The sequence below is a fragment of the Anabrus simplex genome, chromosome 7, assembly GCF_040414725.1.
Source record: "Anabrus simplex isolate iqAnaSimp1 chromosome 7, ASM4041472v1, whole genome shotgun sequence".
Taxonomy (NCBI): domain Eukaryota; kingdom Metazoa; phylum Arthropoda; class Insecta; order Orthoptera; family Tettigoniidae; genus Anabrus; species Anabrus simplex.
In genome coordinates this window covers 250,408,077-250,696,434 of record NC_090271.1, presented here as the reverse complement: position 1 = coordinate 250,696,434, position 288,358 = coordinate 250,408,077, and positions in this window count along the sequence as shown.

The window sequence follows — 288,358 nt, the reverse complement described above, 5'->3', positions numbered from 1 at the left end:
ATGGCTGAGGAGAAGTGCAAGGATGTCGAAGGTTGTATGGTCCTGGGAAAGGTAGATGTTGCATACAGGAAAATCAAGGAAACCTTTGGAGAAAGGAAAGTTAGGTGTATGAATATTAAGAACTCAGATGGAAAGCCACTTCTAGGGAAAGAAGACAAAGCAGGAAGGTGGCCAGAACATATCCAACAGTTGTATCAAGGTAAAGATATAGATAATTTGTTTCTGGAACAGGAAGAGGCTGTTGATGCTGATGAAATGGAAGACCCAATTTTTGAGGTCAGAGTGTGACAGAGCTGTAAGCGACCTAAATAGAAACAAGGCACCTGGAATTGATGACATTCCTTCTGAATTACTGACTGCCTTAGGAGAAAGCAGCATGGCAAGGTTATTCCATTTAGTGTGTAAGATGTATGAGACAGGAGAAGTCCTATCCGATTTTCGGCAGAATGTTGTTATACCTATTCCCAAGAAAGCCGGTGCTGACAGGTGTGAAAACTACCGCACCATTAGTTTAGTATCTCATGCCTGCAACATTTTAACACGTATTATTTACAGAAGAATGGAAAAACAAATTGAAGCTCAGTTGGGGGAAGATCAATTTGGCTTCAGAAGAAATGTAGGAACACGTGAAGCAATCCTGACTTTACGTCTGATCTTAGAGGATCGAATCAAGAAGGACAAGCCCACGTACATGGCATTTGTAGATCTAGACAAGCCATTCGATGATATTGATTGGACCAAGCTATTTACGATTCTGAAGGTGATTGGGATCAGATACCGAGAACGAAGAATTATCTACAATCTGTTTAAAAATCAGTCTGCAGTGATAAGAATCGAGGGCTTTGAAAAAGAAGCAGCAAAACAGAAAGGATTAAGGCAAGGCTGCAGTTTGTCCCCCTCCTCTTCAATGTTTACACAGAACAGGCAGTAAAGGAAATCGAAGAGGAATTTGGAAAGGTAATCACAATCCAAGGAGAGGAAATCAAAACCTTGAGATTTGCCGATGATATTGTTATTTTATCTGAGACTGCAGATGATCTCGAGAAGCTGCTGAATGGAATGGACGAAGTCTTGGGTAAGGCGTACAATATGAAAATAAATGTGTCCAAAACAAAAGTAATTGAGTGCAGTCGAACGAAGGCAGGTGATGCAGGAAATATTAGATTAGAAAATGAAGTCTTAAAGGAAGTAGATAAATATTGTTACTCAGGTAGTAAAATAACTAACGATGCAGACTAGCACAAGCAAGGAAGAGCATTCTTAAGAAAAGGAGTTTGTTCACTTCAAACATTTATATAGGAATTAGAAAGATTTTTGAAGACTTTCGTGTGGAGTGTGGCAGTGTATGGAAGTGAAACATGGACGATAACTAGCTCAGAAAGAAAGAGAATAGAAGCTTTTCAAATGTGGTGTTACAGAAGAATGATGAAGGTGAGATGGATAGATCTAATCACGAATGAAGAGATACTGAATCGAATTGGTGAGAGGAGGTCGATTTGGCTAAATTTGACAAGAAGAAAGGATAGAATCATAGGACACATCTTAAGACACCCAGGATTTGTGCAGTTGGTTTTTGAAGGAAGTGTAGGTGGTAAGAACAGTAGGGAAAGTTCAAGGCTTGAATATGACACTCAGATTAGAGCAGATGTTGGATGCAGTAGTTACGTAGAAATGAAAAGGTTAGCACAAGATAGGGCCGCATGGAGGGCTGCATAAAACCAGTCTATGGACTAGTGACTTAAACAACAACAGAGCAATTACAACCCTTTGGGAGAGTTCGCATCGTGGGAATTCGCGAGGCGGGATGGACATACTGACAGTCAGCTGCACGCGTTGGTCATGATACTTTCGTAGTGTGGCGTTGTTAACAAAAGTGGTCTTTTGAACAGTCTCGCACTCGTAGACTAGGTTAGGGTTGACCGCAAAGTACAAACGTACGTTGTTAGAAGATCGCTGGCAGATCGTAATGCAACTACGGTAGAGATACAACCAAATGTTACCATTGGAAATCGTCTATTTTCACCAGTACGACGAACACACGTGTCCACCTGAATTTCTCTTCTGTCCCAACACCGTCGTTCACGGTCTCTTGTGGTTGTCGGGCAAGGATTACCTGAAGAATGAAATGGTGTTCTGTTGTGTTAAGCGATGAGAGCACAGTCTCCCTTCATAAAAGTGATGGCCGTTTACGTGTGGCACGTCGATCCAGTGAACTTCATTCTCCAGGTTGTATTTCGCTCCAACATACAGGCTAATATTTTGACATCATGGAGTGCAATGAGCTGTAATTACCAATCACCCTTGGTGTTTGGGCAGGGTCGGTTAAACCTTTAGGGCAGGGCCTCTCAAACGCCCAAAATCTCACGCGTGTAAACTGAGTCGCAGAGTGCCTGTGCACAATGCATCGGTCCCACTCGGCTCGGCTCGGCTCGGACCAACGCGTCGTCTCGGGGCGACTCGGCTAAGCTCGGCTCAACTCGACTCGGATTTGGAGCGCTACGGAGCAAGTGAGGAAGATGGAGACAGCGAAACGAGCGACACGGGCGTGGGAAAAGAGAGAGACAGTGTTATTGCTCCAAATCGAGGAGTGGGGGTCTGCAATTTGATCAACCAAGCGAAGTCGTCTTTTGCACCGTGCACAGCGCAATGCACTGGTGCATGCACCCTGACAGGCCCTGCTCTAGGGCATTGTTCAATCCGTCCTTCTGCCATTCCTGCAACATGAAGGTGATATGCTGTTTCCGCACGTTTGTACCAGAGTGGAACGATGTCTCACCCATTCTGTACGGCGAGTCACTAACCTTCCACAATTACCACAGCCTGGGTGATATTCGTCACCTGTTTGATCGACTACATCCGACATTACAAGACTATGTTGCTGTCCGAGGGAGGTACACTGTGTATTGATGTGCTAAGCAACTTCAATACTGGACATCTATTCCTTAGTTTGGTCTGTATTGTTGATCATGCTATGTCATCAAGCAAAATTACCTCTAGGTTGAATCGTGAATAAAGTTTTATATACACAGTCACGGTGTTGCAATTTTCTTTTCCATCGGTGTATATTCTTGTAAATCATCGTCCTAGAATTTTCTCCGAACTTTAAGCTACGAAAGAGACGTGTGATGAAACATAATACATTGACACTAAGGAATAGAACTGAGAATTATAACATGACACACCCATGCAAAGTTGTGCTATTTCAATTATACAACATGAGGTGATACAGATCAGACCACTTTGCCACAAAAGATGGAAACTTTCCATATCGAACTGATTAAGTTTGTTAATTATATAATCTATTTTTTACATTTTATCACAACAGATTGCTATCAATCGGGATTCTGATAATCCGTACATTGAGTATATCGGGATTATTTAAGTAATATTTACACATCTAACCACTTTAAATTTAAAACTAATGCTCGTTTTAATAGGTATCTTATTCATAAGTTAGAAGTAGCAGACATGAAAGTACCGAGGAGAATAACTGACTCGATCGCAGAGTGTAAGAAAAGTAGAGGGAGACCAAGACGACGATGGTTATATCGGTTTCTAATAAACTTACTTCAGCTTACCGCAGTTATTCTCTGGTCGCTGAGGCCCCCCAGGTTAATTTTGATTTTGGCTCTTCCTGACACCACGTGATTCTTGAGATGATAATCTCAATCCAGGATCGACTGGGATTCGAACCTCAGCCTTCGGTTTAGAAGCCAGCAGCCAAGCCGCTCATCTAATCACGCCTACATGTACCATTTTAACCACAAAGCAGCCCTCCTGCCATTCTTAAATATCCGGTAGCACCAAGATTCGAACCCGGACTCCAAAGAACGGCAGTTAATAGTGCTAAGCGTTACGCTTGGGAGGGAGACATAATCATGACTTAAAGACATATTTTCAAAGAGGGGCGTTAGTATACATATGGTTGATGTGATATTGTATACTGTGAAATTAAGTATGGATGGATGGCTATGACTGAGAGATGCTTAGAAGGCTCTTTCATCAAAGAGGCCTCATCTCATGAAACCAGAGGCGTGACAAACGGTTATTTTTGTGTAACTGCTACATCTGTCACTGGCACAACAAAGTAACTGTTACTCACCTTTTATTGGTTACAGCCTGGTCACGGCTTCAAACTTATCTCCTTACAGCTGTGTTGCTAAGTCCCATTCATTCACACGCACATGCGCGCACGTATCACCACACAGTTGAAAGTCGGTGCAGCAAAACACGCGTTCCTTTTTGCTATAAAGTTAACGAGAGGCAGATAACGGATGAAATGAGAAGACAACATAGCGTCTTTTCTGAAATCTGGAGGAGTGAATTTTATAATGCCCCGATCAAGGACAGAAGACAAGAAAAAATGATGATGATGTCTGCCAAACCTGGACACAAACCGGTACAAGAGGATCGATTAAGTAAAATGAAGTAATGTTATCTATAATATCAATATGGGAAGTTAGCATACTAATTCATTTATGGTACAAGAAAAATTACACGGGCGAAAATGATAATAATATTATAATGTCTTGAGTCAACGATTACCTGCGTACTGTACTATCTGAACTCTGAAGGTCACATTCCGTGTCTGTAAGCTGCTCCTAGTGACAGTTCCCACTTCCCAGTTGCTATTTTCACTAGTACGTTATTTTGTTGTCGTTACTCGGCAACCTGTTATTTTTGTCCTCGTTACATTTGTAACAGTGACAGACATGTAACTGTGACAAAGTAACTGCTACGTTATTTTTGAGCCATCTCTACATCAACTGTGGACAACTGATTATCCCATTCGTGGTAGTTTAATAGGCCCAGAGTCAGCTTTCCCTTTTCGATGCCCTGAATATTGCACTTATCGACTACAAATTTCATACAAACACCCCTCGAAAGCGATCCGTTAGATACACATGAACCAATCATTATCAATTTGAGTTTCGTTTATTATTTATTTATTTCTTAATCCCTTTACCCTCCTGGGTTGTTTTATTCCCCTGGACTGAACGAGGGATCCCACCTCTCCCACCTCAAGGGCAGTGTCCTGGAGCATGAGATTTTGGGTCGGCAGATACAATTGGGAAAGAGGACCAGTACCACCCCCACCCGGCCTCATCTGCTATGCTGAACAGGGGTCTTGTGGGGGATGGGGAGATTGGAAGGGATAGGCAAGGAAGAGGGAAGGAAGCGGTCGTGGCCTTAAGTGATGCACCATCCCGTTACTTCCCTAGAGAGGAAGTGGGAAACAACGGAAAACCACTTCGAGTACGGCTGAGGTGGGAATCGACCCACTCTATACTCAGATGACTTCCCGAGGCTGAGTAGACCACGTTCCAGCCCTCGTACCACTTTTAATTTTTCGAGACAGAGCCAGAAATCGAACCCAGGTCTCCGGAGGTGGCAGCTAATCATACTAACCACTACATCACAGTGGCGGATTGAGTTTCATGTACTGAGAGAAATATCAAAGATCATTTAATTTTCCCAAAGAAAAATTTGACCCCACATTTTTTAATTGTGAGACATTATCCTGTTATTTATATTCTGATGTCTTCAATAATTTCCAAGAAATGAAGTTATCCTCGATAATGTTATTTCGTAAAGAAATAGTTATAACCTTATAACACTCTGGGTGAGATCTGTACCCCAAGGGACCATTCATGTTACAAAAAAAAAAAAGCATGCAACGGCTATTGACGTCAGAAAAGTTGGATGGCGCAGCCATGCGGTAGAATGTTGAAGCTGTAACATAGTGACTGGTATGGTTTCTTTACATGGTGAAGCATTGACGTCGTGATGGAAACAGAAAGGAAATTGTCAAATTCGAGAAAGTACTGCTCTGTATACGGTTGCAAATCGTATAAAACGGGTGCTAAATCTCTTTACTACTTTCCTGTTACAAAAAGTTCAGAGAGAAAGATGGGCTTCCGCGCTGTCAATTGGAAAACGTGTTACGCGTTACGTGACAGTGTGCAGTCTGCATTTTCGTGAAGACGACTTCTTTCCATAGCGTATTATTGTCGGTTCTAAGTTCTAACTTTTGTGCTGATGGTAAAAATGGAAGGAGAACATTAAGAATATGTAGGCTATTCCAACACAAGCCTGTATAAAGCCTAGGATTTATTTGCTTTGCAACATTTACTTAGTAGAATTATTATGTTATTTCTTCCTCAAGATATCAGGGAGGGGATTACAAACCAGGTAACTCTCCCCACTCCTGGCTAAGGCTTTGGCATGGACTAAATCAATAAGAAATTACTCCATAACCTCTAATAGTGAAAATTTACAGTAGGTAGCTTACATGTTAAGGTGAATTAGCGTGGCTACGGTGTGTTTACATTTCTCTGACAAACCCGCTTTACATGTACAGTTGCACTTCACATTATCACCCACTTTGCTCAAGACAACATTAATCCTTAAATGCACAGCATTGCATATGTGCAACGGAGACCTTTTTCTTTCTTTTATAATTTGCCTTACGTCGCAGCGACACAGATAGGTCTTATGGCGACGATGGGACAGGAAGGGGCTAGGAGTGGGAGGGCTTAATTAAGGTACAGCCCAAGCATTTGCCCGGTGTGAAAATGGGAAACCACAGAAAACCATCTTCAGGACTGCCGACAGTGGGGTTCGAACCCACTATCTCCCGAATACTGGATACTGGACGCACTTAATCGACTGTAGTTATCGAGCTCGGTAGCAGTTACAGTAATCGTACAACTTTGCATATACCAGTGCGTAAAACATTCAAAGCTCTTAATATTTTCACTGATACAAATAAATAAAAAATATTTATTTCCAAAAATCCTTTTAAAAATAGTTTTCTGATAATGAATTACTTCTGGAATGAAAAACAATCACATCTGAAATAAATAAATAAATAAATAAATAAATAAATTGCGCGTTTAAGGGTTAACTTCGTGGGGTTTTGAATCGATGTGGGATGATTGTAAACACAACGCTACAACATCAATTACATCTTCTGTTTCAAACTTTTTTCCTACACATATCAAGTGATTACGCTTGAAAATTTCTTCCCCTTCCATTAATGAACGCGTGAAATCACCGACAACTCTCAACAGTTGCGCATACGACACCAAAGATATTTTGAACAAATAATAAATCCAACAGATGCACACCCGATTACTGTCTTGTTTATTTATCGTCACTATCTCGCCGCCATATTGGAAACAGCTGACCGTAAGCTCCTCCCTCGTTTCGGACGTCAATAGGGTTGATATTGCTACGTCATTGTATACTAATCAAATAGTACTGTGTATTCTTCAGCGCACTCTCCAAATACCCCTAAACTTGAATGCCGTGTTTCAAGAAATTCTGCAGAACCGTTTTTCCTTGATGTTCCCACAAACAAACGAACGAACAAACAAACAAACAAACAAACAAACAAACAAACAAACAAACAAACAAACAAACAAACAAACAAACAAACAAACCAGCAAACATATAAAAAGTGAACTGAACCCTTTTTCGACGTTTATATGCCTATGCCAAAATAGATACGGAATATGGGACCGAGCTCGATAGCTGCAGTCGCTTAAGTGCGGCCAGTATCCAGTAATCGGGAGATAGTGGGTTCAAGCCCCACTGTCGGCAGCCCTGAAGATAATTTTCCGTGGTTTCCCATTTTCACACCAGGGAAATGCTGGGGCTGTACCTTAATTAAGGCCACGGCCGCTTCCTTCCAATTCCTAGGCCTTTCCTATCCCATCGTCATCATAATACCTGCCTGTGTCGGTGCGACGTAAAGCAAATAGCAAAAAAGCAAAAAAAAAAAAATGAAAAAAATAAAACACGGAGTATGTGGCAAAACTTTGAAATATACTGGTAAAGGTTGAACACGGAAAGTTCTTGACGTCAAATCACCGATAATTATAATTATCGTGAACTAAGGATATTCCGTTTTTAATCAATTTCATGTGCACTGAGCGAGTTGGCCGTGCGGTTAGGAGCGCGCAGCTGTGAGCTTGCATCCGGGAGATAGTGTGTTCGAACCCCACTGCCAGCAGCCCTGAAGATGGTTTCCCGTGGTTTCCCATTTTCACACCAGGCAAATACTGGGGCTGTACCTTAATTGAGGGCGCGACCGCTTCCTTAACATTCCTAGGCCTTTCCTATCCCATCGTCGCCATAAGACCTATCTGTGTCGGTGCAACGTAAAGCAAATACAAAAAAAAAAAAATCATGTGCTGTATAATGTTGCGAGAATGAACTAGCCAGATGTTTATCTACAGGTTTCAACACTACAATGTATTGTGACAATTATTCTAAATTTCTAATCAACAATGAATCAGGAGTGATTTACTGCACTTGCCTAGTAATTAGCTCTCGTGTTCTGCGAACCCCGCCTCTCGTTGTGTCCATTTTCAACAATGCATGTAGGCTTGACTGTTATTATGATCATTTTCTGGAAGTTGCTAACTACTATGCAGTGGTTTACGACTAGCTACCAGCAAAATGTTTTAAATCCTTTCCTGTAAAACACGAAGCTTGTTAGCCAAGTTGTCCCTGTGATCGGATTGATGTACCTGTGGCAACCGTTGCAAGCAATCTCTACAATATCAGACAATATAAATAATATATGCCAGGTGATACACACCATTCCGATTTACCGAGCTCGATAGCTGCTGTCGCTTAAGTGCGGCCAGTATCCAGTATTCTGGAGATAGTAGGTTCGAACCCCACTGTCGGCAGCCCTGAAAATGGTTTTCCGTGGTTTCCCATTTTCACACCAGGCAAATTCTGGGGCTGTACCTTAATTATGGCCACGGCCGCTTCCTTCCCACTCCTAGCCCTTCCCTGTCCAATCGTCGCCATAAGACATATCTGTGTCGGTGCGACGTAAAGCAACTAGCAAAAAAAAAAAAATCCGATTTTGTCCTGAGTCTCAGACTATTATACCTCGGAAGTCTAGATTTTTAAGGCAACAAAGAAAAATTTATTTACTTTATTATTTGAGAATGCATTACTGTATTTTTAAAAATAAAATTTCATTCTTATTGTTCCCTTTCTCAAACCTTCCTATTATTTTGCAGACTATGTAAATCTTTTACAAATATATGCTATACTTTCGCGTCCTTATCTTCGGCTGAATAATCAGCATATTGGCTGATTCAGAGGTCCCTGGGATCCATTCCTAGCCAGGCTATACATTTTAACGCTGTATGGTTAATCCGTCCGGCTCGGGGATTTGCATTTTGTTTTTCTTAATGTACTTCTTCTACATACAATACACAATAGTGAATAATAATACATCCCTCCACACAGAATTGGCGTCCGGGAAAGTGAAGGTTGAAAACATGTTTTGAAGTTAGTTTGTTACCGAAGACAGTGAGTGGTAAGGGCTTCCGCTGTTTCGTGTCAAAATGCAGAATGTAGCGACGCAGTAAAATTAGTAAAGCTTGCGACTTAGTCATTGCAGATGGTATCGTAACATTTGTCTCTCAGAATTCTACAATAAAACTGCCTTTGGGTGCCATAACTTCATGACCGGTTAGTTAAAATGTTGAAAATTGTGCTATATTCACCATTCTTCGGTATAAATGCATCAGAAACTACGGTAAATGCATTCAAGAGGATGGAGGGGAATCTGGGGAATCTATTAAGGCCAATAATTCTGCATCAGAACGTTCCGGAGGGTAGGTTTTGGCCAAGGGCTCCCATAGGATAATTTGTAGTGGGAGAGGGACTATACCTGGGGGTATGTAGTACTTTTGACAGTTTGGAAGACGAATGGCGACTTGTATTCCATGGTAGAATACTACACACTGTATCCTCTACCACGTCTGCGCAATACCGAATTTTAAATCATTTTCTTGAAGAAAAAAATACCTGAATATATGAGACATATCCTTTCCCTGAAAGCTAGGGGGTGGGGCGTCCCCACCCTGCCCCCGGGCATGGGCGCCCATGGTTCTGGCAGCTCAAGAAAGTGGAGGTGTCTACACAGCGGGACATAATCTCAGCAGTTCTACCGCACCCTCTTCATCGTTTGCTGCATTACCATCTACGCAATAATAGATTAATCTATAATGATCGTAATTTTCAAATCATATTCAATATATCATCGTTGCACCTAGAAAAACCGCTATATGGTAATATTTCAGCTTCGAACTCTGACGAATGAAATCCTGTCATCTAAGGTTCAGTACTGCATGAATTATATCAACGAATTTTCGTTCTGAGTAATACATGTGCTGCGGGTCAGTATTTGTCACATACCGGTATTTCCAGGCTACGTCCAATCTGACCACTCCATTTCTTCCAGAAAAGCGTATTCTACGCCATAAAACTTGCGGCTGTTCTTTACGACACGGCCCTTCGGTCCTTGTCTCCACTGTACGATTGATGTGTAACGGGAAGTTCTCTAAAAGCTAACCAAAACGTTTAATAAAGGAGTTATATTCACCATTGTAGGAAGCCTACGTGGCTCAGACGGCAGCGCGTCGGCCTCTCACAGCTGGATACCGTGGTTCAAATCCCGGTCACTCCATGTGTGGTTTGTGCTGGACAAAGCGGAGGCGGGACAGGTTTTTCTCTGGGTACTCCGGTTTTCCCTGTCATCTTTCATTCCAACTCTCCATTCTCATTTCATAGCATCTATCTGTCATTAATAAATCACTTTGGGAGTGGCGACCCCATCGTACTAATAGCCTATATCTGCTTCATTCATTTCATCCCTGACCCGGTCAATGACTGGAAAACAGGTTGTAGGTTTTCATTTTCATTCACCATTGTAGATGGTGGAGCATTATCATGTCCCAATCCTCGGAAGACAGGAATGTCTAAAAACTATAACAAAAAACACGAAACGATTTAAATCATTCATAATAGCATATTATTTGAAATATTCAGTCATAGAAAGAATAAATTATATTTCATAAAAACAATAATTTACATCCTCTTCATCACCTCGATTCTTTGTCAACACATTCCCAAAATACACAAAGGGATCCACCTGATTAACCCCATTTCTGCCAATTGTAAAGGCTGTCACACATTAATATAGGTACTTAAGGTCACTGGATTTTGTCTGATGTGATACTGGTGCCTTCCAATTTTCTCGAGTATGTGATTTGTTGTGTGGTTTGCATAGAAAAGCGGCGTGTTTCCGTGATTAAATTTTGAATTTCTTAACGGCGTGTGTAACTTTAAAGAATGCAAATAAAGTATTAGACTGTGTTGGTAATTTGAACACCTGAACAGGAACGATTTGAGAAATGCCCAAAGTCCCTCCTACCCGTTATGAACACTATAAGCAGCTTCCCAATTTCTACCAGTGAATGTGAAAGTGGCTTCTCAAAGAACTTGATCATGACTCCGACAAGAAAATCATTGCATAGGAGTACAGTAGCAAACCTTACGTTCATCAAGTTGGTTGACCCTCCACGAAGAATTTTAAAACTGTCGGTTACGTGAATTCATGGTTCCTGAAAGTAAGACATCTGGGGCGACCGACACATAAAGCAAGGAGAGGAAGCGTGAAGATGGCAGTGATCAGCCTCTTTTACGTCCGACTCGTTGGCTGAATGGTCAGCGTACTGGCCTTCGGTTTAGAGGGTCCCGAGTTCGATTCCCGGCCGGGTCGGGGATTTTAACCTTCATTGGTTAATTCCAATGGCCCGGGGACTGGATGTTTGTGCTGTCCCCAACATCCCTGCAACTCACACGCCACACATAACACTATCCTCTGCCACAGTAACACGCAGTTACCTACACATGGCAGATGCCGCCCACCCTCATCGGACGGTCTGCCTTACAAGGGCTGCACTCGGCTAGAAATAGCCACACGAAATTATTATTAGCCCCTTTTACCAGTGTGAAATTTACTGTAAGCAGGTCAGTAAAATGAGATACTACCACAGTGCTTATACTGATGTGTTCTCATAATTTTAAAATGTAAAATTATTAGAAATACTGAGTGCAGTTACAACCTTGACATGGTGACCACTTGCATTGTGATTTAAAAATATATAAAACCAGCTGACGTACCCGTGCTCATTCCAATCAGTGCTTCAGAGTAGGGAATGAATAGCTGGAATGCTATGATGAACCACTATGTTACGTACCAGCAGTATAAGAAAAATTATGAACCAGAGGAATGGCATGCTAAAGAAGAGAGAGGTCTAATTCCCCAGCTAATTCCCGCCAATATTCAGTCAGGCTGTTATACTCGGTACGCAGCAGTAATGCCATCTGTCGGAGAAGAGTAGCATAATCAATTCTTTAATAAACATGTCAGCCATAAAAGTGATAACCGGAGTGTGCATAACTGCCGAAAAATTTAATAAGATCGTATTTTCTCGACTGCAACTGAGAGTACCCCTTAAATATCTTTTTGAAAAAAAGCACTGGGGCGTCCTATAAAAATATTTTTTGGGTAGACGGTGGATCCTTATTCGCCGACTCTACATGACGATTTTCATTAAATTCTGTTTACCTAATTTCTAGTGACTCGGCGCTGATATGGACTTAGCAACAACAATTCAAATTCAAGGATATCTCTGTTATCATAGCTATGTAGCATTTTTCGATAGAACCAATAATAATATACACTGACTGACAGAGCAAATGCAACACCAAGAAGGAGTGGTCAGAACTTTATGCCAATTGCAGGTTAGACTGACGTCACTGAGGTATGCTCATGATGTGAAATGCGCCGCTGTGCTGCGCACGTAGCGAACGATAAATGGGACACGGCGTTGGCGAATGGCCCACTTCGTACCGTGATTTCTCAGCCGACAGTCATTGTAGAACGTGTTGTCGTGTGCCACAGGACACGTGTATAGCTAAGAATGCCAGGCCGCCGTCAATGGAGGCATTTCCAGCAGACAGACGACTTTACGAGGGGTATGGTGATCGGGCTGAGAAGGGCAGGTTGGTCGCTTCGTCAAATCGCAGCCGATACCCATAGGGATGTGTCCACGGTGCAGCGCCTGTGGCGAACATGGTTGGCGCAGGGACATGTAGCACGTGCGAGGGGTCCAGGCGCAGCCCGAGTGACGTCAGCACGCGAGGATCGGCGCATCCGCCGCCAAGCGGTGGCAGCCCCGCACGCCACGTCAACCGCCTTCTTCAGCATGTGCAAGACACCCTGGCTGTTCCAATATCGACCAGAACAATTTCCCGTCGATTGGTTGAAGGAGGCCTGCACTGCCGGCGTCCGCTCAGAAGACTACCATTGACTCCAAGCATAGACGTGCACGCCTGGCATGGTGCCGGGCTAGAGCGACTTGGATGAGGGAATGGCGGAACGTCGTGTTCTCCGATGAGTCACGCTTCTGTTCTGTCAGTGATAGTCACCGCAGACGAGTGTGGCGTCGGCGTGGAGAAAGGTCAAAACCGGCAGTAACTGTGGAGCGCCCTACCGCTAGACAACGCGGCATCATGGTTTGGGGCGCTATTGCGTATGATTCCACGTCACCTCTAGTGCGTATTCAAGGCACGTTAAATGCCCACCGCTACGTGCAGCATGTGCTGCGGCGGTGGCACTCCCGTACCTTCAGGGGCTGCCCAATGCTCTGTTTCAGCAGGATAATGCCCGCCCACACACTGCTCGCATCTCCCAACAGGCTCTACGAGGTGTACAGATGCTTCCGTGGCCAGCGTACTCTCCGGATCTCTCACCAATCGAACACGTGTGGGATCTCATTGGACGCCGTTTGCAAACTCTGCCCCAGCCTCGTAGGGACGACCAACTGTGGCAAATGGTTGACAGAGAATGGAGAACCATCCCTCAGGACACCATCCGCACTCTTATTGACTCTGTACCTCGACGTGTTTCTGCGTGCATCGCCGCTCGCGGTGGTCCTACATCTTACTGAGTCGATGCCGTGCGCATTGTGTAACCTGCATATCGGTTTGAAATAAACATCAATTATTCTTCCGTGCCGACTCTGTTTTTTTCCCAACTTTCATCCCTTTCGAACCACTCCTCCTTGGTGTTGCATTTGCTCTGTCAGTCAGTGTAAATGTTTGAGAAATGAATTTTAGGCCTTCGCTTAAACTACCAATTTTCTCATCATGAATAAAATTGTTCATGGCCTAGATTTTAGCAACTTGCTCCCGGACTCTACATACCGATTTTCATTCAATTCTCTTCAGCCGTTTTCTCGTCCTGCGCTTGCAGACAGACAGACAGACAGACAGACAGACAGACAGACAGACAGACAGACAGACAGACAGACAGACAGACAGACAGACAGACAGACAGACAGACAGACTGACTGACAAAAATTACGGAAAACAAAAAGTGAATTTCCACTTTACTGTGAACACGACCGATACAGAAATACCATTCTTGCTAAATGTTGAGCAATGTACATGCAAAACTTTTATTTTATATGTAAATAGATAATAGGGTGTTTATGAAAGTAAAAATAACTGAACGTATCAAAACTTTCCGGATGTCGGGTTGACAGCGTACACAAGCCGTCGTTATGGTAAATCAACTTCTTGTTGTTCTCACCTAACCAGGAAACGTCACGAAAGACTATGTCAAATTTGGATGCTATATTCACAAACGAAAACAATGGAGCCGCAAGAAAGTACAACATATTTAATTTATTTTAATCGCTCCTTAGCTGGTATGGAGTTCCACATCACTCTATCTTGCTTCCCACGAAGATACAACACTTTCTCTAACAAAACAGTGAAAACACTTAATTCTTGAAATCATCAGGGTTATTACCTGATATTTCGCGAATTAACTTCAACCGACGGAATTTTCCCCCTTTTATTAACCAGTTCTTAGCCTAATATGGCCTTTTCCTTCTCTTTTTAACTCTATCTGCTTCATTTTGAATAACTATGATAGCTGTAGCTAATTTCTTATTAAAAAGAATGGCATTTGCCTCGCTTTGAATTTCACTCGTAACTGAACGTCTTTGGTGAAGTTAAGGAGCGAGAGTTGTGTACACCCCCAGCAATCAAGAATGCACGCTCCATGAGCACATTCAAGAGTACGAGCGTGTGGCAGCCTTTAGTCCTGTCTCACCCATAGGGTCGCCCCTGTCTTAGCACCGTTAATGTTCAATCCAGCTTCAGTTTTTGCCAGTTTGTCCTTCATGCCGGCATACATATCCTCTACAAAGTATACGTATTCTAAACTGTCTCCGGCCCTACTGTATTATTTCCTTCCTGGTCACATAACACCATCCAGTGAATGTTGTCAAGAACACGGTAAAACGGGGTGGACGAGAGTATGTGTCGATAACGAGCTTCAGAACGGAAGGCTGTAGGTTGAGTTAACTACACCTCATGTAAAATTTATCATTCGTAAACGGAGTACATTAATTTTATGGGTAAAGTAAACTTTATCTTCAGTCTACTGTTGAGGAATTCAAAAGCTTTCTCAGAATCTACTCGTTTTTCTCTTCGTCAATAAGTTGCAGAGTGTTCATCAGATCCACACTTCTGTGATGTTCTCTGAAGTCAGCCTCTTCTTTCCACGAAAGACTTCTTAATGCGATTATTTTCGGGTAATGCCCTTCCTTCACTCTGCAAACAATTTCTCTTCCATTTCAAATCTTCTCCAGTAAGGAATAAATGATTTCAGCGTAGGTATCTGTGTCTACCTGCTTCACGCCTAGAAGTATGCTGTAAATTCTCGGTGCCTTTCTGTTCTTCATCTGTCACATAGCTCGCTTAATCTCGGCTTCTATTGGGCGGTGATCCCTTGCAATGTTCCTACAATCAGAATTTCTCGCATCATATTGTTCTCCCATTTCTCTGTCAAGGTTGACGACCTTAAAGAAGTGTTCCATCCATCACTGTTGCTGGTCTCCTTGGGTAGTGTAGAACTTTCACTCTTTAATAGGTCGAGTCTATCGCAAGCCTTTCGTAAACAATAATTTAGAGACGCGATACAATTCTTTACTGTCACCATTAAGTGCTGTTTATTCTGCCTTATTTTTCATCTCGACCATCTAATTCTTGAAGTAACTGCTGGCGCTGTCCTTAACTCATTTGTCAACAACGGTGTACTGAGCTGTGGTTCCTGCTGCCGGGTCCTGCTAGCAATTGCGGTCTTCTTAATGTGTATCCTGAATTTCTGGATTTCTCACACATCCAGTCCTCCTCAACAGGATTACATTCTCCTAATAGAGATTCGCTGGTGTCAACAACGATCTTCTCTACATTGTTCGAAGATGATTCAATGCATGTTTCTGTTGTCTCTGACTGGGCAATGCGAGTTGAACGGGTGTATATGAAAACTATTTTGAGTTCCAGTTGGAAACCTTTTTTAATCTTCTCCTGTCTCAGCTTCTGTACAACACACGCGTGAAACAAAAATCATGATGATCTTAGTGGTGTCCCGCTAGGGCAGAGTTCACACTGAGACTCCTCGCCGTAAATTGAACGAATGCTAGCGAATTTTTTAAAAATAGAACCACCAAATCAACAAATAAAACAAGTCCATTGTTTGGATAGATGCAAAACTATTTTTCAAAAAAGATTGAAAGGTGAATGATCTCACTTGGTAGCGGATGTTTCCTGAATTGTAGTGGAATGTGGCCCAGAAGTTGCTATTGCATATCAGTCTGCCAAGCCCACTGAAATGCATGCACCAACCGACCCTATGGGCGATATTTTCACACCGATCATAACAGGGACTGGCTGCATAAGGAATGGTATTACTAGCATCGCTCATACCTTAGTCACTTTCATATTGTCAAAGCCAAGGATGAGACTGAGACAGGTCAATGAAAGTAACAAATTGCTCTAGCCCATACCAGAAGACATAGCGCACTGTAAACACTACATCTCGCCAGCAAGGGCTCTCCTGCCCAGTACAACGATTTTAATTCTAGACTGAGGAGTGGAACGCAATTTACTGAATCTCGTGAGCCGAACTGAGGAGATATCTGAGAGAAAAGGCAGTGGGTGCGATCAAGTAAATTCGTGTCCTCGTTCCGACGTGGTGCAGCTCTTTTCAAGAACATTCCCAATGGAAATGAACTGCGTGCATCATATTAACCACATATAAACACTCCTACCATTCTTAAGTTTTTGGTAGAACCGGGAATCGAATTTGGGCACGCGAGGACGGCAGCTAATAGTGGTAACCATTTCTCAACAGAAGCGCACACAGCCACGAAATCCAAGAAATGTAGGCTGAGGATGTCCTCACGCTGACCACGTTTCACTCCTATACCTGCAAGCCACCAGGCCGGGCGAAAGTCCTCTTGGGAACATGTTCCACGTCTCACTCTGCGGGCCTTCATGCATGGACAGTTGGCGGTACGAAAATTCAGTCTGTTTATCACTGGAAAATCATGGGTGATAATATTCAATCTTCGGATATCGCTATGTATATCGACGGATCAGACGAATGGCTGAACAATATATTTATTGAGAAGATGCAACCTCTCCCCGGGAGGGCTTCGTGCTTTGAGTGCTCGATTATGCGCACTCATTACTATCTGGAGTGTAGCGCAGTAGCGAGTGAACGCGTCGATTGATCTAAATGTTCCTGGTCTCGTTTTGTTCGTGGATAGACAGGATAACAAAATATGTGCGACATCATGTTTGTGAACAAGTGACTATGAATATTCAAAATATTCAAGAATGTTTTTGAAAAATCGGCTATATAATCCTCTAAATATATTCTACAACTCCTCCTGTGGGGTACCACAACAGATACCTTACCTGGCTTAGGGATGAAGCTTTTCTTAATTAACTTCGTCTCGACCCCTGAGTGTAAATACCTGGCCATGTTGTGTGTATCACAGAATCGAGAATCTATCTCCCGACATAACGTTACCAGTCCGCTAGATTTAGGAGAATTAGGGCAAAAGGTATATAGTGTACGATGTAATTCTTCCCTCAATGAAATTATAATTGGCCACTTGTAAAAAAATTGCATCGGAATCACTGCCTAACGTGTCTTTCATTTCTCCGTAAGATGAACTTCCGATGGGTGAGGTCACGTAAACCTGCTGGATTGACCCTCTCCTGTACCCAACCGTATTTTTTAAGTTCCTTCAGACACTATAGATTTTAACGGACGCAGTGGTATCGAAATGTTGTTCTGCGAGAATTCTTTAACGTGTCGAATATCAACGACAAGTAGTTATGGTTCATACTTACACAACTAAAAATAAGTAGTTCGGTACCGGGCGAGTTGGCCGTGCGGTTAGGAGCGCGCCGCTGTGAGCTCGCGTCCGGGATATAGTGGGTTCGAAACCCACTGTCGGCAGCCCTGAAAATGGTTTTCCGTCGTTTCCCATTTTCACACCAGGCAAATGCTGGGGCTGTACCTTAATTAAGGCCACGGCCGCTTCCTTCCCATTACTAGGCCTTTCCTGTACTATCGCCGCCATAAGACCTATCTGTGTCGGTGCGACGTAAAACAAATAGCAAAGAAAAGTAGTTCGGTCGGAATCGACCAGCATTATTGGAAACATTTTCTTCTTCTACTACTTTTCCTTCTTATTATTCTACCGCTCTTCCCACGCATGTGCTGCCGCGGATGTGAATGTGTTGCACATGTGGATTTGGCCCCGTTTTACGGCCGGATAGTGTTCCTGACGCCAACCCAATTTTGGGGGATTAATCACCATTGCGTGTCTCTGTGGGGATTTTTAGTCTGGTGTTTTGTCTGAACGTGAAACGGAGAGTGCTGGGGAAAACACAAATCTTAGTCCCTGAGCCAAAGGAATTAATCAGACTCGATAAAAATCCCCGAACCGGCAGAGAAACGAACACAAGACTCTCTGAAGTCAAGGCTCTATTAGAAACGAAGGACAAATACTAATTGACTACGCAACTGAGGACATTTATTTCCTTGTCAGTATATCTGATAGCGTTAAAACAATTTTAACATTATTATTGAATAGTTTTTTTTAATAAATAGGAAGTAACAATTTGTTTGTGTGACAGTGCACTGTGTATACCATTTTAATAGATTCCGACCCCATCACTGATTTTACGCCTATCGTCTGTCTTGAATAATACATTGCACTTTGATTATCTGCCCGCCTTCTTGTTCTGCTTCCTTACTAATTGACGGAGCTCGTGAGGTTATCGCGGCCCTCGAATGAATTAAAGTTGAGTCACAAGTTTCTCCTTCACGGTATATTTAGAGCCAGACGTTACTCAATAGTGATGATTGCAGGCTGAACCAATGCAGTTCACTGCGTTAGTAACATCAGTAAGTAGGGTGCCTAGCAAGAAGAAACGACTAGATGTGTGTATGCAACCCACAAAATTGATGCTCTTTATCAGAAATGTATAATGTTGTGTTAGTTTTGAGCCAAATTAATGTAATAACTACATTATGTTATACGTTATACCTCACCAGCGCGTTGTTCGGCTCCATGGCTAAATGGTCAACGTGTTGCCTTTTGGTCAGGGGATCCCGGTTTCCATAACCAGCAGGGCCTGGGAGTTTAACTTTCATTGGTTATTTCCGATGGTTCTCAGACAGGGTGTCCGTGCCGCCTTCATCATTAGAATATCCACCGCTGTGAGCTTGCATCCGGGAGATAGTAGGTTCGAATCCCACTATCGGCAGCACTGAAGATGGTTTTCCGTGGTTTCCCATTTTCACACCAGGCAAATGCTGGGGCTGTACCTTAATTAAGGCCACGGCCGCTTCCTTCCAACTCCTAGGCCTTTCCTATCCCACCGTCGCCATAAGCCCCTAGCAAAAAAAAAGAATATCCACCATCACAGACGCTCAGGTTGTCTAATGGCGTTAACTTGAAAGACGTGCACCAGGCCTCTTCGGAAGATACACGCCATTGTAATTATTAATCAGTCAATACTGATCTGCATTTAAGGCAGTCGCCCAGATGGCAGATTCCCTATCTGTTGTTTTCCTAGCCTTTTCTTAAATGATTTCAAAGAAATTGGAAATTTATTGAACATCTCCCTTGGTAAGTTACTCCAATCCATAACTCTCTTTCCTATAAATTAATATTTGCCCCAATTTGTCCTCTTGAACTTTATCTTCATATTGTGATCTTTCCTATTTTTAAAGACGCCACTCAAACGTATTCGTCTGCTAATGTCATTCCACGCCATCTCTCCGCTGACATCTCGGAACATACCATTTAGGCGAGCAGCTCGTCTTCTTTATCCCAAGTCTTCCCAGCCCAAAATTTGTAACATATTTGTAACGCTACTCTTTTGTCGGAAATCACCCAGAACAAATCGAGCTGGTTTTCTTTAGATTTCTTCCAGTTCTTGAATCTGGTAATCATGGTTAGGGTCCCACACACTGGAACTATACTCTAGTTAGGGTCTTACCAGAAACTTATATGCTCTCTCCTCTCTCAGCGCTGTGTACACTATTGCAATTTATGCCTGCAGCAGCTTCACTTTATTTGTGTACGTTGGAAATAAAGCTGTACTCTCTCTTTCTCTTTTCCTCCCTCCCATAAGATACCGGAGCTTTGCTACTGTTTTAAACTGGAAGTTCTCTTTCATAGTTCTAAATTATGAAATTCTGGAGATTTCACAGTCAGAGGAGCCCGTAGAAGAAACACATAGTTCGTAGGTCAATCAGTCTTGGGATAATTCATTCTTTTTGTTTTCGGACCCAACCTCCATTTAAACGCCTTAGGGATAGAATGTTTTAAAACTTTTCTTATTCAACGCTTAGAACGTGGAGGTGACCATCGTGTGAAATTTCATCTTATTACGTCAAACGGTTTCGAGGCTAATCCCTTTTAACCTCCTCAGCAGTGGAATTAATTAAAAATATTTCACATTTTATCATCCTCTGTACATCATATGAAAAGTAACCATTATGAAAAAAAATAACTTAGTGTGTCAAGCAGTCTTATAAAAGAGGACATTTTTATTTTCAACCTTAACTTCTTTTTAACACCCTCGGGAGTAAAAGTCCTTCAATCACTATCTTATTTAATATTTGGGTCATAGAAGCGACTACCGCACGAATTGTTAACTTCATAACTCAAACGATTTCATACAAAATACTACTTATGTTTTTGGGACGAAACTCCTTTCAACCCTTTAGGTATGGAATGGTTTAATACAATTTCTTGTTTAGTATATAAGGCATAAAAAAGGAATCATCATGTGAAATTTCAACATTCTGCGTCAAAATGTTCTGGAGAAATGAATACTTTTTCTTTCGGAGCTAACCGCCGTTTTATCCCCATAAAACCAAACCAAACCCCATGGCACTACAGCCCATGAAGGGCCTTGGCCTGCCAAGCGACCGCTGCTCAGCCTGAAGGCCTGCAGATTACGAGGTGTCGTGTGGTCAGCACTACGAATCCTCTCGGCCGTTATTCTTGGCTTTCTAGACCGGGTCCGCTATCTCACCGTCAGATAGCTCCTCAATTCTAATCACCTAGGCTGAGTGGACCTCGAACCAGCGCACAGGTCCAGGTAAGAATCCCTGACCTGGCCGGGAATCGAACCCGGGGCCTCCGGGTAAGAGGCAGGCACGCTATCCCTACACCACGGGGCCGGCGTTTTATCCCCACAGGGATAAAATATTCCTTAAACAGGATATAAGGGAGCATGGAATACGTGAATATTGTGTCAAAAGTGTTTGGAGGAATGCATATTTTTGTTATCGAGCCTCAACCTCCTTAATGATTAAATATTACAAGCCGTACCTTACTTAACATCCAGGACATAAAAGGAGGAACTATTATATGAAATTTGAACTTTGTACGGTGATTGGTTTCTGAGGAAGGAATCTTTCGATTTAATCCATGTTTCATCCCCTTAAGAGAAGGTACAGTATTTCTAAACTCCTTTCTTCTTAACTTATTAGCAAACACGTAAGGGCAATCCTCATATGTGGATTTCGGAGATATAGTGATCAGTCGGTGATTCAGTGAGTTTCCTTGTTTATATACCAGGTGAGAAAGCTACCCCCACGAATATTTTATTCTGCAGCCCATCTAACTTGCCAGATAGTCGTGAGGTCGATATTTCTCTGCTAGTATCCCGTATTGTACTAATGCAATGTAAGCACATCCTAAAAAGAGATTCTGAACATTATTATCGTTTGCGCTATGTGACTCTAGACCATTTGAAAAATATGACATCCTACGTCAGTCTACAATGTAAGTCTGTTATGATGACGTTCCAATTGACCGGGTGTAGAAAAACGAGAAAATAGCGCTTACAAGTTAGATGGAGTGACGTTGAGAACGTACGAATCAGTGAACTGGAGGAGTAACGTACTCTAAGGCGGGGCCTCAGAAAGGCAAAATCTCACGCATGCGAACCGAGGCTTAGAGATTCTGTGCACAGTGCATCTGTCCGACTCGGCTCGGTTCCGACCAGCGTTTCTTCTCGGCTGTTCTGCTCTGTTGGCGGAGCTACAGTGCAAGTGAGGAAGGAAAAGACAGGCGTAGGGAAGGAGAGGGACAGAGCTATTGCTTAAAATCGAAGAGTAGGGGTCGGCACTCTGATCAATCTAGTTAAGTCGTCTTTTGCTCTTTATGCCGCGCAATGCACCGGTGCATGCACTCTAAGAGTAGGTTTCTGCACTCTGATTAACCTAGTTAAGTCGTCGTTTGCTCTTTACGCCGTGCAATACACCGGTGCATGCACTCTAAGAGGCAATGCTCTAAGGCATTCTTACTCACAGCGGTGGCGTAGTGCATGTTGTCAAACTCCAACCTACGAATTAACGGAGTTGATAGTTCGAATTCCATACCATTTCAAATTATTTAATACTGACTTTAAATCATTTTCTTGAAAGGAAAACACCCGACTACATTAGATTTTGGCTTTCCCTGAGAGCTAGGGGGATGGGGGGCGGCCCGACCTTCCCCTCGTGTATGGGCGCCCTTGCACCAGACAATTCTTGAGATCTATTATACATCGTATCGCAAATTTCTACCCAGTCTCTTCACTTCTATATAATTGCTCCATCCAACATTTACACTAACCTGACAGTCATGTTCATGCCTTGACCTCCTTCAGTCATAATACCAATATAAATGGTCCGTTATTGTACATTATAAATTTTCCAGCTAACTTATTCCCGGTTGCCAGCGTTTCGCCCCCGTGTGTTAGGTTGAGCTCATCAGTTGGTATCTAGCACACCTACTAAGACGCATGGCTAGTGCATGCCGTGGAGGCCACTGCGTAGGCTACTTGCAACCACCAGCAGTGCCAATGCACTATGAGAGACTTTGTCTCATTACCAAAAATTGATGCCTGCTTGGCCATCAGATGATATAGATGTTGATTCCCAGGGAATCTGAAATATTTGTCCCGAATGAATAAATTTATAATACCAATATTGATGGTCCGGTGGCGAAACGCTGGCAATCGGGAATGAGTTAGCTGGAAAATTTATAATGTCCAATAACGGACCATTTATATTGGTACTATAAATTTACTCATTCGAGACAAATATTTCAGATACCCCATGGGAATCAACATCTATTATCATCTGATCGCCAAGCAGGCATCATTTTTTTACAAGTTGTTTTGCTTCGCACCGACACAGATAGGTCTTATGGCGACGATGGGACAGGAAAGGCCTAGGAAAGTACACCCCACAGCATTTGCCTGGTGTGAAAATGGGAAACCACGGAAAACCATCTCCAGGGATGCCAACTGTGGGGTTCGAACCCACTATCTCCCGGATGCGAGCTCACAGCTGCGCACTCCTAACCACACAGTCAACTCGCCCGGAGCATCAATTTTTGGTAATGACACAAAGTCTCTCATAGTGCATTGGCACTGCCGATGATTGCAAGTAGCCTACGCAGTGGCCTCCACGGTATGCACTAGCCATGCGTCTTGGTAGGTGTGCTAGGTACCAATTGATGAGCCCAACCTAGCGCACGAGGGTGAAACGCTGGCAACCGGGAACGAGTTAGCTGGAAAATTTATAATGTGCAATAAAGGACCATTCATATTGGATTTATAAATTTACTCATTCGGGACAAATATTTCAGATTCCCTATGGGAATCAACATATATATCCTCCTTCAGTCAGTCTTACCACCAATATTTTCCTCCAAATCCAACTGAAAAATACACGGTTATCTTGGATGAATGTCTTCTTCAGTTCCAATTTCACCAAGTCATTCTCCTCCCAACAACTTGGTTCAATATCTCTTCATATGTGACCTGATCTACCAAACACACATTGAACAATTTTCTATAACATATTTATTTCAAAAGTTTCCATTCCCGTTTTCTCCGCACTCATTTTCCCTGTTTACCTTCTATACGGTGTGATGAACCAAACAGAAGAACTATTTCCTAACACTTCTAGGCCTTTCTATGGTTGAAGTGAGGAACAACATGTACCTTTCCCATATTAAATTTTTAGTACAATTATTTATTTCGCGAGTACAAACTGTGTTATCCTTAGCTTACAATAGACATCATGAATTAACTAATTGAAGAATGATGAATGAATAAGTGTTTGGATGATTGGATGAGTTGAATGCCTTCAACCTACATCTACGGAACTCCAGCAGATAAGGTGCGAACTTTCCATATGGATGAATGCATGACTGAATGAGTGAATAATGCATAAATGAATGCCTGAATGAATTAATGAATGAGTGAGTGAATGAATGAATATCTCTCTTCCAGCTACGAATAACCACCAACCGCATGGAGAGCTCTTATTTGTATTCATGTATGCATGAATGGATAAAAACTCCTCTCTCCCAATCGCGGATGGATTATTATTATTATTATTATTATTATTATTATTATTATTATTATTATTATTATTATTATTATTATTATTATTATTATTATTATTATTATTATTATTATTATATTGCCGGCCCTGTGGTCTAGAGGTAGCCAGTCTGACTCTCGTCTGCATGGCCAGAGTTCGATTCCCGGTCAGGTCAAGAATTTTCACTTGTATTTGAGTGCTGTTCCAGGCCCAATAAGGAGCCATCTGACTGTGAGATAGCGACCCCGATACAGAAAGATAAGATTAATGGACGAGAGATTTCGTCGTGCCGACCACGCATCAACTCATAATTACGGTTCTGACTGGATGCTGACGACCGCCGAATTCAAGTCTCGAGACATCCTGGCCAGTGCAGTGGAGCGATCCACGCTTCATTGCAGAGTGGCACAGCACTCCAAGGAGAGGTGCCGTAGTGTAGAGAAACATTTCCCACGATTCCAAATCCCCACTTGTGGTAATTGGAGGGACGCTGACGATGCGGCGATAGGTCAAGGAAATTCTGCTGTTATGTGTGTTCCTGTCCCTGGTTCAGCTTAACAATCCCAGCAGGATAATACCCGGCCTAACACAGAACAGGTACCTCTAGTCTGTTTTTTGTGATGTCAACATGGTTGATTGGCCAGAAAGTTCTCCTGATCTCTTCCCCGCCGAGAAAGTTTGGGATCAGATTGGGCAGCAACTTCGGCCAGCGGCAACGTCGAAGTTCTGAAGGGTCAGTTGCACTATCTGTAGCAGGAACATCCTCAGGACGACACGCAACGTTTGTTTGCCTCTATGCCTGACCGTATCGGCATCTGTCTCCATGCTACCGTATTAATTTCACCATGAATTAAATGCTTTGTGTGGTACAAATTCAAAGTTTCCTTTATACTTGTGTCTGAACCCACGTACGTGCCCCTGTGATGGCTCCTTCACGGTGTAAAAGATTTTTTGATTCATTATGACCAACTAAGAAGCGCGTTTGAAATTATTTGCACTTTTTTGTTTTTCTTCTTCTCTTTTACCTAGGAGAATAATGGACTCTGCTATGGAGGATAAGAGAAGTAGAGGTAGACCAAGGCGACGATGGTTAGATTCGGTTTCTAACGATTTAAAAAGAGGTATAGAACTAAATGAGGCCACAACACTAGTTGCAAATCGAGGATTGTGGCGACGTTTAGAAAATTCACAGAGGCTTGCAGACTGAACGCTGAAAGGCACAACAGTCTATAATGACAATGTATGTATGTATGTATGTATGTATGTATGTATGTATGTATGTATGTATGTATGTCTTCTCAATATCTCTTGCCGGGCTGAGTGGCTCAGACGGTTGAGGCGCTGGCCTTCTGACCCCAACGTGGCAGGTTCGATCCTGACTCAGTCCGCTGGTATTTGAAGGTGCTCAAATACGACAGCCTCGTGTCGGTAGCTTTACTGGCACGTATAAGAACTCCTGCGGGACTAAATTCCGGCACCTCAGCGTCTCCAAAGACCGAAAAAATAGTTAGTGGGACGTAAAGAAATTATTATTATTATTATTATTATTATTATTATTATTATTATTATTATTATTATTATTATTACCGTGGTTTGGTGGATTAGCAGAGGTGAAAGAAGGTGCGGGGGTGAACAGGTCTCAAAATACGAAATTAAAGTTAAGATAAAATTTAACAAGGTTATATTTTCTTTTCAAGATTAAGAAATAACAAATAGAATAGGTACTCAGTAGCCGAAACACAATTCGAAAATGTACAATTACAGTGATTACAGGATTTGGGCTCCGAGAGCCAGACACACAATTCTTGAGCTATAAGCCCAACCTTACGATATTCAGAATTCAACAAAGGGGCAGAAGACCCCAATCATGCCTAGGAGCACTTGCCTCTTTACACGGTAAAGCCTCCTCGAGGCATACAACAACTCAATTTTCAAGAAAGAGCCACTCGCTCTCAAAATTTAAGCCTATCAAAGGCCACACCAAACTCCACATTCAAGTTGTCCTCCAAGGACATGAAAACAGGGGTAAAAATACCCAACCTGCTGAGGTCTATTAAGTAAAGAAACAGGTAATTTACATGGCCTCTAAAATACCAACTTGAGAGGAGGCGTTCTTGCACTCCTAATACACCTTATATAAAACCTACTTGGCACTAGGCCGTTACTGCAAGGGCTAATCCCATACTAAAGAGGTGACTTTTAGAAGGAAACAATTTACATTACGTTAAGGAAGAAACGGTTGTGAAAATAAGTTCACCTCAATGCAATATGAGTGGGAGCTCGAGAGGGTTAAGCACTCTCTATCCCAATATGTAGTTTAAAAGATAGAATAGATACTAAGTGTCTTTACATTTTAGGGGAAAAGTTGCATGGTGGAAAGGCTTCGGACCTGCCCCGAGAGTTAAACTGCTGAGCTGACAAGAAAAGAAGTTATTAAACGGCCATTACCTGGTGGCTGAACTGCTGCCCGAAGAAAGAGGCGCTTCCCGCCCCCTGCTACGTACTTTACGCACTGATAGATGTTACTGAAGTGGCCATGAGACCCGAAAATCAGCAGTTTATATACACTCGTGGGAAGTTCGAGGCGTTTCAGGAATGAGAACACCCTCCCACAAAAATTTTATTGGTTAACGACGAAAACCCCTACACTAGATGAGAAGAAACACCGTATTGGTGGAAAATTAATTACAGAAAATTATGATTGGCCAGTTTCAGAACTGGCAGAAAGAAAGGGTTAATATTGCCAACTTAAACAATAACTGAAAGAAATTTAACAAAGAACAAACTTATGAATTCCAAATTTCTCCAAACACATAGTTCTTTCACTTCGCACTAGGGTGCACAATTGTAGTTCTTCAGTAGTGCCATCTGGAAGAGAATGTCCACACTACTTACTACAGGCAAAACAAAAATACATCGAAAACGACCCAGTTCAGAAACTTCAAAATTTCCAAGTAGTGACATCTTCTGAGAAACTTGAAAATTAACACAGTAGATAAAGTTCAGACTTCCTCCAGTAGAGGAGTTTCAACTGGCCCAAGGTTTGAATTACCGGCGTGGGGGTGTACCACCCGGTACAGCCCTCCGCCCCCAAAAGTTCCTCCAAGGGGTAACACAGAAGAACATAAACTTTTGTTTCAAAATAAGGTCCAAGCTATGATGTTGATATAGAAATTAATTGCAGAAGCATTTATTTAAAAAATTCTACATTTGGTTTGATTCAGGTTCAGAATCCTTTATAGTAACTTTAGATGTAAAGTCTTTATGCTTGTAGAGGTTGAATTCAGAAGGAAACTTTCAGTTTTTAAAGTTGAGAAAAAAAATTTCTAAGTCCACCAGATATTTCAGTTGGGTTCAAAACTGTAGTAATTGTTGATATTAAATGTATATGTAGCTGATTATATATATCCAAGGTTGATTAAGTTAGACGGCCAGACCGGCCGCTGCTGCTTGTGTCCAGAGGAGGCCGCACGGACCCCTCAAGTACCCTGAGATACCGCTCGCCCGCACTATGAGAGGAGTAGTGGAGTTGAAGCACGCCACGCCCGCGGCGAACATGCAGGTCGCGGGCCAGTTACAGGTTGTGCGCCGCACATCAGCCTTGGCCGGGAGGAGGACTCCGGCTCGCCGTACACTAGTTGGCCTCACTGGAGAAGGGCGGGCCTATACCCTGCCTCAGTAGCGGTACGGCACCGCGCTGGTGTGGGGGCACTGAAACATTAAAGTTCGGCGGCAGAATTTTGTTGGACCAGAATGATTTTAGGGTACATTCATTGTGGTGGAACTGAGGGGCCAGCGGCGTAGAAATATTTATTTCATTTGAAAGCCACTGTGTGTTGTTGGGCAGGAGACGGGAGCGTGGTAATGGCCGTGGTAAGGACAAAATGGCAGTTTAACTGGTCGGGGAAGGTTTACAATAAATGGTTACACACAAAGGAAACAGATTCCAAGGGCAGAAGGCCTTAAAAGTGAAACCCCTCAAACAAAAATATAACCTTCATATTTTTTTCAAAATTATATGAAGCAAGTTAACACAGAAATTACACCGGATTCACCTGTGACAGGTGAACCCAAAATATCCTCTCGGTGGCTGGATTGCTTAGCAATAAGGTAATGGGAGTAAGGAAATCGAGAATAGTACACGGGCCATGAAATCTGGGGGCAAGCTTGCCCGCGGGAACAAAATCTTGACCATCACCTGGTCGCCTACCTTCAAATTGGTGAGTCTCCGTCCACGATCATATCTTTCCCTAACTTTTTCATGAGACACTTTAAGATTGGCTTTAGCCTTCTTCCAAAGATCTTTAATGTTATCGGGATCTATTGTCTCAGGTAGAATGTCACTCAGAGACCAGAGGTTAGAGAGCGGCGTGTTGGGAACAAACTTGAACATCAAAGAAGCTGGAGTAAATTTATGTGATTCATGAACAGCCGAGTTCAAAGCAAAAGCTAACCAATGCAGGGACGTGTCCCACCTAGAATGATCTTCATGATGATAGGCAATAAGCGCGGACCTGAGATTACGATTAACCCGTTCAGCCAGAGATGGTTGAGGGTAATAAGCAGAAGTTGTCACATGAGAGATGGACAGGTCAAAGCAGAATTTACGAAGTAGATTAGATGTAAAAGCCTTAGCATTATCAGACACAATATATTGACACGGACCAAAAGAAGCGAAGATTGAATTTAGACAAGTAATGGTGGACTGAGCGGTAGCCAGCTTAGTCGGAAATAACCAGGAAAATCTTGTAAAACCATCTACACATACAAAGATGAACTTGTTGGCATTTCCCTTTGACTGGGGGAAGGGTCCTACATAATCAATATACAGGCGTTCCATTGGGCGCGAAGCTTGATGAGAAGACAAAAGGCATACCTTGGTGGACATGGTGGGTTTACTAAGCAAACAGGATTTACAAGCCTTTACTAGTTCACGGATTTCACCGTCCGTACCCTTCCAGATGAACCTTTCACGAATCTTTTCACGAGTTTTAAAGATGCCTAGATGCCCCCCTAATTGGGTCTCATGATAGTACTTAAAGATCATAGGTACAAGAACAGCTGGAACGACAACCTTCATCATCTTATCATGCCTCGAAGGGCAACATAAAACACCATTCCTCAGTACATAAGGGACGACGTGTTCCCCAGAAGAAAGGGTTTCCATTATCGGAGCCAGCGTCGGATCTTCACGTTGGTATTTCTCGACATCCCTAAAGAGCATGGGAGCATCTGTTAAGATGGCATTAACCTCAGATAGTATGGACTCGGGAGGTGATGAACTATCGACCGATTCATGGGTCGCGATGTCATTGGAAAACATACGGCTGAGTCCGTCTGCGACAACATTTTCAGTACCTCTGATATGCCTAACGTCAAATTGGAAGGCAGAAATTCGGATCGCCCAACGGGCTATACGACTAGTACGACGCGGCCTACCTAAGACCCAGCTTAAGGCTTGATTATCCGTCTCCAGGTCGAATTTGACATGTTCCAGATAGAGACGGAACTTTTCTAAGGCAAATAAGACTGCCAAACCTTCGAGCTCATAGATGGAATACTTGGCTTCTTGAGCCGATAGAGTCCTAGATGCATAGGCGATGGGTCGCCTCCCTAGTTCAGTCTCTTGAAGAAGGACTGCAGCTACCGCCGACGACGACGCCTCGGTTTAGACGATGAATTTCTTCGAGAAATCTGGCATAGCAAGGACAGGGGCATTACAGAGAGCTAATTTCAGGTCTTCAAAATCGGCTTGTTGCGAAGGCCCCCACTCGAATTTGACGCCTTTCCTACCGAGTAAGTTCAAGGGCGCCGCTCTATTAGCGAAATTTGGAATAAATTTCCTGAAGAAATTCACCATACCAATGAACCTGGCAATACCTTTTATGTCCTTGGGAGGTTTAAAAGCACGGATGGCCTGTGTTCGAGAATGATCGACAGCAACACCATCGGGCGACACAATATGCCCTAGGAATGACATGGAGGGCTTAGCGAAGGCAACCTTGGATAACTTCACAGTTCACCCAGCCTTACGAAGGCGATTGAGAACTTCTCGCAGATGATCTAGATGTTCTTCGAAAGTCTCCGAAAATACGACGACATCATCAAGATAGTGATACAAGTACTCGAATTTGATGTCGGAGAAGACCCTATCTAGCAGTCTAGTGAGTACAGCTGCTCCCATAGGGAGCCCGAAAGGCACGCGGTTGTATTCATACAAATTCCAATCCGCGGCAAACGCTGTAAGGTGTTTAGACTCTCCGGCTAGGGGAATTTGATTGCAGGCCTGATTCAGGTCCAAGGTGGTAAAGAATTTAGCTTTACGGAACCATGAAAAACAAGAATGAAGGTCAGGAAGAGGCACAGATTGCAACACCACCTTCCAATTGAGAGCCCTATAATCAATGACAGGCCTGAAGCCACCTTGGGGCCTCGGGACTAGAAAAATAGGTGAAGAATACGCCGACTTAGAGGGCCTAATAATACCATCCTTTAACATTTGATCGATGATTTCCTTCAGAGCATTCATTTTAGGTGGAGATAGCCTATAAGGTGGAAAACGGACAGGAATCGAATCCGTGACCTCAATTTTGTATTCAATAAGGTCAGTAACACCAAGAGTATCAGAGAACACCTCTGGAAACGACTGACACAACTTACGAATACTATCAGCCTGCTCCTCAGGTATATGTCTAAGGTCTAACAACATCTCATCCTGGGTAGGCGAAATAGATGAACATGATGCAGAATTACACTTTAACAAGGGGATTTTACAATTGGAAGCAAATTTGAATATGCACGACTTACTCTGAAGGTCGAGCACTAGACCGGTGTGAGAAATGAAGTCAGCTCCCAATATAATGGGACAAGACAAGTGCTTGGCCACAAACAATTTAATTTTCCAAGTAAATTTAAGAATACGAATTTTGACATATAAGGAACCTAAAATTTCTAATGGAGAAGAATTAGCCGAAACATACTGAACAGACGATGAACAATAGTCAGGAACTTTACAAATAGATTTCAATTTCGAATACCATTGAGCCGAAATAATTGAACAAACACTGCCTGAATCTAAAAGAGCTGTTACAGGTTCATTATTTAACTCAATTTTGAGAAAAGGTACGGGTGCGGGGGAGTCCGCCGCAATCCTAAGACATTCTTTGGGGCATTCAAAAGATGAATTTGAAGACTGAATTTTCCCAGAATTTTCGACCTGTTTACCAGGGGCTGAGCCTTGGGAAGCTGACTTAGTCGACTCAGCCGAAGCCGCTAGTCACTTATTATTAGTGACATTGGTGGAAGTTGCACCAGAAGTTGAGCAGGAGGGGGTGCTATTCGAATTTGGGCAATTCTTGATGATATGTGAGGAAACCCCACATTTAAAACAACCTTGTGATGAACCAGCTCCATTATTTGCCCTACTAGATTTGACAATGGACATTTATTGCGAAGATGGTCAGGCGACCCGCAAGCATAACATTTACGGGGTGTGACAGGTCGGCGAGGTGGAGGCCGAGGATTACTAAACGAAGGAGGGGGTTCTTTCGCCACACGCAAGGAATCGGCGTATCTAACTCCTTCCGCTGAGACGGCCAATGCTTCAAGTTCAGAGAAGGTTTGCGGGCACGCCGCGAAACGCAAATATGACCTATAGGATGGTGAAATACCTTCCACAATAGCCTGTACAATCTGATCTTCAGGGAAGTGAAGAGCAAACACCCTAGTATAGAACTTAATATCTTGGATGAAATCTGCCAAGTTTTCATCCAACCGCTGTACACGATAATAGTACTTCTGAATAAGTGAGTACCTTGCCCTAGCCGGAATGAAGTTAGCTAGCAAGTGGGCGTGGAAGTCTTCAATAGATGATTGTTCGGCAATGGCTCTTACTATTTTGTCTGAGAGAACACCAATTGCATAAGGATAAATTATCTGCAAAATTTGACGGGGAGAAAGAGAAAAAACAAGAGCATGATCCTGAAACTCAACTAAAAACCTTAAGAATGAAATTACTTCACTGGTGGTATTAACAGAAAACTTAGAGATACCTCTGAGCAACATTGCTAATGGATGAGGCAAGCTGCTGAACCCAGGTGACATAGTGGTGTAACAAGTTGATGACTACTGATAAATAAATCATGAATAAAAATATATAAATAAAATTACTCAAAAACTTAATAAAATTAATAAGCATGATTAACCGAAATGTCCGTAGTATGGGCGCCAGAGTTCACCAGAATGGATCCCTCGAATTTAGATAAGAGCATGATAAACTTTATATCCCAGGGCGTGTACATAATGCTGCGTACTGGTACATCTGCTGCAGGCCTTACCTAACCTCCTGAAAACGACTAATTAGGTAGGAACTGCACCTAGGTTCATCAATAACACTGATTCTAAAATAGCTAACTATATTCTGAACAAATTCCGTGCATGAGCACCTCATCAACATACAACATTATACATATAATACACACATAAAATATTGCTGGAAGACTCCATATTTACAACAACAACAATAATGAAAACCGTGGGAAAACGAAAGTGAGAACTAACCTACCATTTGTAGATGGTCCGATGAACAATGTACATGTATGAAGATAAACACCCTTCACTGTCTCTATATCAATTCGATTTACCGATTCTCATAATCGGCAGTTATCACATCACACAGATACTGTACCTTGTACTACTGTGCTCACATATTTTAACACTTGTTGTAAAGATATATACACACGTCTGTCGATCCTCAACATATAAATTTATGGAAAGTCTGAGATAGGTTTCACCGACATATAATGCTAGGCCGCCACAAGTGCTACAATACTTAATGCGCAAGCACTCTCCACAATCAGCCACTTTCCACAAACATAACAAGACTACGCTCCACGAACGTTTGAAGTCCAGTCCATTGCAGCCGTGTCACTCCAGTACCGTGTATCAGCACCACTTCCTTCCCGTACAGTGTCTCAGTTGTAGTTGTAGTTGTAGTTATCTTCCTTCTCGTTCCTTTACAATCACCCTTACAATGTTCCTTACAATTCTCTTGGTTGCCGCCGTATGATCAACCTTTATAGACATCAACATCCCCCTCCTCTCAGATGAGACGTCTGGATTGGTGCTTGCCCACCAATCATGAGTGAACCTCTTGTCAAGACCAAGCCCTGAACTACTTCTTCCTCCCAAGACAATAACAAACACTCGGGAGTTTTACATGAATCACCAAATTTTCCTAATACAACAACAAGCTTATCTCATCAGGCTGGGATATATACATGACTCATGAATTTCCCGACACAAGTACATCACAACAAGCACTGGGGCAGCCATATGACTCATTCAAATTACCAGAGTTATTAAAGCAATGTTTTCCCACTCATGCAAAACAAATTACTCATACCTACATATGTGGATATCTTCCAGCTTATAAATATAAATGACAAAACATACAAATGAAATACCGATAATAATAATAATAATAAATCGAATACCGACAATAATATCTCTACCTTCTACATATAATTCTGGGGTGGGATATATGTACTATCACAGTGGGTAAAGGTTTAAGTGGCAAATAAGTTAATTCAGAACGTACATTATTCAACGAGGTACGGCGTTCAGACTCGTTGTCCAATGGGACAGAGATTGTTTGAGCTCCAACGGTTTTCCTATTGACTTCTCCCTTAGGAGGCTCTTCCTCGCTACCTACATTCACCGTAGTGGGTTGATCAGTTTTGGGAGGAACTTCCCCAGTTAACAATTGGGTAACCTTACTGGACAATTCAGAAATATTTTCAAGAACCACACTAGCTTCCTTCCTCTGAACGTCATTCAACTTCAGAGACAACAGATCGTTAACTCTATTAGAAAAATGAAATAACCTAGCTTGCACACGTTTAATTTATTTAGGCGACGGGTCATTTTCTTCAAAAAAGGTAATTACAGATGCCAGCTCAGTAGTATTGTCCGTGATCGTGGAGAGAGAGTCGTCAATTTCTTTCTCTCCCAAAGTGGGGATGGAAATGGGCAAATCAAGGGACTCTCTAAGCTTATTTGTGTCTACCGCAACCGTGCCTCCAGATTGCACGTTTCTAATAGTTAATTCATAGATCAACTCCTCCTTGCGCAAATAGTTAAGATGGAGAATATCGCGAGGGCCGGGCACGATGACAAAGCAATTTTGCAAACAAACGGAAAAGTCAAAAAATTCCAGCAACTGAGAAAATTGTTAGAGTTCGAAAATAAGGCAATGTTTAGCCGTCAAAAGGGGCTAAATTGAGACCCATTCAACCATGCTCTGCTACCACTTGTTACCGTGGTTTGGTGGATTAGCAGAGGTGAAAGAAGGTGCGGGGGTGAACAGGTCTAAAAATACGAAATTAAAGTTAAGATAAAATTTAACAAGGTTATATTTTCTTTTCAAGATTAAGAAATAACAAACAGAATAGGTACTCAGTAGCCGAAACACAATTCGAAAATGTACAATTACAGTGATTACAGGATATGGGCTCCGAGAGCCAGACACACAATTCTTGAGCTATAAGCCCAACCTTACGATATTCAGAATTCAACAAAGGGGCAGAAGACCCCAATCATGCCTAGGAGCACTTGCTCCTCTTTACACGGTAAAGCCTCCTCGAGGCATACAACAACTCAATTTTCAAGAAAGAGCCACTCGCTCTCAAAATTTAAGCCTATCAAAGGCCACACCAAACTCCACATTCAAGTTGTCCTCCAAGGACATGAAAACAGGGCTAAAAATACCCAACCTGCTGAGGTATATTAAGTAAAGAAACAGGTAATTTACATGGCCTCTAAAATACCAACTTGAGAGGAGGCGTTCTTGCACTCCTAATACACCTTATATAAAACCTACTTGGCACTAGGCCGTTACTGCAAGGGCTAATCCCATACTAAAGAGGTGACTTTTAGAAGGAAACAATTTACATTACGTTAAGGAAGAAACGGTTGTGAAAATAAGTTCACCTCAATGCAATATGAGTGGGAGCTCGAGAGGGTTAAGCACTCTCTATCCCAATATGTAGTTTAAAAGATAGAATAGATACTAAGTGTCTTTACATTTTAGGGGAAAAGTTACGTGGTGGAAAGGCTTCGGACCTGCCCCGAGAGTTAAACTGCTGAGCTGACAAGAAAAGAAGTTATTAAACGGCCATTACCTGGTGGCTGAACTGCTGCCCGAAGAAAGAGGCGCTTCCCGTCCCCTGCTACGTACTTTACGCACTGATAGATGTTACTGAAGTGGCCATGAGACCCGAAAATCAGCAGTTTATATACCCTCGTGGAAAGTTCGAGGCGTTTCAGGAATGAGAACACCCTCCCACAAAAATTTTATTGGTTAACGACGAAAACCCCTACACTAGATGAGAAGAAACACCGTATTGGTGGAAAATTAATTACAGAAAATTATGATTGGCCAGTTTCAGAACTGGCAGAAAGAAAGGGTTAATATTGCCAACTTAAACAATAACTGAAAGAAATTTAACAAAGAACAAACTTATGAATTCCAAATTTCTCCAAAAACATAGTTCTTTCACTTCGCACTAGGGTGCACAATTGTAGTTCTTCAGTAGTGCCATCTGGAAGAGAATGTCCACACTACTTACTACAGGCAAAACAAAAATACATCGAAAACGACCCAGTTCAGAAACTTCAAAATTTCCAAGTAGTGACATCTTCTGAGAAACTTGAAAATTAACACAGTAGATAATGTTTAGACTTCCTCCAGTAGAGTTTCAACTGGCGCAAGGTTTGAATTAGCGGCGTGGCGGTGTACCACCCGGTACAATTATTATTATTATTATTATTATTATTATTATTATTATTATTATTATTATTATTATTCATCATCATCATCATCTGTTTACCCTCCAGGTTCGGTTTTTCCCTCGGACTTAGCGAGGGATCCCACCTCTACCGCCTCCAAGGCAGTGTCCTGGAGCTTCAGACTCTTGGTCGGGGGATACAACTGGGGAGTATGACCAGTACCTCGCCCAGGCATCCTCACCTGCTATGCTGAACAGGGGCCTTGTGGAGGGATGGGAAGATTGGAAGGGATAGGCAAGGAAGAGGGAAAGAAGCGGCCGTGGCCTTAAGTTAGGTACCATCCCGGCATTCGCCTGGAGGAGAAGTGGGAAACCACGGAAAACCACTTCCAGGATGGCTGAGGTGGGAATCGAACCCACCTCTACTCAGTTGACCTCCCGAGGCTGAGTGGACCCCGTTCCAGCCCTCGTACCACTTTTCAAATTTCGTGGCAGAGCCGGGAATCGAACCCGGGCCTCCGGGGGTGGCAGCTAATCACGCTAACCACTACACCACAGAGGCGGACATTATTATTATTATTATTATTATTATTATTATTATTATTATTATTATTATTATTATTATTATCTTCATCCTCTCGATTTGTTCCTTTTTACGTTGTTCAATCGATCCTGTATTTAGTCGGGTAGGTTTTACATAAAATTTAGGTTTGTGAATTAAAGTTCTGAATGTTATTCTATCTTGAGCGGTTTCTTCACTAATGCCAATTTCATTTAGGTCCTCACTGACTTCTTTTAGCCAATTATTTTAATCTTTCATTGATAAGCCAACTGCCGTAGCCGTGTTGAAACACCGGATCCCGCGAGATCTCAGAAGTTAAGCAACATTGGGCGTGGTCAGGAGTTGGATGGGTTGCCACGCGCTGTTGGTGGGGGGTAAGGGAATGGAGGAGCGGAAAGGAACTGGCCACACTACCGCACGTAAACTCCGGCTCAGGAACACCTCTGCAGAGGTTAGGACCTGCCTTCGGGCAGAATTTCATTGATAAGGCTAGGTATAAAATTTTCTTTGTGAGCCTGTTATTATCCATTCCATATAAGTGACCATAAAATTGTAATCGCCGTCTCCTAATTGTGAATTTTTCTGTACGTTGTAGATTTCATGTGATTTCTTTCTCATCTAAACTCCATTTTCGCATTTTTGTCATAAGGTTTTCCCGATAATTTTCCTTTTTTGTTTGCTTATTTATTTATTTGTTTGCAAATGAGTGTAAAATATGCAGTGCTTTTTTCCGCCGGTTCGCAACGGTATGTAGTACTGGCACGTACTTTTCCCAAGTTTTGTTTTAAAGAACTGCAATTTATTGACAGAACAATTGATTATAAATATTCCATGCTCATGAACTGAATTTTTAGTTTTGATTCCCACAAAATGGCATCATGCTTACATGTTTCATTGCCTTCATACGCTGGTAACGCAAACGGAAACAGGAACTTGTGTTCACTTTCCGGTTGTTTCCCGTATCAGACTTTGAGTTCTATACCCGCCCTGCAACACGTGAGTTTTTAATAAATCTACTCAAAATTAAATCAGTGTAAACATTGCTCAAAATGTTTAATATAAATAATTACTTTAATCTGTGAGCAAAATAAAGCTGAAGAAGTAGAAGTTGACAAATCTACTTTTGATCAAGAAGTAGTACCGAAATTACACGTGTTGACGAGAATCAGAAAAAAAAAAGACCGAAGATTTACGGGGCGGAAAGCGAAATACATTGTGATAACGACCGGTCACACTGTTGGACATGTTCACAAAAGCTTCTGCGAGAGAAAGGAGTCGGGAATGGTGACGAAGTGGGTATATGGGAGTGTATGTTAGAAACATGGGTGTTGCTGTAATAGTAAACCTACGTACATTGTGAGTACCGACACCTTTTCTCCCAGGAAAAAGTGAAGCCCTGAATATACAGGGTGGTCGGAAAGAACGTGAACCGTTAGAGCGTTGGTCATATTGATGAGTAATTTGAAAAGAAATACGTTGATATTCCGCGCCGTTGGCTTTTTATCAGCTGCTGAAGTTAGCCAACCAGATCACTTCGCGGGCGAATTCAAATGGGCTTTACGAAGCGGTGTGGCTTGGGCGGGTCGAGCCTATCAATAGAGGGGTGAGGGGGAGTGTGTCCTTGTTCAAGTCCCTCCCCTGGATAAGTGCATTTCTTCTATTAGTGCTCTCAAGCCTGTCACAAGTCACGTGCACATTTAGCCACACCGCCTCGGAAACCCCATCTAAAGTTGTCCGAGAAGCCACCTGACTGGCTAACTTTAGCAGCTGATAAAATGACAACGGTGCAAGTTATCTATAGAATTGAATGCCACTCATACTGAACTGCCTGTGACAAGATCTAACTCACAAGTGAAGTGAGAGGTTTGGCAACTCCCAGCAAGACGAGCTGCCTAGAAGTTTTATCTACATGGCAACCGCAGTCGCTCCACCCTCGTTTCCATGGCAACCACACACCCACCCCTTTATCCCGCCGCGGCACGCATTAAACGGACCTCCCTCTAAGAAATGTCACACATCAACTCTTGTTATTACTACTATAATTATTTATCAGTAATGCCAACCCCCTAACGCTCATAAATCTGGTTCACATCGTTTCCGACCATCCTGTATGTAACGTTTTATGTCCTCCTACTGCAGTACTTGCATTAACTTTTGGTGGATGTTTTCCTTGTCTTATTCTGCAATTTATCGCTTGATCATAGAGGCTTCTTTTTCTGTTCCTGTTTCATTTTTAGTATGATATATTTTGCAACCGTTCAACTAATACGTATTAGGTGAACGATAATACAATTATTTTATGTGGTTGCATTATATAGTATTTATAAAAATTGAGTTTATAAAATAAAATACAGAAAATTTTAGACACATTTATTTGAAGATGCAATACAGCTTCGGTGTACATTTTCCCGGAAATCAAGTAATAATAATATCACTCGAATGCTGTGGAAACTTACTCAACACTTTCAAAAATGAGTGTTAACAAACATAATATCTGAAACTAAATGGCATCAGTTGTAGACTAAAACGGCATCTATATTTGGATGAAGGAACTATAAATGGAGCAGATGGGTCCTAAACGTTCGTGTTCTTATAAACATCAACGGCACCTGCAAAGCTGAAAATAGAAAGCGCATTGTTCAAGGTAAACAGGGAACCAGACAATTAATTCTATTCTGAGGAGTACTCAAATAAGAAGAGAATCGAACATTAAAATAAGAAATACTATAGTTCCAAGTAAAACTACATAAGAAACATAATTCTAGGAAACAATGAGAACCTAAAGAAACAGTGGTGACGGGACGTCGGTAGATGCAGAGTGGGTTGTTGTCCCATAAGCTCTGTACTCTGACCGGCCAACCGAGCAGAGGAAAGGTGGCCGCGGCTCTACCGTGGCTCTACCGTGGCTCTACGTCTCTGCATTCGTGAGACTGGCCTGGGGCACAGTGCTGCATTTCTCGCCTGGCTCCACCCGTCGGCTGTCCTGAGAATGGTTTTCCGTGGTTTTCCATTCTCCTGCACTAAGGCGAATGCCGGGACAGTTCGTAGTATAGGCCACGGCCGCCCACCCCCTCACCTTCTCCGCAAATCTCCTTCACCGTAACATATCTCCCGGCCTGAGTGATGGCGTCACCGTCTAAGAGGCCCGCCTCCCCCTTCAGGGGAGGAATGAAAACGTTTAGTAGTAGTGGTGACGGGATGAGAGTAACTTATGCGGATCACTGTGAGTACCTAGGTGTTGTGTTTAAATCATCAGTCCATAGACTGTTTCGATGCAGCCTTCCACGCCACCATAATATTTGTTAACTTTTTCATGACTTCTGCATCCTGTATGTGTTCTAATCTGCTTGTCATATTCATACCTTGGTCTACCCATACCGTTCTTACCGCCTACACTTCCCTCAAAAACCAATTGAAAAGTCCTGGGTGTCTTGAAGATGTGTCCTATTATTCTATCCCTTCTTCTCATCAAATTTAGCCACAACAATCTCCTCTCGCCAATTCGATTCAGTATCTCTTCATTAGTGATTCGATCTAAAGGAATGTTCTTCATTGTGCTAATCAGAAACGTTTATGCGAGTATTTAAGGTTTTTAGTAAGGATATAAACGAGAGAGCGTAATACCCACCAGGGTTACTTGATACCAGAAATGGAAAGTATTTAAAATAAAGAAACACGATATGCTCTGAGGGATATTCGAAATAAGAGTGGTGTTGTAAACATGTTGAAAAGTTTGGGACTGGGAATACTTGAATGTAAAGAGACGAACAGCTCGACTATGCGGAATGTTCCGAGCTATTAGTGGAGAGATGGCTTGGAATTATATTAGTGGGTGAATAAACTAGAGTGGAGCTTCCAAAGTTAGGGAAGAGCATAGTACGAATATAAAGTTGTAATTCAACGATACGAATTGGGGCACATATTAATTTTTGTTTTTTTTTGTTTTGCTACTTGCTTTACGTCGCACCGACACAGACAGGTCTTATGGCGACGATGGGACGGGGAAGGGCTAGGAGTGGGAAGGAACCGGCCATGGCCTTAATTAAGGTACAGCCCCAGCATTTGCCTGGTGTGAAAATGGGAAACCACGACATATTAATTTATTGAAAGAGGAGTTAGGGAAAGGAATAATTTATCAAGGGAAGTGTTCGATACATTTGCAAGTCCTTTGGAACCATTAAGGAGCTGCCTGATCGAGGCGGTAAAGGCGTGCTCGGTTCGCCCGGAAGGACGTGGGTTCGAATGCCCGTCGGGAAGTCGTAAAATTAAAGAAAAGAGATTCCCACTTCCGGAGGTGCACATGGCCCTGAGGTTCACTCAACCTACACCAAAATTGACTACCAGGTTAATTCCTGGCGGCAAAGGCGGCCGGGCGTAGAGCTAACCACTCCACCCCATCACGTGCCGTGGTTACGAGCCTTTACATTCAACCCCTCCAAGGGCCTTCATGGCCTGTACGGTGATGACTTTGTTTTGCTTTCCTTTCCTTTGAAAGCATTAAATAAACAAGTGATAGAGATCCTACCACCTGGGGGGCGACATCCCTAAGTGTGTTTGATTGATTGATTGATTGATTGATTGATTGATTGATTGATTGATTGATTGATTGATTGATTGATTGATTGATTGATTGATTGATTGATTGATTGATTGATTGATTGATTGACGTCGTGGTAAAATTGGAATAAAAGCTCATTCTCCTCTGCGCGACATCTACACGCCATGCTAGATCGCAGGGTATGGTGCTTTCGACTGCCAAGTACATACCTTAACTTGGCGGCCATCTTGTGACGACGACATGTAAATTACGTCAGCTACTGTGGTTACGTCTTGCGCATTCATCCTTCTACTTTAAAATAATATAAACATGAATCCCATATATGTAATACTTCGTGAGCCATAATCACTTTTGTGTTGCATCGAAAGCATCAAATGGTTATTTTACCGGAGATCCCTACTCCGATTTTAAAGAAATTTCACAAAAAAAAAAAAAGGAAGACCCAGAAGAATATTATAATGTTCTTAGTTTGCCCCGCAATGAAGGAGGGTCCGCTATTTTTTCGTTTTTCTTTTGGGAGCATTGTTTGGAACATAGCTCATGTCTTCCTGAAGGCGATCAAGCCAGAGATTCATGGGCCGACCGTGTGGCCTATTTCCAGATAGCGTGATGCGAAGTGCTGTCTTTATAATAGATGTACTGTACCTTCTCTACGCTTTATGTGACCACACCACTCAAGTCAGGTTTCACGCATCTTGTATACATCGGGGTAACTCCCATGATTTTCCGGATTTCTATGTTGGTGACATGATCTTGCCGGGTCAAAATCCGTCTCTGTGGCGTAATCGTTAGTGTGATTAGCTGCCATCTCCAGATACCCGGGTTTGATTCACTGCTCAGCCACGAATTTACGAAGACTGGAACGGGACAATCAGCCTCGGAAGATCAACTGGGTAGAGGGGATTCGATTCCCACCTCAGCCATCCTCGAAGAAGTTTTCTGTGGTTTCTCACTTCTCTCCAGGTAAATGACGGGATGGTACCTAACTTAAGGCTACGGCCGCTTCCTTCCCTCTTCTTTCTCTATCCCTTCCAATCGCTACACCTCCCCCCCCCCCCAATCTACCAGAAGACGCCTGTCCAGCATAGCAGGTGAGGCCACTCGGGAGAGGTACTTGTCCTCCTCCCCAGGCTCAAGAACACTGGAGTTGGTAGAGGTGTGATCCCTCTCGCTGAGTTCGAGGGGAAAACCAACCAGACGGTAAACGAGTTAAGAAATAAATGAAGAATATAATGGCCTGTGGCCTTGAAAGCTGCCTGGTGCAGGTTTTTCGAGTTGATGCCATATAGGCGACTTCCACGTCTGTAAAAACTTAAGATGGATTCTAATGCTGAAGGCGGGACGTATACACAGTCCCTTCATCAGAGAAATTTCCGACGCAGGTTGACAGAGTACGTCAGTGCAGCCTAGACAATAAAATGATAACCTCCTTGTTTGGGAGAGTTCTCGAAACACAGCCATTAGTTAAATAATTTATTAGGTGAGATTATTGCGCAACTGATCGATGTGAAAAAAACAGTATTTTACAAGTCAATCGATGGCGTCCACTTTGTCACCTCGGATTTGTTTAGTAGGGACATCTTTAACATGAAAAAAAGATTGTGGTGTAACAGTCTACTGGAACATTGGCCTGCCAAGACGACTGATGCCCAACTAGCTGGCCTGTAGTAACTGGAGTTCCACGTGTTCCGCGTGACTATATGCTCAACCAAGCTGCTTGACTTTGTTGACCGGGTCTGCTGGTTCATGTATCAGCAGCTCCTAGGTTGGTCTTACGACGTTGAGCGCATCCCATTCCAGCCATTAAAATTCCTAGACAAGTCAGGAATCGAGCTCCGGGCTTGCAAGTATTCCCTTACCATGGATTTGACATTAGTAGCAAACGGTATCCTTTAAATATATTAATTGTAATTATGTGTTACTTTAAAATATGAACAATTGACTCGTGCGATGTCAGGATCTCTGTTTGACTGATCAGGGTCTTGGATATGGAATCCTGGGTGCCGGGTTCGATGATCGATATACGACTCGCTTGAAGTTCGTGGTATTTTAAAAGTGAACCATTAAATGATTTCGCTCCTTTACTGGATGTTTGTGTTGTCCAAAACATTCTTGCAATTCATATACAACGCATAACGCTATCCTCTACCACACCAACGAGTAGTTTCCTTTACACAGCAGACGCTACCCATATGCGCTTTCAATAATTGTTACTGCCGACTTGTTACTTTTGTTACGATTTTTTGAAGTACTCCAAGGCGTTAACATGAGGGCTCGTGCAACTTCAGTTTCACTGCACGGCCTGGGGTACTTGTCTACATTATGGAGTGAGTTATGAGAAAGAGAAGTATTTCAAACCATAACTTACGAGGTATTGTGACTGATATAGGCTACCTACAACATGCTGGGTGGAGTTGGTAGAGGAAAATCTTCATAAACTGCAGGAGGTATTTCTAACTACCGGCAGTATAATTAACTGCTTAAATGATTTCCATCTAATTGTCAGCGCATTCGACATAATTGACGATTTGCTCCATGGGGAGTTCGCGCTTACTTAAAACCGACAGTTGTAGCCGTCTCTGACGGTGTATGTCAGGATAAAATCATAGGTTGCTCTTTCCTTCTTAACCCATTTACCGTCCAGAGTTAGTTCCTCCCTTGGGCTCAACCAGGGATTCCACCTCTACCGCCTCAACGGCAGTGTCCTGAAGTGTGAGACTTTGGCGGGGGGGGGGGGAAAGATGAAACTGGAGAGGAGCACCAGTATTTCGCCCAGGCGGCCTCACCTCCTGTGTTGAACAGACAGCCTTTTGTGGATGGGAATATTGGAAGGGATGGACAAGGAAGAGGGAAGGAAGCGGCTGTGACCTTAAGTTAGGTACCATCCCGGTATTTGCCTGGAGTAGAAGTGGAAAACCACGGGAAACCACTGGCTGAGGTGAAAATCGAATCCTTCCTCTACTCACTTAACCTCCCGAGGCTGAGTGGACCCCGTTCCAGTCCTCGTACCACGTTTCAAATTTCGTGGCGGAGCCGGCAATCGAACGCAGGATTCCGGGGGTGCAGATAATCACACTACAAACGGTGTTTCTCTCAGAAATTCAAATATTTTAGCGTATATCACGAGGATATGGAGGCCCCACACTAGAATTTTCTTCAGCTAATTCCAGGTATTCTCGGCTCATTTGGATTAATTTGTTGTTGCTATTGATTGTACGTGGCACCAACACTGGCAGGTCTTATGGCGACGTAATGTAATGTCGCATGGCTTATAGTGCCGGGATATCCTAGGACGGGTTCGGCTCGCCAGGTGCAGGTCTTTCTATTTGACTCCCGTAGGCGACCTGCACGTCGTGATGAGGATTAAATGATGATGAAGACGACACATACACCCAGCCCCCGTGCCATAGGAATTAACCAATTAAGGTTAAAATCCCCGACCAAACCGGGAATCGAACCCGGGACCCTCAGAACCGAAGGCCAGTACGCTGGCCGTTCTGCCAACGAGTCGGGCCTTATGGCGATGACGGGATAGGAAAGGGCTAGGAGTAGGAAGGAAGCGACCTTCATCTTAATTAAAATACAGCCCCTGCCTTTGCTTGCAGTGAAAATGATAAACCGCCAGAAACTATCTTCAGGGCTGTCGACAGTTGGGTTCGAGCCCACTACCTCCCAAATTCAAGCTGATAGCCACGTGACCAAAACCGTGCAGCCGCTTACACGGTAATTTGGTTTCAACCAGGGTTCTAAGGTCCAAATGCTCTTCCTGCTTCTGGAAAAGCTGGTGTATAAAGTCTGTATCATGAAATAGGAACGGTGACAGATCTCACCCGCCTGGAGGTGTGAATAGATCGCTTTGATCACTTTATCGCCACACCACAGACATTTTAGGCCTGTACTTATGCAGTCAACTACTGTAACTTTCTGCGCCGTAAAACATTTCCACCGACAGATAGTGGGTTAGCAACATAATCAATGTTTATCTTTTTCAATATTTGTATAACTACCACTTGAAGCTTTCAGACGTCCTTTCATAAAATAATATGGTAAAAGGACAAAAGGACAAAATCTCCTAAAGAGATAACGTCCTACAAACTATGACCGAACAATTTTCCAAAATCAATTAAAATGCTGTTAAAATTAAAAACCCAAAATGCGAAAAAATGCAAACAATGCAAATTAAAAGGGATGTGTTTGTGATAGAGGTGCCATGAACACAGTTTCTATATATTGCACCTGACCACTCAATAAAATGATGATATGTCAACAACATCCGAGCTCTATTAAAAATAATATTACTGTAACATTTAATACACTTGCCGGTTTTTATGTATTTACCTTTTTCCTACATATTTATTATTTTGCAGCATATCCAGGTCATTTCTGGGTACAGCCTTTGAGAACTGCTTGGTTAGACGAATGTAGCGTAGGACGCTGAGTCATATTAGAATAAAAAACGATATATTACGCTTCAATAGATGACAACTATACTGGTGTATTCTCTGCCACACGGAAGGTTTTCTTGTTACTGTGTCTGTTATACAATGACATGTACCGTAACAAAAGGTGAATAGAATGGATAGTGAATGTGTAGAGTTGATTGAAAAGTGAATGTATTGAATGCTAATCCCGAAGTACCTTCCAAATACCGTAAAACGAATCGGTTTGTAGTTCATCTCACTTCAGACTCTTTTCTTTACCTCCTTTCTCTCTTGCTATCTTTAGCTCTTTCTTTTCATTTCTCCTTTTTTTTTTTTTTTTTTTTACAAAATGTACCTTATGTTCTGGTACGGATTTTGTTCTGCTCAAGAAGGTAATTAAGTCCTCAGTCGCTTCCTTTCCAGTGAGCTTCCAACACCATCGTCACTGAAAACAACCTAAAGTTATACGGCGAAGTTAACAGCAAACGAAATAAGATAAAAAGGAATTCTCTTTATTCCAAAGTTTGATCCCAGCTTTGAGTTTACTCACTGTATTGGAACATGATACACCATAATAGTAAATTGCTCTATATAACTGCAATTTCATTATGAAATGAAATGAAATAGCGTATGGCTTTTAGTGCCGGGAGTGTCCTAGGACATGTTCGGCTCGCCATATGCAGGTCTTTCGATTTGACTCCCGTAGGCGACCTGCGCATCGTGATGAGGATGAAATGATGATGAAGACAACACATATACCCAGCCCCCGTGCCAGCGAAATTAACCAATGATGGTTAAAATTCCCGACCCTGCCGGGAATCGAACCCGGGACCCCTGTGACCAAAGGCCAGCACACTAACCATTTAGCCATGGAGCAGGGCAATTTCATTATAAAACTGCATAATTTCTCGTGGGTGTCATCACAACAGTTCGCCGCCACTGTGTGAGCATTTGCTCCAAAGGACAGTGCTTGTATAGTAGTGTTTGAAAACCTATTGATGACCTTCAGCACATGAAAACAGATCGCACTTCCATACGTAAATGCTATAAAAATCTCGTGCAACACCACCACAGTAAGATCGATTTCCGGCCGAATTTTCGGCTCAACCTGTTGCCGCGAAAACTGCGAAAACTATTCCAACGAGACCGAAACGCTTGGACATGTGCTGGTGTTCTGCAGGAGTACCAAATTACTGCGTAACAATCGCCACCAAGGAGTGAGGACACCAACTGTCCATAGCCTGAGGCAGCGTGGATGGGAGGTGCACAAAGAAGTTCACTGCGTCTCTACTGACGACTGAATGAGAAGAGTGGACATCACAGCCAGCAATAAGAAAGAGAATAAAGCGATGGTGTTAGATCCTACCATTCGTTTCGAGAGGAATCTGCGACAGGCTCACAATGTTAATCTGAAAAAAACAAACAATTTATACGCCATGTTTGACATAGCTATCAGCCAAAATAATATTCCTCTTGGTCAGTGGGTTGTCAGAAGTCTCCCGTTTGGATTCAGAGGTACCCTGCCGAAGAACACAGCCACTATCCTTCTAAATTCCTTTTTATAACATAGAGAAAATTTATTACAGGTCATAAGAGATTCTCTACAAATAATACAGTTGCATTTATACCTGAAATCGTAATCTCCTTACGATGAATTTTCTAGAAAAAATATTATATCATTTTTAAGTTATAATTATATACTGTAAGCTAAGAATTCTGTCCGCCTCTGTGATGAAGTAGTTAGTGTGATTAGCGGCAAACCCCGAAGGCACAAGCTCGATTCCCATCTCTGCCACGAAATTTGAAAAGTGGTACGAGGGCTGAAATGGGGTCCACACAGCCTCGGGAGGTCAACTGAGTAGAAGGGTGTTCGATTCCCTCCTCAACCATCCTCGAAGTGGTTTTCCGTGCTTTCCCACTTCTCCTCCAGACAAATGCCGGGATGGTACCTAACTTAAGGCCACGGCCGCTTCCTTCCCTCTTCCTTGTCTATTCCTTCCAAACTTCCAATCCACCCACAAGGCCCCAGTTCAGCATAACAGGTGAGGCCGCCTGGGCGAGGTACTGGTCATCCTTTCCAGTTGTATCCCCCTACCCAGAGTCTAGCTCCATGACACTGCCCTTGAGGCGGTAGAGGTGGGATCCCTCGCTGAGTCCGAGGGAAAAACGGACCCTGGAGGGTAAACAGATGAAGAAGAAGATACAACATAGGAATTTATTGTCTGGAATGAGTATTGAATGATTCCTTTCAGACCTATTTCCTTTAGTCTGTTTATTCCTGTTACGGGGTTACCCGTGGAGCAGAAAGAGGTTAAAGAAGGTGCGGGCTTGAATGGGTCTAACTACGATGTCAAGAATAGATTTAAAACTTTAACAAAGGTTATATTTCTTTTAGAACTTCAAACTTAACAATTTTTTCATAACAATGAAACAACAGATACAATAACAATCTAGGAACAAGTCTAGAAAAATCCAAGATTAGTGACACTTACAGATCCTGGGTTTCAAGTCCCACAATTTACACATTCTGAGCTCCCAGCCCAAATTTACAAAAGAGCACAAATTTATTCAAGGACAGAAATCCCCTAATTCACAGAGCACTTGCTCCCATACTACAATATCTGGCTTTCCAGAGGCACTTTTTACAGTTACGAAGCTTTGAAAAAGAGCTAACAGGCTCTCAGTTTTCCAGGCCTACTCGAGGCAACATCAATTTACAATCACTGGCCTCTCAAGGCGCAACTTACAATTTGAAAATAACTTTATGCAGGAATATTAAATACCCAACCTACGGGGCCTTCATGAAAACAGAATAGGTTAGATAACTGGCCCAAACACAAGGTGAATGGAGGCACACTGCGCTCCAAGATAATGAACATTTAAAAACCTAAAGGGCTCTAGGCCGCTGAAACAGGGGCTATTCCCAAACTACTGAGGTGACTCGTATAGAAATGACTATAACACATTACAGCAGGAAAGCGTTAAAAAACGAAGTCACCTCAAACCAAGATGAAGGGGACTCGAGAGGGTACATCACTCTCTGTCCCCGATTTACAGTTAAAGATTTTATGAAATTTTTACATTAACCGAAAGATGGATTACATTTTAGGAAAGTAGGTTACATAGTTAACGATTCAGACCTATCCCTCGGATTGAACTGCGGAGGTAGCAAGAAAGAATAACGTTATTTGGCCATTACCTTGTAGATGTTCAGCTGCCGACGAAAGAGGCCGCCCGCCTCCTGCTTAACACACACACTCAGATAGATGTCGATCAATTGGCCAAGAAACGTGAAAATCCGCAGTTTGTAAACCCTCAGGGAAGGTTCGAGATCATTCAAGACTAAACCAGCTATACCCTCTCAATTTTATTGGTAGTTTCAAGAGTAACACTCAACATCGAACAAGAAGCCTGCGATAGGTTAAAAATTAATTACAGAAAATAGTGATTGGGTGGATTCAAAACTGGCGGAAAGAAGATGAAATATTGCCAACCCAAGAATAAATGAACATCTATCAAAAAAACTTAGGAATACAAAACTTCTTTGAATTATAAGTTCTTACACCTCGCACCAGGGTGCATGATCATAGTCTTTAGTAGTGTCATCTGTGGAAGAATGTCCAAACTTCTTGATGCATAGCAAACAAAACTAGTAGAAATTCAGTCAGTTTAGGAAACTTCACAATAACAAAATTACATCATATTTTTGTGGTGACATGTTCTAAGTTGGTGTAGTTTCACTTTCACTGTTTTACCAATAGAGGAGTTCATTTAGGCGCTGAATTTGAATGCGCGGCGTTGGGGTGTACCTCCGGGTACAATTCCAACCTATACAGATTTCGTATTAGTCCTAGAGTGGTTTACTGTACTTTGTTCATTGGCGTGTACCATAGGTTTGTATTCCATTATGTTTCTCAAACTCATTTCTATACAAGAGTATTAAATGATTACTTTTAGGTGTCGGATTTTGCTCTGTCTTACAACATAGCAATTTATCTTAAATGAGTATTTAGTGATACCTTTGAGACGTATTTACTTAAGTCGGTTTATTCCAACCTGTACAGACATCATATTAGTCATACATTGGATTATTGTATTTGCTTGATTCGTATGCACCATAGTTGTCCATTCCTCTACGTGATAGAATATTGCACTCTATTACCACAACACTTGGAAATCGACAGCCTGTTTCCAGTCATTCTACCGGGCCAGGAATGGGATGAATGAAGCCCCCATGTAGCGGCGAGGAAAGGAATTGTGCCGGCTGCCGAAGCCTGTCGTACTCCCCTGGGACAATGATTAATGCCAGCAGATGAAATGAAATGACATTGGAGAGTGTTGCTGGAATGAAAGATGACAGGGAAAACCGGAGTACCCGGAGGAAAACCTGTTCCGCCTTCGCTCTGTCTAGCACAAATTTCACATGGAGTGAACGGGATTTGAACCATGCAACCCAGCGGTGAGAGGCCGGCGCCCTGTCGCCTGAGCCACGGAGGCTTACCGCAACAGGTCATGTGTATCATATTTCTCCTCTGACACACAGCAGCAGCAGCAGCAGCAGTAGCAGCAGCAGCAGCAGCAGCAGCAGCTGGCTCTCTGGCACAGCAAATACGGCAGGTTCACCAATTTCAATCGCACGCTGGAAATAACAAAGTAGCTAATTTTCTGGAAAGAAGAATTTTCTCCACCAATCCGTTCGCACCATCGTTTATAGCATAACACGAAGATCATACCTGATATTTTTTGTTTTGGTTGTCGTACACCCTGTATCTATAGTTCCATTGATTCTGAGAATATGCACCTGTGAGGACCATATAAGCCGGCGCCGTGGTGTAGGGGTAGCGTGCCTGCCCTTTACCCGGAAGCCCCGGGTTCATTTCCCGGCCAGGTCAGGAATTTTTACCTGGATCTGAGGGATGGCTCGAGGTCCACTCAGTCTACGTGATTTGAATTGAGAAGCTATCTAACGGTGAGATAGTGGCCCCGGTCTAGAAAGCTAAGAATAACGGCCGAGAGGATTTGGTAGGCCAAGGCCCTTCAAAGCAGTAGTGCCGTGGAGAAGAGGGGAACTTTCTGTATACAATACCATGTGCTCATTACTATTTTCAGTGACTGTACGTGTGATATGGTTACAGATCTTGCACTTGCCGATGAGGTAATAATTACCACTTAACGTATGTGATATCCCTGGTTTGATTTGTGTAACTGCCCGTTAAGGTAAGAAACTGGGATTTTACAGCCTTAGGTATGTCATAAAATTACTTTGCATTCGCATCTCACAGTCCTAAACTGTCCGGCACCGTGGCTGGTGGCCTTTGGGCATAGGGGTCCCGGGTTCAATTTCCGGCAGGGTCGTGAATTTTAACCATAATTGGTTAATTTCGCCGACACGGGGGCTGGGTGTATGTGTCCTCATCACGACGCGTAGGTCACCTATGGGTGTTAAATGAGAAGACCTGCACCTGGAGAGCCGGAGTTGTCCTCGGACACTACCGGCACCAAAAGCCATGCGCCATTTCATTTTTTCAGTCCTAAACATAACCATTTCTCTGAACATTTCACAGATTTGTAATGAAGAACATGACCAGAAATTACTTTAAACTGCTGCCGATATACATATGCTTCAAAATTATTAACATCAACTGTAGAGGTGTGTACAGAACTATGAAACAAGGAAAAGAGCCCTAATAAATATAGGTCCGTTCATCAGATATGACGTAATGTAATTTGCAACTTCTGTAGCGATGTTCATTGGAGTCCCGGATGTGCTGATCCAGTGGGTTGATGTGTGTATCAATGCTGACAGTGTGCACTTTGAATAATTGATGTAAAAAAGATTTTTATGTTTTATACTGGTAAGTTCTATTCCTGTGTGTTTCCCAGCATTAATGTACAATGTAGAGTTGTATAAAATGAGTTCTAACACGGAAATAAAGAGTTTCCGGACTCACGCACATACAGTATCTATAAAAGCAAAAGTAAGTTTGTCCGTCCGTTATACAAATCTACACGCCTCCACTGATCAGAAAAAAATTTGCACCGGGGCTAATGCGGCACTCAGACGAGTCGTAGATGAAGCTATATCTCAAATATGTAATAATAGTACATTATGCAACACGCCTATAATGGATATAATTAAGACACGAGTATGATTTTAAAACGAATGAAGCGAGTTTTATACTGTAATTTCCATACCAGTGTCTTAATTACCGTACCATTATAGCCAAGTTGCATACGACTGTTTATGCTCGACGATAATTATAACTCTATTTTTTAAAATATTCATAAATTTCTGTCGAGATGTCGCTTGACGGTTGAGTTTACCGTACAGAGCGCAGAGCGCATGGGCTGGGTTTTTTATTTTCCGTGAGTGGATCGGAGACCTTGACAATGTCATATGTTTTCAAAGCTTTGATAGAAGGTTATCATAACCTAGCTTTATTTCAAATAGAAATTGTTTATTGTACAGTTGGTGAAGTGAATTTTGCGGGAATGTGCCGTGTAGTTGTGAAATATTGGAAGTAGAATGGGCATTGATGCTAATATGTGCGTCCGACATGTTTGATTTTGGAAACAAGTGCGAAGCTAGTGCGTTGAGAGCAGGTGCGATGCTATCCTTACCTAACTGGTCAAACGGTTGTATCATAATGAACATCTGAATTCTGATTGGTGGAGAACCTGTATCTTAACGAAACTTGAACTACAATGAGTCTCATTAAGATTCAGTTTTCTGGCATATAATATTTACATTTCGGCATCGTCGAGCATAAAATAAAATTGGTCATTATAATTTTTTATACCGAATTTCTTAAGGAATAGACTGGATAAACGATTAGCATTTAACTTAAAATTCAAATCCAGCGATTTATTCTCTGGAAAACTAACCACAATTCCATAAAATTTGTGAAAAAACCAACATCATGAAAAATATAGACTGCTAATCTGACGGCCATCTTTTTTAACCTAATTAGCTGAAGAAGGGAATGGACATATTCTCGAAACATGTACTAGATATAATGTAAATGTGATGTGTAAATACATTTTTCAACACATAATATTGACTAGGCGGATCATCCATCTGTCTATTTACTTACTTGAAGGCGAAACAGACACTTATTTTCTCTGAATCTACCTATGACAGAATCTGGAGAAGTTTCTGCGTGATGGAACATGGTCCATGAGAAGTCGACAAAAGTGGAAAAGATTCCTAAATAATGATAAATTAATACAATTTGCTTTATGTCGCACCGACACACGTATGTCTCATGGCGACGATGGGATAGGAAAGGGCTAGGAGTGGGAAGGAAACGGCCGTGGCCTTAATTAAGGTACAACCGCAGCATAATATAATGTATTGCTTCATTTATTTTATCATATTACTTTGTCGTGTGTTGTTCCACCGCATTAACATAAGGTTCTTTAGTCTTTAGAAAAATACTTTCATATTTTATATCAATATTATAGGAAATTGGATAAAATTGTAGAATATAGTTTAGATATAAGTTTTACCATGTTAATTGTAACTTATTTGTCCTAGTTGCCACTGTAATTGCGATACTAAGTCCTGTAGTGTGCAATAAATAAATAAATAAATAAATAAATAAATAAATAAATAAATAAATAAATAAATAAATACATAAATAAATAAATAAATAAATAAATAAATAAATAAATGTTCCTGGTGTGAAAATGTGAAACCATTGAAAACCGTCTTCAGGACTGCCGACAGTGGGGTGCGAACCCACTATCTACCGAACGCAAGCTCAAAGCTGCGCGCCCCTAACCGCACAGTCAACTCGCTCGGTAAATTAATAATTAAATTAAATACAAATTTAATAAAATTCATTAAATTGAAGTCAGGCGATTCGGGATGCATCATATTCAAAGGACGTGTTAAGCGATAAGAAGAGAAGAAATGAAATGGCGTATGGCTTTTAGTGCCAGGAGTATCCCAGGACATGTTCGGCTCGCCAAGTGCAGTTCTTTTGATTTGACTTCCCTTAGGCGTCATGCGCACTGTGATGAGGTTGAAATGATGATGAAGACGACACATACACCCAGCCCCCCTGCCAGCGAAATTAACCAATGATGGTTAAAATTCCCGACCCTGCCAGGAATCGTACCCGGGATCCCTGTGACCAAAGGCCAACACTCTAACCATTTAGTCATAGAGCCGGACAGAAGAGAAGAGAAAGACCATGACAAGGACAGTGCAAAGAGATCAAGTGAAAGTAATAATAATAATAATAATAATAATAATAATAATAATAATAATAATAATAATAGTAATAATTCATTCAATCGAAAAATGAATAAAGGTCAGAATATGTAATGAAACTTATCGCGGTCCATAGTTCTATGCTTGTACCACAGGAGTTTCTTAACGTGCTAGAAGCCGAGGGTAATATGCTGTCACTTTTAAGTGTTGTAAATTGCCCGACCTAAGCCGACAACAAACCCATTAGCTTCAGAATAGAAGGATTACAAATGTGTTAGCTGAGAATGGAAATTGTCATGGATTCCTTATATTTCAAATCAATTTTGATAAAAGCTTCTCTAAAAGCTGGAGAGTGTGATCACGCTGTTCTATTCCTCCAGACACAGCACGCTCCAACACTTTGTTTCGGTTCCGCACTGCCATGCTTTGCAAAATGATTCATTCATCGCTGAGCTCTTATGTCATTGTTTTAACTTACAAAGTAACCATGAATATATTAGGGAAGATATTTACAATTTGGCATTGGAATTATGGTAATGAATAATAGGCATATTGTTATCACCACGGTCCCCATCTTTCAGTCTATTAGTATTTAGTAACTAGCCTCCGTGGCTCGGACGGCAGCGCGTCGTTACCGTGGTTCAAATCCCGGTGACTCCATGTGAGATTTGTGCTGGACAAAGCGGAGGTGGGGCAGGTTTTTCTCCGGGTACTCCAGTTTTCCCTGTCATCATTCATTCCAGCAACACTCTCCATTCTCATTTCATAGCATCTATCTGTCAGTAATAAATCACTTTGGGAGTGGCGACCCCATCGTACTAACAGCCTATATCTGCTTCATTCATTCCATTCCTAACCCGGTCGATGACTGGAAAACAGGTTGTAGGTTTTCATTTTCATATGTTTCATTCATTACATCCCTGACCCGGTCAATGACTGGTTGTCGGTTTTCATTTTCAGTATTTAGTAAAAATGTTAATATACAGTATTAAGCATAGTTAGATGTCTGACTCCTTGGCTGAATGGTTAGCGTTGAGGCCTTTGTTTCAGAAGGTCCCAGGATGGATTCCCTGGCGGATCGGGGATTTTAAGTACATCTGATTAATTGTCCAGTCTTGGTGTTTGTGTTTGTCTCAACACTCTCATCCTCATATTCAGACAACACATCACTACCAACCACCACAGAAACACGCAATATTGATGAAATGAAATGGCGTATGGCTTTATTGCCGGGAGTGCCCAAGGACAAGTTCGGCTCGCCAGATGCAGGTCTTTTGATTTGACTCCCGTAGGCGACCCGCGCGTCGTGATGAGGATGAAATGATGATGAAGACGACGACACATACACCCGGACCCAGTGCCAGCGGAATTAACCAATTATGGTTAAAATTCCCGACCCTGTCGGGAATCGAACCCGGGACTCCTGCGGCCAAAGGCCAGCACGCTAACCATTTAGCCATGGAGCCGGACACGCAATATTGATTAAGTCCCTCCACATAGGGTTGGCATCAGAAAGGGCATCCCCGTGTAAAATAGGGCCAAATTCACATGTGTTATGAAACAATGGCACTCGCGACTCACCAGATGTGGGTAAAAATAGTAGAACAAGAGATGAACTGGTGAATGTGAACTGCTGAGAAGTCTCCTTTAAAATTGTTATAAATCCAGAAAACATTTCAAAATACTTACGAGGAATTCTTTCACTTCGAGGTCAGGAAAACCCAATGTTTTAGATACCGTCAGAAGCGCGACACAACGCCAAAACAGATAAAACTAGTCCTGCTCTAAACAGGAGCACGTACTCGTGTTAATACCAGGAGCGGGGAGGGGGGTTACTTGGGATTAGAACGCCTCAAATTGAAATTTTACAAAAATAAAATAGACAAAATTTGGCAATAGTCAATAAATATTCAAAGACATAATTGAAGAACCAAAATATCTGTTGAATCTATTTTCCAGGAAAACCATACTGAAAATACCATTCGCTGTACAACTGTTGATGTTGGTCATATTGTTCTTGTTCTGTATTTTAATGTAAGATTTTTGTAGTGTACTGCAATATGAATATCAACATAATTCACTAACTCTTGTATTAGTGTCGTTATAATGACACTCATGCACGCGCGCACCACACACGCACAAGCACTTTCGTTGTGTTCTATCATCATTTTTTAACTACAACCCCCTATAGGTCGATCCTGGCTACGCTACCGCTTGATGCTACCACAGAACATCTATGTGGAGACATCAAAATAGAAAGGTCATTGCATAATGCGATCCAACATGCAAAACGTCCAAAACATAATTTCCCAAATAATTGAAGTCAGAACCGATTTGTATTCATTGTTATGAATATAAGGAAGCAATTTAAACTGTAAAGTGCTTCGGACGCATACCCTCATGTTTGTCCCGCCACGATGTATCTCTGATCTCTAATCGTCCGTTTACCGGGCGAGTTGGCCGTGCGCGTAGAGGCGCGCGGCTGTGAGCTTTCATCCGGGAGATAGTAGGTTCGAATCCCACTATCGGCAGCTCTGAAGATGGTTTTCCGTGGTTTCCCATTTTCACACCAGGCAAATGCTGGGGCTGTACCTTAATTAAGGCGACGGCCGCTTCCTTCCAACTCCTAGGCCTTTCCTATCCCATCGTCGCCATAAGACCTATCTGTGTCGGTGCGACGTAAAGCCCCTAGCAAAAAAAAAAAAATCGTCCGTTCGCGAAGGCTCAACGGAAGCTTTACCCATTGAGTTGGTATGGAGCCTTGTAAAGGGAAATGTTGCGCATAATAAAACCTGTAAACTCCTAGAAGTCAGGATATTAATGAAGCTCAAGTGCGTGAATAACAGCTGAAATGTGGCGTGCTTTTATTAATCACGTGGTGGTGGAAGAGCTGATATTTTGGGAATCGGGCAGTCTGTGCGATACGACTGTCGACCGTCTTGTCATTAATCCAAATAATACGAGCAGCTGTGAGAAAGAGGAAAGAGAGAAATCGGACTTACAAGGAGTTCGTTCTTTATCAGATATTAATTACGAATATTAGTTTTTCTTTTTAGCGATAGAGTTGATCTTATGGTTAGGGGCGCTCAGCTGAGAGCTTGCATTCGACAGATAGTCGGTTCGAGCCCCACTGCCGGCAACCCTGAAGATGGATTTCGGTGGTTTCCCATTTTCACACAAGATAAATGCTGGGACTGTACCTTAATTAAGACCACGGTCACTTCCTTCCCACTCCTAACCTTTTCCTCGTCTCGTAAGACCTCTCTGTGTCGATGCGACGCAAAGCGAATTGTAAATTCATTTCTTCCGTTCTTAATCCGTTTACCCTCCAGGGTCGGCTTTTCCTCGGACTCAACGATTGATGCCACCCCTACCGTCTCAAGGGCAGTGTCTTGGAGCGTGAGACTTTGGGTAGGGGATACATCTGGGGAGGTGGACCAGTACCTCGCCCAGGCGGCCTCAACTGCTATGCTGAAAAGGGACCTTTTGGGGAATGAGAATATCGGAAAGGATAGACAAGGAAGAGGGAAGGAAGCGACTGTGGCCTTGAATTTGGTACCACCCCGGTATTTGCATGGAAGAGAAGTGGGAAACCACGGGAAACAATTCGAGGATGGTTAAGGTGGGAATAGAATCCCCCTCTACTCAGTTTTTGCGGCCGTCCTACAGGACCAATTTGCTTCACTTTTATCTCTCTCCGGAATTACCTGCCGTTGAATCATCAGACTTTGCCAGATCTCTACGTTCAGTCAATTTTGAGTAGATTAATCCTAAATTAAATCACTGAATGAGCACGCCAATATTTGCAGGTGAAGCCTTGCCCTAGAATTCAAAATATTCTGTATTTAGCGAGTTGCACACTATTAAGGGGCAATGTTGGATGAAAACCAGTGTGGTTTCAGACCACAGAGAGGCTGTCAGGATCATTATCTTCAGTATGCGCCAGGTAATTGAAAAATGCTACGAGAGGAATAGGCAGTTGTGTTTATGTTTCGTAGATCTAGAGACAGCATATGGCAGGGTACCGAGGGAAAAGATGTTCACTATACTGGGGGACTATGGAATTAAAGGTAGATTATTAAAATCAATCAAAGGCATTTATGTTGACAATTGGGCTGCAGTGAGAATTGATGGTAGAATGAGTTCTTGGTTCAGGGTACTTACAGGGGTTAGACAAGGCTGTAATCTTTCACCTTTTTCTGTTTGTAGTTTACATGGATCATATGCTGAAAGGTATAAAATGGCAGGGAGGGATTCAGTTAGGTGGAAATGTAGTAAGCAGTCTGACCTATGCTGACGACTTGGTCTTAATGGCAGACTGTGCCGAAAGCCTGCAGTCTAATATCTTGGAACTTAAAAATAGGTGCAATGAGTATGGTATGAAAATTAGTCTCTTGAAGACTAAATTGATGTCAGTAGGTAAGAAATTCAACAGAATTGAATGTCAGATTGGTGATACAAAGCTAGAACAGGTCGATAATTTCAAGTATTTAGGTTGTGTGTTTTCCCAGGATGGTAATATAGTAAGTGAGATTGAATCAAGGTGTCGTAAAGCTAATGCAGTGAGCTCGCAGTTGCGATCAGCAGTATTCTATAAGAAGGAAGTCAGCTCCCAGACGAAACTATCTTTACATCGGTCTGTTTTCAGACCAACTTTGCTTTACGGGAGCGAAAGCTGGGTGGACACAGGATATCTTATTCATACGTTAGAAGTAACAGACATGAAAGTAGCAAGAATGATTGCTGGTACAAACAGATGGGAACAATGGCAGGAGGGTACTCGGAATGAGGAGATAAAGGCTAATTTAGGAATGAACTCGATGGATGAAGCTGTACGCATAAACCGGCTTCGGTGGTGGGGTCATGTGAGGCGAATGGAGGAGGATAGGTTACCTAGGAGAATAATGGACTCTGCTATGGAGGGTAAGATAAGTAGAGGGAGACCAAGACGACGATGGTTAGACTCGGTTTCTAACGATTTAAAGATAAGAGGTATAGAACTAAATGAGGCTACAACACTAGTTGCAAATCGAGGATTGTGTTGACGTTTAATAAATTCACAGAGCCGGGCTGAGTGGCTCAGACTGTTAAGGCGCTGGACTTCTAACCCCAACTTGGCAGGTTCGATCCTGGCTCAGTCCGGTGGTATTTGAAGGTGCTCAAATACGACAGCCCGACAGCCCCGTGTCGGTAGATTTACTGGCACGTAAAAGAACTCCTGCGGGACTAAATTCCGGCACCTCGGCGTCTCCGAAGACCTTAAAAAGTAGCTAGTGGGACGTAAAGCAAATAACATTATTATTATTATTATAAATTCACAGAGGCTTGCAGAGTGAACGCTGAAAGACATAACAGTCTATAATGACAATTTATGTATGTATGTATGTATGTATGTATGTATGTATGTATGTATGTATGTATGTCTTTACGTAAATATATCGACGAAGTTAAACGATTATGAATGAAAAGCGACTATGGGCAGACGTACACTTTAATAATAATAATGTTATTTGCTTTACGTCCCACTAACTTCTTTTACGGTTTTCGGAGTCACCGAGGTGCCGGAATTTAGTCCCGCAGGAGTTCTTTTACGTGCCAGTAAATCTACCAACACGAGGCTGACGTATTTGAGCACCTTCAAATACTACCGGACTGAGCCAGGATCGAAGCTGCCAAGTTGGGGTCAGAAAGCCAGCGCCTCAGCCGTCTGAGCCACTCAGCCCGGCTCTACAATTTAAACCGAACTCGATACGCATATGATCTAACACTATCTGGACGGAAATACTCTGCGGGAGTAAGATACAACTAGCACCCGCAGTGATGGGAGAGAGGAGGGAATGTCATGTACAAATAATCGAAAACGATCTATAGGCTACTAGTATTGAATCCATACTTTACCGGGAGAGTTGGCCGTGCGGTTAAAGGTGCGCGGCTGTGAACTTGCATCCTGGAGATAGTGGGTTCGAATCTCACTGTCAGCAGCCCCGAATGGGTTTCCGTGGTTTCCCATTTTCACACAAGGCAAATACTGGGGCTGTACCTTAATTAAGGCCACGGCCGCTTCCTTCCAACTCCTAGGCCTCTGCTATCCCTTCGTAGCCATAAAACCTACCTGTGTCGGTGCGACGTAAAGCAACTAGCAAAAAGAATCCATAGTCTTCGGGGACCCTGACATGAATAGTGACACTCCGGATGACATTTAAGTCCATGTTCAGCCACCATCTTCTTGAGCAGTGAGATAAGGTGAGGAAGAAGATGTCCAGAATGCCCGAGATTATGTAGGTCCATGTATGTGTATGTCCAGCATAATTCTTAACCAAACTTTGTATTCATGTAACTTACCGTCTGGATAAAAATAATGCGGAGGGTAAAACACGCCTAGCACTCGTACGGTTTGGGGTTGGGAAGGAGTGACATGTAATAATAATAATAATAATAATAATAATAATAATAATAATAATAATAATAATAATAATAATAATAATAATAATAATAATCGAAAACTACCAACGTTAGTGTCGAATCCATATTTTGTCAGGTCGCTGAGATGAACAGGGATACTTTGGATGGCGTTTAAGTCAAGTTCAGCCTCCATCCGCATGGGGGTCACAAGAAGTGACAAATAAAATGTTCAAAATGTCTGAGATTAGCGTTGACTCCACAGTTTTCATGTTCTTTAGGCTGACTGGAGCGAGTCCCACTGACAACTGGCATCGTGTACATTATATCTATACAGGGACGCGTAAATACATACAGTTATTACTTACTTTTATTATTTACTTTTGAAAGGATCAACTACTTCCCAGACAATATGGGCTGCCGCAAGGGCAACTTTCCACACGAAACGATCTAAAGCTAGCACTTTAATTTAAACACGCGACAATAACTCTGAAACCCACAGTTCTAGCTTTTCACGCTTGCAACTCAATGACGAAACATCCTAGGTATATGAGCTACGAATTTTAGGTAAATTAATTATAATAAAGTATGAGAATATATTTATCCTTTATTTATTCCTAAAAATTACAATCACTTTGTTAATCATCATTATCCGGTAGATTAGATTAGCAGTTTGCCTTTTTCTACCACTACGAGCGCTAATGTGAGTCAATGCATTGCTTCACTTGAAGCACCACTACGAGCGCTAATGTGAGTCAATGCATTGTTTCACTTAAAGCACCACTACGAGCGCTAATGTGAGTCAATGTAGAGTTTCACTTAAAGCACCACTAGGAGCGCTAATGTGAGTCAATGCAGTGTTTCATTTAAAGCACCACTACGAGCGCTAATGTGAGTCAATGCAGAGTTTCCCTTAAAGCACCACTAGGAGCGCTAATGTGAGTCAATGCATTAATTCACTTAAAGCACCACTACGAGCGCTAATGTGAGTCAATGCAGAGTTCCACTTAAGCCCTTATAACTACATTCGGTGTGGACATTTTTCAAAAACCAAGAGAAACGTCTGAAGGTATTGAACCAAGGAACGCATTACAAAAAGAATTATGTAAATAAGTTAATTTGGCTAGGATTTGAATAAAAAAATAAAGCGAGTAAAGAAACAAGCGACTTTAGATTGCTTTTCCAGAACTGTATTTAGACCGGAAGTGATTTTCGATATTTTTTTAGTTTGATCGAGGTATCCAAGACTCACAATTTTAAAACTTTCCAGGTCCTTTAGCCCTTCAACTTTGAGCACAATTGAGGAAATTGTTTAAGTTTATGTTTTTCGTAGTAAGTTCCTAAAACATCAATCAGTATCACAGTAAAGAAATTACAAAAATTAACTTCTCACACAATTAACAGGTAGTGTAAGTATGTTGGGTATTCAGCCCGAATGCTGGTTTGATCCTCCACAGCTCCACCAACAGCTGTCATATATAGCCTAGGTGTCACTGAAGAGGTCTACCAGGGAAATGAAGAGTGAGGTAGTTTCCCGTTGCTTTCCTCACCGGACCAGACGTTGCTATTACATATCAGTCTGCCAAGCCCACTGAAATGCATGCACCTACCGACACTACGAGCGATATTTTCACACCATTCATAACAGGGACCGGGTGCATAAGGAATGGTATTTTAGAGTCGATCATACCTCAGTAACTTTCATATTGTCAAAGCCAAGGATGGGACTGAGACAGGTCAATGAACGTAACAAATTTATTCTAGCCCATACCAGAAGACGTAGTGCACTGTAAACAGTACATCTCGCCATCAAAGGCATTTACAGATAAAATAAATGCTAAAAGTAAACATTACCGAGCTCGATAGAAGCAGTCGCTTAAGTGCGGCCAGTATTTAGTATTCGGGATATAGTATGTTCGAACCTCGCTGTCGGTAGCCCTGAAGATGGTTTTCCGTGGTTTCCCATATTCACACCAGGCAAATGCTGGGGTTGTACCTTAATTAAGGCCACTTTCTTCCCAGTCATGGCCCTTTCCTGTTCCATCGTCGCCATAAGACCTATCTGTGTCGGTGAGACGTAAAGCAAATAGAAAAAAAAGTAAACATTAAAATAAAGTACTCGGGAAGCCCTAGAGCAATTTCATTTAAGATATTTTATCTGGTCTATTTATAGAGCCTCCATGGCTAAATGGTTAGCGCGCTGGCCTTTGGTCCCAGGGGTCCCGGGTTCGAATCCCGGCAGGGTCGGGAATTTTAACCATCATTGGTTAATTTCGCTGGCACAGGGGCTGGATCTAAGTGACATCTCATTTCATCCTCATCACGGGCGTCAAATCAAAAGACCTGCACTTGGCAAGCCGAACAGTGCCTATCCCATGGCACTAAAAGCCATACGCCATTTCATTTCCATAGAGAATACTGCAGAGTAGCTCGGGACCTCTAGTTTCGTTAAAGGTTTGCGGTGAATCAGTGCGAGGCGTGAAAAAGGTTACGATGAAACATTGGTTTCTTTTAAAGAATAAAAACCGAGCTCGATAGGCTGCAGTTGCTTAAGTGCGGCCAGTATCCAGTAATCGGGAGATAGTGGTTTCGAGTCCCACTGTCGGTAGCCCTGAAGATGGTTTTCCGTGGTTTCCCATTTTCACACTAGGCAAATGCCGGGGCTGTACCTTAATTATGGCCACGGCCGCTTTCTTCCACTTCCTAGACCTTTCCTATCCCATCGTCGCCATAAGACATATCTCTGTCGGTGCGACGTAAAGCAAAAAAAAGAGGTTCTAATTTGGAGATAATTGGTCTGCTTGTAAACGTAACCTATGGGCACATTTTCGAGAGGATCATTATAAAAACAGCTCAGTTATGAGTCACTAATCTATGCTTGCTGGGACAGTCACTGCTCAATGGTTTAATAGTTTGTCTGTCCGAAATGCGTGGGCGCTGTCTTGTTGGATATCCCACTTGGAAGTTTCACCTAGTTTTTAATGAGACACGGTTGACCCAATATGGGTATTACCTGATCCAAGCCATGTCTGATGTTGTTCCAGTTTAACTTACGTGGATCATCAGGGCTTTCCTGTTGAGACGCAGTTGCTGTACCACGCTTACAGTCACTTCCTAACTTTCCCTTCTCTCTCTACTGGGTTTCCCACTCACGTAGCTGGCACACTTTTAATGAAGACAGGAAGTGGGGACAGCCAGAATCCGGGTATTAGCAAAGACAGACGGGCCCAGACTGTCAAAGAAACAGTGAGAGTTGAACTATCCTACCTAACGACAATCCTAATTAGAACCTAATTACAAATTAATTACTCTGCTACTCTATGACCCCTTCAAACAAAGAACTCTGTGTGTTGCACGTTTGAACGTTGTACTATAATCAAAATATTCCAATGAATGCTATATTTTCCAAAATGTAACACGGAAATTCAAAATTTTGATCGGAAAAGTTATAATTTTAATAGGTTGATTTATGGTATCTTATAACAACCAGATCTGGGATTTCTAAACAAACACATACTGTTTCATTACCTTAGGATAAAATGTTGCCATTTGCTCACGTATTCATATAATTTGAGTGATTAGAAACATGTTTTATTTTACATGATTTAAGAATGGAATCCTCTGCCTGATGTTCATTCTCCGTTTCTTTATTCTTAAAATATAACATAAAAATAAGTACTGTGATGCGTACTCAGAAATCGCTTGCCTGTCGTAAGTAGTGAATTTTTAACTGCAGTAGTAAAAATAAGAATTGTTTTTGGCTTGTGCGCTAATCTACTATTAACATCAATAGTAGTGGTGGTGGTGGTGGTGGTGGTGATTATTGTTTCAAGAGAGCTTTCAGCTTTTGTGCGCGTGTGTACTTCTATTAATAGTAGTAGTGATTATTGTTTTCTTCAAAGGTAAGTGTATGTATATTTTCTTCATTACAATCTACGATTAAATGATTAAAATGTGTTCTGTGATCGAAGTCCTTTTTTTAAGCACAACGCAAAACAAGAAGTAATTCTGATCCGCGCTTAATTTAAAGCTAATTGAATTGCCTACAAATGATATTCTGCAAGTTATACTCGTAGGATGAATTGTTTCGACGCCATTTCGGTCCAAAGAAGGGCTAAAACTAAGATTTTCGAGTTTTGGAAAAACTGGCCTATTTTCAATGTGCCTTAATCCGGCAACCAATTGACCTACAGGGCTCCGATTGGGCTTAATTTTTCACAAATTTAAATCTAGTAAAAATTGTATGGAGTATTATTGACGAAAGTTGTATGGATTAGGAGATATAGAGCAGAATCTGAAACAAATCCGGAAATTTCGTGGTATTTCGTGTGTAAAAATTTTTCCACAACTTTTTGAGAGTTGCAAACTTGGGTATACATAGCCCTAATCGGTCCAAACAACATAGTAATAAATCAGGGATTCATCATGTTTTGTTAATTTATTTTTGATTTTGACTGGCCTAAGAGGCGGACTACATCCTTATTACCATCCCTAAATGATCATTTGATTCGAGAACTGGAAAAATCCAAGGAAAAGCAGTTCGATTTGTTCTGGGTGAATTCCGAAGAAAAGAGTAGTGTTGCGAAAATGTTGCAAAGTTTGGGCTGGGAAAAGTTGAGAAAAAGGAGACAAGCTGGTCGACTGCGTGGTATGTTCCGAGCTGTTGGTGGAGAGATAGCGTGAAAATACAATAGTAGACGAATACGTTTGAGTGGAGCTTTTGAAAGTAGGAAAGAACACAATATGAAGTTAAAGTTGGAATTCAAGAGGACAAATGGGGTCAAATATTCGTTTATAGGAAGGGCAGTTAGGGATTGCAAGATTTTACCAAGGGAGACGTTCATTGAATTTCCATATTCTTTGCAATTATTTAAGAAAAGACTTGGTAAACAATAGATAGAGAATCCCACCTGGGCGACTGCCCTAAATGCAGATCAGGATTGATTGATTGATTGATTGATTGATTGATTGATTGATTGATTGATTGATTGATTGATTGATTGATTGATTGATTGATTGATTGATTGATTGATTGATTGATTGATTTTCATAGGCAGTCTTTCCGACTTGAAATAGGCGCATGCTCCACAACCATGCTTCCCCCTTGCACCCCTTACCCGGCATCCGAACGACTTCTCGTCATACGACCATAGAAGTTCAGTATTCCGCTGTCCCAGTGACAAAAAGTGGTTTACCTGCTATGCAGAACACGTCTTGAGGTCTCGAAATGAGATCTGCAGCGAAATACAATCTTCAAAATTAATGTTCAAAATTATTCACGGTGGGTATGAAGGGTTTAAGGAGAAAAGGACATCACAGCTATTAGCACAGTGTCCTTAGTCGGACGGGTATAATCTGCCCATATCAGTGTTCTGTTGTTCCAGTGTAATGAAGTGGTAACCTTTAATTCATCTATATATATAATAAGAGTTTTGTCTGTACATTGCACAGAATTTGAAAATAAAGGTATTTCTGCATCGGTCATGTCCACAGTAAAAAGGAAATGCACTTTTTACTTTTCCGTATTTTCTGTCTGTCTGTCTTCCTGCCTGTCTGCCTGCCTGTCTGTATGTAGGCCTATGTACACGCATCACTAGAAAACGGCTAAAGAGAATTTAATAAAAATCGGTATCAAAAGTCGGGGAATTAGTTGCTACAATCTTAGCCATAAATAATTTTATTCGCGCTAATAGAAATGGTAGTTTAGGGGAAGGCTTAAAATTTAATTTTCAAATATTTTCATTAGTGGTCCTATCTTAATAAAAATTGGTATGCAAAGTCGGGCAATAAGTCGCTACAATCTAGGCTATAAATAGTTATATTCACGCTGAGTGACATGGTAGTTTAGGGGAAGGCCTAAAATTTAATTCTTAAATATTTACGTCATTAGTCATCCTATCTCATTGAAAACTGGTACACAAAGTCGTGAATGAGCTACTGCAATCTAGGCTATAAATCATTTTATTCACGCTGACTGAAATGAGTGTTTAGGGGAAGGCCTAAAATGTAATTCTTAAATATTTATATTATTAGTGGTCGTATCGATAAATACTACATAACCAATGTTATATAGAATTAAATTTTCTACCATTTATGCCATACATTTTTACCGTACCGGCTATGATAACAAAGATATTCATGGATTTGTACTTTTGTTGCTAAGTCCACATCGACGCTGAGCCAAGAGAAAATGGGTTAACAGAATTTAATGAAAATCGGTATATAGAGTCGGATCATAAGAAACTACAGTCTAAGCTATAAACAATTTTATACAACCTGGATAAAATTGTAGTTTAGGGGAAGGCGCCTAAAATTTAATTTTTAAATACTTATGTTTTTTTGGTCCTATCGAAAAGTATTACACAACAAAATTTACAGAGAATACAATTTCCGATCATTTATATTTTGTTCAGTTCTACCCTACCGACTATGATGAGTGGTATTTTAGAGTCGGAAGAAAACTAAATGTGAAGGTCTACAATATCGATCAACAATAACATTACATTGATCATTGTTTGTTGTGATGTTATTTGTCTCTTATGCTGCCTTTCAACTCCGATAGATGGGACTACTGCTGCGTACCGAGTATAACAGCCTGACTGAATATTGGCGAGAAATAGCAGAGGAGTTAGAAAACTTTAGCATGCCATTCCTCTGGTCATTACATTTTCTGATACAGGTGGTACGTAACACACTGGTTCTTCATATTATTCCAGTTATTCGATCCCTACTCTGACGCGCTGTTTTGAATAAGCAGTGCGCATACTTAACGCAGAGGCTGACTTTGTGGTAGTGGTAGTAGTAGTATAGCCTAGTGTAGAATAACTATTTAGGCCTATTCCAAATTATAGCACAGCAATTCACTAAATAACTCAAAATTCAACCCTAAAAAAGCCGTTTCTTAGGGAAAGCTTCTTCATCTTCACTTTTATTAAATTGTACATTAATTTTATTCCAAATTGTCAGTGAGGAGGGGGTTTCTCCTCTGGCCTGGAGGAAAAATTTGCCTCCGAGTCAAATAGATTTTTCCGCCTCCAGTGTAGTGAATTGATATTTTCCGACTCATCGGGTACTTCTAGGAAACAGATTAGTAAAAGGGCATATTTTCTGCGCTGGGAGTCTCCACTATTCGATCCTCTCCCCGCCGAAATGAGATGAAGAGTGTTCACGAATCACCGCTGTCTGCAGCTTGGTCATTCCAGCTCTGGAACTTTAGACTGTTAGATCGGCAATGTAGTCCTGTTCGCTAAAAGTGAGAAAATGTGTGGTGTTTCATTTGATCGAGTATTCGATATGAAAGCATTGCTTTTAATCGCGCCAATCCTGCTGACGTCATTGTAATGTATGCTCATTTCAGTTTGGAAAACCACTAAGACAGTCTTTCTGAGGATGTAAAAAGGCAGTTGGAGAGTGAGTGTCTACCATTATAATGAAAACTCCCAAACCTGATTGTGACTGATGGTATGCAAGCGGGTTAACATTACAGTGAAAACTCCCTAACCCAGTCTTCATATGAGAAAAGATGTTTGGTGACCTCCTCGTGGCGTTTCTAGTGTAACGTTAAGAGCTATGCAATTTAATACAATCTCGCTCACAACGTGTACACTAGAATTCCATATACAATGTAGAATTCCGTAGCGAAGCACGGGTACATCAGCTAGCCTGGGATAAATTCCCTCTTTAGATCAGTGGTACATTGTCGGCCTCCATATCCCAAGGTCATGGGTTCAAATCTGTCAGAGGTAGTCAAGTGTTGAGGACTGAAGAAATACCATTCGGCACTCACTGCCGTACGTTGTCGGAAGGTGAAGATTTTCCATGACAGATTTTTTGTTTTTGTTTACCCGACAAAAGGAATTAAAACTCTTCCATATGGTAGTGGTAAACTGAACGTCGAATTGGAGATACAGGAAGGCTACCGAAAACCAAGCCCCACAGAACTTAACGCCCTTGAAAGGGCCTTGGCCTTCCCAGCGACTGCTGCTCGGCCCGAAGGCCTGCAGATTACGAGGGGACGTGTGGTCAGCACGACGCATCCTCTCGGCCATTATTCTGGGCTTTCAAGACCGGGGCCGCCATCTCACCGTCAGATACTTCCTCAATTCTAATCACGTAGGCTGAGTGGACCTCGAACCAGCCCTCAGGTCGAGAGAAAAATCTCTGATCTGGCCGGGAATCGAATCCGGGGCCTCCGTGCTAGAGGCAGGCACGCTACCCCTACACCACGAGGCCGGCACAGGAAGCCTAGATGAGGTGAATCCAAAATGTCTGCTAAGGCTATTTTATTATTATTATTATTATTATTATTATTATTATTATTATTATTATTATTATTATTATTATTCGATTATCCCAGCATAACTACACTTCATCTCCCAAGATAAATAAATAAATAAATAAATAAATAAATAAATAAATAAATAAATAAATAAATAAATAAATCACATATTTAAAGTATTCCATCAAATTTTCGTAATATTTTTTGTAGAAGACAGCGAGGCGTGATTATGTCAGTGGCTTTGTTGCTGGCTTCTCACCCAGCAGGCTAGGTTCAAATTCTGGTCGATTCCTGTGATGAGATTTTCATCTAGAAGCCACCTACCTAAAAGAGATTTGATAAACAATTTTGGTGTCGTTATTAAAGAGACTGTAAGTTGGCCTAACTATATGAAAGTATTTGCCTCTCTGAAGTCTACGCTATGTGAGAAAAATTCTCCCAATATTTGCGATTACTATGATGCTCTAATCGTTGATGCAGCTAAAGAACAAAATATGAAGATACAACGAACAGTGAACTTTTGCTCTCTGTGGTTGGGGCAAAGAAAATGTGTACGGCAGCCTCCTCCGTGACTAAAGGGGGATCTCCCCTTGAGAATTTAAAATTGGGAGCGTGGGTAAGATCAATGCTAGTATGCAGCCAATCCCTGTTATAAATGGTGTGAAACTGTCCCTCATATGTGCATTTCAGTAGGCTTGGTAAACTGATATGTAACAACACATTCTTACTCAGTACGGAAAGCAACGGGAAACTGCCACACTCCTCATTTCCCTTGTACGCCTCTTCAGCGATAAATAAGCTGATTATGACAACTTATGGGGGAGATCCAACCACCCTGTGGGCTGACAACTAAACATATAAGAACTGACGCTAATGACGAGTTGATATATTCCAGAATATAGAGTGAGTACAGATTTAACTCGGGACAAACTGCTGTCAAAGATCAGCAAGGCTCAGGATAGAATTAATTTAATTTAGCTCCATGATTCTCTACTGCCGGCCCCACTGTGTAGGGGTAGCGTGCCTGATTCCTACCCGAAGTCCCCGCGTTCGATTTCCGGCCAATTCAGGAAATTCTTACCTGGATCTGAGGGCTGGTTTGAGGTCCACTCAGCCTACGTGATTACAATTGATGAGCTATCTGACGGTGAGATAAAATGAAATGAAATGACGTATGGCTTTTAGTGCTGGGAGTGTCCGAGGACAAGTTCGGCTCATCAAGTGCAGGTCTTTTGATTTGACGCCCATAGACGACCTGCGCGTCGTAATGGGGATGAAATGATGAAGACGACACATACACCCAGCCCCCGTGCCAGCGAAATTAACCAATGATGGTTAAAATTCCCGACGCTGCCGGGAATCGAACCCGGGACCCCTGTGACCAAAGACCAGCACGCTAACCGTTTAGCTATGGAGCCGAACACGGTGAGATGGCAGTCGAGGTCTAGAAAGCCAAGTTCAAAGGCTGAGAGGATTCGTCGTGCTGACCATATGACACCTCGTAATCTGCAGGCCTTTCGGCTGAACAGCGGTCGCTTTCTAGACCACGGTCCTTCGGGGTTGTTGCGCCATGGCGTTTGGTTTGGTTTCCATGGTTCTGTTTTAGATTAGTAACTTACGTGCACAATGCCCCCACTCTATCCCACCCCGCACACGCCAATAACTTGTTATAACTTAATATTCCAGAATCTGAACTGAATACGAAAATAGTCGTAGTATATTTTCTGAACTACCTTCGAAGATAGAATTACCTGTAATTCATTCATATTTTAACATAAGCAGTCGCTGTTATGAAGATAAGTTACGTGGACACCTTTTCCTCTGAAGGAAGTATATATTACCGAATTACGTAACATTGATTGAGTGACCATGAAAGGAAATGAAAGCAGTTTAAAAGATGAAGAGAAATGAGCGATATTTTCAGAACTGACAGTAGGTCAGCTGAGTTCTCTTCGCTGGAATGCAGTGTTTGATTATGCTGTCCTCTTCCATCTTTCTGTTCTTGGTACGGTTGGCAGCCACAGGGGCAAAAATGGAAAGAACTCAGTCCGTGTTAGCCGTGGCGCCGTCAGAAATGTGGGGGGCCTTGGAATCGCGCTCTTCGACTTTTACGTGAGAGTAAAAACCGAGCAGGCAGTGGATTTCCATAGGGTCAGGTTACCGGACCAGTCGACCGACCGGAATATGATTCATGCATGTTCACCGTCTGGACGAGAAATAAAAAGCGTTGTACTACTTCACGTCTTTTTGTCCAAACATTATTTTCTGCAGGTTCGCAATAGATGGCTTCAGACTGCTCATACTTACATGGTACGGTAGTTCACGTAAGTGTGACAATGTAGGCCTAAGTGTGCTGTAGTTCCAGTTTGGAGATCATCGGAATCGTGGACATCAGTACTCCACAGTGTGTGCGTGTGCGTGTGTGTGCGCATAAAGTTTATTTTAATATAGTTTCGCTTTTTATAAGAATAGACATGACACAGAAAAGCAACAAAGTTTTACTAGTTTCAATGACAACAGTCACGGTTCAAACCCCTCTCAATGCATGTGAGAATTTTGAGATGAACAGTGATCTCTGTGGTTTGTATTCCACATAAAACTATAAATTACACAAAAAATCCAAGCGTGTTTTAATTCTTCTATAGGAAGTCCAGTTATATAGCTGAATGATAAGCATAGTTGCTTTATCTTTATAGGTTCACAGATTATATTTCTGTCGCACAGGGGATTTGATCCGTGTCTTACTAATTCCTCTGGGTTCGTCTTATACAGGGGTTGTAGTGAAGATGTAAAGGATAGGGCATATAAGTCTGTGGTAAGACCACAACTAGAGTATGGTTCCAGTGTATGGGACCCTCACCAGGATTGCTTGATTCGAGAACTAGAAGAAGTCCAAAGGAAAGCTGCACGATTTGTTCTGGGTGATTTCCGAAAAAAATCCGGCTCCAAGGCTAAATGGTTAACTTGATAGCCTTTTGTAACAAGGATTTTTAGGTTCGATTCCCGGCAGGGTCAGGAATTTTAACCATAATTGGTGAATTCCGCTGAGACTGGGGCTGGGTGTATGTGTCGTCTTCTTCATCATTTCATCCTCATTACAACGCACAGGTCGCCTACTGGCGTCAAATCAAAAGACCTGCATCTGGCGAGCAGAACTTGTCCTCGGACACTCCCGGCACTAAAAGCCATACGCCATTTCATTTCATTTTTTGCGAAAAGAAGAGTAGCGTTACGAAAATGTTACCAAGTTTGGGCCGGGAATACTTGGGATAAACGAGACGAGCTGTTCGAGTAAGTGGTGTGGAATGACATTAGCAGACGAATAAGATTGAGTGGTGTTTTTAAAAGTAGGAAAGATCACAACATGAAAATGAAGTTGGAATTCAAGAGGACAAAATGGGGTGAATATTCTTTTATATGAAGGGGAGTTAGAGATGGGAATAATTTACCAAGGGAGATGTTCGAAAAGTTCCAAATTATTTGCAATTATTGCTTGCTTGCTTGCTTGCTTGCTTGCTTGCTTGCTTGATTGATTGATTGATTGATTGATTGATTGATTGATTGATTGATTGATTGATTGATTGATTGATTGATTGATTGATTGATTGATTTCAAATTTTCCGTCCGGAGTACACATGTCCCTCCACAAAGGTTGCTAAGTTGTCTGCGCTCTCATTAGCAAATAAAAGATCATTCTTTGTGCAGATTCTTCTACATTTACGCAAGTCAGCAAATACTGACAGCCCTGCATTATCCCACAGGAACACACGGTATTCTCTACTGCCGAGACCATCCCCGATGGCTCTAAATTTATTTTTCGTTTTGACAGCCCAGTGTGCAGCCTCACATGAGGAAAGGCAATTTATGTCCCAGTGGTAGCTCTTCCCTTAATGGAGCGGTGAAATGCCAGCAAGATGTACAGATGGTGGACGGGAAAAAGTTTGAAGTAGTCCATAAAGAGGCGAACTGTCGATCGAGGGCTATGACAAGTTGTTTTCTGTGAACTGATTCGCCCCATACGAAAGCGACGTACTCGACTGTAGTGAAACACAGTGCCAAGGCTGATGTACTGAGTATTGCTGGTTTAGCTTCCTTCATTATCGTTCTACGTTTCCTGTATCATACCTATTGATGAATATGCCTCTCCAGTCTGGTCCATTTCTGCTTCTTCAAACCTCTGCCACATTGACCGTGTATAATCTTTTTTCTGTGCTATCGTCAGAGCCAGGGTCCCTGCATGTCGGAACCTAAGCACTATCCAAGTGCTTGGGAAACTGAACCTCAAGACTCTTTCTGCTCGGAGGAAAGTAGCCGACCTAAAGCTGCTATACAAAGCAGCTAATAGTCTATTTAGGTCTCCAGATTTAGCTTCCTTATTCCCTCTCCACGTCCCATCCCGTAGTGCCAGAATGAAGACCCTATTCCATATTCCTTACTCCCGGCTTTCTCTCACCCAAATGTCCCTTTCTATACGTATTCCAGCATTGTTTAATACATTTCCATTAACATGAACCTAGACATCTTCGTAACGTTACCTTCCTTCTGTCATGATATTTCTGATATAACTTAATTTTTCTTCTTGTTCTTTCCCGTTCTGCTCCTGTATTTACTGTAAATGTATTTTTCTTTGTTAATATCGTTGTTTATGTAAATATGTATCATATATGATTGTACAGTCTTATTGTGTATATTTGTGTTCTTTGTAAATATTTATATATCTTTCATTTTAGATTCATATCTATTGTACATAGCTCGGATATTTGTAATTCGGCGTTATGCTGTTGCTGATCCTGAATAAATAAATAAATAAATAAATAAATAAATAAATAAATAAATAAATAAATAAATAAATAAATAAATAAATAAATAAAAAGTAAACTTTGGAAGAAGGTTCTTTCTAGTGTTAATATAGGATCTTCTATTGGCGCAATGTTGCCTGAATGTAAGGAAAATGTCGAAAGTAATCCCGAGATAAGCTCACCGGACAATAAATTTGTCACCGTAGTGCGCACGCAGAGTAGGTTCGTTAAGCCTGTGCAGATGGCGCAGCGAACGAGTTCCTTGCTCAACCGCACGCGCACTGCCACTACATGAGCATAAGGCAGTAGTGATCAGTGAGACATTGATGTTTCAAGCGGACAGTGTACGTCACCATGGGTAGATGTGAGGATGTGACGGTATGGCAAAAAGGGGAAATCGTGTTTGGCCGTGCCCATGGCCATACGGTACTGGATTTGTTGATGATTCGCAGCGGACTATTCAACGCGTCTACAAGCAGTTATGTACTAAACGAGGCTACGAAACACGACGTCAGAATTGTGGTCGAAAAAACATCCTGAGTGAGAGAGACTGGAAATGCCTTTCACGGCTTGTGCATCAAAATCGCTTCCAAACCCGACAGGAATTTCTGCAGTCATTGAATGAAGGTCCATCGCAACCTGTCAGCGAGAATATTTGGAGTCGGTCACCTCGCAAGAGGCCATTGCTCACATAAGCACATAATGCTGGGCGTCTTCAATGGGCTAGAAATCATAGAAAGTGGACAGTAGCTGACTAGCGGAACGTAACGTGGTCTGACGAATCACGTTTATGCCTGTATTCCAATGACGCACTCCGTCGAGTGTACAGGAGGCCAAATGAAGAATTTCATACTGGGTGGGTGCAAGGTCAGGTTCAAGCCGGAGGTGGGTCAGTGATTGTTTGGGAGTGTTTTCCGTACCATGAAATGGGCCCGATCACTGAGGTGTCCACTAACATGGACCAGCATGTTTATTCACATGTTGCCTTTCAGTTCATCAGGCTAGACTTGTTTTTTGAACACTCCCCACCATATTACATCTCGATTGGCCTGCAGAATCACCTGACTTGAAGCCCATTGAAAATCTGTGGGACAAGTAGGAACAGCAGATAAAACGGCGACATCAACAGCTCCACAATTTGGTGGAATTGCGCGATCAAATCCACAGCAAATGACTTACCGTGGATGCAACGTACATGCACAACCTTGTGGACTTACTTCCTAACGGAATCCAGGCGGTTATCCAGTCGAGAGGCGGCGTTACACGGTTTTAAAAATGATGCTAGTAATGATTTCCCTAGGAGTGACTCATTTTTTGTCCCGTGAGCTTATTTTGTACTCAAACAATGTTCTTGCTGCTCACCATGCTAAGAGATGTTCAGTTTCCTCATTGACTGCCAGTTGTACAGAGGGAATGAACAGAATTGTGCTTTCGAAAGATTCATTGTCATCATAATAGCTTGGCAGTTTGCCGAAAGCCATTGTCAACTTCTGTTCTAATTGCTCAAAGCTTCCCTCTGCAAAGATACATTGCACGGTTTTTTCATCTAAAGGTTGAAGTCTGGTATAGATGCTATGGACTATAGCAAAAGATTTAAAATACCGCTTTGCAAACACCATCTGTTATTTTTCTCAAGGATACTGACATGAAATCTGCGATTCGAGAGAAATGCGTCAAATAAATATGTCAGTTAAAGTACTTCAGTGCCCCTTAAGCCCAATGTGTTGCAGAGGAGATTTTCAATGGGGTTCAAGTCAGGTGATTTTGCAGGCCAATCGAGATGTAATATGGTGGGGAGTGTTCATAAAACCAATCACATATGTGTCTAGTCACTCCGAGTGTACTGGACACTTCAAAATGCTGGGCATGTGTAATACAAAGTTCACACACGTTATGATTTTTAAGTTTACTATAAACTTCAATATAATTTGTACAGTAACTGTAAATTTGTATGATTTCGACTCGAGAATTGTTTGTACGAGAGAATGTGGAAAAATCTTCAATAAGACACTTGTGAGAGTCCACACTTCACAAGTGTGTGGGACTCTTACCCACTAAAACTACTCGCTCTTCTCTCACAACGTAGGCTATGTCTCCGATCCGGAACCGCTCTCGCATTACTTCAGGACGGTATCGTGCATGAAGCCCCTTATGTTTCTTCTTCTCCTCCTTCCTTAATATCTTAATAATAATAATAATAATAATAATAATAATAATAATAATAATAATAATAATAATAATAATAATAATAATAATATGTCAATTGAAATTTATTTCGAGAAGCTAAACTTGTAGTAGGATATAGCAGATATCTTGGATTCAGGAGTTCAAATGGACTGTATCGCGATTGACCTGTCTAAAGCATTTGATAGGGTAGATCATGGAAGAATACTGGCTACAATGAGTGCAATTGGACTAGACAAAAGAATGACTGAATAGGTGGCTACATTTCTAGAAAATACATCTCAGAGAATAAGAGTAGGCGAAGCTTTATCTGACACTATAATAATTTCGAGGGGAGTTCCTCAAGACAGTATTAATGGACCTTTATATTTTATTTTATATATATAAAATTATATGAGTAAAGAAGTGGTTTCGGAGATAAGGCCTTTTGCGGTTATTCTGTGTAGAGTAATTAATAAGTTACAAGATTGTGAGAAACTGCAAAATATCCTCAATAATGTTGTGAGATGGACAGTAGGCAATGATATGATGATAAACGGGGTTTAAAGTCAGGTTGTGAGTTTCAGAAATAGGAAAAGTCCTCTTAATTTTAGTTACTGCGATGAGGGGGAGAAAGTTCCTTTTTGGGATCATTGTAAGTACCTAGGTATTAAAAGAACTGCATTGGGGTAATCACGTAAATGGGATAAAAAGGATACAGATCTCTGCACGTGGTTGTGAGGGTTAGTAGGGTTAGTAGTAAAGATGCAAAGGAGAGGGCATATGCATCTCCGGCAAGAGACTAGACTATGCTTCCAGTGTATGGCACCCTCACCAGGATTACTTGATTCAAGAACTGGAAACAATCGAAAGGAAAGCAATTCGATTTGTTCTGGGTGATTTCCGAAAAGTAGTAGCGTTACAAAAATGTTGCAAAGTTTAGGCTGGGAAGACTTGGGAGAATGAAGACGAGCTGCTCGACTAAGTGGTATATTCCGAGCTAGCTGTGGAGAGATGGCGTGGAATAACATTAGAAGACGAATAAGTTTGAGTGGTGTCTTTAAAATTAGAAGAGATCACAATATGAAGATACATTTGGAATTCAAGAGGACAAATTTGGGCAAATATATTTGTAGGAAGGGGGCTTAGGGATTCGAATAACTTAACAAAGGAGATGTTCAATAACTTTCCAATTTCTTTGCAATTATTTAAGTAAAGGCTAGGAAAAAAGAGATAGGGAATCTGGTACCTGGGGAATGTCCTCAATGCAGATAAGTAGGGACTTATATTGTTTATGTTCTCTTTTGGTGATTGGTATTGAAATTATGATCATATGTCGGACACCGCCACTGATTTCTTGAGGAAGCCAATAAAACCAGTGAACGACGGGTACGACCGCTGGTAATACTGTACAATTCACAAGTTTCATAATAATAATAATAATAATAATAATAATAATAATAATAAGAAGAAGAAGAAGAAGAAAAACAGTACGTCCGGGAGGAGGTGTGAAATGGACTCAGGAGCGAAAAGACATTCACAGTGCAAGAATGAAGGAGTACTGGTCAAAGAAGAAAGCTGCTAGAGATAAGAACCACGTGGTCCATAGCAGGCCCAAACGGAGCTAAAAAAATAATAATAATAATACCATTAGACTTAGGTTATAATAAATAATAAATTATTATTATTATTATTATTATTATTATTATTATTATTATTATTATTATTATTATTATTATTATTATTAGTATTAGTATTATTATTATCATTATTGTGGTGAATGGCATCTGTATAGATATCATAAACACCCAGTCCGGAAGCCAGGAAAATTAAGAGTACGAAGGGGTTGATTAAGAAAATTGAACTGCTTAAGGCTTAACGTTCACTAAACTAAATATCGAAGAGGGGTAACGTAAGTCTAATGGTATCACACGTGTTGATCCCAGCATATGCCACTGGCATCCAGCCCTAAAACTGGGTCAATTCCACAACAAGTGTCTACCCCACTAAAGCGGGAGGAAAGTCAGGAAAAAGTATCGCGAGCATGGGGTGTCCAAGTAACCTAAGAATACTGTTATAACGAGAGTTTTGTTCCTTCCCGTGGCGGTGATTTGTAACTTTGTAATGTTTCATATACGGTTAGAATGAGGAAAAATAAAAGGAAGTCAAATTGCGTATTCCTTCACTGGTTGCCGTTACGCGTGTTCACTTCACGTGCAAATTACTGGCACAAGCACATGCTAATTAACGTAAAGTAGTTCTGCTTGCTGAGACCCATTCATCTTTCCCGTGATCTCAAGTACATTCCACGGCATTCAAGTATACTTCTAGCTCAACAAGCAGTGTGAGCGCTGATCGTTTTGTTAGTTACTGGATGCTTCAGGTTACTCTTCTAACTGGCTCTCCCAGGACTCTTGGCCTACTTCCACTCCTAGCCAAAAATTGATATTAAAAAAGAAGCAAAGTCATCTCCGTACAAGCCATGTAGGCCTCGGGAGGGGTGGAAGGTAAAGGCTTCCACTATCCGTAACCTCGGCACTTGGTGGGGTACAGTGGATAACTCTACGCCCGGCCGTCTTCGCTCGCAGGAATTCACCTAGTACTTATTTTTGGTGTGGGATGAGTGAACCTCAGGACCATATGCACATCCTGAATTGGAAATGTCGCTTCTTAAATTTTCGACTTCCTGACGGGAATCGAACCCAAGTCCTTCCGGGTGAATCAAGCACGCCTTTACCGCCTCAGCCACGAATCACGAATTAAGAGATACCGAATTGAATTCCTGAGAGGAGAAAGATTAGGAGAAATTTGAACTTTAGAAGAAGAGATAATTAATTGCGTGTGGCCTCCGGAGATGCCTAGTGCAGGTCTTTCGATTTGACGCCTGATGGGCGACCTGCTCGTCTGTGAGAATGGGGCCCTGCCTATAATGGATTATATTGATGAAGACAGCACACACACACACACACACACACACACACACAGCCCTAGAACCATAGAAATTAACCAATGAAGGTTAAAATTTTCGAACCGGCCGGGAATCGAACCCGGGGCCCCGTGGGCCAAAGGTCATCCCGTTAATCATTTAGCCATGGAGACTGGTATAAGAAGTGATGGAATGATAGGACACATCCTAGACACCGAGGACTTATTAAGTTGGTTTTTGAGGGAAATGTAGGCGGTAAGAACAGCAGGGGTAAAAAAGGTATGAATATGACTATAGGATGTAGTAGTTATGTAGAATTGAAAGGATGAGCATAAGATAGGGTGGCATGGAGGGAGAGCTGCATTAAATCAGTCTACGGACTGATGACTCAAACAACAGCATTTGTTTATTAATTTATTCACAAAGCACAGGATACAGCTGCACCGAGCGCATTTCACCTGCAGTGTAAACAGATTAATTAGCAAATGTGAACTATCATGATCAAATATAACAAACATAACGAATGAGTAACCCGATGATGGGAATTTAAAAAAAATCGCATTAAATACTTCTCCTTTAAAATAAAGCGAGGCATTTTTGACCCGCTTAGACCTTGTTGGGATACCGGGACATTATCCTTAAAAAAATGAGACTGTCCTGGGTAAAATGTGACGAATGAGATCCCTGATCTTCTCTGCATATAAAAATTAAATGACGTCTGCCTTTGAAAACGGCAAACCACTGGGCGGAATATCATTACAGTTTCCATAACAATTTTCAGAGGGATCTGCCCATATTTTATTTCAAAATATAGACTTGAAGGTATATTATTTACGGAACTGCTTGTGGAAAATCCCGTAGTATCTTATTTATAGACCAGGTAGCATTGTTACCGGGCATATCAATGACATATGTTTATTGATATGAAGGCGATAGCAGACATACTGATAGTGTGTGGTTTACCAATTTGGTGAAAGTACGTCCGGTATGGCGGTTTCCTGCACCAAAAATGTTCCTTAGTAAATTATATTTTCTAATTGACTTCAGACTGTCAACAGTGCGATTTCAAGAGGGCTAAAAGCTGCGAAATTAGTCAGAAGTCTGGGAATTAAGATTTACTACTCCATTTTTATTTTTAGTTTATCATTTTAAAAAGGCATGTCCGGCTTCATGGCTAAATGGTTGGCATGCTGGCCTTTGGTCACAGGGGTCCCGGATTCGATTACCGGCAGGGTCGGGAATTTTAACCATCATTGGTTAATTTCGCAGGCACGGGTGCTGGGTGTATGTGTTATCTTCATCATCAAATCACCTCATCACGAAGCGCAGGTTGCCTACGGGGTCAAATCAAAAAAAGACCTGCACCTGGCAAGCCGAACATGTCCTCGGACACTCCCGGCACTAAAAACCAAACACCATTTCATTTAAGTCCAAGCCGTTGGCTGAAAGGTCAGCGTACTGGCCTTCGGTTGAGAGGGTCCCTCGTTGGGGATTTTAACCTTAATTGGTTAATTCTAATGGCACGGGGGCTGGATGTATGTGTTGTCTTCATCATCATTTCATCCTCATCACGACGCGCAGGTCACCTACGGGAGTCATATAGAACCCGTGCTGGGATATCCCGACACTAAAAGCAATACACTTTATTTCATTTAAAACGCAATAAGAATTTGAAATTCGAACCTTAGTACATTCAGCTTTAAAGCGTTACAAAAAGATTGTCAGATTTCTGTTTGGGAAAATCAAAGGTTTGCCTCTCTGGTGTAGTGGGTAGGGTGATTATCTGCCACCCTCGGAGTCCCGGGTTCGATTCCCGGCTCTGCCACGAAATTTGAAAAGTGGTACGAGGGCTGGAACGGGGTCCACTCAGCCTCGGGAGGTCAGCTGAGTAGAGGTGGGTTCGATTCCCAACTCAGCCATCCTGAAAGTGGTTATCCGTGGTTTCCCACTTCTCCTCCAGGCAAATGGCGGGATGGTACCTAACTTAAGGCCACGGCTGCTTTCTTCCCTCTTCCTTGTCTATCCCTTCCAATCTTCCCATCCCCCCGCAAGGCCCTGTTCAGCATAGCAGGTGAGGTACTCGTCATCCTCCCCACTTGTATCCCCGATCCAATGTCTCACGCTCCAGGACACTGCTCTTGAGGCAGTAGAGGTGGGATCCCTCGCTGAGTCCGAGGGAGAAACCAGCCCTGAAGGGTAAACAGATTAATTAAGTAAAACCAAACGAGCTTAAATAAATCTTTCAATACACGAAATTCAAATTGACAACTATTTATTTACTTGCGTCTAATGAATCGGTTTCGGGAGACATCTGCGTTAACTCCCGTACAGCAAAGCCGGGATGAAAACAAACCGATGTAAAGAAATGTTCGTCCGATAGTCCGGCAGCTGTTTGTTAGATATACACAAGCATAAGCTAAAAAAACGATGGCTTACTTCTGTAATCTCGTAACTCCTAATGCTCTTCCTATCCATTATTTTCTTTTAGAATGCTAACGCCTCCCAGTCACATATGGCTATGCAGTCCATCAGTACAATGTTCATTATCTTCATTTTCCTGTGCTAACGTGTAAAGGAAAATCAAACTTAAACACATTGTATTGCAGAAGTGCGTAAATTCGCCATGCAAACAACATCCCTATAATACGGTATGGTAAGTCCATTTCCCTTTACAAATTAGCATAGGAAACTTAACACAACGAAAATGGTCTGTATAGAAATATTTGGCTGGGAGGCGTGACCAGTCTTAAGGAATGTAATGGGCAGGAAGAACATTGGGACATACGAGGTTTTAGAAGTAAGCCAGCATTATGCAACTTTGACATAAATGTGGCTTATGGCTGGGGTCGCCTGGTAGCCGTGATCATCAAGGCGTTGAAGTCTAAACGGTCTGACATGGTGGTTAGCCGGTTCGAATTCCGTTGGACGAAAAATTTCACCATCAGATGTTGGCCGGCGAGGTAGGAGTAGTGGTATACAATTTCTGATCACAAGATTGCGTGCTAAAATCTTGGATTAAATTCCAAATCTCTCCGCAGTGTTCATATGACGCTGTTGATGGTGATTCGTCCGTCGGATTGGGACGTTATTCCTTGAGCAGAGCTGGTGGTTTTAAGAGGAAGTACAACTAGACAACCATCCTCTATTTGACGCTAATCAGAGAGAAAACATGGAAGGGGTCCGACACTTTGAAAAATGAAGGTATCGGCCAAAGGAAGACAAGGGCCACGAAGGACATGAAAATGAAAGACTCCCTAGGCCGACGTAATACCGTCGGGGTTTGAAAAGAACAAGAGTTGACCAAGGGAGGTCGGATAGGATAGATAAAAGTGAGAAGCCTGGCACAAGTAAGTGGAAGCAATGCCAGGACTCAGCTGAGGGCCATGTGGTCGCCAGCCCACGCTTCAAAGTTCAGAGCCCCTGAGGCCCCTTTTAATCACCTCTTACGACAGGCAGGGGATACCGTGAGTGTTATTCTACCGCTCCCACCCACAGGGGGATCCTTAAGCAGACCCCTTGGTGGTATTCGACAGGAGTAGGCTATGTGCCAGCATCGGGTTTCACCCTCTCCCTTCCTGCTATCATATATCACGTCATTCATTTCATCTTATTAACTCCTGTAATGAGGTTGACGTCAGGAAAGGCATCCGCTCATTAAAAAAAAACCGCCAAGACAGATTCATCTCAATTCATACCCGACCTCGCAGAGTAACGGGACAAGGGTTGGACAAACAAACAAAGAAACAAACAAACAAACAAACAAACATGGCTTATGGCTGGGGGTCGTCTGAGAATTTGCGTCACAAAATCATCGATTCAAAAGGTGACGCGATGTTACCTAGCAACCATGCAGGCTGTGATGTGAATTATTGATGGATGGCCCTGAATGGGAGAAATATTAAAAAATAGGGGCGTAAGAGTACAGACGGTCGATTTGATCTTGCAGGCTGTGATGTGCAATGTTGATGAATGGCCATGACTGAGAGAAATATAGAAGTCTCTTTCATGGCAGAGGCCTCATCATATCATATTCTAGAGCAGCCATTTGCAAACTCTGGTTCGCATAATATAAGGGCTCCGCAATCATAATGCAAATTGTAAGTTTTGAAGAGAAAGTTTTTATTGTACACACACAATTTCCCCCTGTGGGTGGGGGCGGTAGAATAACACCCACGATATCCCCTGCCTGTCGTAAGAGGCGACTAAAAGGGTCCCCAAGGGCTCTGAACTTTGGAGCGTGGGTGGGCGACCACGGGGCCCTCAGCTGAGTCCTGGCATTGCTTCCACTTACTTGTGCCAGGCTTCTCACTTTCATCTATCCTGTCTGACCTCTCTTGGTCAACTCTTGTTCTTTTCCGACCCCGATGCTATTAGGTTTGCGAGGGCTAGGGAGTCTTTCATTTTCACGCCCTTCGTGGCCCTTGTCTTCCTTTGGCCGATATCTTCCTTCTTCGAAGTGTCGGATCCCTTCCATTTTTCCCTCTGATTAGTGTTATATAGAGGATGGTTGCCTAGTTGTACTTCCTCTTAAAACAATAATCACCACCACCACACACACAATTCATAGTACATTATACTAAATTTAGGAACTATATTTTCACTGTTTTATAAATTGTATACATACGATGAATGGTACAATTTAGCGGCGGAAAAAGAATAAATGTTCGCCTCTGTGGTGTAGAGTTTAGTGTGATTAGCTGCCACCCACGGAGGCCCGGGTTCGATTCTCGGCTCTACCACGAAATTTGAAAATTGGTACGAGGGCTGGAACGGGGTCCACTCAGCCTCGGGAGGTCAACTGGGTTGAGGTGGATTCGATTCCAACCACAGGCATCCTGGAAGTGGTTTTCCGTGGTTTCCCACTTCTCCTCCAGGCAAATGCCGGGATGGTACCTAGCTTAAGGCCATGGCCGCTTCCTTCTCTCTTCCTTGTCTATCCTTTCCAACCTCCCATCCGTCCCCAAGGCCCCTGTTCAGCATAGCAGATGAGGCCGCCTGGGCGAGGTACTGGTCATCTTCCCCAGTTGTATCCCGACCCAGAGTCTGAAGCTCCAGGACTCTGCCCTTGAGGCGGTAGAGGTGGGATCGCTCGCAGAGTCCGAAGGAGAAACCAAACCTGGAGGGTAAGCAGATTAAGAAAGAAAGAAAGAAAGAAAGAAAGAAAGAAAGAAAGAAAGAAAAGAATAAATACTACAAGACAGTGTAAGTGACGTAATTTTGAAACACGTCTAATTATTAATATCCACACTCAGACCATATTTCCGCCTTTGGTTGAGATAATCTCGTGGATCAGAAACTTTTCTTTGAAACTGAACATCAGCTTCCCTCCCTTGAGGAAGATCAACTAACCGAAGTATCTTGGCCGAGAGAAAGTAAAAAATAAATTGAAATAGATATGGGTGCAGAATCAGATGGAGTGACAGGCTTAGCTCCAGGAAGATCCATGAATGCATCAAAACACCACGTCTCTGACTGATTTTCGGGTCCATGACATCCCCCATACCCCACAGTTTCTAGAAAGGAAGTACTACGTTTAATGCCTTTCATGACAACATACCCGCGTGAGTGTACCTTTACTGCTCTCACTCAAATAAAAATGAATTTGAGAAAACGAGCTAATGTAGAGGCTGATCATCGGCTTCAAGTAACTACGCTTATGAACTTTGGTCCGTGGAAGACAGAACCATCCGTCCCATCGATCTAACAACAGAAACAAGTGCATCTTTACAAGTAAGTTTCCAGCTTCAGAATATTGTAATTATTAACCAAGTGTCACATTGTTTTATAATTTCTGTGCATTTATAAAATATTTTTATAAACGTACTCTTCCAGTATCCAGTATTCGGGAGACAGTAGGTTCGAACCCCAATGACGGCAGCCCTGAAGATGGTTTTCCGTGGTTTCCCATTCCCACACCGGGCAAATGCTGGGGCTGTACCTTAACTCTTATACACTCAGCGAGCCGATCTATCGGCTCGAGTGGTATTGCTTAAAACACTTAAAACAATCTATCGGCTTTGTGTTCGGATGGCTGTATAAGTACCTTAATGGACTCCCAGATGTCAGGAAAAGACATCAATAGTAGCTTTTGGGTTTAGTTTACACTTTTCTCGAGAAATAGAGACACTAAGCTCACCTGTTTGGAACAAATGAAGTTATCAAACCGCGTATGTTCACCGCATGGCGAGTTGAAGTGTGCTGCTTGCGAGTACAGTCTCATTTAAGCTTCAAAATACGTGTTCTCCTTCGTTTTATTGTTTCCATTTTAATAATAGATTATTGTTTATTATATTTTGTTTATATTATACATTTATCAATGTTCTCAAGTGAATTTTAGTTTAACATTTCGTGTTATTAGATTTTCGTGCCACGAGTAGGTCTAATTTTTTTACATGGCTGGGGCAAGTTCTAGGCTAAATAATTCCGATGTTTTGGATTATTTAGATGCTTTAGACGATGACAGTGACGTTATAGCCGATATTAATTCGTATTTCAGTCCTACTCATTGGCTGAATGACCAGCGTTGAGGCCTTCGGTTCAGAGGGCCCGGGTTTGATTCGCAGCCTGGTCGGGAATTCTAATCGCCATTGATTAATTCTTCTGACCCGGGGCCTGGGTGTTTGTGTTTGTCCCAACACTTTCTTCTTGATATTCAGACAACACACAATACTACAAGCTACCACGGAAACACGCGATAGTGATTACCTACCCCCCATATAGGGTTGGCTTCGGCAAGGGCATCCGACCATAAAACACGAGCCAAATCCACATGTGCGACACAGGTCGCACCCACGACCCAACAGGTGTGGGAAAAGCTGTAGATCAAGAAGAAGAGTGACTCGGGTTTTACAGGTACTTTTGATAGGAGAATGTTTTCCAAAACACAAATGCTGACTCCGGAAGGTACGTGTACAGTTCTTTACGTCAGGTGCTATAACTCATGAGTAAATAAGAATAAAAAAAACAAAATTATATCATGTTATACAGAATTAAATGCTCTAATTTTCAGAATGACTGAACAGCAATATCACTAAAGAACATATTACTTTTTTAGTATTTGAAAACCGATTTTTATTTTTTGTAATACATTTTCAAATTTCAAAATTTATTTTGTAGTAAAATATGCCATGAACAATTTTGGGATTTTTTTTCCTAAAACGATATTAAGTAGTGTACTACTGTGATTTTTTTCAATTTTGTAACAGGGTATTTCTTTATATGGCAATTTTTTACTTTTAACATGCATAATCATGAAAAATGGCCTGAGTGTTTTGGGCTTGACTGGTGACAATAGCCTGAGAGCAAAAGGGTTAATTAAGGCCACGGCCACTTCCTTCCCACTCCTAGCCCTTCCCTGTCCCATCGTCGCCATAAGACCTATCTGTGTCGGTGCGACGTAAAGCAACTAGCAAAAAAAAAAAAAAAAAAAAAAACAACTTACTCGTGTCTTAATTATTTCCATTACAGGCTTGTTGCATAATGTACTATTATAAATGCACAGAAATTATAAAACAATCTGACAAAAAATTTGCGAAACCCCGCTATATATTTCATTTGTGGTTGTATCACAGACCCTGAGTAAGTTTTCCCCTTTCGATGCACAGAATCCTACACTTGTCGACTCCAAATTACATAGCCTACAAACGTTTCTCGAAAACTTTTCATAAGATGCAAATAAATTAATCGTTATCGGTTTGAGTTTCATTTGTTAAAAGACATACTTACATCATTTTGCAAAGAAAAATTTGACACCTCTTTTTCACATCAGTCCTTGTGAAGCAAATTAAATAAACCATTAATCAAATGAAAAATAATAATTTTGGCTTTTTGCTCAAGATTCAAATTACTTGCGGAAAATAGGACCTGCGTGACTTCTTATACAGAAAGGGAAACCTATTGTGTATGTGACCATCTCAGTCACAATAGGTGTTACGTTTCTAGGAGAAAGTATAAAAACTGCAGACACATTGAAGGAAATATCACTTGTTATCGTATTTCTCATATGGTTCATTCTATGATAAATGCCACTGAAAATTTTACATTTACCTTCGATACTAAGAATCAGTTTCTTTTGGGAAATTCTACCTATTATATTAAACTCTTTTAGAGGTCGAAAGTGTGCTAAATGCAGTATGTAGAACTGAGTACACTATGAAGTTTACGAGCCCAGTGAAACATATTTTCTAGCAAATTTTGCAAAAATCTGATTAGCTAGCAAAACCTTCAGAACAAGGAGGATGGGGCAACGAGGCACTCACTCACAAACAAACACATACACATACACACTGGTCCATTTTAAATTAGAAACGAGGGAAAATTGATTCTTATCAGAGTTTGATGGAAAGTAGACGTAGATTTACATACAATAGGCTCACAAACCATGTCAAACCAAATGTAGTATACTTGCAAATTGCTTAGAACTGTTTATTATCTTAGGCTAATCTATCCAGTCGTCTGACCTACTCCAAACTTCTTATCACCCAGTCCTACTTACTGGAGCTACCAGTGAGCCTGTATGATTGTCCACTACTCGAAGCGTATGCTGGACAAGTAAAGACCTTCCGAGACTCAGCGACTTAAAAGCTTTCATTATTATTTCCCCATGTTTTTAACAATTCGATTTAATTTTCTTCGATAGAGACATTTGATTAGCTGTGTAGCGCAGCTGTTTAATGGCATATCATTCAAGTTTACATTTGCAAAGTTCCATTTGGACGCAGTTGGATTGCATGCACGTGTACATGACTGTTCCCGACTCATATCGGTAAGTATTTTGTTACGTGTAAGAAACATTTGCAAGATAAAATTTTACCATCATAGCGTCCCTTAAGACCACTTACAGACATTAGAAGCAGAGTATTTGAAATGACGGCCCCGTCTTTCATCGACAAATACTGTCTACTGGTTCGTCCTTCATTGTTAATATAGCCTACTTCTTTCTCCTGATTATAGAAAAAAGTACCTAGTTAATTGTTCAATATCCTGGGTTGTTTTGTAGTTCGTGGAATAGTTTGCCAAGAGTTCTCTATCTTTGGGAAAACTTACTAATACATTAAGGAACTTCTGCGGTTCGCTATTCGGGCCTTCCTGAATCTCCGAAAACCTCGGAAGATGATTGATTATTAAACCACAAACATTTCTCGTTGGCAAATATGCCTTTCACATTATCTTTTAATCTGTACATGATTCAAAAGTTTGTAGATGATTCTATCGAATATTTTTTTTAAATATGATGACTTCATACCAGGGGTGGACCCAGGGGGAAGGTTTTTTTCGGGGATTTTTATGTTTTATCGTTATCCGTTAGTAGAAGTAGGCAATGATGCGAAACACTTTATTACGGCAATAATTAAATTATTCATATACAATAGGCCCATATAATGAAAGCTTCATTTTAAAATAGCATTATAACATGCTTTTATCCATTCTGAAGCGATGCAACATTTAAATTACTTTTCTTGCAGAAGCAGGTTGTCTACGTGTGAGTCTAATCACGACTAACTAGATGCAACGAAGTGGTGAACTTCTTTCTTGAAGCTCTGAGTGTGCACGATAAGTTAATTTATCATTTTGTTCATGATATGCTAAGTGTTTTAGGTTCATTACCTGTTTCAACATCGTCTAGTCAATTGTCTTCTTCTCCTTCAAGGACATTTAAAACCCATTTATAGAGCACAATATCAAATGTTTACTTGAACGATTTGGCCCTTCTGTCAGTTCATCGAGCTAAAAAATTCAACCAACATATTGTACTAGATAATTTTTGAAAGCCTCTAATCGTCTCTTTCTTTGGTCCTGTAAGAGTGATATTCCTCAATCAGTCGATAGCAGACCATTTATATTGATATTTTTCTCATTAAAAAACGATATTTTTATTTTCTTAAATATATTGTAGATGAATTTATTCTGTCATTAATTTCGCTTTTCTTAAGATGTGTGTCATAACATTATAAGCCAGCTGGTCACTGCACGAACTGTCTATACTTACATCCACCGTCTTACCCTCCCCCGCAATTATTGAAATATAACTCGAGGTGCTACCAGATTCAGAGTTGTTTTCTAGATACGCCCCTGTTTCCCACCTTACTATCGTCTCTGGCCTTTACGAATATTGGCGCGGTTTGCTCACAGCGAGAGCGAACTTCCGATGACCCCTCTGTCTGGCAGCCACTGACTATTTAAGTCGCTCCTCAGAGCGAGTAATACAGGAGTCATTCCTCCGAAACCGCCGCGCGCTCTGCTGGATGTATTTTGTACTACAACCACCGTGCCCACCGCCCCATCTAGCGACAGACGTTAGGTACTTTGAAATCGATATCTTTAAAACTTGTGTACATAACTCATTCTATATGATGTTATATTAAGGAAATTAATACTGAATTTCTAACAAAAGGTTAACAGTTATAAATCGTGATCAATTAAAGGAAGAGATGAGAACAACCTGTGGATTCCAGGGAATCCCCAGTATAGCCTTGAACCCAAGGGCGGAGGTTTAACACGCCATCTGGAACTACGCGTAGGTTACAAGAATCTTTCTCTTGTTTTGTTTTTTAAGCTGATGTTTATTTATAACCCATGACTGCGAGAGAGATGTATTTTCAGTTCATCAAGCGAGATGGCCTACTGCACGCTTGTATTCAGACGAGAAAGGGCTCGAATCCCACCATCGGCAGCCTGCAGTTGGTTTTCGGTGGCTTGCCATTTTTACAACAGACTGCACATTAGACCACTGTATTTATATTCTCATTAAAAATCTTCCCTATCCCAGCGTTATAGTAAGAGTTCAAAGAGGAATGTAGAACGATAAAAAAATAGGACAGGGAGTAATTAGAACTGAAATATATCCTTTCCACATGAAAGAAAGCTCAAAGGGATTATTGCCGATGTACTTTGAACAGTAAAACGACTAAAGGGGTCAATATCTCCCAACGGCCAGCGTTTCTATTTATTTTTGCCCACATGTAACCATTACTTCTTGATTGTTTATGTCTTTGCTCGGATTTACTGTTAATTCTTAAAGTTTATTTCAATGTTTTCATAGTCTTATCATAAGATTCAGCTCTTTGGCCGAATGGTGAGCGTTCATAGGGGCACGTTCGATTCCCGGCCTGGCCGGGAGCTGGATGTTTTTGATTGCCGTAATGCATTACTTCATTTACGAACATCACATCACACTACCAACTACTCAGAAACATTCGATTGTGTTTACATCCTTCCACAAAGATCTGACGGTGGGAAGAACAATCGGCCATAAAATTAGGCTCTATCCATATTTCACCCACCATAGATAATTGGGGACAAGTTCAGGAAAGAAAGAAAGAAAGAAAGAAAGAAAGAAAGAAAGATAGAAAGAATCATAAGGCCACTGACTGTTAGTTGTGGCCATTGGTGTTCTAAGATGAGATCTTCAAACCATCCTATTAACGTTTTGTGTAGCTTTGGGAAGCCAATGTAGAGGTCCGTGTTTCTGTAGCAGGATTATTCAAGGAATTTCAATCCTGGACTGCGAGCTGGAAGGGGCTTATTTAACCTCATGGGACCAACTGACATGTTTACATGTTCGAGAGACAGAGAATCGTTCGGAGGATTTCACCATGCTGACCACGTGGAACTACCTTCAGACCATATGAACGGGTGTGAGTATCAATCGTTTTAGCAAGATCCTGGACGGCCAGTTCGTGCCACGGATGTGTTGTTTTATACACTTTAAGCGATGCCCAGATTGTCAGAACGGAGCCACGGATTTGAGCCACATACTCGTCAGAACGATACTTTTGAGTCAAATACCTTCAATTCTCTGGCTGCTGTCATTTCTTGATGTATACAGTACTTTTGCATCCATCTCTTGGCACAGGCCAGAGTAAAGTGTAGCTTCCACCGAAATCTCAGTCAACATCTATGGCTGTGACAATATGGAAGTTGCTGGGGTATGGGTAGTGCTGAGTAATGACATTCAGAGCATGACTAGTGCATTTGAGTGTTATGAAAGTTGCTGCTCATAGGGTCAGTCGTGCTGCAATAGTACTTTCTGACCCAGTGAGGAAAGCAATGGCAAACTACCTCACTCCTCATCTTGCCTAGTACGCTTCATTTTGGTGCTGACATTGGTTTTGGGGGTTTCCTTATAACCGTATAACCTTTAGTGGTGCTATTTGAGGATCCAACCAGCCTCTGGGCTGATGACCTAACAGACAGACAGACCCTCAATTCAGCGTTGGATCAAAAAAAAATTATAACAATAAAATAGGACGTTTCCAGAAAAAAATACCTTAAAACGTTGGCAGTAAAGTTAAACTACAATTTCTCGTCCAGCTTATTAAATCCAAACTGCAGACTGTCAATCAAATATGGTAAATCATGTTGATATAGTTACTCCAGAGCTATCAAAAATATATTACTGGAATTTTAAAATTTCATTTCCACTGGATAAAGCAAAGAGGTCACTTTTGCTTTAGTACGATAGTAGAGGAACAATAAAAGTTGAATTTTTCCAATATTATGCTCGGAGGTTCTGCAACATCTTCAACTGCTTTTACATTTACAAGGCTAGGGGGTTTGTTACCAGGCGAGTTGGCCGTGCGGTTAGGAACGCGCAGTTGTGATCTTGTATCCCGGAGATACTGGTTTCGAACTCCACTGGTGGCAGCCCTGAAGATGGTTTTCCATGATTTCCCATTTTCACACCAAGAAAACACTCGGGCTGTACCATAATTAAGGCCACGGCCGCTTCCTTCACGCTTCTAGGCCTTTTCCATCCCATCGTCACCATAACACCTATCTGTGTCGTTGTGACGTAAAACAAATTGTAAATAAAGAGTGAACTTGTTTTACTACGCCCTTCTCACTAACGTACCGTATTTTTCTTGTATTTTTTTTTCCGATCTGCTTTACGTCGCGAAGACATAGATAGATCTTATGGCGACGATGCGATAGGAAAAGCCTAGGAGTGGGGGGAAGTGGCAGTGTCCTTAATTAAGGTACAGCTCCGTCATTTGCCTGGTGTGAACATGGAAAAACATAGTAAACCATCTTCAGGGCTACTGACAGAGGGGGTTCGAAGCCACTATCTACCGAATGTTGTATTTTGTTATTTCATTACAGTATTTGCATGTAATATTGTTTTGCAAGACACTTTTAATTTGTGCACCACCATCTCTATCTTTTAAGTGTGTATATATTTCTCTAAACTATTCACCACTTCTAATCAATAAATCATTGCTACTTCCATTAATTACCTCCATGACTTCAATAACATAGGGCGCACCATACCTTCCAGTACCTGTAAACGTGCTGTGTGTAAATAAAACATTGGTGCACTACAACTTAAACACCCTTCCCAGGAAGAAACAGAACTACAGTTGAACCTGACTTATACGTATATCAAACGGAAGAGAGAAAACTACTTTTAACTCAGAATTACTTAGAAATCAGACTAACACATATTTACTGAAAAACCAATGGAATAGACCTACATGTGTAAATCCTTGCAAATAATAAAAACATTAAGACAGAAAATATTATTTTGAACTTGGTCCAGCCTTAAAAAAATCAGATAGTTTGGCTTGTTTCACTTTTCTTGCATTAAGAGTATAAACCTCCTTTTGCAAACTTAGTAATGAATTCTAAGCATTTTCACTACAAATTTCGCACTGATGTAACGCCTGCACACATCGATTGCATTTAACACTTCATTCAGCTGAGGTGTTTCAAGATTCAAGTCCTTATCTCCATCTCCATCACTGTCACTATCGCTTGTAGCTGGTCCATCACCACTGCGTTGTTGGCATACGTCAGCAATAATCTCTTTATCCGGTTGTTGTCCACATACAGCCAGATTATCATCGAAATGCACAAAAGTATCGAATTCTACACCCTGCGGTAGCGTTAGCTCATTGCCAGACAAAACTTCGTCCCCATAATCATCATTAGAGGTAGCCTCTTCTAGTAAGACACCAGCTTTGCGGAAACAGTTGTCGATTGTGGAGGATGACACCTGCTTCCAGGCAGCCGAAATAAGGTCCATTGCTTGAAGCAAATTAATTGAGAGAGGCTCATTTCCTGCATCACTCAGTGTTATGAAATGTTGAACCAACATTTTTCTATAATGCACTTTGAAATTTGCAATGATGCCCAAATCAAGTGGTTGTAGAATACTGGAGGGAAAAATTCCACTCGGACATTCTCCTGAACGATTTGAGGTGGATGTGCTGCACATCGATCCATAAGAAGAAGGATCTTCTTCTGTTCCTTTTTCATTTTAATGTCCAGTTTTTTCAACCACTGTTCCATTAGAAGCATAGTCATCCAAGAATTTCTGTTGGATTCATATTCCGTAGGTTTTGTTTTCGCACCCTTAAAACACCTCGGATTCTTCTATTTTCCTATCACAAGTGGAGGAAGTTTACAATTACGCAAAACTCAGTTATATTTTCACTGAACTTAATACGTATAACAGCGAATTACGTATAAACGGATAACGTATAAATAAGGTTTAATTAACACGCCTTTAAATTACATTTTCCTGGGACCTAAAGGAAATTACGTACAAGTACGAATTACGCAGAATAGAGTTACGTATATAGCAGGTTCAACTGTAGTTTTGAAATCAAACAGAGGTGCCTAAAATCAATTCTCATTGCTTTTCTTTATCAGTTACCTGATCTCAAGTATATAAAATGTTAACGCAGACTCGGAAAGAAGCTTGCCATACAGGAATTCTTGAACATGTTGGAGGACACGGAGTTGTCGAATTTGAAGAACTTCAAATGCCACCGACCAAAACCGAGGTCGAACCCGCTATCTTTATTTATCCGTTTACACTCCAGTGTTGACTTTTCCCTCGGACTAAGCGAGGGATCCTACCTCTACCGCTTCAAGGACAGTGTCTTGGAGTGTGAGACTTTGGGTCGGGGATACTACTGGAAAGGAGGACCGGTATTTCGCCCAGGTGGACTCACCTGCTATGCTGAGGAGGGACCTTGGGGAATGGGAAGATTGGAAGGGATAGACAAGGAATAGTGAAGGAAGGGACCATCACCTTAAGTTGGTTACCATCCCGGCATTTGCAAGGAGGAGAAGTGGGGAAACCACGGAAAACCACTTCGAGGATGGCTGAGGCGGGACTCGACCTCCCCTCCCCCCCCCCCGTACTCAGTTGACCTCCCGAGGATGAGTGGACCCCGTTACAGCCCTCATACCACTTTTCAAAGTTCGTTTCAGAGCCGGGATTCGACCCCACGTCTCCGGGGATGGCAGCTAATCACACTAACCACTACACCACAGCGGCGGACTGAACCCGGTATCTAAGTAAGAAACAGACGACAACCTGTTTTATCAGTTCTAAAATACAATTTGTATGATCCAGGTTGTATGTGTATGTACGTTGGGTATTCAGTCGAAGGCTGGTTTGATCCTCCACACTTCCACCAACAACCGTCATAAACAGCCTAGGCGTCACTGAAGAGGCATACTAGGGAGATGAGGAGTGAGGTAGTTTCCCGTTGCTTTCCTCACCGAGCCAGAAGTTGCTATTACATATCACTCTGCAAAACCCACTGAACTGCGTGCTCCAGATTATTACTGATATGTTTTACTATTGGTTTAATGTCACACTAACACATCGAAGGCTTACGGCATTGCATGGATGGCAAAGAGAATGTAGTGACTGTATTCAAATTTCGGGTACAGCTCCAGCATTTGCCTGGTGTGAAAATGGAAAGCCACAGAACCATGGAAAAGCAAGAATGTCGGCGGTGGGTTTCGAACCCACTGTCTCTCAAATGAAAGCTCATAGCTACGTGACCAAAACAGCTCAGCCAAATCACCCGATGTACGCAAATGATTTGAGGCATCATACGTTTCTAGGGGTAGTGATTTTTGGTATTTTGTAACTAGAAGCCCAGTACTTTAAATTGGAATTTTACGAATTCTGGCTTTTAAATGCTAGCGTTCTAGGAGACTGGCATAGGTGAACAGACAAACAGGTTGTAATAATACTCGATAAGGGATATAATACTCCGGTTCCCTGGCTAGCGAGCTGACCTATGGACCAAAGGGTTCCACGTTCGATTCTCGGCCGGATCGGGGAATTTAACCAAAATTGGTTAACTCTGATGACTCGAGGTCTGGGTGTCTCTGCCGTTTTCAGCATTAGAATCCACCACAGCTAGTGTCTCATCCTCAAAGACGCATGCTAACTGGTTAGATACAGAGCCGGACAGTACAACATTCAACAGTCCATATTATAGACATCATATAGTATAGGCTTTTGGGCTTGTGCCGTGTCAAGAAAATAAGGTGAAATCCTTAACGTTTCGCAGAAAACTGTGCTCTGCGTCCTCAGAAGAATTCTTGACTGTCCACGAGAAAGGCTTGCCTGCGAAACGTTAATAATTTCACCTTATTTTCTTGACACGGCACAAGCCCAAAAGCCTATACAGTATGATGTTTATAAGTACGGGCCGTGAAAGCATTAATGGCAACAGTCCATATTGTTATACCGGGTGTAATTGGTATTATCAATGATATATATATATATATATATTTAGTTGCTTTACGTCGCACCGACACAGATAGGTCTTATGGCGACGATGGGACGGGAAAGGGGCTAGGAGTTGGAAGGAAGCGGCCGTTGCCTTAATTAAGGTACAGCCCCAGCATTTGCCTGGTGTGAAAATACCACGGAAGACCATTTTCAGGGCTGCCGACAGTGGGGTTCGAACCTACTATCTCCCGAATACTGGATACTGGCCGCACTTAAGCGACTGCAGCTATCGAGCTCGGTATGAATATAAAATAAAAGTCTTGTATGTACATTGCTCAGAATTTAAAAAAAATAGTATTCCTGTATCGGTCGTGTCCACAGTAACAAGGAAATGCACTTTTTTAATTTTCCGTCAACTATGTCTGTATGTCTGTCTGTCTATCTGTCTGTATGTACGCGCATTACGAGAAAATGGCTGAAAAGACGTTTGGAAGGTCATTAGGCCATAAAACTAAGCCAAATTCACATAAAGTACCAACCCCAAGAAACTAGAAGAAGACCAGGGAGGGAAGTTATTTTAGGTACTTATTTTCATATTATAGTGCGCCACAGGAATCGGTAATTGGACCATGATCCTACATTACAATCACGCTTGACCTTCATCATGTATTCACGGACATCTTAACACATGTGTTTAAGTGGACTGGTTCTTTTTCTTTCTTTAATGTTCGATCCTTACATTGTATCACATGTTTTGGAAAGTTATAATAATAACAATAATAACAAAATAATAATGATAATATTTGCTCAATCTTTCCCGCACATTTTGATATTACCGTTCTCAAATAAGTTTCTACATACAGTATGCTACGACTTACAAAAGGATGGAATCATAATTTAAGACTCAATAAAATATTGAAAATTATTATCAATGGACATGTTATAGGCTACAGTTGAATAACAATACACTTTTCAAAGAGAATATTTTCTATTAAGTCCAATAAGTGTTTCAACGAAGAAGGACCCAGCTTAACAAAGGAAAAAAGGGTTAATATTCATTCGATTGTTAAATATGCTGTTGTTGACAATTGCTGCACAAATCCCAGTATTGGCATGCTTCCTGGCAATCAGAAGCAACTCTAATGTCAAAATTCTCATAATTATAATCTTTTAAAAATAAAATGTTAAAAATTTCCCGCCTTTTTAACAATATATCACTGTTTCCCTTATAAATGTTAAGTTTATAAGAATTTTCGTACTTTTCCTTTTTTAAAGTGTGTATCAAACTTCTACGTACAAAATGAACCTCAATCACTAACATAGACTGTGATTTAGATATTTTTGTCGAGTTTTTATTCCGAGCACCTGAAAATATTAATATTTAAATAAATATATTATATAAAATCTAATATAAATCGTATTGATCTGAATGAGGTAGGGATTTTCGTACAACACTATGGGAGGAAACACTGAAAAATACATAATTATCCGTGAAAAAGTAAGAGAGTTATGAAGGAAACCGTTAGGCTGCCAACGCGTCAATTTCGACGTTACATTTTACTCTTTCGCAATGTAGGCGACAGTTAATGTTGTCGGCTGAACACCAGAGATCTTTTGCATGGCAACTTCATACTGCATGGCATGTCGAATAAACTTTTTTGTGTCCTATGCAATTATATGGAGTTGCATTCTAGGAACTGACCAAAGCATCTGAATAGAAAGTGAAATGTTGCTATTTTGCATATGATTGTTTGGCAATGTGTCAACCGCGAACGAATGAAAATCTTCTTAGCACAATTAAATAACCAAATGACCGAGTAAGTTGGCCATGCGGTTAAGGTCGTGCAGCTGTCAGCTTGCAACCGGAAGATTGTTGGTTTGATCCCCACTGTCGGCAGCCCTGAGGATGGTTCCTCATAGTTTTCCATGTTCACACCAGCTAAATGGTGGGGCTGTATCGTATTAAGGCCACGGCCGCTTCCTTCAGACTTCTAGCCCTCTCCTATCCCGTCGTCGCCATAAGACCTATCTGTGTCGGTGCGACGTTAAGCAAATTGAATGGAAAAGAAGGAAGTAACCAAATGAAGCAGGAATATTTCAGGAATATAATAATTACCTAAAATATCGAATAAAATACTACAGCTCATCGTTCAAGGGGTGATAACCGGGATGGAAGGCTGAGGACACCAAAGGATCTCCTGATTGAGGAACCCGAGAGACTAATAATAATAATAATAATAATAATAATAATAATAATAATAATAATAATAATAATAATAACGGCGTGTTTTTTCCGGAAAGGACCTGGATCAGGTCTTCCTAATTGACGCTCATGTCGGCCTACAAATCTGGGCGGTTGGGGACATTCCTAGGACGAAATCTAATTTTGTTGAAGACGGCACAAATACTCAGTATCCGAGTTAGAGGAAATAATAGGAAATGAAAGTTAAGATCCCTGATTCGGTCGGTAATCGAACGCGGCGACCCTTTGATTGAAGGTGAGCATACTAACCTATTAACACTTTTCAACAGAACTGGTCTGGAACGCTACCGGCATTTGGTGATAGTCAACATCCCTGACGAATAAGACACTAGAAAGAGATTTGATTATGCCAGCGGGACTTCTTTGTCCTACTGTATAGGCTACAGATAAGAAATGACTCTATTAATCATTTCAATTCTGCTGAAGTTCCTACGTGATGGTTTTGTATTTATAGTGTTGAGATACTTGCACAGCTCAATGTGCTGTAAATAGAAATGACAAGGTATTTGAAATATTTGAATTATCTGTAATTATTATGCTACTCTTATTCTAATCGACAATTTTGAGTTATACCATGTCATTTTCGAGTGACTATTGAAAACGTCTGAATATTTCCACTTTTTGTTGTTATGGTATTCTCAGTTACTTCTCTACTGAGAACTTGTGAGAAAAACAATGGGAAACTACCCCGCTCTCCATCATGCTTTGTACGCCTTTTTATGGCAACATCATCAGATTTTGCGGTACTTCAATCGTATGACTTTTAGTGGTACTGTTTGAGGATCCAACCAGCCTCCAGGTCGAAGACTTAACAAACAAACAAAAAACAAACAAACAAACAAACAAACAAACAAACACTCAGAACATAAGTTTTGATTAATAATACGTATTATTTGTTTAAGGTCCCTTCATTTACTACAGTGACCCCAAAAGTGTCGGAATTTCGTCCCGAGTCACCGAGCCGAATGGCAGCACGATTTGTTCTGGGTGATTTCTGACAAAACAGTAATGTTACGAAAATTTTACAAACTTCGGGCTTGTAAGACTTGGGAGTATGTAGACGAGCAGCTCGGCTACGCAGTATGTTCGGAATTGTTAGTGGAGAGATGGTGTAGACGATTAAGCTTGAATCGAGTTTTCTAAAGTAGGAAAGATTATAAGATGAAGGTAAATTTGGAATTAAGGAGGACAAATTTGGGCAAATATTCCTTCATGGAGACCCTCTCTGGTTCAGGCGGCTGCGCACCGGCCTCTTACCGCAGGTTTTTCTACGGGTACTCCGTTTTTCCCTGCCGTCTTTCTTTCCAGCAACACTCTCCAATACCATTTCATTTCATGTCAGTCATTAATCATTGCCCCAAATGAATACGACAGGCTTCGGCAGCCGGCACAATTCCTATCCTTGCCGTTAGATTGGGGCTTGATTCATTCCATTCCTGACCCTGTTGAATGACTGGAAACAGGCTGTGGATTTTCATTTTTTCATTCATTTATGGGGAGAGGTACTAGGACTGGAGTAAATGACCAAGTGTCCACTTTTTAAAAATCATTTAAGAAAAGAATAGGTAAATAATTGACTGGGAATCTACCAGCTGGGGGACAGCCGTAAATGCAGATCTGATGATTGAAATGTCCAGAAGAGCAATCACCATCTATATTGACATTTCAGCCTGGGACATTTTTATAGCTAGTTAGCAACATCACATTGGATTTCATTTAGTTCTGCAGCAAGGGATTTTATAGCCTCGGTGGCTTGGGCATGAGCAGAATCTCTAAATAGTTTCCACTTCATTTCTTTCCTCTACGCTCTCCTTGTCGGAGTTCCCACTTTCTAGTTCACTAATTAAGACTCCAGGTACTTGTTATTAGCCTTCTGCTAATAATCAAGTTGAAAGCTGACATTAGAATACATAAAAATCCCCTCTCAGAATGAGTCATTCATAATAAATACCACCATTGTCCCTGATATTTGGTACTCCAATATGTCAAACGGTGCTGAAAGTCTCCTTTAGACGTATGCTAGAGAACCTTCACTTTTTCACTTTGACCCCAATGATGGGAAGAGCAGGGAAGGATTCTTTTAACTGACCTCTACTCTTGACTATTCATCATCTTATAGGCTGACATACTGCATTTGATAACATGATAAATGATCATGATAGACCAGTTTCCATCATTTTTTGATCTTCCGCTTAAATTTGTTTTTTTGTTTGTTTCTTCACAGTATTGTAACGAAAGGTGAGGAACTGACACAGATAATATAATAAGCCGTGACGTCAAGACAGAGGCTGGATCAGTCTAGCAGATCATGTTATGTAAACGAGTAGTATATACTTAAAGTTATACTACACGTAACGAAGAAAAAAAGTAATGGAAATGTCATGGCCGGCAACAAGATCTTATACCTGATACGTTCGTTTCTTTACGTTGGCGCCAAGCAGTATTTTAAAACATTAGAACGCGAATGGCCTTGCCCAGGGCAGCGTCTCTATATTTACAGTGTGTGTGTGTTCGTGTGTGTGTGTAGAACTGCATATTGTGTTGCAGGGAAGGATGGAGGGTAAAGAGTGTGAAGAATGTTAAGGTCAAGACGACAACATTTTTGCAAGTCTTAAAAAAAATTCTTGCCCCCCCCCCCCCCCCCATTTCTTCTCTCTTTTCGAGCTACTTTTAGCGGCGTTTCAGTTTACAGTGAACCCACTGGGATAGCTGTCCTGGTAGAGTGCCTCATAGGATGTGCGTGAGCTCCGTAGTTCGAATCTTGGAATTCTCCAATGGGGACACACGGAAACGCCGGCTACGTAGTAAGTTATTAAACTCCTCCCCGGCTTAGACCTATACGTACAAACGTGGGTGTTTTCACGAATATAAATGTGCGGTATGTATATCCACGTGCACCTCTGTGTTGTAATGGTAGGTGTGATTACCTGCCACTCCAGGAGGCCCGAGTTCGATTCCCGACTCTGCCATGACATTTAGAAAAGTGGTACTAGGGCTGGAACAGGGTCCACTCAGCATCTGGAAGTCAACTGAGTAGAGGTGGGTTCGATTCCCACCTCAGCCATCCTCGAAGAGGTTTTCCGTGGTTTCCCTCATCTCCTCAAGGCAAATGCCGGGAAGGTGTACAACTTAAGGCCACGGCCGCTTCCTTCCCTCTTCCTTGTCTGTTCCTTCCAATCCATCCCTCCACATGGCCCCTGTTCAGCACAGCAGGAGAGGACACCCGGGCGAGGCACTGGTCCTCCTCCCCAGTTGTATCCACAACCCTAAGTGTCGTACTCCAGGACACTGACCTTGAGCTAGTAGAGGTGGGATCCCTCGTTAAGTCTGAGGGAAAAACCGACCCTGGACGGTAAACAGTTTAGGAGAGAAAGAAAGAAAGAAAGAAAGAAAGAAAGAAAGAAAGAAAGAAAGAAAGAAAATGAATTATTTTGAATGAAATGGGGTAATGACTTGGAAGGTATTGGCTACGGGCTTCTTAATGTAGAGCTTGGCTCCATAGCCACTTTCAGTGCACTCGTTTGATTACAAATATAAATTAATCCGATTATATTTCCATACTTTAAAGGAAATGGGAAGTGTTCCAAACCGAGAAATGCACATGCTTTTACTAACTGATATTTTATTCTTCTTCTTTATCTGTTTATCCTCCAAGATCAGTTTTTCGCTTGGACTCAGCGAGGGATCCCACCTCTACCGCCTCAAAGGCAGTGTCCTGGAGCTTCAGACTATGGGTCGGGGATACAACTGGGAAGGATGACCAGTACCTCGCCCAGGCGGCCTCACCTGCTATGCCGAACAGCCTTGGGAGGGGATTGGGAGATATACAAGGAAGAGGGAAGGAAGCGGTCGTGGCCTTAAGTTAGGTACCATCCCGGCATTTGCCCGGAGGAGAAGTGGGAAACCACGGAAAACCACTTTCAGGATGGTTGAGGTGGGAATCGAACCCACCTCTACTCAGTTGACCTGCCGAAGCTGAGTGGAATCCACTACAGCCCTCGTATCACTTTTCAAATTTCGTGGCAGAGCCGGGAATCGAACCCGGGCCTCCGAGGATGGCAGCTAATCACACTAACCACTACACCAAAGAGGCGGACCTTATTTTATTCTTGGCCTTTTTGCCCCCAACTACCCGGATTCAACACTTTGTGTGGATTTATAAATTTAAATTTCTCAATTTGCTCTAAGTCGCATCGACACAGACAGGTCTCATGGCGACGATTGGATAGGAAAGGGCTAGGAGTTGGAAGGAAGCGACCGTGGCGTTAATTTAGGTGCATCCCCAGCATTTTCCTGGTGTGAAAATGGGAAACCTGGTGTACAAAATAAGAATCAATGGAAAACCATCTTCAGGGCTGCCGGCAGTGAGATTCTTACCTGTCATCTCCTAAGTGCAAGCTCACAGCTTTGTGTGTTTATGTGGTGGTTGGTAGTGTGATGTGGTGCATCTAAATGAAGCTGTGTTTTGCGACGATCACATGCACACCCATTCCCCGAGCAAGAGGACTTAAAATTCCTGCCTCAGCCGGGAATAGACCCAGAGGCCTTGTGAAACGAAGGCCATTATGCAGACCATTCAAATCAGTGCCTCTGAATCGAAGGTTAGTGCGCTGACTACTCAGCCAAGGATCCGAACCCTTAGTCTATCGTATATTAAAATGCTATTGATTTTATATATCCATTTCTACGGATTTTGGAGACACCGAAGTATCAGAATTCTGTTTAACAGGAATAACTTTATGTGCTAGTAAAATTGCCGACACAAGGCTGGGTCATTTCAGCACCCTTAAGTACCATTGGATTGCACCACATTCGAACCCACCAACTGGGACTCAGAAGTTCAGTGGCCTACCATTCGTAAACTCAGCCGGGAAGTCTAACCATCGTCACCTTGTTTTCCCTCCGTAAACTACCCTTCTCCATTCGCCTCACACGACCCCGCCATCAAAGCCAGTTCGTGCTCGGAGTTTCCTTCACTGAAGTTTGTCCCTAAGAGTCAAAGGCAATTATTATGGTATCATCATCTCGGACCTACACACAGCTTTCAAACCGTACCCCACGAGTAAGGTCGGGATTGATATTTCAATCAATCAATCAATCAATCAATCAATCAATCAATCAATACTGATCTGCATTTAGGGCAGTCGCCCAGGTGGCAGATTCCCTATTTGTTGTTTTCCTAGCCTTTTCCTAAATGATTTCAAAGAAATTGGAAATTTATTGAACATCTCCCTTGGTAAGTTATTCCAATCCCTAACTCCCCTTCCTATAAATGAATATTTGCCCCAGTTTGTCCTCTTGAATTCCAACTTTATCTTCATATTGTGATCTTTCCTACTTTTATAAACGCCATTCAAACTTATTCGTCTACTAATGTCATTCCACGCCATCTCTCCGCGGACAGCCCGGAACATACCACTTAGTCGAGCAGCTCTTCTTCTTTCTCTCAATTCTTCCCAACCCAAACATTGTAACATTTTTGTAACGCTACTCTTTTGTCGGAAATCGCCCAGAACAAATCGAGCTGCTTTCCTTTGGATTTTTTCCAGTTCTTGAATCAGGTAATCCTGGTGAGGGTCCCATACACTGGAACCATACTCTAGTTGGGGTCTTACCAGAGACTTATATGCCCTCTCCTTTACATCCTTACTACAACCCCTAAACACCCTCATAACCATGTGCAGAGATCTGTACCCTTTATTTACAATCCCATTTATGTGATTACCCCAATGAAGATCTTTCCTTATATTAACACCTAGATACTTACAATGATCCCCAAAAGGAACTTTCACCCCATCAACGCAGTAATTAAAACTGAGAGGACTTTTCCTATTTGTGAAACTCACAACCTGACTTTTAACCCCGTTTATCAACATACCATTGCTTGCTGTCCATCTCACAACATTTTCGAGGTCACGTTGCAGTTGCTCACAATCTTGTAACTTATTTATCACTCTATAGAGAATAACATCATCCGCAAAAAGCCTTACCTCCGATTCCACTCCTATACTCATATCATTTATATATATAAGAAAACATAAAAGTCCGATAATACTGCCTTGAGGAATTCCCCTCTTAATTATTACAGGGTCAGATAAAGCTTCACCTACTCTAATTCTCTGAGATCTATTTTCTAGAAATATAGCAACCCATTCAGTCACTCTTTTGTCTAGTCCAATTGCACTCATTTTTGCCAGTAGTCTCCCATGATCCACCCTATCAAATGCTTTAGACAGGTCAATCGCGATACAGTCCATTTGACCTCCTGAATCCAAGATATCTGCTATATCCTGCTGGAATCCTACAAGTTGAGCTTCAGTGGAATAACCTTTCCTAAAACCAAATTGCCTTCTATCAAACCAGTTATTAATTTCACAAACATGTCTAATATAATCAGAAAGAATGCCTTCCCAAAGCTTACATACAATGCATGTCAAACTTACTGGCCTGTAATTTTCAGCTTTATGTCTATCACCCTTTCCTTTATACACAGGGGCTACTATAGCAACTCTCCATTCATCTGGTATAGCTCCTCCGACCAAACAATAATCAAATAAGTACTTCAGGTATGGTACTATATCCCAACCCATTGTCTTTAGTATATCCCCAGAAATCTGATCAATTCCAGTCGCTTTTCTAGTTTTTAACTTTTGTATCTTATTGTAAATGTCATTGTTATCATATGTAAATTTTATTACTTCTTTGGCCTTAGTCTCCTCCTCTATCTCGACATTATCCTTGTAACCAACAATCTTTACATACTGCTGACTGAATACTTCTGCCTTTTGAAGATCCTCACATACACACTCCCCTTGTTCATTAATTATTCCTGGAATGTCCTTCTTGGAACCTGTTTCTGCCTTAAAGTACTTATACATACCCTTCCATTTTTCACTAAAATTCGTATGACTGCCAATTATGTTTGCCATCATATTATCCTTAGCTGCCTTCTTTGCTAGATTCAATTTTCTAGTAAGTTCCTTCAATTTCTCCTTACTTCCACAGCCATTTCTAACTCTATTTCTTTCCAGTCTGCACCTCCTTCTTGGTCTCTTTATTTCTCTATTATAATAAGGTGGGTCTTTACGATTCCTTACCACCCTTAATGGTACAAACCTGTTTTCGCATTCCTCAACAATTTCTTTAAACCCATCCCAGAGTCTGTTTACATTTTTATTTACCGTTTTCCACCGATCATAGCTACTTTTTAGAAACTGCCTCATGCCTGGTTTATCAGCCATGTGGTACTGCCTAACAGTCCTACTTTTAAGACCTTCCTTTCTATCACATTTATTTTTAACTACCACAAAAACAGCTTCATGATCACTAATACCATCTATTACTTCAGTTTCCCTATAGAGCTCATCTGGTTTTATCAGCACGACATCCAGGATATTTTTCCCTCTGGTTGGTTCCATCACTTTCTGAATCAGCTGTCCTTCCCATATTAACTTATTTGCCATTTGTTGGTCATGCTTTCTGTCGTTCGCATTTCCTTCCCAATTGACATCTGGCAAATTCAGATCTCCCGCTACAATCACATTTCTTTCCATGTCGTTTCCCACATAGCTGACTATCCTATCAAATAATTCTGAATCCGCGTCAGTGCTACCCTTTCCCGATCTGTACACTCCAAATATATCAAGTTGCCTATTATCTTTAGAAATGAGCCTTACACCTAGAATTTCATGTGTCTCATCTTTAACTTTTTCGTAGCTTACAAATTCTTCTTTCACCAGAATGAACACTCCGCCTCCCACCCTTCCTATCCTATCTCTACGATACACACTCCAGTGCCGTGAGAAAATTTCTGCATCCATTATATCATTTCTCAGCCATGATTCAACTCCTATTACAATATCTGGTGAATATATATCTATTAAATTACTTAATTCTATTCCTTTCCTTACAATACTTCTACAGTTCAACACTAACAATTTTATGTCATCCCTACTTGATTTCCAGTTCCCTGTTCCCTTATCACCGCTCCCTAGGCCATCCCGTTTCCCTGAATGTACCTCCCTATTACCCTTCCAAACAAATTTCCTAACTTATACGTACCACTGCGGTTTAAATGAAGGCCATCTGAGCGCAGATCCCTATCTCCTACCCACCCATTTGGATCTAGAAATTTCACTCCCAGTTTCCCACATACCCACTCCATAGTCTCATTTAAATCCCCAATCACCCTCCAGTCAGTATCCCTTCTACACAGTATTCCGCTAATAACAATCTCCGCTTTCTTAAACTTCACCCGTGCTGCATTTACCAGATCCCACACATCTCCAACTATGTTGGTACTTATATCAGCTTGCCTTACGTTGTTGGTACCAACGTGAAACACTACCACCTTCTCCTTCCCCTCCTCCCTCTCTTCTACTTTCCTCAACATCTGCCTCAACCTAATTCCTGGATAACACTCTACCCTGGTACCTTTTCCTCCACACACTTTCCCCACGTGTCTAACGATGGAATCTCCCATGACCAGAGCCTCAACCCTACCCACCTCGTTTGATCCCCTCCCTTCCTGGTCAGCCCTATCTTTCCTGATAACTGCAGAAGCTACTTCCTCCTCCCTTTTCTCCTTCCCATGACCCTGTTCCACCTGTCTTTTCCTATCATCTACTCTACATTTTCCTTTCCTACCTTTTCCCTTCCTCCTACTCCCACACATCTCAGCAACAGTTCCCTGTCCCTCATCTTCCTTCTGTTGTTCTACCTGGAGTGACTCGTACCGATTTTGCACAGACACCTGTCCTGAATTCTGATCCTGAATAGAGCTCTTAGCCTGCAATCTCCTTCCCCTTAGAACATTAGACCACCTGTCTTCTACAACTCCTCCCTTTCCTTCCCCTCCCTCTTGTACACCTACTGTAACCTGTACGTTGTTTGAGGGAGTCCTATCTTCCTTCCTGTCTTCTGTGAGAATCCTAATTATCTCTCTCAAACTTTCCAACTCCTCCCTCATACCCCTCAATGCCTCGCCACACCCACAGAAACTACACTCGCGCTCCTTAGCCATTCTTTACGGGGGGAAAAATGAAATTTAAAAAAAAATAACTTATTTGCAAAAAATAAATGAACGGAGGGATATATTGTCTGGGATAGTACACAACAATAAGGTAACTAATATACGACTACACTACAATACTACTTAGTCGTGCTCTATTTTTTTATCCTACAACCCCTGACCAAATCATATTACTCAACACAGTCACTTTGAGAACCCCTGCCCTGCATATTTAATTGAACCCTACAAAGTGTAACATTGTCTCTTGTCCCACATATCCAGCCAAACGGTACCTAAATCATTTGGACCAGATCTGTAGTTCGTTTCCTTGAGGTTCGAATGTACTGTATATAGTCTGATGTTTCAAACGTAGTAATTACAAAATTTATGTGAATACCAATACAAGGGAAGGGAGAAGACCATACTTCTAAATCATGAAGTCAAGCAGCCGTTCATTGTAAACTCTGATCATCAGCCATATGAAAACACACTGTGGACGAAATTTTCCTAACGTATTACTGAAAGGTTTACAGTTCATAGTGGGGCCAAACGTTTGATGAACAATTTGTTTACTTCTACAGTTCTTTAGAAGAAGTAGAGTCAGGGCCTCTCAAACGCCCAAAATCTCACGCGTGCAAACAGCGGCGCAAAGTTCCTGTGCACAGTGCATCGGCCCGCTCGGCTCGGCTCGGACCAACGCTTCGTCTCTGGGCTACTCTGCTAAGCTCGGCTCAACTCGGCTCAACTCAGCTCGGATTTGGAGCGCTACGGAGCAAGTTAGGAAGCGGGAGACATGGGGAGCGAGCGAGACACGGTGGGGAAAGAGAGAGACAGCACTATTGCTCCAAATCAAGGAGTGGGGGACTGCACTCTGGTCAACCAAGCGAAGTCGTCTTTTGCACCGTGCACAGTGCTTACACCAGGCGCATGCACCCTGAGAGGCCCTGAATTAGTAGACTATAGTGCTTTCCTTACATTTGTTGACGCCAAATCGAATTAAAATATTCCAGAAACGCTATGGCCATACCTATACAAACAATAAAAATAGGATGGTGTCTCTTTACCTGTTTGTTTGTTTGTTTGTTTGTTTGTTTGTTTCAGATTGGCCCCAAAACTACCGGACCGAATGAGCTGAATTTTGGTAAGAATATAGCTGGAAATGCTAAATAACACGAGTTGTACTTTAGATTTTGATATATTTTAGCGTTTCGAAGTAGGGGTATGTCCAAAATTTGGGCTATTTTTGCCCTATACACTAACGGGTGAACGGTTGACCCCATATAAAAATGAAGTGCACCATATAGTCATGAAATCAAAATTCATACAAGAACGAATGAGTTGGCCGTACGGTTAGGGGCGCGCAGCTGTGAGCTTGCTTTCTGGAGATAGTGGGTTAGAATCACACTGTCGGCAGCTCTGAAAATGATTTTCCGTGGTTTCCCATTTTCACACCAGGCAAATTCTGGAGCTGTACCTTAATTAACTGAAGATGAATTTCGTGGTTTCCCATTTTTTACACCAGGCAAATTCTGGGGCTGTACCTTAATTAAGACTACGACCGCTTCCTTCTACTCTTAGCCGTTTCCTGTCCCATCGTCGCCATAAGACCTACCTGTGACGGTGCGACTTAAAGCCAATTGTAAAAAAAAAGGATGAAACGAAACGTCCTATGCATTTTCTTCGTAAATGTAACGGTTTTCGGGAAAAATGTTTTTTTTTTTTTTGCTAGGGGCTTTACGTCGCACCGACACAGATAGGTCTTATGGCGACGATGGGATGGGAAAGGCCTAGGAGTTGGAAGGAAGCGGCCGTGGCCTTAATTAAGGTACAGCCCCAGCATTTGCCTGGTGTGAAAATGGGAAACCACGGAAAACCATCTTCAGGGCTGCCGATAGTGGGATTCGAACCTACTATCTCCCGGATGCAAGCTCACAACCGCGCGCCTCAACGCGCACGGCCAACTCGCCCGGTCGGGAAAATTCAGCTACCCTTTTTTTTTTATTATTTATTTATTACTATGAAGAGCTAAAGGATGAGCGCGTCGTTCTGGGGAAAGCGTTTGGATTTGATAGTTGTAGTGTTCAGAGTGCTAAGCTTGCTTATCCACACTCGAGAAAATCTAGGTCCGTCTCTGTGGTGTAGTGGTTAGTGTGATTAGCTGCCAACACCGGAGCCCAGGTTCGATTCCCGGCTCTGCCACGAAATTTGAAAAGTGGTTCGTGGGCTGGAACGGGGTCCACTCAGCCTCGGGAGGTCAAATGAGTAGAGGTGTGTTCGATTCCCACCTCAGCCATCCTCGAAGTGGTTCAGTTTTTCGTGGTTTCCCACTTCTCCTCCAGGCAAATGCCGGGATGGTACCTAACTTAAGGCCAGGGCCGCTTCCTCCCCTCTTCCTTGTCTATCCCTTCCAATCTTCCCATACCGTCACAAGGCCCCTGTTCAGCATAGCTGGTGAGGCCGCCTGGGCGAGTTATTGGTAATTCTCCCCAGTTGTATCCCCGGACCCAGAGTCTGAAGCTCCAGGATACTGCCCTTGAGGCGGTAGAGGTGAGATCACTCGCAGAGTGTGAGGGAAAATCCAACCCTGGAGGTTAAACTGGTTAAGAAAAAGAAGAAGATAAAATCTAGGGTTGTAGTTTATTCATTCAGCGATTTTAATTATCATCTTTACCGTATTATATTTATATTTCGTGTTTCTATCCTTTTAATATCGTGTCCATAGACTTAGGATACTAGTTTAGTGCGTTTATAATTATCTTTCCCTTTTGCGTCTTTATCATCGCCATTATACTATGCCCGGCTCCATGGCTAAATGGTTAACTTGCTGGCCTTTGGTCACAGGGGCCGCGGGTTAGATTCCCGGCAGTGTCAGGAATTTTAACCATCATTGGTTAATTTCGCTGGCATGGGTGCTGGGTGTATGTGTTTTCTTCATCACTTCATTCTGATCACGACGCGCAGGTCGCCTACGGGTGTCAAAACCAAAGACCTGCACCTGGCGGATTGACATGTCCTCGGGTACTCCCGGCACTAAAAGCCATACGACATTTCATTTTTCATACTATCAATCAATCAACCAATGAATCAATCAATCAATCAATCAATCAATCAATCAATCAGTCAATCAATTAATCACTACTGATATGGATTTAGGGCAGTCGCCCAGGTGGCAGATTCCCTATCTGTTGTTTTCCTAGCCTTTTCTTAAATGATTGCAAAGAAATTGAAAATTTATTGAACATCTCCCTTGGTAAATTATTCCAATCCCTAACTCTCTTTCGTATAAACGAATATTTGCCCCAATTTGTTCTCTTGAATTCCAACCTTATCTTCAGATTGTAATCTTTCCTACTTTCAAAGACACCACTCAAACTTATTCGTCTAATTTATATTCCTTATTTTCTCCTTTTAATATTGAGCATTTTTATTATCCGCATTTAAGAACTGCATATTTCTCATTTTATTTCGCGTAGTCTTAGAACTCAAGCCCCATATTCAGCTATTTTTATTATTGTATTCTTTACAGTCTCCCGTAGTTATTTATAGTCAAATCTTTTCTAAGACCACTGGCCCCGATGAGAACGTCATAAACATTGTCCACAGAGTGTGTTGTAAGACACACACATACTTTCGGACCACTTTAATTTAAAAACTTTCATCTTTGCTCATAAATCCGTACTAAGAACGGGTAATAATAATAATAATAATAATAATAATAATAATAATAATAATAATTTCGTGGCGGCATCTGCCATGTGTAGGTAACTGCGTGTTATGTGTGGTGTGTGAGTTGCAGCGATGTTCGTGACAAACCAAACACCCAGCCCCCGAGCCATTGGAATTAACCAGTGAAGGTTAAAATCCCTGACCCGGCCGGGTACCGAACCCGGAACCATCTGAACCAAAGGCCAGCACGCTGACCGTTCAGCCAACGAGTCGGACATAAGAACGGGTACATTTAGTTAATATAAACGGAGCGTTAAATTGCACTGCGTGAACCCATGATGCATACAAGGGATATTTCTCGACGTCAGAGGTAAACTACCATAAATGCAAAAATGACGATTTTGAGGTTTTAATGTTGAACACATTTTTAGCAGACAAAGTGGGGGGGGGCCCATACAACAAAAAACATAAAATTAAGCATTTTCCTCAACTGTGCCTAATGTTGAAGGGATAAGGGACCCGGAAATGTTTCACATTGTGAGTCTTGGATGTCCCCGTCAAACCAAAAAACAAATTTCTAAACTCACTTCCGGCCTAAATGCAGTTTCAGAAAAGCAGCATAAATCGCTTGTTTCTTTGCGCGTTTTCTTCTGGATTCAAATCCTAGCCAAATTAACTTATTTACATAATTTTTTCTCTAATGTTTTTCTTGGTTCAACACCCTCAAGAATATTCTGATTTTTTGAAAAATGTCCACACCGAATGTAGTTGTTGACTCACATTAGCGCTCGTAGTGGTGGAAAAAGGCAAAATGCTAAACTATTCGACCGGAAAACGATGATAAAGAGAATGATTGTAATGTTTAGGAATAAGTGAAGAATATATTCTCATGTTTATAATATTTTATTTACCTAAAATTCGTAGCTCATATCCCCCCCCTTTTTTTTGCTAGGAATTGGAAGGAAGAGGCCGTGGCCTTAATTAAGGTACAGCCCCGGCATTTGCCTGGTGTGAAAATGGGAAACCACGGAAAACCATCTTAAGGGCTGCTGACAGTGGGGCTCGAACCCACCATCTCCCGATTACTGGATACTGGCCGCACTTAAGCGACTGCAGCTATTGAACTCGGTGCTCATATCCCTAGTATGTTTTCAATATTAAGTTGCTTCCCTGAAGGGGAACTGTGGATTTTTCTCGGATATGATCCTCTTTTGGTCATGCCTTCTTATGAGTACACTATTGTATGTTTCGAAGAAATGAAGATAAGCTATGTTCAATGATAAACAATGGTAAGTGATCATACAACAGTTCAGTCTTATGCCGTCTGCCGCACTCCTTGTCCTATTGGCCCTTACAGTAGTTTACCATGGTCAGAACTGTCATTTCCACGTGCCTTAGAGGTAATAACATACGCATATCAACAGCTTCCTTCTGCTCTCCTGTAAAGTTAGTGATGGTTTACCTCTGACGCCCAGAATTCTAGGTATTTCGGTTATGCTTAATAGAATAAATAAAAAAGAATTGAAATGTACCAAAATGAATACCAAACACATATTTTTTAAATTTTGCCTTTTATGTGTGAACACCTGTTCACACACGATTAATTTGATTTAAGGAGGTGATGAGAGCGAGAAATGATGCTTATTCTACTAACAAAGTTTTTTAAATGAAATATATTATTCTTCTACTTACAAACTGAAATATTACATTTCGTTTTTCAAGTGGGACAAAGAATGCTTGCATCCTATTAACAAAGTTATCTTAGACAGGATATATTCTTCTGTTTATAACATGTTTCCTTAACTGATTTATACCGAGATCGATAGATGCAGTCGCTTAAGTGTGACCAGTATCCGGTATTCGGCAGATAGTGGGTTAACCAACCCCTCTGTCTATAGTCCTGAAGGTGGTTTTTCGTAGTTTCCCATTTTCACACCAGGCAAGTGCTGGGGTTCTACTTTAATTAAGTCCACAGCCACTTCCTTCCCACTCCTAGTTCTTTCCTATCCCATAGTCTCCATAATACCTGACTGTGTCAGTGCGGCGTAAAGCAACTGAAGATGAAATCAATATTTTCTAAAAAGAAAATCTAATACTTTCATGGCTTCATTATTTGGAGGAAAAGTTTTTTTCATTAGTTTGAGCCTCTGAAGTACGGATATGTTGATTCGAGTATCTTGTAGAACCCATCTCCATTTCTCGTATAGAGAAGTCTATTATCATTGGAAACTTTTTTGAACTTCCTCTGAAAGTAATCTTATCGACAGAGCTTCAGGTTGTATTATTTAGGCTCCGTGTATCAACACTTTGCGCATTTTGGAAGGCATATACTGCAGTATACACGGGTATAATTATTCATTTAATACTTAGCCGTTTTCCCCATGTACAGTCCAAATGTAACCGAACAAATTGCCAGGTTAAGACGGTGCTGTGGCTACACTTTGTGGTACATTGTGGTGAGAATTACAGAAAAAGTAGTTCATTACAGTAGTTTGACCAAAATGTTTTAATAACATGGAAGATAAGCGGAGTTTCCCTTATAAGCAAAAAAGTCAATATTTTGCTCAAATTACCCCTCCTTTGATAATATTTTTGCCAACTAACTGTTTGGCGTATACTTGAGTGTATACGCAACAGTCGTGTTGAGGTGGCGGAATTTTTAGGCGGTATTTTAATTTTCAATAAACCACAGTAAACACCACGAAATTCAACTTTCTTCCGTTTTAAACGCAACTTACGAATCAAAAATTGTCAATTGCAAGAACATTATCACAACCGGATTCTAGGGCTAATTTACTGTAGGAAACGTACAGAAAATTGGTCAAATTTTCACTTTAATGAATTTTGATTTTTTTACCGCCTTGGCGCAATTGTGCGGTGTATCAATGCTGAAACACTGGATCCCGAGGCTTTTTCGCAGCATAACTAGGAACGCTGACTAGGTCAGCAAGGTTCAGTTTGGTGAGCCATTACTCTTCTTTATTGCCGGCCTCAGTGACGCAGTCAGTTAGCAGTCGTCCTTCTTTTTTCATTCAGACCCAGCTAAGGTCGATGGTATTTGAGAGTATTTACATGTGACAGCTCCCTGTCATAGATTTCTGACACGTTAACTCTTTATTATAAGATGAACGACTGGAGGTATATAATTTTACCGCAGATTTGTGGTAATAAGAGGAATTTATTAATTCAAGCCACACCTCATGTCACTACAGCCCTTAAAGGGCCTTGGCCTACCAAGCGACCACTGCTCAGCCCGAAGGCCTACAGATTTGGAGGTGCCGTGTGGTCAGCACGACGAATCCTTTCGGCGTTATTATTGGCTTTCTAAACCGGGGCCGCTATCTCAACGTAAAATAGCTCCTCAATTCTAATCACTTAGGCCGCGTGGACCTCGAACCAGCCCTAAGGTCCAGGTAAAAATTTCTGACCCGGCCGGGAATCAAACTCGAGGCCTCCGGGAAAGAGGCAGGCACGCTACCCCTACATCACGGGGCCGGATGATATTATTCATAATAATAGTAATAATACCATGACCTCAGCGACCTTGTGCAGGCATTTTGATTTGATGCCATTTAGTCTGCATGTGAGTCAATTTCGCTTTACTCTATCAGATCAATCAATCAATCAATCAATCAATCAATCAATCAATCAATCAATCAATCAATCAATCAATCAATCAATCAATCAATCAATCAATCAATCAATCAATCAATCAATCAATCAATCAATCAATCAATCAATCAATCAATCAACTATTCATTCACGCAAAACACACCATGCTACCAACCACCACAGAAGCAAATGATACTTCAGTGAATACATCCCTCCACATCGAGTTGGCCTTAAAAGTGGTCTCGATCCATACATATTGCCAACCCAAAGTAATAGAAATAGGCCAGCAGGAGGGGAAGACAAGAAGAACATCTGCTGTGCTGATGCTTGTATATGTGTGCTCGGCATTGTCAAGGGACGTGGCACAGGATTTCCCTCACTTGCATTCGGTGACTGCGAAATGTCAAGTCTTGTATTTTTAGGTGTTAATTGTTCCCTTTGTTGGATATCACCAATGACCATGATACCCTCCATTTCCCAAGAAAATTGGCTCACTTACTTTCAATTCCTTTGGTTTACGATTTGCGTGGCGATTTCCATAGGCTCTTGTTTGTCTTTCTTGATCGAGTGTTTTCCAGCAGGTAACTTAGGCTAGTCGCGATTTGAAGCTGGGACCATCACCTGAGAGGTAATGACTCTCTTGCTACATTACGAGATGGCAACAAGAGCAAGTAGGTGGCTATAAATACCTGCAATGAATTTGCATGCTTATGCAAATTCATTATCAATATACAGCTTGTGACATGCTTTTTTCTTCCAGCAGCTTGCGCTCGAAGTACAGTAAATGTAATCACCATGAAACGACGATGCATTAAATGACAAAACAGAAATTGGATGTATTTTTTTGCATTAACGATTGTAAATTGAATAATTAAATATTCATTAGAATGGGACTTAATCTATATATAATTATCGATGGTTCATACATTGCGTCTTTCAGAATTATGTACTGTACATCCAATGATAATGCTGATTTATTGCTCTAAAATTTTCTGTTGTTGCTTACGATTCTGAGGAAAGCTGATGTTGTATGGTACACTCTAATTCAATCACTGAATTTAGTTCCAGAACAGTGTCTATTACTAACGGTAATTTCCTTTACTACAGACAAATCATGAATGACTACTTCCTTTTATTCTGATTAAATATTTAATTTCCAGGAGACTGTACTTTCAGCGAAAAAACTGGAATCGCATTTATTTTATTAATTTGTGGGTTAGCTGTTTAATGCTGAAAAACACAACTAAACCAGGTTTTCTTAATTAAGGAAGAGGAGCGGCATTTACTACTGAAAAAATGAGAAGCCACGGTAAACCATCTTCACAGCTGCCAGTGGTGAGGTTCGAAGCTGTCATCTCTCGAATACACGTCTATAGAGCATTGTATAAAATATCTTCTCATAAGCTCTCGGTACATACAATTCACAGTTTGATATATTAAAACGCTTTGAAGTCAGCAACTGATCAGAGAGTAGAATACTTTTGTGTTTGAGACACAAAAATAATTGTTCAAATCTAATATAATATACCAGGCCAGTTAATGAAACAATGGGGCAGGCCGCTTTTTCACGGTAATAAAGCCGAGGTGTAAGCCCCGGAGGTGGATAGTAGGCCGCTCCTCTGGAATACAGACTTCTTCCCCAGACGCTATATAGAAGAAAAGACACTGCTATACGATGATGGTTCCCCCGCTTTATCCCCGTTGGGACATGGTTGTCCTCGTCCGCTTTCAGAAACTGTTGACCGTCTTCAGCTTAACCCGCCAAGGAGCCCTTAAAAGATACTACCAGCCGGGCCAGCTGGACAAAATTTTTTTTAAAGAGGTGTTACTCTTTTACCACTCACTTTTAGTCCTGACTTGTGACCGGGAGAGCGTGGATTCAATCAACCACTACTGATATGCATTTAGGGCAATCGCCCACGTGACAGATACCCTATCTGTTGTTTTCCTAGCCTTGTATTAAATGATTGCAATGAAATTAGAAATTTATTGAACATCTCCCTTGGTAAGTTATTCCAATCCCTAAGTCCCATTCGTATAAACGATTATTTGCCCCAATTTGTCCTCTTGAAATCCAACTTTGTCTTCATATTGTGATATTTACTACTTTTAAAGACACCACTCAAACTTATTCGTCTACTAATGTCATTCCACCACTTAGTCGAGCAGCTCGCCTCCTTTCTCCCAAGTCTTCCCATCCCAAACTTTGCTACATTTTGTAACGCTACTCTTTTGTCGGAAATCATTCAGAACAAATCGAGCTGCTTTCCTTTGGATTTTTTTCCAGTTCTTGAATCAAGAATTCCTGGTGAGTGTCCCATACACTGGGACCATTCTCTAGTTCGGGTCTTACCAGAGACTTATTCACCCTCTCCTTTACATCCGTACTACAACCCCTAAATACCCTCATAACCATTTTATGTGATTACGCGAATGAACATCGTTCTTTTTATTAACACTTAGGTACTTACAATGATCCCCATAAGCCATAGACACAGTAATTAAAACTGAGAAGACGTTTTCTATTTGTGAAACTCACAACCTAGCTGTTAACCCCATTTATCATCATACCATTGCCTACTCTCCATCTCACAACGTTAGCGAGGTCATTTTGCAGGTGGTCGCAATCTTGCAACTTATTTACTACTGTATACAGCATAACATCATCCGCAAAAATCATTACCTCCGATTCCAGTCCTTTACTCATATCATTTATGTATATAAGAAAACATAAAGGTTCAATAATATTAGCAAAGAGAAGCAAAGCAGAGTCATCTCCGTACAGGCCATGAAGGCCCTTGGAGGAGTGGAAGGTAAAGGCTTCCACCGTTCGTAACCTCGGCCCTTGAAGGGGTAGAGTGGTTAGCTCTACGCTCGGCCGCCTTTGCCCCCCAGGAATTAAACTGGTACTCATTTTGATGTAGGCTGAGTGAACCTCAGGACCATATGCACCTCTGAAAGCGTAAATCTCGTTTCTTAAATTTTACGCCTCCTGACGCGCATTGGAACCCACTTCCTTCCGGGCGAACCGATTACGCCTTTACCGCCTCGGTCAGGCAGCCCCTGTTCAATAATGCTACCTCGATAAATTATTACAGGGTCAGATAAAGCTTCGCCTACCCTACTTCTCGGAGTTATATTTTCTAGAAATATAGCCACCCATTCAGTCACCTTTCTGTCTGGTCCAATGGCACTCAATGTTTGCCAGTAGTCTCCTAATTTACCCTATAAAATGCCTTAGATAGGTCAACCATAGGATTCCCAAAAAAATGAGCCCAGAAGATTCTGAGTATATGACATTATGTCACGGTTGTTAGGCCAGACGTTTTGTACTGTATTCTTCAGAGACTATGCACGTACCATATCGAAAAGTACAAGTCGACCAGTTACTTAAATGAGGACGCAGGCTTCTACGAAATATTTGTGCAACAGGTGGGTTGACAGATAAGTTCGATTATGGTCCAACAAAGAAGTGTACAGCAAGATAGAACCAATAACAACAACAATTAGGAAGGAGAAGACTGCTATTCTATGGGATCGTCCTCCGTATGAATAATGAATGGATCACGAAGGAAATCTGGAATTTTCTGAATCCTAACTCGTACAAGAGTTAATTGCAAGAGTGTGAGAGTGATCTGCGAGAGATAGGCATTGAGTAGGATAAAGCCAATAATCGGGATTGTTTCAACAGGATTTTGAGAAATCATCATGGCTTTTAGGTGGAGTCATAGCCTAGGAGACGGAGAGGGCTTTTACCAGAGAAAGCTCTGATTGACGACCTCAACAGATATTGGCCAGCAAACGAACAAGATCTACTAGACACTGAATATGAGACTGGTTGTTTACACTCAGTCCTTACAGCAGGGCCTCTCAAACGCCCAAAATCTTACGCGTGCAGAGCGAGGCGCAAGAGCTCCGTGCACTGTGCATTGGTGCCGCTCGGTGCTGCTCGGTATGGCTCGGATCAACGCTTCGTCTCTGGGCTACTCGGCTATGCTCGGCTCTACTCGGCTATACTCGGCTCAACTCAGCCAGAATTAGGAGCGCTACGGCGCAAGTGGGGGAGAGGGAGACAGGCGGAGCGAGCGAGACAGGCGTGGGGAAAGAGAGAGACAGCGCTATTGCTCCAAATCGAGGAGTGGGGGTCTGCACTCTGGTCAACCAAGCCAAGTCGTCTTTTGCACCGTGCACAGTGCATGCACCACGCGCATGCACCCTGAGAGGCCCTGCCTTACAGGCTTAATTCGAATGTAACAGAAAAGAAGATAAAAGAAGGCCAGTTCAAAATGTAACGCAAATGCGAAGTCTAATCGGTTTACCGTATGTAGCACTATACACTGATATCCTTCCGAAGTAACTAACTATTTACCGAGAATTTATCAAACAATTAGTTAACACTCAGCTCCTCTAAGTTTGTGAGTGATTACGATAGGCCTATGTGTTGCAACTGTTTAGTGGCGTATCAACATTTTTTCCGCTTCAAACTGGCGATAACGTCAATGGAGATTCACAGTGATGCAGAAAAGAATTTTCGGGACCGTACAAAGCCCTGCAGGTTAGGTCGAAGGTCAAAATATTGTTGACTGTTTTATGTGGCATCAACGTCACTGCACACCAAAAATCCCTGCCCGACCCCAGCTCTGCAACATGTATGTCAATATGCCCACCCAGTAGTGTGGTATAATACTGTAATTAACGCAATCACTAAGACATTTACAGAAAAGTTAACTATTTATAATACCTCATCACCACACATTTTTTGTAGATTGGGCGATACAATAAGTACGATTAGCTCAACATTCTAACTGTAACACTTTCATGTAGAAATTGAGGCAAACCGGGAGAGCTGGCCGTTCAGTTAGGGGCGAGCAGCTGTGAGCCTGTATTCGTGTGATAGTAGGTTCGAACCCCACTATCGGCTGCCCTGAAGATGGTTTTCCGTGGTTTACCATTTTCATACCAGGCAAATGCTGGGACTGTACCTTACTTAAGGCCAGGGACACTTCCTTCCCCGCCTTTATTGTCCGATCGTCACCAAAAGACTTATTTGTGTCGGTGCAAAATTTACAGGTTACTGAAGTTTTTTCTTGAAACAGCTTACATTTCCGGAAATAAAATGTTTAAGACTGTTTCAGGTAGTTGATAGTCAGTTCCCAGAGTTACAAACGAATGTTTACTATGGTTTGTTTTCTGCGGTTTATCTTTTACTTTACGTGAGTGATCGCCCTGTTTATGTTACTGGACTTTTCTTGTGGAGTATTCAACTCTTCCAAGATGGTTTCGACGTAGAGACATTGTAAATGGCACAAAATGGTCCTTTTTTGCCTTCTAGCCTCCAGTGCTTATCACCCAAGGTTGTCTATGATGAGTAGAGTCCGGATGTTTAGGGATTTATAGGTTAGAATGTAATCTTACTGAAAGAAGTAGCCCGGACATCAGTTCTGCTATGAGATTTGCATAAATCTTAGGGGCTGTTGGAATCCCTCGAAGTTATGTTACTCTAGCTACATAACGGAGAGAGGACTAGACGACAACTCCTACCAGCCAAATTAGTTTGCATTCTAACCTGTTAATGTCTAAACTTCCGGTCTAAAATCATTGAGAGATGTCTGTATAGATATGTATGTTTTGTTTGCTTGTTTGTTTGCAGAGTCTTCTGTCCATGTCTGGTTGGGTGCTAACAGACCCACCACCAGCTGCCGCAGACAATTCAGGCAACACATGAAGAGGCATTGTACAGAAATAACGAATTATATAGTTTCACAATTAATTCTCCACTGAGCCAAAGGGTGCTATTACATATTAGTCTGCTAAGCCCACTGAAATACACACGCTAATAGACTCTATGAGTTAGACGTCCACATCGTTCATCACTATAGATCGGAAATTTAGGCAGTAATGGGTTAGAATGCAAACTAATTTGGTTGTAGGAGTTGTCGTCTAGTCCGCTGTTCTGTACTGTAGTGAGAGTAACATAACTTATACGGGTTCTAACAGGCTGGGCCTCTAATGGTTTGCAAATCTCATAGCAGAACTCTGTCGTACATTTGCAAACAGGGGCAAGTCATTCAGAACAAGATATCGGCAAAAGATAAAAAACTACCCTGACTGATGAATTTGGGATCATTATTGTACCGGGCGGTACACCTCCACGCCGCTAGTTCAAATATTGCGCCAGTTAAAACTCCTCTACAGGAGAACGCCTGAACTTTAACAAACCGTATTAACTCAACTGTTTCTCGGAAGATGTCACTACTGTAAATTTGGTAATTTTGAAGTGTTCTGAACTGTGTCTATTTCGATTTGCGTTTGTTTGCTCCGTATCAAGAAGTTTGGACATTCTCTAACAGATGACTCTACCAAAACTATGATAACGCACTCTGGTGTAAAGGAATGTACTCTCCTGAAGAAATTTTGTATTCCTAAGTTTTGGTTTTACTAAATTTTGTTCTGTGGTTTGTGGGTTGACAATATAAATCCTTTCTTTCCCCCTGTTTTGAATGTAGCCAATCAAGAATATCTGTAATTAATTTTCCACCAATAAGGTGTTTCTTCCTCGTCTTGTGTATTAGTTTTTGCTGTTATCCAATAAAAATTTGTGGGCGGGTTGTTATCATTCATGAAAGGTCTCGAACTTTCCACGAGGGTATAAAAACTGCTGATTTCTTGTCTCGGTGCCACTTCAGTAACATCTCTCTTAGTGTGTGAATATGTAGCAGGGGGCGGGAAGCGCCCCTTTCTTCAAGCCGAAGTTCTTCATCAGGGTAATGGCCTGTTAACATCTTTATTTCTTGCTAGCTCAGTAGTTTAACTCTCGGAGAAGGTTCGAAACCTTTAAAATGTAATCCATCTTCCTTAAAATGTAATTCCCTTTTTCTCTCTATGTAAAAACTACTATTTCTTGAACTGTAAAGCGGGGATAGAGAGTGCCTCACCCTCTCGAACTCCCCTTCATTTTGGAAAGGAGGTGACTACGTTTTCATAACCGTTCTTCTCTTCTTTAATGTAGAAAGTGTTCTCGCTAGCTTGGGATTAGCCCCTGTATGATCGGCCTAGCGCCACATAGGTTTTAGACAAAACTTTGTGTAGGAGTGCAAGTTATCGCCTCCATTCAATTTTGTATTTTGGACCATTTACTTAACCCGTTTTGTTTTCCTTCCTGCGAAGGCCCAGTAGATTGGGTATTGGATACCCCCGTTTCACTGTATGTGGGCCTTGAGGGCAATTAATGTAAAGTCAGTTTATGGCCTCTTAAATAGGCTTGAAGACTTTGAGAGCGCATCTGCTCTTTCTTGTGTGTGAAACGTGCCTCTAGGAGGCTTAACATGGTAATTGGGAGCAAGTGCTCCTTGGCATGATTGGGGTTTTCTGCCCCTTTGTGTGAACTGGGTACATTGGTAAAGTTGGGCTCATAGCTCAAGGATTGTAATTGTGGGGCTAGAAGCCCAGATTTTGTATTATCCCCTAACACTTATAATTCCTTTGTACCTGATTTTGGCTTGTTGTTGAATTGTTAAGTTTTCAAATTCTATGTCACCACTGTTAAGTTTTGAAAATATAACCTTTGTTGAAATTTTAATTCATCTTTCGAACTTGTACAGTAGTTAGACCCATTCCAACCCGCACCTTCTTTCACCTCTGCTGATCCACCAAAACTCCGTAACAATTATAATTTTATCTTCCTAAATAAATCTTTAGGATGAGGATGCGTACATTCAGCGAATTTAATTTCGTAAAACGTGTATTCGTACTCGAAAAATCAAAAATAATTTTGGACTTATCCCCTTATGCAACATTTTGATGGACTTACCCCTTATTGCAGCAGTAAGGAAGGAAGCACTTAAAATAAATGCAAATTACAGTTTCCTTCTTTCCTAATTTTATTAGGATATAGAATATAAACTACATTTATGACATTTTCATACAAACAGTTTATGCAACAACCCATATTATTATGTTAATATACAAATTAAAATCAAACAAATAGTATAGTACTACTTTCTATTAACACTGTTCTAAGATATTATTTAATTGCTAATAACTATTCCATTGCCACACACACAAATTTTAAAATTGCACACTTATGCATGAACACTAGTAAATCTCCTTTTTACAGTAAGATAACCAGAGCTTTTAAGAATATTACTAGGCTCACCCTTAATAACTTCCTCAAAGACAGAAAGTCTTACGTTGTTCTGTGGTTCTTGCGGTTCTTGCACAACTCTCTTATAACAATAAAGTTCTGCGTAGGTGTATATTTTGACATTTTCTGTTGCTATTTCTTCTGGTACTGCTGCAGTGACTATTATGAAGAATAGGAGTCTCAAAGGGTCACCCTGAAGGACACCTTTCATTTGCTCTAATTTGCTGTAATACCATGATCAATTGTCTCGAAGGATACACTTACCAAAATGTGATCTTTTGAAGCCGACCGCCAACTTATTTTTATACTGTCGCTCATACAGTTTAAGTGCAAAAAGAAAACAGTTTAATTTGTTTCCTGTGTGGGTTATTTATTGTTTAATACAAATTACCCCATGAGGAAGCTGCCACAAGGACAAAGTATGGTATATCGACAACAAAATATTAGGGTATGTCTTCCAAGTCATTGGTGAATTTGTTAGAATGTGACAGGTAGAACTAAAAAAATCACAAAGCTCAGAAATACATTTAGAAATGTAGCATGATGTGAAGCTCGTCAAATGTTTTTTGAATGATCGCGGAGTATGGTTATTGAACCTCGTATTGAGGCGATAGCGATGTCATAAAGTCGCGTCCAGTTGAGACCAAGAGAATTGTCACCAACCAAGAATAGTCCTGCCCGAGATTTAGCGCACAAAAACTGCAGAATGAACAAAGAGTGATAATTAAATCAACATTTACAACATGAAAATTAAAACTTACCTGCCCCAAAAGAAGGTAAATTTAGTATTAGCCAAGTAAACGTAGCCTTGTCCCTTTTCGCATCCTCACTTCTAAGAATATAACCCAAGGACTTGTCCCTATTTGCAGCCTAGGTGTTTGGTGTGTGCAGTTGTCCCCTTCTGCGTCAGAATTCGCATTGGACTTGTCCCATTCTGCAAAGTTTAGTAATTTTCTAAGTGAATTTAAAGCTAGACTTATTATGAATATTGAATTTTCACGACCACATTGTAATCGAAACAAACTTTCAACCTATTAGATCGTGTTACGTACATATATTACGTGTTGAAGAGGTGTTAAGTACAGAACAAAAATGGCCAACCGGACACCAGTGGGATCCGAACCCACAACCCACAACAACCGACGCAAAATCGTGAGGTTGTGCGTTCGGATCCCACTGGTGTTCGGTTGGCCATTTTTTTCTCTACTTAACATTAACATCTCTTTAACACGTACTAAATCTACGTAACACGACCTAATAGGTTGAAAGTCTGTTCTGATTACTAGACTTATTATGTTTTTCAGCATTTCAATATATCCTTTAGTACTTCTTGGAAAGACAATTAAGATGGCAGAAAGTCCTGGAAAAGTGGAATTTTTGGACTTGTCCCCTTCTGCAAATGGACGATAGGACTGTTGTCCAAGCTAGTGTAACTTGTTACTCATTTCTGTAAGTTTGCACTCTAATCCATAAATGACTAAACATCCAGTCTATATTCATCACAGATACGAGGAATTGTGTTTTAAGCATCACTCGTACCTCAATCAATTTCATATAATCCAAGTTAAGCATCCGACTAAGTCAGGGCAATGAAAGTAACCAACTTATTCTGATCTATGTCAGAAGACATAGCACACTATAAACACTACGTCTAACCAGTAATAGTATCTAGGTTCATGAGAGGGTGATGTCTATCATAAGTACGAAGGAACGCTGTCAAGCTTAGTGGTCCGGCTCCATGGCTAAATGGTTAGCTTGCTGGCCTTTGGTCACAGGGGTCCCAGGTTCGATTCCCGGCAGGGACGTGAATTTTAACCATCATTGATTAATTTCGCTGACACGGGGGGCTGGTTGTACGTGTCGTCTTCATCATCATATCATCCTCATCACGAAGCGCTGGTCGCCTACGTAAGTCAAATCAAAAGACCTGCATCTGGCCAGCCGAACATGTCCTCGGACCCTCCCGGCACTAAAAGCCATACGCCATTTCATTTCATCATCTTAGTGGACTCCATCCAGTGTTTGACCTAGAGAGCAGGAGTTATGATCTGTAAATGAAGTGATAGCAAATTAATTAGTTAATTCATTTCTTTTAGAATAATGTTGCTATAAATTCTTCCCCTTGCAGCATGTACTCACGTAAGAATCAAGTTTCCTGTTCTACTCTGTCGGCACTTCACAGTTGTTATAGCCTTTGTGACCAGTTACAAGCTCAGTGCTCGCTACTAGACACCTAATATGGAACTGACCAGGACGCCCCATGGCACCGTACGTACATGGATGAGAGCTCCATTCTGGAGCAAAAGAAACCAGAGAGACTTAAATTACCATTAAATAATATAATGAAAAACATGAGTGGAAATTACCTTGAAAGTCAGTCATTCTTTCAACATGCTGAATACTGTAGCATTGGAATAAATGTTCTGGAAATGGAAACAAATTATCTAAATCACACTCAGTTGATAACCTTGTATAATATATTTATTTTAATGCACATTGCTTTGAATATTTCATTTTTGTATCAGACAAAAGGAAGATATAGGCCTATTTAGTGAGAAACGTAGCTTCATTTGATTCTAAGACGAGGGTAGAGAACTGTCTCCTTTCGGAACTCAAACATTACGTCCGACTCTCGAGACAACTAACTCAGGAGAGAGAAACAAGTTATTTGACGTTGAATCATCTGCGTTCGGATAACCAATGAATTACTGTCAGATAACTTGGTGATACCCAGAGTGTTCTGTATCGGGCATTGCCAGAAACTGACTAAACAATTGAAACTTAGGAATAGCTAACCCTTTGCACTTATATGTCACGTACGTTCGAACGTCACGCTCTCGTTGAGGTCGTATGTCGTAATGTTTACTACAAATGTTAATTCTAGAAACAAATGGCAAAATTTAAATCTTTAGGGGTTTTTGAACAATATCACATCCATAAAGTAGCAGTTTCTGGTCCGACTCTTTGTCTGAATGGTGAGCGTAGAGTTCTTCAGTTCAGAGGGTCCCGGGTTCGATTCCCAGCTGGATCGGGGATTTTAATCGCGTCTCATTAATACTTCTGGCTCAGGGAATGGATGTTTATGTCCATCCCAACAGTTTCCTCTTGATATTCAGAAAACTGTCAACCACTACAGAAATACGAAATTGTGATTACACTCCTCCACATACGATTGGAGTCAGGAAGGTCATCCGGTCGTAAAACGGGGGCAAATCCACATATGCAACACAGTTCACACCCGCGAACCCAAAATATATGGAAAAAGCGGTAGTAAGAAGAAGAAGAAGAAGAAGAAGAAGAAGAAGAAGAAGAAGAAGTTTTCTTTTTTTAACAGGTTGCTTTACGGCGCACCGACAAAGATAAGTCTTACGGCGACGAAGGGATAGGAAAGGCCTAGGAGTGGGAAGGAATAGGCCGTAGCCTTAATTAAGATACAGCCCCAGAATTTGTCTACTGCAAAAATGGGAAACCACGGAAAACCACCTTCAGGGTTGCCGACAGTGGGCTTTCGAACCTACTATCTCACGGATGCAGGCTCAGAGCTGCACACCCCAGAAGAAGAGGAAGAAAGTAGCAGTTTCTGGTCTTTTTCCTACCAAAACGAGGAGCCACTGAACAGAAACTCACTTCGTCGAACTTCACTGGCAGAAGATTACGAGGGACAGTACCCTGTGAAGAACAGACGGAACCAGGTAATACTAACAGAAACACAGTTCTTCTCCAGAACATTTCTAAACAAACAAGGTCTTCATCGAGATGTTTGCTCTGAGACGTGCTATAAATAAAGGAAAAGTAAACAGTAAGGTAAACAAACATATTTTGGATTTCCAGCACTTACGCAACTTTCAAATTATTTTATTTCAGTCAATGATATAAAAACTGTTTTAGTCCCTAAGAATAAATAGCAATACACCCTCACTTCTCCAGATAAATAATACGAATAGCAACGTCACCAACAACTTATTCGGCTGTTTAAGGTTAAATTATTACATTTGTAGTTTTAGATGTAGCTCCACCGCTCAGTTGTGTCTTAAAATCTTTCTTTACATTATTTTTTGATGATTTTTCCAACATATTTGTCTTGAAGTTCTCTACCAACATCGCCTCTAAAATCCTTTCCGTCCATATTGATTAAGAATGATTCATTCCCTTCCTTTTTGCCGGTGACCACTGTATTACGCCACTTTCAAGACGGTCGACTACATCTGGAAACAGTTCTAAATCTTCCATCTCAGTCTCCAGCTCCTAAATTCACCCCTAGGTCCTGGCAAGTGAAGTGATCTCGAGTACGAGAGTTCTGCTGTGCATTAGCTTCCTCCACTTACATTTTTCCTTTCCATTGAAACAGCTCTCATCACTATCATCCTGCTGGTCATCTGAGGAAGTTACAGTAGATCTCCACCTTCATCGATATCGTCATTTAGTTTCTTGGTATTAGAATAGTGTAGCTCTTCCGTAATACAATCTTCCTCTACATCATTGCTGACACCTTGCCCAGCACTATTCTCATCACTATTTTCATCTAATCACTATCCGATAACATTTTCTTTGCTAGAGCTAGCTGCACAAATAGTAACACAAATACTCGTTCTACAGGCGTTGCCCAGTCAACTTCAACTCCAAATTTTGCACCGATCCAACTCCTTAGACATGCAAACGCTCATTAAGTTGTCATAAGATTAGGTGGAAGGATGGTACTAGAAATCACGCCCTTCTATCGCCTGTTGGCTATTACGCGGAAAAGGAAAGAAAATGGCTGGGCTACAAATGTACCCCGCGCGAGTGCCAGAGAGTTAAAATTCCTTTCCCTTTTTCTCAACAATATATTTATTTTTCAGATTTTTTACTCCTTCATTTTAGGAATTTCCCGCTACTTCATCCAATCCACCGCGTCCTCAGTGAGAAAGCCTATAACATCCATGTCCTTACAGACCACATACAACCACTTCAGCAGTCCATTTGGTCACTTAGGCCTACCGTTGATATACAGGATGTAGGCATTTTTGGCGATGGAATTAAGTGCTACTCACCTCTTTTTTTTGACAGGGCCAAAGCCCAAAACTTGTATTATTATGTCTATAATTGAGACGTTGATATGCAAAATTCAGTAGGTAAAAAACATTCGAAATTTAGTTTCTTCATGGAGAACGTAGTAAACGCTAGTTGCCAGAATGCCTCCGAAACCTATTCCATTCAAAATGGTAAGTCGTTATCGACAGCATCTTGACATGACGTTCATACTAGTTCTTTGTTTTAAAAACACGTGATACGTGTGGCCAACAATGTTTCCAGAAGAAGATGCGGAAATAATCAGAGATGCTAAACATTTTCGAACATTTCATGCAATCATGATGATGCGTGGCAATTTTCCTGAATTCGCCACGGAAAACAAGATATATTTAAATATTCACCGCCTTAACGTCAGCATTGTGAGCTGGACAAGGATTTCAAGAGCCGAACTTCCATCAGTCAAGAAAAGGCAATCAATCAACGAGATAGAACCGTGGAAGGAGCACAATATCTTCAAAAGAGGACGGTCCTATCAACAGCATACAGAACTTTGCAACCACTTGGAAGGTGCGAACCGAAAAAAAAATGACTTATTGTCTATGCTGGATTTCTTGGATGGAAAATGTCATTTTTATGGGGAAATTTCTGCTTGAAACATACTGTAGCCAACATGTCAGCTAACAAACTGATTACACAGTGATTTTTCACAATGTACTTTATCCCACAATTTTTTTCTGAACAAGAATTAGGATAACTTTTTTGTTCAACTGGATTACTCCTTGATTTTACATGATTTATTTGCAGTGATATCTGTTTCAGATTGTTGGATAATCTATTTTCTTCTTCTCAGGTAAAATTCACATTTTATGACGTACTACCTTTTCCACGTCAATGCCTCAGTTATGGGCCGTGGAAGCATCAATCTAAAAACAAAATAGCAAATACTTACTTTATCCACTTGCCAATTTTAATTATTAATCTCAAACGACCTAGAGTGAGCGGTGTATTTCGGTACTACAGTCGTCCATCGTTACCACTGAAAGAGAATCTGCTTCTAATGTGGTTTCTTGGAAAACGTTGCACTTCTGAAAAGAAAAGAAGAACGCCAGAGTAGCTGTGTAAAATATGCTGGATGTCATTACACCAGCAGTAGCCTTGTTTCCCGTGGCGCCGGCCGGAATTGCGCCCTGGGGACAAGCATTACTTTCACGTACTAACAACAATGGCTGTGCAGAGTGGAGGTTAAACGTCTGACACTTGCAAAAAGAATGTATCCGTCGGTAGCTAGAATTTGTCGCTTACTTCTCCTGAGATTGGGACAAGAAAATAGCTAAATACTACTCAATTTTACTAACATGAGAGGAGAAGAATAGCGAAATAAATAAATAAATAAATAAATAAATAAATAAATAAATAAATAAATAAATAAGTAAATAAATAAATAAATAAATAAATTAATGTATATAATGATCTTTCCCCTCAGTACATTTTAGATTCCTGGTTTTTACACCGGATAGGCCAAATAACACCTTTGCTGTCAAGACCTAGCGTTAACAGTGCTCTACATATATCTTCTGGTATGGGCTAGAATAATTTCGTTACTTTCATTGATCTGTCTGTCTCTGTCTCACATTTGGCTTTGACAATATGAAGGTGACCGAGGTATGTTATTTTTTGTTATTTGCTTTACGTCGCACCGACACAGGTATGTCTTACGGCGACGATGGTATAGGAAAGGCCTAGGAATTGGAAAGAAGCGGCCGTGGCCTTAATTAAGGTACAGTCCCGGGATTTGCCTGGTATGAAAATGGAAAACCACGGAAAACCATCTTCAGGGCTGCCGATAGTGGGGCTCCAACCCACTATCTCCCGATCACTGGAAACTGGCCGCACTTAAGCGACTGCAGCTATCGAGCTCGGTGACCGAGGTATGAGCGATGCTAGTAATGCTATTCCTTATGCAGCCAGTCTCTACTATAAATAATGTGAAAATATCGCTCATAAGATGGTTGTGTATGTATGTTTAGTCCACAGCCCGAAGGCTGGTTGGATCCTCAACAGTTCCGCCATCAGCTCTCATAGATGGCCTAGGCATCACTGAAGAGGCGTACTAGGGAAAAGAGGAGTGAGGTAGTTTCCCGTTGCTTACCTCACCGAGCCAGGAGTTGCTATTACATATCAGTCTGCCAAGCCCACTGAAATGCATGCACCAACTGACCCTATGAGCAATATTTTCACACCATTCATAGCAGGGACTGGCTGCAGAAGGAATGGCATTACTAGCATCACTCATACCTCAGTCACTTTCATTTTGTCAAAGCCAAGGATAAAGCTGAGACAGATCAATGAAAGTAACAAAATTGCTCTAGCCTATAGGCCTACCAGAAGACATAGTGCACTGTAAACACTAGGTCCCACCAGCAAAGGCACTGTAAGATGGTTAGTGAATGTATTTCAGTAGGTTTGGTAGACTGATATGTAATAGAAATGGCCGACTTGGTGAGGAAAGCAACGGCAAACTACCTCACTCCTCATTTCCCTAGTACGCCTCTTCAGTGATGCCTAGGCTATCTATGACAGCTGATGGCGGAGCTGTTGAGGATCGAACCTGTCTTCGGGCTGAATACTCAAATTATATACTGGCCAAACAATGTAAGGTTAGTTTAATATTTGTCAGACTGTTTATGTGTTTGTCAGTTACAGCATCACATGAAAAATAACACGCAGATTTTCATGAAACTTGGTGTTTAAATTTACCATAATAGTGTGTAGTTTCTTAGCATAGGATAAAAACTTCGGAGGGAGCCTAAAACATAAATTACCGAACGAGATGGCCGTGGTGTTAGGGGCTCGCAACTGTGAGCTTGCATTCCGGAGGTAGTGGGTTTGAAATCCACTGTCGGTAGCCCTGAAGATGGTTTTCCATGGTTTCCCATTTTCACACCAGGCAAATGCTGGGGGCTGTACCTTAATCAAGGTCATGGCCGCTTCCTTCCCAATCCTAAACATTTCCTATCCCATAGTCGCCATAAGACCTATATGCGTCGGTGCGACGCGAAGCAACTTGTAAAAAAAGGAAAACATAAATCCCGATACGGTTAGTTTTGCAGGGATAATTACTCATGATAAACTGTATTCATAACGTTGCTTAAAATTTGTGAGTGTCGGTTACATACCCAAAAAATGGACACAAATATTGAAAATTTTCGGAGATATTCTCGATAAAAGATTGCGAGACACTATACATATCAGCCAGAATCTGTGTGGCAACTCCGTTAGTTGGGTTCAAATGCTCTAATCGGGCACTTGTAGTAGAATACGATGTGCCGCTGGTATATCAAACAGCTTTGTGATCAATGTTGGTGTCTATGAAGTTTCAACTTTATCACCTCTACTCTTCATTTGTGTAGGCCTCATTGACACAGTCACTCGATGCTCACAGGGCGAAGTACTCTATGTGGATGATATCAAGGTTGCCAGTACTTCCAAACATTATCTGCAACACCAGGTCCAAGCAGGTTTGGTCTTCGTCTTAACATCAAGAAGACAGAATACCCCACAAACCAGACTGACAATGATTTTGAAGTCAAAGGTGAATACCGAACGGAGACTGGTACCTTCCGTTACATTATGTAGTAAAACCAACGCTGAAGTGCGAGCAACTGTAAATGCTGCAAGAATGCGATTTATTTTATTTAGCGCATGACTTGCATAAAAAACAAAACAATGGGGAATAAAAGAGGAAAGAATAATTTCACGATTTACGCGATACAAGAAATTAACAAGAGTGCTCTGCGACAGAAAAATGCTGATACATCTGAAGTCGAAATTACACCGTACGATGTCCGCCCGGTGGCTGAGTGGAGCTGAGTGTTAGCCAGTAACAATACGAGTAGAGCACCAACTACACGTTTTGGAGATGCTTCTGTTGCGTTAGTCGATGGAAATCCCTTGCCTTGAAAGCATTTAAAACGACGCTATTCGGTGAAAGATTGGCATCGACACAATAAATGAGAATATGCTTGGGAGACGTTTCCAATAGCATGCACACATCATGCGTGCAGCACCTAATACCGTCGTCGACACTGCCTACCACCTTAAATTCAACCGAACTAGATCAGGTTGAAGGCCAAACAACGATTGAAGAATGCCATCAACGCCGACATAAGTAAGGGCTGTATTGAAGGTGCTGGACGGAGCGGAACACTGTGTACTGCCTTCGAGTACTGCTGTAGACTGAGCACTGATGTAGAGTCAGCGACTGGAGCAGCTGTCGTGAGTGTAATTGAAACAGTGGTAATGGTCGTTATTGTGAGGTGTATTGTCCTGCTATTTAACACTGTTGAGCTGCTGCTGTTTAGTTGTTCACTCTGATTGACTGTCTGAATTACTGGATTGTCTCTGGAGTCGAACCAAGGGACAGTCATCGTGTATTGCGTAGTGAATAGCCCTGTGTTCAATTCTAGCTGTCTGCATGCAGTTGCTGTGTGGGGTAAACTGGACAGGAAGAAGTGAAAGCAAGGTGAGCTTGTTAATAGGGTTATAGCCCTTTCAGGTAATTTCAACTAGCGGGACTCCCTGCTGTGTGTAAAGAACGGAGACTTATAAATAGACAGCAATTAGTGAGTGTGGCCATTCATGGTTGAATAGAATTGCGTGTGTATGTATGTATAAATACATACATTATCATTATAGACTGTTGTGCTTTTCAGCGCTCAGTCTGTAAGCCTCAGTTAATTTACTAAACGTCGCCACAAACCTCTATTTGTATATAGTGATGTGGTCTCATTTAGTTCTATACCTCTTACCTCTAAATCGTTAGAAACAGTCTAACCATCGTCGTCTTGGTCTCTCTCTACTTCTCTTACACTCCATAGCAGAGCCCATTATTATCCTAGGTAACCTATCCTCCTCCATTCGCCTCATATGACCCCACCACCGAAGCCGGTTTATGCGTACAGCTTCATCCATCGAGTTCATTCCTAACTTAGCCTTTATCTCCTCATTCCGAGTAACCTCCCGCCATTGTTCCCACCTGTTTGTACCAAAAATCATTCACGCTATTTTCATGTCTGTTACATCTAACTTATGAATAAGATATCCTGAGTCCACCTAGCTTTCGCTCCCGTAAATCAAAGTTGGTCTGAAAACAGACCGATGTAAAGATACAGTAGTTTCGTCCGGGAGCTGACTTCCTTCTTACAGAACACTGTTGACGCAACTGCGAGCTCACTCCATTAGTTTTACTACACCTTGATTCAATCACACTTACTATATTACCATCCTGGAAGATCACACAACCTAAATACTTAAAATTATCTACCTGCTCCAGCTTTGTATCACCAATCTGACATTCAATTCGGTTGAATTTCTTACCTACTGACATCAATTTAGTCTTCGAAAGGCTAATTTTCATACCATACGCATTGCCCCTATTTTCAAGTTCCAAGATATTAGACTGCAGGCTTTTGGCACAATCTGCCATTAACCCATATCTGCCCAAATTATTTTTCTGTGGAATATTGCGATATATTTCATAGGTACAGCTGTTTGAAATATAAATGGAAGGGTCATGATGATTTTAGGTTCCATTAACATACTTTCGCGGAGATTTAACGTGTCGACATATGTCGACAGTAAACATGGACAGGTAGGGTAAAAGACATGCTCAATAAAGGAACTTTTCTTCGCATTTTAAGCTCATATGAATGTAATAATTAATCACTTAGTAAATATTAGTCACACAAGGTTTGAATAAGCAATTTATTACAAAATATGTGATTCAAGACATAAATGAGGAACAGTTTTGTCTCAGTTTAGAATGCACACTGTTTCAAAACAAAAGGATAATATTCGTTTGTTTGTAGTTCTTGTTATACACACAATACCAAATTTTAAGCAAGTATGACCACTCTGAAAACAGCAAAAAAAAAAAAAAAAAAAAAGGAAAATTACGAGTAGAACTTCAAAATACTTTAGTGTGTGTTTTGAGGTTACACTCTTCTTTTCGCCATCCAGTCTGGTTTAGCGTGAATGAAATGCCTCGAAGCAAAGGACGTGGCAGCCAACTTTACATTTTTTGCACTGTTTCCTGGCAGCTTTACCACACTGAGCGCACCCCACTTACTTCTTTCTTGTTTCGAGATAATGGAATACCCCATCGAAACGCACTTCTGGCAATACGCGTGAGGATACTTTCGTACTCGCTCTTCCTGCGTTAGGACGCATAGCGGCACAAGATCAGATATATGCCCTAACGATGTACCGTGAGAAGCCGAGAGGGTCTAAATTTTCCTCTTTGCCGTTTGGGGTCACTTATTTTTGTACACACTAGTTCAGCACCAGCCCGGAATTGATTACCAGAAAGTCTGTTTATATCTCCAAATGACTCGTCATCATCGCTATCTCCGTCACTATGGAAAGCAACAGGTAGTTCTATGTATATATTAGCATCTAGGATGTCTTATGATTCCTCCAGGATGCTTAAAATCTGCTCGACGGTCAGTCTGAGAAGAATAATTGAAAATTGTATAGCAGTACTGAGGCAATCCCATTCATGCCCACTGTCGGCATATGTGGACGTGGAATTTTTTTTGCGCTGCTAGACAAAAGCAACTATAAATCAGCCATAAATGAATTCAAAATCTGTTAAAGGCATGTTTTGTCGTTACGTTTAATACAACAGTCCGATCTTACTTTCCACTGTAACAATATTATAAGAAAATATTACTCACCGCGACGGAAGCGTCATCCTCTTGATTGTATACGGAATGATATTTCACACACAGCCATTAGATAAGGCGCGAAACTGAGTTTTTCTTGTTTTCGTGCTGTGCAGTAAGTAACGAACAATGAACTGTAAACAATGCACCTCAAAAATATTCTTCCGGTTTACAGATATAAGATTGACAACATTCAGATATTAACATCTACAAATGTCGACAGTGGACATATATGGGTTAAGATCAAGTCGTCAGCATAGGCAGACTGCTTACTATATTTCCACCTAACTGAATTCCTCCCTTCCACTTCATACCTTTCAGCAAATGATGCATCCCCCAGTATGGCGAACATCCTATCCCTCGGTACCCTGTCATTAGCTTTCTCTAGATCTACGAAATATAAACATAACTGTCTATTCCTTTCGTATCATTTTTCATTTACCTGGTGCATACTGAAAATATGATCCTGATAGACCTCTGTGGTCTAAAACCACACTGGTTTTCATCCAACTTCCTCTCAACCATTGATCGCACCCTCCCTTCCAAGATGTCAATGAATACTTTGTCTGGTATACTAATCAACGAGGTACCTAGATTGTTGTTGCAATCCTTCCTGTCCCCTTGCTTAGAGATAGGTGCAATTACTGCTTTTGTCCAATCTGGAGGTACCACATCAATATCATTTTCCTCCTCCTCATGAGCTTGGTTGTTAGCCACACCACCAGGAAGATTTCCTTTTACATCGAGAAGATTTTCAAAATATTCCCTTCACCTGTTCAATGATTCCCTGGGTTCTATTATGAGTTCAACTGAATTATCCAAAACACCGTTCATTTCATTTATTCCCTCCCTTCCAAAGATTCTTTATTACTGTCCTGAAAGGCTTCCCTACTGCATGACCTAGCCTTTCGCGGTTATTACTAAAATCTCATCTCAACTTCTTTTTGGATTCAACAAGTGTTTGTTTCGCTCTGTTTCTTTCATCCACGTAAAATTCCCTGTCTGCATCGGCCCTTCTTTGGAGCCATTTCTGAAAAGTCTCCTTCCTACGTTTACAAGCTGCTCTCACTTCATCATTCCACCAAGATGTTCGCATTTCCCCGTCTTTACACAAAGTTGTTCCTAGGCATTCCCTTGCTGTTTCAACTACAGAATTCCTGTATGCCACGCATTCCATTTCTATATCCTGAACCTGCTTACTGTCCATTGTTAGATACTCATCACTAATCATATCCATGTACTTCTGTCTCCTGGAGATTTTCTACCATTATTCGTTTGCAGATAGATTTCACTAGCATAGGCCTAGAGATACATACTTCACTGCAAATGAGATAGTGGTCTGTATCATCAGAAAATCCCCGAAAAACCCGTACATATCTAACAGACTTCCTGAATTCGAAGCCGGTTAAGATATAATCTATTATGGACCTGTTTCCCCTAGCCTCCCATGTGTAGCGGTGAATAGCCTTTTGCTTGATGAATGCAACCGTAACTGCTAAACCCATACCAGCACGGAAGTCCAACAAACGCTTCCCATTCCCATTAGCTTCCATACTTCCCCACATTTACCAATCACCCTTTCATATCCTTCAGTTCTATTTTCAACTCTCGCATTGAAATCGCTCATTAACACTATCCTATCCTTTCAGTTGACCCTGACTACGATGTCATTCATTCAATGTTTCATAAAACTTGTCAACTTCATCCTCGTCTGCACCCTCACATGGTGAATACTGAACCAATTCTCGTCTTAATTCCTCCAACTGACAAATCTCCCCACATCATTCGTTCATTTACGTGCCTAACCGAAACTACGTTACGTGCAATAGTATTCCTGATGAACAGCCCTACACCATAATCTGCCCTTCCCTTTTTAACACCTGTCAAGTACACTTTGTAATCTCTTCTTCCTTATCTCCCTTTAGGCGATTTTCATTTACTCCTAGCACATCCACATGCATCCTCTTTGCTGACTCAGCCAATTCTACTTTCTTTATTCCATAAGCCCCATTAATATTGATAACTCCCCATCGAATTCCATTTCGTTCGCCAAGATGTTTCCAAGGAGTCCCTCGCCTGTCAAATGGGAGTGGGACTCCGTTACTCCTATAGGTCCGAGTCTCGCTTAAAATGTTCTGAGCTCGGAAAATTCATGAAGCAGGATGCTACCCTACTTACACGTAGACCAAGTGAGGATCTCTCCTCTAACAGGTTAGGGACCGAGTGGACTGCATAGTCCTAGCCGCCTAAGCACATGGCGGGCCACGACTCAGAATATGTCCGAGATGCCCACTGCCATTCCATAGTAACTGCTATACCGACTCTCAGGACCACATACTAGGCCATTCAGCCGTTGCCCATGGTTCACGAACTAGGACGTGACTACAGTAACCCACACCATCAGCTATGTGTATATATATATATATGTGTGTGTTATTATTGGGTCATCCTGAAATAAAATAGAGCAATAAAAAGACGGTGTTTTGTTCGTAACATTATATAGTTTACATATGTGGAATATTTCACTAGAAAACCAATACTTTCCAAAATTCCATTTTTGTGATGAGTGATAAAATATCGTTAAAAGTCACTTATGCTCTGCTCTCGAATGTAAGGTCTTAAAGGGTCGTTGTACGTTTTTCCTTGTATTTATTGGTAAAGAATGTGCGTATATGTCTGCATGCTAACTACAAATGTTGTTATAGTTACTATCACTGGGGATTATATTACTGTTTACATTCCAGATAAACATTTCGACGAAATGGGCAATTACAAAGCAAATAATTGGTATGTATGGGTGCCTCGAGCCACATTATGTAACATACAGCGCTTACACATCAGAGACGTGTGTTGTATATAATACGAGTAAACAAAAAGATGTAGCGGTTCAGTGAACGCGATACGACCCCAGCCTATATAAGGCGGGGCCAGAAGCAGCTCGGGGTCAGTTGGTCGAGAGAGAGGTTCAGCAACTAACCTCAGGTAACAGCCCTTGGGAACGTCACCCCTGTTACCACACCGGGATCATCGGAGTATGCCTCAGACCCGTTTGGACGCAGCATACCGGCAGAAGAAAAGTACTCCACGTCGGAACGTACAACATAAGTCTACTAGTGTCACCCCAGTCAGCCAACAGTCACGAGCAACCAGTACCACCTCGACCGACACAATCACTGCTATTCTCCAGGAAGTGGACCCTGATCAAGAGATGTCACAGGAAAACATTCAGACCCTCACAGCCGCCATCCAAGCCATGGCGGACCGCTTCAAGGACATGGAGGCCCGCATGGAAAATGTTTTAGAGGACGATCCGCAAGACGACGACGGAGGTACGGACGACCCGGACCCGGTACACCCTCCACCAGCAGCCATCCCTTGGCGACAGCTTCAACCGGCGACCTACGACAAGGGCCTACCGACACCGCCAGATCCGAAGGTCTACCAGATCGCAACCGCCTTAAAGGAACAGCTCGCCATCATCCCTACTGGACGCGATCACCACGACGCGGCAACCACCCTCTGGGCACTCTCCGCTTGGCCCAGACTCGACGCAGCACAGAAGAAATACTTCTTCAACAGGGCCAACTTACTATACCTGGCCCTGGCCCAGGGGTGGGACGCAGGAAAACATCTCGCTGAACACAAAAATTATTGTAACTGGCAATCTAGTAAGAAGATCCGATTACTAAGACCCAATTACTTCTATCATTTGAACTTTTAAAATACAGTACATATCTTCTGTGGTGTAGTGGTTAGCGTGATTAGCTGCCAACCCCGGAGGCCCGGTTTCGATTCCCGCCTCTGCCACGAAATTTAAAAAGTGGTATGAGGGATGGAACGGGGTCCACTTAGCCTCGGGAGGTGAACTGAGTAGAGGTGGGTTCGATTCCTACCTCAGCCATCCTGGAAGTGGTTTTCCGTGGTTTCCCAGTTCTCCTCCAGGCAAATACAGGGTTGGTACCTAACTTCAGCCAACGGCCGCTTCCTTCCCTCTTCCTTGTCTATCCCTTCCAATCTTCCCATCCCCCCGCAAGGCCCCTGTTCAGCATAGCAGGTGAGGCTGCCTGGGAGATGTACTGGTCAGTCTCCCAGTTGTATCCCCCGACCCAGTGTCTGAAGCTCCAGGACACTGCCCTTGAGGCGGCAGAGGTGGGATCCTTCGCTGAGTCCGAGGGAAAAACCAACCCTGGAGGGTAAGCAGATTAAGAAAGAAGGAAAGAAATAAAAGAAAGAAAGAAAGAAAGAAAGAAAGAAAGAAAGAAAGAAAGAAAGAAAGAAAGAAAAATACATATATGTTTATTAAACAAATGCTTCGGGTGATTTGAACGCGAATCACATTGTTTGACTGATGGCCCTAAACATTCTGACAATCCCACCGTCGGCAGCCCTGAAGATGGCTTTCCGTGATTTCCAGTTTTCACACCAGGCAGATGCTGGGGCCTCGGACGCCACTTTCCAACCCTTGCGTCGCCGAAACCATTGACGTGTTAGTGCGATGTTAAAGCGCTAGCAAACAAAACAAAACAAAAACACATCCTTTCTGAAAAATTGCATATCACTGCTTCTCTTTCAAGATTTCCAGAGTTTAGATTCATTTACCTACCGAATATGAACTTTAACATGAATTTATCTGCAATGTGACATAACTAGTAAAGAAGATACTCGCCCAGCTGTTACGGCACCATGGTGAGAATTTTCGTTTCCGACAAGACAAACTGTTATTGTAAGTGGCTCTGGATTTGAAAACACTTCCTTCCGGAACTACAGATATCTGAAAATAAGGAATGTGCATTTAAGCAGTTTCTGAAAATATTATATTTGAGATCAAAGAGCAAAATTTGCCCATTTAACAAAATTTATTTATTTATTTATTTATTTATTTATTTATTTATTTATTTTATTTATTTATTTTATTTATTTATTTACTTATTTATTTATTTATTTATTTATTTATTTAATTGTACTTCATACACTGACTGACAGAGCAAATGGAACACCAAGAAGGAGTGGTCAGAACTTTATGCCAATTGCAGGGTAGACTGACGTCACTGAGGTATGCTCATGATGTGAAATGCGCCGCTGTGCTGCGCACGTAGCGAACGATAAATGGGACACGGCGTTGGCGAATGGCCCACTTCGTACCGTGATTTCTCAGCCGACAGTCATTGTAGAACGTTTTGTCGTGTGCCACAGGACACGTGTATAGCTAAGAATGCCAGGCCACCGTCAACGGAGGCATTTCCAGCAGACAGACGACTTTACGAGGGGTATGGTGATCGGGCTGAGAAGGGCAGGTTGGTCGCTTCGTCAAATCGCAGCCGATACCCATAGGGATGTGTCCACGGTGCAGCGCCTGTGGCGAAGATGGTTGGCGCAGGGACATGTGGCACGTGCGAGGGGTCCAGGCGCAGCCCGAGTGACGTCAGCACGCGAGGATCGGCGCATCCGCCGCCAAGCGGTGGCAGCCCCGCACGCCACGTCAACCGCCATTCTTCAGCATGTGCAAGACACCCTGGCTGTTCCAATATCGACCAGAACAATTTCCCGTCGATTGGTTGAAGGAGGCCTGCACTCCCGGCGTCCGCTCAGAAGACTACCATTGACTCCACAGCATAGACGTGCACGCCTGGCATGGTGCAGGGCTAGAGCGACTTGGATGAGGGAATGGCGAAACGTCGTGTTCTCCGATGAGTCACGCTTCTGTTCTGTCAGTGATAGTCACCGCAGACGAGTGTGGCGTCGGCGTGGAGAAAGGTCAAATCCGGCAATAACTGAGGAGCGCCCTACCGCTAGACAACGCGGCATCATGGTTTGGGGCGCTATTGCGTATGATTCCACGCCACCTCTAGTGCGTATTCAAGGCACGTTAAATGCCCACCGCTACGTGCAGCATGTGCTGCGGCCGGTGGCACTCCCGTACCTTCAGGGGCTGCCCAATGCTCTGTTTCAGCAGGATAATGCCCGCCCACACACTGCTTGCATCTCCCAACAGGCTCTACGAGGTGTACAGATGCTTCCGTGGCCAGCGTACTCTCCGGATCTCTCACCAATCGAACACGTGTGGGATCTCATTGGACGCCGTTTGCAAACTCTGCCCCAGCCTCGTACGGACGACCAACTGTGGCAAATGGTTGACAGAGAATAGAGAACCATCCCTCAGGACACCATCCGCACTCTTATTGACTCTGTACCTCGACGTGTTTCTGCGTGCATCGCCGCTCGCGGTGGTCCTACATCCTACTGAGTCGATGCCGTGCGCATTGTGTAACCTGCATATCGGTTTGAAATAAACATCAATTATTCGTCCGTGCCGTCTCTGTTTTTTCCCCAACTTTCATCCCTTTCGAACCACTCCTTCTTGGTGTTGCATTTGGTCTGTCAGTCAGTGTACAATGTGAAACACGTATATTATTTACACTAGCAAGATACCCGTGCTTCGCTACGGCTTTAAATGAAAGTTATTATTTTGGAGATTCCACTGTCAGCTGAGGATATAAAACACATACTCAGTTCGTACGTCAAACGGTTTTGGGTGAATTATTATATATTTTATAATTTACCACTCACTTGAACCGCGTACAGAAGAATTTGAATGTTTTATACCACCTCTTAATTAACATCTAGGACGTAAAAACAACCAACCTGTGAAATTTCGATTTTGTACGTCGAACAGTAATGGAGGAATGAATACTCTGTAAGGGGTGAATGTTATGAAATAGTTATTAACATCTAGGATATAGAAGACCATCCTTCATTAAGAAAAGGTATGTTCGTGCCTGGAACGGTTTCGGAAAAATGGAAATTGTGTTTTTAAACGTCAAATTCCATCTCAACCCCTTAGGAGAGAAATATTTTGAAGTATATGATATTTTACACCTAGGACATAAAAGAATACCCTTCTCGTAAAATTACACCTTTGTGCACCAAACGGTTTTGGAGGGATGAATAATTCAGTTTACGGAGCTAACCTCATTTAACACTTAAGCGGTGAAACGTTTAAATATATTTCCCATTTCACACCTAGTATTTAAAATATTTAAAATATTTGTAAATTCGTATTCGTACGTTAGACCGCTTCGGAGGAATGAATGAATATTTTTGTTTAAGGATCTTAACCCCCATTTAACTCTCTGAGAGGGTAATTTTGTTTCAAACCTTCTGTTATTTAACATCTGGGATATCATTTCACATTTTAACTTCGTAATCAAACGGTTTCATATAAACGTATATTTTTATCATCATTTCTCATCCCCAGTCAACACTCCTTAGAGCTGTATTGTTTTGAGTCCACTTTTTATTTGTATCCTCATAAAAAGAATTCAACTCATTTTACAAGCCCCTTAAGTTGATTCCCTCCAACAACCCCAACAAGAAAATCCTTTTTTTATTTTGAAAGGATATTCAAAATACCATTTTTACGTTCATAACATCCTTCGTTTTTTATCCACATACAAAGAATTCTACTAAATTTTCAATACATTTACTCACCCTTAATTGCATTTTTCGAAAACAAAAGAATACGTGATTCTTTATTTTTAAAGAAGATTCCAAATACAGATATTCATGTCTGTAACATCTCAAGTTTTTGAGATATAAGTATTCTGAGAAAAATATTTCAGTCCCTTTTAAGTCCTTCTTTACACCCCCCTCCTCTTAAGTGGATTTTACGAAAACAAAGCAATACGTGTTTCTTTACTTTTAAAGAAGATTCCTTATAGCAATTTTCATGTTTGTAATATCTTCAGATTTTGACATACCACTATACTAATAAAAATAATTCAACGGCCCTTTCAGTCTTTTTATCCACCCCCTTAAGTTTTTTCCTAAAACAAAAAAGTGTGCGTTACTTTATTTTTAGAAGAGATTAAAAATACCAATTTTCACGTCTGTAACATGTTACGTTTGTGAGATACACTCTAGATAAACTAATTTTTAAAATTCACCCCCTTTGTCAAGCCTGTTCACCCACCTCCCTTAAGTAGATTTTCCAGAAAAAATATTTTTTATTTGTTTTTAAATAAAACTATTCATGACTGTACATCTTCAGTTTTTTAGTTATAAGTATCCTCAGAAAAGGTATTCAACCACTTTCTCACCTTTCTTCACCCCCTTAGGAGGATTGATTCTAAAACAAAATATACGTGTTTCCCTATCTTTAAAGGAAATTCCAATTACCAATTTTCACGTGCGTAACATCTTTAGTATTTGATGTATATGTATCCCCATAAAAGGAATTCAACTCTTTCTTCACTTCTCTTCACCCACCCTACCCCTTAAGTGGATTCTTCGAAAACAAAAGAATACGTGTTTCCTTAGATTACAAATACAAACTTTCATGGCTCTAACATCTTAGTTTTTGAGATATAAGTATCCACATGAAAATAATTCAACCCCTTTTTAGTTTTTTACCCCTCTCCCCCACACTGAAGTGTTATTTCCGAACACAAACAAATACGTGTTACTTTTATTTGTAAAATAGATTCAAAATTCTTATTTTCACGTCTGTAACATGTTAATTTTTTGATATATACTGCATATATGCTCATTTTAAAAATTTACCTCCTTTAACACTTCCCCTTAAGTGGATTTTCAGGAAACAAATTTTGGTTGTTTCTTTACCTTTACAGGAGATTCCAAATAACAATTTTCACGTCTGTAACATGTTACGTTTTTGAGAAATACTGTAGATATTCTCAGTTTGAAAGTTTATCCCCTTTGTCCCTCCTGTTCACCACCCCTTAAGTAGATTTTCCAAAAATAAAAAATGCGTGTTTCTTTATTTTTAAATGAGATTCCAAATGCCAATTTTTATGAGTGTAATAACTTCAGTTTTTGAGATATAAGTACTCACGTAATAGGTATGCAACTCCTTTTTCACGTGTTTCACCCCCTTAACAGGATTTTCCTAAAACAAAAAAAATGCGTGTTTCTTTATTTTTAAAGGAGATTTCAAATACCAATTTTCACGTCTTTAAACTGTTCATGTTTTGAGATATAGATACACGCATTTTAAAAATTCACTCCCTTTTTCACCCCCTTTGCGACGGAGTACCGAAGAATCCTGCCTTAGTTAGCACCTAGATTGTAACACGAATATATTCCCAAAATTTGATTTCTTTATGTCCAGTAGTTTTTGCTCGGCGATGATGAATCAGTCAGTCAGTCAGTCAGTCAGTCAGTCAGGACAAGTTATATATAGAGAGAGAGATTAAATGAAAACAAATATCAAATTACAATTATATCATCTCCTATAAAAGTCCTTGTAAAATAAAGTTATATATGAAATAACAATAAGCTTTTCTTCAGTAGCATACTGTCATTAAAAATATTGAGTTACAGATGGACAAAGGTATTTACTAACGGCTTTAAACCTGTATAAGTTGTGTAATTATACACGATACAGTGATGCTATCGAAGATGATCATGATGATGACGTAGATGGTATTAATTGAAACTAGGAGGTGCACTAAACCTATAAACATAACAATAAGAGTCCGCAAAGTGGGATTTTAATTTTGGAATAAAAAAGAATAAGTTATTTGATTACATTGTTTCACTGTGGAAGAATATGCAGTTTCAAATAGATCTAGATTGTATTCATTGCTACATTTATTAAATACTTTCATTGATTTTAACACTGGTTGTTGGGTTCTTGATCTAGAGCAGAAGGTAATATGTTTTGGGCGTGTAGATGCATTAGGGCAGATAAGTTGATCAGAAGGAGCAGGTTATGGCTACCAATAAGATTGTTAATAGATACATAGAAGAACTGCGATTACTCGTCATTTTTCTAAGGACTTACAGCCAAGCTGTTTTAAGTCATCATAAGAATCAAATTTAGGGTAAGTACTAGTCATTTTGTACGTAAGGTATCCAATCAATTTCTTTCGCACCATTTAAAGTTTGTTTTCATATAGTTTATAGCTCGCATTCCAAATGAGCTATGCATATTCTAGACGACACCTTACAAAGGCCGTGTATAACAATTTTATTGCCCAGGGTTTTTAGAATTCATCTGTGCGTCTCTTAATAAATCGTAACACACTGTAGGTAGCTGCAACTACTTCGTTTATGTGTGCAGAGAATGTCAGTTTGGCGACAAAGTGCACACCATCTGATTAATCCACAACCCCTGCTTTGTGCAATACCAGACCTCGACGACATTCTAATTTTGAGACCCAACATCTGCAATGATTCAATTTTTCACATGAGGTATGTTTTTCTTCACACGTACCAGACCAGAAATCCCTATCACCTTCTACTGCGATTCTCTGTATCTTGTGAACTATGTTGGAAGAACTTTGATTCTTTAATCGATCTGTCAATCCCATCATAGGCTTTGAATATATGAAAATGACTGAGGTATGAGCGATACTATCAATGCCACGTATCGGTTGTACGGTCTGTGGTGGACTGAAATGTAATAGCATTTTCTGTATGACTGCGGGAAGCAACGAGAAATTACCTCACCCCTCATTTTCGTACTATGCTTCTTCAGTAAGAACATATTAAATGGGAAACTGCCGGGCCGAGGACAAAGAAACACACACCTAAACAATTGTACGAGATTTGGGACATAAATCATGGTAACGATATTTTCCCGCGCAAATGGGTAATCTAGCAAACAAATGGAAATAATGTAATGTGCTGTGGAATGTATGAATAATGCCGAGCAGGTTTACCAGGTGGAGGATATAAAACGAGAAAATTGTCATCCTTGAAATCCTTTCTCTCTTTTTGTTGTTGCTTTACGTCGCATCGACAATGATAGGTCTTATGGTGTCAATAGGATAGGAAAGGGCTAGAGTGGGAAGGAAGTTTCCGTGGCCTTTATTAAGGTACAGCCCCAGCATATGCCTGGTGTGAAAATGGGAAACCACGGAAAAACATCTTTAGGGCTGCCGACAGTGGAGTTCAAACCCACTATCTCCTGAATGCAAGCTCACAGCAGCGTGCGCCTAACCCCACGGCCATTTTCTCGGTCATTTATTTATTTATTTATTTATTTATTTATTTATTTATTTATTTATTTATTTATCTATTTATTTATTTATTTAATGCAAACATACAGCCGTTCGTTCAATTACAATATTTGCTCATAACTTCCAATATTAATTAGTATAAACACAAAAACCAAAATACAAAGTATTCAAAAATAAAGATAACAATCTGGATACAGAAAATCGAGAAATAAACCAAAATTAGTTAATCTTTCATGAAATCCTTGTGCTATATAATATTTATTCTCAGAGTGGTGGTGCTGGTGATTACTGTTTTAAGAGGAAGAGCAACTAGGCAACCATCTATATATACAAAAGCAAGTCGGTCTGGAGCGATGTATATATAAATATTTAAAAACTAGCAAATGTACCCGTGCTTCGCTACGGTATTCTGCATTGTATACGAATATTGAAGTAAATACTGTACATGCAGTAAATAAGATTGTTTTAAAATAGCATGTCTCTTAGCGTTATCCGAGAAACAATATGGAGAGGTCCCCATACGTTGTTTCCAGTGTAAAGTGCTTGTTACGGATTTGTGATGATAACGACAGGCTCACTTGCCTACTGCCATTCACAATCAAGTTGGGAAGTTTACATTATAATTGCAGGCCCCATTGCCTACTGCGCGGTCACAATCGATTTGGTGAGTTTCCGTTACAATGGCAGCCCCCTTTTCCTACTTCCAGACATATTACAAATTGAGGAGTTTTTATTATAATGGCAGGAAACTTCCCTACAACCAGTCAAAATTGAGTTGTGCAGTTATCATTATAATGATAGGCCCCTTTTCCAACTGCCAGCCAGCTTCCTGCCAGTCACACCAAGTTGATGAGTTTCCATCAAAATAGCAGGTCAGTATGCCTAATGCCAGTCACATTTTAGATGGGTACATCTGTTTATAACTGCGGGAACGCTTGCCTACAGCCAAAGACTGTATGCTGCATGCTCCCTTGCCTTCTGAAAGTCAAATCGAGAAGTGAATTATTCATTACAATGGTAGGCCTGCCTCATTAATGCCAGTTACACAGGAATTGGAGAAGGACTCCATTCCTACTGCCAGTCAGTGTGCGGAGTACTGATTACAATAGCAGACACACCCTTTCTCGATCGCTACAAAATCGACATCAGTGAATATATATAGTTCGACATACGAAAGTATGTGCTTCTTTACAATATTGCAGACCTTCATTTACAGATTAACTGCTTCTAAACGGTACATCATATCGAGAAAGGATTGTACCATAAGACGCCGGATTTAGCGGCCTAAATTGCTGGTCTTATTATATCTCATCTATTCATGGGTCAGATTGAGTTAGAAACTTGGAATAGGGTAAAATTTGTGTAAGATTATCTCACATTGGATTGCTTTCCGGATAATAAAGTGACAGCTATATACATAGCATTTGTCTCACATATGGCTACTGGGTGGACCAATTTTCGTGAAGAGTATGATGATTCTATCTTTCCTCTAAGTGATGGAAGGTATGAATTATGTATGTGAAAAGTACAACTTTACTTAACATCGAGAAATAGAGAAAAATCAAACGTAAAATGGATATAAATACGACAAAAAGTCGTAAGACCAAGGTTGTAGATCACTCCAAATTGAACGGGGATTGTGCCATCCGTTATGTGATAATACTTCCCGAAGGTCTGCACCATCATTAAAATTGCCTCCATATTTCGATATTCTTCGGGATAGAAAGGGAAACATTTAAAGCTCTTGGAAGTTTTCCGCCCGTTACAGGCTAAAACGTAAAATTTTGCCAAATTTCAGATTTCTTTCTCGACTGGCAGATTATGCCGCAATCTGGGTTTTCGGTGAGAAGTGTAAAAAGTAGGACTTTCAAGAAACTAAACCAAAAAATATGCAGATGATCATTATTACCCCTTAAGCGTGTAGCTGTACGAAAATTTCGACAAAATAGTCAATGTACAGGCACACAGTAGTTACGATTTTATTTACATAGATCAATAAGGAACCTGCTCCACGTACAACACCTTGTGGGCTATATCCGCTGGACTTAACCGGAAAAACGGACCGTTTATGATATCTCCCTTATTAATCCTCCTGTCGAAAAAATGCACATGAAAAAAAGTTTTAGAGATGGAATTCCATCACGTTTGGTCGATTTCCAGTCAGGTTGGTCTTGTACTGTATATATTGTGTAAGAGTAAAATCACCATTTCGGTTCCCTATAAACCGCCAGTCCATTCCGGGAACATGAAATGTTATTGACGATTAACACGTAGCGTTTGACAGGTGGATGTTAATGTAAAGGTTGACTCAAATATCTTCAGTAGTTTTCAAGTTGTAAAACATACGCTTTACACGCACTCGCTCTTGAGTTAAGTCCGGTGCGACTTGTACCGGAAAACGGTCCGTTAATGATATCTCCCTTATTAATCCTCGTATTGAAATGATGCACATGAGGAAAAAGGCTTAGAAATGAATTTCCATTATGGCAGGTAAATTTACATTAAGTTTGGTTGTCTATATTTTGTGAGAATGCAAAATGACGGTTTCGGTTTCGTATAATCCCCCAGTCAATTCAGGGATTTAGAAACAATATTTGCCCTAAAACCTACCAAAGGACAGGTGGATTCTAGATATCAAGTTTGGTGGAAATATATCCAGTAGTTTCCAAGTTATAGACAAACAGACAAACAAACAAAACAGACACCAAAACTGGATATATGCAGATGGTCATTATTACACCTAAAATAGATAACTGTACGGAAATTTTGCGAAAATTGTCAATGTACAGACACACTCTAGAAGTGCAGACCTTTATTTCGATAGTTACTGCTTTGTAACTGTACGACGTATCTACAAACGGACTTTACCATCAGACTCCCCTTTCAGTGCTCTACATGGTTGATCCTATGACATCTTCTCGTATCTCCTATATTCATGGGTTAGATTGAGTTAGAATCATTGAATTGGGTGAAATCTTTTACAGTTTTTGGATGCTACTTTGTATTTTTGATTCTCATGTGACAGCTAGAATCATAAAATTTGGCTATAACATTGCCAATGCTCATGTCAATGTGCGTGCCGAATGTCATGATTCTACCTTTCCTATAAGTGTGCCAAATGATAACATATACGTGTAAAAGTACAAAATCAACTTGTATTTAATGTATTAGGGATAGCGATACGACGAAAAGTCGTAGGACAAAAGTTGTAGATCTCTACAAAATGAAACGCCATTTGCTTTGTGACTTGTGATATGACTTACTGATTAGCCACCAATTACCCCGAAACGAAGGTCTGCACCGCCGTTAAAATTGCGTCCATATTTCGGAATTTTCCTGGGCCAAAAGTTATACATTTGCATAGCTTAGAATATTTCCTCAAAGGAAAGAGTGTACAGCATTCGGGATTAGCACTCGCATACATACATGGTGATTAAGGAAGAAAATAATACAGTTTACTAAGTTGAAATTAATAGAAAATGGATTATAACTGAGGACATCCGGATGACGACAAATATATAAATACCAAGTGAATGTATTGGAAAATCAAATGCTCCTCAATAAATTATGCCGGTGTGAGTTATGGATATAAGAAAGCGGTAATCGGAGAGAAATTTAGGCACAGGGATTCTTAGGTAATCAGATAAGAAGATGAATATTGGTGTTATTACTTAAGCTATTCGAGGACGGTTATAACCTCCAATGATATTCCGCCAATATCCCGCCGAATGGCCGATTGACGACTCTCTTGCTTTCTACCCAAGGAACAACCACGAATTTAAAGGAATGATGAGGAAAATGGCAATACGTTACTTCCCTGCTGGCAAGCAGTCAGAGACGTTGCCATGGTAACCCATATATTCGTTATCGCCCTGTCGGTCACTCAATGCCGAGCATGGTATCGGCAGAAAATAGTAAATTTCTCCGTCATTTGAAGAGTAAGGTAAATTATGAACATAACGAAAGTTGTTTATGATGAAGAGACCTTTCACATACGGTCCACAGAGTTTGCAGAAAATCAACAGTATAAGAGAAAACGGAGGAAGACCGTTGTGGTTTTCCTATAAAACCCCCGTCTTTTCAAAGATTTTAAAATGATATGCATATCGAAACCTTCCCCGGGGTGAGTATACTCTAAATATGAAGTTTGGTTGAGATCTATCCAGCCCTTTCGACGTGATGGTGGAACAAACAAACATTTTTTTTATTTTTTTTATTTTGCTAGTTGCTTTACGTCGCACCGACACAGATAGGTCTTATGGCGACGATGGGACAGGGAAGGGATAGGAGTTGGAAGGAATCGGCCGTGGCCTTAATTAAGGTACAGCCCCAGCATTTGCCTGGTGTGAAAATGGGAAACCACGGAAAACCATTTTCAGGGCTGCCGACAGTGGGGTTCGAACCTACTATCTCCCGAATACTGGATACTGGCCGCACTTAAGCCAAACAAACAAACAAACAAACAAACAAACAAACAAACAAACAAACAAACAAACAAACAAACAAACAAACAAACAAACAAACAAGCAAACAAACAAACAAGCAAACAAACAGACAAACAGAAACGAACAACTTTATTTATAAGATTATTTTTATACCACCCCCTCGCCCCCTGCCCATAAGGGTGCTAGGTGTGTCTTACCCTCACGCGGTTCGTCTCCCGATAGTAAGTGATACGTGTACCAAGTTTGGTTGAAATTGCTCCAGTGGTTTAGTTGGAGATGTGTCATTTACACACACACTTCCACTTCTATATATAGTAAGATTTTTACACTCGTACTTCACCCACTTTCCATTCCCGCCCAAAGGAGTCCTATGAGTGCCTTACACAACAGTATATTTTTTCCAGATATTAAGTCTTATTTGTACCAATTTTGGTTGGCAGCTATGCCCAAACGTACATGCATAATCTCACTGCTCTAGAATCCTGGAGCTGACGTTGCCATGGTTATGGCAGTTCATTTCTTTATCCGATTCCTAGAGCAGGGGTAGTGTGGTGCCAATATCTCCGTAACGGTTGGTTTTAGGGCCTTAAAACATTGTTTTCGGGCCGGTAGGGCTTACCGAGTTTTGTTCCTTGCACCAAGAGGATTAAATTGAGCTTTGTCTCGTCCTTATACGACAAATTCGATATTTTGCCTATAATAGTATAAGAGAAAATGGAGGAAAACCGTTTTTCCTATAACACCCCCGTCTTTTCAAAGATTTTAAAATGATATGCATATCGAAACCTTCCCCGGGGTCAGTATACTCTAAATATGAAGTTTGGTTGAGATCTATCCAGCCGTTTCGACGTGATGGTGGAACAGACAAACAGACAAACAGACACGAACAACTTTATTTATAAGATGAAAAAAGACGTGAATTAATGAGGCACTTCCAGAAATCTCAGAAATTTGAAACATGGTACCGGAGAAGCTGGTGACTCCAAGATGCCTAGAAAAATAGAAACTTCTCAAAATTCGCTGAAGGGGGCACGCTGGAGGCCTCAAATTTTGGGCTCAGCATAAGAACGCAGTCGTATAATTTATCCATAGCGACAATAGATTTCGTGGGCTTAAAAAGTTTCAGGAATTTCCTAATTTTTATCCCCCGTCCCCCCCCCCAAATAATCAAGATGGCAGCACAACTTGTCAAACGAGGTAGAAAATTGAAATTTTGTGAAGTTTGGTCCCTAACCGACGGAAAAATTCCAAGATGTTAACATTTTTCACTTTTTACCCCCAAAGATATCGAAATATAGAGGCAATTTTAACGACTGTGCAGACATTCCTTTTGAGCTATTTGTTGGCTAAACGGTAAGTCGTATCACAAAACGGATGGCACAACCTCCCTTCAATTCGGAGTGATCTACAACCTTGGTCCCATGACTTTTTGTCGTATCTCTCTCCCTTATACGTTAGATATGGCCGTATTTCTGGATTGTTCGTAAATTTGGTAATTTTTACAAGTAATTATATTTCATTGTTTGACACACTTATAGAAAAGATATGATCATCAAATTCTACACGAATATTGGCCCACCCAGTAGCCGTATTTGTGCCAAATTGTATGTTTTAAGCTGTCACATATCTGAAAAGTAATTCTATATGTGGAAAGCTTACACCAATTTCACCCTATTCAACTTTTCTAAAACAATCTTCCTTTAAATAGATGAGATACTTGAACATATCATAGGACCACCCATTTAGATCGCTAAATGTGGCCAGAAAGTGCGTCTTATCGTACAATCCGTTTTTCGATTTGATGTATCGTTTAGCAGCAGTTATTCTGTAAATGAAGGTAAACATCCATGTACTTCCGAATTACGACTATATTCTTTCATTTGCGTCGATTTGTAGCGATCTAGGAAGGGTTTGTCTGCCATTGTCATGAAATACTTTGCAAATCGACAGTGACTGTCAGAAGGAGGGCGTCTGCTATTGTAATCAGTCCTCCCCACATCGACTTTGACAGGCAGTAAGAATGGGGTTGTCCTCCATCTCCTGTGCACTATTTTAATGCATAATTCCCTTCTCGATTAGACTAGCAGAAGACAAGGGAGAGTGCTTTTTTTTTTCAAAACTCTTTTACCCGATACTGTGTGTCAGTAGGCAAGGGTGTCTTCCATTATAAACAAATTTACCCATCTAAATTGTGACTGACGTTAGGCATAGTGGCGTGCTATTATAATGGTAGCTCACCAACTCAGTGTGACTGGCAGTAAGGTGACTGGCATTAGAAAATGCGTCTGCCATTATAATGATAAGAACGCAACTCACTTTTGACCGGCAGTAGGGAAGGTCCTTGCAAATATAATAGAAGTTCCTCAACTGCTGAAAGTAGGAAATTGGATCTGCCATTGTAATGAAACCTCCCCAAATCGATTTTGGCCGCGCACTAGGCAATGGGGCCTGCCGTTAAATGAAAATTACCAACTTCTTTGTGAATTGCAGTAGAGAAGTGGACTTGCCGTTATCATCGCAATTCCGCAAATCACACTTACATTGCAAACAATGTCTTTGGATATCACTATGCTGTTTCTCGGATAAAGCCAAGATACATATAATTTAAAAATATTATTCACTTCATGTGCAGTAATTTACTTCGATGTCCGTATACAATGTAGAGTACCGTAGCGAAGCACGGGTACATTTGCTAGTCTTCTATATAACACAAATCAGAGAGAAAAAATGGAAGGGATCCGACACGAGTATAGCAGTAACCATTACGATAAACCCTAAAATTATTCCCCTTGATTGTCAATAACACGTTGTCAACGATGTGGAAGACGTCAGATACCAGTCGCCTCACAATGTGTGATTTTGCAATCACATGTTAACAGAGTTGACAATGTCATCTCCTGTCCCGAACCATCTCGCACGCAATAGTTCTTGCACTCTGAGGTCAGAATCGCACGGAGACAGGTCAGCTGAGTATGGTGGCTGTTCCAATACTCACAATCTCCAGCGGTGAAGATGGAGAGCTTCTCGTCAAATTCTGTTGATGGTTCATTTATCAATTCACGTTTCTGCGTGTAACTCAAGTAGAGTCCATCTTCTGGCCATGTCCATGCACTGGGTAATTACTGCACGTGACACACCGGTCCGGACATTAGCACGTCTGCACGTCTGCGCTGAAATGCTGCTGCCCACCTCAAAATAGCTCGGTACGGAAGGGCATTATTCCCCACCGCTTCCCCAAGCTCTCTATGACGTTTCTTGGCATTGCGACCCCAGGAAACGGCCAGTTTTATGTACGCAATGTTCTTGCCTTGTCACATCCATTGTGCTGGGAGGCTGGCTCATTCTGCTGTGCGTGGTACCTGTCCAGCATACCGCTATTATTATTTATTTGGCGTATGATGAATAATGACAACCCATAAACTATTTACACAACCAGTGAAAGATGAGTACAAAGTAAATACAAATTATCATATCTATACAGTCAAAGAAAGCAATTTACAAAGTTTGAAAGTACAAGAAGAAAACACAATATATTTACATCGCTATCCACCTATCAACTCTGACAGTTCATATATACACACTGAGTGCGAGTGATGTACATGTCACTAAATGTGAATGTCCAAACCCGCCACCCACTTCACTGCTTCGGGTGTTGCTGTGTTGAGGTCTTCCATGGTGCCAGTGAAAGCACGGAGTGGACATTCCTGCACTACATGTTTCATTGTTTGTCGAACCTCCCCACAATCACAGTATGGAGAAACTGACCAGCCCCAGGTGTGTAAAGTGGATGCTGTTCTACCTACTCCACATCTCATGCGGTTTAGTCTACTCCAGGTGCAACGTGGCAGATCAAAGCCTGCCAGCTTTGTGGATGGGTTATTAATATCCACTATTGCCCGAGCTGGGGATAAAGACCACTCTGTTAACCATTTAGAGGTGGGGTTGAATTCACTAGATGTTATCTTCACGGCAGTCTTCCAAGCAGGCTGGCGAGACTTCAGGCGTGTGCATTTCTGTCTGATATCCTCATGAACAGGTAGACGTTCATTCTTTAGCATTCTGGTCCATAGCTGAAAAAGGGCCGTCTGTCTCCTGATATGTGGAGGTAGTATATTGCTGAGAACCGGTAACCATACCGCTATCTCATGCCGTGTCCATGTACCATGAGTTTCATGTTTTCGAGGACATATGGCCATTGTATGGTTACATCGTGCAAATGTGAGGGAAATATAGATGCCATGACTTCTGCTCCATCCCTCGTATATTTTCATGGACAGTTTTTGGATTGTCCATTATTGTTCGTCTATTGCAAATGATGTATTGTAATTTAGACACATGTAAAATAAAATACCCAGTGAGTCGGTCATGCGGTTAGGGGTGCGAAGCTGTGAGCTTGCATTCGGGAGATAGATGCAGAACATTGGCGATTGATTGATTGATTGATTGATTGATTGATTGATTGATTGATTGATTGATTGATTGATTGATTGATTGATTGATTGATTGATTGATTGATTGATTGATTGATTGATTGATTGATTGATTGAACTCACTGTCGGCAGCTCTGGATATATTTTCCGTGGTTTCCTATTTTCACACCTGGCAAATGCTCTGGCTGTACCTTAATTAAGACCACGACAGCTTCTTTCCCACTCCTAGCCCTTTTCTATCTCATCGTCACCATAAGACTTACCTGTGTCGGTGCGACGTAAAGCCAATTGTAGGAAAGTTATTTTCTTTATTCGCCTTAATTTTGTTTAGTAGGTGTTTCAGGAATGAATACAACTATTTTGGTTTCAGCAATATTTGAATTCGAATTGCATTAGATATTTCTATTGACCTTTTCAGCGTGTTATGTTCCTACCAGAAGTATACCCTGAGTTCTGTTTCTACTAATGACAACGTAATTGGTTTCCTTGGTGCTGAGATGAAAACCGTAATCTTCACTTGAAGCTCTGACCCGGTAAAACAACAAGTTCCGCAACAAGCAACCACATTATCATCAGCATAGTGAATGTTATTCAATTACTCCTAATGCTAAGGTCTGACAAAGCCTCTGAAACAAATAAAGAAAGAAAAATAAATAATTGAAAAAATTTTAAACAACACCGGGGACTACACACAACCATGCCACATCAATTCGTTGAATCTGTACCTGTTCACATGCCTTAGTTTGACTTTTGCTAGCCATGAGTGGAACCTCTTTCCTGGAGTATCAGAGAGATAAGTACTATTCGTATTTTCGAAGTAGAGCTTTGGGAACATTTTATGCACAAATAAGAATCCTATGTAAACTTGATGTTGCTACTCTAAACCATTCTATTGTCACAGATGCCCCGGTAGAAAATTAATTTAAAATTCCTAATCGTATTTTCCAAATGTTATTACATTTTATGGACTACTTTTTACGTACAGGATATTCGCCTAATTTTAAGAATTTTTCCACTCAATATACTTAATTTATTTTTATTTCATTTAAATTTTACTAAATTTGTATTTAATTATTGTAATGTAATGTATAAGGCGTGATCAAAAAGTTCCCGTTTGAGGGCGTTGCTGCAGCGGACATGCAACGTAGCGCTTCTCTGATGCTTGTATATAAGCAAGGACATGTAGGTAAAGAGATTAGTGTGTTAGTAGTGCCGTGCCGAGGTGCGTGCGTTAAACGCGGCCTCGTGAACTATGGCAACGTTATTACCAAAATGCGTCCAAACAGGACCAACGTGGTGTTATTCTGTTCTTGGCTGTCGAAGGACAAACACCAGTGGACATCCATCGGAGAGTGAAGACTGTGTATAGGGCAGCATGTCTGTCGAAAACCACTGTTGTGAAATGGTGCACCAAGTTTCGTGCGGGTCGCGTTTCGACACTAGATGCCACGTCCACATACCGCAAAGGTCTTCACGCAGAAGGTACGCCAACTCAAATGGGAGACACTCGAGCAACCTCCCTATAATAATGATCTCTCCCCATGCGATTAACACGCCTTCAGTACTCTCAAAATTGCCTTGAACTGTCGGACGAAGTCATGCAGCAGGCGGTTACGGACTTCTTCACGCAGCAGGACATGGTGTTTTACCACACGGGGATCTTCAACCTGTTGCGTCGGTGGGATGAGTGCCTCAGTGCTCATAGCGACTTCGCCTAATTGGCATCCCTATTCAGGATGGTACAGCCATCAATCGAACACTTTTTGATATCCCCTTATATATCTCTGTGCCTGGTTAATTGGAAGAGTAGGTCTGAATCTTGTTAGGTAAAATAAATATTACTTACTTACACACTTACTTACTTACTTAATTTTTTATCGTATGGCTTGTATTACCGGGAGTGCCCGACGACATGTTTGGCTCGCCTGGTGCAGGTCATTCATTCTGTTTAAAGCCCGTGGGCGACCTGTGGGTGTAGTTGTGAGACGATAATATTAATAAGGTACGGAGGACATGAAATGCGTTGTCGGTACATAGCCTATTCCTGTCAAATAACACCAAGTGGTCTGCTCAAGGTTTGACATCACCATCCGACAGACGAATAACCATCAACCAACGGGAATCGAACTGGCTAACCATGGTGTCAGACCACACAAAACCTGATGTCTTAACGTTCATTATCACCACGTAGCTTTCTGACCTGCACTGTGTGACGCCAGTCAAAGTCGGTGAATATTCTAATATATTTTTCACCTATGCCTTTTCTGCAGAGTGGTGGTAATCTTTTCGTGTTGTCATCTGTCGAAAGCTTTTGAATAATCTTTGAAACATGAATGTTCGTTACACCTCAGATCTCTGTACCTTTATACGTGTAGGCCTGCTCGTAGGTTATGTAGACGAAAGATATCCAGGAAATGTCACTGTAATATTTGTCCCAAATGGAATATAATAATTCATTTTACTCAAATAAAGTGTAAAATATGCGGTAAATTAAGAAATGGTACGAAATATTTTACCTGCAGGGAGTAATATGGATACATACTTTACTAACTTACAACTATTTTTTCTGCAACGTCGCAGCGCTTCCGTGTGTGTTTTGTTTGTCTAACACTTTCGTGCGTGATCTCTTTGCTTACTGAAGTTGTTTGAATCAATTAGGTATCGTTTTCTTCATGTTGTTCATTCGTTTTGTGCCCTAACTCATTCATTAAATGATATATTTATTGCTTCAGGGATCATATTATTTTCCTTTCAACAAACAAGTATTAGGCTATATTTATTGGTCCAGGGATGATGCTATTTTGCTGTCTGAACTGCCCGCGCTAGTCATATGGACAAAGATAATGAGAATTCACGGACTTAGCACTCTCATTCGTCGGTGCAAGCCCTGGACCTCAAGAAAGAAACAAAAGACGGCACGAGCAGCTTAATACAACATAAAGGATCCCTGTCTACGGCCCGTAAGTACGTATACATATTTCTCTAGATATTTCTCTAGTAACGACGGTATTTCTTAATATACCGCGGATTTTTCACTTTATTGGTGTAAACGCAATTATTATGTTCCATTTCGGACAAATATTACAGTCACATTTTGTGGATACCTTTGGTCTACATAACTCTGCCCGTATTTTGAATAGTGCTCATGGAGTTTCAAACTCCAAATTATTTCACCGGTGAATCTTCACATTTCTTATATACTTGACCATGGATGACTTTCAAGAATATACAGTACAATCGAAACCAGATATAACGACTCCGAAGGACCGTCAATTAAGGGTCATTATAGGCGTTAGTCGCACAAACCGGCATTTATTAATTTTCTTAAGAATGTCGTAGTCCCTATAAGTTTTAGGCTGTACACATACACGGTTAATTAACCGAATAAAGTTAAAACTTCATAAAACATAAATGAAATAATTACTGTATTTGCATTTAGTATTTGTGGAGAGAGAGTGAGAGGATTTGTTCTTCTAATGTTTGCACAGTACGTGGAACAATAATATGCCATCAAAATATAAAATAATAAGTGAGGGAAGAAGTAGCAACAATGCAAATTGATCAGCACTGTCGCACACGGTCTTGGCTAAAAAGTGGCATGTTCTTTCTGTCCTTCCAAATTGCAGAAATCGTTTAGTATGATATATCCAATTCCTTAACGGTGCTTGTTTTCCCCATTTTGTAATGACCATATTATTTGTAACTTTTCTTCGATATTAAACACTGTCCCTCTCTTTTGCGACATCTTCACAGCGATGCTTACCTTGACTATTTAATAAAGTGATTGATTTGAAGTCTACGATCTACTGAAAACAAGAGTTTGGCATTGCTGTCAGTAATCCCCAAACGCGTAACAAAGAAAAATTAACACATTGGACGTTATAGTCGATACATTTAACCGGAAATGTGATAAAAATACGACGTTTTATACGATATGTCGTATAACCGATGTCGTAATAACCGATGTCGTACTAAGCAATGTTTTCAATACAGAATTTATGTTGGGTTTAGGCGGGTCCGTTAGATTTTCCATTACCGGTATCTCTTTATAAACAAAATTCTAGGGGGTACCTTGCCTGTAATGTCATTTATTTCTCCAAATTTTGATATATTTATCCGTTTTAGGTCAATTGAAGATTGTATCAGTAGTTTTTAACATTCATGTCTGTTTGTCTATTTGTTTGTTTGTTTGTTTGTTTGTTTGTTTGTTTGTTTGTTTGTTTGTTTGTTTGTGCCACCATCACGGCTAAACGTCTCAATATATCTCGACCAAGCTTCATATTTATAGAGACTACTCATCTAGGAGCACGATTCGATATGCATATCATTTAGAAACCACTGAATAGACTGGGGGTTTATAGGAAGACAAGAAGAGTTTCCTCAATTTCCTCTTACACTATATATCTCGACCAAACTTCATATTTATAATCTAATCATTTAGGACCAGGTTTCGATATACAAATCATTTAAAAATCACAGAATAGTCTGGGGGTTTACAGGAAGACTAGAATAGTTTCGTTCAGTTTTCTCTTACAGTATTGATTATTCCTCGAACAAACTTCATATTTAGAGTCTACTCATCCAGGAGCGAGTTTCGGTATGCATATCATTTAAAAATCTCTGAACAGACTGGGGGTTTATACGAAGAGCGGAAGAGTATTTTTTTTCCATTTTCTCTTATACTATTGATTATATCTCCACCGAACTTCATATTTAGAGTCTCCTCATCCAGAACCAGGTTTCAATATGCATGTCATTTAAAAATCAGTCAATAGACTGGGGTTTACAGGAAGATCAGAAGATTGTTTTTCAATTTCCTATTACACTATTGGTTATATATCAACCAAACTTCATATCTATAGTCTGCGCAGCTGTGAGCTTGCATCTGGGAGATAGTGGGTTCGAACCTCACTGTCAGTAGCCCTGAAAATAGTTCTCCATGGTTTCCCATTTTGACACCGGCAAAATGCTGGGGTTGTACTTGAGATCACGGCAGCTTCCTTCCCACCCCTAGGCCTTTCCTATCCCATCGTCGCCATAAGACCTATCAGTGTCGGCGCTACTTAAAGCAAATTGAAAAAAGACTATAGTCTACACATCCAGGAGCAGGTTTCGATATGCATATCATTTAAAAATTACTTAATAGACTGGGAGTTTAGAGGTAGACTAGAAGATTTTTTCAATTTTCTCTTACACCATTGATTATATGTAAAGTCTGTACACTATATGTGAAACGCCCCTTCATTTTAAATAATTTTTGTAATGTACATAATTACGCTTACTCTTCAAATGACGGAGAAAATCATTACTTTCTACGGGCTTCATGCTCTGCAGCCAGTGACGGACACCCTCGCAGACATGCAGTTATTTGAAGGATCCATAACAGGAGAAAATCGGAGGGTGCATCATCATATTTCTCTCGGCTTTAAAATAACTCCCACCTAATTTAACTAAACACCGAGGTAACAAGAGGTGGAAATTTTTCCTTTGGTATCTGTCTGTCTTTCTGTCTGTATATCTATCTGGTATGCCTGCTGCCATTTCGTGATGGATACAGTACTTTTGTATCCATCTCTTGGCACAGGCCAGAGTAAAGTGTAGCTTTCACCAAAGTCCCAGTCTCATCCATGGCTGTGACAATATGGAAGCTGCTGGGGTATGGATGGTGCTGAGTAATGACATTCAGAGCACCACTAGTGCATCTGCGTGTTATGAAAGGGGTTGCTCATAGGGTCAGTCGTGCTGCAATAGCTCTTTCTCACACAGTGAGGAAAGCAATGGCAAACTACCTCACTCCTCGTCTTGCCTAGTGCGCCTCATTTTGGTGCTAAATAATAATAATAATCGTATGGCCTCAGCTACCGTTTGCATACATTTCGATTTGACGCCATCTGGATGTCTGCTCGTCAATTTCGACGTTCCGTTTTACTCTAGGTCCGCTAGATGGCAGACAGAGTAAACCGGATCTCTTGGTGTTGCCATTGGTTTTTGCGGTTTCCTTATAACCGCGTAACCTTTGGTGGTGCTATTTGAGGATCCAACCAGCCTCTGGGCTGATGACCTAACATACACATCTATCTGGTTGTATAATGCTAGAAGTTGAAAACTGCTGGACTTCTTTCAACTAAACGTATTCGGATTCTACTCCCTCAGGATTGTGTTATCAGGTGCATATGATGTCATGGTAATCACATGGAGTTTGTATTTTTTATGATGATTATTCTCAAATATTTTTTCACATTAGGTCTATCAAAAGATTGTATACATCATCAAACGTTTAAAAATATGTTATTCGCGTTCCTTTATGCAATGCACGTATTTATCGTACGACGGATTATAACGCAGATGATTACGAATATTTTGATTTTTAGTCTAAGTCCTGCAGGACATATCGTGCATGTCACTTCAAATTGGGTAACGGAAAACACTAAAGAGTCATTTTACTCTTTTCTATAGAGCAGATATTAGGGGAGATATCATCAATATCAGATGCCACGCCAGTGGTCAGAGATAAAATACGCAACCTGAGAACTGTGAGGAATTTCGCACAACTTCGGACCAGGAACTTTTCCGTAAAATAAATTCGGAAATCATCATCATTCACCCTCGACTTTGTTCAGCTTCATCATATTTCATGTTACTGCCACACGATTTCGTACCAAAATATTATCTTAACATGTCGCATTAAACGCGTGAATAGAGCCATGTTATTTCAAATAAATTCCTGCAGATAATATGTAACTCACTGAAAATACCCGTGCGAGGGACGGGTACAAATGCTAGTATCCAACACGTCGTTTAAAGCGATGTCGCAAGAAACGGTTTCGACTGTGTTTATAAACTGGGGGTCTGCATTTAACCACCACTCTGACCTACACGTGTCCCCCGGGTGGTGCTGAGAAACAGCAGTGACAAGATAAGACCGAACTGTCGGAAAAGACCTGTTGTATACAAGGAACTTAGTATACAGTAACACAACATAAAGATTATTGCTTCAATAGTTTTATACAGTATTTACAAGAAATGTAATGAAACTTGTCTTGAAGCTTGATTGATTGCACGCAGTTAATGCTGTTATTGAATGATAGACTGAAAGTCCGTGGCACAAATATACATTTACAAAGAGAGAGTTTTTAATACACATTCACACCTATCTTGAGGGGATAGTCTATTCCACTGGGAAATGTCCTTGGATAGTCGAAAACTACCTGTTGTGGGATAACAAGTGTAACTTGTAGAGAGAGTCGCGTTAGTAGAAGGCTAGTATTGGACTTAGACTTGCAAGGAACTTGCATCAATATCTTAATTCGCAGAATGCTAAGATAGTCGTCGGAGCACTGGTGAGGACTTGAGAGTGTAGCAGAATGCTTGACTCGGGGCTCGACGTGGCTAGGGGAATCAGGTAAGATGAGGCAATGTCCGGAGGTGAGACCTCACAACCAGCAATCTGTCCACCTGTTCAAGACACATTTTTGAGAGGAATGCCTAAGTGTTTGACTTGCGGTGTGGGCTGGCCGTTGGACACTGGGGTAGTCCTCTCGTAGGCTCTGGAAACATAGGTGATGTGGCGGGTTGCGGAGCTTGTAGGCGCGGAGCTGAGCGCGGACCCTCTCAGTCAAAGAGCGAACAAGATGTGTGGTCCTTTTCAGGACCCTCAAGATCGTAGAACTGGACAATCTCTGCTCATTTGTCAATTGAATATCGAAGGTATTAGTCGAGCGAAATGGATCTTTCCATGATTGCACTGAAATATATGCAGTTGATGTCATCGTGTTTCAAGAAACATGAACAGCAGGCGAACTACAGCTACAGAGTAGGGGGAAAATTCCAAGCTTTAAATTGATAGCCTCTAACTATCATCAAAATTACGGCCTTGCAACTTATGTCAGGAATTGTATAACAAATTACCAATAGCTATCAGCAAACTCTGAAAATGACATTTTTACTAGTACAGTTAACATTGAAAACTTGACAACAGTTAATGTGAACAAACCACCAGATACTTCTAGGCCTAATCCACCTATACCTTCTCTGCAGTATCCTACTATATATCTCGGTGATTTCAACAGTCATCATCATCTTTGGGAATATAACAAGGATGACCATAATGGTGAAGTTCTTGTGGACTGGATGGAAATGTGAATCCAATTTTATGACGATAAAGACCTGCCTACCTTTCAATCGGCTCGCTGGTCTCGAGGTTACACCCTAGATTTTTGTTTCACAAATCAGCTTTATAATTCACACAATCAAGTTCGACGTACAGTGCTCAACGATTTCCCACATATTCAACACAGGCCTATTCTCTTAGAGGTTGAGATGTCTGTGCCTGTTGTTCGAAAACATCGTAAACCGAGGTGGAACTTCAAGAAAGTCAACTCGACTGAATTTGCAAAGCAAACAGACTCCAGTATAATATGGATCAACTAATATACAACAACTACAGCCACTATTGGCAGCCCTGAAGATGGTTTTCCGTGGTTTCCCATTTTCACACCAGGCAAATGCTGGGGCTGTACCTTAATTAAGGCCACGGCCGCTTCCTTCCAACTCCTAGGCCTTTCCTATCCCATCGTCACCATAAGACCTATCTGTGTTGGTGGGTCGTAAAGCAACTAGCAAAAAAAAAAAATTCAGCAGATTTGTAGAGGTTATAAAAGGTGTCGCTAGATGATGCATCCCTAGAGGATATCGTAAGGAGTATATCCCTGGCTGGAGTTCAGAGAGTGAGGGATTACTAAGAGAAGAGAATATTAAGAACATCCTAATTCCGACAATGCAGCTGGTCTCCTCCAATCCTTGGATGCGAGTCGAAGCAGGATCTACCATGACACAGTAGAATCCCTAGATTACACCCGTTTTAGCAGGAGGGTCTGGTCTATAATTAGGAAATCGGACTCTTCAAACCCTCCAACTAAATGATCAAAAATATAGCCATTAATCTGAATGATTTTGCTAATCATATAATATCAGTTTCCATGAACACAAAAGACAAGCGAACCAAAAATATATCAAATTAAAGTTGAACATCAAGAAAAGAGCAGGGCCACAGTCTCCTGAATTCTCTACTTCACAAGGAAGAGGAAACTAAAGCCGCAATCAAAAGTATGAAACTTTGAAAAGCTGCCGGATTTGATGGAATTCTTCCTGAATTTTTGGCTCATTGCGGACCAGCCACAATAAAATTGTTGACCAACTTCTTCTCTAATATTCTGAAAATTGGAAACATCCTACCTTTGATGAAGGAAACAAAAATAATAGCCATACTGATACCAAATACAGATCCAACTAAAGTGGAAAACTACCGTCCAATAGCATTTCTAAGCGTCACATATAAACTCCTTGAGCGACTGATCTATCATAGACTTTATGAAACAATCTACAGCTACATTCCTATAGAGAAAGCACGATTTATACCTGAAAGAAGTTGTAATGATCAAGTACTGTCTCTCACCACGTATACCAAAAATGGATATGAGAGGAAATCAGTAAGCGTGGCTGCCTTTTTGGATCTATCAGCTGCCTATGATATTGTCTGGCGAGAAGGACTCCTTCTAAAAATTTTTAGTGTTATCCCATGTCGTAAATTTACGGCCTTACTTAGCAATATGCTTTGCAATAGGTACTCCCAGATCTACGCTGATAATGACAGAAGTAGAGTTTTTAAATTCAAATATGTTTTACCTCAAGGATCAGTCCCGGCTCCCCTTCTTTTCAGTCTGTACATATACGACTTTCCAGACACATCTTCAAGAACATTTATACTGATGACATTTGTTTGGTGACTCAGTGCTCCAACATTTATGACGCTGAAACTATTTTAGTCACTGACCTAGAAGCCTTGGATGTATATTTCAAGAAATGGTGCTTGCACCGAAATCCTCAGAAAACAGTTACATCTACATTCCACTTACGGGAGAGATAGGTCAAGTGTTGCCTTCCTGCCGTACACTAAAATACTTGGGAATAACACTTGATAGAACTTAATGACTTTCAATATTCTTCAGAAACTTGCTAATACGTCATGGGGAGCCAATACTCATGTTCTAAGATCAACAGCATTAGCCTTATCATATTCTGTTGCTGAATACTGCTGCCCTTCCAGGATCAATAGTGTTCACACTAAGAAGATTGATGTACATCTCAATCAGGCAATGCGCATAATAACGGGATGCATTCAGAGCACGAACACGCTACGACTTCCTATTCTCAGCAACATTCTACCTTCAGCCCTATGACGATCATAAGCTCTTCTGAAGGTATGGAAAAACATTCAGCATAACCACCAACTTCCCATCCTTCGAGATTATACAAGCACTGAACGTCAACGACGGAAATCAAGAAAACCACCCTAGCGTACAGCAACCAACCTTCAAAGAAACTCTTTTCGTGTTAACAGTTATTGAAAAGCCCAGTGGGATCAGTCATCAGTAGTTAACAAACATCTAGTTGAGAACCCTTCTAATCATGTAAAAGGGTTTGATCTTCCAAGGTGACAGTGGAGAATCATCATTCGGATAAGAACGGGACTAGGCAGATGTGGTTATCTGTTGTGAAAATGGGGTTGGATTAGCTCTGCAAATTGTGAGCGTGGTGCCCCTTCTCAGTCAATGCGCCGCATTGTTGCTGACTGCCCAATTCGAGCTTTCAAAGGAAAGCTATCGGACATTCACCGCACATCGGATGAAGTAGTTGATTGGGTCAAAAAAACTAGTTCTAGAGTTGTAGTATTGTACGGACATGTGACTACGCACATTTATCCTAAAACTATATATATATGTACATGCATTAATCATGCGATAAATAAGTAACTGTATAAATATATAAGAACATGAAATTATACTGATACTTAATATCACAAGAGCGTTATCAAACACGGTCGAAACTACTTAAGAAATTTCAAATCCTTCAAGTAGATCAACATAAATTACTCTCGTCTACAAGTACACTTGGATGCAGTCTCGTTCGAGTGACAATGTCTTCCATACGTAGCAGAGAAAGGGCACAGTGGTGTTTGTTTAAATAAATAGAATAAAATGAGAGTGATATTACTAGACGAAAGTGAGAAGGATACTTACAGGCCGCATTCTCAGCGTGCTTGCGGCATACCCGTTCGCTCACGTAATCCTCAACGTGTCCTCGACAAATTATTTAATATTCAATCGCCAAACAACTGCATTAGCATCCTTCCGTCGATATTTCCGAAGTGGAGAAAGTTGAAATGTTGATGATCCTTGTACGAATATAAAAAAACCATAAAAAATAATGATAATAATCATGTACGTATGTTCAGTCTTCAGCCCTAAGGCTGGTTGGATCCTCAACAGCTCTGCCATCAGCTGTCATAGATGGCCTAGGCATCACTGAAGAGGCGTACTAGGGAAATGAGGAGTGAGATAGTTTTCCGTTGCTTTCCTCACCGAGCCAGAAGTTGCTATTACATATCAGTCTGCCATGCCCACTGAAATGCATGCATCAACCAACCCTATGGACAACGTTTTCACACCATTCATTGCAGGGACTGGCTGCACAAGGAATGGCATTACTAGCATCGCTCATACCTAAGCCACTTTCATATTGTCGAAGCCAAGGATAAGACAGAGACAGATCAATGAAAGTAACAAAATTGCTGTAGCCCATACCAGAAGACACAGTGCACTGTAAACACTAGGTCCTGCCAGCAAAGGCATATTATTAATAATAATAATAATAATAATAATAATAATAATAATAATAATAATAATTAGTTTCGGCCTTGTTGGAGTGACAGTGTCTTCCATGCGTAGAGGAGAAACGACTCATTGGTGTTTATTTAGAGAAATAGAAATAACAAATTATTATTATTATTATTATTATTATTATTATTATTATTATTATTATTATTATTATTATTATTATTATTATTATTATTATTATTCCTTCATGCCCATTCATAAAGCGCGTTGGAATTTCTTCATTGGCTAGATGACTTTCGCCTTCCTATGCTTTCAAATTCTCTTCCTGAACTCAAGGTGTTGCATCTTCCGTTCTTCTGACCACTTTGTAAAAGTCCTGCTGCTAGTTTTCACCACAAATGTGTGTTTATCTACTGAGGTCCTGAAGACCTTGCAATTTTTATGACGTCTTTCGCGATGTTCAATTCATTCAGGTCCCCTCTTGTTTCTTTCAGCGAATTTATTCTTCTGTTTTGAGAATTTATTACATTGAATAATGTTTCTATAAGTCTTACTAAGCATCCTAAAAATGTGCCCAAAAATTTCAAAAGACTCCTCCTTACAGTACTGGTGGGACTATATGTATAACTATCGAGGTCTATAGAGGTAGTTAGCCTTTTATTCCAAATTCCATTTTCTTGTATGGGGCCGAACATTTTCCTAAGCATTTTACGTTCTTGTTTTTCCAATATCTGCAAATTTAGAATGACCTCCTGAAGTTAAGTTTTGTAGTGTATTATTATTATTATTATTATTATTATTATTATTATTATTATTATTATTATTATTATTATTATTATTATTATTATTATTATATAATTCGCTGGGGCCATCAAGGACCACGTTAAGTCTTGTTGCATTTGACGCACTGAACTTGGCCTTCTTTAGAGCCCAAATTTCCCTCATTCTTTGTGAGTGGGCCTGCTTACGCTCCTCTGCCCAAGGGGCACCGTGTCTTCTCTTCGGTTGCTTGTGTCGGTTTAGCCCGTTCGTTAATATTTTCTTGCGGAAGAGATCTCTGTTAAGGGCGTCTTCAGCTGAGATATGTAGCATTTGCAGGTCTTCTTTGGTATTTCTAAACCAGGGAATTGTGGTTTTGGGGTTTGAATCAAAAAAGTGAAAAATTTCTTTAGTTAACGTTCTTCCGTCCATTCTTTTCAGATGACCGTAAAATCGTGCCCGTCTTTTTCTGATGGTGTCGGTAATTTTCTCCATTTTGCTGTAGACTTCATCGTTGGATCTCTTATGATGGATTCAATTTCTGTACTTTGATCCTAAGATTCCTCTGACAATTTTGCGTTCTCTTTCCTCCAGTTCTTCAAGGAGTCCTTTGTTGGCATTTAGAGATAGGGTTTCGACTGCATATAGAACTACTGGCTTCAGAACTGTTTCATAGTGACGTATCTTGGTGTTTTGGGAAAGGCATTTTTTGTTGTAGATTGTGCTGGATGTTTGGTAGGCTATTTCCAGTTTGCGTACTCGCTCCTGAAGTGCTTCTTTGTCCAGTCCATTTTTCATGATGATCTCACCCAGGTATTTGAATTTGTCTACTCGGGTGATGTCCCCGTATTTTGTATGGAGTTTTGGTGGAGCCTCTTTGATGTTAGTCATTACTTCTGTTTTCTCAAACGATATCTGCAGACCACTTTGTTCGGCAATTTCCTTTAAAATTTCAACTCGAGCTCTAGCGGTTTCTATGTCGTTTGAGAGAACAGCAATATCATCGGCAAATGCTAAGCAGTCTGTTGCGATCCCCTTGGATTTGGTTCCTATTCTCAATGGACTGTAGTTGGTTTCCTGTAGTCTCATCCACCAGGTTCTGATGATCTTTTCAAGAACACAGTTGAAGAGTGTCGGGGATAGCCCATCACCTTGTCGGACTCCTGTTTTGATGTCAAAGGAATGCGAGAGACATCCGTGGAACTTCACCTTGGATTTTGTATCGGTTAGGGTGGCTCTAATTAATGCCAGCAGCTTCAAATCAACTCCAAATTCATTAAGATGTTTAGCAGGACTTCCCGGTCAATGGAGTCGTACGCTTTCGTAAAGTCCACAAAGACAGACACATACTGCTTGGACCTTAGTGTACAATATCTGATTATCGTTTTGAGATTCTGGATCTGTTCAGCTGTTGAGCGACCTTTTCTGAACCCTCCTTGGTATTCACCTATTTGATGTTCGACTTGTGCTTCCAAACGCTCCAGGATGGCAAGTGATAGAATTTTGTAAGTCACGGGTAGCAAAGATATTCCTCTGTAGTTGTTGATGTTCTTCATGCTGCCTTTTTTGTGTAATGGATGGATCAAAGCTATTTTCCAATCTTCGGGTAGGGTCTCATTGTTCCAAATTTCTTCTATTTGCTTTTGCAAGATATCAAGTGATTCCTCTGGGGCATATTTCCATACTTCTGCTACTACTGAGTCTTCCCCCGGCGCTTTGTTATTTTTGAGACGGACAATGTGGCGCTTGATTTCATCTCTGTCGGGTGGTTTGGAATCTGCGTACCTGAGTAAGGGTTCCTTGGTCTGAATGACACTTTGCGGTTTAGAGCAATTAAGTAAATTCTTGAAGTAATCTGCCAGAATGCTGCAATTTTCTTCATTTGACGTCGCCAGTGTGCCGTCCTTTCGCTCAAAGCATAGAGATGGTGGTTTATAGCCAGTGAGTTTGCGTTTGAAGGCTCTGTAGTACTCTCTGCTTTCATTCTTCCTAAAGTTTTGTTCTATCTTTTCAATGAGAGATTTCTCGTATTTACGTTTCTCAGTTCTGAACACTCTAGCTGCTTGGACACGTTGGGTTTTGTAGGTTTTCCAATCATTTTCTGATTTCGTGGAGTAGTACTGTTTCCACGCATTGAGTCTTTCTTGGAGGACTGATTCGCAGGTACCATTCCACCAGGCATGCTTTTTGCTTCTCTTGATTTCTGCAACGTCTTTGGAGGCCTCAACAAGGAGACTTTTGGCGTTGTTAAAGTCACAGTCATTTGGTCTAGCCTTCTCCCGGAACACCTCGACCCTTTGCCGAAGTTTATCATTGTCGAAGCGTGTGATCTGTTTGGTTGTCTTCCTTGTGTTTGCGGGAATTGGTTTGAATTTGATAAGAGACATATAATGATCTGAGGCCACATTGATGCCTTTCTTTACCTTGACATTCATAATCTCAGGGCTGTTTCTCCTGGATATTGCAACATGATCAATTTGGAACTCTCCGAGAGCTTGGACGGGAGAACGCCAAGTCATTTGCTTTCTGGGTAGATGGCGAAAGTGGGTCGACATGACCTGCAGGTTGTGATTTTCGCGAATGGACACCAGTCTTTTGCCGTTGGGATTGGTTCTTTTGTGAGCAGGGTAATTTCCTATAACTTTCTTGTACTTCTGTTCACGACCTAGTTGAGCATTGAAGTCACCCAAAAGAAGCTTGACATGGTGTTTGGGGATTTTGTTTAATTTTTCATCCACTAGGTCCCAGAAATTATCAACTTCGTCTGGATCAGACTTGTTCTTATCGTTTGTAGGAGCATGTGCGTTAAATAGGGCGTAGGTTTTGTTCGCGCATTTAATTGTGAGTATAGACAATCTGTCATTCACAGGTTCGAAAATTGCAACCGATTTAAGGATCTTGGTTCTAACAGCAAACGCGGTTCCAAGCATCACAGCTCCATTGAGGATTCTTCTTTGCGCTTTGCTCTTGAAAAATCGGTAGCCTTCGGATTCAAAAATCTCTTCATCTGGGTACCTTGCTTCCTGTAGGGCCATTATGGATATCTGATTTTCGTGAAGAGCTTTGCTGAGAGTTTTCAGGTTGCCAGTTTGTGTAAGTGAATTTATGTTGAAAGTTGCTAGAAAGGTTTTAGATTTTGGCCTGAGTTTTTGACTCTTCGGGGTACACCGAGACGCTCCGACTCGTCTCTTGCATGATGTCGAGTCTCCCCCAGAATCCGAACGAGACTTGTGCGCCGTGGCGTTCACGACGAGGGATTTATCCGAAGATATACCCCCTGGGGTATGTTTCTTGAAATGCTGTGCCATCATGCTTTTTGACTTGACTTTGCTTTGGACGGGTACCCATCCTTTTAAAACTAGGGTTGTTGGCCCTAGAGGTTGCCTCAAGATGTTTTCTGGCTTCTGGTCAATTACCAGTCTTCGCCGTAACCCTGGCAAGGGACCAGATTTTTTTTCACGGTGGTATTTTATTTCCCTACTACCCTCTGACTCTGCTGGCGGCAGAGCCAGCGAGCTTCCCCAATTCCAATGGGACGCGCCGGATGGAGGCAACCGGTAAATCCTCTCAAGGGTATTATTATTATTATTATTATTATTATTATTATTATTATTATTATTATTATTATTATTATTATTATTATTATTATTATTATTATTATTCCGACCTCGTGCCATATACAGCCCGTTAGGGCCATGACCTGCTAGGAAGGCTACTGACCAATCACATGATCAGCAGGTACGGGTGTTGGAATGTCAATAGGTCAACCTGACGACTTTCTCAGTTGTATACGTTGTCTTTCTTCACTGAGACCGTTGCTTCTCATATCAATCAATCAATCAATCAATCAATCAATCAATCAATCAATCAATCAATCAATCAATCAATCAATCAATCAATCAATCAATCAATCAATCAATCAATCAATCAATCAATCAATCAATCAATCAATCAATCAATCAATCAATCAATCAATCAATCAATCAATCAATCAATCAATCAATCAATCAATCAATCAATCAATCAATCAATCAATCAATCAATCAATCAATCAATCAATCAATCAATCAATCAATCAATCAAATTAATCTGCATTTAGGACTGTCGCCCATTTGGTAGATTACCTATCAGTTGTTTACCTAGTCTCTTCTTACACGATTTCAAAGAACTCGGTAATGTATCGATCATTTCCCTTGATTAATTATTCCAATCCCTAACGTATTCTTCTTTTCTTCTTCTTTATCTATTTACCCTCCAGGTTCGGTTTTTTCCTCAAAACTCAGCGAGGGTTCCCACCTCTACCACCTCAATGGTTTTGTCCTATAGCTTCAGACTCTGGGTCGGGAATACAACTGAGGAGGATGACCAGTACCTCGCCCAGGTGGTCTCACATGCTATGCTGAACAGGTGCCTTGCGGGTGAAGGGAAGATTGGAAGGGATAGACAAGGAAGCGTCCGTAGCCTTAAGTTAGGTACCATCCTGGTATTTGCCTGGAGGAGAAGTGGCAAACCACGGAAAACCACTTCCAGGATGGCTGAGGTGGGAATCGAACCCACCTCTACTCAGTTGATCTTTGGAGGCTGAGTGGACCCCGTTCCATCCCTCGTACCACATTTAAAATTTCGTGGTAGAGCCGGGAATCGAACCCGGGCCTCCGGGGGTGGCAGCTAATCACACTAACCACTACACCACAGAGGTGGACAATCCCTAACTCCTCTTCCTATAAATGAATATTTGCCCAATATTTTTCTCTTGAATTCCAATTTTACCTTCACATAATGAACTCCACTGAAGCTCAATCGTCTACTTATGTCATTTCACGCCATCTCTCCATTGACAGCTCGGAAAATACCGCTTAGTCAAGCAGCTCGTCTTCGTACTCCCATCTCTTCCCAACCCAAAATTTGCAATATTTTCGTAACACTACTCTTTTGTCTGATATCACCCAAAACAAATCGCGCTACTTTCTTTTTGATCTTTTTCCGTTTCTCAATCAAGTAATTCTGGCGAGGGTCCTACACACTGGAACCATTCTAATTGATGTCTTACCAATGATTTATTCACTCCCTCATGTACGTCATTACTACAACACCTAAATGCCCCCGTAACCAGCTGAAGCCATCTGTAACCTTCACGTATAACCTTGTTAATAAAATCGGTATGTGGACTGCAGGAAAATTGTCGCTCTATTCAGCCATCAAGCTGGAAGCTGGCTGAACCCTCATATAGCAACACCGAAGGGTACGTGGTTATAGAAAACCCACGAAAATCATGGGTGACATTTTATTGAGACATACTAAACAATATGAAGTATGAGATAATTTTCCATTGCTTTCCTTGCTGACATAGACGCTACTATTTCAGGATCGGCGGTTTCGATGACAAAGTTATCTTTTATTTGCTTCACAACAGACATTGCTAACTTGTACAGAAATCCTGATCATAGTTCCCATAGTACTGTAGAAATGCTAATTTATTAGGTAATTTTTCCCCATTGTTTGTCATTTTGTATTTTTAGGTCATGACTAGTACTCGATCCGACAGCTCTGCACTCCAAGCGACCCACCAAGCAGAGCCGCTGCTTAACCGTGGCTCTACATCTCTGCATTCAGGTGACGGAGTGTGGCTGTCCTGAGATTGGATTCCCGAAGTTTTTAATTCTCCTGCACTCCTGAGGCGAATGGCGAGACTGTTCCTAGTATAGGCTATGGCCGCCAACCCCCTCACCTTCTCCGTACATCTCCATCACCACCGAAAATAACCTTGTCTGAGGGACGATTTCACCGTCTAAGAGGCCCGCTTCCCCATTCAGGGGAAGAATGAGAACAGTTTAGTAGTAGTAGTAGTAGTAGTAGTAGTAGTAGTAGTAGTAGTACAATTTCAGCACGACTGACTCTATGAATAACATAACTCATGGCATCTATACACACCAGATGTTCTCTGAATGTTATTACAGGGGCCAGGATTTTGATGACCTAAAATATTTAAAAAAAACTGATCTATAAAATGACAGCCAATATTTAGTAAAATGTTCCAAAACTTTTAAAAATGACAAATTTTAAATGCATTATTACCAATCAATTTACTAATCGAGTTGGTATAGCGTATATTTACGTTATAGGCATTATAATAAGCTTTTGGGCTTTTGCAATGTTAAGAAAACAAGGTGAAATCCTTTACGTTTTGCAGAGAATTTTGTTCCGTGTCTTCAGAAGAAAATCTAGATTACTTACGAGGAACACTGTCTCTCCTGGAATGTGGGCATTTCCAAGAATTAAGTGGTGAACAAAGTTTCACTAGTCCGCAGACTGACAAAGCGTTGTGAAGATTCTCAAGTCTCCGTATTCATCATCACATAAAGTTGCGTTAATAACACATACCACACGCGTAAATACTTCAAAATCGTCAAACATGTAAGAAAATGACTCAAACATATTCTAATGAATTCGAAAAAATTACCAAATAATGACGAATAATATTATAAATTAAACTAAAGACACAAAATGACCAAAAACGACCTAAAAAAATGAGCATTTCTACAATGTGGAAACTGTATTCAGAATTTCTGTACAAGTTAACAATATCTGTTGTGAACCCGTTAAAGGATGGCATATCATCGAAATTCTAGCCCTGGTTATTCCTCAGCACAATCCATATTTCAATGCCTTCGACACTGATGCATTTGATGAAATAGACTGGACTTCACTGAAACCTACATTCTGCTCCGGCCTATGCTGAGAGGTAGTAGCAGAAATACTGCATCTATCAAGAAATAACACCGGAGCACTTCCTCCTTGTTAAGTAAGTTTGCAATGAAACCTATTACTGTGCAATAATCTGGCTCTAATTCATTATTATCGCCATGTATCAATGCGGTCGCTGTTAGATTCCTTCCGACTGATCAGTACCGTAATATTCACCGCAGAATATCCTTGACAAGTTTCTGTTTACATCTGTTCTTTAGCGTACACTTTGGAATAGTTCACTACTTAACGAATAGGAATGGATGAAATCAATGGCATAGTTTTCATTAACAAGATCTTTGCTGTTTAATATGAAGGCCACGAAACCAATTGCAAACACACCACAGTCTTGAAGGTCGGTCTGATGTCGCACCTGCTTTGAGGCACTGTATGGAACACCGACAATTCCATTGCCTCTATTAAGTTGATAAGGGGTTTGCTCCAGCAAGACACCCAACTTATAAAACATTTGATAATGTATATTACCTTAAAGGCATTTCTTATCAATATAAAACGATACAAATCACATCGTCACCGAATCAAATTACTTAAACAGTACTAGGATGGGAAATTGCACTCAAATAATTGATTTATTGTGAAGTAAATTTTCTCAAACAGTTTTGACTTGATTTTCACTAAGTTTGGTCAAATCCTATATGTACATTTTACGAACCTTCCGTAAACAGAGCACTTTTCTTCAGGTCAAAACTTTTTAACGCACTTTTAAAGACAGGAAATTTAGGTGCAATTTTTTTTTTCATGAAACAGTTTCAAATTTCGCAATCAGTACATTCATATGCACGTAATTTCATTATAAAAGTTGTATATACTAAAACTAATGCTATCTCACTGTAAATATTTTTAATTTTGGTACAGGAAATAAAATTTACAATATATACATTCCTGGAAAATCGTATCTTTATCAGGAAACATAATAGTGTTTTATTATCATTAGTAATTGGCTCATTCAAAAATTATTTAAATTTACTTGGGAATAATAATTTACATTGCAAACTTATTTAACAAGAGGGAAGTGTTTTATCTGTTTCTTGGTGGATGCAATATTCCTGCATCTGTCTCCTGGCAGAAACCACCGTAAAATGTAGCAAACGGTAAAGTTTCATACAGGAAGTTTGATCTAAACATCGATGATAAAACTGTAAACAGGACAATAATTGTTACCATTGTTTGACGTTCAGGTCCCCAATGAGCTCATTGGGACTGAGTATACACCATTATTTCAGTCCATTTACCAGTCAAACCGGGCAACCATTTCTATTTAAACTATTTGCCAGTCTGTCCAAGCATGCTAAATACTTGTTCTGCCAAATAATCCGTTAGTATGGTAAAAGAAATTTGAAATAGTTCCAAGACGGAGATATTATCTGTGAGTCAAGAGTGATACTATAAGATCATTCCATTCTAAGAAAACTGTGCTGCTCTTTTGGAACTACAAGAAGCGAACACACCCGCTCATAGACACCCGTAATTCCTCGTGCTTAAGGAATACTATAATGTAATTTATATTGTATTAAGAAAGAAAGAAAGAAAGAAAAAAGGGCAATGCCTTTTTTACCCATGCGTTATTAAAATAACTACTAAAGCTTTACTATTTCAGAAATAAATTCGCAGGGAGGAAGCAAATTGGCGGTCACATCCATCGCTTTGTTGCCTACCTTCGTTTTCCTTCTGTGTCGCTCTGAAACATGTAACGCGTAATCCGTTACTCTGTGTGAATCCTGGCAGCTTATTACTATTCAGCTTATTACTATTGTAGAGAAGTCGTCTATTTATGTGTTGCGCATCTTTCTGTCTTTATATCAAAAAGAACTTTATTTTATAATATAGGGCCTACTGTGAAATATCTGTTGGAAATTGATTAACCTATACATTAGTCAGTATCGTGATGGTGGCAGATTACATGAGCTGTGAATGGCAAATGTCTTTTCTTTTTCTTGTAGATGGATACGGAACGACGGTGCTGCAATCAGGCGGAGAAACAAGTCAACACGTTTACGTTATGTGCTCCTTCGTTCAAGATCTCTCTGACTATCCGTGTTTGCAGTACTCTGAAGCGGAGTTCAACCAATCAGAGACGATTTGTAATAAAACAGTGCAGAAAAGTAATTATTGTGGTTTATGAACTAAAGAAGTAAAAAAAATGCAAGCAAATATGCTCAAAAAACTGGGTAAATATGACCGGAAAAACGGTAAAATAGGACGTATTTTAGGGGTAGGTATGGTATCACTACTGTTAAGCGTTTCAAAAATCGTTGGGTGAATGGTCAGCGTACTGGCCTTCGGTTCAGAGGTCCCGGGTTCGATTCCCTGTCGGGTCGGGGATTTAAACCTTGATTGGTTAATTCCGATGGCCCTGGGGCTGAGTGTTTGTGCTGTCCCCAACATCTCTGCAAATCACTCACCACACATAACATTATCCTTCACCACGATAACGCGGAGTTACCTACATACGGCGTATGCCGGAGGGTCTGCCTTACAAGGGCTGCACTCGGATAGAAATAGCCACACGAAATTATATTATAACATGTCAAAAAGTATTTAACGATAATACAGCAGACACATTAGTCGTGCAAACTGACAGAGCTATAATACGTAAATTAAAACTGCATACATCCGTTATCACAGGCCTGAGACGCAGTTCTCACTCGGTTTTTCCAAGAAAATAACGAAAAATGAAGTACCAGAAAGTTTTGTATATCTGTCGGCGTACGTTGGTAGAGCATCTCATTCTCTGAATCATGTCTTCTAAACCTTCTACTTATCTCTTTCTGGAAATGAAAGAAAAATACATCCACAACAGTATTTTGAAATCCTGTGTTTGAAAATCGACTTAGATAACACGTAACGCCTTGATTTAAACAAATGCTCAGTATTTAACCAAATATGCCTTTGCTGGTGGGACCTAGTGTTTACAGTGCACTATGTCTTCTGGTATAGGCTAGAGCAATTTTGTTACTTTCATTGATCTGTCTCTGTCTTATCCTTGGCTTTGACAATATGATAGTGACTGAGGTATGAGCGATGCTAGTAATGCCATTCCTTGTGCAGCCAGTCCCTGCTATGAATGGTGTGAAAATATTGCTCATAGGGTCGGTTGGTGTATGCATTTCAGTGGGCTTGGCAGACTGATAAGTAATAACAACTTCTGGCTCGGTGTAGAAAAGAACGGGAAACTGCCTCATTCCTCATTTCCCTAGTACGCCTCTTCAGTGATGCTTAGGCCATCTATGACAGCTGATGGCGGAGCAGTTGAGGATCCAACCAGCCTTAGGGCTGAGGACTGAACATACATACATGACCTTACACAATTAATATGAGCAAAAGATGACCAAACTAATGAAAATGGCCGAAATATGCATTTATATGCAAATCAAATAGCTTTAACCGTGGTCAGGGACCCATCATTCACAGTTATTTCTCAGGTTTCGGGTAAAATGACCTCAGAAATGAAATGTGACTTCTCCTTAACATCCGAACCTTACTGTTTTGAGTACGGGAAGAATACCGTTTCGTCCTAGTACGAAATCAAATATTGTTCGCAACAGCCACTAAAGTCATAACTTTACGTCATTCGTTTCGAAATTCTGCCCTAGCGTGTGAGTCGGACGTAAATATCGCACTGGTAAAGTAAAAGATCGCTTTCCGTGGTTGTTACGTAAATTACTGTAACACGGACAATTAAGTACATTAGCATTGCGTATTTGTCGTTGAATTTTTCCTGAAAACTTGCCGCGAAATGTAGTCACTCAAGAAGACAATGAGCGCATGGCGTTGCATGTATCATTGCATTTAATGCTTTATCAGACTTTATTCTAACTTTTAATAAAATATTATTCATCTCCTATGTGGATACAAATCATGTGGATATTGTTGTTTGAGCTATCAGTCCATAGACTGGTTTAATGCTTCGCTCCATGCCACCCTATTCTGTGCCAACCTATTCATTTCTACATAACTGTTACATCCTCCATCTGTTCTAATCTGCTTGTCATATTCATAAATCTACCTTACTTACCACCTACACTTCCCTCAAAAAACCATCTGACCGAGCTCGATAGCTGCAGTCGCCTAAGTGCGGCCAGTATCCAGTAATCGGGAGATAGTAGGTTCGAATCCCACTGTCGGCAGCCATGAAGATGGTTTTCCGTGGTTTCCCATTTTCACACCAGGCAAATGCTGGGGCTGTACCTTAATTAAGGCCACAGCCGCTTCCTTCCCATTCCTAGGCATTTTCCTGTCCCATCGTCGCCATAAGACATATCTGTGTCGGTGCGACGTAAAGCAACTATCACCAATTCCATTCAGTATCCCTTCATTCCTCATTTGATCCATTTATCCCACATAAAGCATTCTTCTGTAACACCATATTTCAAAAGCTTCTACTCTCTTTCTTTCTGAGCTAGTTATTGTCCATGTTTCACATGCCACGCTCCAAACTAAAGTCTTCAGAAACATCTTTCTAATTCCTATACCAGTATTCGAAGTGGGGAAATTTCTTAAGAAAGACCTTCCTTGCTTGTGCTAGTCTGCATTTTCTGTCCTCCTTATTTCTGCCATCGTTAGTTATTTTACTACCCAAATAACAATATTCATATACTTCCTTTAATACTGCATTTCCTAATCTAATAGTTTCTGCATAACCTGACTTCGTTCGACTACACTCCATTACTTTTGTTTTGAACTTATTTATTTTCATCTTGTAGTCCTTCCCCAAGACTGTGTCCAAACCATTCAGCAATTTTTTTCCAGATTTTCTGCAATCTCAGATAAAATAACAATATAATCAGCAAATCTCAGCATTGTGATTTCCTCTCCTTGGATTGTGATTCCCTTCACAAATTCCTCTTTTATTTGCTTTACCGTCTGTTCTATATGAACAATGAAAAGGAAGGGTTCAAACTGCAGCCTTACCTCACTCTTTTCTGGATTGCTGCTTCTTTTTTAAAGCCCTCAATTCATTTCAGCAGACTAATTTTTATATTTTTTATAATTCTCGGTATCTGATCCCGATGACCATGGTACATCTGTTGTTTATGAGTAGTAAAGTGTACATGCGAGGAACATCTATAATATACTGTAACCGTTCAACACCATGCCAAAGGCATGTTGGGAGGTCTAGTCAATTATATATGCCGTTTTCCGCAACATTCTGTGACTTATAATGTAGTAATTAGCAGTCTACATGCCGAACCAGGGTGTGATTTGCGATACCCCAGCCCGAAGGGAGCAGTTTTCTGCTCTGTAACGAGAGAAGGATAGCGCAGTATTGCTAAACCTTGAAATCGCGCTCTCTTTCCGAGGAAGCGAGAAGGGAAGATTACGCTACGCATGGAGATGTAGGTTGTCGGAGAGTGGGCTGAGTTAAGGTGTGTTAACCCTTGAGAAATAAATGCCCACTACTAATTCAACACCGCATTCACTGGTGCCACTTCACTATAATTTACTAAAAAGAGGAAGAATAAGAACACCCTCATCTGAAATAATTTGTGGAAAATTATGAGTCAGGTCTCATTCGAACCGATGTATTTAATGCTAATTGTTGATGCATATAAATGCAATACTTGAATAGTGGATCGGTAATGACGCTTGTCATACAGTAGTACGCAGAGTAAAGACGACTGCTGAAATCTGACAACGTGTGGAAAAAAGTGGGAGATCTTGCGTGATGAACCATGACGCGTGATCTTCTAAAAGGACGCTTTTGAGATTGTGAATGACCCACTGATCGCTTTAGTTTTATATGCGTTCAGTTGAAAGTAGAGATCACAAGCTATAATTTGATTGTTATCACGTCGCTGAAAACCTCCGATTACCGGACCTCGATTTTAACAGGGGCATAATTCACCTCCCTCCTGACCATTTTGTCCGGAGGCTATAAGTAGAGCCAGGACAGTATCTCATTGTCATCTGTGTAGCTGCAGTACTAACACCTTAGGAGTGAACTTGGATATCAGTGTACGAAGTGTTGTGCCATAGAAGAAAAACACATCAGTGTGATGTAAATATATCGCGGAATAAGCCGTGTGGTGCAAGTTAATGTACACAATCGCCGAACAGAAAACTTATTTTAGCATTTAACATTTTAATTGTTAAAGACAGTCAGTTGTGGCTCAAGGTGCAATCGTCAACGAAAGGGCAAACGCGTCAGGTTATTTAGAAATGGTGAGACAGCTAATTATGTTCAGCAATTATTAATAATCATCGATCCAAAGCATTTAAGAGCGAGTGATGTTCAGGAAAAATTAAATAACTGTTCCTGATAAGATTGGCGTTAGCATACTCCTTGGACACTCATGGTGATAGACTGGGTGATTATTGGGGAAATGAACAGTGATTTCTACAAACTTGCCACTATTTGCACTAATCTATTTGAAGTTAAGGGTGGATCTTGTCACAAGTAGATTCCCTTTGAAAGTACATAAACAGTGTTTAATAACTGATTTCCCATTTTTCTGTATGTTTGTGAGTGGTCGTCGAACCCGAGATCTAGAGTCTACAAGAATCGCGCCTAAGTGCCTGCGATCAGTTTCTACGGGAGCGTCCCGAGACTCAACTGAGAAGACCACAGTTCGAGACATCGATCGTGGTAGTATGAAGAGGAACCGAGGACTGCCAGAGAGAAGAACATTCATCATGGTCGTGTAAATCTAAGATGTACCCCGAGATGTCAGCAAACCATACCCATCATTTGATAAGTACACATGATTTAAATATATGTTACCACGAGATTTGCATGCCAGTAGCAATTTTTATTTTGTAAATATCATAATGTTATAATTAATAATTAAAAATGTAGGGAACATTATGCGCGTATGACTGGGAAAAGATTTATTATTTAGTTAGGATTATCAAATGATTTCAAGATAATCATTGATATTTAATTGGATCAGTTGCATAAATTATTATATAGATCCCAGAAATTCTTAGCTTATATGAAGCACATATTTGGGAAGATTGGCGATTTACCTAAACTTATTTCTTCGTAATGTTTTATCTGGTAAAGATTTTCATAGTAGTTTGAATACTAAATATACGTTTGCTTTAAGGTGATTCAGGAATTTGTAAATCCCGGATGATATTAAATGAACGGATGATGTTTAAAACCGAGGTATTAATATGAATTATATAAATATGTGAGAAGAATTAAATAACCTGGAAGAATGGAGTCTTCTCTGTAAATTAAATGAACGGATTGAGATGCGGTGGTATGATATTGAAGGGCGAAGCTGTAACATGTTATGTCGTTGAAATAATAAAGAATAATAAATAATTATGGCTGTTGTGATATGTTTAATTAGGGTGAGTATATAGCCAGATAATGAATAATAAGTGACGGCTCTCAAATGAATGCGTACTTGAGAATAAGCCGCGATGATATATAAAGGAAAGAAAGAGAGAGAAAGAAAGAAGGACGATGTCAAAGTGTCCGTAGCCACAAGGCTGGTCACACAGCTGTTGTCATGATTGACAGGTATATTACTAGCCGACTGAGGGTCGAGAGAGAGATTTTGTAGTTTCCAGCAAAGCTCAATGTTTACTGGCGAATTCCCTTTCATTCGCCAAAGCAGTCTCAATTCCATTCTAATGATACGTTATGTGTAATGCGGATTGTTACCGTATTTTTGTGGTAGGTAGAGGTGAAAGAAGGTGCGGGGGTGAACGGGTCTCAAACTACGAAATTAAAGTTAATGTAAAATTTAACAAGGTTATATTCTCTTTTCAAAATCAAGAAATAACAAGCATGGAAGGTACAGAGTAGCAAGGCAACAAAAGAGCAACAACAGTATTTACAGGCTTTGGGCTTCGAGCCCCGAACTCACAATTCTTGGGCAGTTAGCCCAAGCTTACATGTACATAAGGTTTAACAAAGGGGCAGAAAACCCCAATCATGCCCAGGGGCACTTGCTCCAAATTACATAGTAAGACCTCCTAGAGGCACGCAGAAACAAATTTCAAAAGAGCGATCCGCTCTCAAAGTTTTAAGCCTATCAAAAAGGCCACACCTAACTCGACCTTCAAGCTGTCCTCTAAGGACGTAATCACAGGGGTAAAATACCCAACCTACTGAGGCCTATAAAGCGAGAAGATAATTACATGGCCTCTAAAATACCAATGTGAGAGGAGGCGAACTGCACTCGTAATACCTTTTGGTTTAAAACCTAATCTGGCTCTAGGCCACAAATGCAAGGGCTAATCCCATACTAAAGAGGTGACTTTAGAAAGAAACAATTTACATTACGTTAAGGAATAATCAGATGGGAAAATTAAGTTCACCTCAAAACAATATGAGTGGGAGCTCGAGAGGGTTAAGCACTCTCTATCCCAATATGTAGCATTAAAAGAGAATAGAAGCTAAGAGACTTTACATTTTAGGGAAAGTTACATGGTGGAAACGCTTCGGACCCGCCCCGAGAGTTAAACTGCTGAGCTAGCAAGAAAAGAAGTTATTATACGGCCATTACCTGGTTGTTGAACTGTTGCCCGAAGAAAGAGGCGCTTCCCGCCCCCTGCTACGTACTTTACACACTGAAAGATGGTACAGAAGTGGCGCCGAGACCCTAAAATTAGCAGTTTATATACTCTCGCGGAAAGTTCGAGGCGTTTCAGGAAAGAAAACACCCGCCCACAAACATTTATTGGTTAGGGTTAAGCAGCATATCCAATTTGAAGAAGAAACACCTTATTGGTCATAAATTAAATAAAGAAATTCGGGATTGGCTAAATTCAAAACAAGAGGAAAGAAAGGGGTATACAGCCAACTTAAACAATACCAGAAAGAAATTTAACAAGAAACAAACTTTTGAAATAAAAATTTCTCCAAAAACAGTTCTTTCACCTTGCACAAGGGTGCACTATTGTAGTTCTTCAGTAGTGTCCTCTAGAAGAGAAAGTTCACACTTCTTACTACAAGCAAAACAAAAATACGTCGAAAACGACCCAGTTCAGAAACTTCAAAATTCCCAAGTAGTGACATCTTCTGGGTAACTTGAAAATTAATACATTAGATAAAGTTCGGAATTCCTCCAGCAGAGGATTTTCAACTGGCGCAAAGTTTGAATTAGCGGCGTGGAGGTGTACCGCCCGGTACAGACCTCCCCCACCAAAAGTCCCTCCAGGGGTGACACATGAAATTTGTTTGAAAATAAGGTCCAAGTTATGATGTTGATATGGAGATTCATTGCAGAAGCATTTATAAAAATTTTCTAAATTTGGTTTTGACCAGTTTCAAAATTCTTGTAGTAACCGTTGAAGTACTGTCTTTATGTTTGTAGGAATTGAATTCAGAAGAAAAAACTTTTAATACTTGAAAGTGAAGAAAAATTTTCTAAGTCCACCAAATATTGCAGTAGAATTCCCAAGTGTAGTAATTGCTGATAGTAAATGTCCATGTAGTTGATAAAATTGGATGGCCAGACCGGCCGCTGCAACTTGTGTCCAGAGGAGGCCGCTCGGACCCCTCAAGTACCCTGAGATACCGCTCGCCCGCACTATGAGAGGAGTAGCGGTGTTGAAGCACGCCGCGCCCGCGGTGAACATATACAGGCTGCGGGCCGGTAGCAGATCGTGCGCCGCACGTCAGCCTTGGCCGGGAGCAGGGCTCCGGCTCGCCGTACACAGGATGGCCTCACTGGGGAAGGGCGGGCCCATACCCTGCCTAAGGAACGGTACGGCGCCGCGCTGCTGCGGGGGCACTGAAACATTAAAGCTCGGCGGCAGAATTTTGTTTGACCAGAATGATTTTTAGGGTACAGTCTCAGTGGAGGAGATGAGTGGCCAGCGGCGTGGAGATATTTATTTCATTCCTCTAAGCCACTGTGTGTTGTGGAGCAGGAGACGGGAGCGTGGTAATGGCCGTGGCAAGGACAGGATGGCATTTTAACTAATCGGGGAAGGTTTACAATCAATGGTTACAGACAAAGTAAACAGATTCCAAGGGCGGAAGGCCTTAAAAGTGAAACCCCTCAAAAAAATATATATAACCTTCCTATTTCTTTCAAAATTATATGAAGCAAGTTAACACAGAAATTACACCGGTTTTACCTGTGACAGGTGAACCCTAAATATCCTCTCGGTGGCTGGATTACTTAACAATAAGGTAACGGGAGTAAGGAAATCGAGAATGATACACGGCCCATGAAATCTGGGGGCAAGCTTGCCCGCGGGAACAAAATTCTTGACCATCACCTGGTCACCTACCTTCAAATTGGTGGGTCTCCGTCCACGATCATATCTTTCCCTAACCTTTTCATGAGACACCTTAAGATTGGCTTTAGCTTTCTTCCAAAGATCTTTAATATTATCCGAATCTATTGTCTCGGGTAGAATGTCACTCAGAGACCAGAGGTTAGAGAGCGGCGTGTTGGGAACGAACTTGAACATCAACGAAGCTGGGGTAAACTTGTGAGATTCATGAACCGCCGAATTCAAAGCAAAAGCTAACCAATGCAGGGACGTGTCCCACCTAGAATGATCTTCATGATGATAGGCAATAAGCGCGGACCTGAGATTACGATTAACCCGTTCAGCCAGAGATGGTTGAGGGTAATAAGCAGAAGTCGTCACATGGGAGATGGACAAGTCAAAACAGAATTTACGAAAAGATTTGATGTGAACGCATTAGCATTATCAGACACAATAAATTGGCACGGACCAAAAGAAGCAAAAATAGAATTTAGGCAAGTAATGGTGGACTGAGCGGTAGCCAGCTTAGTCGGAAATAACCAGGAAAATCTTGTAAAACCATCTACACATACAAAAATGAACTTGTTGGCATTTCCCTTCGACTGGGGGAAGGGTCCTACATAATCAATGTACAGGCGTTCCATGGGACGCGACGCTTGATGTGAAGACAAAAGGCCTACCTTGGTGGACATGGTGGGTTTACTAAGCAAACAAGATTTACAAGCTTCTACTAGTTCACGGATTTCACCGTCCATACCCTTCCAGATGAACCTTTCACGAATCTTTTCACGAGTTTTAAAGATTCCAAGATGCCCCCCTAATGGGGTCTCATGATAATACTTGAAGATCATAGGCACAAGAACAGCTGGAACGACAACTTTCATCATCTTATCATGCCTCGATGGGCAACATAAAACACCATTCCTCAGTACATAAGGGGCGACATGTTCCCCAGAAGAAAGGGTTTCCATTATCGGAGCCAGCGTCGGATCTTCACGTTGGTATTTCTCGATATCCCTAAAGAGCATGGGAGCATCTGTTAAGATGGCATTAACATCAAATAGTATGGACTCGGGAGGTGATGAACTGTCGACCGGTTCATTGGTCTCAACGTCGTTGGAAAACATACGGCTGAGTCCATCAGCAACAACATTTTCGGTACCTCTGATATGCCTGACATCGAATTGGAAGGCAGAAATACGGATGGCCCAACGGGCTATACGACCAGTACGACGCGGCCTACCTAAGACCCAGCTTAAGGCTTGATTGTCTGTCTCCAGGTCAAATTTGACATGTTCCAGATAGAGACGGAACTTTTCTAAGGCAAATAAGACTGCCAAACCTTCGAGCTCATAGATGGAATACTTGGCTTCTTGAGCCGATAGAGTCCTAGATGCATAGGCGATGGGTCGCCTCCCTAGTTCAGTCTCTTGAAGAAGGACTGCAGCTACCGCCGACGACGACGCGTCGGTTTGGACGATGAATTTCTTTGAGAAATCAGGCATAGCAAGGACAGGGGCATTACAGAGAGCTAATTTAAGATCTTCAAAAGCGGCTTGTTGAGAAGGTCCCCACTCAAATTTGATGCCTTTCCTACGAAGAAGGTTCAAGGGCGCCGCTCTATTAGCGAAGTTAGGAATAAACTTCCTGAAGAAATTCACCATACCAATGAACCTGGCGATACCTTTAATGTCCTTGGGAGGTTTAAAATCACGGATGGCCTGTGTTCTAGAATGATCGACGGCAACACCATCAGGTGACACAATATGCCCTATTAATGACATAGAGGGCTTAGCAAAGGCAACCTTGGACAACTTGACCGTTAACCCAGCCTTACGAAGGCGATTGAGAACTTCTCGCAGATGATCTAGATGTTCTTCAAAGGTCTCCGAAAATACGACGACATCATCCAAGTAGTGATACAAGTACTCAAATTTGATGTCGGAGAAGACCCTATCTAGCAGCCTAGTGAGTACAGCTGCTCCCGTGGGGAGCCCGAAAGGCACGCGGTTGTATTCATACAAATTCCAATCCGTGGCAAACGCTGTAAGATGTTTAGACCCTTCCGCCAGGGGAATTTGATTATAGGCCTGATTCAAGTCCAAGATAGTAAAGAACTTGGCCTTACGAAACCATGAAAAACAAGAATGAAGGTCAGGAAGGGGCACAGATTGTAACACCACCTTCCGATTGAGAGCCCTATAATCAATGACAGGCCTGAAGCCCCCTTGGGGTTTCGGGACTAGAAAAATAGGCGAAGAATACGCCGACTTAGAAGGCCTAATAATACCATCCTTCAACATCTGATCGATAATTTCTTTCAGAGCCTTCATTTTTGGTGGAGATATCCTATAAGGTGGAAAACGGACAGGAATCGAATCCGTGACCTCAATTTTGTATTCAATAAGGTCAGTAACACCAAGAGTATCAGAGAACACCTCTGGAAACGACTGACACAACTTACGAAAACTATCAGCCTGCTCCTCAGGTAGATGTCTAAGGTCTAACAACATCTCATCCTGGGTAGGCGAAATACACTGACTGACAGAGCAAATGCAACACCAAGAAGGAGTGGTTCGAAAGGGATGAAAGTTGGGGAAAAAACAGAGACGGCACGGACGAATAATTGATGTTTATTTCAAACCGATATGCAGGTTACACAATGCGCACGGCATCGACTCAGTAGGATGTAGGATCACCGCGAGCGGCGATGCACGCAGAAACACGTCGAGGTACAGAGTCAATAAGAGTGCGGATGGTGTCCTGAGGGATGGTTCTCCATTCTCTGTCAACCATTTGCCACAGTTGGTCGTCCGTACGAGGCTGAGACAGAGTTTGCAAACGGCGTCCAATGAGATCCCACACTTGCTCGATTGGTGAGAGATCCGGAGAGTACGCTGGCCACGGAAGCATCTGTACACCTCGTAGAGCCTGTTGGGAGATGCGAGCAGTGTGTGGGCGGGCATTATCCTGCTGAAACAGAGCATTGGGCAGCCCCTGAAGGTACGGGAGTGCCACCGGCCGCAGCACATGCTGCACGTAGCGGTGGGCATTTAACGTGCCTTGAATACGCACTAGAGGTGACGTGGAATCATACGCAATAGCGCCCCAAACCATGATGCCGCGTTGTCTAGCGGTAGGGCGCTCCATAGTTACTGCCGGATTTGACCTTTCTCCACGCCGACGCCACACTCGTCTGCGGTGACTATCACTGACAGAACAGAAGCGTGACTCATCGGAGAACACGACGTTTCGCCATTCCCTCATCCAAGTCGCTCTAGCCCGGCACCATGCCAGGCGTGCACGTCTATGCTGTGGAGTCAATGGTAGTCTTCTGAGCGGACGCCGGGAGTGCAGGCCTCCTTCAACCAATCGACGGGAAATTGTTCTGGTCGATATTGGAACAGCCAGGGTGTCTTGCACATGCTGAAGAATGGCGGTTGACGTGGCGTGCGGGGCTGCCACCGCTTGGCGGCGGATGCGCCGATCCTCGCGTGCTGACGTCACTCGGGCTGCGCCTGGACCCCTCACACGTGCCACATGTCCCTGCGCCAACCATCTTCGCCACAGGCGCTGCACCGTGGACACATCCCTATGGGTATCGGCTGCGATTTGGCGAAGCGACCAACCTGCCCTTTTCAGCCCGATCACCATACCCCTCGTAAAGTCGTCTGTCTGCTGGAAATGCCTCCGTTGACGGCGGCCTGGCATTCTTAGCTATACACGTGTCCTGTGGCACACGACAACACGTTCTACAATGACTGTCGGCTGAGAAATCACGGTACGAAGTGGGCCATTCGCCAACGCCGTGTCCCATTTATCGTTCGCTACGTGCGCAGCACAGCGGCGCATTTCACATCATGAGCATACCTCAGTGACGTCAGTCTACCCTGCAATTGGCATAAAGTTCTGACCACTCCTTCTTGGTGTTGCATTTGCTCTGTCAGTCAGTGTAGATGAACATGATGCAGAATTACATTTTAACAAGGGGATTTTACAATTGGAAGCATATTTGAAAGTGCACGACCTACTCTGAAGATCTAGCACAAGACTAGTGTAAGAAATAAAGTCAGCTCCCAACAAGTGCTTGGCCACAAACAATTTGATTTTCCATGTAAATTTAAAAATACGAATTTTGACCTGTAAAGAACCTAGAATTTCTAATGGAGATGAATTAGCGGAAACATATTGGATCGAAGAGGAACAATAGTCAGGAAGTTTACAAACAGATTTCAATTTTGCATACCATTCAGCCGAAATAATAGAACAAACACTGCCTGAATCTAATAGAGCTGTTATAGGCTCATTATTTAACTCAATTCTGAGAAAGGGGACCGGTGCGGGGGTATCCGCCGCAATCCTGAGACACTCTTTGTGGCATTCAAAATATGGATTTGCAGATTGAACGTTCCCTGAATTTTCGATCTGTTTACCAGGGGCTGAGCCTCGGAAAGATGGATTAGTCGACTCAGCCGAAGCCACTAGTCACTTTTTATTATTGGCATTGGTGGAATTTGCACCAGAGGTTGAGCAGGAGGGGGTGCTATTTGAATTTGGGCAATTCTTGGCGATATGTGAGAAAGCCCCACATTTAAAACAGCCTTGTGATGAACCAGCTCCATTATTTGCCCTACTAGTTTTGACCAATGGACATTTATTGCGAAGATGGTCAGGCGACCCGCAAGCATAACATTTACGGGGTGTGACTGGTCGGCGAGGTGGAGGCCGAGTATTACTAAAAGAAGGAGGGGGTTCTTTCGCGACACGCAAGGAATCGGCGTATCTAACTCCTTCCGCTGAGACGGCCAATGCTTCAAGTTCAGAGAAGGTTTGCGGGCACGCCGCGAAACACAAATATGAACTATAAGATGGTGAAATGCCTTCCACAATAGCCTGTACAATCTGATCCTCCGGGAAGTGAAGAGCAAACACCCTAGTATAGAACTTAATGTCTTGTATGAAATCAGCCAGATTTTCATCCAATCTCTGTACTCGATAATAGTACTTCTGAATCAGAGATGACCTCGCGCGAGCAGGAATAAAATTTGCAAGCAGATGTGCATGAAAATCTTCAATAGGTGACTGTTCGGCAATGGCTCTTACTATTTTATCTGAGAGAATACCAATTGCATAAGGATAAATTATCTGTAAAATTTGACACGGAGAAAGAGAAAAAACAAGGGCATGATCCTGAAATTCAACTAAAAACCTTAAGAATGAAATAACTTCACTGGTGGTATTAACAGAAAACTTAGAGATACCTCTGAGCAACATTGCTAATGGATGAGGCAAGCTGCTGAACCCAGGTGACATAGTAGGTAAAGGTTTCAGTGGCAAAGAAGTTAGTTCAGAACGTACATTATTCAACGACGTACGGCGTTCAGACTCGTTGTCCAATGGGGCAGAGATAGTTTGAGCTGCAACGGTTTTCCTATTGACTTCTCCCTTAGGAGGCTCTTCCTCGCTACCTACATTCACCGTAGCGGGTTGATCAATTTTGGGAGGAACTTCCCCAGTTAAAGATTGAGTGAACTTACTAGATAATTCAGAAATATTTTCAAGCACCGTACTAGCTTCCTTCCTCTGAACGTCATTCAACTTCAGAGACAACAGATCGTTAACTCTATTTGAAAAATGAAATAGCCTGGCTTGCACACGCTTAATTTGATTAGGAGAAGGATCATTTTCGTCAAAAAACTAACTACAGATGCTAGCCCAGTAGTATTCTCGATGATCGTGGAAAGAGAGTCGTCAATTTCTTTCTCTCCCAAAGTGGGGATGGAAATGGGCAAATCAAGGGACTCTCTAAGCTTGTTTGTGTCTACCGCAACCGTGCCTCCAGATAGCACATTTCTAATAGTCAATTCATAGATCAACTCCTCCTTGCGCAAATAGTTAAGATGGAGAACATCGCGAGGGCCGGGCATGATGACAGAACAATTTTGAAACAGGAAAAATCAAAAATTCCAGCAACTGAGAAAATTGTTAGAGTTCGGATCAAAGCAATGTTTAGCCGTCAAAAGGGGCTAAATTGAGACCCATTCAAACCACGCTCTGCTACCACTTGTTCCCGTATTTTTGTGGTAGGTAGAGGTGAAAGAAGGTGCGGGGGTGAACGGGTCTCAAACTACGAAATTAAAGTTAATGTAAAATTTAACAAGGTTATATTCTCTTTTCAAAATCAAGAAATAACAAGCATGGAAGGTACAGAGTAGCAAGGCAACAAAAGAGCAACAACAGTATTTACAGGCTTTGGGCTTCGAGCCCCGAACTCACGATTCTTGAGCAGTTAGCCCAAGCTTACATGTACATAAGGTTTAACAAAGGGGCAGAAAACCCCAATCATGCCCAGGGGCACTTGCTCCAAATTACATAGTAAGACCTCCTAGAGGCACGCAGAAACAAATTTCAAAAGAGCGATCCGCTCTCAAAGTTTTAAGCCTATCAAAAAGGCCACACCTAACTCGACCTTCAAGCTGTCCTCTAAGGACGTAAACACAGGGGTAAAATACCCAACCTACTGAGGCCTATAAAGCGAGAAAAGGATAATTACATGGCCTCTAAAATACCAATGTGAGAGGTGGCGAACTGCACTCGTAATACCTTTTGGTTTAAAACCTAATCTGGCTCTAGGCCACAAATGCAAGGGCTAATCCCATACTAAAGAGGTGACTTTAGAAAGAAACAATTTACATTACGTTAAGGAATAATCAGATGGGAAAATTAAGTTCACCTCAAAACAATATGAGTGGGAGCTCGAGAGGGTTAAGCACTCTCTATCCCAATATGTAGCATTAAAAGAGAATAGAAGCTAAGAGACTTTACATTTTAGGGAATGTTACATGGTGGAAACGCTTCGGACCCGCCCCGAGAGTTAAACTGCTGAGCTAGCAAGAAAAGAAGTTATTATACGGCCATTACCTGGTTGTTGAACTGTTGTCCGAAGAAAGAGGCGCTTCCCGCCCCCTGCTACGTACTTTACACACTGAAAGATGGTACAGAAGTGGCGCCGAGACCCTAAAATCAGCAGTTTATATACTCTCGCGGAAAGTTCGAGGCGTTTCAGGAAAGAAAACACCCGCCCACAAACATTTATTGGTTAGGGTTAAGCAGCATATCCAATTTGAAGAAGAAACACCTTATTGGTCATAAATTAATTAAAGAAATTCGGGATTGGCTAAATTCAAAACAAGGGGAAAGAAAGGGGTATACAGCCAACTTAAACAATACCAGAAAGAAATTTAACAAGAAACAAACTTTTGAAATAAAAATTTCTCCAAAAAACAGTTCTTTCACCTTGCACAAGGGTGCACTATTGTAGTTCTTCAGTAGTGTCCTCTAGAAGAGAAAGTTCACACTTCTTACTACAAGCAAAACAAAAATACGTCGAAAACGACCCAGTTCAGAAACTTCAAAGTTCCCAAGTAGTGACATCTTCTGGGTAACTTGAAAATTAATACATTAGATAAAGTTCGGAATTCCTCCAGCAGAGGATTTTCAACTGGCGCAAAGTTTGAATTAGCGGCGTGGAGGTGTACCGCCCGGTACACGGATAATTTTCTGATTTTGCGAAGGATAGACCCCTTCTTATGCTTAGGCATTAAATTAGCCTTTGATTGGAGTTAAAGAAATGACTTTGGAAGCTGAAGTCCGTGTGTTCGAATGATGTTGGAGCGAAGAATTTAACCAGATACTATGGCTTGGTTAAGCCATATCTTCAAGATGTATTGTGTAAAATATGTTGATATTTTCTATGTAGTGTGTTTACGTGTTTTATTATTTCCCAAAGTGTTCTATGGTGATGGGTTCGATTCCAGCTTTGGCTGATTTTTCTTTGTATATTTTTGTTAGGTAAACCCAGGATATGCGTATGTGTTCAGTGTTCAAATGGACCACGTGTTTGATATACGGCGATGCAATCTCGTGTGTAGAGTGATGTACTTGATTTCCATTCCAAATCATGATAATAAATAATTAATTAAGGATGTGATTAATTAATGAGGATTAATAATAAATTAATCACCCGAATGGATACCATTTAATATCCATTTTTGATCAGTTTATTAAACATTAGATGCCATTTAATATCATTGTCATAAATAAATAAAATCACGTACTAGTGTGTGTTATTCAAATGACTTGAGGTACGCCAAGGATCAACTATACCGATGATAAACTACAAGGACATGAAGGCATACCATGTATATAATTTTTGTATTAGTCTTAATTGTTCTTTTTGCTCATGTGTTGAAATACGGCATCATCTCGTGTGGTTTCTATCAGTATAATAAAATGTTTAGAAAAATAATATTTAAACGAAGATTCTTCTCATTTAATAATAATAGTGTATTCCTCTCATATTAAAGAATCCTACTTTCGTTATATTTTAGGTAGTGCCTATTTTTCTTTTTCGAACATTTCATTCCCGTATGCTACGTGAGTTCAGCCGGTGACGCAATGAAAGTAGGGAGGACGAGACTTCAAGCCTGGTAAGTGACTTCGGGCGGTTCTCATCCAACTATACCATCTATACATCTGTTTGTGAAACCAAATTAAGTAATATTGCCCTTAATTGCCCAGTAAGGTTACAATACAATACCATACTCTCATTCGTATTTTTCAGCGACTGTACGAGCAGATAATCCGACAGGTACCAGTACTATAAAATAAAACATAGAACTATTAATTACGTAGAGATTAAGGAAGCGGAAGTGACAGGGAAATTAACGTACTTCATTCTTCCCATGTCATAATTTCGTATTTAAAATCATAAAAACCAAATTCAAATTAAAAAATTCGTTAACTTCTGTTTTGATATCCCACAGAGATATTAATGATGGCCATTTCGTATTTAGAACTCTTTTGATGGACAACACAGTTTAACTTATATGACTTTAAACCAGTTCTTGTCAGCAATAACGATGAAATAACACCCTAATACACAAGAGGAAACTTGCGACATCAATGAAAGAATGTATTGAGTAATCAGATCTAAAACTTTCCTCTTATTCGGTTCGTTATGCTCCTGCACGCCATTCTATGAATGGGACAGGCCTTACATCTCAAGGAAATCGATACGCTGTTTCATTAAAGTACCTGCTAATTGTTATTCTCAGCCCTTGACATTTGTGTATATGTTGTGGGATATGACCTCCAATGTTGGCCAACCCTTGTTTTGTAATGCAGTGCTTGAAATATCGATTATGCATTCATGAATTTATCTTTTTGCCATTTCTCGAAGAGCAGATAGCCTTGTATGATTCATCCTTGACTTATATTTCCTAGGTTTTAGGTCTGATTCCCGTGACGAAGCAGATGTTTCAGAATTAATTATTTCCGTCACATAAACAGTGAAGGCGGTATACCGGTCTCGCTTACAAAGGAGTCTTATTAATCGCACGTTACAAAATTAAACAGACATAAACGTTGGCTCTATCATTTGCTTTAGTAATGATGTTTGGGTTCGTCAATTCATAGACTGGTAAGACGCAGTCACCATGCAAACCTATCCACTGAAATCCTCTTCATCACAACATACCTATCATATCCTACTTCCACTATGACTCTGGGCCTCGGACTCACCATTTTTCGAATGTAAACTCACAACTACACAATCTGTATCACATAGAAAGGTAGAATTCCTTGGATTATGATGTGTTTAACAGTCCTAGAAAATACGTCCCACATGCTTTATACAGTGGATATGACTTTTAATAGAACTGCTAAAACCAGAATTTTGGGTCAGTTTGCAATATACAGAAGCAATTATTAAAACAGACGTAGCCTTAATGAGAGGTCTCTACAGCTCAGACGGAACAAGTTGGTCTTGCGTTTAGGGTCGGTTTGCTGTGAGCTTGCATTCGGGAGATAATGGGTTCGAATCCCTCATAATTAAGCGACAGTGTAGGCATATTATTAAATTTTGACGAATCGAGACTAAACGAAGCAATACAGTTTAATAACACGTCTTTAAAAATAGATGGATGTGTGGAATTTGATGACCTCACACCAACATATCAACAAGCAAATATTGCAAATCATGCCCTAGTGTTTATGTTTGTACCACTCTTAAAGCACTTGATAAACCTATTACAATTCATGCAAGTCATATTTCCACACCTGATGACGTACTGTCAAAAATAGTATTCAAACTTATTATTCAACTAGAAAACACTTGGATTCAGACAAAGAAAAACGCTTGGCAAAATTTTCATATCAGTGGCAAACTCAATAACTTGAGTGTAAGCGTTCCGAATCCTGTGAGTTCCTCCAGAAAGGTTTGGGGCATTTTCAGATGCAGTTCATGTCTTGAAATGCAGTATGAAATATTTTCTTACCAAAGAAAATTATACCAATCAATCAATCAATCAATCAATCAATCAATCAATCAATCATTTTTTTGCTAGGGGCTTTACGTCGCACCGACACAGATAGGCCTTATGGCGACGATGGGATAGGAATGGCCTAGGAGTTGGAAGGAAGCGGCCGTGGCCTTAATTAAGGTACAGCCCCAGCATTTGCCTGGTGTGAAAATGGGAAACCACGGAAAACCATCTTCAGGGCTGCCGACAGTGGGATTCGAACACCCTATCTCCCGGATGCAAGCTCACAGCCGCGCGCCTCTACGCGCACGGCCAACTCGCCCGGTAATCATTCAATCAATCAATACTGATCTGCATTCAGGATAGTCTCCCAGTTATTAGTTAAATAACTGTCAAGGAACTTGGGAATTTATTGCATATCTCCCTTGGTAAATTATTCGAATCCCTAACTCTCCTTCCTATAAACGAATATTTGCCAATTTTGTCTTTATCGAAGCCACAGTATTAGCTTCATCTACTACAGGCTAGTTTACGAAAATGATTTCCTCCAGGGTTCTATGGGCTTGCGGGTATGTCCAAAAATAATCTCATCGCACATCAATCCTTAGAGTTTCCAGAAAATAAATGATCGTTTGTTGTTCCAGTTATTCAGCAGGGTTACAGTAAATGCACACTTCTTTAGAGACAGACACACCAATGGGTTTGAAAGAAGCGAAACCACAGAGATTTTAACGAGGATCTAAATAATCTTTTCGATGCATTAAATGACAAAACACTTAACGAAGCATTATTTCTAGAGTGAGAGAAATGTTACCGTTTTCTTGAAATAGATGATATCTTAAAAGCAGCAAGTAATGCCTCTGGGAGAACTCTTGAATCCGTACGTGTGACACTTAAAAGCACAATAGAACTTGCATAGTATTTGTGGAGCTTTTGTTCTTCTTTTCTGGTTACAAACAAATTAAACCAAGTAGGGCCACTGTGATGGTCCCTCTTCTACAGTGGAATTTTTGCATCTGCACATTTTACAATCAGTGTACGTGCCACTAAGATATGCTCCACCTAAACGAGGTAATTTATCAGTCTGAAGATGAAGTACCTTCAACATCAGTATTCAATGAGATTAGAGCCATGTCAAAATCTGTTGTCAAAAAGAATGGCAAAATTATATTTACAGCTTAGCAGGAAATTCGCAGCAAGACTACCTATGATCAGCCACCATCATCCATTTGGAAATATGAATCAATAGCTTCATTCAGCAATTAAAAGCTAAGTGAAATCCATCACTTCTGAAGCAAAGTGGCGGACTGTGCAGCATACATCAGTTCTCCGCAAAACAATTCAAAGAAAGCTACGAAAAGGCAATCCGCTTGCAGCCCTAACACGAGTCATCCAACCACCTCATTTACCCATAATGAATTGCTGGTGATGATTTATTATGTAGAATAAGTTGTTGTTAGAAATGTGAGTGTATTATGGGGAGAAATATTTTAAGAATTCCTGGGTAGTTTGCATATAATTACTGTTTCTCATGGACTAGGTTGCTGTAGTAAACGTGCTCAAGATCTGGTCGCAAACCTAATTTTCCAATACATGAGATGCCGATTATAAACTATTTCCGAATAAAACAATCAAGGAAAGAAATGTAAGCCTGCACGACCGAAAACATACTCGGAATATTTATTTATTTATTTATTTATTTATTTATTTATTTATTTATTTATTTATTTATTTATTTATTTATTTATTCAGAATCAGCAACAGCATAATGTCGATGTACAAAGATCCGAGATATGTACAGTAGTTATCCATCTAAAATAAAATATATACAAGTATTTACAATATTTAAAACGTTTTTTTGTACATCTGACCAAAAATATGTTTCTATTCGATGTGCTAAAGCACATTTCTCGGTTCAGTCGATTTGTAGCTAAGAAAACCCACTGACCAAAGATAATTGTACTTGTGTATTGAAAAACATTTAGACCCAAACATTATCTCTACTAAAATGATATTTTTTTAATGAAACGTCCTGGTCATCGGCGTGATTTACTGTCGTCCTTAGACACAAGCGATATACGGCTCACAAAGTCATCACATTGGCGAAGAAGTCGTGTTACACATAGTAATTGTTGCGATAAATATTCCTTGTCGATTTAGTTTTCCCCCACGACTTAAGACGGGTGCAAGCTGCTGTGCTCGGAAGACGTAGCGGCTATTGCGAGACCGGTAGTTAACGAAGCGACCGCAACAAATTACTCAACATGGAATTATACAAAGAAAGCTAAGTTGGGATTTTTATAAACCACAAAACACATTTGAGTGGTCATCGCCAGCACACCTTGCGTTCTAGGAATCAGATGCTAATGACAGAGTTAAATGGCAGGAGGAATATGACTGTAAAAACTACCAGGGAAGGGTATACCAGTTGCAGATATAGAATCTGATTGGTCAGTGTGGTGCAGGCTGTGATATATTGTATGTACGATGTTTTCAGTACCTAGCCTTGTATCTGGATTTAGAATTTTTTCAATTCGACCAATGGCTTTAATTGAAGTATTTTTCAGTAGCTCCACTATTTATTTACTACAGAAAATGGCCGCACCAGAGGACCATGTTACCTCACTACGATATACAGAAATGTGCAAATGATTCGTCTTCTGGTAAATTTTAAAACTTTCTGATTAGAGTAGGGTACGATTTTTTTATTATCTCATGATTTGTAAACGCGATTCTTTGTCATATGCAACCATAAATACGTTATTTCCCGTGATCGGCCATGGTCGATTATATCTGTGTTGTTGTAAATCCCGTAGTCAACTACAGTAGATTAGTATATTGAGGGGACAGATGACCTTCGATGTTAGGCCCCTTAAAACAACAAGCAAGCAAGCAAGCTAGCATATTGAGGCTAAAGGACCGATAAGAAACGTTTCCAAGAACGTGTCTGACAGACAATACTTGAATCTTGAATTGTTTCATCGAATTTGTTTGTTGGCAAGAATACAGGACGATTTTTTTTCCTTTGCTCGTTTTTATAAGGTTTGTAATAGTGAACATTAGTCGCGGCAACTTATCGAAGAGACGTGACAAATATAGCGGAAGCAAAAATCTCAGAGAATGTCTTGAGAAATGAATTTTGATGTTAGTTTATCAAGATTCAGAACATGAAGTAATTCCGTCGGACATGGAAAGTGGTGATGATCGTGAAGAGAGCAATGAAGATGCATCAAATACAAACATGGTATTTGATCCTCCTGACTCATCTCCACTTTACCGCCCTCCATCTCTGCCTTTCACTGGTAATACAGGAATAAATGTTGAAGTTAATTTTCGTGAGCATATAATGGTGTCTGATTACGTATTTCTTTCCTCGTGAGTTTTACCAGCATGCTGTTGGTAAAACTACCCTGTACGCAAATCAGGTGACAAGTGTAACGCCACGCTCTTTCACAAAGAATTCTATGTATCGAACTTTGGTTCTTGTTACTGTGGAAGAAATGAGGAAATATTTAGGCTTGATGCTTACCTCTTGGATTAATCGAAATTTCAATCTGAAAATGTTTTCGACTAAATATCCTGTTTCAAATCCCCTATATATACAGCGATGTTTGAAATTCGATTTGGAATTACTCACGTGTTTCTTTATTTCAATGACAGCAGTTTACACCGAGATGATTCCAGTGATCTCTATACAATCGAATGAAGTTGGTAGTAATCAAAATCTGAAGTTATTTATGTAAGAGAAGGCTTCATCTATAGAAATTAGAACGTAAGTTTTGTATCCTAATTGTTCTAAATAGAAAAAATTTTCTTGTGATGAAGATTTTCTGGGTTCAAAGTGTCATTCTTGCTAACAATTTGCCGGGTCAGTAGTGTAACGGGACAGGCTATTGCTGGGAGTGAAAATTATAAGTAGACCTACTACATTCACACGAAATTGCCAAATCACAAATTCCGTTATAACTTGTACATATTAAAATCAAATTCCTAACCAACTTAGTTCAAAGTTCTTCTCAATTTTTTGCACAAGTTTTATTTTTCCTTTCATTTTTTCATTCTCTTAGGTGTTTTTCCTGCAGTAGGACCTATTTCCTTTTCTTCTTACTTTACCAAACTTAAATAGAGCACTAAGTACTTTCCCAGCAATATTGCTCGTAATTCAAACAACAATATGATGCGAGCTAGCAGTGTTATGTGTCTGATAATATAGTGATCTAGATAGAGGCATTTCAGTTTTATGTGAACTCCGAACCGCCGGAAAGTGACATTTCATCTCAAAATTCCCGTGTGGATTTCCCTGTATTGAAATAATAATAATAATAATAATAATAATAATAATAATAATAATAATAATAATAATAATAATAATAATAATAATAATAATAATAATAACAATAATATGACTTAAGTTTCCATGAAAGAGCATTTAAATTTGGCGCTATATATTCAGATTATCAGCGTTTAAATTTCAACGTTTCTTTTACCTTGCAGGGTGTCAAAGAATCTGGAAAAGTATTGGTGACCTATCGTGGAGTTTTCAATTGACTTAGTCGGTTAAACACTGGATCTGTTACTGGAGATCTTTTACGTTTTCACATCCAGGAATCGTTAACGTACATGTCATGATTTTTTTTTTTTTTTTTTTGCTGGTGGATTAACGTCACACTATCATATCGAAGGTTTTCGGTGATGCAATGATAGAAAAGTGCCTGGATTGGGAAGGTAGTGGGCTTAATTAAGGTACATCCCGAGCATTTGTCTGATGTGGATATGGGAAACCACGGTAAATAATCTTCAAGGTTGTCGACGGGGGATTTGGACCCACCATCTACCGAATGCAAGCTCACACCTCTCTACCTACCTATACAGTCAAATCGCTCGGTGATAAAATATTAAGTGCAAGGATTATGAAATACCTCATTTCTTTTTTTATCGGCTACACATGTATTTTCATGGTATGACATTTTATTAAACTTCTAGAAATTATTATTTTCTTTTTCATGTCGCACAATATGGTAACCCTGTGAATTATGGCATGTGAAATTGGTCAAAATCATATAAAAACATACAACTTACACAATTAGTTAATACTGTATCCCCTTACAGCGAATAATTTCAAATGGGGTGTTGAAGTAAAGGGAAAAGAGTTAGATGGCATAAGTTATAAATTATGTAAAATACTATTGGATCTTCCAGAATGTACATCCAATAGTGGAGTTATTATTATTTGTTTTCCTTAAATTGTACATGTATAATTAAGTGTGGTAGATGGAGAAAGGGCAAGCCACACATACATGGAAGTCTATGTGAAGATAAAAATACTGGTTGAGATTAAGAAGGAAGAGAAGGGAGAGAAATATTGATGTTTAGCATACCAAAATCAGATGAAACTCTTAAATGATGATTATTTTCTAACTAATGTGAAGAGAATACAGGACAGAATAAGAATGGGAGACTACTGCAGTAAAGAGATTCGGAACAAAGATAAGAAATTCGCAATAATGTAACGATTAGAGTGAAGGATATCGATAAGCAGATGATAATGGCAGAATGTAAGACTAAAACAACGCAATTGGAATTCTGCAAAAAATCCAAAATATGTCAATAAATAAAGACAAGCTTTCAAATAGAAATGTAATAGGTATGGTGTGGTGGCTAATAGGGATACATAAAAATATGAAAAGAGAGAGAGAGAAACATAACGAAAACAATTGTTTATTTTTGTGGAGAATTGATGGAAGAGGCGCATCTATTGAGAGTATATAGGGGAACTGAGGTACTTATTGTTAAATATTTGGGCAGTGAATATAAAACAAAAATAGAAAGGGAGAAAGAGAAAAATTCCGAACAATTGGTAAAGTATTAAATGAAGAGTGGGTTACACCGGGAAGAATAGCATTTTTGTTTAAAAATATGCCGCAAAAAGAATTTTTGTTGCTATTTGCTTTACGTCGCACGGACACAGATAGATCTTATGGCGACGATGGGACAGGAAAGGCTTAGGAATGGTAAGGAAGCGCCCGTGGCCTTAATTAAGGCATAGCCCCAGCATGTGCCTGGTGTGAAAATGGGAAACCACGGAAAACCACCTTCAGGGCTGCTGACACTATCTACCGGATGCGAGCTCACAGCTGCGCGTCCCTAACCGCACGGCCAACTCACCCGGTAAATTTAATAAATAAGCACTTGTCCTAGAATATGTGGTATTCTACTACATCTAGGACAAAAAGAAAGTTGAAAATAAAGAAAAAAGGATGATAATGTGTGGAATGATTATAAATATTAATAGCTTTAAATATAGTAATAGACAAGTAACTGTAAGAAGGATAGTTTAATGTATGTCTTCTTAATCTGCTTACCCTTCAGGGTTGGTTTTCCCTCGGACTCAGCGAGGGATCTCACCTCTACCGCCTCAAGGGCAGTGTCCTGGAGCTTCAGGCTCTGGGTCGGGGTATACAACTGGCGAGGATGATCAGTACCTCACCCTGATGGCTCACCTGCTATGTTGAACAGGGGCCTTTGGGGGAGGGGGATAGGAAGATAGGAAGGGATAGACAAGGAGGAGGGAAGGAAGCGGCCGTGGCCTTAAGTTAGGTACCATCCCGGCATTTGCCTGGAGGAGAAGTGGGAAACCACGGAAAACCACTTCCAGGATGGCTGAGGTGGGAATCGAACCCACCTCTACTCAGTTGACCTCCCAACGCTGAGGGGACCCCGTTCCAGCCCTCGTACCAGCGTGCAAATTTCGTGGCAGAGCCAAGAATCGAACCCGGACCTCCGGGAGTGGCAGTTAATCACACTAACCACAACACCACAGAGGCGGACTTAATGTATGTATCGAATAAATTAATTGCAATAAATGAATGCTCCCTCCCCAGGTTCAGGCGATCTAATAACTAGTGGATGGGAGTATTCTATTCTGAATAATATCAGCCAAGTCAGGTGCGTAACAATTGTAATACGGGCCCGCCTGCCAAAATAACATTTCGGGCCCCCTCAAATGAAATATAAAACCTATGAAAAAGTTAACAGAAAATAATTACAGCAGATAGAAATAATACAATATATTGTCAAGTTATATGAACAGAGGGGTTATTCGTTATTTTAAGATAATTAAAAATAATGTTTAATGGGTTTTATTTGACTCTCTTCGTGGTTAAACGCTAATATGCTGAACTGCCAACCATGTACCACTTAGATGTTCGTACTTAACTTTAATTGGTTTCATTTTTCATTAACTACAGAACTGTAATCTGTAACCAATACCGAAATCTCGGTTATAATAATTTATATAATTACAACACAGAAACATAAACTAACAAAATTAAAACAAAAAACAGTTCAAATAACGTGTGATAAATATCAAACCGAACAACTCATAAGCCTATTTATTATTAACTTCGTGCGTCGAAACTGAGTTGACTGATTCTTAATAGACAAACTTTTTACTGGTTTTATACATTGTTGTGGAATAAAATAATATGTGACAAAAGTTAAATGTTCTGCAAAATTTATGTAAAACACGAACTCGGGTTCACTGGACATCATGAAAGTATCATTCCCTAACTAAAATATGGTATTTTCGAATCAATTTTTATTGTTGTCATTATGTTTAAATAATCTGGTGCATGTCTTGTGAGGAGTACGTCGCGACGTTGCCAGAGACGGCAGCTGTGCTGTGTTACAATCAAAACAATACCTGCTGCTAGATGCGAACAAGTGGCAATTCCTGTAGGCCGACAAATAAATTGTAAAAATCAAACTATTTCGATTAATTGTACATAAACCGCCCAGATCATATACGTGCAGAGTGGCATTAAATTAGATAGGCATGTATATTATTTTAATTGTTTTGCGAAGAATCCGTGGGGCCCCTTAAATACCTTGGCCCGCCTGCATTGAATGCTCTGCAGGCCCTAACGTTGGGCCCCTGAACCGAGTTGGAAACACAAGGCTTACTTTTATTTTGTTTTTTGTTTGTTTTTGCTTTACGTCGCACCGGCGGGACAGATAGGTCTTGTGGCGACGATGGAATAGGAAAGGGCTAGAAATGGGCAGGAAGCGGCCTCGGCCTTAATTAAGCTACTGCCCCAGCATTTGCCTGGTATTAAAATGGAAAACTACGGAAAACCAGCTTCAGGGCTGCCGACAGTGGGGTTCGAACCCACTATCTCCTGAATGCTCAAGGCTTCGTTGGAGAAGGAAGGAATCGTGGTAAGATATCAAGTTGTGTGTATAGTTGTCCACACGAGTGTATAACAGGATATACAGGCTCATATTATGTGTTGAATCGTGCATTAGAAACTATATAGATAACAACTTCAATTCCAGCTCCATGTTCTTGATGAGTAGACGGATGTGGGACAGTCTTTATGTCAGGAAATACCCGGACGGCTCACTGTTAGCAGCGCACGCATGTTATGAATGAATAGTAAGACTGACATAACAGGCTACGACCACCCAATGTAGGCGACATTGTGTTTCACGGGTAAACCAATAACCTATTGTTGAAAGGCCTGGCGCGCAAACCGTCTCCCCGCTTTCCGGGTGACTCAATGGGAGTCTCCCACGCTCCTTCATGGGTGTGGTTTGTTTATTTGCTGGCTTCGCTTCCAACATATTAACTCCGTGCTAGACGACCACTGACCACATCTCGCCACACTTCACGTTAAGAGCTTTGCTTATGATATATTTACAAATGCAGTATCGTTAAACATTGCGTGGCCTTGATGAGAACCAAAGTCCTTCACCGGCAAAGAAGAGCTATAATTCATATACTTTGCTTGTATTCTCTAAGTACAATCGATTACAGTATGATACAGTACTATAAAATCGTATGAAAGTGACTAATGGTTTCATAACTTATTTCTTTCTCACACTCATATTTTAAATGTCAGCCAGTCAGGGCTGTCATATTCTTGAGTGGGCAATACAGGACATCACTATGTGAAGCAAATTCCTCGGTATTTATTTATTTAGTTTCATGTTCTATTTATTTATTTATTTATTTATTTATTTATTTATTTATTTATTTATTTATTTATTTATTTGAGCACTGCCTATAACAGAGGTTACTTCCAATTACAAAAGGTAGTACATAGTACAAAATAGAATAATAAAAAATTACATGAAAAGTTTGAAAAATCCACAGTTCTAGTCCTTTAGGCAAGCAACTCAAGGTTGAAAACATCCTAGGAACATGAGCTACGAATTTTAGTCTTTTCTACCACTACGAGCGCTAGTGTGAGTCAATGCATTGTTTCACTTAAACATCACTACGAGCGCTAATGTGAGTCAATGCAGAGTATCAATTAAGCCCTGGACATTTTTCAAACAATCAAGCAAAGCCTGAGGATATTAAATCAAGGAACATATTACAGAAATAATTACGTAAATAAGTTAATTAGGCTAGGGTTTGAATAAAAAAGAAAAGGAGAAAAGAAACAAGCGATATTAGTCAGTTTTCCCGGAACTGCAATTAGGCCAGAAAGCCAGAAGTGATATTCGAAATCTGCTTTTTTTTAGTTTGATAGAGCTATACAAGACTCACAATTTGCAACATTTCGGGCCCTTTCGCCCTTCAACTTTCGGCACAATGAACTTTAATGCACCATACTCTAGGTGTGAGTAAATATGTGCAAACATACATTCCTAGAGTACTATACAGTAAAGTGCATAGGAAACTGAACTCAATGAAAATTGTTCTGATGGACTGCATATCAATTTGTGGCTGGGAGGTGTGACCAGTCTTAAGAGAAATAATGGAGGGGAAGAGCATTGTCACATTCGCGGTTTTAGCACAGCAGTGGTGAAGATATGTGAAACCAATGTGAAACAGAAATTCGCAAATTGGCATTGCAAAATCAACATTATGAACACATAAGGCTATTTGATTAAACTGTTTACATATTCTAACCAATGGTGAACTTTTATGACTAATGGACATGGAACGTCTACTATAGAATGGTCGTTGTGTCCTGAAATCAGTTAAGTTTACACTGAAGTTCACCCTAGCAAATAAATAGATATCATCTATTATATATACAACTTATTGTTTTATACAGAAATACTTGTTGATTAACGTCTCTTCAATTAATAAGAGCGGATAATTTAAATTCCTGGAGTAAGTCTTTATAAGAGAGACTTCCCTTTAGAGCCGAACTTTTATAGTAGATAATCCTAAGAAATTTCATCCGAAATTTTTCAATATTATTTTTGTAAGATTGGTAACACTGATTTCACACAAAGTATCCATATTTAAATTTGCTTCGAACAAAGGTGTTTTCTCTCCTGCTTTCTTCCAACGTATAATATAAAACTTGATTTAAATAAATATTATAAAATATCTACGTATATTAAATATTCATCTCGAAGGCTGACAATAGGCTCCGGAGCTCCGCCATCAGCTGTCACAGATGATGTAGACGTCGCTGAGGAGGCCTGCTAGAGAAATAAGGAATGAGATAGTTTCCCGTTGGTTTCCTCACCGAGCCAGAAGATGCTATATTATATCATTATGCCAAGCTCACGGAAATGCTCGCACAAACCGACTCTACTAAGGAATATGGACTGAGTGCGTAAGGATTATCAATCACATTCAAACAGTCAAAGTCAAGTACGTAACTGAGACAGGTGAAAATACAATATTGCACCCGGGCGAGGTGGCGGTGTTTGTTTACCACAGTTAGTAAACAACAGCGAAGCGTTCAGCAGACACGTCAGTGGATATGTTATGTACATATCAACCAATCATCATTGATCTCTGTTTCTGGCTGTCGCCCAGGTGGGATATAAGTTGTTTTCCTGGACTTTTCTTAAATAATTTCAAAAACTTGGAAATTTATCAAACATTTCCATCGATAAATTATTCCATTCCATAATTCCTCGTCCTACTGCCCCAATGTTTCCTCTTGAATTCCAACTTTATCTTCATGTTATGATCTTCCCACACTCAAACTTATTCGTCTACTAGTTTAATTCCACGCCATCTGTACACTGACAGCTCGGAACATGCCCCTTAGTCGACCCGCTCGTCTCCTTACTTCCAAGTCTTCCCAACCCGAAGTTTGCAACATCTTCGTGATACTAATCTTTTGTCGGAAATCAACAAAAACAAATCGTCCGGCTCCATGGCTAAATGGTTAGCATGCTGGCCTTTGGTCACAGGGGTCCCGGGTTCGATTCCCGGCAGGGTCGGGATTTTTAACCATCATTGATTAATTTCGCTGGCATGGGGGCTGGGTGTGTGTGCCGTCTTCATCATCATTTCATCCTCATCACAATGGGCAGGTTGGCTACGGGAGTCAAATCAAACGACCTGCTGCTGGCGAGCCGAATATGTCCTCGGACACTTCCGGCAATAAAAGCCATACGCCATTTCCATTTCAAGAACATAACGCGCTGCTTTCCTTTGGATCTTTTCCAGTTTTCCTATCAAGTAATCCTAGTGAAGGTCCCATAGAGTGAAACCATACTCTAATTGGGGTCCTACCAAAAACTCATGTGCCATCTCCTTTGTATCCTTACTACAACCCCTAAATAGCCTGATAACCATATGAACAGATCTGTATATTTTTATTTTTTATTTTTATTTTTTGCTATTTGCTTTACGTCGCACCGACACAGATAGGACTTATGGCGACGATTGGATGGGAAAGGCCTAGGAATGGGAAGGAAGCGGCCGTGGCCTTAATTAAGGAACAGCCCCAGCATTTGCCTGGTGCGAAAATGGGAAACCACGGAAAACCATTTTAAGGGCTGCCGACAATGGGGTTCGAACCCACTATCTCCCGATTACTGGATACTGGCCGCACTTAAGCGACTGCAGCTATCGAGCTCGGTATTTTTTTCAACCTCGTTAATGTTAATACGTCAATGAAGATATTTCCACGGAGCGATTTGGCCGCGCGGTTAGGGACGCGCAGCTGTGAGCGTGCACTCAGGAGATTGTGGGTGCCAACCCCACTGGCGGCAGCTCTGAAGATGGTTTTCTGTGGTTTCCCTTTCCACACCAAGCAAATGCTGGGGCTGTAACTTAATTAAGGCCACGGCCACTTCCCTCCCACTCCTGGCCCTTTCCTATCTCATTGTCACCATAAGACCTATCTGTGTCGGTTGCAACGTTAAGCAGATTCCAAAAAAAATTGTATATTTAAAGGACACTCGCATACTTTCATATTCAATCAACTAAGTTAGAACGTTTATCTCGTATTCATTACACTAACGCTTTTGTTGCCTCTTAAAGCACATGCATTTAACAATTTCTTAACAAACGTCGGAAATGTGTTCATGAAATAAGGAACTCTTAACCCAAGTGATAAATTATTAACAATTGTTACTTAATGTTTGTAAAGTAAAATTTTACACTGATTGGAAGAAATTGGGCGTCCGAGTTATGTTTTCTATTTTCCACCTTGGGTTTCAAAGACCTGCTAAACGCAATTAATGATCATAACGATGATGAATTCAGTTTCCTTTCTTCTTCTTCTTAATCTGTTTACCTTACAGGGTTGGTTTTCCCCTCCGACTCAGCGAGGGATCCCACCCCTACCGCCTCAAGGACAGTGTCCTGGAGCGTGAGACTTTGGGGCGGGGGATACAACTATGGAGAATGACCAGTACCTTGCCCAGGCGGCCTCACCAGCTATGCTGAACAGAGGCCTTGTAGGGGATGGGAAGATTGGAAGGGATAGACAATGAAGAGGGAAGGAAGCAGCCGTGGCCTTAAGTTAGGTACCATCCCGGCATTTGCCTGGAGGAGAAGTGGGAAACCACAGAAAACCAATTCGAGGATGGCTGAGGTGGGAATCGAACCCATCTCTACTCATTTGACCTCCCGAGGCTGAGTGGACTCCATTCCAGCCCTCGTACCACTTTACAAATTTTGTGGCAGAGCCGGAATCGAATCCGGGCCTCCGGGGGTGGCAGCTAATCATATTAACCATTACACCACAAAGACGGACCAATTTCCTTTCCTTTCTACTGTAAGTAAACATTACCACCGGATTACCTCCCTATTAAAATAATAATAATAATAATAATAATAATAATAATAATAATAATAATAATAATAATAATAATAATAATAATAATAATAATCTTATATATAAAATGAATGTTTGTTTGTTTCTATAGACTCAAAAACTACTGCACCGATTTCGCTGAAAATTTCAAACTTTGCTCTTATTGGCCCTGAGAGGGTTATGGAAGTGGCTTGACATGTTAAGTCATTACTATTCCCTAGGTTTAGGCCCTTTGGCACATCACAATAGGCTAATATAGGCGAAAAATCGAATCTGTCGTACAAGGACGAGACAGTGCTCATTTGAATCCTCGCGATGCGTTGGACAAACCTTGGTGTGTCACTACGTGACCCCACATTTTAAGGCCCTAAAACCAACCGTTTTCGCGATATTTTCACCTTAGTACCCCGGCTCTAGGAGTCGGCTGAAGAAGTGACCCGCCGTAACCATGGCAACGTTAAATCAAGGATTTTAGATTGTCGGAAAAGACCAATATTTGTGTCGATGCATAGTTTTCAGGGCCGCTGATATGAACTGTTACAAAATTATAGATGTAATAATAATCTGAACTTATACATGTAAAATAACACTGACTGACTGACTGACTGACTGACTGACTGACTGACTGACTGACTGACTGACTGACTGACTGACTGACTGACTGACTGATTCATCATCGCCGAGCCAAAGCTAAAAAAACTGAAAATGTTACGGACATGAAAATTGGCATTTGGAATCTTCCTTAAAAATAAAGAAACACGTATTTTTGTTTTAGGAAAATTTAATTAATGGGGGGAATTTAAAAAAATGATTATAACTACAGTATAATTATCTCAAAAACATAAATTGTTACAGCCGTGAAAATTGGTAGTTGGAATCTCCTGTAAAAGTAAAGAAAGATCATTTATTTTCGTGAAATCCACTTAAGGGGAACTGAAAAACGGGGTGAATTTTTAAAATGAGAATATCTGCAGAACATCTCATAAACATAACATATTACAGACGTGAAAATTGGTATTTTTAATCTCTTTTGAAAATAAAGAAACTTGTATTTTTTCAAAATCATTTTGGGGGGAGGGGTAAAAAGTACTGAAAAAGGGATTGAATTATTTTTATTAGGATAGTTATATCTCAAAAACTGAAGATGTTACACAGGTGAAAATTGGTATTTGGGGTCTCTTTTAAAAATAAAGACTCACGTATTTCTTTGTTTTCAGAGAATCCACTTAACTGGGGGTGAAGGAATTGAAAAATTAATTTAATTCCTTGTATGATGATACTTATATCTCAAAAACTGAAGGTGTTACAGACATGAAAATTGTTATTTGGAATCTCCTTTAAAAAAGAAACATGTATGCTTTCGTTTTCGGAAAAAAACTTAAGGGGGTGAAAGAATTAAAATATTATATCTAAAAATACTAAATATGTTGGGGGCATGAAAATTGGTATTTCGAATCATCTTTCCAAATAAAGAAACACGTATTTCTTTGTTTTTGGAAAAAAAGTAAAGGATTTGAATTCTGTTTATGAGGATACTTAATTTATATATCAGAAATTCAAGATGTTACAGCCGTGAGAGTTGGTATTTTGAATCTCCTTTAAAAATATAGAAATGCGTATTTATTGTTTTCGGAAAGTCCACTTAAGGGGGAGAGGGGTGGAAAGAAGTGAAGAAGAAGTTGAATTCCTTTTATGAGTATACTTATATCTCAAAAACTGAAGATGTTACAGATGTGAAAACCGTCTTCTTGGCATCTCCTTTAAAAATAAGGAAACAAGTATTTTTCGTTTTGAGAAAATTCACGTAAGGGTTGAAAAGAATTGAAAAACCGGGTGAATTTTAAAAATGAGTACCGGTAGATCTACAGTATTAGTCAAAAACGTAACATGTTACAGACGTGAAAACTGGTATTTGGAATCTTCTTTAAAAATAACGGAACATGTATTTTTTTGTTTCCGGAAATCAACTTAGGTGGGGTGAGGATAGGGGAAGCACAGATAAAGGTGTTAAATTATTTTTATGGGGATACTTATATCTCAAAAACTGAAGATGTTACAGACGTGGAAATAGGTAATTGGAATCTCTTTTAAAAATAAAGAAAAATGATATTTTGTTTGTTTTCTACTTGAGAGAAGACTGTTTCTCACATGTAGAGTTCTATGTCGCATGGTCATCTTAGCCCCAAAAGGCAATATCACTAATGTGATTTACAAAGAGTTTCTGGGGTAAATGAAACTCAATTTTTCGGTGAGCGTTTATTCTTTAGGGGTTTTCAGAGAATGTCTTAGTAAAGAGCCGAGGAACGATTACTTCTAAAGAATTACGAAATACACGCGAGTAACTGCTAATAATAATAATAATAATAATAAATAATAATAATAATAATAATAATAATAATAATAATAATAATAATAATAATAATAATAATATATCGGTATAGCGAACCCAATAAGAATCTTTCTTTTAACTACGTTAAGCTAACTGAAGACTATCAAAATATGTGTTGCCCTGTTGGAATGTTGACAATGTGTCACGTTGAATGTTATTGTCCTATGTTAAGATGCGACCTCGCCTTGTCAAATCTCCTGAGGCGCTTAAAACAGGCATGACGTAGATGAAAAGTGTCGTCAAGCAAGGTCAAAGTGGGCGAGGTCATAGTTTGGTTTCGACTACACCCGAAGGAATCTATGCTAAATGCATCGCAGAAAATTATGAATGTAAATACGTTTCTTCCTCAGGGTACTGAACTCATTCACTCTGCATTGTAATGTGTTCCACAAGTTAATACGTTACAACTTTGTAAAAAGTATATTGGTTGGTAGAATTAATAATAATAATAATAATAATAATAATAATAACGTTTATTTACAGTATATATAAACTTTATTTGTCCGACTCGTTGGCTGAATGGTCAGCGTACTGGCCTTCGGTTCAGAGGGTCCCGGGTTCGATTCACGGCCGGGTCGGAGATTTTAACCTTCGTTAATTAATTCCATTGACCCGGGGACTGGGTGTTTGTGCTGTCCGCAACATCCCTGCAACTCACACACCACACATAACACTATCCTCCATTACAATAACACGCAGTTACCTACAAATGGCAGATGCCGCCCACCCTCATTGGATGGTCTGCCTTACAAGGACTGCATTCGGCTAGAAATAACCACACGAAATTATTTACTTATACCTTTATTTAGGAAACTGACCAGCAAGGGTTTGTCATAAGACCCAAATACGATAATTATGTTTTGGAATATAAAAGGCAGTAGTGGCCAGGTAGCTTTCCTTGAGAGCAAACCTCTTCCACAACTGGCACATCATCCCCGGCATGGTACCTCTAGCATCCACTAACAATCCGTAAAATGTGACGGAGTTTATATTATATATCTCTGTGACTTTCAGACACGGAAAAGAAAGAAAGTTTCTTAGAAAGATTCTTGGGCCAGGAAGTCAACAGGTGAATTTACTGCCCACTTAAGATCAAACAATTGAAATGAAAATATCACAACGACAATGAAGGGAAAGAGATTGGATTTCTATGGACATATTGTCAGAATGGGACCAGAAAGGTTCGCCAACAGGATTCTAACTTTCCTGGAGAACAGGAAAACGCCAGGCCCACGGGTGAAAAACGTCCATCGGGATCTAGAAAAGTGTGGAATTAGGGAAGAAGACGCGAGAAACAGAGAAGTCTTCAGAGGAAAGTTTGCACAGGTGAAGGATCTGTCCGACGAGAAAACGAGAAATTGAGCATCAACATTAAAGTGTCCCGTGTTTATCAGCTGCACCTTTGTGTTTACAATCATATTATTTTTGATTTTCTTAGTGTTCTCGTAGTGTTTAATCATCATTGCAAAGATAATATTTTCGAGATCCGAAATACAGTCGTTCGTGCATTATAATATTGGGTGTGTGAAGGCACATATCTTCCACGCTGGCATTAATTATATGTTTTCTCCGTTCTACTTGATTTTCACAATACTTTGGTGACACTTTCTACATTTCTGTAGATTGCGACGCCACTGGTCAAGGAGCAATCTTGAAGTGAGGCTTTGATCCTTTCCTGCCTACGTTCAATTAGAATCCATCGAGTTATTTCTATAATATTGTGCAATAGAAAATATTACAAATATTTGGTCAATTTATAAGAAAGGGGAGCCTCTGTGGCTCAGCTGGCCTCTCACCGCTGGGTTCCGTGGTTCAAATCCTGGTCACTGTATGTGAGATTTGTGCTGGACAAAGAAGAGGCGGGACAGGATTTTCTCCGGGTACTCCAGTTTTCCGTGTCATCTTCTATTCCAGCAATACTCTCCAATATCGTTTCATTTTCCCCCAGAGGAGTGCGACAGGCTTCGGCAGCTGGCACAGTTCCTATCTTCGCCGCTAGATGGGGCTTCATTAATTTCATTCCTGACCCGATGGAATGTCTGAAAATAGGCAGTGAAGGGTATAACAGTAAGAATTAACTGTCCTAAGAAAAGTGAACGGTAAAGCGTTTCAAGAACAAAGATGGATGTACCGGATTACTGCGTTCCCATGGAAAATTATCGCTCATAAAGCCACATTAGTAATGACACCAAAAGAAGGTTAGAGCCAGAACAGGGAATGAAGCGACGATGGCTCGAATTGAGGTTCGGCCTCATCATTTGCCTGGTATAAGAATTTGAAAACTACGAGATTTTTATCCAGGGCTTCCAACAGTGGGATTCAAACTCACTATCTCACGAATGCAAGCTCAGGGCTACGTGATGGAAATAACGTAGCCAACATGCTGGGTTTTAAAATTATTATCTATTTCATAACTTTATAGGCTAGTTGGTAATATAGGACGTATTTCGATATTTTAAATATAAGAAATAGAACTGGGTCCGCCTCTGTAGTGTAGTGGTTAGTGTGACTAGCTGCCACCCCCGGAGACCCGGGTTCGATTCCCGGCTCTGCCACGAAATTTGAAAAGTGGTACGAGGGCTGGAACGGGGTCCACTCAGCCGCGGGAGGTCAACTGAGTAGAGGTGGGTTCGATTCCCACCTCAGCCATCCTCGAAGTGGTTTTCCATGGTTTCCCACTTCTCCTCCAGGCGAATGCCGGAATGGTACCTAACTTAAGGCCACGGCCGCTTCCTTCCCGCTTCCTTGTCTATCCCTTCCAATCTTTCCATCCCTCCACAAGGCCCCTGTTCAGCATAGCAGGTGAGGCCGCCTGGACGAGGTACTGATCATTCTCCCCAGTTGTATCCCCCGATCCGATGTCTGAAGCTCCAGGACACTGCCCTTGAGGCGGTAGAGGTGGGATCCCACGCTTAGTCCGTGGGAAAAACCGACCCTGGAGGATAAACAGCTTAAGAAGAAGAAATAGGACTGAATCATAATTTGCATAACTTCACAATATACATCTTCTTAATTCCCTTCGCTGTAGAGGTTGCAGCCGTTTATCCTAGGGCCCGTATTTAGCATTCAGAAATGTTCTGACTATGAAATGAAATGAAATTAAATGTCGTATGGCTTTTAGTGCCGGGATATCCCAGGACGGGTTCGGCTCGCCAGGTGCAGGTCATTCTATTTGACTCCCGTAGGTGACCTGCGCGTCGTAATGAGGATGAAATGATGATGAAGACAACACATACACCCAGCCCCCGTGCCGTTGGAGTTAACCAATTAAGGTTAAAATCCCCGACCCGGCCGGGAATCGAACCCGGGACCCTCTGAACCGATGGCCAGTACACTGACCGTTCAGCCAACGAGTCGGACTATTCTGACGATGTTGCACGTCTTCAAATTGCCGCCTTTTGTGCCACATTGTGAGTGTAGATGAGGAGCTCTAGTTCTTTTAAGTTTTCTGGAAATGATTTTCAAACAAAGAAATGTCCCGCGTTATACAGTATTTAGCAATGGCTCTTTCAACTAGAAAATAAAAATGTCAAAATATTGCTTCCCATAAATTTTCTTTATTATTTGATTCATAAGCCCGTCTGGTGACCATGATTATTAAGATGTCAAGTCTGTATGGCTTGACATCATGGTTGGCCGGTTCGAATCCTGTTGGTGCGTGAGACAAGATTGTTCTGTATTGTTTTATGTGAAATCGACCGAATGGTGGCATCTAGTAGTTCGAAAAAGTGTTCACGATCAGCATATTAGCCGGCATGGTAGGAGAGGAGGTGGTATCAAATTTCTAATCACTAGATAGTGTGCAAAAGTCTAAAATCAATTCCAAACTTCTCCGGAGTGTTCATGTGGAGTGAGAGCATATGATGCTGTCGATGGTGATTCGTCCGTCGGAAGTATATATTAAGCCTTGAACAGGCGCCTTGGTGTTATTCGAGAGGAATAGCCTACAACAGGTTTCACCCTCTCCCTTCCTAATAGCATGTATCATGTCATTCATATCATCTCATTTACTCCTCTGCTGACGATGACGCCAGAAAGCACAGATTCATCTTATTTTACTCTCGAACCCGTATAGAAGCGGAAGCCCACCCCCGACACACAAACAAACAAAGACACAAACAAACAAACAAACAAACAAACAAACAACACACACTTATTTGCTTCATGGCTTATAACATGTTCGTAATTAGGACTTACAAAATATGATCGCTAGGGTTTCGGAAGTTTATGAACTGAAGAAGTACAAAATATGCAACCGAACATTCCCTAAAGACAAGCTAAATATGACTTCCCCCCCACCTCCGCAAAAAAAAAAAAAAAAAAAAAAGTAAAATATGATAAACATTTTAGGGATAGGTAGCAAGTATTGAGTATCACAAACACTGAACGTGCCAGAAAGTGATTAGCGATAACACAGCAGACACATTTAATCATTCAAACTGACAAAGCTACTTTATACAGTTCTCATTCTGGTTTCCTAAAAAAAAAAAAAAAAAAAAAAAAAAGAAAACGAAGTATTTGCATGCTCTTTTAGTATCTGTCGGCGTAAGTTCGTATAACACTTCCTTTTTTACGGAATCATGTCTTTTAAACCTGCTACCAATCTGTTTCGGGGAAAGAGAGAAAAATAACATCTACTACAGTATTATCATATGTTTGAAATACTTTGTTTGGAACTAGAACCAGACTTACCTCAATGCTTAAAATATAACCAAATATGAACTTATATCACTGAAATGAGAAAATATGACCAAAACAATAAAAAATGGCCGAAATATACATTAATACGCAACATCAATTTGCTTTAAATGGAAGCAGGGAACCATCATTCACAGTTATTTTTTCAGATTTCGGGTCAAATGAACTCAGGAAAGAAATATGAATTTTCCTTAACATCCGAACACCTATCGACTTCCGGTGCTGTGGCTAAATGGCTAGCATGCTGATGTTTATTCCATGTGGTCCCGGCTTTCATTCCTGGTCCGGTCACGAAATTTTAACCTTCATTGCTTAATTCCGATGGCTACAGGTCTGTGTGTGAGTGTGTGCAGTGTCCAGCATTATAATTCATCAAATATAGGGCAGGTCACCTATGGGGTGTTAACCCGAAAGATCTGCACCAGCGCTCTCTGAAGACAACACGCCATTAAAAAGAAAAGAACTTCGTACTGTAGCTCATTCCACGTAAAGCAAACAGTATTGCTCTTATGGACCTACAAGGAGTGAACACATCGCCTCTGAGACACCCATAATTCCTCTTGATTAAGGGATATTATACTGTACTTTGTAATGTGATATGAAAGACAGATAAAAAGGATGAGGCGTTTTTGCTCGTGAGTTATTAAAATAACTATATAACATTTCTTTTTTCATAAATATATTTGTAGGGAGGAAGCACAATGGCAGGAACAGCCATCGCTGCGTTGCCTTCCCTCATTTCCACTCTTCTGTGTTGCTCTGGTACAAGCCTCGTGTAGTCCCTCACTGTGTGAACCGCCGGTAGCTCACTTCTGTAGTGAAGTCATCTACACAATTTATTTGTTGTGTGTGTGTTTTTAGGCTTATTGTCTGTGCTTTCTTGTCTTGTGTTGAGTGAAAATTGGTTGTATATTGCATAGTATGTGTGTGTGTTCTGTTATTTTCGTACTATACAGAAGTTGTTATTGAAGATTGTGGTGTTGTGGTGTGCAGTGATACGTCATGGCATAACTTGTACGTGTGTCTTATTTGTGCTTGGTTTTGTTATTTAGCTGTTCTTTTTTAAGCGCATTTTAATTTTACCATTCTTGTACGACCACGTTTAATTTTTACTATTGTCTTTGTGGGCGATACGACAGCACAGTAGTACCCTGCGTAACCTGGGGAAATTTATTAAATGTAATCAAATGTATCGTTCAGCCCCTGAGCCCATAAAAAGTATTATTTTTGTATTTTCTGCCCCCATTAGCCTTACACTTCAATGCTGAGGGTTTGTATGTGATGTAGTGTACTTCTGATTCCGTACAAACAGACCCCTTTAGTTCATAAAAGTAACTTGCAGCTTAGTTGCTTCCACTTAAGTATCTTGAACTTATATAGTGAATTTCACAAATGTGTGTGCCGCCGTTTTCCCGTGACGGTGTTGAGCAGAGCCATTCGATATGGCGACGCTGCTGTCATAAGAGCAATACTGTTTTCTATCCTTTTTTTTTTGTTATTTGCTTTACGTCGCACCGACGTAGATGTGTCTTATGGCGACGATGGGATAGGAAAGGCCTAGAAGTGGAAGAAAGCGGCCGTGACCTTAACTAAGGTACAGCCCCGGAATTTGCCTGGTGTGAAAATGGGAAACCAAGTAAAACCATCTTCAGGGTTGCCGACAGTGGGGTTCAAACCCACTATCTCCCGATTACTGGATACTGGCCGCACTTAAGCGATTGCAGCTATCGAGCTCGGTATACTGTTTTCTTAACATGGAATGAAATGTTATAGATTTTCACCACTATGTGGAACATCGCAGCCTCTTATGACGTGCACGTGAATGATGGACCCCTAACCCCATTCAAAACGACTTGATGTTGCATATAAATATTTATATATTTATATTGTTGTTGTTCTTCTTCTTCTTAATCCCTGCAGGGTTGATTTTCCCTCGGACTCAGCGAGGGATCCCACCTCTACCGCCTCAAGGGCAGTGTCCTGGAGCTTCAGACTCTGGGTTGGGGGATACGACTGGGAAGGATGACCAGTACCTCGCCCAGGCGGCCTCACCTGCTATGCTGAACAGGGGCCTTGCGGGGGGATGGGGAGATTGGAAGGGACAGACAAGGAAGAGGCAAGGAAGCGGCCGTGGCCTTAAGTTAGGTACCATCCCAGCATTTGCCTGGAGGAGAAGTGGGAAACCACGGAAAACCACTTCCTGGATGGCTGAGGTGGAAATCGAACCCACCTCTACTCAGTTGACCCCCCGAGGCTGAGTGGACCCCGTTCCAGCCCTGGTACTACTTTTCAAATTTCGTGGCAGAGGCGGGAATCGAACCCGGGCCTCAAGGGGTGGCAGCTAATCACGCTAACTACTACACCACAGAGACTGACATTTTTCTAATATAAGGTCGTGTGTGGTCATATTTGAACACTTTTTGTTTAAATTGGATCGTCGATTTTAAGAAGGTAAGTACATCTTATGTGGTTCAAGTTCCAAACAAAGGACTCAGCCCACGGGTGAAAATGAAGATTTCCGATAGATCGAAAGAAAAATGAATGTATTCACAAAACAGTGATAAAGCTCATGAATTGTGAGAAAATGAAACACATTCTAGACCTCGTAAATATAATGAAAATCCACATCCTATTTTCAGTCATTCGACTGGGTCAGAAATGGAATGAATGAAGCCCCTTCTAGCGGCGAGGATAGGAATTGTGCCGGCTGCCGAAGCCTTTCGCGTTTCTCTGAGGCAATGATTAATGAATGACAGATGAAATGATATTGGAGGGTGTTTATAGAGTGAAAGATGATAGGAAAACCGGATTACTAACAAGGGGAGGTTACGATGTCCGCATCACCGATTTTGTTCAAACTCTGTAGGTTGTTTGTACTAAATCACAAAAACACACTAGCAAAGTAGTAGCGCGCACTCTCAAAAATTTCTGAAAAAAAGCGATTTTGAAAATGTCGAGTAAAGTTACGAGAAGTTTAGCATGCCAGGTACCATCAATCGCAAAACTGGCGCGGTGGTCGAATGGTTAATATTCTCCACTCCAGTCATGAAGATGGCGAGTTCGAGTAGCTCTCGTCTCAAATTTTTTCTGACATTTCCTGATCCCCTTTTTCCCTTGTTGCGAACGAGAACAGCAGTTCGTCACTGTATGGCCTCGTTGTGTCGTGTGCGGTGTAACCAGACGTGTTCATCGTAAGTTCGATCAGCATGGAGATGTCGCATGTTGAATTATGTTCTACCGGAAGTGTTTTTGAATGTGAAGCTATACAAAGTGCAAACGAGTTCCCGGGAGAGCAAACAACAAATAAGCGTCGAGCACCATCTTCGTATAAATCCCTTACTGGATCCCGGCGACTCTGTAGAGATTTCAAAAGAGGCCAAATTATTGGGGAGGAAAATTTTTAAATCTATTTTGATATTAATAGAAGATAATCAATTTGTAGTAGATGAAAAAAGCGGAAAAGGGAGCGGTTGGGGGAGGGGGGGCGTAAAAAGCAGGTAGCAGCGTGACTCGAACTCACCATCTTTATAACTGAAATGAAAAACCTTAACCACTCGACCACCTTGCCGCAGTCTGCCGCTTTATGGTACCTGGCATGCTAAATCTCACGTATTTTTTTTTTCGATATTTTCAGAATCGCTTTTTTCGAAAAAAATGTAGAGTTGCGTGCTACTAGTTTGCCAGTGTGTTTTGTGATGTAGTACTACCAACCTACAAAGTTTGAACAAAACGGGTGATGCGGACATCGTGACCTTCCCTTGTAAGAGAAAAACCTTTCCAACCCCCGCTTTGTCCATCACAAATCCCGCATTCAGTGACCGGGATTTGAACTATGGAACCCAACGGTGAGAGGCAGGCGCGCTGCCGCCTGACCCACGGAGACTCCCCTCTACCAATTATTATTACTATTCAGCCCTTTGGTATTAAGGCAGAGTGCCTCTGTCTTATTCCAACTCCCTGGGCTCGTTTTCCAGTCACTTCAAGAATTTTAATTCTGGCTGAAGAATAGAACGGGGATCTCTAGTTACGAGATTTTCTGAAGCAATTAGTTACAGGAAGAAAGCGCAAGTGAGGAGACGACGCTACTGATCTAGTATATAGAAAGACGAACATCGGTTGTCATGGCTACGGTGGAGTCGTGAAACTGCTAATTCCATACAGACCTCCAGCCCAAAAGCATATCCATGTTAAAAAGAAGCTAACCAACTGGCATCACTTATTCAAAATAGGATTGCAGTTAGACGAGGGGGCGTTAGTGTTTGTTTATCTGTCGTTGGAGGACAGCGTGACGAACAGCGGACATGTCGGTGAATCGACTACAGTCATCGCACAAGTCTCCCACTACGAGCAGGACAATATGGATTTTAGAGACTTTAGACTGGAATGGATTTTATAACCGTTCAGGGGCTGGTGAAGTTAGAATAAAAGAAGCCACTGTTTCACCAAGGACAGATCGACTGACTAAATCAGTAGTCATAAATTTAGCGTACTACTGTACCTAGTTACAGAGCTGGATGGCAGAGCATCCGACGTGAACAAGCAGTAGTTCCTAGCATGGCAGAACGCAATCATATTTTATACACATACTGTATTTCATGTAAAGTAAATCTGAACTTAAACATAATCGTACCAACAGTCTGAGTCAGAATGATGAACATAACAAGATAAATATCTAAATTCTAAATCGAGATTTTCCTCGTATCATTAACCTCTTCTAATAATTACGCCTAAAGCGGTGCCATATAAAACCCATTAAGGGAACTTATTTTCTTTACAGTAGGCCAATGTCTTAAACTCAAATACCAAATGCCATGTCAATAAGTCTGGCGTGATTATTCCACAAACAGATAACGTTGAAACCGATGGTGAGCCCATCCCTATACAGCTTATCTTCTTCTTCTTGACCTTTTCCTAATTAAATGAGGCCTGCACTTTGTATAGATTTAACCAGAGTTAGGAATTAATAGGGTAACAGTAATCGAGCCACCTCTGTGGTGTAGTGGTTAGTGTGATTAGATGCCACCCCGGAGGCCCGGGTTCGATTCCCGCCTCTGCAACGAAATTTTAAAGGTGGTGCGAGGGCTGGAATGGGGTCCACTCTGCCTCGGAAGGTCAACTGAGTAGAGGTGGGTTCGATCTGGAAGTGGCTTTCCGTGGTTTCCCACTTCTCCTCCAGGCAAATGCCGGGATGGTACATAACTTAAGGCCACGGCCGCTTCCTTCCCTCTTCCTTGTCTCGATTGCTGCAGTCTCTTAAATGCGGCCAGTATCCAATATTCAGGAGAAAGTGGATTCGTACCCCACTGTCGGCAGCCCTGAAGATGGTTTCCATTTTCACAGCAGGCAAATGCTGGGGCTGTACCTTATAAGGCCACGGCCGCTTCCTACCCACTCCTAGCCCTTTCCTGTCCATCGTCACCATAAGACCTATCTGTGTCCTTGCGACCTACAGCAACTTCCAAAATAAAAAACCAACCTTCCCATCAGCCCACAAGGCTCCTGTTCAGCATAGCAGGTGAGGCAGCCTGGGTGAGGTACTGGTCATCCTCCCAAGTTGTCTCATGCTCCAGGACACTCCCCATGAGGCGGTAGAGATGGGATCCCTCGCTGATTCTGAGGAAAAAACCAACCCTGGACGGTAAACCGATTAACCGATTAAGTAGTAGTAAAGGTAATCGAATTGGTTGTGACTATTACATATTTAGTAATTGTTATTTGTAATAGTTACTTTTTACAAAATGTAATTTTTACTTGTAATTTTTTCTTAATCTGCTTACCCTCCAGGGTTGGTTTTTCCCTCGGACTCAGCGAGGGATCCCACCTCTACCACCTCAATGGCAGTGTCCTGGAGCGTGAGACATTGGGTCGGGGATACAACTGGGGAGGATGACCAATACCTAGCACATTCGGCCTCACCTGCTATGCTGAACAGGCACCTTGTGGGGTGATGGAAAGTTTGGAAGGGATAGACAAGGAAGAGGAAAGGAAGTTGCCGTGGCCTTAAGTTAGCTACCATCCCGGCATTTGCCTGGATGAGAAGTGGATAAACAACGGAAAACCACTTCGAGGATGGCTGAGGTGGGAATCGAACCCACTTCTACTCAGTTGACCTCTCGAGGCTGAGTGGACCCCGTTCCAACCCTCGTACCACTTTTTCAAATTTCGTGGCAGAACCGGGAATCGAACCCGGGCCTCAGGGGGTGACAGCTAATCACACTAACCACAACACCACAGAGGAGGGAGACTTATAATTTACTTCTTGAAATCAAATTGCAATCATTCCATTTAATTAACCGATACGTTCTAGTAACTCCTACACATCACGCTGAAGCAGAAACGGGGAAAAAATAAATTTTGATGATGAGGATGATAATTTTTCAGTCCTACTACAGCAGAACCAGTTCCGGACGAGGTACTTTCTTACCTCTCCAAAGACACCATTCTTATACCAACATTTTTCTTAAAATTAAATACGGGTATTCCTCCACGTACGAGGTACTTTCTTACCTCTCCAAAGACACCATTCTTATACCAACGGTTTTCGTAAAATTAAATACGGGTATTCCTCCACGTACGAGGTACTTTCTTACCTCTCCAAAGACACCATTCTTATACCAACAGTTTTCTTAAAATTAAATACGGGTATTCCTCCACGTACGAGGTACTTTCTTACCTCTCCAAAGACACCATTCTTATACCAACAGTTTTCTTAAAATTAAATACGGGTATTCCTCCACGTACGAGGTACTTTCTTACCTCTCCAAAGACACCATTCTTATACCAACAGTTTTCTTAAAATTAAATACGGGTATTCCTCCACGTACGAGGTACTTTCTTACCTCTCCAAAGACACCATTCTTATACCAACAGTTTTCTTAAAATTAAATACGGGTATTCCTCCACGTACGAGGTACTTTCTTACCTCTCCAAAGACACCATTCTTATACCAACAGTTTTATTAAAATTAAATACGGGTATTCTTCCACGTAGCCCTACAGGGTGACTCTTCAGTATAGGTTCTCTCATGTAAACCCAGAGCGAACACACAGTATTTGTACTCCTGGCTACAGCAGTTGCAGTATGAGAGACGCGCGCATAATTCTTGACCTTGCAAGCAGCCTGCACGTGTTCGACCTGGCAAGCATGAGTCGCCAGCCTGAATCTTAGCTGATAACATGGTGAGACAGTTATCATTGCAACGCCGTATTTTCGTATGTAAAAGTTCCGGTTTCATCTTAATGGTCATGTGAACAGTCATAACTCTCGCTATTGGCGTGCGGAAAATTCTAATAATGTTATTTGCTTTACGTCCCACGGAAAATTCTAATGATGTTTGTGAAGCCCCTCATTATAATAGGAAGATTGGTGATTGGTGTGCTGGTAGTGTTTTTCGAGACTACAGTAAATGCAGAGAGGTACCAAGATGACATTTTGATGATGTCCTTCCATCAGTTAACGGAAGAAGGAAAATCGCGTGCGTGGTTTCAACAAGATTCAGCTCCTGCTCATACAGCAGAAGATTCCCTTCGTACAATATCGGAAGTGTTTGCAGACAGAGTGATCAGATTTAACAGTGTATGATGTTTTTACTTGTGGGGTAAACTAAAAGAAAAAGTGTATCTAACAAATCCTCACACATTGGAGGAACTGAAAGGAAACATTACGAATGAAATCAGAAATATTACAGTGGAGAACTGAATCGCGTCAGCCAGAATATGCTTACCAAATACATTGCCTGCATAACCCAGGAAGGACGACACTTCCAGCATCTTTTATAATGTAGGATTTCATATAAGATTTTATACACGCTTAAAGCAGGGCGGCCGCGCACGACATAAATGTTCGGCTGAGGCAGCTGCCGTGGCGCAGAGTACAAACCCCGTGCGTTCGGTCTGATTTTATAAGACAGATCTTGTATATGTAAAGATGTCCCTTACCCACAAAACATCAAGGCTTAGCAATGAGAGTCTTAAGAACAAATAATTTATTTGAAAAGTATATGGCAAATTATTTGCAACGCCAAAAGTCGTTAATTAAAATAAAAATGCCGGAGAACGATCACTTCGAAAGTTCCGGGATATTATGTTTAGTGGCGATAAACACTTGATGTCTCCGTGCTAAAGAATCACACACAATATGGTGTTTAGTTTTCAGCCCTAAGGCTGGTTGGATCCTCAACAGCTCTGCCATCAGCTGTCATATATAGCCTAGGCATCACTGAAGAGGCGTACTGGGAAATGAGGAGTGAGGTAGTTAACCGTTGCTTTCCTCACCGAGCCAGAAGTTGCTATTACATATCAGTCTGCCAAGCCCACTGAAATGCATGCACCAACCAACCCTATGAGCAACATTTTCACACCATTCATAGCAGGGACTGGCTGCAGAAGGTATACCATTACCAGCATCGCTCATACCTCAGTCACTTTCATATTGCAAAGTCAAGGATAAGACAGAGGCAGATCAACGAAAGTAACAAAATTGCTCTAGCCCATACCAGAAGACATAGTTCACTGTAAACACTAGGTCCTGTCAGCAAAGACATACATACACACAATATGAAGTAATATGTTTTCCATGCAAACTTTGGATTGTGCGTTTGGGGGGGGGGGGGGTTATATCAGTGACTTCCTTAAGGCTAGCGTTCAGGAAGTAATTGCAATTTTTATTTTACTGATTAATTGTTGAAAAAGTAATTAGTAATCGTAATTAGTAAAATATTTCTCACCTAGGCTAACTGTAACCCAGCCCAATTACTTTATCTCGTACTCTTCCGATCACTTGATTTAGCCTAACGTTTAAGGTCGAATGTGTAGCCTCCGTGGCTAAGGCGGCAGCGCATCGGCCTCTCATCGCTGGGTTCCGTGGTTCAAATCACGGTCACCCCATGTGAGATTTGTGCTAGACAAAGCGGAGGAGAGACAGGTATTTCTCCGGGTACTCCGGTTTTCCCTGTCATCTTTCGTTCCAGCAACACTCACCTATATAATTTCATTTCCTCTCTCAGTCATTAATCATTGCCACAGATGAGTGCGACAGGTCTCGGCAGCCGGCACATTTCCTATCCTTGCTGCAAGATGGGGGCTTCATTCATTCCATCCCTGACCCGGTCACTGACTGAAAAACAGGTTTTCATTTCAGGTTGCTTTCCTGTCCATTTCGGGGGATGTGTTCACTATTACGTATTTTTGCGGCAGTTTGTAGAGTAATAATGTATCTAAATAAAGATATGCAATAAGAAGGACACAAATATCCAGTCCTCGAGCAAGACGACTGAACCATAATTGAAATCCTCGGTCCACTCTGGAATCGAAATCGAGGCCCTGACTAAAGGCTGGAATGCTAACCATTCATTGAAGGAGCCAGCTAGTTTTATTTTATATTCCATATCTTGCCCAATTAAAGCTTGGCACTAGGACAAGGTGTATTTCATTTTCTAACAATAACTTACCATAATCGCTTACGAGTTTATTAAAATTACTATCACCGAGCTCGATAGCTGCAGTCGCTTAAGTGCGGCCAGTTTCCAGTATTCGGGAGATAGTAGGTTCGAACCCCAAAGTCGGCAGCCCTGAAAATGGTTTTCCGTGGTTTCCCATTTTCACACCAGGCAAATGCTGCGGCTGTACCTTAATTAAGGCCACGGCCGCTTCCTTCGCACGCCTAACCCTTCCCTGTCCTATCGTCGCCATAAGACCTATCTGTGTCGGTGCGACGTAAAGCAACTAGCAAAAAAAAAAAAAAATAATAATTACTATCTAATAAATCGTATTAATATGGAACATAGAACAATATTTCAGGTAAAATAGAAAAACGATTTTAGAAACAAAGAGTTACGCAACACACGATACTATTGACTGTATAAAAGATTTCACAAAGTTAATATTGAACCGCGGTTGGCAGCTACTACTCTGTATGTTAACAGGTGTTTTTCTATGCCTAATGACGCCCGAAACTGGGATAAACGTTAAAGAATTTTTCCCCGGGCTCATACCATTCACCCTGCAATTGATATATTTTGTAGTCCATATTTTTCTCATCTGCATACTTGTAAAGACAATAAAATTATAATTGTGTCCGCAAAATTCAAATTTTTACCTAACATTTCGTTTCCGATTATTTACGCCGACTATTTTCGTGATGACGTTACAGACTTTCAAGGACGCTCGAGAAGGGTACATGTATCAATTCTTGAAAGGAAACCCTAGTACGTCTCAATCAATCAATCAATCAATCAATCAATCAATCAATCAATCAATCAATCAATCAATCAATCAATCAATCAATCAATCAATCAATCAATCAATCAATCAATCAATCAATACTGATCTAAATTTAAGGCAGTCACTTAGGTGGCAGATTCCAATTCTGTTTTTTCCTAGTCATTTCTTAAATAATTGCAAACATTTATTGAAAATCTCTCTTGGTAAATTATTCCTGTCCCTTACTCCTCTTCCTATGCCGGTAAATGAATATTTCCCCCAGTTCATACTCTTGAATTCCAACTTTATCTTCATATTGTGATCTTTCCTACTTTCAAAAACACCACTTAAACTTATTCGTCTACTAATGTCATACCCCCACCTCCCCAATCTCTCCAATGACAGCTCGGAACATAGCACTTAGCTCGTCTCCTTTCTCCCAAGTCTTCCCAGCCCAAACTTTGCAAAGTTTTTGCAACACTACTATTTTGTCGGAAATCACTCAGAATAAATCGAGCTGCTTTTCTTTATACACTGACTGACAGAGCAAATGCAACACCAAGAAGGAGTGGTTCGAAAGGGATGAAAGTTGGGGGAAAAACAGAGACGGCACGGACGAATAATTGATGTTTATTTCAAACCGATATGCAGGTTACACAATGCGCACGGCATCGACTCAGTAGGATGTAGGACCACCGCGAGCGGCGATGCACGCAGAAACACGTCGAGGTACAGAGTCAATAAGAGTGCGGATGGTGTCCTGAGAGATGGTTCTCCATTCTCTGTCAACCATTTGCCACAGTTGGTCGTCCGTACGAGGCTGGGGCAGAGTTTGCAAACGGCGTCCAATGAGATCCCACACGTGTTCGATTGGTGAGAGATCCGGAGAGTACGCTGGCCACGGAAGCATCTGTACACCTCGTAGAGCCTGTTGGGAGATGCGAGCAGTGTGTGGGCGGGCATTATCCTGCTGAAACAGAGCATTGGGCAGCCCCTGAAGGTACGGGAGTGCCACCGGCCGCAGCACATGCTGCACGTAGCGGTGGGCATTTAACCATTTAACGTGCCTTGAATACGCACTAGAGGTGACGTGGAATCATACGCAATAGCGCCCCAACCCATGATGCCACGTTGTCTAGCGGTAGGGCGCTCCACAGTTACTGCCGGATTTGACCTTTCTCCACGCCGACGCCACACTCGTCTGCGGTGACTATCACTGACAGAACAGAAGCGTGACTCATCGGAGAACACGACGTTCCGCCATTCCCTCATCCAAGTCGCTCTAGCCCGGCACCATGCCAGGCGTGCACGTCTATGCTGTGGAGTCAATAGTAGTCTTCTGAGCGGACGCCGGGAGTGCAGGCCTCCTTCAACCAATCGACGGGAAATTGTTCTGGTCGATATTGGAACAGCCAGGGTGTCTTGCACATGCTGAAGAATGGCGGTTGACGTGGCGTGCGGGGCTGCCACCGCTTGGCGGCGGATGCGCCGATCCTCGCGTGCTGACGTCACTCGGGCTGCGCCTGGACCCCTCCCACGTGCCACATGTCCCGGCGCCAACCATCTTCGCTACAGGCGCTGCACCGTGGACACATCCCTATGGGTATCGGCTGCGATTTGACGAAGCGACCAACCTGCCCTTCTCAGCCCGATCACCATACCCCTCGTAAAGTCGTCTGTCTGCTGGAAATGCCTCCGTTGACGGCGGCCTGGCATTCTTAGCTATACACGTGTCCTGTGGCACACGACAACACGTTCTACAATGACTGTCGGCTGAGAAATCACGGTACGAAGTGGGTCATTCGCCAACGCCGTGTCCCATTTATCGTTCGCTACGTGCGCAGCACAGCGGCGCATTTCACATCATGAGCATACCTCAGTGACGTCAGTCTACCCTGCAATTGGCATAAAGTTCTGACCACTCCTTCTTGGTGTTGCATTTGCTCTGTCAGTCAGTGTATTTTTTTTCCAATTCTCGAATCGTCCGCCTCCGTAGCTGCCGTCCTCGGGGGCCCGGGTTCGATTCCCGGTACTGCCAGAAATTTAAGAATGGCAGGAGGGCTGGTATGTGGTTGAAATTGTACATGCAGCTCACGTCCAATGGGGGTGTGCCTGAAAAGAGCTGCACCACCTCGGGTTGAGGATACGAGTTTACTGTCCGGCTCGTTGGCTGACTGGTCAGCGTACTGGCCTTCGGTTCAGAGGGTCCCGGGTCCGATTCCCGGCCGGTTCGGGGATTTTAACCTTCATTGGTTAATTCCAATGGCCCGGGGGCTGGGTGTTTTTGCTGTCGCCAACATCCCTGCAACTCACACACCACACATAACACTATCCTCCACCACAATAACACGCAGTTACCCACACAAGGCAGATGCCGCCCACCCTCATCAGAGGGTCTGCCTTACAAAGGCTGCACTCGGCTAGAAATAGCCACACGATTTTTTTTTAAATTCTTGAATCAAGTAATCCTTGTGAGGGTCCCATACACTGGAACTACACTCTAGTTGGTATCTTACCAGAGACTTATATGTACTCTCCTTTACATCCTTACTAAAACCCCTAGATACCCTCATAACGATGTGAAGAGTTCTGTACTCGTTATTTACAATCCCTTGAATGTTATTACTCCGATGACGATCTTTCCTTATATTAACACCTAGGCATTTACTGTGATCCCCGTGATGAACTTTCACCCCATCAACGCAATAATTAAAACTGAGATACTTTTCCTATTACTGAAACTCACAATCTGACTTTTAACCCAGTTTATCATCATATCATTGCCTGCTGTCCAGCTCACAACATTGTCGAGAAGACTCTTGGGTGTAAAGCAGATTTCTTGTGGCATAATTATGAACATGGAATTAAAAAATTCAATAATCTTTGTCTGGAGATGTGATACGAAATTCGCCGGAATTGCAAAGTCATATTGAACAGTTGTTAAAAGTAGCGTCTCTAATGTTCGACGACATCGCAGTAAGTTCTGGTATCGTCTACCTGTGCCACTAGTAGTAGGGATTCATGCTCTTTTTCAGTCCCTACAAGTGTTTGGCAGACACGATTCATCCCATAACTTCACAAGAAGAAATCGAGTGGGATCAGATTAGGCGGATGAGGCGGCCACGTAACAGAATCTCCTCTTCCTATAAACTTTTCCGGGAGCGCATGCTTGAAGCGTTCTCCAGTAACACGTGAAAAGTGGACTGGGGCCGCATCATGTTGAAGCCATATGCATTGATAAACCTGCAACATATGAAAAACGGCATTGGTGTATAGGATGCGAAAGGTTTCTCTGGGCCGGTGTTCCCTATCTCAGCATTCCTTAAAGTCCCTATCAGATCACGGAAATATCCTGTAGGCTATATTTTTTGTGTGTTTGTTACGAAATCGCGGGAAATGGGTTAACAGAATTTCTCGAAACTCAGTATTCAAGTTGTTACTGAGAAGTGGAATTGCTGTATTAAAGGGGCCAAAACAGAAAATTCCAATTTCATTCTTAAAATTAGCTCAACAAAAAAGTGCATGAAAAATGGTTTAATATATATGTATAATTTCCGACCTTTCACGTCTCATGCATTTTTGCCATACGAAGAATAATGACCGAGATAATTGCAATTATTGTATTTTTCACATTCTGTTATATTAGGAATTCTAATTTTTATCATGTACATAAATAATACAGAAAATACAATCTCTAATAGCTTGTGTCCCCATACAGTTTTTACATAAATATGTCTTATAGATGGGGGTTATCTAAAAATTTGCGTCACGATGTGTGATTTGATGTTACGTAGCAGCCGTGCAGGCTGTGGTGTGAAGTATTGATGGATGGCCATGACTGGGAGACAAAGAGGTCTAATCTCATCATACTGTAAGGCAGGGCCTTTCAAACGCCCAAAATCTCACGCGTGCAATTTGAGGCGCAAGAGCTCCGTACACTGTGCATCAGTCCCGCTCGACTCGGCTCGGACCAACGCTTCGTCTCTGGGCTACTCGGCTAAGTTCGGCTCAACTCGGCTCGGATTTGGAGCGCTACTGAGCAAGTGAGGAAGAGGGAGACAGGGGGAGCGAGCGAGACAGGCGTGGGGAATGAGAGAGACAGCGCTATTACTCAAGATCGAGGAGTGGGGATCTGCACTCTCGTCAACCAAGCGAAGTCGTCTTTTGCACCATGCACAGTACATGCACCAGACGCACGCACCCTGAGAGGCCCTGCTCTAAGGACTGATTATAACATTCATGGTAGTTTCATAAGCCTGAGTCAGTTTCCCCTTTTCAGCGCACTTGTCGACCCCATAGTCCATACAGCTGAAATGAAATGTCGTATGGCTTTTAGTGCCGGGATATCTCAGGACGAGTTCGGCTCGCCAGGTGCAGGTCTTTCTATTTGACTCCCGTAGGCGACCTGTGCGTCGTGATGAGGATGAAATGATGATGAAGACAACACATACACCCAGCCCCCGTGCCGTTGGAATTAACCAATTAAAAATCCCCGACCCGGCCGGGAATCGAATCCGGGACCATCTGAACCGAAGGCCAGTGTGCTGACCGTTCAGCCAACGAGTCATACTTCCATACAGATGTATCACGAAAACGATTCGTCAGATGCAAATAAGTGCATCGCTTCCAGTTTTACAAGGGAACATTCCCTACTCGTCACCACTGACTTCGCTCAAATTTATAGAACATACAGGGCTTAGCTAGAAATGAAAGTACCCGAAGTGGGAACTCCAGATGGCCAAGCGTATAGAAAATAAAAATAAAAATAAAAATGTTTACGTGGCTCTCGCACCGTATAAGCGACTTACGTTACTACGCACACCGAGCAGTTGTTGGCGTAGCGGTATGAGCTCGGACTGGTAATTCGAAGGTCGTGGGTTCAACTCCCCATGTGGAGACTAGTTTTTCCGTCAACTTTTATATTATTCATTTCCCAGTTAAGCAAAGAGGTGAATAATTCATTTTTTAATTTATTTATGTCCGCCTCTGTGGTGTAGTGGTTAGCGTGATTAGCTGCCAGCCCCGGAGGCCCTGGTTCGATTCCCGGCTCTGCCACGAAAATTTGAAAAAAGTGGTATGAGGGCTGGAACGGGGTCCACTCAGCCTCGGGATGTCAACTGAGTAGAGGTGGGTTCGATTCCCACCTCAGCCATCCTGGAAGTGGTTTTCCGTGGTTTCCCACTTCTCCTCCAGGCGAATGCCGGGATGGTACTTAACATAAGGCCACGGCCGCTTCCTTCCCTCTTCCTTGCCTAACCCTTCCAGTCTTCCCATCCCTCCACAAGGCCCCTGTTCAGCATAGCAGGTGAGGCCGCCTGAGCGAGGTACTGGTCATCCTCCCCAGTTGTATCCCCGACCAAGAGTCTGAAGCTCCAGGACACTGCCCTTGAGGCGGTAGAGGTGGGATCCCTCGCTGTGTCCGAGGGAAAAGCCGACCCTAGAGGGTAAACAGATGATGATGAATTTATTTATACGCAAAAGGCATAGAAAAGGTAAAAAATTGGGATTTAATTGTCAGACTTGTTTCTACCTGCGCCAAGAATCTATTGTTTATGTACAGGCGCCAGGAGCAACCTTCACTTCTCAGGTGAAAACGAATCTTACAGAGAAACGACTATTCACGTTTATGGCACATTCCCCAAGTGGGGAGATAGCCAATAAAGGAGAAAAAAGAAGAATTTCTGTTTGAACACGTCGGGAAAGTTCGCAACTCCAAATTTTCTACAATAGTGCGCTCATTACAAAAATGACGTCCTATGTGCCTTTTGTATACAAATAAATAAAATAAATTAAAATAAATGAATAATATAAAATATTGAAAAAATATTCTCCACACGGAGTGTCAAACCCACGACCATCGAGTTACTAGTCCAAGCTCTTACCGCTACGCCAACTACTGCTCGGCGTGCCGGTAAACGTAAGTGGCTTATACGGTGCGACAGCCGCGTCAACATTATTATTTTTTTTTTTACTTTCTATATGCTTGGCCATCTGAAGTTCCCACTTCGGTTACATTCATTTCTAGCTAAGCCCTGCGTGTTCTACAAATTTGAGCGAAATCGGTGATGACGAGTAGGGAATGTCCCCTTGTTAGTTTCATTTATTGAAAGCCATATTAATGATCACGACTCCCCAAAGGGAAATTTGACACCATTTTCTAAACTGTATGATAAAGTTGACATTAAGGAACTTAGGATTTTATTGCTAAGTCCGTTAACGACGAAAAGTGCTCAAATGGAACTATCAATAAGCCGTCAGAGATGTGTAGTTCCGGTAGTCCGAAATAAAAATGAAGTCAAAAAATAGGTCTTGAGATCAACCGGCAAAAAAGCGAAAATAATGAAAGTGGACAGAGACAACACACGTTCTGGAAGTCAAATTCCTGGAATTCTTAAAATTGTGTCCGTATTTATGCATGATGGCTGAAATACGAATACCTTGAATTGAAACTGCATCAAATAAATCAAGCGCAGAAGCGCAATGGTGAAGAGGGGATTGTCACAGTTTAATTCCATTTGCAAAGCCCGTTCGCTTTCTATGCCAGTGAAGGTACATTAGTTCACAGACTCATCTTCTCTATATTCCTTTACGGTTCAAAGGTGGTGGTGATCACTGCTTTAATAGGAAGTAGGAAGAGAATGGTCCTGTAGAATTTCCCGTTATTATTACAGCTGTCTTTGGCTCAGGATAGGGAGCCAGAGACAGTGGGTAGCGATTGCCACACACATTTTTAACTGGTGGCGAAAGGCATGTATTACTCTCGTAACACTTTCCAGGTGTATGCATAAGTCTTTTTCCGGTTTCACTAAGAGATGGCGCCAGCGAACAGTACGCAGCGTATGAATTTGACACATCAGTTTGACCGTCTGATATTAACCTACAAACACACACAAGTCGAGTCCGCCAAACACTAGCGTCTGTGTTGTATCGTTCAGTGATCATGTCAACGTTTGTGCCTGAAAAAGAACATTTGCGGCACGCATTGCTTTTCTTATTTAATCGAAAGCAAAAGGCTGTGGAAAGTCATCGTTTGTTGGTAGAAACATATAGTGAACACGCTCCATAGATCAGAACATGCGAGACATGGTTTCGACAATTTAAATGTGGAGATTTCAATGCGCTCTGGTAAAACACAAAAGTGCGAATTGGTAGAAGCACTAAATGTGTCACTGGAAACAATCAGCAGACGTTTACGAGCAATGGGGAAGATCAATAAACTCGGTAAATGGGTCCCACACGATTTGACTGAACGGAAAAAGGAAAATCGCAAAGTCACTTGTGAAATGCTGCTTCAACGCCACGAGAGAAAATCATTTATGTACCGAATTTTGACAGGTGATGAAATCGGATTTATTTTGAAAACCCGAAGTGGAGAAAATCGTGGCTGTCACCTGGCGAAGCCGGACCTATAACACCAAGGCCAAATCGCTTCGGCAAGAAAACCATATCCGCCTCTGTGGTGTAGTGGTTAGCGTGATTAGCTGCCACCCCCGGAGGCCCGGGTTCTATTCCCGGCTCTGCCACGAAATTTGAAAAGTGGTACGAGGGCTGGAACGGGGTCCACTCAGCCTCGGAAGGTCAACTGAGTAGAGGTGGGTTCGATTCCCACCTCAGCCATTCTGGAAGTGGTTTTCCGTGGTTTCCCACTTCTCCTCCAGGCGAATGCCGGGATGGTACCTAACTTAAGGCCACGGCCGTTTCCTTCCCTCTCCCTTGCCTCTTTCTTCCAATCTTCCCATCCCTTCACAAGGCCTCTGTTCAGCATAGCAGGTGAGGCCGCCTGGGCGAGGTACTGGTCATTTTCCCCAGTTGTATCCCCCGACGAAGAGTCTGAAGCTCCAGGACACTGTCCTTGCGGCGGTAGAGGTGGGATCCCTCGCTGAGTCCGAGGGAAAAGCCGAACCTGGAGGGTAAACAGACGATGATGATGATGAAGAAAGCCATGCTTTGTGTCTGGTGGGACCAGAGCGATATTGTGTATTATAAACTCTTGAAGCCCGGCGAAACGGGTAATGCACAACGTGCTATCGCCAACAAATGGTTAATTTAAATCACGCAATGGGCCAGGAGACGTGGCAAAGTGATTCTGTTACACGACAATGCGCCGTCTCACACAGCAAAACCAGTGAAATAGACTTGAAGTCGCTTGTATGGGACATCCTTCCGCACCCGCCGTACTGCCCCGACCTGGCGCCATCTGACGATCACCTCTTCGCTTCAATGGAGCACGCGCTCGCAGAGCAGCACTTCAGCAATTTCGATGAAGTTGGAAAATGGTTCGACGAATGGTTTACCGCAAAGGACAAGCAGTTTTTCTGGCACGGTATTCATAACTTACATGAAATATATGCGAAGTTTGTGCAAACTAATGGCCAATATTTTATACAAACAAAAAATGAATTTCCCTTGAAAATTACGTTTTTTCTTCACCACAGATGCGGCAGAAACTTATACATACACCTAGTATCAGAAGGAAGGTCTGACTCTTCGAAAAATGAAGGTATCGGCAAAAGAAAGAGAAGGGCCACGAAGGGCGTGCAAACCTAATACCGTCGGGATCTGAAAAGGACAAAAGACCGGGCGAGTTGGCCGTGCGATTAGGAGCGCGCAGCTGTGAGCTCGCATCCGGGAGATAGTGGGTTCGAACCCCACTGTCGGCAGCCCTGAAAATGATTTTCCGTGGTTTCCCATTTTCACACCGGGTAAATGCTGAGGCTGTACCTTAATTAAGGCCATGGCCGCTTCCTTCCCATTCCTAGGCCTTTCCTGTCCCATCGTCGCCATAAAACCTATCTGTGTCGGTGCGACGTAAAGGAACTAGCAAAAAAAGTTGACCAAGAGAGGTCAGACAGGAAATATGAAAGTGAGGAGCCTAACACAAGCAAGAGGAAGCAATGCTGGACTGAGATCATCAACTCACGATCTCCAGTTGAGAGCCCCTAGTAACCCTTTCAATTCCCTCTTGCAACAGCTAGGGGGTACCCAGTATGTATTCTGCTGCGTGCACACACAGAGAAATATACGGTGCGGAGACCTGGACCGTTAACGCATTAAATGGGGAGAAAATATACGCTTTTGATGTATGTTCTTGGAGAAGAATGCTCTGTATTTCTTGGATGAAACTTAAAACCAATGACTCCTTTTTTTTTTTGCTATTTGCTTTACGTCGCACCGACACAGATATGTCTTATGGCGACGATGGGACAGGAAAGGGCTAGGAATGGGAAGGAAGTGGCCGTTGCCTTAATTAAGGTACACCCTAAGCATTTGCCTGGTGTAAAAATGGGAAACTACGGAAAACCATCATAAGAACTGCCGAGAGTGGGGTTCGAACCCACTATCTCCCGATTACTGGGTACTGGCCGCACTTAAGCGACTGCAGCTATCGAGTTCGGTCGACTCAATTTTAAATGAACTAAACATTGAGAAGAAAATGTCCTCTCTCTGTCACCAACGAAATATTCGGCCACACTGCACGTAGAGAAGTCTCCGGAGCAGGAGATGGTAGTCGAGCAGATACTGGTGGTGTTAAACCTGCAGTCTTTAGCCTATACCGGAGAGCTCAAGAGAGGGCAGCACGGAGAATCATCACACAGAATATCGAGGAAGATCACGATCCTCAGCAATGAAGAAACAACTGGGAGAATAACTTCTGCAGTCGAATATTTAAAATTTACAGAAAGACAAAACATGTCCAATAATGTGAACAATTAATGAACGTAAAGAAATAAACGTGTAACTGGATTAAAGCCACTATGTATATTTATTTAATAAAGCTGAGATTTCAGCCAAATTTCATTGGCCTTCATTAGGGCATGTGAAGTTCTGCCTCCGACAGTGAGCAAAGAAACGTGGAAGTCATGACCGTACTATCCACGGCCTACCCCACTAACTGGACTAAGGATCGTCGCACTGTGCTGTGGTGATTGGGAGGGAAGTTACTGATTCACTGCCTTTTATCGACAGTTTGAGTGCGTCCTGCTGTGTCGTGGGTGTGTTGTGCATGTATTTCTGCAGTACAGGTCTCCATATATTTGATAACTTGAAGTTGTCTTCGCGACGGAACGCCACCATGACACAGCGGAACTCACTCAAGAAACTGTCGACAGAGGGCGGTGGATCAGTGACTTACCTCCCAATCACCACAGCACAGCGCGACGATCCTTGAGTCCAGTTAGTCGTGTAGGCCGTGGATAGTACGGTCATGACTTCCACGTTCCTTCGAAGAATTTCTTTGCTCACTGTCGGAGGCAGAACTTCACATGCCCTGATGAAGGCCAATGCAATTTGGCTGAAAACTCGGCTTTATTAAATAAATATACATAGTGGCTTTAATCCAGTTACACATTTTTATTTCTTTACCTTAATGTGAACAATTATTTAAATAATCGTATCGTATCGTAAGCTGTTTACCCTCCAGGGTCGGTTTTTCCCTCGGACTCTACCGCCTCAAGGGCAGTGTCCTGGAGCTTCAGACTCTGGGTCGGGGGATACAACTGGCGAGAATGACCAGTAACTTGCCCAGGTGGCCTCACCTGCTAATCTGAACAGGGGCCTTGGTGGGGGATGGGAAGATTGGAAGGGTTAGACAAGGAAGAGGGAAGGAGGCGGTCGTTGCCTTAAGTTAGGTACCATCCCGGCATTTCCCTGGAGGAGAAGTGGGAAACCACGGAAAACCACTTCCAGGATGGCTGAGAGGGGAACAGAACCCACCTCTACTCAGTTGACCTCCCGAGGCTGAGTGGACCCCGTTCCAACCCTCATACCACTTTTCAAATTTCGTGGCAGAGCCGGGAATCGAACCCGGGCCTTCGGGGGGTGGCAGCTAATCAGACTAACCACTACACCACAGAGGCGGACATTATTTAAATAAACGATTTTAAAATGTGAGTGATTCTGATAATATGGACAGGAACTATTTGTATCATCTCCGCACACGCGTTTTCTGCTTGTAGCACATCCTGTTTCGTACAAGATATCTTGTTATAAATGATGGATAATAAACACATGAATCCATGAGGAACTTAACTCGAAGATTGCAGGCCATGAATTTATGAACTGTAGCTGTTGAGTCTAAATTACAATAATTCCGATTTCACGGCTGCTAGCACGCCGTGAAAGTTCATGGTTTGCTGTTTGGGTTCTATTTAATGGGTTGTGTTATTTTTTGTCGTGATGGTCAAAAATTCTTGGAAGACCATGGAATGAAGATAGAGTATGGATGAGAAGTTGAAGGAATCTAGTTGTGAGTGAGAAGGGTAATCATATAAACAGCGTTTGAAAGGGCAAATGGTCTCGCGGCTAGAGGAGAAAGTTGGAAGATTGAGGTCAACTGAATGCATCCTTGTAAGAAGTAGTGCCGCGGGCCACGACTTACAAACCATCACTTCATGCAAGCAGGAAATAACTAAGTTTGATTGCACCGAACAGAGGAAAGTGAGCGGTATAAGAACCTGTACGTATAAATCTGTCGCTTTTCTAACAGCTCTTCAGTAACTAAATTTACTTATTTCATTGCTGTAGACAGATATACCAACCTATGGCTATTGTGGGGTAACCATTTCTTAATTGATTGATATCTGAGCCGTTAATATCTAGGTCATCAGTCCAGAGAGAGGACAGGTGAAGATCTCTAAAGATGACAGAACATACAGAGGTGAGAAAATAATTATTGGCCTGAGCGGAGGTATGGAATATTCGTCTTTTCCATTACTGCTCATAGTGAAGATCGTGCTGTTTTTCAGTAGAGGCTGCCTGGCCGAGGCGGTAAAGGCGTGCTCAGTTCGCCCGGAAGGACGTCGTAAAATTTAAGAAACGACATTTCCACTTCCGGAGGTCCATATGGCCCTGAGGTGCACTCAGCCTACACCAAAAATGAGTACCAGGTTAATTCCTGGGGACAACCTCTAGCCTCTCTACCCCATCACGTGCCGAGGTTAACAATGGTGGAAGCCTTTACCTTCCACTCCTCCAACAGCCTTCATGTCCTGTACGGAGATGACTTTGCTTTGCTTTGCTTTGGTTTGCTGTTTTTTCAGTGCAATTTATTCATATTCATTCTATCGTCATAGAAGCTTCACAAAACGTAACCGTCAACTGTGGGAAAAGACTTAATCATTTAGGTTCTCACATCCGATTGCCTTTTAGACCCAGTGTCTAGCGGTTCTTGCTTTCTTCTGACCCAAGACCAGACTTTTCCTTCCTAGACTTTTTCTAATGTATTAGAGCCGGCGCTTGGTAAGTATTTAGCCTAGTTGTACTACCAGATACCCTTCCTGACGTCAACTCGCGGCTAGAGGAGAAAGTTGGAATGGATAACAGAAGACTAGGTGAAATATAAAAGAAAATATTGCAATTTATTTCCTAGCATATACATTTCTTTACAATTGTCTTTCCGTCGCACCAACACAGATAGGTTTTATGGCGATGATGGGATAGCAAAGAGTTAGGAGTGGGAAGGAAGTGGCCGTAGCATTACTTAAGTTACAGCCCCAGCATTTTCCTGGTGTGAAAATGGAAAGCCACGTAAAACCATCTTCAAGACTGCCGAGAGTGGGGTTCGAGCCCACTATCTCCCGAATGCCAGCTTACAGCTTGGCCAACTCGCTCGGTCCTAACATATATTTACGAAATAACTTAGATTTTGCATTGTTTGTTGAGAGGTCATCCCGAAGTCTCATTTGATCATCAACAGCTTTGCCATCACCTGTTGTAGATAGCATAGGCATCACTGAAGAGGCATAATAGTAAAATGGGGAGTGAGGTACTTTCTTGTTGTTTTTTATCAGATGTATTCATAGAAAATGGATTTATTTTACAGGAGAGTTGCAGCATATTTGTATACCACCACATTAACATCGAATCATAATATTCTGGGATGCAGTATTGATACAATTGTGTAGTTGTCAAGGAGAAGGCCGTGAGAGATAATATTTAAAGGGCGTTAAATCCAAAACGCACTTAACAAAATTTTTCACATTATTGCATTTTTTTTCGCTAGACGGGAAAGCATCGAATCATGAATGCGATTTTGGTTTAGAAGAACAGAACGAGTACAGTTTTTTCCCCATCTTAGTAGCTCTTACGACATTCGGGTAGTACAGATAATGTATCCTTTGCTCCCACCCACACGGGAGATAAGCACTTCTCACAATTCGAAAGAAAACTGAGTGTATTATTTAGCGTACGGCAACAGGCACAAGGGATGCCAGAGTTTTACTGAGAGCTATAGGAGAAGGATTCATAGAGAAGAACATAAAAACCTTTCTGAACTTAGAGATAGCGTTTGGCAAAGTGAGCTGGGATACGCTCAAAAAAATTAAAAATCACGGAGTTGAATGGAGAGAGACAAGACTGATCAAGGAATTTTATTACAAACGAAAAGCAACAGTGAGAATAGGAGGAGAATGAACAGAAGTAATGGGACTAGGAAGAGAAATTATTCACAGTTCCTGCTTATAACCAACTCAGTTTAAACTTTACCCGGCGGAAACCATTTGCGAATATTTGGATGGAAAGTGAGGAGTCAACATTGGAGGCAAGAGAATTGAATGCATTGGCTCGCTGATTATATGGCAGTAATAGCTGACAATCCTAAGGCTCTCCCCACAATGCTTAGAGGATCAAACCACAAGTGTGAACAGTAGGGAGTGATCATAAACAAAATTCATGATACTTGGAAGCAAAGGCGAAGAAGCAAAGATCAAGGTAGAGAGAAAAAATATCGAGCAGACGAACAAGTTTGAGTACCTTGGATATATTATAATTAAAGTCCGACTCGTTGGCTGAACGGTCAGCGTACTGGCCTTCGGTTAAGAGGGTCCCGCGTTTGATTCCCTGCCGGGTCGGGGATTTTAACCTTAACTGGTTAATTCCAATGGCACGGGGCTGGGTGTATGTGCTGTTTTCATCATCATTTCATCCTCATCACGACGCGCAGGTCGCCTACAGGCGTCAAATAGAAAGACCTGCACCTGGCGAGCCAAACCCGTCCTGGGATATCCCGGCACTAAAAGCCATACGACATTTCATTATAATTGAAGATCTTCACTCTATACAAGATATAAAAGCCCGAAATGCCACGTAGCTTCAGTAAGAAAAATTTGTTTTGTGGCCCGCTAGAGAAAGATCTGAGGAAGAGACTAGTATATCTCTATATGGTGCAGAAACACGGATGATGAAGAGGGAAGAACAGAGAATAATAGAGGAATTTGAATTTTGGTTTTGGAGAATAAATGGATTGAGCTGGGAAGAAGGAATAACGAAGGCGGAAGTGCTGAAGAGAATATGAGAAGTATGCCAACTGTGATTCGAAAAAGAAAGAAAAATTGGATAGGACATGATTCCTTACTACGAGTTGCAATGGAAAGAGTGGCAAAAGGGAGACGAGGAAGCGGAAGCAGGAGATACCAGATATTGTAAAACATTAGAAAAGGAAAGGAAGGATATGTAGAGGTGAGGAAAAGGGCACAAGACAGTGAAATATGGAGGCCACAGCCATGATTGGACCTGCCGAATAGCAGAACAACCTACAGTATCATCACCCTACCGAGTGAGTTGGGGGCGCACCTGTGAGTTTGCATTCGGGGGATATTAGATGTGAACCCCACTGTGGGAATCCTTGAAGATGGCTTTCCGTGGTTTCCCATTTTCACACCAAGCAAATACCGGGGCTGTACTATAATTAAGGCCACGGTCGCTTGATTCCTACTCCTAGCCCTTTCCTCCACCATCGTCGCCATAAGACATAGTGTATCTGTGTCGGTGCGACGTAAAGCTAATAATAATAATAATAATAATAATAATAATAATAACGGAATGAATAATGACAGACTGACAAAACAAACTTGTAATAAAATCAAGAAAGCATAAAGTACAACCAGTATGGTTTACAAACACAATAAATGATCTCAAAGAAATAAACATTAAGGATACACATAACAGGAAGTTATTTAGGGACAATGCATGCTCCAATGATCTTTAGGACCCCTCAGGCAAGGATACTACATAGTGTCAATGAAGTACATGTGGCTATTACGTAGTGCAGAAGTGTTGAATCATCTGGTGAAAATAAGTGACACTGGGCGAATTGGATACGTGGTCCAGATTGCATTCGTGAGATAGAGGGTTTGAACTCCATCACCGGCAGCTTAGTTTATCGCGATATTCGACTTCCACACCAGACCAATGCCGGGGTCTACAGGGATGAGCAAGAAAGAAACGAAAGCAGCCATATAACATAGAACAGCTCCGGAAACCGAGATCAGAACGGAGGAAACAGATGTGTGCAGAGAGGAAGAAGGACATAGCAAGAATTGTATTGTAGTATTGATTTAACGTGCTCTGTAAGTGTGCTGTTCGATTAAATAAGTAAATAAACAAAAAGTAATAATCATGGCCCTATAACGATTTTATTGACAAATCTATTTGTATATGAGTTGTTATGGTACCGCACAGAACCGTACATCCATCTACACTGTTTTGAAGTGAGTGCACTACTCAACATAGCCAACAGTTTGGGAGAGGCGACTTGTGAGAGTGACTTGATGATTAATAACAACGCTCCACGTCATCAAATTATTTAAAGTGGGCGTTCACATACAGTATATTACTGAGGTATGATACAGCTTCCACTCTGGACAAGCCAAATGTCAAGTTGATGCCCTGAGCACAGTATGAGTAACGTACTATGAAGGACTTTCTTACATCTGCGCCGAGGAGGTTAAACCTCACTCACATTCATGTATCCGGCTTCAGATGAGGAATTCGACCTTAATGCATGCTCCAATGATCTTTAGGACCCCTCAGGCAAGGATACTACATAGTGTCAATGAAGTACATGTGGCTATTACGTAGTGCAGAAGTGTTGAATCATCTGGTGAAAATAAGTGACACTGGGCGAATTGGATACGTGGTCCAGATTGCATTCGTGAGATAGAGGGTTTGAACTCCACCACCAGCGGCTTAGTTTATCGCGATATTTGTCTTTCACACCAGACCAATACGGGGTGCGTTCGTTAATTACCATTCTAGAGTCCCCGAAAATCTGGGTGTGTTAGAGAGTGAGACGTTAAGCCACTAGCAAACTACTTCTACCACAACAACGACGACGAAGACATGGCTAAGGCCTTCAGTTTAGACTGATTACCATAGCAATGACTTCTGAAATTTTTACAATTTCCTTTCCGGTAATATAATAATAATAATAATAATAATAATAATAATAATAATAATAATAATAATAATAATAATAATAATAATAATAATAATAATAATAATAATAATAATAATAATAATAATAATGTCTGCCTCCGTGGTGTAGTGGTTAGTGTAATTACTGCCATCCCCGGAGGCCCGGGTTCTATTCTCGGATCTGCCATGAACTTGAAAAGCAGGGCTGAGACGTGGTTCACTCAGCCTCGAGAGGTCAACTGAGAGTGGGAGGTTCGATTCCCACCTCACCATACTCGAAGTGGTTTTCCGTGGTTTCCCACTTCTCCTCCGGGCAAATGCCGGGATAGTACCTAACTTACGGCCACAGTCACTTCCTTCCCACTTCCTTGTCTATCCCTTCCAATCTTCCCATTCCCCCACAAGATCCCTGTTCAGCATAGCAGGTGAGGGCGCCTGGGTGAGGCACTGGTCCTCCTCACCAGTTGTATCCCCCAACCTAGAGTCTCACGCTCCATGACACTGCCCTTGAGGCGGTAGATGTGGGATCCTTCGCTGAGTCCGAGACAAAAACCAACCCCGGTAGGTAAATAAATAAATAAATAAATAAATAAATAAATAAATAAATAAATAAATAAATAACCCAACAAACATCTCCAAACTCGTAATATGTAGTACGAAAATCTGTGGCAATAAACCAGGGCACTGAGTCCCAAAGAATTAAGCTGAACTTCACTTTCCGAGATCGAATAACAACTTCATTAAGTGTAGAGTGTGATCGGTTTCACTCTTATGTAAATTACTGCAGCTTCTGAAACTGTAAACATAGAGTCGGGCACGTCGTGAGCCACGCGTTGTGTTACCACCTGCAGCACGATGAGCTTACCGAGGTGGGAGAAGAATGCACGCAGTAGGGTCAGCAGGTCCAGGGTCACTTGTCTGACTACTCTGATTTCCCCAAACCTTCTTCAGTTCAAGGATATCAGTCCTTCCACGAAATATTTATTGCGACACACATAGAAGTTGGTTATTGTTATTAGGCAGAATTTTATTCCAAAGAAAGAGAGATTTGCTATTCCTTCCTGATCTTTTTTCTCCGATATTAAAGTCGAATCCAATGTCTATGTGTCGCTGAGATGAATTGTGACGCTCTGAATGCCGTTTAATTCCACGTTCAGCCTCCATTGAGACGGGAGGAAGAATGGGATTTGATAGTAAATAGTCTAAAATGACCGAGATTGGTGTTGAATCCACTGCTTTTGGAGTCACAAAGCTGATTGGTGACAGTCTCAAAGAGAGTTGAAATCGTGTAGATCATATCTATAGCGCGACTAATACATACATGTAGTTACCCCTAGTTAGTTTTTTGAAAGGATCAAATACTTCCCAGTCAATTAGAGCTTCCACAAGGATAAAGTTTTACTTGATGATTAAATAATCGAAAACTTGAAATCAAACACATCTAAATAATTCTAAAACTCCATAATAGATGTTAAAATTCAATATCCCGAAAAGGAATTCAATAAAAATTCACTTCGCACTTAACTAACTGTTAATAATAATCTTAAAAGTAAACATTCAAAAACCAATCGGGCAAGGCCGGTACTACAGCTAGTTAAATATAAATGTCGAAACACCTTTTATTTCTGGTTTATCTTTGATCAAAGTGGTGCAAGGGTGATGTTTAAACTTATTAATTATGCGTTCTATGAAGTCCTCTTTAAATCCATTAGGTTTGGCCATTAATCGGATGATATTCAATTCTTTGATTAAATTGCACTTAGACGTTGGTAGCCTAAATGCACAATCTAAAAGGCTACTGTAAGTCGCATACTTATGCGATTTTGGGTGCGATGAATCTTGCCTGATTGTGATAGCTGTCTGTGTAGGCTTTCTATAAATGCTAAAAGAATATGAGGAAGAGTGTCTCTTAATATTGAGGTCCAAATAATTACTTGATTTATCTTTCTCGGATTCCAGAGTGAACTTTATATGTCTATTATGTTACGATTATCGAGAGTGGTTACAGCGTCACTTACCCGCTCATCTAGTATCACGAACGTGTCATCCACGTACCTAGATCTAAATAGTATATTCTTGAATTTGTCGTCATTAATTATTAATGTATCCTCTAGAAAATCTAAATAAATTTCCGCCAGAATCCCCAAGGCCGGTGACCCCATTGCTAGACCATCTCGTCTATAGATGATTCGGACAAATACGAAATAGTTGTTATTATATAATAAGCAATTTTTCGATAGCCATAATCTCTTCAATTTCCAGAATACTCCAATGACTATATGTCTTCACATTCTTTTTGATAATGGCAAATAATTTATTAGTCTTTATATTAGGAAACATATTAACAATATCGAAAGAAATTATGGTGTGATGGGCTTGTAATCCGAATTTATTTAACTCATTAATCAGTTCTAAGGAATTCTTTATAGATTTGTTAGCAGTAAATCTGTAATGCTGTTTAAGAAATTTCCGGATGTATTGGGCCAATTTATAAAGAGGGCTGGGCCTATAATTTATAATGGGTCTAATGGGGACACCGGCCTTGTGAATTTTTGGCAGCGCCCATGCGGTTGGAAGACGAGGATTAATATTTATTAATTTCTGTTTCTCGAGTTCATTAAAGAGAAATGAAGAATCCTTTAATGTCTGTTTGAATTGTCTTTGAAGCGACTGCGTCGGGTCTTTCTTCATAACCGTAAAAGTGTCGTTATCAAAAAACTTTTTTTAAAATATAATCCGATTTCTTCATGACCACTGTTGCGTTGCTCTTGTCGTTCATAGCAACAATAAGTTCTTAGTTTTTAATCTTATTTTTTAGTTCCAATGTACGCTTCCTGACCGTAAGGGAATTCTTAGTGATGACAGAAGTTGTATTATTAATGAAAATGTTGTCCGACTTGCTGGCTGAATAGTCAGCGTACTGGCCTTCGGTTCAGAGGGTCCCGGGTTTGATTCCCGGCCCGGTCGGGGATTTTAACCTTAATTGGTTAATTCCAATGGCTCGGGGGCTGGGTATGTGTGGTGTAGTCAACATTATAAATCATCCTAGGTAGGGCCCTCATCTTCACAGACATTCAGGTCGCCTAATAGGCCGTCTACTAGAAAAAGACCTGCACCATTAAAAATGAAAATGTTATTGTCTTTTTATGTCCATTATAACTTCGTCCTGCACGTCATTTGGTAATTTCCCTACTGCAACTTCTGCTTCTATGGCAAGTTTAGTGGCTACTTTGGTTTGGTTGAAATTCGGCCAGTTGTTCTTAGGCCCTTTTTCTAGAATAAGTCTTTCGGTCTCTCTCAAGCTAATCTTGGAGAGATTGATCAACGGGGTATGGACTTTTTTCAAAGGATCTTTATGAGGTGACGGATCGTACCCTGAAAAATGGGAGGGGGTCGGTTTTTACTTGTGGCTACTTCCTTCTTGAAAGCTTCTAGTTTTTTCTCTAATGTTAATTGCTTTCTTGAAAGTATGCTAAATAATTTATATTGGACTTTATTTTGGAAAATATTCCATTGAGCCTTAGAAAGTAGAGCCGTGGCCTTGAGGCGAGATTCATACAATTGTTGATTCTTGAAAGCTTTATTTTAATGAAGAATTTTAATTCATTATTTAACAAGAGATTCTTGAATTTATTCAAAGTTGTTCGTTGATGAGAAAAACCTGGATGCTTTTTAAAAAAACATACATTATTTCGATATTGTTAATATGTTTCCTACTAGAAAGACTAATAAATTATTTCCCATTATCAAGAAGAATCTCAAGACATATAGTCAATTGAGTATTCTGGAAACTGAAGAAAAAAAAACGTTTTATGAAATGCAGAGCTGGACTCCATAGTCGTAGCACATTAAGCCGCCCTGCCACTCTGCTAGTTGAATATGATATTTTATTCGCGAAAATATTTCCTGGTTAGAGAGGATGCCCCTGATGATTGCAAATACTTAGGACGGCAGTGCGATTTTTCATTTGGTTTCAGTCGCATAACAACTGGCTTCTCTCCCACAAGGTGACGGGTTAGATTCCCAGCAAATACATGTGATAATTTTTGAACTGAAAAGTCAAGGGCAAGTGCTTAATTCCAGCTAAAACTGAGTCCTGCATGTATGATCATTAGTCATGTAAAATTACTTGCTTTAGTTTAATTTCTTTTTTCGCTTAATGCGCTGGTGATGAAAGGATTTTTCACCAGGATTACTCCTAACGTTCCCCAGAGTACGCCCGATAGTTGAAGATATAATTTTATGAATCGATGTGTATAGACTTTCATGTTTTGTCGTACTGACCAGGCGTAACTTTGTAATCTGCAGGCCTGAACAGCTGTCGCTTGGGCTTTAACATCATGATATTTGAGAGTTGTAACCATTACGTGACTGTTAATATGGGGATCATAGCAACGGGTCCTGCAGTTCTACGTGGAATCCAAACCGTAAGGAAGAGAATTTTCACTTCAAAAAATCCACGTGCACTAGACGGTATTCGAACCTTAGCCTTGTTGAAGAATCACTGATGATGGAATTTATAATTTTGTACCTGAATGCGCTGGTTGACTCTCTTTTATCCTCTCTCATGCTTGTACTGTAGTCTGTAGTAGACTGATCGTGCCCTTGTCGTATGCACCGTAATTATGCCCTTGTCGTATGCACCGTAATTAATAGTTCCTTTAAAGGCCCACGAAAAGTAAACAAGAGACCTTGAACTTCCGCTGCTTGAAGGCGCGCGAGAGCTAGTTAATCATCTTGTCCATTAGCACTTCATATCACTTGTACTACCAGCACTAAAGTGGAGGTGGCAAGACGGCGCACTTCACTCAAGAGCAACTCCTCTGGTAAACATTCGTCGACTCTGAGACTGGCAACTTGCAGAAGTAGACGTATGAAGAGAGTACTCTTACATTTACATTTTTATTTCTTCTGGCATATGAAAACAGGTTACATAACAGCTGATAGCTGCAACTTCTCAACATGGTCTCCCTTTAACTGTACGCACATTTGCCATCAGCCACTCTAGACTCATCTGGGGCCGTTGTTTAGGTGTACAGCATATCAATGCCTGGACAGCTGTTCTTCAACGTCTGCAAAACGGCGACCACGGAGAGGTTTATTCATGTTCCCGAACAAGTTATTGTCACAATGTGCAAAATCTGGAGAGTATGCTGGGTGTGTGGGCAATGGAAGCTGTGGTATCACGTCTGGTATGGGGACGTGGATTGTCATGCTGCAGAAGCACAGCTTTCGCTCATTTTCCTAGTTAATGGATCTTGATCACGGCGTTGCAAACGATCTCTGCACAGGTCCACACGCCTTCACGTTTGCTGTGCAGTCAAGCGTTTTGGAACACATCTAGCAGACACCTTCCTTAACTGAAGATGGTCGTGGACGATGGATTACAAGGTGTTTCTGGATAGTCCTGTGGCCGCCTCAATTTCTGAGAATGTGATGCATTTGTTCTCTTGGATGGCCATCTCTACCAGGCAATTGTCACTGTTACTTTCCTTCCGGAACTGGCCTTCATTTCTGTCGATGTGAGTCCTGTTACCAGTTTTTCACCCAGATGTTTTCCGTAACAGTAAATGTTCTACACACATTGTCACCAATCGCCTATGAATTTTTGCAGTAGTCACGCCCTCACTCCAGAGGAACCAAGTCGTCCAGCACTGTCCTTAGTCCGACTCCTTGGCTCAATGGTCAGCGATGAGGCCTTCGGTTCGGAGGGTGCCGGGTTCAACTCCCGAATTGGTCGGGAATTTTAATCGCGTGTGATTAATTCTTCTGGCTCAGGGACTGATTGTTCGTGTTTGTGCCAACACTCTCCTCTTCGTATTCAGACAATACATCATTCTACCAATCACCACAGAAATACATAATAACAATTACATCCCTCCGCATGATGTTGGCGTCAGGAAGGGCATCCGGCCATAAAACAGGGTCTATTTAACATGTGTGGCTCAGATCGCACCCGAAACCCCACAAGATTTTGGAAAAGCGGTAGAAGAAATTCAGCGCTGTCCTCGATGGTCGCTCTCCAAGGTGTCCATTCGTATACTGATAGTGGTGGATGAAATGGGCTGCATTGTGCACAAATATCGTCCCCTTTGGCAGTGATGCTACCAAATGGTGGAACACTGTACCACAGTTGTAATATTCAAAGATGAGTTTTGACAGTTCTTTACTTCCTGCGTGAGTGGGAAGAAGGAAGTAGGGGGTAAGGTTGCCATGGAAATATTGGCAGACCCACTGCGGTTGCCATGGAGATGAGCCTGCTGGCTGGCTCGTGTTGCTTGGAGTTGCCAAACCTCTCTCGTTTGAGCTTTGCACAACAGAATACAGTGGTCTAAACGAACGAACAAGTCAACCGTAAGCGATGGGAAGGAGAAAGGAATACAGAAGTGCGACAACACCTTCCAATTACGCGTGCAACGTTCCTCCCTCCAGCCTTATCTAACACAACGCTTACTTTAATATTACGGGTGTAGTTGACCGTGACTGCCTTCACAATTCCAATGGTGAATCGTGCATGGAAGAAATAAAGTGTGCACGCCCCACGTATTTCACCCCAGTAGCGTGTAATAGGCCGTCACTACAACCCCAATTGCAAGAAAATCGCCCTATGTTTATCAGTGGAGATTCGCGGCTTTGGGATCGAAGTTTGTGGGTCAAACCGGTAAAAGTAATCCAATGTCTGAAAGGCGTAAAAGATCCTATTCGGCACTCCATGTCGTATGGAGTTAGCATGTAAAAGATCTCTAGTTACACGTTAGATGTTTACCCGATAAAATGTATTAAAACTTGTCCAAAGATCGCCCATTGGAGATCCGTTTCCCTGCTACCTGGTGCAGCAAATATTGTAACGTCGAAATTGACATGCAGGCAGCCTAAACGGCGTTGAATCAGAATGCCTGCACACAACAGTTGAGGAAACATTATTATTATTATTATTATTATTATTATTATTATTATTATTATTATTATTATTATTATTATTATTATTATTAGTAGTAGTAGTAGTAGTAGTAGTAGTAGTAGTAGTAGTAGTAGTATTCGGCTTCTTGACCGAATGGTCTGCGTTCGGGCCTTCAGTTCGAAGGGACTGAGTTCGATTACCGGTCGGGTCGGGGATTTCTTTTTCGTCTGGTTAATTCCTCTGGTTCAGGGACTGTTGTTTGTGTTTGTCCCATTTCACTCCTCGCCAGTGTCAAATAAAACACCATACTACCAACCAACATGCAATAGTGAATACATCCCTCCACAGGGTTGGCGTCAGGAAGGGCATTCAGCCGTAAAACAGGGACAAATCCCACTCTGTTATACAATGCTCACCCCGAACCTCACTAAGCCGCGGAAGAAACGATAGAAGACATATTATTATTATTTTTTTGCTAGGGGCTTTACGTCGCACCGACACAGATAGGTCTTATGGCGACGATGGGATGGGAAAGGCTTAGGAGTTGGAAGGAAGCGGCCGTGGCCTTAATTAAGGTACAGCCCCAGCATTTGCCTGGTGTGAAAATGGGAAACCACGGAAAACCATTTTCAGGGCTGCCGATAGTGGGATTCGAACCTACTATCTCCCGGATGCAAGCTCACAGCCGTGCGCCTCTACGCGCACGGCCAACTCGCCCGGTATTATTATTATTATTATTATTATTATTATTAGTAGTAGTAGTAGTAGTAGTAGAAGTAGTAGTATATGCGAATAAGCCCATCAGGACAACACAAAGTACTTTGAGGCGCACATTTGCCATCTTTTGTGCTCATATTTCTTTCATTCTATTGCATGGGGCTTCCTTTCTATCTTCAGACCAGGTTGACACGATCTTCTTCTTTCGTCTTTCCTCTTGGTCAACTTACCATTTGTGATTTTTGGATCGGAAGATTATCCTGTTTCGGACATCAACTGTTTTAATTCCTGCTTATTTCAAATCGGTTTTGATTTTACCAGTCCATTTCATTGTGTCTGTTTTGGCGTTACTCCTGTTCTCGTAGAATTCGACTATTTGTTTTATAAGCCTGTCTGGGTACATTCTTTTAATATGTCCTTAGGATCTTAATTAACTGCATTTTCTAATGTCACTGTGACTATTTGTTTATTGTTCGGTTTCCTGCCTGCCTCTGAGTTGGTAGTGTCCGTCTGCGAGTTTTGGGCCTAAAATTTTTCTGGTGATTTTGCGTTCCCCCCCTTTTTTTTTATTGTTTTCAATGTCTGCTTTCCTATTCAAAATTAGCGTTTCTGACACATAAAGTATTTCTGATTTAATGACTGTATGGTAATGACATATATTTTGGTGGTTGGAGACACATTTTCTGCTGTAGATTATTTTACAATTTGTTTTACGTCACACCAACACAGGTAGGTGTTATGGTAACGATGGGATGGAAAAAGCCTAGGAGTGGGAAGGAAGCGGCCGAGGCCTCAATTAAGCTACAGCCCCAGCATTTTCCTGGTGTGAAAATGAGAAACACCGAGCTCGATAGCTGCAGTCGCTTAAGTGCGGCCAGTATCCAGCAATCGGGAGATAGTGGGTTCGAACCCCACTGTCGGCAGCCCTGAAGATGGTTTTCCGTGGTTTCCCATTTTCACACCAGACAAATGCTGGGGCTGTACCTTAATCAAGGCCACGGCCGCTTCCTTCCCATTCATAGGCCTTTCTTTTCCCATCGTCGCCATAAGACATATCTGTGTCGGTGCGACGTAAAACAAATAATAAAAAAGTGAGAAACCACGAAAAACCATCTTCAGGGCTGCCGCCAGTGGGGCTGGAACCCATCATCTTCCAGATGCAAGCTCACAGCTGCGCACCCCTAAGTGCACGGGCCACCTCACCCGGTTCCTCCTGTAGAAATTTGGGGTTAGTCGATATGCAGTTTCCATCTTTTGGCATCTAATTTGATTGGCTTTTGTTTCGAGTCCATTTCACCAAGATATTTAAATTGTGGTAGACCCACTAGTTCAATATTGCCATATTTTGTCTCCATGAATTTTGGATTTTGTTTGTTGCAGGTCATGTCTTTTCAAAAGATATTCGAAGGCGATTTTTCCGCAATTTCCTTCAGGAATACAATCTGATTTTGGGCTGTTGAAATGTCTGGAGTTAAGACTGCTAGGTAGTTTCAAACGCTAAGAAAAGTGCCTACGGTGATTGGTCGGAGAATTTTGAGAACTAATTTCTATTTGCGCCATTGTTGTTTCAATTTTTCAAAGACCTAGTTCTTCCTTTCTTAATCTGCTTACCCTCCAGTGTCGGTTTATCCCTCGGACTCAGCGAGCGATTCCACCTCTACCGCCTCAAGCGCAGTGTTTTGGAACTTCAGTTTCTGGGTCGGGGATACAACTGCGGAGGATGACCTGTACCTCGCCCAGGCGGCCTCACATGCTATGTTGAACAGGGGCCTTTCAGGGATGGGAAGGTTGGAAGGGATAGGCAAGGAAGCGGCCGTGGCCTTAAGTTAGGCACCACCCCAGCATTTGCCTGGAGGAGAAGTGGGGAAACCTCGGAAAACCACTTCCAGGATGGCTGAGGTGGGAATCGAACCCACCTCTACTCAGCTGACCTTCCGAGGCTGAGTGGACTCCGTTCCAGCCCTCGTAACACTTTTCAAATTTCGTGGCAGAGCCGGGAATCGAACCTGGGCCTCCGGGGGTGGCAGCTAATCACACTAACCACTACACCACAGAGGCGGACCAAAGACATAGTTGAAAAGTTGTTATTATGCTCAACGGGAAATAACTGGATGAAGGAAGTTAGGGAAGATTGGAAAGCTTGGAATAGAAAAATATCCACTAACGTCTGTGCATGATAGAACTATTTACAAAAAGCTCGTGGAAAGTCACAAATGGACCGATACTAAGATCAAGATCCAAATCACGAAAACGGAGAGGAATAGGAGGAATGAAAGAATGAAGATGTGTTGGGAAGGATCGAAATTAATGAAATAAACAATACCAACAATAATTAATTTTTTATCCTACTATGCTAGACGAAAACTAAAACTGTCCTTAAATGCTGAAAAAACGGAGATGCCTGAAATAATTTGTCAACAATATATTTCAGAACTACGGCATCCTAAATAGGAATATGTTAACCGAATTGGTTTAATAACATTTTACTCGACTGCATACCAATAGAGGTATATTTAAACACGAAGAGCTGCAATAATCAACCATATTTCAAAGACGGTTAACTATTTTGTCAGTGAAATACGTATGTTCTCTTTAAACGTTTATTTTTAAAAAATTAGGAGGCAATTTTATTACTTCTGTCAGAAATTATCGCCATCGTTTCATGTGCTACGAATCTTAAAGTGTTAGGTACTTTATATGGGCCCATACGAACGTAAAATCTGCATAATTTAAATTTCCGTATAATGAGCTGTTTTTATAAGTATTCTACCAACAGTTCTACCGATATTTAATCAGAAAAGTGAATATTGATTCCTATTTCCTATTTTCGAAACAAAGTAAATCTAACCTACGTAATCGTTAGAAGTTGATGACGTAATGAAAAAGAGAAAACACTTCAATGGAGTGATTTGTGTTTTAGACGTCCTGAGCAAACGTCAGAAGCGAAATCTGGAACGTCATAAACATTTACGTAAATAGTAGTTTTACTCCTCGTAAGGAAAACATATCTTATCTTGAAAATTCAGTTAATAGCTTGAGGGATCTGTAGTTGAATGAGTGAGGTAGATGAGTGATCAACTAATTTACTGACTCACTAAATTACCGTAGCCGTAAGATATACGTTGTTCCACTCAGAGGAAGCGCATCGATGATGTTCATGTTACTAATGACTATGGTTTGGATGTTAAGGAAAAGTCATAAACAATATTTATTTCCTGAACTCATTTTACGAGAAATCTGGAAACTAAGTATGAATTACGTGTCCGTGATCCCGTTTAGAGCAATTTTATGTTGCATATAAATGCATATTAGGCTAATTTTATTTCGTTGGTCATATTTTGCTCATTTTAGAGATATAAGGTCATATTTGGTTATATTTTGAGTATTTATTGTTTAAATTGTGGCATAATTTTAACAAGGTACATGTTATCTGCGGCAAATTTCAAACACAGGACTTCTAAATACTTTAATACATTTTTACTTTTTTTCCCGAAACAGATAGGTGCAAGTTTAGAAGATGTAATTCCGAGAAACAGATGTTGTACGGATGTTGAGCTTTTCTCCTTGAGCCATAGTTATTCATTTTCATTGATTGTTGTGATTTCTGTTCCTCTGACCAAGTACGTCGTGTTTGGTTTCTTGTCCTCTTCCTCAAATCTCCTCATGTGAACAGTTTTCCTCATTATATTCCTATCGTGCAGATTTCATGATCCTAATTCGCTGAGGGTTTTCTCTACTTGCTTGTACCATTTTGATCTCGTACGTTTGATTTGCAAACATTTGTGTCACGTTACACCTTTTTTAATTAATTAATTTGTTTATTATTTAAGCACAGTTTGTGCAGAAAGAGATTGGTATCAGTGGCTTATCCTGGAATCTCCACTGAGGCACGCAACTAATAACCATGCAGTTAACACAATGTATTAAGTAAATTTCAATTCTACTTACCCTAATTACATGTAGGTGAACTCGAGCCAAACAGTTTTACTGTAAGTTTCTGGATTGAACGTGCGTACACAATTCTTGTTTTCTGTTTTAAAATTTACGAGCGTCCGCCTCTGTAGTGTAGTGGTTAGTGTGATTAGCTGCCACCCCCGGAGGAGCGGGTTCGATTCCCGGCTCTGCCACGAAATTTGAAAAGTGGTGCGAGGGCTGGAACGGGGTCCACTCAGCCTCGGGAGGTCAACTGAATAGAGGTGGGTTCGATTCCCACCTCAGCCATCCTGGAAGGGTTTTCCGTGGTTTCCCACTACTCCTCCAGACAAATGCCGGGATGGTACCTAACTTCAGGCCACGGCCGCTTCCTTCCCTCTTCCTTGTCTATCCCTTCCAATCTTCCCATCCCCCGCAAGGCCCCTGTTCAGCATAAAAGGTGAGGCAGCCTGGGTGAGGTACTGGTCATCCTCCCCAGTTGTATCCCCCGACCCAGAGTCTGAAGCTCCAGTACACTGCCCTTGAGGCAGTAGAGGAGGGATCCCTCACTGAGTCCGAGGGAAAATCCAACCCTGGAGGGTAAGCAGATTAAGAAGAATCTTTTCATCAAACGAACGGCCAGTAAATGGCTTTTCAAACTGATTTACAATTATATCCGTTTTAGACTCATCCATCGTTAATACCACATGTGCGCAAAATATAATAAAACACCGAAAACACAATGAATTAACTGATTAGTTAGCCACAACTCAAGCACTGGAGGTAAGTCACCCCGGTGGCATTGGTCAGTTTCGTCACGTTTGGTTCTCGCTGGGGGGTAATCTGTGGGTCCCGTTCGCTGTAAAGATGCCGACTTTCTCCAGATGGCAGAGGGTAGCACGGGTATGGGGTGACAAATTCTGACCAAGTTTCAATTGAAGCGACATCGTTCGGAGGGTTTCAGAACTACGTCTGCCACCGAATGCAATTTTAAGATTGAATGCCTTACATCCTTAACTCCTCCATTTGCTGTCTCTTTCTTCCTAGAGTGGAGTAGACGGCTAGACTACACCAGCACCACACGTAGTCAAGCAACGGAACTCGTACAGTTGTGCGGATCTTTTGAACTTCTGAGAGATGAAATCGTTAATATTTGACTTGAAACAACCTAAAATCGTACATCAGACAGTTCTTTGTGTTATCATAACGCATGCAATGAATGCCTTGCATTCAAGGAGAATACGCCCCTGATTGGTATGCATTTCAGTTCATACAGTAGTGTATGATAGTTTTTCCTTGAGAGAGAGAGAGAGAATCCTCAAGGGACAGCAGCCCTAAAACAAGGGTAACCATGCGATAACAGCATCAAATAAATAAGAATTTTCTCACTATTTATCTTAGAATACATTGAGCTTATATATACACTGACTGACAGAGCAAATGCAACACCAAGAAGGAGTGGTCAGAACTTTATGCCAATTGCAGGGTAGACTGACGTCACTGAGGTATGCTCATGATGTGAAATGCGCCGCTGTGCTGCGCACGTAGCGAACGATAAATGGGACACGGCGTTGGCGAATGGCCCACTTCGTACCGTGATTTCTCAGCCGACAGTCATTGTAGAACGTGTTGTCGTGTGCCACAGGACACGTGTATAGCTAAGAATGCCAGGCCGCCGTCAACGGAGGCATTTCCAGCAGACAGACGACTTTACGAGGGGTATGGTGATCGGGCTGAGAAGGGCAGGTTGGTCGCTTCGTTAAATCGCAGCCGATACCCATAGGGATGTGTCCACGGTGCAGCGCCTGTGGCGAAGATGGTTGGCGCAGGGACATGTGGCACGTGCGAGGGGTCCAGGCGCAGCCCGAGTGACGTCAGCACGCGAGGATCGGCGCATCCGCCGCCAAGCGGTGGCAGCCCCGCACGCCACGTCAACCGCCATTCTTCAGCATGTGCAAGACACCCTGGCTGTTCCAATATCGACCAGAACAATTTCCCGTCGATTGGTTGAAGGAGGCCTGCACTCCCGGCGTCCGCTCAGAAGACTACTATTGACTCCACGGCATAGACGTGCACGCCTGGCATGGTGCCGGGCTAGAGCGACTTGGATGAGGGAATGGCGGAACGTCGCACAGTGTGCCGAATCCCCGATCTAGGTGGAAAAAATTAATAACGTCGTTAATAGTCCTGGGATCCTATTAAAAGTTGGCACTATACCGTTTTCGAGGTCGCTGAATTCATATCTGGCATCGTCTAAAGTGTACGATGTTCGGGGGTAAATATATAGGGGTGAGGGGCAAGAGGAGATTTATAAATGACCGAAAGCAACAAAAGAATCGTCCATTTACGGGAGTAAAAACACGATTTGGATGTGTATATTATAGTTTATAACAGTGGTAAATATACTACTGAAAACTGGATAAAATATGAATAACAATGAGAATTTCAGTCCAGTATTCTTGTTACACCTTATTTGAGGGAATAGACGAAGGCATTGTATGTAAATTCTTCCAGATTGAAAACGTATTTTAAATACGTAGTTTTAGTAAAACACACCTTACACACGAAAACAATATTATATATATTATATTTCCATATAAAAACGGTTAAGATTACACTCAGAAACATTTCATAAAAAACGTGTAAGGATCATATTACAGTATTTGCAAGTAATTGCCTCATCAATCTCATCCTGTTCATAATAACAACATGTCCAATGTTCAATCGTCCCCTGATTCGTCTGTAGAGTCCAGAGAATCGTAGTCGTTGCTATACTGGTCTTCTTCATTTGATGTGAAAGGATCTTGGGAGTGAGTAAGTAACTCAATAGCTTCCATAGGTAGATTACCAGGAGTTTTACGTGGCATTGTTCGGTACTTGTTTATTAAGGGATTTGATGTGATCAACAACATCTTAAGCTGCTACATTTTTGAGTATGAAGTTCACGAAACCTCCGACAATCTTTATTTCTAGCTTCTTGAGCTTCTTCAGATAAAGTTCCTACTGGCACAAGAAAATGTTTAATTACTTGAGTAATGTGTACTAATATGGTATGCACAGTTACGGGCATATAATTCCATGGATATAGTTTGACATACAAAGCCGCAGTTTGCGCACGAAATTCTTTGAATTTATTCACATTTATATCAGAGCCAGAAGAAAGAGCAGCTAGTAATACACGATATCTTTTTATTAAGCCTTCATCTTTTCCCGCTTGATCGAAAAGAATCTTCAGCAGCAAACGCGGCTTCCTCCAAACTATGCGATTCGGTAATATCTCAAACATTTTACTTCTTCGTCTTTATGGACGAGTCCTTACATTCCTTAGGGTGACGGCCGGCTTTGTTAGGTACACAACTTGTTTTTGGATCATACGCTGGATCAATGTCGTCTTGTTCACTTAACACGATGAAATCCGTCACATTTCCCTAATCACCGAATTTTTCTCGGAATCGTTGTTCTCTTCTTCCTGCACTCTCCCATTTTTGTTGATATTACGGGATATCAATTTAATTTTGTTTCTTAGCTCCAGAAATTGAGTGTCAGTAAGATTTGTAGGCTCTAATTTATCCATAACATATTGAAATATGATTTCTAAATGCCCCTTTTTACGACATGACCGCCACGCGTTGAAATATTCTTCTCGCGGTAACGCCCACATAGTCACTGAAAATAAGAAAATAAACCATCATGCACATTCGTGCGCAACCAAACCACTACAGATCCTGAATCTACATTAAATTTCCCATCGAATAACGTTTAAAGTAAAGCGGCACTATGAGGCACTCATAAAGTTTTTTTCGAGCAAATCGTAAAAACAATCTAATTTTCTACAACTGCTTCTTTTACAACGCACTGTAAATAACTTATTTACTGCAGAACGCTTGTATTATGCTTAAAATGAGAACACATACCTCTTTTCACTATTCCATGAACCACAGAATACAACACCTCGTTGAACTTACTAGAAACACAACGTTCGGTTCTCTCCGACACCTCCTATCAACTGAGTTGATAACTGCTAGGAAGATGTTTCAGCACCTGTCCCCTCCATCCTACGTACCAGAAAGCGAAAAGAAAGACTGAAGGTCAACATCTGGTTTGTTTACTATCGAATGAGCTAGGTTGCGCTTTGATTGGCGACAGTGAATTTTTTCCACCTAGATATGGGATTCGACACACTGTGCGTCGTGTTCTCCGATGAGTCGCGCTTCTGTTCTGTCAGTGATAGTCACCGCAGACGAGTGTGGCGTCGGCGTGGAGAAAGGTCAAATACGGTAGTAACTGTGGAGCGCCCTACCGCTAGACAACGCGGCATCATGGTTTGGGGCGCTATTGCGTATGATTCCACGTCACCTCTAGTGCGTATTCAAGGCACGTTAAATGCCCACCGCTACGTGCAGCATGTGCTGCGGCCGGTGGCACTCCCGTACCTTCAGGGGCTTCCCAGTGCTCTGTTTCAGCAGGATAATGCCCGCCCACACACTGCTCGCATCTCCCAACAGGCTCTACGAGGTGTACAGATGCTTCCGTGGCCAGCGTACTCTCCGGATCTCTCACCAATCGAACACGTGTGGGATCTCATTGGACGCCGTTTGCAAACTCTGCCCCAGCCTCGTACGGACGACCAACTGTGGCAAATGGTTGACAGAGAATGGAGAACCATCCCTCAGGACACCGTCCGCACTCTTATTGACTCTGTACTGTGACCGTACAGGCACAATTAGTATTTATTTCAAGTGATATGCTTGGTAAGGAAGCTGGCAGCAAGCTTTCTTTGTGTGGATGCTGGGGGTATCGTCAGGTTGTGCAATACGAAGCCCGCCAGAGAGGCGCCTTCACCCGCCCACTGGGTGGCTTAAGGAATCCCCGAGCTAGGCACACGTCATAGAAGAAGCAGTAGAAGAACACTATTTAGTGACTCCATATTGGAAAACATCTGCCAGCGTACAGCGATGCCAGAGCGATCGGGCTAAATTTAATGCATTTTTGGCGTAAATAAGGCTTGGTTAACAAAACTGCACCTGTTAGAGGAGTGTGCTGAATTTTGGTGGAATTATAAAGTCAAGAGTTCTGATAGAAAATACTCCCCAAGCGAAAGGCGTTGGTAAACAAGTTATATAAGACCCATAGCGTACGGACGCTGTGGCTGAAACCAGATGCCTTCGGGGATTCCCTATTTCCCCTCCAAGCTGATTAATTAATTACTGCAGATCCGCCGAACATATTCAACTCCGCATATCATAGCGTCCTTGTGCATATCCAAGTCACACAGTCTAGCGTATTGCTAATGTTGGTTTATCCAGGAAAGGCCAGAATCAGAGTGGGGGTAGGACACGCTAGCCGCCCCTATTCCCGGTTTGGCTATAAGTTGTTGCAGATTCTTGGGGGTGTGAGTAGTCGAGAACGAGCTTCAGAAGGTGGAACTACGTGCGGTCCGCGAGCGAGGTCCACCTCTTCTTTGAATAACTGACACAAAGAAACGGGAGTGAAGTTTTAAAAGTGTTTTCCAGTGTGCAGTGAGAGTAGAAAATGTAACTATATGACAGAGGTATTTGTGCGACATCCGATCGCGAAGTAAACTCTGAATATTTGTCATTATGTCTTAGGTAGTGACTGTAAAAGGCTAATGTCTGTAGCAGTAAGGGAGCTCAGCTTCGAGGAGTCTAACTTTGGGATTTGGTAAACTTTGTTTCAAAGAAAATCAGATCGTGTGAAGAAATACTATCAGTTAAATCCATGTAACATTGAGAGCAGGATTTCCGGAACAGATTATAACACCAAGTAAAGGGGAATGATAAGTACAGGATCTGATTTAATCGAGATAAGAAAGTAAGAAAAGGACGGTTGATATAAGTCACGGACGTAGGAGGCGATAGACTTGGGAAGGAGGAAACCACGAATCACAGCTTGCCTGATTTAACTAAATAGACTAGCTGAGATATCCATAATCATTAGCATCACGTAACTAGTATCGCTCTAGAACGATAGAGGGGAAGTTGGATGGTGTCGAGTGATCAACAAGTGTGCAAGATTGTGTGAATATAATTGCAGTGATTTGTTCACCAGGAAGATGGATTACTCCAGCAAGGTCATCACACGCCTAGAACCGAGGACTGCACGAGCCGGCGACATGGAGTGAGCACCGATGGCAGGCCCCTGAAAACTTCGGACGGGGGCCAGAAAACATCATAAACTGTTGAGTATTGAGCTAATTTCTTCCAATGTTAGTATTTCCCCTTGTAAATAAAGGTACTGTAAAGATAGGGTTAATGATGAGGTAATTGATAGGTTAATTACCTGGAGTGGTCGGATGACCCTTGTTTAATTTGTTTTTTGTAAGTAGATATGGGAAGGAAGTGAACCAGGAAGGATGTATAGAGTTTGGGACCCCTTTTAGCGGATGCATGCGCACGCTATCCTATATTTTTTTTTTGTTATGAGTGCTGAGAAGGATTTAAGGGGGGAAATAAATAGAAAATTGAACAGGTTAATGCCATAATTTCATCTGCGTGACTGCATAATATGAGCAGGGATTTTTAGGTGTCAGTATCATTAACATGTGCCTATACAGAAGTTAATGTGGGATAGTGACAGCACTCAAGTCATAAAAGTAGAGACAGTAGTTAGTTTTTGCATGCTAGTGTATAAGTTTGGCTGTAACTGAAGACGTTCGAGAAAATACGTGCGGAGGTTCAAACCTGGCCCACCCTACACACTAGCTAGGCTAATAAAGTAGAGATTTTCTAGTTGAGTTTGATCATGTCTGAATATTATTATTATTATTATTATTATTATTATTATTATTATTATTATTATTATTATTATCATTATTATTATTTTCTTATTATTATTATCATTATTATTATTTTCTTAATGTGACTTGATCAGTGTTTTATACTGATACATTTCAAGCAACAGGTTAGTGGTTTATTATTATTATTATTATTATTATTATTATTATTATTATTATTATTATTATTATTATTATATGTATTTTCGTAAAGTAATGTGATCGGTGATTTTTATATACCGATATATCTCGAGTAGTAGGGTAGTATATAACAGGTACACAATCTCGCCTCAAGGTGGAGAGATTAGGGGACATTGTTCTTTGGGTTAAAGGCTGACGTAACTGTGGTAAAAAACGTACGACGGAAGAAATGTATGGTTGAACCCCAGACTCCTGGAGAGTTGACGGGATTTTTGGTATAAGATAGCGGCTTAATTTGAGAAATGATTCAAGGACATAATGATAGTATGAGCTGGTTCGAGCAGGTGTACCCTGCATTAGCTCGATTATATGATTGTGATGACTCGGAGGCTGCCGATATTGAGTGCGTTAAATGGTCTCTCGCCGCTGTGTGAAGGGGAGATTTATGGCCCCAGAATGGGAAGGTCCTTGTGAGAGGGCAGCTGAGGGGAGTCGTTTGGCCGAGAAATGTTCTTTTAAGACGGTGCAGTCTTCTGCGAGAATAAAGACAGAATATTTACGTAATTACCACACACGATCCACCAGCCATAATCTAAAGGCAATGTAGGAATTTATGACTGTTCTTGACATGATTAGGTTAATTAGGGTTTTTATTTCAGTGTCCCTGATGGAGACGACCAGAGTCTCAGGTTCGAACCTCAATAGAGCACAGAAGAGACCGATAGCTCGCTCAAGTGGCGGGTGCTGCGAGATGAAATACAGCCATTTATACCTTGTGTTGGTGTATAATATGTGTTTCTTTTTCAGAGTGTGATCTTGTTTTGTGTTATGTACTGTTCTGCGCGAATTTAGACTTCGTGAATTTTTCACTGGTAGTTGTTGGAAGTGACGGGTTCGTTGTCGAGCCTGTGTTCGTGTGATTTTTATTTCATTTGTCTTCCAATTGGTGGAGACGCGCAATATTATTTCCTTTTCCATGGTTTACGTAAACATATGATTATTTCTGCAGTATACTTTTTTTTATTCACGTATAGATATTTGGTGGCGGTAGATATAAGATAAAATGACCACTCCGGGGTAGTTGAATTAGTGTAAGTAAATGTTTAACTTCATGACATGGGATTCGGTCCCAGGGAATACTGATATTTGGAGGAAAATGGTTCGAATTGTAACTGTAAATAGGTAATCTGTGTTATATTTTGTTTGTGTAACACTCAACAGTTTTGATATCCAACGGGAGATAGACAGACAAAACAAATGGTATGGACGTAGTATGCCAACGAGATTGGACATCCCTCGGGGATGTATATTTTTCTGTGTATGTCAAATCAGGTATCCATCAGCTTGTTAGTTTGGATGGAAGTATTCTTGCATTTGAAGTATCCTTAGGAACTGTGGTCATCCACATAAATATTCTTATGGAATGTGGATGAAGTTTAACTGATGGATGGTAGCACGGATTTTACCGTTGCTAAATATTTGTTTTTCAACTTGTCAATTTATATTAATTTTCCAAGGATGTCATAGTGTATGTGTATATTTCAACGAGCGCCTTAGTAAATTTGGTAAACTTATTTGTGCTTATTCTTTGCCGAAAAACAAGCATCCAAAATCCTCTTCCGTTCATTGTAGGCCTTTAAGGTAGTTTATGTTTTATAGCCTTTATTTGCCGCGAACGTTCTTCGGCCCTGAGGAGTCCGTGTTCAGACCTCAGGAACGGGAGAGTAGCTCTGATCTAGCTAGGTCGAATGGTCGATAACCCTTCATGTGAGTGGATTAAGTATACAATCCCAATGAGGAGAAATCGGCACAGACCGAAAAGATCCCTTGACTATCGACTTCCGTGGAGCATGGTCCCATGTGTTCGTGACCCGAAAGGGTTGGTTTGTTGTCACATGGTCCCATGAGTCATGGGGGACGGTGGGAAAGGTTCCATATGGCGCCCTCCGTGTTGGCATTTTCGGCATTTTCGGCATTTGCGTGTAGGCATTTTCGGCATTTTTCGGTAGGTATTTTCGGATTTTAAATTTTCTTTTATTGGGCGCATGGCACATATGCCTAAGTTAAAATGGATAGGAATGGCCAATTATGACAAGGAACTGATTTAGTTCATACTTGGATGCACGTAATTGGACCAGTAGTTAAATCTGAATGACTAAGTAAATAATAAATGTTAATGTGAGGAATTTTTTCGGTATGTCGTGGTTATTATTATTATTATCATGGCAATAACCATGACGGTCATTCAAAGCAATGGACGTGCCCGGAAGGTAAATAAGGATTCAATCGAGTCCAGGAAACAATGAAATGATTTTCCAGAATCTGGGGAAAAATGAATATCGATACCCTTCAGGTAATCGTATTCGCGGGTATGAGTCGGAAGGTACTGTTTGATGTAGGCCTCATTGCTAGTAGTGAATGTTATTTACATATTAAGGTAGATTTCTCGTGATTTAGCAAGGGTAACCTCAGGCCCTTGAGCTGATTATGAAATGGCAATAAATTAGGTTTCAGACGGAAAGTCTTGGGACGGTATGACCTATTGTATCGGGTGTATCTGCCTCAATGCTTGACGGATGACCTGTTTTATTGGCATATACCACCTGTGTTGGTAATTTAATGCGCGCGTGATAAATTTATTCAAAATTGATTATTGATAAAAAAGGCTATGTTTTTAAATCGTGATTTTGCTCTCGGTGAAATAGGGGTGTACAGGTTAGGCAACTTCGAGTTCGCCATATTTGAGGCGATGTTTTGGAAGTAATGTTTTGATTTAAAAAAAAAAAATTCGAAGTTGAACGAGGGGAACGCATTCTTGAACGAACATTGTTTTGTGTGTCTATCAACCCGAGGTCCAAGGTCCGAAGGTGAAGGGGGTCTCATTTTTAATGAAAACAGTTGTATTACGATGGATATGGAAGTAGTCAGGGAACTCTTACGGGAGTTGCGCGAGGACATGCAGGGTATGAAGGAACTGATGCGGGAAAATAATGAGGAGATGCAGGAAAAACTGAATCAAAATAATGAGGAGATGCAGGCAAAACTGAATAAGAATAGTGAGGATATTCGGGATAATCTAACAGAAAAACTGAATCAAACGAGTGAAAATATTCAGGACAATTTAACGGAAAAACTGAATCAATCTAGTGAGGATATTCAGGAAAAGATGACGGGAAAACTGAGTCAGGCTATTGGAAACATTCAGGAAAACCTCAAAGAAATGATAGACCAGGTGCAGACAGAGTGCAAGGTAGGAAGGGAAGAAATAAATAAGCGATTAGAGCGAATCGATGAGCGGCAGGACGAATTGGTCGAACAATTGAGAGTCGATCGGGAACGCTGCATTAAGATAACCGAACGCTTAGAAGAACGAGTAGGGCGCGTAGAGGCAAAGCAGGAGGAGATCAGTAAGACCATGGATACGGCAATTGAACGCATTGACTGTGTTGAGGCTCAAAGCACAAGTGTCGCGGAGCAGTTAGACGAACATATGAAGGCGACAGTCGAATACCAAGAAAATCAGCGTAGGGAAACTGAGGCAATAACTCGGGAAATATCCCAAACCCAGATGAAGCTGAATGACGTACGCCATAAAGCCGAAGCGTTACGACAGGAGTTTACCGACACGATCGAGCTGCGTGTAGCAGAGGAAAGAGAGCTAACGGCCGTAAACATTACCGCGATCCGGGAAGAAATCGAAAAGAGGGACGATAAACTTTCAGACAGGATCGAGGACTGGTCACATAGAACTCAGAAGGTCAAGCTCAAAGTAGACACCCACGACGCCATGATTCAGGAATTAAAGGAAGAGTTTGGGAAAATTAAAGTAGGGAAGAGTTTTCAGGAAGTTGGGAAGGAATTTAGCCCAATGAAACCAAGTCAATTTAATCCGTTCGATACAAAGCCCGAATCCGAAAGATCAGGACTCTTCCAGAACATGAATATGAGTCAAGATCAGATAGCGGGGACATCAGGGCATAACTCAACACTCCTTCCTGTCGAACCGATCCCCATCTATAATATGGTGAAGATGGCGGACGACAAACCAAAACGTTTCAAACCTGGCGGGAATATGACGCCAAAGAAATTTTTGATTGAAATGGACGGTTACATGAGCGATAACCGGATCTCGTCTGAACGAAAGTTACGGGTTGTCGAGAAATTTTTAGAGGACCAGGCCCTTGTGTGGTTCCAAGCATTTCGATACTGCTTCGACGGGTACGAAAGCTTTAAGAGGGCATTTCTAGACAAATATTGGGGAATGCAAACGCAGCAGGGTTTGCGCCTCGAACTGTACTCACGTCGGTATTCGATGACGGGACCGACGCGCTTCTGCGAGTACTTCACAGGACAGCTAGTGAAGATGAGGGAGTTGGACAACCCTCCGGCAGAAGGCGAACTATTAGCAGCGCTCACAAAACAATTTCCCGCTGACGTGCAGCGTATTTTGATAGCGGCAGATGTAAAAACAGCTGTTGAGATGGAGCAAGTGTTACGGCACCTGGACCAGACGTCAGGTGGCCAACACATGCGGACCAGGCAGACTGAAATGGTAAACATCGTGAACTGCCAAGGAAATGCTAATTCGGTCGGTCAAAAGGACCAAGGGACAAGTACGCGGGAGTTGTACTCTACAAATAACCATTCAAGGGATAGTAGGTGGAATCCTCGTCCGTGGAAAGAGGATAGGCGTAGTTACGGTCGGCAATCCTATACGAGAGATAATTACCGTAAGGACCGGCGACCCTATCCGAAATGGCAACCTAGAAACGATAGGAATCCGCAACCACGGGGAGAATATCGTCAGGGAGACCAGAACGACCGTAAGAAGGAATCTCAACGGTACGTTAAAGAACTGCGCGAGGCGCGAAGTAATGGAGACATATGGGAGCAGCCCATAAGGCAACTCTCCCAAACTAATGAGTGTCAAGGGGCAGAGAGTCTTGCGTTACAGCAGCATAACGCGAATCAAGGGAGGTTGAACCCCTGTGCGCCAGAGTATGCGGCCACAGAGGGGAATCGCCTTAAAAAAAAGCCCAACTACTAAGCGGGGAGATAGCCGGATTTTCGGACGCTATCGATCCTCAGGAGACGTCATGGACGGTCATTACGATAGACACCTGGGTGGTGCAAGCTGACGATTTACTGGAGGAACAGTTGAAAACAGACATTAAGGTCATAAGAGAACTACCCGTTATTTACATCAGGGTTAACGGGGTTCGAGTTCGTTGTCTTGTGGACACGGGAGCCAGCGTGAGCGTTGTCTCGAGAATTCTATTACAAGAACTTCAATCCAAAAATGATATCCCGGTTATCCCAATATCAAATGTCAAGGTTCGTGGAGTAATTCCGGACAGGACCACAATCTGCAATAGCCAAGCGTATCTGGACCTGGAGATTGGAAAGGACATTGTTTCCCATCCATTTATCGTTTTATCCAAAATTGAATATAATATTATCATCGGTTCAGATTTCTTAAGGGAATATAAAGCCCACATTAATATGGAGACGAACGAAATTTGTTTAAAATTTGATTCGGCCCAAACCGAGATGAAGTTAAATGATTTTGAGGACTTAGAAACCGAGGAAAGAATTCGGACGACACAGATCCCTTCAGGAAACCCGGAGGGAGAAGAAAGCGGGATAGGATTGGACGGAATCTGCCACAAAGTCTTTGAGGAATCTGGAATGACAATCGCAGCATTGGAGACAGAAGAGGAACCATCGTTGGATTCAACCATTCAAGGGAAAATTCATGAAGCCAAAATTGGGGAAAATGAAAAGGACCAATTACTCAAAATTTTAGAACAATGTAAAGAAGTTTTCGGTTCGCGACCGGGGAAGATCCCAAACTTTCAATATACCTTGGTAGTCAACAGTTGGGAACCTTTCAGGCAACGCCCATATCAGGTACCAGAAAAGTATCATGACAAAGTCAGTAAAATCATTGGCGAGATGGAGGCTAGTGGTTTAATTATGAAGTCCCCAACACCTTTCCTGAACCCACTCGTAATTGTTGAAAAATCGAATGGGTCTCTTCGCGTTTGCCTTGACGCGAGGGCTATTAATAAACGCTTAGTCCCCGAGTATGATCAAGCCCCTTGTATCAAGGACATTCTGAAGAAATTTCGGCATATGAAGTTGTTTTCTGGGGTCGACTTAACTTCCTCTTTTCATCACGTAGAGTTAGACCCGAAGACCAAAATTTTGACTGGGTTTATGTTTGACCAGACGACATACGTCTTCAATCGGCTTCCGTTCGGCATTATGAACGCGGGATCTGCTCTTATCCGAGCTCTCGATAGAAACCTTAGCGATGAGGTAAAGGCATTTACGGTAAGGTACATCGATGACATTTTGGTGGCATCTGAGACAGTCGAGGACCATCTCGAAAAGATCAAGAAGCTCTTGCTCGATTTGGATCGAAACAACTTTAAAGTCAACCTTCCAAAGTCACAGTTCTGTCAAAGGAGTATTTTATTTTTGGGACACGTGATTGACTCCGATGGCGTGATCCCAAACCCCGTCAAAATTCAAGCAATTCAGAACTTTCCAAGACCAACTAGGGTCAAGCACGTTCGGCAATTTTTAGGGATCTGTAATTTCTTCTCTGATCACTGTCCTGGGTATACTGAAGTCGTAGCACCCCTCCAAAATTTGCTAAAGAAAAATAACCGTTGGAAGTGGGACGAGGAATGCGAAGCCGCTTTCAATAAGACGAAGGAACTCCTCGCCAACAGCATTAAATTAGGTTACCCAGATTATTCTAAGAAATTCATTGTGCAAACAGACGCATCGAAAATTGGGGTCGGTGCTGTACTGTACCAAGAAGACCCGGAGGCACGACCAAAAATCACATATCTGGCATTTATGAGCCGCAAATTGAGAACTCACGAGCTCAAATACACAGTGACTGAACTCGAGATGTTGGCTATCGTCACAGCCCTAGGTCACTGGCGGAAGTATATCTATGGCTTCCCCATTGTCCTTCGGACAGACCATAAGGCACTAACTTTCATGCTCAAGTCAACAATGACGAGCGAAAGGGTCAATCGTTGGTGTCTTTTCGTCCAACAATTTGCCTTAACGGTTGAGCATTGTGCGGGAAAAAACAACATTATTGCAGATGCCCTAAGTCGAAACCCGGACTCCAGCGAAACTTCCATTTTTCACATCCAGCTGGAAGATGAAGACCATGCCACTCTAGAAAAGTTGAAAACTATAGGGGAGGAGCAGGAAAGATATCCGGAAACAGGGAAATTGATCGAGTTCTTCAAGCGGAAATTACAACCGGGTACCGCCGAGCACTCAGAAATAGAGAAGAAGGCAGAACGGTACAATTACTTCAACGGGATTCTCCATAAGTTTGTCGATGATAATCACACTCGATACAGGATTGTAGTGCCGCCCGTTTTACAAGAGGACTTAATCTGGTTGGCACACCGAGCCATTGGTCACGCCGAGATCGACAAGGTTGTATCAACGTTAAAGGAAACCTTCATTTGGCCAAATATGAGGAAGATTGTCCGCCGTGTATTGATGACATGCGATATATGCCAGCGGGTGAAGCACAATACCTTTTTGCTTAAACAACTGCCGCGACCTTTGTTGCCTAAACAGCCCAAAGAGCTCTTCGCGCTAGATTTTTACGGTCCCTTACCCAAGGCACGACGCGGGATGCAGCATATTTTGGTTTGCGTCGATGTCTTTTCGAAGTTTATTCAACTTTGCCCCGTACAAAAAGCGAATACCAGAGCTGTCATCAATCAGATAAAGAATAAAATCATTCCGAGGATGGGTAAACCGGAGTGCATTTTAACAGACCACGGTTCTCAATTCACGTCCGGAGCTTTTAAAAGGGATATCGAACGACTGGGGGTGAAGCATCACCTGAGTTCGATTCGCCACCCCGAATCAAATCCAGCCGAGCGAATCATGCGGGAGATAGGAAAATTTTGCCGGATCTACTGTTCCCTTCAACATTGGCGATGGGTGGACGTCCTTCCTATTATTGAGGAATGTGTGAATGGGACGGTCCACGAGTCGACAGGGATGATCCCAAGCGTCGTTCACTTCGACGAAATTCCAAAAAGACCCTGGGTGAATGCAATCCAATGCCCTCAAGACCCCCGCTTATCCGTGGAACTCTGCATACAGACAACGGCGGAATATTTGAAAGGACAGGCAGAGAAGCGATTACGGCGATTGCGCGGAAAAAGGTACCATCGTCCGCTGCGAGTTGGAGAACTTGTTCTTGTCAAACGACCAGCGATCTCCGATCCCGCAAATAAAATTTATCATAAGTTTGCAGAGTTATACATTGGGCCGTATCGGGTCATCGAAAATTTAGACAATAATTCCTACAAGGTCCAGAGCATGGACGGCACGACTGAGACCGTATACAATGCCGCCAATTTGAAATTGTACCATCCTCCAGGAAGCAGCAGAATAGACGCCAATCAGGTAGACGAGAACGCCGAAGAAGAGGAAGAGGATCTAGAGAGAGACGAAGATGAGGATCCAGGGGACGAAGAAGGAGATGGTGAAGAAGATCCAGCAGTCCATGTAATGACGGTGGAGGAACGAGATGATTTGAGTGACCAGAGTTGTGAGGAGTGCGTAGAGATGTACCAGAGACGCGACATTATGGCACGAGTATGTTTCTTGCTCCAGAGAGAAAATGCCCAGTTGGAATCGCAGAAACTTAGAGCAGCTAAAGAAGATTGATCTTAGGACGGATTGAGTAGTAATTATTCAAGAAATTCGCAACTCCGTTTCAAATTTCTTGAAACCAACGGAGGGGCAGATGTGACCGTACCGGCACAATTAGTATTTATTTCAAGTGATATGCTTGGTAAAGAAGCTGGCAGCAAGCTTTCTTTGTGTGGATGCTGGGGGTATCGTCAGGTTGTGCAATACGAAGCCCGCCAGAGAGGCGCCTTCACCCGCCCACTGGGTGGCTTAAGGAATCCCCGAGCTAGGCACACGTCATAGAAGAAGCAGTAGAAGAACACTATTTAGTGACTCCATATTGGAAAACATCTGCCAGCGTACAGCGATGCCAGAGCGATCGGGCTAAATTTAATGCATTTTTGGCGTAAATAAGGCTTGGTTAACAAAACTGCACCTGTTAGAGGAGTGTGCTGAATTTTGGTGGAATTATAAAGTCAAGAGTTCTGATAGAAAATACTCCCCAAGCGAAAGGCGTTGGTAAACAAGTTATATAAGACCCATAGCGTACGGACGCTGTGGCTGAAACCAGATGCCTTCGGGGATTCCCTATTTCCCCTCCAAGCTGATTAATTAATTACTGCAGATCCGCCGAACATATTCAACTCCGCATATCATAGCGTCCTTGTGCATATCCAAGTCACACAGTCTAGCGTATTGCTAATTTCGACAGGCTGGTTTATCCAGGAAAGGCCAGAATCAGAGTGGGGGTAGGACACGCTAGCCGCCCCTATTCCCGGTTTGGCTATAAGTTGTTGCAGATTCTTGGGGGTGTGAGTAGTCGAGAACGAGCTTCAGAAGGTGGAACTACGTGCGGTCCGCGAGCGAGGTCCACCTCTTCTTTGAATAACTGACACAAAGAAACGGGAGTGAAGTTTTAAAAGTGTTTTCCAGTGTGCAGTGAGAGTAGAAAATGTAACTATATGACAGAGGTATTTGTGCGACATCCGATCGCGAAGTAAACTCTGAATATTTGTCATTATGTCTTAGGTAGTGACTGTAAAAGGCTAATGTCTGTAGCAGTAAGGGAGCTCAGCTTCGAGGAGTCTAACTTTGGGATTTGGTAAACTTTGTTTCAAAGAAAATCAGATCGTGTGAAGAAATACTATCAGTTAAATCCATGTAACATTGAGAGCAGGATTTCCGGAACAGATTATAACACCAAGTAAAGGGGAATGATAAGTACAGGATCTGATTTAATCGAGATAAGAAAGTAAGAAAAGGACGGTTGATATAAGTCACGGACGTAGGAGGCGATAGACTTGGGAAGGAGGAAACCACGAATCACAGCTTGCCTGATTTAACTAAATAGACTAGCTGAGATATCCATAATCATTAGCATCACGTAACTAGTATCGCTCTAGAACGATAGAGGGGAAGTTGGATGGTGTCGAGTGATCAACAAGTGTGCAAGATTGTGTGAATATAATTGCAGTGATTTGTTCACCAGGAAGATGGATTACTCCAGCAAGGTCATCACACGCCTAGAACCGAGGACTGCACGAGCCGGCGACATGGAGTGAGCACCGATGGCAGGCCCCTGAAAACTTCGGACGGGGGCCAGAAAACATCATAAACTGTTGAGTATTGAGCTAATTTCTTCCAATGTTAGTATTTCCCCTTGTAAATAAAGGTACTGTAAAGATAGGGTTAATGATGAGGTAATTGATAGGTTAATTACCTGGAGTGGTCGGATGACCCTTGTTTAATTTGTTTTTTGTAAGTAGATATGGGAAGGAAGTGAACCAGGAAGGATGTATAGAGTTTGGGACCCCTTTTAGCGGATGCATGCGCACGCTATCCTATATTTTTTTTTGTTATGAGTGCTGAGAAGGATTTAAGGGGGGAAATAAATAGAAAATTGAACAGGTTAATGCCATAATTTCATCTGCGTGACTGCATAATATGAGCAGGGATTTTTAGGTGTCAGTATCATTAACATGTGCCTATACAGAAGTTAATGTGGGATAGTGACAGCACTCAAGTCATAAAAGTAGAGACAGTAGTTAGTTTTTGCATGCTAGTGTATAAGTTTGGCTGTAACTGAAGACGTTCGAGAAAATACGTGCGGAGGTTCAAACCTGGCCCACCCTACACACTAGCTAGGCTAATAAAGTAGAGATTTTCTAGTTGAGTTTGATCATGTCTGAATATTATTATTATTATTATTATTATTATTATTATTATTATTATTATTATTATTATTATTATCATTATTATTATTTTCTTATTATTATTATCATTATTATTATTTTCTTAATGTGACTTGATCAGTGTTTTATACTGATACATTTCAAGCAACAGGTTAGTGGTTTATTATTATTATTATTATTATTATTATTATTATTATTATTATTATTATTATTATTATTATTATTATTATTATATGTATTTTCGTAAAGTAATGTGATCGGTGATTTTTATATACCGATATATCTCGAGTAGTAGGGTAGTATATAACAGGTACACAATCTCGCCTCAAGGTGGAGAGATTAGGGGACATTGTTCTTTGGGTTAAAGGCTGACGTAACTGTGGTAAAAAACGTACGACGGAAGAAATGTATGGTTGAACCCCAGACTCCTGGAGAGTTGACGGGATTTTTGGTATAAGATAGCGGCTTAATTTGAGAAATGATTCAAGGACATAATGATAGTATGAGCTGGTTCGAGCAGGTGTACCCTGCATTAGCTCGATTATATGATTGTGATGACTCGGAGGCTGCCGATATTGAGTGCGTTAAATGGTCTCTCGCCGCTGTGTGAAGGGGAGATTTATGGCCCCAGAATGGGAAGGTCCTTGTGAGAGGGCAGCTGAGGGGAGTCGTTTGGCCGAGAAATGTTCTTTTAAGACGGTGCAGTCTTCTGCGAGAATAAAGACAGAATATTTACGTAATTACCACACACGATCCACCAGCCATAATCTAAAGGCAATGTAGGAATTTATGACTGTTCTTGACATGATTAGGTTAATTAGGGTTTTTATTTCAGTGTCCCTGATGGAGACGACCAGAGTCTCAGGTTCGAACCTCAATAGAGCACAGAAGAGACCGATAGCTCGCTCAAGTGGCGGGTGCTGCGAGATGAAATACAGCCATTTATACCTTGTGTTGGTGTATAATATGTGTTTCTTTTTCAGAGTGTGATCTTGTTTTGTGTTATGTACTGTTCTGCGCGAATTTAGACTTCGTGAATTTTTCACTGGTAGTTGTTGGAAGTGACGGGTTCGTTGTCGAGCCTGTGTTCGTGTGATTTTTATTTCATTTGTCTTCCAATTGGTGGAGACGCGCAATATTATTTCCTTTTCCATGGTTTACGTAAACATATGATTATTTCTGCAGTATACTTTTTTTTATTCACGTATAGATATTTGGTGGCGGTAGATATAAGATAAAATGACCACTCCGGGGTAGTTGAATTAGTGTAAGTAAATGTTTAACTTCATGACATGGGATTCGGTCCCAGGGAATACTGATATTTGGAGGAAAATGGTTCGAATTGTAACTGTAAATAGGTAATCTGTGTTATATTTTGTTTGTGTAACACTCAACAGTTTTGATATCCAACGGGAGATAGACAGACAAAACAAATGGTATGGACGTAGTATGCCAACGAGATTGGACATCCCTCGGGGATGTATATTTTTCTGTGTATGTCAAATCAGGTATCCATCAGCTTGTTAGTTTGGATGGAAGTATTCTTGCATTTGAAGTATCCTTAGGAACTGTGGTCATCCACATAAATATTCTTATGGAATGTGGATGAAGTTTAACTGATGGATGGTAGCACGGATTTTACCGTTGCTAAATATTTGTTTTTCAACTTGTCAATTTATATTAATTTTCCAAGGATGTCATAGTGTATGTGTATATTTCAACGAGCGCCTTAGTAAATTTGGTAAACTTATTTGTGCTTATTCTTTGCCGAAAAACAAGCATCCAAAATCCTCTTCCGTTCATTGTAGGCCTTTAAGGTAGTTTATGTTTTATAGCCTTTATTTGCCGCGAACGTTCTTCGGCCCTGAGGAGTCCGTGTTCAGACCTCAGGAACGGGAGAGTAGCTCTGATCTAGCTAGGTCGAATGGTCGATAACCCTTCATGTGAGTGGATTAAGTATACAATCCCAATGAGGAGAAATCGGCACAGACCGAAAAGATCCCTTGACTATCGACTTCCGTGGAGCATGGTCCCATGTGTTCGTGACCCGAAAGGGTTGGTTTGTTGTCACATGGTCCCATGAGTCATGGGGGACGGTGGGAAAGGTTCCAGTACCTCGACGTGTTTCTGCGTGCATCGCCGCTCGCGGTGGTCCTACATCCTACTGAGTCGATGCCGTGCGCATTGTGTAACCTGCATATCAGTTTGAAATAAACATCAATTATTCGTCCGTGCCGTCTCTGTTTTTTCCCCAACTTTCATCCCTTTCGAACCACTCCTTCTTGGTGTTGCATTTGCTCTGTCAGTCAGTGTATATTCAATATTTTGAATTTCCCCTGTTGTAGCCTACAGCTATCCCAATCAGGAAAACTTTATTCTTTAACCGTACAAATGATGATTTACCATTGCCAGTGAATCTCGTAAAACATCTAAACATGTATATTTTAGATGCTACCTTTCCCACCGAGCTCGATAGCTGCAGTCGCTTAAGTGCGGCCAGTATCCAGTATTCTGGAGATAGTAGGTTCGAACCCCACTGTCGGCAGCTCTGAATATGGTTTTCCGTGGTTTCCCATTTTCACACCAGGCAAATGCTGGGGCTGTACCTAAGTTAAGGCCACGGCCGCTTCCTTCCCACTCCCAGCCCTTCCCTGTCCCACCGTCGCCATAAGACCTATCTGTGTCGGTGCGACGTAAAGCAACTAGCAAAAAAGTAATAATAATAATAATAATAATAATAATAATAATATTTCTTCAATATACTGGAAATCCATGACACTGATTAACTGTATTTAAACTCCTACCCACAGCTCTCAGCCGATATCGAAGCCAGTATCTTGTAAGCAGAAGTACAACTAAATGGCACGTCACTGAGGTCGATATTATTATTATTATTATTATTATTATTATTATTATTATTATTATTATTATTATTATTATTATTATTATTATTATTATTTACAAGTATTTTACCAAGTATCGCTTTGGAAGCGGCTGATGTTCAAGTGGATATTAGGTAAATAAATTAGCATCTCATTTATTGTCATAAGTACAACCTATATTTTATGCACCATAATAACCACATACAAGAAATTGCTCCCAGGGTCTGGCATGATCTGGAACTATAAATTACGGCGCTATCTATTAGTCTTCGGTGAACAAGCAACCTGCGTTACCTTCTTAATGCACGTTAGAAGACTCAGCGAGTGACCTTGATAGTCTGGAATATAAAAAGAAGAGCAAAATCGAAATGCATATGAGTTTTCGAAGGTTAATTTTGCTAGTGGGTTGTAAACAGGTCGATTTGTATCCTCTCTGTTGAACAGGTTTCGCTGTTTCTGCAGACCCACTGGAGTCCTTGAGCGAGCAAACCGCATGTCTCCGAAATTCCTTTGCTCGGAGGGTCATTCCCTTCTTTGAAGGTTCCGGATTATCAGACAGGCAATTACATCTTACTAGACGACCTTCTCACAATTCAGTTTCCCGTGCTAAACGTAACCTATTATAGGTAGAGGAATTACAGCATATACCATACGTTTTACGCAGCAGCATAGCCAGGAACGACCGAGGGCGGGGGGGTTATTGTTACAAAATCATGATGGAACATAATGTAGGTGCTTGTGCGTGTGTGGTGCGCACATGCATCAGTGTCGTAATAATAATAATTTCGTGTGGCTATTTCTAGCCGAGTGCAGCCCTTGTAAGTCAGACCCTCTGATGAGGGCGGGCGGCATCTGCCATGTGTAGGTAACTGCGTGTTATTGTGGTGGAGGATAGTGTTACGTGTGGTGTGTGAGTTGCAGGGATGTTAGGGACAGCACAAACACCCATTCCCCGAGCCATTGAAATTAACCAATGAAGGTTAAAATCCCCGACCCGGCCGGGAATCGAACCCGGGACCCTCTGAACCGAACGCCAATATGCTGACCATTCAGTCGAGTCGGACATCAGCGTCATAAGGACACTATACAAGTAAATGATGCTGATATTCAGACTGAAGTACCGGTACACTACGAAATCTTATATTAAAACAGAAGAAGAACAATATGATCAAGGTGAATACTGTAGCTTTACGGCAAATGGTATGCTCAGATTCCTATTTAAAATCCAATTACTTTTGAGGTTTGTTAGAAAATAGATTCAAGAGATCTTTTGGTTTTACAACAATGTCTCTGTGAATGCTCAAAACAGCCAGTCCATTGAGTCGATTTTCACTTGTTTGTCAGTTTATGTTGTTATTTTGTAAAAACTCCATGGTTTACGACAAAAGAAATCTGTTCATAAATGGGTGAGCGAGACTGGATTTAATTGTTAAGTGGATAGAGAGCAATACTAGCTGAAGAGACGAAATACATGGAGTGCAAGTTAGAGGCCACACAAAACACCAATGGCGGAGGTCAGCAATTGACAACAAAAATTCTACTTGCCGTTTCTTAAGCCATGCATTTATTGTAAGTTAATTTTAATATTCGTAATCCAGGAATTTATTATACTGCATGTTTTGATAAAAACATTTGTCCAACGAAATTTTCTTCATTAGGAAAAAAAAAAAAGAAATCATAATTTAGTTTTAGTATTAAGACGCGCTACCAATGTAGGGAATTATTTATACTATCAGCAGGGTATATCAGATTATATTTAAACCCAAAAAATCAATGATATCCAAAAACTATCGGCACTGTTAAGAATGGGTGAGGAAATGTTACTTAAACAATTCCATCCCTACCGTAATCAGTCTTTCTTGGCTCATTGACAGGGGTTTCTTTAACAATGTTCTTCCATTTCACAGGATGAACATTTCCGTAATTTGTAACTAAATTCACAGTCGGAATTTTCCAGTCACTCGTCATTTTCTTCCTCGGTCTGTCTCGGCCATTTATACATTTCTGAACATGCGATAATAACAGAGCTTCTTCCAGCAATATTGACTGACTGACTGACTGACTGACTGACTGTCCAATCTACGCATTCAAATACAACAATAGTAATTACGCAACAAAGAGCTTTCACCTGAGGCTCTCATTTTCGTCAAATCACTGAATATCTGTTTTTTTCTTTCTTTCTTTCTTTCTTTCTTTCTTTCTTTCTTTCTTTCTTTCTTTCTTTCTTTCTTTCTTTCTTTCTTCATCCGTTTACCCACCAGCACTGGTTTTTCCCTTGGACTCAGCGAGCGATCCCACCTCTACCACCTCAAGTGAAGAAACTGGAACGTGAGACTTTGGGCTGGGGGATACAACTGGGATCGAAGGACCAATACCTCGTCCAGACGGCCTCACCTGTTATGCTGAACAGGGGCCTTGTGGGGAGAATGGGGTGTATAGGAAGATTGGAAGGGATAGACAAGGGAGAGAGAAGAAAGCGGCCGTAGCCTTAAGTTAGGTAACATCACGACATTTGCTTGGAGGAGAAGTGGAAAACTACGGCAGACCACTTCGAGGATGGCAGAGGTGGGAATCGAACCCCCTCTACTCAGTTGACCTCCCAAGACTGAGTGGACCCCGTTCCAAACCTCGCACCACGTTTCAAATTTCGTGGTAGGGCCGGGAATCGAACCCGGCCTCCGAGGTTGGCAGCTAATCATACTAACCACTACACCACAGAGGTGGACATTATTATTATTATTATTATTATTATTATTATTATTATTATTATTATTATTATTATTAAGGGGCTGCCTGGCCGAGGCGGTAAAGGCGTGCTCGGCTCGCCCGGACGGACGTGGGTTCAAATCCCCGTGAGGAAGTCGTAAAATTTAAGAAACGAGATTTCCACTTCTGGAGGTGCATATGGCCCTGAGGTTCACTCAGCCTACACCAAAAATGAGTACCAGGTTAATTCCTGGGGGCAAAGGCGGCCGGGCGTAGAGCCAACCACTCTACCCCATCACGTGCCGGGGTTAATAATGGTGGAAGCCTTTACCTTCCACTCCTCCAAGGGCCTTCATGGCCTGTACGGAGGTGACTTTGCTTTGCTTTGCTTTGCTATTATTATTATTATTATTATTATTATTATTATTATTATTATTATTATTATTATTATTATTATTCATTTTCCTTAAATTGTGCTTGTTGATAGATGGAAAGCCGCACATTCATGGAAGAACCTCCATCCCCACATATATATCTATATAAATAAAGTTGTAGGTAGTCCGCTGTGTGTAATTTCGATTGTTTTGCCAATTTTTCAGATATTTATCCGTTTTAGGTCAACTCAAGAGTATCAGTGGTTTTTATTTTAAGTGCCTGTTTGTTTGTTCCACCATCACGGCAAAACGGCTAGATAGATCTCGACCAAACTTCATATTTAGAGAATACTCATCGAGTTCAAGGTTTTGATATGCATTTGATTTTAAAAGATCTGAATAGGCTGGGGGTGTATAGGAAAACCAAGATAGTTTTCTTCCATTTTCTCTTATACTATTGATTTTCTGTAAAATCCGTGGACTATATGCAAAACGTCCCATCATTATAAACAACTTTTGTTAGATACATAATTTCGCTTGCCCTTCAAATGATGGGAAAAAATACTATATTCTGCGAGTCGCATGCTCTGCATTGAGTGCCCGACACACCGACAACGAACCTACAGGTTGCCATGTTAACGTCTCTGCTTGTCAGGAGGGAAGTAACGTATTTCCATTTTTGTCATCATTCCTGTAAACTCGTGGTTTTTCCTTGGGTAGAAAGCAAGAGAGACGTCAATCAGCCATTTTGCGGGATATTGGCGGAATACCGATGGAGGTTACAATCGTTCTCGAATAGCACTAAGCAGAGCTGATAATTTTGAACAGTACTGCGGCGTGTAGTCCGTGATTTCACACCGTAAGGTGTTCTTAAGCATCCAATACACCCCCTTGGTATTTACATATTTATCCTATCCGGCTGTCCTCAGTTATAATCCTCTTTTCTATTAATTTCTACTTTCTTAACTGTAGGCTATTACTTTTTCCTTAATTACTCCGTATGTATGCGAGTGCCAATCCCGAAAAGTGAATGCTCTTTTCATTGAGGAAATATTCCAAGCTGTTCACATGTATTATCTTTTGGCCCCGGAAAATATCGAAATATGTATGCAATTGTAATGATGGTGCAGGCCTTCCTTTCGGGATAATTAATGGCTAAACGGTAAGTCGTATTACAAAACAGATAGAGATCTACAACTTTGGTCCCTTGACTTAGCGTCGTGTTCCAATTGTTGATACGTTAGATAGCGCTACATTTCTCGATTATAATCAAATCTCTCCAACGCGTTTGTGACTGGCATTAAGAATAGGGACCTGTCTTTATAATGAAAACTCTCCATCTCTGTTCTGAATGGCAGTTGCCAGGTGAGGCTGCCGTTTTAGTAGAAACTCCCGAACTCGATTGTGATTGGCAGTAGAAAATGTGGTCTGCCATTATCCTCAAAACTTCTCCAATGCCTACCTTACATCGCAAACAACGTATGGCTTCCTCCCTGTTTTGTTTCTCGGCATGCAATTTATATAATCCCATTCACTTCCTTTACAGTAATTCAAGGAGAAATTCGTATGCAGTGTAGAATACCGTAGTGAAGCACGGGTACATTTGATAGTATATCTATATAAATAAAGTTGTAGGGGTCCGCTGTCTGTAATTTCGTTTGTTTTGCCAATTTTTCAGATATTTATCCGTTTCAGGTCAACTCAAGGCCGTATCAGTGATTTTTATTTTTCGTGTCTGTCTGTTTGTTCCACCATCACGGCGAAACGGCTGGATAGATCTCAACCCAACTTCATATTTAGAGTATACTCATCCCGAGGAAGGTATCGATATGCATATGACTTTAAAATGTCTGAATAGACGGGGGATTTATAGGAAAACCAGTACAGTTTTCTTCCAATTCCTATTACACTACCGGTACTGATTTTCTGTAAAATCCGTGGACTGTATGTGAAACGTCTCTTCATAATAAACAACTTTTGTTATGCACGACGAACCTACAGGTTACCATGGCAACGTCTCTGCTTGCCAGCAAGGAAGTAACATATTGCCATTTTCGTCATCATTCCTGTAAACTCGTGGTTGTTCCTTGGGTAGAAAGCAAGAGAGACGTTAATCGGCCATTTTTCGGGATATTGGCGGAGTACCGTTGGAGGTTACAATTGTTCTCGGAAAGCAGTAAGGGGCGTTGTTAATATGTGAACAGTATTGCGGAGCGTAGCCCATTATTTTACACCGTATTACAAAACTGATACCACAATTGCAGGTCAATTTGAAGAGATCTGCAGCTATGGTCCTATGATTTATTGTCGTGTTTCGATTGTTGATACGTTAGATAGCGCTGCATTTCTCGACTATAATCAAATATCTCCAACTCGATTGTGACTGGCATTAGGAAAAGGGGCCTGTCTTTATAATGAAAACTCCATCTCTACAGTGAATGACGGTTGCGAAGTGAACCTGCCGTTATAGTAGAAACTCCCTAACTCGATTGTGATGAGAGTAGGGAATATGGCCTGCCATTATTGTCAAAATTTCCCCAATGCCTACCTTACATCGGAAACAATGTATGGCGTCCTTTCTGTTTTGTTTTTCGGATAGCGCTAAGAGACATGCAATTTAATATGATCTTACTCACTGACTTTACAGTAATTTCCGGAGAAATCCGTATATAATGTAGACTACCGTAGCGAAGCACGGGGTACATTTGCTAGCAGTAAAATAAAATAAACGACCCAATTAAATGAGAGTGGGGACTCCCAAACAAGTGGCTGCACTGTTTAGGTTCCGTGGCTGTGAGCTCGCATTCAGGAGATGGTGGATTCGAAGCCTACTGTCGGCAGCCCTGAAGACGGTTTTCCGCGGTTTCCCATGTTCACACCATGCAAATTCCGGGGCTGTACCTTAATTAAGGCCACGGCTGCTTTCTCTCCACTCTTAGCCCCTTCTTAAGTCATCATCGTCATAACAACCATCTGTGTCGGTGCCACTATATCAAATTGTTAGGACAACATACACTTAGTGGACAAAAGTCACGGCAAGGGATTTCCCATTAGAAATTGTGCCGTCTATGACCCTTGAGCGTAGCGGCAGGCTGCGGCGTAGCTGAGCAGCCCGTCACAGACACCAGTGTCGTGAAGATGGCAACACGTCGCTACTTAACCGAACTTTGAACGTGGTATGATCAACGGCGCACGGCGCATGGGACATAGCAATGCGGAAATTACACGCGAATTCGGGTTTCTGAGGTCAACAGTGTGGAGGTTGTATCATTAATATCGCTGAGGGAATGCTACCACCCGCATAAACCGCCGCACAGAAAGACCGCAGGTGTGTAATGAACGGACATCACGTCGCCTGCGCAGACGATGCTGGGTGCTCGACGGGCTAATGTGAGTCAGATCACCGCCCAGTTGAATGTTTGAAGTCAGAAACTCATTTCTACCAGAACTGTAAGGAGGCAACTGCACCGCAAAGGCTTCACCAGCCGACGACCAACTCGTTTCCCTTTGCTGACACGTCGGCACAGAGCTCAATGACGCACATGGGCCCGGCAAGGGACCATGGAGCTGTAGCGGCGTGTGGTACAGTCCGATGAATCCCGGTTCCAGTTGTATCGAGCTAATGGTCGCGTGAGGGTGTGGCATATGCCCCATGTAGTTATGGATCCCGCGTTTCAACAAGGTTGTGTCCAGGCGGGAGGTGGCTCAGTTCTGGTCTGGGCGGCGTTCTCATGGTCGCACTTAGGCCCCATCGTCCGACTGCAGGGAGCGTAGACAGGTGCACGTTATGTGGACATCATTTCAGACCATCTGCATTCCTTTCTGGCCTAGCGATCCTGATGGAAATGCCATGTTTCAACAGGACAATAAGCCATCTCACCGCTCTGATGTGGCACGCAGGTGGTTGGAGGAGCACTCCAGTGAAGTTACGATCATGGATTGGCCCTCTGGATCCCCCGATCTCTATTCAATCGCGCATGTATGGGATGCTCTCGATGCTGGTGTACGCTCTATGGACCCCGCACCAACTACACAAGACCAATTGTGGGTAGAAGTGCAAGATACGTGAGTCCAGATCCCTTTAGAATGATAACAACAAATTGTAGAGTCGATGCCTCACCGTTTAGCTGCCGTTTTGAGGGCTCGCGAAGGAGCAACTCGTTATTAACATCACACTCAGTGTCTTCCCATGACTTTTGGCCACTCGGTGCACATACATACATCTTCATTATAGACAGTTATACCTTTCAGCGTTCAGTCTGCAAGCCTCTGTGAAGTTACTAAACGCCGCCATAATCCTCTACTTGAAACAAGTTCTGTGGCCTAGTTTACTTTAGTAACTCTTATCTTTAAATCGTTAGAAACTGAGTCTAACCATTGTTGACTTGGTCTCCTTCTACTCCTTCTACTCTTACTCTCCACAACAGAGTCCATTATCATCCTGGGTAAACTATCCTCCTCCATTCGCCTCACATGACTCCACAACCAAAGCTGTTTTATGCATACAGCTTCATCCATCGAATTCATTCCTAACTTAGCCTTTATCTCCTCATTCCGAGTACCTTCCTTCCACTGTTCCCACATCATTGCGCCGGCAATAATTCTCGCTACTTTCATGTCTGTTCTAACTTATGAATAAGATATCCTGAGTTCACGCAGTTTTCACTCCCGTGAAGTTGGTCTGAAAACAGAACGCTATAAAGATAGTTTCATCCATGAGCTGACTTCCTTCTTACAGAATACTGTTGATAGCAAATTAAAGCTCACTGCGTCAGCTTTACTGCACCTTGATTCAATCTCACGTACAATATCAACATCCTGGGAGAAGGTACAGTAGAAACTGTGTGACTGAAGGATTAGTACAAGTTACACTTTTATGATTGCCCATGGGTTATGTTCTTCAGGATAGTATCCCCCCCCCCCCATGGAGGTACAGAACAGAACGTCTATGGCCTACCAAGCGGCCACTGCTCAGCCCGAGGGCCTGCAGATTACGAGGTGTCGTGTAGTCAGCACGACGGATCCTCTCGGCCGTTATTCTTGGCTTTCTAGAACGGGGCTGCCATCTCACCGTCAGATAGCTCCTCAATTGTAATCACGTAGGCTGAGTGGACCTCAAACCAGTCTTCAGATACAGGTAAAAATTACTGCCCCGGCCGCGAATTGAACCCGGCTCCTCCGAGTAACAAGCAGGCACGCTACCCCTACACCACCGGGCCGACACAGGTTTGTTTGCTTTAGCTAATATTACGTACGAGCGGCTTTGTAGCCCGAGCGAGTTATTATTATTATTATTATTATTATTATTATTATTATTATTATTATTATTATTATTATTATTATTATTATTATTATTAAAAAATACATCGCAATTGGAAAATTTCCCGGTGGCAATGATCACCCCCAGTATTGAGATAATAAACTAAAGTTAAGCATAATTGTTGTTGTTTGAATCATCAGTCCATAGACTGGTTTGATGCAGCCCTTCGTGCCAGTCTATCCTGTGCTAACATTTTCATTTCTACATAGCTGCTGCATCCTACATCTGCTCTAATCTACTCTTTTCATATTCATTGTTTGGTCTACCCCTACCGTTCTTGCCGCCCATACTTTCCTCGAAAACCAACTGCACAAGTCCTGGGTGTCTTAAGATGTGTTCTATCATTCTATCTTCTCGTCAAATTTAGCCAAATCGATCTCCTCTCACCAATTCGATTCAGTATCGCTTCATTCGTGATTTGATCTATCCATCTCACCTTCAAAAGCTTTTTTTTTTTTTTTTTTATGTACTTCAAGGTTTGCAACACTTTCTTCTCATTCCGCCAGTTTTGAATCTAGCCAATAAAAATTTTCTGTAATTAATTTTCAGCCTATCACAGGCTTCTTGTTCTGTTTTGAGTGTAATTTTGGGTTCATCCAATAAAATTGAGAGGGTGTATCCAGAATCCTCTCGAACCTTCCCTGAGGGTATATAAACTGCGGCTTTTCTGGATACCTTGTCTCATTGATCGTCGTCCTTCCAAGCGTGTGTGTTAAGGCAGGAAGCGGGACGCCTCATTGTTCGACAGGCAGTACATCAGCCAGGTAATGGCCACCTAAATTCTCTTTTCTGTAGCTATCTCCGCAGACTTATCCGAGGGGAAGGTCCAAATTTTTAACTATGTAACTAAACTTTTCTAAAATGTAAATCATCCTTCGGCTGATGTAAAATTTCATAAAGTCTTTAAATGTAAATCGAGAATACAGAGTGAGTTACCCTCTCGAGCTCCTTTTCATCTTTGTTTCAGGTGACTACGACTTCGTAACTCTTTTCTTTCCTGTAATGTATTAAAGTTATTTCCATGTGAGCTACCTCAGTAGCTTGAGACTAGCCCCTGGTTCATCGGCCTGAGAGCCCTGTAGGTTTTTAATATTTCATTATCTGAGAGCGCAGTGTACGCCTCCATTCAGTTTGTGTTCGGGCCATTTATTTAACCTGTTCTTTCCCGCAAAGGCCCAGTAGGTTGGGTACTAGATACCCCTGTGTAAAACTATTTCCATTTGTAAATCATGCCTTGTGAGGCCGGAGAGTGTAAGATTTTGATGTAATGTTGCCTTGAGTGGGCTGTAAGGAATCGAGAGCATGTAAGCTCTTTTCAAAGCTTTGTAATAGTAAGGGTTGCCTCTGGAAGGCTGAAGATTGTAACTTTGGAGCAAGTGCTCTTGAATTGGGGGATTTCTGTCCTTGCCTAAATTATTTCTCATTTTGAATTGTGAATTTTGTAACTTGAGCCTGCAGCTCAGAACTTGTAAATTTGGGGCTTGAAGCCTAATCGGTAAAAGTCACTAATCTCGGATTTTTTAAGTCTTATTTCAAGACTGCTTTTGTACCTGACATGTTGTTAGGTTCAATAAGTGAAAATTTCTTCAGTTTGTGGTTTTGAAGAAATACAACCTTCAATTCACTTTGGGAGTGGCGACCCCATTGTAATAACAGCCTATATATGTTTCATTCATCACATCCCTGACCCGGTCAATAACTGGAAAGCAGGTTGTAGGTTTTCATTTTCACAACCTTCAATTCAAGTTTTAAACTAATTTTGACGTTGTAGATAGACCCATTCCCCCCTGCACCTTATTTCACCTCTCTGCGTTCCACAGATACCCCAGGAACTGTTATTATTATTATTATTATTATTATTATTATTATTATTATTATTATTATTATTATTATTATTATTATTCCGAGGTTTCTGTGGAACAGCAGAGGTGAAGGAAGGTGCCGGGGTGAATGGGTCTAACTACAAAGCCGAGATATGAATTAAAATTCCATTAAAGTTTGTTTCGAAAATAGCAAAACTTAACAATTTTCAGATAGAATTTCAAAATTTAACAAATAACAACAAGTCAACAAATAACCGATAATTCAGGTATAAGACCAGGAAAAGCCAAGATACAGAACAATTTAACAATATGGGCTTCAAGCCCCAAGTTTTACAGATTCTGAGCTCTCAGCTCACAAACACATATTTACCAAAGGGCAGAAAACCCCCAATAACATGCAGCACTTGCTCCCACCTACCAATGTCAAGCCTCCTAGTGGCACATTTCCAATACTTAAAAGAGCTGACCCGCTCTCAGTTTTCCAAGCCTATTAAAAGCAATATCAGGCTTTACACTAAACTGCCATCAAGGTATAACTTACACAAAATGAAACGGGGGTATCTTGTACCCAGCCTACTGGGCCTTAGTAGAAAAATAATAGGTTAAGTAAATGGCCCTAAATGCAAAAATGAATGGAGGCGTGAATTTGCACTTCTAAATACACATTTTAAAACCTAAAAGGTACTAGGCCGAAGAAACAGGGGCTATTCCCAAACTATGGAGGTGACTCGTATACTGAATAAATTTAACACATTAAGGAAAAGTAGAAAATCGGTTACGAAAACGTAGTCACCTCAAATCAAAATGAAGGGGAGCTCGACAGGGTAACGCCCTCTCTATCCCCGATTTACAGTTAAAGATATATGAAGTTTTTACATAAACTGGAAGAAATATACATGTTTATAGAGATAAGTTTCATGGTAAAGGTTTCGGACCTTCCCCGCGGGTTAAACTGCTGAGATGGCAAGAAATAAAGATGTTAAGCGACCATTACCTTACTGAAGAACTGCTGCCTGAAGAAAGAGGCGCTTCCCGCCTCCTGCTACACGTCCATACACTAAATTAGATGTTGATGAAGTGGCCGAGAGACAAGAAAATCAGCAGTTTTTATACCCTCGGGGAAGATTCGAGACCTTTCATGAATAATTAAGACACACCCACAGGCTTTTATTGGCTACAGTACACAGTTACACACAAACTCGAAGAAGAAAGACACGATTGGTCAAAAATTAATTACAGAAATTCCGGATTGGCTAAGTTCAAAACTGGCGGAAAGAAAAGATTAATATTGCCAACCCACAAATGAAAGAACGAAATTTAGCAAGGACAAAACTTATGAGTACAAAATTTCTTCAAGAAAGTTCCTTCACTTCGCACCAGGGTGCATGATCACAGTTCTTAGGCAGTGACATCTACGTGAGAATGTCCAAACTTCTTGAGAAATAGTAAACAAAAATACGTCGAAATTCACACAGTGACATGTTCAAAGGAAAGGTTTAAGTAGATCCAGTTTTAAGTTCACAGTTTCTCCTGTAGAGGAGTACTTTCAGGCGGAAAATTCAAATGTTCGGCATAGAGGTGTATCAGCCGGAACAATTATTATTATTATTATTATTATTATTATTATTATTATTATTATAAACGCTCACGTTATACCACTTATTCACTGTAATAATAATAATAATAATAATAATAATAATAATAATAATAATAACGGAAACATTTTTGACCGTATCCGAGTTTTCTCTTGCTTAGTAGGTGCCGTCAGATCCATTTCAGTTTGAAAGAGGTCTGAGGTCAATTTATCGTCACGTTATCGTTTAGAAGAAAAACTCACTCTTCCCCCAGGATTCGATCCTCGGACGTCAGGCCGGACGTACAGCAGCTAAGCCACTTACACATCAATCCTATAAATAATAATAATGAACATAATAATAGGGTATAATAATAATGTTGGCTTTACGTCCTACTATCTACATTTGCGATTTTCGTAGACGCCGAGGTGCCGGAATTTTGTTCCAAAGCAGTTCTTTAACGTGTCAATAAATCTACCTGCACGAGGCCGGCGTACGTTAACACCTTCAAATACCACCGGACTAAAGCGGAATTTGAGCTCAGAAGTCTAGTGAACCACCGCCTGCGCTACCCAGCCCAGCTATTATTATTATTATTATTATTATTATTATTATTATTATTATTATTATTATTATTATTATTATTATCGTATAGTCTCAGGAGCTACTTTGATTCGAAGATATTCAGGCTCGTTCGAGTCAATATCGACGTTCCATTTGATGGTAACAATTAGCAGAGGAACGGGGTGACCTACTGGTTAGATTTTAATTCATTTTGTGGATTATACCCAAATTTGTCTTCAGAAAATGTCCACCCTTCCGAATTCAAACTATCCCTGTTGGTTTCGAACGCTTGAGGTTAGAATGCAAACGCCCACCCTTGTACCACATATTCACTGAAGGAGTGTCAGAGACTGGTGACCTCACTGTCCCCATCACTCGCATTTGTGAAGGTGAATCTCCTGTTGTATACCTTGATCAACACGCTGCTTGTTTCCACTCCACAAGCCACTGTGGGTTGCTCAGCCTGGAGGAACACTTGTCACTATCTCTCGATCTGCCTCGTTATCGCCCATGCTCTTGCTTTAGCGTTGACGGATATTTCTATCTGAACTTTACAGGTCTCACTAGGCAGAGTGTAGGCTGAGAATTACGAGCTAAGCCTCAGTAAGTTGTGTCAATTAAAATATGAATAGACGACTTTAAAGGTAACTCACAAGATGTGTCATGTTAGGAACACATACTACGTTGAGGGGAGTCCTGATGATTCATTTTACGGGTGAATAAAACTGAGGCCATTATCTTGAAACAAACAAAAAATCCAAAGTTACACGGCCAGACATTAAATTAAAGCACTCAGGAGGAAACGAAATTAAACTTTGCGTGTTGAGAGGGTATATGATGTTTTTCAGTGATTTCAAAATCGGGTCAAATTTCCAAAGAACTTGTCAGTACGAGTCTACTTATCAGTACGATGTTTCAGCCCCTCTACCTGCATCCATGCACTGATTCGGTTGGGAAGGGTTTAGTAAAATCCTTTCCTGAGGCAAGTTGGCCCACAACTGTTCTAACTCGTCCTTGACACTAGCACTGGAACGGAGTCCAAGCTGGCCGGACATATGTTCTATCGGGGATAGATCTGGAGATCTTGCTGGCCACAGGAGTACCCCAACATCACGCGGACACTTCATTAATACACGTCTCATGAGTGGGTGGGCATCTCCCTGTTGGAAAATGGCACCACGATTATTTCACATGAGAGGTAACACATTAAGACGCTGGATGTCCGTGAAGTACCATACTGCCATCAGAATTCCCTCAAGCACTAACAGCCGTGACCTGAAATCATACCCAATGGCTCCCCACACCATGACGCCAGGAGCAACACGGCCGTGTCTCTCCGAAACATTGGAAGAGTCGGACCTCTTCCCAGGTCTCTGCCATACTCGTGACAATGGTCATTCGGGATAGTGCAAAACCGCGATTCATTGCTGAACACAATACCGTGCATTCATCAGAAGTCCGTGTTTCCCGATCACAGCGCCACTCCAAACGCAGCCGTTTGTGTTGTGGTATTAACGGCAGCTTAAACATGAGACGGTAATTCTCTAGTCCGGCAGCTGCCACTCTCCGACCAATGGTGCGGGATGACACAGAATGTTGCTGGGAGTTCTCGGTTGGCAGGCGCAGATGGGAAGGGGTTACGATGTGCTTGATGCACAATGCGGCTATCTTACCTTGTTGCGGACAGACGTAGTCGACCGGATTCTTGATGACGAGCATGCCTGCCCTCACGTTCCCATGCAGCCCAACATCCGTCCACTGTCACATCCGAATGCCGTACAAATCTGGGTATTGCACGATTCAACCAGCCGGCTAAATGGAGACCAACAATGAGGCTCCTTTCAAAGTCTGTCAGGTGATGATAACGGTGTCTCACCAGTAGCGGCGATTGGGGATAGGAAGTGGGGATGGGGGCACAGACATTTATAGAAAACAAACAAGTACAGGGAGACTGAGGAATAGAGTTCGGGGGTAGAAATAAAAACTGAAAGAAAATAGCTACAAAATGGTAAGATTTTTTATGTTTTCTGAGCGAATTTCGGAGAAGTAAAGGTTTACCAACTTAAATGCGGCAATAACAGTTTTTTTGAGATTTTTATTCAATACTATACAATAAAACTTTCAGCAAAAGAACAATTGAGGAGTGTCTGCTCAAAAGGTACTACCCCCCCTGTGTGTGTGGGCGGTAGAATAACACCCACGGTATCCCCTGACTGTCGTAAGAGGCGACTAAATTGGGCCCCAAGGACTCTGAACTCGTTAGTGTCCGTTGGCGACCACGGGGCCCTTAGCTGAGTCCTGGCATTGCTTACACTTACTTGTGCAAGGTTCCTCAATTTCATCTATCCTATCCGACCTCTCTTGGTCAACTCTTGCTCTTTTCAGACCCCTATGGTATTAGGTTCCCGAGGCCTAGGAAATCTTTCATTTTCACGCTCTTCGTGGCCTTTGTCTTTCTCTGGCCGACATCTTCATTTTTCGAAGTGTCGGATCCCTTCCATTTTTTCTCTCTGATTAGTGTTGTATAGAGGATGGTTGCCTAGTTGTACTTCCTCTTAAAACAGTAAACACCACCACCACCTCAAAAGGTACTAATTCCACTTTCAAAAAATAAATCAGTATTTCGTCCACATGCATTATAGTAGTTAAATATTATCATATGCCACGAACAATCCAGACCAAAAAGATGTAATTCCTTAAAAAGTTTTTTTTTGCTAGTTGTTTTACGTCGCACAGGTAGGCCTGGTGTGAAAATGGGAAACCACGGAAAACCATTTACACGGCTGCCGACAGTGGGGTTCGAACCTACTATCTCCCGAATACTGGATACTGGCCGCACTTAAGCGACTGCAGCTATCGAGCTCGGTCCTTAAAAAGTTGTACCAAACCTGATCGTGGGTAGGTTCAATGAGCCTTTTATTTTACGTTTCTAACGCTTTTCACACAACTTTCTTAAGATTGAAATAGCACCTTTCGAACAGACACTCCTCAATTACACATGTGCGCAACTAAGATTTTGTGCCATCAGAAATTAATTTCGCTTCTACACGCTGCTGCGCAAGTCTCCACTACTTGCTGCCGCGCTGAAAAATCGGTTAGCTGCGTCGAATGACATTTTGTGCGTAATTCCGCTAAGTATTCCTTTAATATTTAAAGGATTTAAAGGAAAGAATTAGGTATTAATAACAAGGTTTGTACAAATTGTTCTTTTAAAAAAAAAAAAATTCCTAGTTTTAGGTGACTAAAATGGAATAAAATTTAATTTTTTCTTCACAAAGTGGGGGGGACAACCCCCTTCACCCCCCTAATCGCTGCTACTGTGTCTAACACCAGTACGCGGCATCCCCGCGTCCTTCACAGTGATCAGTTGATCACTCATTATCTGACTTTTTTTTTCGGGGGGCCCCCGAAGCCCGCTCCCCCCACGTGACCATCGACTCACTCTACATGGCCTCCGACATGCTATTATTTCTAAGAAGAAGAGATAGCAGGGAGGAGTGTGAAGTGATACAAGGAGTATCTGCCGGTTTCCGAGTCAGACTCGCTACCACGGCAAGTGTTTGTGTTAGGTAAGGTGGTGTTGATGTATGGTATTGAAGGGTCAGGGAAAAACCACATAGGCAGAAAGAAGAAAGAGCCTACATGTAAAACCTGACGTCTTTTGATAGCACATGCAAGGATGTGGGCTGGAAAAAGAACAGAGGTTGTGTTATTTAGGAATAAGTGTCATGCAATCATAACCATTTCCTTGCCATTTTCTGTTATTATGGGAATCAGTCCTTCTTGTCACTGCCGGGTCGGCTCGGGTCTGCTAGCGTCTGGGCTTTGGGCCACAGGTTCGTCCCATTGTCCAGCACCCAGCAGTCCCTGGTTCCAAGTCTCCCTTTGGAGAGGGGGTTTGCGCCCCTTTTGTACCCTAGGAGGCCTGGTAAACACTGATCACGAATAACACTAATGCACTCTGGTGACAGTTCTACCAATCACAAAGAATTGCAACTCTAGTCATTTATATACCCGCCGATGGTGTGT